General features: G+C 44.8%; 12 protein-coding genes and 1 non-coding gene across 31 annotated transcripts; 9 read left to right on the top strand and 4 right to left on the bottom strand.

Annotated features, from left to right (window-relative positions):
* The first annotated feature begins 9,598 nt into the window (after positions 1 to 9,598).
* Positions 9,599 to 11,857, top strand: LOC126046875 (cbp/p300-interacting transactivator 3). Its single transcript, XM_049819809.1, has 2 exons — positions 9,599 to 9,703; positions 9,974 to 11,857. The coding sequence occupies exon 2, from the start codon at positions 9,986 to 9,988 to the stop codon at positions 10,598 to 10,600; it is 615 nt and encodes a 204-aa protein (XP_049675766.1). The 5' UTR covers positions 9,599 to 9,703; positions 9,974 to 9,985; the 3' UTR covers positions 10,601 to 11,857.
* A 19,783-nt stretch (positions 11,858 to 31,640) lies between these two features.
* On the top strand, positions 31,641 to 46,532 carry STX12 (syntaxin 12). The gene is made up of 9 exons (XM_049819806.1): positions 31,641 to 31,878; positions 35,259 to 35,328; positions 37,292 to 37,391; positions 39,245 to 39,382; positions 40,279 to 40,322; positions 42,217 to 42,322; positions 42,797 to 42,869; positions 43,035 to 43,117; positions 44,609 to 46,532. Exons 1-9 carry the CDS (start codon positions 31,647 to 31,649, stop codon positions 44,699 to 44,701), a joined length of 939 nt encoding a protein of 312 aa, XP_049675763.1. The 5' UTR covers positions 31,641 to 31,646; the 3' UTR covers positions 44,702 to 46,532.
* Positions 46,533 to 47,384: 852 nt separating this feature from the next.
* Positions 47,385 to 81,165, top strand: PPP1R8 (protein phosphatase 1 regulatory subunit 8). The gene is made up of 7 exons (XM_049819804.1): positions 47,385 to 47,530; positions 62,523 to 62,583; positions 76,580 to 76,733; positions 77,385 to 77,605; positions 78,295 to 78,439; positions 79,626 to 79,690; positions 80,693 to 81,165. The coding sequence occupies exons 1-7, from the start codon at positions 47,469 to 47,471 to the stop codon at positions 81,044 to 81,046; spliced, it is 1,062 nt and encodes a 353-aa protein (XP_049675761.1). The 5' UTR covers positions 47,385 to 47,468; the 3' UTR covers positions 81,047 to 81,165.
* Positions 73,034 to 73,199, top strand: LOC126047588 (small Cajal body-specific RNA 1). The gene has a single exon (XR_007508613.1). It is a non-coding gene; the product is annotated as a small Cajal body-specific RNA 1 (non-coding RNA).
* Positions 81,166 to 91,018: 9,853 nt separating the features above from the next.
* Positions 91,019 to 100,425, top strand: THEMIS2 (thymocyte selection associated family member 2). Of its 2 annotated transcripts, XM_049819786.1 has the most exons (5): positions 91,019 to 91,255; positions 96,749 to 96,889; positions 96,989 to 97,189; positions 97,437 to 98,549; positions 99,264 to 100,425. In XM_049819786.1, exons 1-5 carry the CDS (start codon positions 91,021 to 91,023, stop codon positions 99,356 to 99,358), a joined length of 1,785 nt encoding a protein of 594 aa, XP_049675743.1. In that variant the 5' UTR covers positions 91,019 to 91,020; the 3' UTR covers positions 99,359 to 100,425. The 2 variants fall into 2 exon arrangements, with proteins under 2 accessions (XP_049675743.1, XP_049675744.1); XM_049819787.1 differs by lacking the exon at positions 96,989 to 97,189.
* Positions 100,426 to 102,925: 2,500 nt separating this feature from the next.
* RPA2 (replication protein A2) lies at positions 102,926 to 107,709 on the bottom strand. Its single transcript, XM_049819805.1, has 9 exons — positions 107,508 to 107,709; positions 107,184 to 107,296; positions 106,965 to 107,066; positions 106,753 to 106,866; positions 105,695 to 105,769; positions 104,918 to 105,031; positions 104,476 to 104,586; positions 104,206 to 104,300; positions 102,926 to 103,546 (listed from the first exon to the last, which is right to left on the bottom strand). The coding sequence occupies exons 1-9, from the start codon at positions 107,692 to 107,694 to the stop codon at positions 103,462 to 103,464; spliced, it is 996 nt and encodes a 331-aa protein (XP_049675762.1). The 5' UTR covers positions 107,695 to 107,709; the 3' UTR covers positions 102,926 to 103,461.
* Positions 107,710 to 107,760: 51 nt separating this feature from the next.
* Positions 107,761 to 115,696, top strand: SMPDL3B (sphingomyelin phosphodiesterase acid like 3B). Of its 4 annotated transcripts, XM_049819800.1 has the most exons (8): positions 107,761 to 107,841; positions 107,956 to 108,169; positions 110,894 to 110,991; positions 111,563 to 111,706; positions 112,299 to 112,471; positions 112,617 to 112,797; positions 113,409 to 113,542; positions 114,659 to 115,695. In XM_049819800.1, exons 1-8 carry the CDS (start codon positions 107,790 to 107,792, stop codon positions 115,049 to 115,051), a joined length of 1,389 nt encoding a protein of 462 aa, XP_049675757.1. In that variant the 5' UTR covers positions 107,761 to 107,789; the 3' UTR covers positions 115,052 to 115,695. The 4 variants fall into 4 exon arrangements, with proteins under 4 accessions (XP_049675757.1, XP_049675754.1, XP_049675753.1 ...); XM_049819797.1 differs by having other exon boundaries at positions 107,761 to 108,169; positions 113,409 to 113,506; positions 114,659 to 115,696; XM_049819796.1 differs by having other exon boundaries at positions 107,761 to 108,169.
* A 1,194-nt stretch (positions 115,697 to 116,890) lies between these two features.
* XKR8 (XK related 8) lies at positions 116,891 to 119,863 on the top strand. The gene is made up of 3 exons (XM_049819801.1): positions 116,891 to 117,186; positions 117,888 to 118,084; positions 118,862 to 119,863. Exons 1-3 carry the CDS (start codon positions 116,891 to 116,893, stop codon positions 119,599 to 119,601), a joined length of 1,233 nt encoding a protein of 410 aa, XP_049675758.1. The 3' UTR covers positions 119,602 to 119,863.
* A 1,927-nt stretch (positions 119,864 to 121,790) lies between these two features.
* EYA3 (EYA transcriptional coactivator and phosphatase 3) lies at positions 121,791 to 182,005 on the bottom strand. Of its 8 annotated transcripts, XM_049819790.1 has the most exons (19): positions 181,905 to 181,953; positions 162,759 to 162,876; positions 161,845 to 161,939; positions 155,590 to 155,633; positions 152,485 to 152,564; positions 149,761 to 149,827; positions 148,819 to 148,961; positions 143,243 to 143,380; positions 138,560 to 138,642; positions 136,918 to 137,101; positions 133,873 to 134,012; positions 132,009 to 132,092; positions 131,308 to 131,397; positions 129,437 to 129,495; positions 128,372 to 128,532; positions 126,688 to 126,802; positions 126,132 to 126,253; positions 125,744 to 125,844; positions 121,791 to 124,911 (listed from the first exon to the last, which is right to left on the bottom strand). In XM_049819790.1, exons 3-19 carry the CDS (start codon positions 161,875 to 161,877, stop codon positions 124,831 to 124,833), a joined length of 1,725 nt encoding a protein of 574 aa, XP_049675747.1. In that variant the 5' UTR covers positions 161,878 to 161,939; positions 162,759 to 162,876; positions 181,905 to 181,953; the 3' UTR covers positions 121,791 to 124,830. The 8 variants fall into 8 exon arrangements, with proteins under 8 accessions (XP_049675747.1, XP_049675745.1, XP_049675746.1 ...); XM_049819788.1 differs by lacking the exon at positions 162,759 to 162,876 and having other exon boundaries at positions 181,905 to 182,005; XM_049819789.1 differs by lacking the exons at positions 162,759 to 162,876; positions 181,905 to 181,953 and adding an exon at positions 181,448 to 181,698.
* On the bottom strand, positions 177,997 to 190,678 carry PTAFR (platelet activating factor receptor). Of its 2 annotated transcripts, none has more exons than XM_049819802.1 (3): positions 190,594 to 190,678; positions 181,905 to 186,777; positions 177,997 to 179,350 (listed from the first exon to the last, which is right to left on the bottom strand). In XM_049819802.1, exon 2 carries the CDS (start codon positions 186,720 to 186,722, stop codon positions 185,658 to 185,660), a length of 1,065 nt encoding a protein of 354 aa, XP_049675759.1. In that variant the 5' UTR covers positions 186,723 to 186,777; positions 190,594 to 190,678; the 3' UTR covers positions 177,997 to 179,350; positions 181,905 to 185,657. The 2 variants fall into 2 exon arrangements, with proteins under 2 accessions (XP_049675759.1, XP_049675760.1); XM_049819803.1 differs by lacking the exon at positions 190,594 to 190,678 and adding an exon at positions 188,283 to 188,627.
* An 11,444-nt stretch (positions 190,679 to 202,122) lies between these two features.
* Positions 202,123 to 215,205, bottom strand: DNAJC8 (DnaJ heat shock protein family (Hsp40) member C8). 3 transcript variants are annotated; one of them, XR_007508459.1, is made up of 10 exons: positions 215,088 to 215,205; positions 213,804 to 213,905; positions 212,342 to 212,398; positions 210,491 to 210,557; positions 209,756 to 209,850; positions 208,799 to 208,870; positions 207,548 to 207,639; positions 206,517 to 206,592; positions 202,717 to 202,909; positions 202,123 to 202,360 (listed from the first exon to the last, which is right to left on the bottom strand). XR_007508459.1 is itself a non-coding variant. In XM_049819808.1 (9 exons), the coding sequence occupies exons 1-9, from the start codon at positions 215,154 to 215,156 to the stop codon at positions 202,787 to 202,789; spliced, it is 753 nt and encodes a 250-aa protein (XP_049675765.1). In that variant the 5' UTR covers positions 215,157 to 215,205; the 3' UTR covers positions 202,123 to 202,786. The 3 variants fall into 3 exon arrangements, 1 of the variants encoding a protein (XP_049675765.1); XR_007508458.1 differs by having other exon boundaries at positions 202,123 to 202,472; XM_049819808.1 differs by having other exon boundaries at positions 202,123 to 202,909.
* Positions 215,206 to 215,529: 324 nt separating this feature from the next.
* ATP5IF1 (ATP synthase inhibitory factor subunit 1) lies at positions 215,530 to 216,383 on the top strand. The gene is made up of 3 exons (XM_049819810.1): positions 215,530 to 215,711; positions 215,783 to 215,895; positions 216,095 to 216,383. The coding sequence occupies exons 1-3, from the start codon at positions 215,616 to 215,618 to the stop codon at positions 216,234 to 216,236; spliced, it is 351 nt and encodes a 116-aa protein (XP_049675767.1). The 5' UTR covers positions 215,530 to 215,615; the 3' UTR covers positions 216,237 to 216,383.
* Positions 216,384 to 225,366: 8,983 nt separating this feature from the next.
* On the top strand, positions 225,367 to 259,169 carry HNRNPR (heterogeneous nuclear ribonucleoprotein R). Of its 5 annotated transcripts, none has more exons than XM_049821325.1 (11): positions 225,367 to 225,521; positions 231,857 to 232,025; positions 234,317 to 234,435; positions 234,863 to 234,970; positions 235,663 to 235,776; positions 242,990 to 243,166; positions 245,813 to 245,948; positions 247,029 to 247,234; positions 248,019 to 248,168; positions 257,538 to 257,659; positions 257,845 to 259,169. In XM_049821325.1, the coding sequence occupies exons 1-11, from the start codon at positions 225,447 to 225,449 to the stop codon at positions 258,455 to 258,457; spliced, it is 1,989 nt and encodes a 662-aa protein (XP_049677282.1). In that variant the 5' UTR covers positions 225,367 to 225,446; the 3' UTR covers positions 258,458 to 259,169. The 5 variants fall into 5 exon arrangements, with proteins under 5 accessions (XP_049677282.1, XP_049677283.1, XP_049677285.1 ...); XM_049821326.1 differs by having other exon boundaries at positions 231,860 to 232,025; XM_049821329.1 differs by lacking the exon at positions 231,857 to 232,025 and having other exon boundaries at positions 225,390 to 225,521.
* The last annotated feature ends 23,575 nt before the right edge of the window (positions 259,170 to 282,744 follow it).

Raw genomic sequence — 282,744 nt, forward strand, 5'->3', positions numbered from 1 at the left:
TTACAGAGCCTGAAAGTCTCCTCTGACAGCCAAGGCTGTGATGCTCTGCCCTGGTTTTGGAGGAGGCTGGTGGGAGGGCAGGTTCCCAGGTGGTACCGGGGGCTGTTCCCAGTGGCACAGCCCAAGAGGAGCAGCTCCTGCTGACAGCAGCCACAGGACCAGCACAACTGCCCATGGTCACAGCAGAGCCAATATATGGTCACAGCACAGCCAACATCCAGCCACACACACAAGCACTCTGCACAGGACACCCTCCATGCTCTGACACCATGTGATGCCAATCAGGTGACGACAATGCGATTTGTTTTCAGGAATACTGAGCTGATGAATAACAAAAATAGGAACCCGACAAACAGGTCCCTGTGACCTGGATCCCAGGCAGCTCTCCCAGGACAAAACTTTCAGTTGCCCTGAGTCACCCACCCCATTCCTCCCCTGGCCACACGAACTGGAGCTGCTGGGCACCCAGCCCACCCGCAAGCTTACATCTTCCCACGGCTTCACTGTATTCCCTGCTCAACACTTGGACTGGTTAGAAAGTGGAAAAGCACTTGGGCATCCTAATGCATTCAGGGGAATGAGAGGGGCAGGAGTGAAGTTGCAGAAGAACCGTCATAGCTATGAGGGTCTGGAAATACCAGGAAGAGCATCATTGCTACATCCACTCAGGGAAAACAACCACTGCCATTTGAAAAGGAGGTTGCATAACATGAAGGAAAGAGAAGGCAGATAAACAGCAACAGCTATTTCTGATGATAATGCAAGAAACACCACACTACAGCCCCCCCCCCCCCAAGACTCACCACCACAGCCCTGACTACCCCACACCTCCAAACACGAGACAGTTGCATGAGGCAACTTCAGCAGACCAGAGAAACCGCCACCAGCTAATCTGCCTCAAGACAGCAGCAACACAGGCACCAAGAGATAAGAAGAAATAACCTAAAACCTCTCTGACTCCATGCCTCAGAGGACACTGTGCCTTGCAGAAGCAGTCATTCAGGTGGGAAAGTCCCACTGCTGTCCATCTCTACTGGTCCCACCACCATGTGCCAGATCCTGGGAGGAAGAGGGACAGGGCGTCACACGGGGACCCAAGCCTTGACCCACGATGCCTGACTCAATAGGCTCCTTGCCAGAGAAACCACAGCACTGCTCTGTCCATCTGTGCTTCAAATCCACACTGAGAGAAATTATAGTGACCAAGACATCCAGAGAGGCCACACGAGGAGAAACATATGCCCAGGCAGAAATGCGAGCCAGGCCTTGGGCAAAGCAGCTTCTTAACCTAAAGTATACCTACGGGCTGCTCACATGAGAGGCGATTACGCCTTGGCTTGTCTTTAGCAGGGAAAAGGATGTGCTGGGGTACCTGGACAGGACAGTCATGGGACTGAAGGGACCGTGCAAGAACAGACCCCTGTGATATTGCACGTGGACTGTCCCTTTGACACTAGAGCTGGCCCGGGGTCCTGTCTCACAGCCCATGGACCACAGACACCATGTGGAAACCTGGAAAACTCCAAGGTGGAAAGGAAGGATAGAAATGGGAAACACCAATGGAGCACTAGAGAGGCCCATGCAGGCTGGTGGCCCAGCCTGTGGCCAACAGAAGAACAGAATCAGTGCCTCAGCTGTGGCGAGCCATGGGGGTCTGCTGAGGAGGGGTGATGGCATGGGTAGGAGGTGAGTGGCAACACGTGCAGCTGAGGCAGGAGCTGGTGACGTGCATGGCCCTGAACCATGTCAGAGGCTGTGCCGGCAAACCGGTCTGGCAGCCTGCCTGCTCCTGCCATGCTTGGAGCAGCACCCTGAGCCATTTGGGCCACATTCAGGCTGCATGTCCATGGCTGTGTAGTGCTCAGGCTGCCAGCTCTCTCCAAAGTAGGACTGATTTTCTGTTGCCACACCCCACACAGGAGGTCCCTGTGGGCTCGAGAGGTGATAAGTGGGATCTCTGGGCAGAGTGAGGACAGGCAGCTGGGTGGGCTGGGGGTCAGGTACCATGCCAGCTGTATTGGGGTTGGCTCTGCCTCAGGACTAGAAGCCTTTTGGCCCTTGGAGGCTAAAGTGCAGCCAACGCCTGCCATAGTAAACCCAAAACGGCTGCATTGGCCCAAGTGCAGTAGAGCCAGGCAAAGTTGCAGGGCAAAGAGCCAGGATGCTGAACACGACCTTGCCAAGTCCCACACTGGTTCTGCAGGCATCGGCAAGAAGAGGCCAGACCCCACTGCCCCCTCCTGCTCCCTGCCAGCAGCCTGGCCTCAACCCTGCAAGGACATCCAGGGAGGCATGTGACTGTGCTGGCCTCGCCTCCTGGCCACCTTCCCTGAGACTAAGAACAAGGCGCTGGCGTGGAGTAAGGGAGTGGAGCAGGAAACAGCCAGCACAAGGGGTGCGTGGCAGGCCCAAAGGAAACCAAACAAGAGAAAGCAATTGAGGAAGCTCGTGTCTCATTCGTGTGTGTCTCAGCCAAAGTCCAAAGCAGGAGGCGCTTGCAAAGGACACTGGAAAAATTCCAGTGATGTTATCTGCCCCCACAGAGCAAGATTAGCCCAAAGGAAAAAAAAAAAAAAGTTGTTTACAAGCTGGGCAAGCCAGCTCAGTGGTTGGAGCATGCCAGCGCTGGGGTCAGCTGCTGGCCTGTCTCCGTCTGCCACTTTGGAAGAAACACCAAACCCCTCCATGCCCTGCTTTGGTCTCAATCACCTTTGCACCGTTTAGTGGCCCTGGGAGGTGAGACACTACTGAAGGACACATGGTCCCACTTCGCTCAGTGCATGCAGGAAACCACGAGTCCCAGAGTACATGTGCAGGGAGCTTGCACGCAAGCCACCTGCATGCTTAGCAGGCTCCCGCAGAGCTGAGCAGAGGCACAGCCTTCCTTTCTTTGGCATCTTTGCTCCCGAATCCCAGCAGGGTTAATGGAGAACCCAGTTTCCGTGGAGCTGGCCACCAGCTGCAAACCAGTCATGCTTACTCTCAGTATTAACAGTCCCTGCATCTAGCGGGGCTATCAGGGAGCAACCTGCCCTTCGCCCTCCTCCCCCTTGGCTATTTGCACTGCTAGTTTCTGCCTAACACCTGCCTTTTATGAAGTGTTTTCATCTAAATGCAGATGAGGAATCACAGGATAATGTAGCATCTGGATTCAGCTCTCCTGGAGGACCCTTTTACCATGCAGAAATCAGGGAGAGGGAATTATGAGTTGCTCTTTGGTGCATCCTTATGTTGCTGCTGTGTGGCTGCCCAGCCACCAGACAGGGAGCCGCCATTAGTGCCCCATGCCTTGGAGAGCCGTGCTGTGCCCCTCTTGGGTTTGTTGCTCTTCCTCCATGTACTTTGTCTGAGTATTTTTTTAATCTTAATGAAAAATCTTTTCTGATGGACACCCATGGTTGCTCACAGTGAAACCCACGATCACCTCATCTCTTTCCTGTGCATCATCTAGGAGGCATTTGCTCAAGGGAGCTCCACACTGACACAAGCTTATTCCTGCCCCACACGTACTAATGCATCTACACTACAGAGAGAAGGCACAACGTCATGACTGAGCCAGGCAAAGTCCTCTCCTGTAGACCACATGTGAGGTGACAACTCCACAGACCCGTCAGTGAGCAGGTAGTGCCTGGGGCACCTTCCCAGGAGAAGCTGATGTGTCCTGCTGCAAAGCCCAGGGGAACTCAGATCCACCATGCTTCCTTGCTGGGCTATGCTGGGACCCATGGCCCTGATGGCACCACAGATTCTCCATGTTCTGCATAGGGAATGGTGTTTGTTCCCTTACTTGTCCACATCAAACCCATCTGGAGACAAGAAATAGGTTTGGTAAGAGGTGCCTGAATTAGTTTGCTGTTGACCAGTATCCTTCTAGTCCTCTTTGTCAGAGACTCCTGTAAGACACAGAGTTACACTCTGTGTCAAGAAGCTTAATATTTAATTTAACTTCTAAATCTTGCCTTGTTGACATACTTATTTAAAGTCAAACTGGAGAAACACCATCAGAATTTGCTCCTGGTTCAGTGTTTATAGCACCATGGTCCCTGCTGGACTTCTCAGCTTCAGAGAAGAGGTTTGCAAATCACTGTGATCATCCTTAAACAAACAAAAAATGACGGTGCATTGCATGCCTTTCTCATCTCCTGATTGCCAATAAACGAATCTAATAGGAAAGTACTACATGTGCAGCAGAGTTTCACTAGGATCCTTTTAAAATATGGTAAGGAGAACTCCAGCAGCTGATAGTGAATATTTGATTAAATTGGATGTCCCAACATAGTCAAACATTAGGTAGAAAAACTTTCAGCTCCTTGGTGGCGCAGGGAGAGGCAGCTGTGTTAGGCAGTTATGGAGGTTATGTCCATGCACCCGCAGACAGGCCTCGAAGGAGTCAGACCGTGGTAACCCTTCCACCAGAAAGGGAAAAGTGGTTGGCAAAGCCTGGCACTGCAGGGTGGGCTCTGGGCCACTTTGAGTCCAGCAGATTTGTTTAGCCACCCTGTGTGTGGTTCATGGCTGCTGTTTCTCTCCAGGACCCTGTACCACCAGTGAGGAGCTGGCTATGGGCTGGTGAGCTGCTGTAGCAGCTGCAACCCACCCCCAGTGCCATCTTCCTCAGGGACCCCTCCTTTTTCAAGTGCCCAAAACGTAGGAGCCATCTTTGCATGATGAGGGGTGGATTAATTGAGGACAAAAGGTTTGTGGAGAAAAAGGCAGGTGGGAGCTAGTTACTGCCACATGTTATGACTGCCTTGATATTTAATAGCTGATCCTCCTGTACACTGTGCATCCTTGTAATTTTCCACCCTTTATGGAACAAAATGCATGCTTTAGTGATTCAGATCTGGACTCGTCCAACCCAAGATCTTCCCAAATGCCACAGTCAACCAGCTGCTGTGCCCAAGGGAGCTACTGCAAGCCAACAGCATGCAAGAGGAGCAGCTCGCCTGATGCCTGGCATCTTCTGGAAAAACAATACTTCAGGAATCTCTGTGATACAGCTGAGACATTCAAGGAGTTTAAGCTGATGTGAAGGTGATTTGTGCATACTGCTGCCCTGCATCTGCCCACGGACAGACCCAGGTATAGCAGGCAGTCATACCTGATGGAACACAGTTTAGATCACACCTCTGCAGATTTCCAGCCTCCCACTGGGCATTTCTACTCAGTGAGTGGGGGACTGCAATAGGGCTTCTTCTGGACATCTATCCCTCAAAGACAAGCTTCTCCCTTAACAGATAATGTTTCAAATTGCTTTAGCTTCTATCTGCACACCCCAATTGCTTTGCAACTTGCAGGAGCTCTGAAGGGCCAAGCATTGACTTAGCTGGGTATCCAGGAGTCTTTGAATCATGGGGTTCCTCAGATCCTTCCACCTTCACCTAAATACATAGCTCATATTGCTACTCACATTGTTCTGCAATCTCCATGCAAATGTTAAGTCACACCCCACAGCAGTGGGTGGGTTGTAAATTAACATGCATAGTGAGAATCACTTGGTCAGAGGAAATTCCTCCAAAAATCCTCTATCCGCCCTCCATTCATCAGTACATCTTACATCCTACAAAGCTCTTTATAAAAATGTTCTTCCCCCCCTCCCCCCCCAAACAGAGGCTCTCAGACTCTTGCAAAAGGGAGATCTTGGACCATAGATCAGCAATTGGAATTAGCAAGAAACAGTTCTGACACATGCAAAACATTGTGAGATGGAAGCATTCACATTTCTGCTTACAAAAAGTGCTTGCCCATGCCACCTCTCATCCCTGGAGGGCTTTGGGGACATAATTTTACCACAGTAATACCATTGGAGCTGTGCAGTGGATGCATGATGACCAGGGATCAAATATGAGGAGGGAACATCTTATATAAACAAAATCATAGGTAACACAGACTAGCTGTACATCAGGCTGCAAGCACCCTTCTAATAGGGAAAACAAAAGGTCTGCAATGTGCTGGTGATCAGATCCCTAAACTGATGCCCAGCCACATGAATGCCTTGACATGGGACACAGGCATACAAGTGGTTCTTGCAGATGCCCAGTTATGCAGAACCAAACTGGTACAACTGGAGCAACAATTTGATTAAATTCCCAGCCTGGGCAATCCACCCTTGATAACACAGGGCTGATGACACCAGTACAGCCAGACTGGGGAAGTCCCATGTCAGGAAGCTGTGAATGACACAGTCCTGGAGGTGGCTTATGTGGTGACTTAGGTCAGGGCTGACCAACTGACAGCCCCAGGGCTGGATCTGATACACTGGCAGTTTATCTGCTTTCCCAGAAAGGCCAGTCTGTCCATGGGCTGATGACAGATGGCAGTGCATGGGGAGATGGAGGAGAAACTGCAAACCTGGGGTTAGATTGAGTCATACGCAGTGCCTTGTAAATACAGCTGCAGTGGTTTGGGGCCTTGAGACCTCAGCACGACAAGGAACCACTGCTTGTTCTGGGCCAAAAAGACCAGTGAGAGAGATAACACCAGGACTAGTCAGCCCTTTCCCAGCAATGCTCCCCAGCCATTGGCTGGGCAGTGTGAAATGCAGCAAACAAGTCTACACTGGTCCCTGTAAAATAAAATATTACTCGTTCAAGAACAGGAAGTCCTCGCGAGACAAAGCATGGGAAGATGGCACAGAACATGGCAAACATGGCTGTGGATCTGTGGACACCTCTCGCCACCACAATGCCTCTCATCCCCACATTTCCTTCCTTTTCTGCAGGCACTGGTTCCTCCCAAAACACCCCAGGTTATGCTGGAGAAACCTCTAGGGGACAACGTAACAAGCTAGATCAGAGAGCTGATCCCAGCCAGCATAGCTCCATTTCTGGTCAAATTATTTTCAAACTGGATAAGCTGCTGATCTGTCTTACCCTTTCCAAAGGAGAAGGGACATAAGTCAGTTTAGAGATGGAGAAGACTTTCACACTTGTGTTCAGCAAGTGTGCTTTCTCATCTGCCAATTTGTTTCCAAAATGATGGGCCATTTACCACCCTTGGGGTCTTCTGTAATGCAAATGGCTGTGGAGATCCCCTTCCCACCTGTCCAAGAATTCCTGCCCCTGACCAGGACTTGTGCTACACGCCACACCTCTCCTCCCAGTGAGAGAGATTTTTATGGCTGGATGCATCTGCAAAGAGGAGGGCAGACACTCCCCTTGTATTTGTTCCTCACCTGGGTGTGCATCTGCATGTGAACTCTCAGGCAGGCAGGTATATGTATGTGAGCATGTGTTTATTAGCACTGAAAAATGCATTTGTCAAAATCTCTAGAGTTAAAAAACAATCATTACATAATTACATGAAACAATTAACCAACTGATTCATCAGTTAGAGGCTCGCCAACAACACCTGAAACCCATCCCAGCCACTTAACAAGGCAGAAGGTGGCACAAATACGAGCAACTCCCAGAATGTCCTGGAGGTTAATGGCCCTGTGCTCTGTCCAGGTAAGAGAAGACACTTTCCATTCCTGGTTGCTCGTATCTGGAAGCTGATGGCTTCTAGTATTATCAGCTCTGAGCTGCTGGTTTAAGGTGTTTTGATATAGAGATATTCCATATAAGTAACCCTACAGGTCAGTACTGTGTGGTTAGGTACTCACCCAAGATGCCTGTGCTGCCTAACTTCAGTCCCTTGCTGATAGTATATACTTAGACCTCATTTCTTAAGTAATACAGTTTGCAACAAGTAACTTCTTCAGCAACATTTGAAACACTTTGTTAGCACTTCCTTCTGCTCAACAGGGTCAGTGAGCAAAATGAATAAGCAGAACACATAAAATTTCATGAAAAAAACCTGCTCCAAGTCTCCAGAAAAGATTTGTCTGTTATTACCAGAGCCATTATTTGTAATGCTGTAGTTAAAAGTTGCACAGGAGAGCACACAAAGATAGAATGAAGTTGGGGAAGCAAGTTTAACTTTACCATCACTTGCCTTACAAGTAGGTAGCCATGCAACACTAGTATCTTTAGAAAAGAAGTCTCTGGGTTCCTTCAAAACAAAAAATAAAGGGGAAAAATCACCACTGTGCTTTCATATGCTACTGGAAAGCACCACATAGCTCTCCTATAGAGACCACCAGTGCTTCTGTAGTCTAGGCCTATGGTAAAATAATTTGGCTAGCATGGTTCAGTGAGTGAGCATGAGGGTTGCACTGGGATCCTGTGAGCCAAAACTCAACTCAGAGGTGAAACACACTGCTGCAGACAGAGTTGTGGCAGCAAATCTCTGCTTGTAACATTCACCTTGCTACCAGCTCTGTTGAGAATGTCAGCGCATCTTTGCTGGGAGGGTGCTGCTGGCAGAGTAACCAACCAGCTAGCTGATTCCACTAACTAACCTCAGTCACCTTGGCTGGTAAGGTCTCGCTATGTGGTAGCATCCCATTGCTGACCCTGCAACCAGAACTGCCATCAAGCAAGGACCCTTCTCGTAACAGTCAGCACCCTGCTGTGCCAGGGCACATGCTGGCAGGGGCCAGTGTGCAGTAGCCCTGGAAGCACTTGACAAAGGTCTGCATGCACATCCTTCAGTATGAAGTTTAGCACAACCGCCACAGCGGGTACCTGCACCCCAGCCAGCCGTGTGATCAGGTAGAAAGGCTTGGTCAGAGTGACAGTGGGGGAGAGGAAAGCACTGGAGGGGTGACCCTCTCCAGAGAGCTGATCTTATGCCGTTTGCACTATCAGAGGCAGACAGGGTCCCTGCTCAGGAAGCAGAGTGAATACAATGCAAGCAAATACAGTTCAAAATTAGTGCTTCACATGAACACATCACCATTCCCAGCATGCATGGGCTGGGAGCAGAAATGATCTGCCTGAGCTTCCCCAGTTGCCCCAGGTCCAATCCTTACCCCAAGGCACCTAAGCGGGGTATTGAACAGGGATGACCCAAGTTTTCTGCAGCTGAGTATCCCTGGAGGAATCATGGTGCCCATACCACACTGAGGGATCCCCAGCCCAGCACACTGGGGACACTATCCCTTGTTCCCAACGCCCTCCATGCCCCTTGCTGTTGTTGATGCTGACATGGAAAAACAGGATGGTGCATGCACCATCTGCGGAAATGGTAACACCAGACAGCATGGGTGGACTTTGGCATCCTGTTCAGGAACACAGTGTGCATTGGGGGGCTCCTCACTCCCAGTGTGGGTATCGGCAGGAAAAAGCGGGCGCTGGGCTGGGGGCCCTGGATGCCATCCCTTCCTTTCCTCCCCAGCCTGCCCAAGGTGTCTTGCACCTCGGATCCAAGAGGAGAGCGCTCAATCCCAAAGCCCTGACAGTGGGGATTTGCCAAAATCGGTGCCCTACGTGCTGGAGGCAGCCAGTCCCCCTCAAGGTGGGCTGTGTCGTGACAACGAGGCGTGTCGCGACCAGGGGGCGTGTTGCGGGCAGGGCTCGGAGAGGCCCACCAGCAGCCGTTCCGTTCCGTTCCGTTCCGTGCCGGGAGCGAGCCGACCGGCCGGGGAAGCAGCCGAGCCATTGTGCCTCCCGCCCGCCCCGTCGGGGGCCGGGCAGCACCGGCAAGGCCGGGCAGCGGCGGGCCGCGCTCCAATGGGCGGCGGGGGGCCGGGCCGGGCGGCCCGCCCCTGCCCGCGTCCCTATAACTGCCGGGAGCGCGGCGTCCCGTATACGGCAAGCCGAGCCGAGCCAGGGCGGCGCTGCTGGTGCGCGGACCTGCTGCCCGCCGGAGCCCCGGATCGGTGCGTACCCGCGCGGGCAGAGCCCGGCTCCCCGGGGCGGCCGCGGGGCGGTGTGCAGGGGCGCCGCGGTGCGCGGCGCGCTGAGCTTTGTCCGCCAGCGGTGGGCGGACGGACAGCAGCTCGACTCCCACGGAGGGTGCAGCGCGGTGTCTTCCTCGCGGGGCGAAGGTGGGGGGTTCTCCGGGATCCTCGGTCGGAGCTGGCTCGGACGGGAGTGGGAAGCGGTGCTGTTCCCGGAAGCCTTGCCCTGAGCCGTGTGTCGCCTTGCAGGGGCCTGGAGCCATGGCTGAGCACATGATGATGTCCATGAGCCACGGTGGCACCGGGCTGCAGAGCTACCGCATGGGGGTGAGTGGGCTGCAGGGACCCCCGCAGCACGGGCAGCATGTGCTGAGGACACTGCCTGCCGCCAGTCAAATGATGCCCTACGGAGGGGCTGGCATGGATGGTGCAATGAGGCCAAGACCCAACCTCAGCGGACAGATGGGCCACCACCAGATGCAGAATGCGATGATGTTCAATGGCCCAAGTCAGCAGCAGCAGTACATGGGGCCGGTGGGCACCCAGCAGCTAATGGCTAGCATGCACCTACAAAAACTCAACACCCAGTACCAGGGTCACCCACTGGGTATGAGCAACGGGCCCATGGGAGCTGGTGCCCAGCAGTACAGAGTGGGGCCAAGCCAGCACCCAGGCATGCAGCACATGCCCTCACCAGCGCTGACCTTGAACGTTATGGACACTGATCTCATAGATGAGGAGGTCTTGACATCCCTTGTCCTGGAACTGGGGTTGGACCGGATTCAGGAGCTGCCAGAGCTATTCTTGGGACAGAACGAGTTCGACTTCATTTCAGACTTTGTTAGCAAACAGCAACCCAGTGCCATCAGCTGTTGAGGGGCTTTGAGCTCCTCCTTGTGTCTTGGTGTTTTGAGTTTGTTTCTAAATTCCTTCTCCACCTGCCATCCTCCTCCCTTCCCCTGCTTTGCCCTGTCCTGGATTCCTAACCTCCCCAAAGAGACAATCATCGGACACTGGCTTGCAATGGATTGCTTTTCTCTTCTGTGTGGTTTTCCTGTGTGGGAGTTCCTGGGGAGGGGGTGTGTACCCCAAACAGAGAGCAGATCAAGAGCTCTTGCTGTAGAGCTGCCTCTAAATGGCATTAACAGGATTTCTGGCTTAAGTAGAAATAATGGACTTAGGACTTTCCACAACTAGGCTTTGAGTGCAGGAAGCAATGGGCAGCTGGCAGCACTGCCAGTAGCTGGATTGCTCAAGGATTCCGTGGTGGCAGCGAAGTTAAAGGATCCCCTGAGAGAGGATTGTCTCCCTGGTGCATGGTTTGAACCAGTTTCCCCTTGCAAACATGGGTGGGGTTAGATATTTGTTGGGACTTTTTACTGTGACGGTAAATAGGTCTTCAGTCTTGTCTGTTCAGCTCGGAAAGGGGGCACTTCCCCTCCAGCAGGCTTTTTTCTAACTGGCTGAGCAAAATAAAGTATGCCTTGGGGAAGGGTGTGCATATGTGCCTAAATGTTCATCTCTGTGAAACTTTGGATCTCTGACCTGTACAGCTAATCAACTGTAAAATCTACAAAGCATTTGAGGTTGATTCAGGTATAAGGCTTAAAGCTGCAGTCTAGCTCCACTTTTTTCCACCTCTGAAACCAAATAAAGACCATGTAACTGTATATTCCAGATCTAATCTTATTTATTTTCCTATGATTATTTATTTGCAAGGAGTTCTTTTGTTATTTGGCTTTGGGACTGCTGGGAAGGATGCATGGAGAGTACTGCAGCTTTAAGATGCTGGCTTCAAAAAAAGAAAGCCTGGGATAGTTTTCAAGCTGCTCTGGAGATAGTTACTTCAACCTGAGATCTTTGTGCTGAACGCATAGAACTGTAAATCCAACACCTTTCTGAATGTGATAAAGATGACTCGATTTCTAATTCCCTTACTCGGAAAAGGTTAAATGTAAAAGCTAGTGGGGTTTTGTTTCCTCTGCTGTCTCTTGTTTCCAGGCACTGTGCAAAGCTCCTGTTAACTCCTAGTTGCTGCTGCCCCCTGCTGCTGACAGCTCCTGGCAGCTGTCACTCGACAACCAAGTGAGAATGTACAGATGAATTTGCAAATAAAAGCTGAAATATCTCCAGTGTGCATTTGTTCAGTGCTTGTCTCTGGCCCAGGTGCAGTGTGGTGTCGAGCACTGGGGAGAAGTGTTTTCTTCGCTCCCGTTGGTGGGCTGTGGATCCAGTCACTAGTGTCCCCCACCTGACACCGAAGTTGTAAGGAGTGTATTTCTAGTTTAATCATTGGACTAAGTCAATCCAGTGGCTGGGAGGATGAGATGCTCCTTTTCTGTACTGAGGGCAAATTCCTAACGTGGATGGTGCTGCCTTGTTGCAGCGTGGCTGCTGTTGCTTGCAGCCCTGCTGCTGGCTGACCCGAGGCACTCAGACAAGTGGGTGGTGACTCCTTACACTTCTTTCATATCAAGTGCAGCTCCAACAGCTGGGTTGCAGCTCTGCTAGGAGCTCTCTGATACAGTTTTCTACACCACAAAGGCTCTAAAAATCAAGACAGCCTATGATCTCCTACTCTTCCAGAGCTTAGTTGTTTTTCTTAAAGGGTTTCCTAGCCAGTCCTTTTGCAGAGTTCAGGAATATTCCCATGTGTCCCTTTCCTGCCCTACCCTGTAGCAATGGGGCTGTGGATGCTGGTATTGGAGTGGCTGGATCGCTTTGACCGCACTTTGGATTGTCTGACAGTGACCCCTGGCCTTGTTCCTTGCACAAATCAAGAGCAATTGTTAAATTTCTGTCCTGTCCTGTTCTGTTCTTTTGGTAGTCATGCCTGTGCAATCTCGAGAGCTGGTCAAAAAGTAGATGGCAGGGTTGTGTTGCAGGTGGGAGAGCCCTGCTTGGGCTGCCAGTTCTATGGTGATGGGCTGTCTGAGACCCGGAAGAGCTTTGCCTTCTCTGTGCATTTGTGGAATAGTAGATGGCTTGTTCAGCAGGTTGTAGGTAAGCAACAAAGAGTTAGCAACTGGATTTATTCCTCAAAGTAGCTGAACCCCAGAATAAACAGGCATGTTCTAGGCTGTGAGTTGTGGTTGTGGGGGATGCAGACTGTGTGACACACCATTGTGGCCTACAGTGTCCCAGCTACAAATGGGGAGCTATGTCCAGCCCACAGATGCAGTACTGTCAACTTCAGCAATTTCTACAGAGGTTTCCCAGGAACAGGAGCACATTTCCCTGTAAGAAGCACTTGGTGTTTGATGCAAACTGGACAGAGGAACATGTCTGTACATCCTCTTTGAGGGCTGTTCAGTACACCAGGAAAGGGGCTGTTGATTTAACTCTGAGCAGGAGAGCTGATATTACCAGAGATGTGGAGTGACTGGGGGGTTCCCAGTCAGGATTTTCTTGGGAGTCTGTCCTAACAGGCTCAGTTGAGATTATTTCAATGTCAGCTTTCATACAAATGCAAACTTCAGAGCAGGAATTAACTCCTTGGGTGTGTTACCTCTATTTCCCCAAAAGATACTGCTAATTGTGGTCAACCTTATGATTTCCTAGATAAGTCAGGTCAAAAACACTTATGATTTCTGCTACAGGCCTATTGTTTCTGGCTGGGTTAGACTGGATGAGTCCAGTGATCACCTCCTTTAGAATGCCTTCTTGGTTTAGGTGCAGTTTGGACCACCATTCTTCGTGCTGCCTGCTTAGTATGCCTTGCATCAGGCACACAGGACCTGCTACAGCAGTAGTATGAGCTGCAGCTTGGATGGTTCTAGTTCTCCCTCTCCACTCAGCTTTACAGTGCAGCCTGCCTGTCCAGGTCCCCTGGCAGGGTGGCTGGCACCACGCAGTGAGCAGAGGTGCCAGGTGGCACAATGGGGCGACCCACCTACCTGAGTCTGCAGACAAGTTTCTCAAAGTCATCAAGACCACCAAGAACATAACATGGTTGACCTCTGCTTTTCCCATCTAGCTGACACTGACCTTTTAATCCAGCAACAGGCAGGAGGCCAGCAGGGTGATGCTCCAAAGCACTGGTATCTGTAGGGGCTGACAGGCACTGCAGAGCACTGCAGATGGTTGCTGAATGACAGTGACAATCAGTGTGGGAGCTTTGCAGACATAGGTGAACTGCTCACATGGAGAGTTTCTGTTTACAGACAACTGCTGGGAAGCACTTCTCCTCTGAGATACCAGGAGTCTGTTTTGTGTGTTGGGGAAGACGAAGGGTTCTCCAACCCCACTGCCTAGTCCAGATGGGATAACTAGGACACAACCACTCTGTACCTGCACCTAGGCTAGATCCTCAGTTATACTCCAAATAGATTTTGTAGCTATTCTTGTGAAGACCAGGTCTTGAGGCAGCCTCTGGGAGCATGTGAGTGTGAAAGTACAGAAAGACAAGGCATTTCTCCACATCCCTGTGCTCAGTGATGCAGAGTAGCAAAGATGAAAGTCCAGTGCAGAGAGCTGGTGAAGGATCTGGCAATAGTGAGTGACTAGGCAATAAGATGAGCAATGACTGTTAAATATGAAATTATATATGTAGGGTTGATCTTTCTTGACTTAACACACAGTGCTGGGCTCTAAACTAGCTACAGCCACTCAGAAAATATCTTAGCATTACAGTGAATGTTCCTCTTGCTGTTCAGGAGGAGCCAGACAAGCAAAGAGAAGGTTAGAAATCATTAGGAGAGGAATAGAAAGTGGAATCAAACAGTGAATGCCCTACAGTATCAATACAAAATTCAGCTGCATCCTGTGCACTGCCCACACCAACGAACTGTCCAAAATTCTGGTCTGTTCATCAGAAAAATGATAACAGAAAACTAGAGAAACTGTAGAGAAAGAGGAAACAACTGAGGCAGAGTAATGTTTCTCAAAAGAAGCCACAAAATAGACTGGGACTTCTCAGTCAACAAGAAGGCTGGGTAACAGAGGTTTATAAAATGAAGTGAAAGGGGAAGGTGACTAGGGAATTTTTTTCCCCAGGTGTAATGGGAGATATCTGCTGATCTCTGCAAATTTAGGTGGCAGGGGCCAGGTTCAAATGCAAGTGAACAGAGGTATCTCTGCATGAAACATGTAGCTTAAAGTGAAGCTCTTTCTGACAGCATGGGAGGTGGGGGTACATGAACTCTTCTGTATGACCAAAAAGCCAGTTGACTGTTAGGAACTGCTAAGAGCAGACCAGAGAACACAGCAGAGGCCATTGCTGTAGGCCACTGTATGTCTGCATGGTTCACTTCCACCTTGCACACTGAGTACTGTCCTTGTCCTACCATCTTCCTGGCTCAAGAGAGGATGGGGTGGAAATTGAAAAGGTTCAGAGAAGGGCAATCTCTGTCTGAGGCCCCACTAACCACAACTCTGCAGAAAGTATTTGAGAAAGGATGCAGTTGTTCAGTCTCCTTCCCATGCAAGCAATAAGGCATCAAAGGAGACTGGCAAGTTGCAGGTTCAAAGCAAATTAAGGAGGTGGGGTTTTCTACAATGAATGGTTGAGCTGTGGGACTCTCCTCCACAAGATGTTGTGGATATGTGAGGTTGCTGAGGGTTTGAGGGATGTCCAGACAAGTTCCTGGAAGAGAAATCCATCAAGGGTCTGTAAGCATATAAAAATTATGTCTGGCTTAGGAGGCTGCAAGAGGAACAGAGAGTTAAGGGCTGGAAAACTGGCCAAGCATGCAGTATCATGCTTGCTTGCCTTGTGCTTATGTTCTGCTGAAGGCATCTACTGAGGACAATGTTTGGAGGCAGGATATGAAACTGTCAGGTCTTTTGGCCTGACCCCAGACACCTCTTATGCCACAGGATGTGATAGGTGCTGAGGTACATGGCTTTGAAGAGCAGATAGGTAAAAGACCCAGGGAAAAAAATCCACTCTAATAAAAAGATCCTGTTTCTGAGTCAGAAAGTCTTTGATTCAGGAAGTCTTTGAGCCACAGATCAGTGCTGGAGAGTGAACCTGGGAAGGACCACAGCAAGTGGGCCAGCATCCCCTCTGCCCTAGGCACTGCTGTCAGCCACAGGCTGTGGCAGTGCTGTGCACCCCAGGAACCTGTGGTCTGACCAAGCCTGGGGGTTACCCATCTGCATGTGTACCTGCTCTCACTGACCATAACTGGAATCTGGGCATGAGCCAGAATAACACTGCCAAAAAGAGACAAAGTCCCATTTGCAGCCAAAGGGATTGAGAACATCAAGTGAGAACTGCCAGGGAAAGTCAAGCCAAAAGCCTATCTAGCCCTACCTGCTCTTTGGGATTGGGTAGTCTGGGAGGAAATTTGAGAAAGCAAGTGATTGTACATGGTCCTTCTCACGATGCTCCTTCACAACTTTCAGAAAGTAGTAGTCTAAGGAGTTCTGGTCATGTTTTTACAAGGTTAAATACCCTGCTATGGACCTACCCAGCCTATACCTGCAATCACTTTTTAATTCATAGGTACATTTTACTTCAGCAAAATCTTGTGCCAGTGAAATCCAGAAGGGAGTTATGAAGATGTAATCAAGCTCTTCATAAGAAGCTTAAGCTCTGTAAGCTCCTCTTCATTTTAAGCCTGCCACCTACTCACTTTGTTGAGTGTCCCCTAATTCCCAATCATTTCTTGGCCACCTTCTCCACACCAATAATGATTTTATAACTCCTGTGATGTTCCCTCCTGAGTCTCTCCCCATTCAAGAATCACTTTGTGTTGTAGATCGTTGTGATCACCTTCTTCTGTCCTGTCTCTAGCTTTATGGGATGGGGAAGGGAACAGCACTGGTTTAAGCCATAGATGTGTCATGAAGTTCTCCAATGCTATAATTAAGTCTGGTTATTCTATATTTCAAACATTCATCACAGAACCACAGAAAGATTTAGACTGGAAGGGACCTGTGGAGGCCACTCAGTCCAATCTCCTGCTCCAAGCAGAACTGCATTCAAAGGTGGGACAGGCTGCTCAGGGCCTCATCCAGTCAAATTTTGAAAACTTCAGAGGATGGGATTTCTCTGGACCCTTGTTTCAGTGCTGCACTTCTCTCATTTCTTTCCTAATTTCTCCCTTTCCAGTTGTTGGCTGGCTAGCTGGCTCTCTATTTTTCAGAGATCTGCAGGGACTCCAGATACCTCTCCCAAGGAATAATACTGTACTTGTAGCCACCTTTTCATGTACTGGCAGGGTCCTCTCTCCTATGAGCACTCTTGGCCTAGAAGATGGTGGATGGCCACCTCCACATCTCAAATACAAGTGCAACTGTTGCCCAAATACCCATGTTCCTAAAAACTGCACCACAGCACCATCCCTTGGTTCTCCCACCACCTCAGACACCTCCCAGGGGCATCCTTGATAGAGTCATTCTCCCATCCACACTATAGCTGCCAACTTGCACAGACTGACGCCATCCTGCCATGAGACATTGCTCCCTCTTCGCTGCTCATGAGGTGGTTACAATACTGTTTCCTCCCTGAGCCTCCCATCAGTGAACCTTCCGTCCTGCCCTCCTCCACCCTGGCCACATTGGCTTTGGGAGACAGTGCTCTCCCTGTAAGATCTGGGATGGCTTCCATCGTATGACCTGTATTCAAGGGACAAGCAATCATACCTGTGACATTCAGGGTGACACTCTCTTGAGCTCAAGGCTGGATTTCATTTTAGTTTTAGGGCTCTGTTTCTTCATCATTCTTTTAAACCCTGTATCTCTGGGTTTGCATTTGCCTCAGAAGTTTGGAGTGAAGAGTCCCATCTGTTCCTCTTCTCCATGCTGTCAGGCCTCTTCATCTTGGGAGCTCACAGTTTCTGCATCCCTCTCCCTCAACCCTTTAGAAAAACCTGTTTGAGTTTTCTTGATCATAAAATAGCAGGAGTAAGCTTTGTTCTGCTTCTCCTCAGCACACTTCTGGGTGCAGTTTGTTCCTACTGAAGACAGCCAGGATGAGAACACAATTTGCTCTTCAGACATCTTGACTTTGCTTGTGAGTCCTTTGGACTACCAGAGGGGTGAGGAAGAAAGAGGATTTTACAATTTACCTCATCCTCAAACTCCAAAGCATTATTACTAAGAAATATTCGGTCAAATAGCTTGCTTATTCTTGGCTACAAGAAAACTGTCTCGGATGTGGTTCTCTCCTCTAGCCACACTGTAAATGCTCCTAGTTAAATACTGATGTCTTGTAAAAATAAAACTATGGCTGTGCCTGATGTCATCCTGCGCAGTTCCCAAACCAAATCACAGCACTTGCCTCAAAAGACAAGCTGGCTGCTAAGGACACCCCTCACACAGACAATGGCACTGCATCTGCAGTAGAGTTTAATGGAATGCTCTGCACATTAGCTCCAGTCCTGTCTTACAGTTAGGTCCCTCCTCATGTCCCAGCTCTCTTCCTAGGGTATATGGCAACAGAGGCAGAGGCAGGTATCAGCTGTGGGGCTGGTGCCTCCCAAGGAAAGCATTACCTCACCACCTCCAACTCCATCACACCCTGTGTTTGGACAGTACTGAGACCCTTGATTATAGGCTGTTAGCACGAGCTCCCTGACAGTAGCATTGCCTCACTGCACTGTCAAGGAAAAAGACCAGTTTGGATAAAAGAAGCCAACAGCAAACAGATGGCAAAGAGCCTCACATCTGCCACAATGGGACAGAATCACTTTGGCATGGTGTGGGATTGCAGCCTCTCCCCGAGGGCACCAAGCAGGGCACCCCATGTACCAGGTGCTTTTATTGCTCACAGCAGAAACCAGAGTTAAGCCTAGTTACGTGAATGCCAGAAACATGTGTGTTGTTCCCTCTTCTGAATCCTCAGGTCACAAGCACCTGCTGATGAGGATATGTCTGAGATGCATGGTGTTACCTGCCTGAGAGAAGAAGAGTCAATGACCTTTTCCAAGGCATAGATCAAAACCAGTTCCTGAGACCCTTAGCAGCTCCGGAAGTCCTCTTTTGCCATGTCCTACTTTAGCCATGTAGTCCATGCACCACTGAATATCGGCTACCTCCTGCTTGGTGCTGAGGTTAGAATGGAGGATTGGAAGTTCCTGGTCCCACATCCCCACATGCTCCATCCCTGATTCAGAAGCTCCCAGTGAGGAGCCAAGAGGTGCTCTCTGTCCTACTCCTGATGCTGCTAAGTCAGTATGAGAAGTGAAGCCACACAAACTTTGGGTCACTTGTCAGAGAGCCATGGCAGTTGAAACACATCAAATCCAGCCTGACTTTCCCTTTGCAAATTATTCAGGATCAGCTCACAAGTCCCATATCTTTATCTGTAACCAAACTTGCTGAGCAGCAGTATTGTGTCACAGTGAGGTTCCAGCCCAGTTCACAGCGAGCTTTGCAAACCAGCAAGAGGCACCAAGGGAGCTAAATCTGGCCCAATACAATGGCCTGCAGCACATTCCCATCTCCAGCCATAGACATTGCTACTAAGAAGTTATTTGCTGCAGTAACTCCTTCTCCATCTTACTTTGTAATGTCACTCTCATCCCAGAACACACTGGACCAGGTAAGATATTTCCCCTCTGTGGCAGAGCTTGCTTTCTGACCCATCATGCATATTCTCCAATGTGTGCTTAAAACTGGGTTTTACCATGGCAGCGCCCTGCAAGTGAGGAGAGGGAGCAGGGTTAGAGTCTAGGGAATGGGTAGCATTGTTGCTGGGGTGTTCCCAGTCCCACTGCTGGTGCTCACCACCTCCTCTGCTTCCACAGCCCCAGAGTGTGTGCCTAGGGTTCAGACCAACAGTCAAAAATCAGTCTTATAGGGAAAAAGTCTGTTAGTTTGAAGATAAATTCTACTGAAATTCAAAACAAGGCATGAGATAATAACTGCAATGCATACAGCTCCTCTCCACAAAGCTAATGCCGCATGATTGCAAATTCATCCATATGTAGATGACAACAGGTAGCCTTTAAGATATAACAGCATTCCCAGAGCTACAGGATGCAGCTGTTCTGCATCTCAGGGGACAAGCCAAGACCTTCTGTGGACTTCAGCAAAATGATATAACAAATGATCCAACCTTGAAAGAAAGTCTGATCCCAGGTCTGAGTCTGAAACTGCTGGCAGGCAACTTCAGAAGATGCCTAAAGAAGCAGGAGTCCTTCACTCGGGTACAGGCTGCTATGATGCTGGGAGAAAATGCAGCTTTGTGAACAGGCATCAGCACAAATGTGCATGAAAAACATATACCTGCTGGCTCTGGAATGACATCTTGGGTGAAATGACTCTTCTTTTCCAACTTACGGAGATTTCTGAAAGAACTGCTTTCATGTCTTTTGTTGACAGCTGCAGGAAGAAGAGCTGCAGTTCCAGCCTTATCCTACATGTGCTAAGCACTGGTAGACCAGTGGAATAAGAGATCTGTGGCTGTAGCAAAGGATGCTAGAGGCTTTCTTGGCTTCCTCCATAAGAGTCCAATCTTTAGAAGGGAGGGCTTGGGGCTTTCCAGGAAATGACGGAATCAGGCCAGGGTGTTTCTGGACCCCCTTCTTTCTTATTTAGAACAAAAACCCATAGCTGCCTGGTGCACTGGACTGTGAAGGCTGCTGTGACCTACACAGCACTGCCATGGCACTGGGTAGAGGCAAGAAAGCTAGAAGTGGACAAAGGTCTCTGATCTTAGATCAGGCACACCGAGGAGCATCCTTCTTCAGCCACAGTTACATACACCCAGTGGCAGCCTGACAATGTCCTTTTCTCCTCCTTTTCCTGACCTCTGCCATCAATGGAGGTGCCATGTGTGAGAAATTCCCTGTACTCAGACACACCTCAGTGCTTAGATACACCACATTCAAAAAACAACCTGCTCCTTTCCTTTCCTCCTCCTGGCTGCCTCTGCAAGCCACTATGGCTGGGTTTAACCTGCAACACCAGCAGCAGGGCAAAGAACCAGGCAACAGGTCTGTCCTAGGAAAACAGTGTGAGAAATAGGAATAGGTAACAATTCACCTCCTTGTTATTAATGATGCGCCAGATGAAATCTGGAGTCACAAAAGGGCAGATTTGGCCCTTTGCAAAACATGGGCTCCCCAGGTAGGAACCAATACTCAGTAAACAGCTGTGTCCATGCGTGGCATGGGGAAGAGCTGACACACATCTCTGATGCATCACAGAAAGTAGCCCCATGCCACCCAGGACTGGGGGCAAAGTGGAGTGCCCTTCTCCTGCACCATCTCCACCAGTCTTTGCACAGAGCAGCAATGCCATGGGGACAGGGGGAAGCTCAGCTATAGCCTGCCGCAGCTCATCTGCATGTCCCTGTGGATCCAGAGGAGCCAGCCCAGGGCTCAACATACAGATACATGGATGAGGTTCTGAAAGCACCAGCTGCTGGCTTGCTGACTCAATGTTTCATCTTTCTTTTGGGTCAGCAGCTCTGTATTCTCAGGTCTCTGGATCATGGGGAAGGACACCACAGTCAAAAGAGCAATGCAGAGGGGCTGTGCATCACTCCTCAGAGCCAAGCAGGCAGGCTGGGTTCTCTGGAGGATGCCACTGTGGAGTACTCATGGTGAGTAGTCCCACTTTGCTGAACCGGAGCCCCTAGTGCAGCAGGGATTCCCGGGAGCTTCCACATGTGCCTGCATGAATGGGGATTAGGGAAAGCAGCTCTTTGCCAAATCCAAGTGATATTCCAGAGACAAAGGACTAAGCCCATAGTAAAAGCTTTGCAAGTGACTGCTTTTGCAAGCATCTGATCCCAGCCTGATTCCCTCCCAGGCCTTTGCCCTGAAGGAGGGTGAGAGGGGGGGGATCTGCATCTCAAGTCTTTGATAAAATGCTGTTGAGAAAGCACAGTAGGTTACTCTATGGCCCATCTCTTAGCAGTAATCAAATGCTGAGGGTCTCCTCTGGGGAATGTCGTTGTTTATGGCAACACTCATGATTTTCAGATGCTGGTTACAGTTTGCCGTTAGGTTGCTTCATAATTGCTACACCAAGGTATGGACCAAGTCCTGCTTTTCCTGTTTCAACTGTAAATACAAAAGACAGTTGATTGCAGGGCATTGTAGTGAGTTGAGAAAAGTTTTGACAAGTCAGCCAAGTCCTGTTGTCAGTTGTATGTGCAGCTCTGAAGCATTAGGACCTTTCAGTGTGCAGGGGGCTGTGTTGCATCCTGCAGCCTCCGGATAGAAGATTATTTCCTTTCCAGATTTGCCAGAAATATCCCTGAGTTCACATTTCCAGGGAATTCTGCAAGTTCAGCCTGCTACAAAAGTCCATGACCTGCTCATGACCACTGAAATATCAAGGGGGTGAAGAGACCTCGATTCAACAGTTTTCTGATCTTCTCCCACTCTGTTGGCTCTGAGCCACACTCAGTCCATCCTCACTACTTCAGCTGTGTTTGGTGTGCAGAGCCACACTGAAATCTGGCTCTCCCTGCATGGCTGGAGAGCTACTTAATCTGCCCCAGCCTCTCCCGATCCCTCTGCACACCTCTTCCTTTCTCCAAGAGCACCAAGACAAACATCAGAAAGGGACAGAGGGGTTTCTTTCTTTCTTTCATTCTCAGCTGAACCCCTGCATATTGTTTTGCTAGGCACACTGGTCTTCCATCCCAGGCTACTAAGAGCCACAACTAAAAGCCACCACATCACTACAGGTAGGAAAAGCTGGCTAATACTGGGGTGCTGTACTGTGAGCAGTGCCAAGAGCAAACCTTGTTTGCAAAAGGGGCACAGCTAGGTCAGGGAAGAAGCAGTAGTTTTTGTAATTAAAACTAGCTTACTCGGAGTTTCTGGTGGGGTTCAAAATTGGATCTTAGTGTCCCTGGAGGAAGAGGAGCTCAGCACTGCCCACAGAGCTGGTGGCCTGCTGGAGCAAGACAGGGGGAGGTAGGCAGAGTGTTGTCCAGCACCCCTACACAATTAAACTAGGTAAAATCCAAGGAAAGGCATTTCATTGAGATGGAATTCGAAGATGCTCATTTCTCTCCTTTGACAGGGAAAGAAAGCTAGTTAAGGCTTGGAGGCTATGTTTTAGACATCTCAGAGCAGACAAATCCCACCTCATATGTGTGCATGCAGTGAACACTGCACTGTTCAGCAGCTTGGAAAGATACAGCTAAAACTGCTGCCAGTTTCTGCCCATACCACAAGGATCATCCCCTTTGGACAAGCACAGCTGTTTCATGCGTTAAAGGCATGACTGCCACAAATGACTAATTTCTCCTTCAAAGCCTTTGCAAGAATCCAGGGCTGTGAACAGCACCAACTGCACGGCCAAAGTGTTTAGGGCTGAATTAGATACTCACTGGAGTTTGGCAACTCCAAAGAGTTATTAAAAGCTGTTGGTCCTGTGGTGTGCCCCCAGCAGATGGGCAGCAAGATCTGCTCTATTTGTTCCTTTCTGAATGATCTCTGGGTGAAATCAAGGCAGTGAAAGAAAAGTTGCAAGAGTCCCTGCCCCCCTGCAAGAGAAGGCTAGGCACAGCAGGCTGTTTATAAATAGCTAGTTTCAGGAAAAGGCACTTTCCGTTCTGGTGTCAGTACGCTGTAAAGAATAAACAGCCTTCAGAGCTGAAAAAAGCCCTCCTTATCTTCTCAGTATGCAAACTCTGCATCTGCCTCCGTGTGCTCAGCAAGCTCAGGCATTCAGGACCGCAGCTGGCAGGAGTCCCCTTGGCCTGGCAGGGAGGCAGGCAGGGGACCCTGCTTCATGTCCTGCACAGAAATGTTTGCTGCAGTTTTTCACTGCCACAAGGCAGAAGGCACACTTGTTAATGCAGGGTGTTCAATCACTTCCCTTATTTCTGCACTGCTGACTTGGGTACATGGGATCTCAGAAGAGCGACGAGGGGCTACAGCATGCTAGAATAGTGCCCGCAGTGTGAGGGCACGGCCTCTCATTAAAGGACTTCACCACACTTTTACAAATCACCCGAGCTGGACCACAGGCTAAAATACATAGTATACTAGGTGAAAAAACAGATAAGTGAATTTTCTGTCAGTGTGGGACTGGCAACAACAGAGCTAGGAGCAAAGGGAGAGAGCCTGCAGCTTCTGCTCTGAGCACAGGGCAGCTCAGCCCAGCAGCACCGCATAGGAACCACTTTAAGGACTCAGTTTAAGTCAAAGTAGCTTTCAGACCTGTCTAGTAAAGACAGTTTCTGGAATCCTGGCACTTTCTGAAAAGCACACCCTGACTGTCCCTTCTTCATCCTTGGGAACCCAGGACTATTTTGATGCCCAATGGAAAAGGGTTTGAAGTGGGACAGGAAGGTATTTCCATCTGTGGGATGGAGGTGGGACAAAGCCCTACAGATAGCTGGGTCCACTTCCACACCAGGGCCTTGAACTCAGCTCTTCATAGTAGCCAGTGTAAAGCGGAGGAGAGTAGGGATGTGGTGCAAGAAGCCTTTCCTCCCCGTCCCAGCATGGCTGTCCCCAAATGAGGATGGACACTCAGGTGCTGGGGGCTGATTGCTCAGGGGCCACCAATGGTGACCGCATCGCCCTGGCACGGGCACCGCGAAGCAGCCGTGGTACCCTGGCAGAGCCAGCGAAGGCAAGAAGGGTCCCCAGCCCCCTGGCACCCAGGGCCACCAGGAACTCCCGCGGGGCGCTGCTGCCCCCCGGTGGCACTGGGCGAGAACCACAGCCCAGTCCCACCACAGCGCTGCGGGAACTGGGTGCTGGGGGGGTCCTGGGTTTCACGCCACTGGGGTCATTTTTCAGAAGCTGGTGCTGGCCTTTTCCTTCCCACAGCCACGCTGTTTCTTCCGAAGACAGAGGGATGCCTGGGCTGTGTGTAACGACGCAACATCTTCACATTTTGCACCCTCAAAAATCAGAGCAAGGAGCCAGGACCCTGGAAATCCTCCTTGCTGAAGCAGAACATACTGTAAGTACATCAGCGTTATGGGCATCTCCCCCAAAGCTATTTCTGTTGCTTTAACTTCTTCTGCAAAATTCCTTTTCTGCCCCATGAGATCCCCACATCCTATCTCTCCGCCCTCATTGGAGCAGAGCTGATCCTGGTCTGCCCATTGACTCTGTTCCTGCACCAGCACTTCATGCATTGGGGACACCCCCCCATTAAACTGCTTAGCAGGCCAGGAAGTTGCAAGTGCCTTCAGATACTTTCCATGCCCTGGATCCAGGGACACTGGACATGCCAGGGAGTGGCAGCATGGCCCAGCCACTACAGCAGCACAGGAGTGGATTCATGCACCTATCGTCAAAGAATGACGGTCTCCTAGTAAGTTTAAATCAGAACTTAGGTGGCACAGTTCTGTCTAGCTCTGCCACAGAATTCCCGTGCAGTCTTAGACAAATCATTTAATCTCCCCTCCATTACAGTTTCCTGTCTGCTTAACGATGCTGAGTCCTTATTTCATAAAAGCCTTGTGATTATTGTCCCTGTGCTCACATAACACAGGTATGAAGTGCATGATAGCCAATGCTGCTGTACTCAGGAGCATCCTTCTCCAAAAATTTCTTCTGTGGCCATGCGCTAGAAGTGGGCTATAGCACTGAGCTCCACAGACTCCCAAAATCCTGCATCACCTGGCAATACTGATACCTACTGACCTTGTCCTCAGGGCAGATACACAGAAACTGTCCGACTGCACCTAGGCTGAGGTCTGCCAAATCCACTGTGCTGCCTGCATGAGCAGCCACCCCCAGCTGCTCCAGCCAGAAGCAGAAGCCATTTGCCATGAGACACATCTTTAAAGAGCCTGCGCTTTGATTTCTGCAGCACAGTGGCCCTTTGAAAATTGCTGAAAGCCTCTCTGGATTATCTTTTACTCTCATTGTCATCCCATCCTTTTGCTAAGCATCCTTCAGTGACTTCCCACAGCAGTGAGTTCCATAGGCCAATTACATGAATTGTTTTGACTTTCTATCAATTATCACCTTGTTCTTGGTAAGAAACTTGTGGCTGACCAAATTTTTCCAGGCCACTGGCTTCCCAGCCCCAGGACTGGTGGTATGCAGATGCAGCTGTTCTGCTCCAGGACCACATGTTCCCCTGGGCCTTCAAGTATCCCACATCTCCCTGTCTGAAGTGAGTGCTGTTGTCCAGTTTCCGCAAGGTTTTCCTGTATAAGGAACTTTACTAACTTTAACAGTGAGTTGTGATTTGTAAGAAAAGGTTTTGCCTTGTGCTGGCTCAGCTGTATCACATCATTGTCATACAGATGTTCTTGGTTTGCCGGCTATGGAAATCCACATCTTGTCCCTGGTTTACCACTGCCAGATGCCATCTATAGCCTTATTTTAAAACAATTTAGGACATGTAGCAGCCTCCAGTCCACCAGCATACAGGCTGTCTCTGATTATATTGCCTGGCCACTGGAAAATAAAATCGCAAATAAATGCCCAGTGAGCAAGCAGTTTCTCCGGAGAAGTGGGGGCATGCCAAAAGGTTCTCACCCTCTTGGATGCTCAGATTCTCAGGGCCTTTGCTTTCCTGATGAACACTGCCATAGCCTCTCCTGAAATAAATCAGAGCCAACAATCTTCATTTCTGCCTGGTGTGAAGACTGGTTATTGCTGTAAGCACAGCAGGAACATGGAGGTCTCGCCAAGCCACACAGTGAGTTTGGTGGAGGGGAAGCAAGGCCTGGCTGAGCGCATGGGATGCTGTCTGCTACACAGGCAGCAAGATAGCTCTACTGACGAACCCGATCCCGTTTTGTTCACAGAGCCTATAGGTCAGTTCCTCCCCAGGCTCTACTAGAGACTTTCCAAGGATTTTGAGGCACTATAGAAAATTAAGGTAGTCTGGCAGGTCTCTGCCATGGCTTGACGTAGAAACTCCTCTATGCCAACATGGACCAGATGGTCAGACATGTTATCACCACTGTCCTGTGCTCTGCATCTCAGTCATCAAAGTGTGGGATCCTGGAGAGGAACTCTCCTGCAGAGCTCCAGCTCTGCTCTTCTCCTCCAGCATGGTCAGGAAGATCCTCCAACTTAGAGCAGTACAGATGTGGCATGTCATTTGAAAACATAGCAGAAACACAGGTCATGCTTAGGTAACATACCCAAGCAGGAATGAGTGCATGATGCCTAAAGAGGTTTCCAGGGCTTCCCAACGACACTTTTCCTTACTGCTCAGATTCCAGGCTCTCCAAACATCAGGCCTCCATGATCTATCTGCTCATTGCCAGCCAGAGAGCACTTCCACCTGGCAATGAGCTGCTTCCCACTGCTGACCAGAAGCAGGAAGTAGCAATTATGTGAAAAGTACCTCCAGAGCAGAACTGATCCTGACAGGCAACTCTGTCATCACCTCCTTGCCTGCCAAACATTGCTGTGTTCACTAGGAATGCCACTTTGCACCTATGCATATCTGTGGTCTCAAAACCAAAAACAGCAGACAGAATTGCAGCTTGCTTGGCTTCCAGGCATCACCTTGATTGTGATGACCCATGGTGCTGCTGTCATTGTAGTTTTCCTTCTCTGTATCATCTCTGTGCTTCCAAATCTTCCTTTCGACTGACAGGCCTGTAGTGCATCCAACCAAGCAGACAAAATGTTTTCCACATCCTGTTTCCCTCTCCAGGGATTACTCCAAATCAGATTTACCTTTGTGAAGTTCTTTGAAAGATCTTTGAAGACTGTCATGAACAGGCTTTATAGGCACTCTGGACGTGCTAGTTCTTTTCTCCCATGATTGGATTTAGCCCATGAAGAAGAAAGATCCTAAATTCAGGCTAGCAGCATGCAAGCTCATGACTTTTGTTATGGTAATGAATGCAGTGTAGATAGCTGTGTGTGAATCCAGCCTATACTTCCTTGCATGTGTATGCTCCCTCTGCCACACACTATTGTTCCCCACAGCAGTTTCTTGGGGAAGGATTGTTCCTTCAGTCCAGGAGAAATGTACCACTGAGAAAGGATTAATCTTCCTTGGAGGGCTGGAGATTTTTTAGATAAATCTAGAAGATGAACTCACACTGCTGAGTCTGTAGGCAGATATGCAGTGCAGGTGCAATCCCCAAAGGGCAGCAGTGAGCACTGGTGGAGGACACATGTATCACCCTGCATTGTGTATGCCACAGGCTTCCTTAGACCTGAGAGATTACCTCAGTGGTCTGTGAGTCATTCCTCTTCTTTCTACTGCTCATTTGGTCCACAGGCTTCATTTCTCAATAGATGGTCCTATTTCACTGAAGAAGTATGCAGAAGAAGATACTGGTAATTCTGCGTTTGAAGAATTGGTTCTTCAAACACTGAATAAATTCCCCAACTTAAAACCACTGTAAACTTTTTTCTTATAACCAAGGTTTACTTTATCCACAGGGATGGACAGAATTAGAGCTGGGAGTTCCAGGTACACAGCATGGATTGATTTTGCAGTGAAACAGTTATGCCTGATGATGATGAATGTATACAGAGTGGGAAACAGCTGGCATCATGAAGCTTGAGCTGCACTCCCTTCCTCCCCCAAGGGTCAGTCAATGTGTGCAATGAAATCTCATGACCCAGAGATTCCCTTCTTTTTGAATTAACATTTTTATTGGTTTTCAAAAAAACCCCGCAACTCCCAGGGCACAAAAGCACCTAGGGAAGATCCTGGCGCTTTTCAGCCAGACAATATCATGTGTAAATTATCAGGCCAGAAATTTACACAATAAAGCTTGTCCATCTGCAAGAGACTGGCTGTTTGTCTGTCACCTCTTCAGAGCTGACACTGACAAAACAGAACAAAAGAGAAAGATTTCTTATTCTCTCAGAAGAGAGTGTCATTATTCTTCAAAGGAAGGGAAGGAGTATGGGATTTTATCACAGCAAATGCACCACACTAAAATGGACACCCTTTCAGAAGAACAGTTCATCCAGGAGAACATACTGTACATCTCAGCTGCACCAAAAGTGCAGCATCATTACAGATCATCAGGAACCATGAATCCAATGCAGCCAAGACAGCGATCTGGATTTTCACAGTAACCTTCTGTCAAGAGACAAACAAAACCCTTTTAAAGTGCTCCTTCTTTTCTTTAAAGTGTATTTTCATCTTCTGACAATGGTTTGCTTATTTAGCGTATGTAAAAGAGACTATTTGCAGTACAAATTACTTTCTACCACAGGCCAACACAACCATATGTTGGCTTTACTCCCATTTATTTTACGAAGACTTTCTTAAAATATAATTTCAGAGGGCTGAGGGTTATTTCTCCTACAATACTTTTGAAGCTGAAAAGCAAGTTCCAGTTTGTTAATACTCTTAAACAGAGTAAAAAGTGGTGCGTCACTAAAATTTGTAGTACTGTTTATTGGAATTTACTACATTCTATTTCAAATTAGTTTCTGTCACAAATGGGGTCAATCTGGGAATTGTCTATGCTACCTTTGTTGCCCTCTCCAACGCCTGCCGCCTTTGTCATAAGCAAGGCCTATTTGTGCTCACCACAGATTTGTTGAACGTGAACAAGTATTTTAACAGTTCAGAACCCGCAAGTATTTGCCTACCTGCTGTTTCAAACAAATCATTGGTCAAACCGACTTCAACAAACTGCTCATGTGCTTAAAGCTGAAAAAATATCTATTGCACATACAGGTTGCATCCATAGCCCTGCATTATATTTACCATAACTTTGACGTATTGTGGACACTTCTGCAATTAGAAATTTGTTACTGTATCAGGCATTTCTCAAAGAAGTATTTACACTCTTACTTTTAATCATACATACACTGACTTCTTTACTTCTTACGGGGCATGACCTCAGATTCTTTATGTCAAGATTGGATGTACTTTCTTTAAAATACTATAGCTTCTTCAGTAGGTAACAGAAATGGATGTTAACTTATATTTCTTTACTCTTGATTTGAAAGCTAGCATTGCATTACTAGCTGAACAAAAAGAGGTAAGTGGAGAAACTGTAAAAATATTACAAATTTTTTAATCATTTCAAAATGTAAATTGTTTTCAACATTTAAAAAGGTTCTATAGTTTTTATATTTCTAATTATTTTCCTCCTAGTTTATATTCTGATATTGCTAAAGAGATTATTTTGTAATCTCTGTGAATCCACATTGAAATATTTGTACTTTTTATATCAAAATACCTTATTTTTATTGTGCTTATCAGACAGAAATGGACACACCAACAGCTTCACTAACAAATAAACACTGAAATGCTAAATCAAATACCGAACTGGACCAAAACAAAACTGAATTGCTTCAGCAAGCTGACATGTCCACCTCCCCCAGTCAGTACCTGCTACCTGAAACCAGTGAGAACACCTACTCTTTGGTCACCAACTAGATTTTGCCTTTGACTAAAGCCTTAAAAATGGACTTGCCTATGTAATAAATTTCACAATAACTTTGTTAATTTATTGGAAGGCATCGCTAGCAGTGAAACAATTTTCTTCTTCAAAGGCTGTATTTTCAGGCAATGGGGCTATTTATACCAGCAGGGTGAATATCACTTCAGTATCTTCAGGACCGGTGCAAATGTTTTTGTTTGTTGATGTCGCAGTTTAACCCTAGCCAGCAACTACACACCACACAGCTGCTCACTCACTTCCCCCCACCCCGCAGTGGGATGGAGGAGAGAACTGGGAAAAAAAGTAAAACTCGTGAGTTAAGAACATTTTAATAGAACAGAAAAGAAGAAACTAATAATGATAACACTAATAAAGCGACAATAGTAATAATACAGGGATTGGAATATGCAAGTGATGCACAGCACAATTGCTCACCACCTGCCGATTGACGCCCAGTTAGTCCCTGAGCAGTGATCCCCCCACCCCCACTCCCCCCAGTTTATACACTAGATGTGACATCACCTGGTCTGGAATACCCCTTTGGCCAGTTTGGGTCAGGTGCCCTGGCTGTGTCCCCTCCCAACTTCTTGTGCCCCTCCAGCTTTCTTGCTGGCTGGGCATCAGAAGCTTAAAAATCCTTGACTTCAGACTAAACATTTCTTAGCAACAACTGAAAACATCAGTGTGTTATCAACATTCTTCTCATACTGAAGTCAGAAACGTAGCACTGTACCAGCTACTAGGAAGACAATTAACTCTATCCCAGCTGAAACCACAACAGCTGACTGCAATCATTTTTTAAATCAGTTATTATTCCCTCCAGTGGTGCCATTACAAAAAGCACCTAGAATTTAGTTCATTATATATTTTAAGCTGAGATTAAATCAGGAAAAAAGAAACTAATTTTACAGCGTTGGTTTGATTAAAATTAGTTATCTGACCAAACAAATTATGCAACCGATTATTTAAATTAAATTGCTCTGCTGTCTTGAAAATGGCATTTCCCCAGGAGCCAGTATATGCGTGTCATGTTTTGCGATGCAATTTAAAGTAGTATTACGTGGAAAAAAATCCCGTAATTCTCTTTGACAGCTCTATGATAATGGAAAGATAAGGGATAGTGTTTAACCGCAAATTGTTACACATGCTTTACTTCTAAACACTTATCCATTATTCTCCCACTGCTTTATTGGCTAATTATTCATTCTAGGCCTTTTAGAAAGCCGAGAGCATTCACTGCCTTTCAGAGTCGCTAGAGCAGATTTGTCGAAGGAGGCCTGAAACGTCGGCTACCATGTTTTGCGTTGCACTCACGCAGGCACAGGTTACGACCCAAACAGCCTCGCCTTTCCCCGGGCCTGCGGTGACACCTTCCGCCGCTTCCCCGGGGTGGCTCCTGGCATTCATTCGGCCGCAGGATGAGACGGATCAGGACGCGGCCTGTTCTAACAAAAACGATCAGCTCCTCGACTCGGCTCCCCCGAAGCGGTACTGCGGGCCCTGGCAGGGACAGGGGCGGGCACGACCCTCCCTCACAGCGAGCAGACGGTGCCGGAGCTCGGCCCCAAGCCCTGCACCCGCAGCCGCGGCTCCCCCTCAGCGGCCGGCCGGTCCTCGCGCCGGGCGCGGGGCGGGGGCCCCGTTACCATGGCACCGGGCGGGCTCACCGGCCCTCGAGCGCGCAGGCGCCGGCGGCCGCGCCTCGCGCATATGCGGGCGCTCCGTCAGCAGCACCGGGCGACGGCGCATGCGCGGAGGCCGGTGGGGTTCTGTCAGCTGGGCCCGGCGGAGCCGCGCTCCTTCCTTCCTTCGTTCCTTCCCGCCCCGGCCATGTCGTACGGTCCGCTGGACCCCTACCGTCCCGGGGCGACGCCCCCGCCGCGGGACTTCGGCGGCATCATCCAGACATGCAGCACCAACGTGCAGCGCATCGCGCAGTACAGTGAGTGCGCCCGGGCCCGGGGGGGAAGGGGCGGCCCGGCCCGGGTGGGCGGGCAGCGCCCCGTGGGGAGCGCGGACCGCGGCGGCCGCCTCGCCGGCGGTGCGGGGGGTCCCTCCTCGGGGTCCCTCCACCAGGGCGGTGCCGGGCGGACCGAGGGCCTCCCGAGGGCCTCCCGGGGGTGGGGGCCTCGCCTCCCCGTGGCTGCGGACGCAGGCCGGCCGGGAGCCGAGCTGCCTCCTCCGTACGCTGTAATTAACAGCTTACCTGCCGCCGCTGGCCTGGGCGAAATTCGTGCTCCTGTGGCTCTTGGTGCGGTGTTTATGTCGCTTTTGCCAGGCTGCGCTCTTCCCCAGCAGAACCGAAACCCTCTGTCGCCCCTGGCAAGAGCCAGGCTTCTGGTTCGCTTTTAGGTGCCTTCAGTGAGGTGCTGAAGTGGAAGCAGGGAGCCAAAGGTTGTCACCCTGCCTTGCGCAGGGTGTCTGGGAGGAAGAAGCTGCTGTTGCAGAGATTTCTGAAGGCTGACGTTAACTTGCCCGTTTCCTCTTAACTGTGCTGGCAGAGTTCTGCAGGGAAGTGTTCTGCTGCTGAGCAGATTGCCATTAAGTAAATGGTGTTGCAGTTTCTTGGTCATATGGTTGTTGTTAGAGAAAGTTATTGGTATTGTAAGCTGGTCATTTAAATCCTAGTATTGATTGCCGAAATACTGCTTACTAAATGAGTTGCTTCCAAGAGTCTTTGATGTAACCCCTTCCTAAGGATACAGCCTTTGCTAAAAAAGGTATTAATTGTCCAAGTAAGTACCCATGCAATTTTTTAAGGGGCAAGGTCAGTTGAACATGTTTGTTCCTTTGAAAGTTGGTGACTTCTCCAATTCAATTATGCAAAGCTATTAATATTGCTGAAACTGCTTTGCTTTTGCTCAGTCATGTTCATTTCCTCTTGGTATAGGCATGGCTGCTAGTTGAATTGCTTCTAAGTTCACCACATAACACAGGTTGTGTGGGTTTGTGGTTGTCTTGTCTTTTTTTTCCCCCTTTATACCTCCCCCCCCCCCCCCCCCCCCCGCCCCTTCCATGGGACTTCTGTGAGCCTCCCCTTCTAAGTAGTTCAGCTTCTCTTTCTCACAGGACAAGCTTCCACTGTCTCATGACCAGCAGCCATCCTATCTCAGTGCAGTGCCTATTTCAAATGAAACAAATAGCCTTACAGTTTTTATCAAGGTGGGTGGGAACACACAGAACATCTGACTTAACGTTATGGTAATTAACTTTATAACAAGTTTTATAAAAGCTTTCTGTTCAAGCCTAGGAGAAGAAGAGATATTGAAGCCTTAAGCCTGTCCTCTTTTCTCCTTTCATTCCCTATAGGGAAAACAGCAGGCAAACAGTGAACACAGCTGATTATTATTCAGCCCTTTTGAGAAACTCTGTAGAGTTAGCATTTCACACAAAATGTACAGAATACTGGTGAGCTGAGTTGGCAAAACTGTTGCTTGCAAGACTGTTACATTACCTAAGCATCTAGAGCAGTGATTGAAATGTTTTAAGTAATCTTAAGTGTAAAATAGTCAGTATGTGGAAGGCTTTATGGCCTAAAATTGAAAGGGTTTGAAGACTGAAAGCTGTTGACTGAGGGGGCTCTCTGTGTTGATATGTGTACCCACTATCCAAAGAATAAAGAGCTCCAGCCCCTTCCTTTAGCCTCCCAGACACTTTGCTCTCATTTTGTGTAGACTCTCTGTGTTGCTGTTGGCTGAGGTAAACTAAGCACAGCGAATTGCTGAACCTGGCTTAGACCAGGGCAAAAAGCACATTGCCTGGCGTGGAAATGGGACTCACACGAGAATTTCCCCCAATGAAGAAGGAAAAATACATCACAGAGTATCTAGATGTTATAGCATAAATGCCATATGCAAAATCCTTGATATCTGCACACAGAGTATAGTCCGTGTGCCATTTGTCAGTTTAACTTGACTATGAACTTTTCTGACCTTCCTGTGGCTGACAGAGCTGTGAAATATGTGCAGTCTTGCTTGCTAGAAGCCATGTTCAGCTCAGTGTACAAGGAGTCGCTAAACAACTCCTCATTCTATGAGCTAATAGAAGTCTAGAATTCTCGGCGAGAACTTTTGCTGGATGCCAAAGCTAGAATACTTGCCTAATTACCAATTAAATTGTGTTGCAGTCTTAGCTGAGCTGCCATTGTTATAAGCCATTGGACATCACTTTAAAAGAAGTGGCCCTTGTAGGAATCTGCTGTTTCTTCAGCAACACATCTAATCAACTGAAGTGGCTTCCTCCAGGCTGAAAGCAGAAGTTAGACCAGTAGGATGTCACTGAATTGGAAGTAGTTCTTGTTAAACTTATGGGGTATTTCAACTCAATTCAGCTGCCTATAGAACTGTACTAAGTTGATCCTGCTTGGTCTTGCCTCTCTCAATGTTTGAGGGATAGCATATGATTTCATGATCAATTTGAGCCAATCAAACTTTGTACTGCTGTTATAAGTGGTGTGCCCGGCATCTTTAGTAGTGCTAAAAATTGTGCAGCTGCGGAATAAAGTGGATCAGCTTGTCGATCTGTCAAAAAAATAATCTTCTAAGGTAAAGGGAGTAGGGAGAGAAGATGGTGCTTGCTTTCCAGGTAGGTTAATGGTTTGATATGATTCATTGTATGGTTGCATGATCATCACTGCCCACACAAGGAAAATAGTGGAAGAACAAGGGAGATGAGGGGAGAAGGAGGACTAGAATATTTCTTCTTGCTACATCATGATTTCACATTGATGCAAGCTACCCATGAAGTGCACCATTGCTATCTGCTGTTCTTGAAAGATTGCTTGTGCCAGTATTGCAAAAGGTTTGGGCTATCATGAGTAGAAAAATTCAGATTTTTTTTTTTAAATTCACAGCAACCCTTGGCTTTTTCTTATTTTCTTTTTTTAAAAGAGTACTAATAATTTAAGTAACTTTAGAATATATAAAAGTGGCAACACAGCGTAGTAAAGTTGTTCTGCAGCAGTGATAGCCTGAAATACAGAACTAGCAAGGCTGGTAGGCAAACAGCTATGTTGGTTGGTCTAAAAAGGCTGAGGAAGAAGAGTGCATGAGCTTTTAGCTCCACAGACTTGTCTTCAGAGTATGTATGCCTCACTATTGCTTTCTTGCCTGAAAGTTAGTCTGTTAGGCTAGATCATGTCTAAATGGGAATGTTTAAAATACACTTTGCATTTAAAGCAAAGAATGTAAGTCTTGTCTTACCAGCTTAAGTCAAACATTGAGAGAAATCTTTTTGGGGAAAGCTAGAAGAATATATTCAAGAAGGAATAAAATACCCTGGAACTTGTCTTATTAATGCATCTTGTGATCTCTTTATCTTCAGCTGCTCAAATAAAGAATTTGATGAGCCAGCTGGGAACCAAGCAGGATTCCAGCAAGCTTCAGGAGAACTTGTAAGTATTAAATGAGCTAATATTTGTATAGGTTCTCTTTCATTTCTGTCTGTACTCTTAGAGGAACTGGGTTATGTGTTACTTGCTCTGGGGAGATGCTTTATTAGATAAATTTAATACAGTCCTACAAACCAAAAATGACTAGCTGCCTTAAGTAGTTTACTGCGTGAATTAAGGTATTTCTGCAGGACTCCAGAGAAGCCATTCAAAACTGCTGGATAGGAAAGGTTAGAAATGGTATAGTTTATTTTAAGAGTAATAATACATCAGCCAGGCATTAGCTGTACTCTGAGGACTAGCCATAGTAGCCTCACTTGTGGTTTAGAAGAAATGAATGCTGTACCAGGTACTTGGTCCTCATATAAGAGCAATAATGAAAAACAGCAAGGAAGACCCATAATGGATGAAGAAGTAGCTTGTAGTACAGGTGGATTTAGGCACTAGAAAGATTAGCAATCTTATATGGCAGCCAAAATGACACATGTCATTTCAGAAGAATAATATGCCAGTGGGGAACAATATAGAAGACATTTAAACAGGTATAGTCCAAACCAACTCCTAGAGAGACTGAACAGGGAGTCTGTATGTCTGTGCGTCTTCTACAACCTTGTAAAGAATAAATTGCAAGTTATGAGAAGAATAATTTCTGGAGTCATGAAAGAAAACTTGAAAGTAAGTTCTTCCATTGTCTCTTCATGTGACTGTATCTTGAATCTCTGAATATGCAACTTCCCCATTTTTTATAATAGTTGATTTTTGGCTAAGTTCATAACTTGTGGTGATAGCTACATTTGAAGGATGAAATCAGAGCCCAGTTGGGAGAGAAAGGAATTTGTTTGCTTGAGCTGCTCAGTTGACTTGACCTGTATTTAATTGGTAGATTAAAGAACTAATCACTGGTGACCAAACAAATGTGTTTCCATTTAATTTCATTGTAGAAATGGCCCTCCTGTTCAAGGTGAGAGTGGTTGCACTCCGCAAATTGTCAGCTGCCATTCAAATTTAATAGAAAAATGCATGGGTGGTTTATTCAGCTCACATATTGCAGTTCAACTTATACAATAATGCAGGCTGAATAGTTTGATTTGTGTATCTATTGGGCAGAATGGATGACTTTCATTTAAGCATCTTGTATCCATTGAATGCCAAAAAAGTAATGGTTTAGTATTTTGTGTCTTCCTGGTTTACCGTATCGGTTTTTGTGCAAATGGTTGCAAAATAAAACTTGCAGTTCTGTTCTCTGTGAAGCATTAACATTCTTTCTAATAAAATGCATCTTTGACGTACAAGGTGATGTCTTTACATTAAGCTCAGTGTAACTAATGTCTTTCTGTACTGTACTGTGGTACTAATGAAGGTGCTGCTGCACTTGATCCTTTGCAACAATAGCTTTGATTTGTTGGAAAATATAATGTTGGAAAACATAAAGGCTCAAGGGAAAGCTGTGCATTTCGCAAAGTAGAAGCTCGATCATTTTCTCTCTGACCACAAATTTTCACAAAAATATAAGAATTTCGTCTCTCTGAGGCGCTGTACTTTTATCAAATGTACATTTAACCAATGGAGTTGGCAGTTGTCAAGTGAACAGTTAGTTACCGATCAGTACCCCAAGGAATTTGCCCTAAAAGAGTGATTATGTTCACTGAGTAAAGCTGTCTCTCCCTTGAATTTCTCTCTCTTATGCCACTGGAAAAAAAATATACTTTTAAAACTACTGAATTATACTAGTTAGCAGGGAGTACAGAACTTCTTTGAATCTTTTTTTTTTAAACATAGTCCTGAGTCAAGTTGATGGTAAAAGCTAAAAGTACATCTCTGTTGCATTAGGGTAGGAAAAAAAAAAGCCACCATACAGATGTGTGATCTCAGAACCCCTACTTGGTCATTATTTTGGAAACTGAAATGCTCAGAGACTGCTTTTGATGTAGAAGCTTGTGTAACTGCTTTTGAACTTTTATTTCAGACAACAGCTACAGCATTCTGCAAACTGCCTTGCCAAAGAGACCAATGAATATCTCAAGGAGTTGGGGTCTTTACCACTTCCTCTGTCTGCTTCTGAACAGGTAGGCACACAGAATTTTTCTGGTTGTATTTTTAAATCACTCATTTCATGAAACTAGCTTAGACCACAACCTCACAAAGCTTGAATTGGCACAGCAGAAGAGACAGCAGCCTTTTGCAATGAAGGATGTTGCTGAAGTAGGGAACACATTAAACTGGCTACATCCCGGCTGCTTATGTAACACTGGGAAAACAATGTTTCCCATGGCAAAAGGTATAAAACTTACTTGTGTGAGATAAGCCCTAAAGGTTTGGGGATAGCTGAGGCTGCAATTCTGTTTTTCCGAGTAAATTTCTGAAAAATAATATTGTTTACAAAGTGCCTGGTGATGCGAGGCAGTGTTTTAGGATAAGAACTCATAGCAACCTGCATGTCAGTATGAAATGTGATCATGCCAAAAAGCTTTCCCTTACATGTGATTTATTAGCCGGGGGGGAAGCTGACTCACCTTGCTCATATTTGAATAAAGCAAAACATAGTGAGGCAATGACTTTGTCTTGCCAAATAGTCCCTCGAGTTCGCCGTCCCTATGGGAAAGGGAAGTGATAGTCTTCTGCTGTTTCTTGCTCTACTTTGAATCACTACCACAATATTGATACAACTGCTTTTGTAGTACTGTTGTGGGATGATTGTGGATATGGGTCAGCAGATGTTGTCTTAGTCTAATTCTGTATTTAAAGGTTTATGTGCCGGTTGTAAGCATGGCCACATTTTGCCTGTTTGTTCAGCAAATATTTTTCAGTTAATCTCCCTCTGGTGAACAAAATCCTGTCATGTGCATCTCACTGAATGCAGCAGCAACTTTTGAAGCCTAGTGAAGTCTATTGGAGCAGTCCAATCAAAATCTGCAGGAGCTGGCATCAACATACTGAGAATCTCCTCTGACAGAAGGGTTGTTGCTTCCAGATGGCTCAAATGGAAGCTGTAGTGTATTATAAGGCTGCTGTAGTGGCTTATTATAGAAAAAATGAATTGAAAATATTTATTTCCTTGAAATGGCTGTTGAATTGATAGAAACTTGTTGAAGGATTGCAATACTGGAAAGCCTGCAATTTGAGACAGCTGTTGGGAATCTCTCTAATGGAAAACATAAGAACTGACCAGAGTATTGAGTGTCCTTGGGACAAGCTTTTTCACAACTTCATTTCCCATAGCTGGGATGTCGCAACACCCAGAGGAGATGGTCTGTGGAGGCTAAATAAGTTGAGACTGTAAAATGAGGATGAAAAGGAACATTACAACTAATGTATTTGGAGAAAAGAAAAAATGAAATGTTTTTCGGGACTCAGGATATTCTCTGATCAAATAACAGCAAGCTTGTAGTGTGGCACAGCTGGGAGAGACAGCCTGTGAAACTGGGGTAATGGGTGTTGTCATTAGTTCTGGAAGTGTGTGTATTCCTGTATTTGTAAGAGAGTTAAGGGGGTTGTCTTATCAGGACAAGAGAAAGTTAAGTACTATCAGGTTGGCTAAGTAGAGGAATGGAGGGTAAAGGCATTGTAGGTATCCAAAAGGCACATCATTAAATATGGTAGATTACTGGAATGTGATTTGAATAAAAGTAATGGTGTAGAAGTCCTCTCTACTTCAGACTTAAAACTAGATTGAAATTAGAGAACCTTATTGCACAAAACTGTTCTGCAATAGGCAAGGTGTACAGCATTTTTTATACAACAAATTAAAATATGGTGGGTTTTTTGTTCTCTCTGGTGTCCCAGAATGCTGGAATCAAAAGGTTACTTGAATGCCAGCATTCATTGTTGTTGTTATGATGATGATGGGTTTTTTTAAGATTCTGACAGTTACATTATGAATGGGAATATCTGAACGCTTGTTTTTGTTTCAATTCTTTAGCGCCAACAGAGGCTTCAGAAAGAACGTTTAATGAATGACTTCTCCATGGCCTTAAATAACTTCCAGGCAATACAGAGGCGAGTGTCAGAGAAGGAAAAAGAGACTGTAGCAAGGGCGAGAGCTGGCTCCCGTATCTCTGTAAGTATATGTAGGAATTTTGTATTGATATAGTGAACTACAAGTCTTTTGAGAGTTCTTGTACTTACCTGCCAACTTCATAGCTGTCGACTGACATGTTACTGAGTGCAGATGAGGCCTCGGTGCATTAGTTTTGTTGTTCCAGATGTTGTAAGTAGGCACTCATTTCAGTGTGTTCCTTGTTCATTGTTAGTAGAGGAGGGGAGGAATCCTGGTAGTTGCAAATGTTGTGGAGGAGGAGATGGGGAGTCCAAGTATAGTTAATAGCAAAGTATTGCAGGCTACTTGTTGCTTGACGTCAGCCCTAGACTAGAAAATGTAAAGAGGTCAGTTGGAAGCTTATCACACCTTAAATTACATCTTAAATCTCACACTATGTTTCTTTATTTTCTTATAGCTTCTGTCCTGCTAATATCTCCAATGTATGTTCAAACTTTCTTGCTATTATGTTTTGACAAACCACTGTGGCTACTAAGAATTCATAATAAAAAAGCTAGTGAAAGCATTTTTCTCCCGTTGCCTTGGGGTTTTGTGTTAAGTATGCATTATTAATTTCCATAAGGGAACGCATTTATCCATTGGATTATGATCTAAATTTTTTGCTACATGTTGAGAAAGGAAGTGACAAATGACAGCTGATCTGAGTAAACAGCCTAGCTGCTTTTGATTGCTCAGTTGCCTCTGATTTGCAGAGACAATCTGAATCTGAAAATTAATCTAAAGATTAATCTAAATCTGATCTTAATTAACCTAAGTAAGATCTGAATGTTGAAATGACAGTGGCATTCTCAAAGAACTCTTTGGACAGTATATGCCTTTGTCTTCAAGATACTCCTATTGATTTTGAGAGTGGTCCTGGTAGTCTGCAAGACTAATAACTCATTTATCTCTTCCAGGCTGATGAGCGGTTCAGAGAGGAACAGCTTGTTTCATTTGATAGGTAACAGCTTCTGGTACTCTTGTTGGTTTGCTTTTAACTACATATAACTGAAGTTTTTGTGGTGAGATATGTTATTGTAACTTGGGCAAGGCTCTACTAGCTGAATGCAAAACAGAAAGATCTGAAATGCAATTATTACAGTACTTGTAATATACAATGTAAAAAATTAACTGCATATGACAGTATTTTATCCTTCTTAAACATAGATTATGTGATTGCTGCACTGAGGGGAACAGTAGAGACCCTAGTATGTGGCAGTTGGAAGCTCCTGGTTTTCTGGACTGTGAGCATAAGATTATCAGACAGGATTTCTGTCACTGTGACTCGTTCCACAAAGAGCTGTATATTTATTTCATGGGTTTGAGTGTTCTCTAGCCACCTAGTTGGAGCTATTACAGAGTAGTGGATGAGGCTGCCTTAAATTCAGAAGTCCTGGATATTGTGCATGTTCTAGGATTGATTTGCCAGTGCATAAGAAGACAGCATTACTGTCACCTGTCAGATAGTTGCATAGTCGATGGGTTTGTAAAATGTAATATCAACTCTACAATGTGGTAAAGAGAACTCAAGACACTCCAAATCTGTGACTACTGTGTCAGTTTCTGCTATATGTATGTTTGGGAAAACTGGGATGAAATATGTTGGCCCTATCTGTACAAATCCTTTAACTTTCTAAATCAACAGACCTAGCTTACATGTCTTGTCTGTACATCCTCCCTCTACAAGCAGTATTTCATCTGATCAGCTGCTTGGTGTGCATCCCCTTCATTAGACCTGTGCTTTCACATCCTGAGTCAGGAGTGAAAACCCCAGGTTGTTCAGTTATACATATGCTGTGATGAGTTTGAAGGCCTTGCACGCTAAAGCAGGGGGAACCAGACAGGTACCTGTTCATGCACAAGCTCTTACCTCCATGAGAGATAGTGGCATACAGCAGCTACTCCACATTCAAAGTTATTCTTGTGTGCTACATGTCAGAAACTTCTGCATTAAATATCTGAAGACCCTGCTGTCATCTCAGAGCTGAATTGCTGGAATGGTCAGCTGTCTCTGACCTAATCATGTAGTTTGTCTTCATTTCTTTTGGCATTTTGAGACTTTAAAACTTAGTGTTTAGTGTTGTATACCTAACACTGGAATGTTACTGTGCTTTCCAGCACAGTTCTCTGTGTTGAGAAGAGGGAGATGTTGCCCTTGAAGAGCTTTCTATGCTGAACATATCGATGGCCTTTATTATAGGTGCAGCCTTCACTATAATTTGTGTAACTTGTGCAGCAGTTACAAAGTACCAGCTCTTCAGGAGAGAGGTAGACTGGGATGCAGAGTTATTTGGTTTTAACACCTCTTTTTGTGTGTGATTTAATTTGAAGTTCTTACTAGACTAATAAAATACTAGAACAATTATCTCCAAATGCCAGATAGCAAGTGAGAATCTTTGAATAGAGATGCTTGTCAGATGTTCTTTTGTTCTGATAATGTTGTGCTTGCAGGCTACTCTCTACCAAAACTTTCACCCTGATTTCTCCCTTTTGGGGATAATGAGAGGGAAGGAAGGTACAGGTATTAAAAAAGGCAGAACTGACGAAAGATTTCTTCTATAATGCTATAGATAACTGTCACATCCTAGAAGAGAGTATTCTATGCATGTAACTCCTTTCCAGTTTCTTCACTTTTCCTGATCTGTCCCCCTTTTTTTTTTTTTTTCCAATTGTTCCAATTTGTAACTGTTGTCACAAATCAGTCCTGTCTCTGTATACAGTTGCAGGGCCAGGAACCTAGGGGTTGTTATGTAGGAAACTCTTCAACTTTAACTCACTGGTGCTTTGCTATAAATGGAGTGTGGAGGTACCTATACTGAGAGAAGGAGTCATACTTTCTTTCCATCTCTTTCCAGTGGTGAAGATTGGAATCAAATGCAGTCTCAGGAAGATGATGTGGCAATAACTGAACAGGACCTTGAACTCATTAAAGAAAGAGAAACAGCAATCAGGCAATTAGAGGTGACCAGTAGATCCTGCACAGTTAACAGTATTGGGAGATAAACCAAAGAAGTCGTGCAATGCTAACTAATGGGATGGGCTGAGGAGATCTGAAGGTGGAGGAACAGAGTTCCTTGTAGAGAGGATTGATGCCAAGATAATCTCCCTGCTCCTGTTGAAGGAGACTAGGTATTATTTTCCTTTGGTATTGACTGGTGGTCCTTCAGAGATGGTAGGAACAACTCATGATACGATGTTCATCTCAATTCCATACTGTGATAGTTGCTAGTGTGATGAAACAAATATTCAGTAACAGGAATATTATAGGCTCTTGTGTTAATCCCAAGTTTCATAGACAGTAGCGTCAAGTCACCAGACAGTGAATGACTGTATGTATTCTGACACTTTGAGCAATAGTCAGAAGAGGTACTAAGAATGAGGATTAGAAAAATTGTAACCAATGTTTGTTATAACTTGTTAAACTGTTGTCTTCAGGCAGACATTTTGGATGTCAATCAGATATTTAAGGATTTAGCCATGATGATTCATGACCAGGGAGATATGATTGGTAAGTGTGTTTGTATAACAGGAAGTTTCTTCTTAGTTCAATTACATGTTTTGCCCGCATAGATTAAATTTTCCAGTATTTTGTATAAAAAGTATTGTATTTCTGATTTTTTTAACCACTGAAGCTCTGAAATATTTTACAATGAGTTCTCTTATTTTTCCATAGATAGCATAGAGGCAAATGTGGAAAGTGCAGAAGTCCATGTGGAAAGAGCCAGTGAGCAGTTACAGAGAGCTGCCTATTATCAGGTAAATTCTGTATGCTTGCATTATTGTCAACATACAGTTGAGCAATAATGGAACAGGCATAACAAGACATATACAGAGGATTGTAGCACACCAGAAAAGTTAATAAAAACAGCTTGTGCAAGCTGACACTCACTCAGAATTGTGCTGCAAAGAGTAGATAAAGCACTTGAGTCAAAAACGCAGTATTGAAATTAGCCTTCTACTTCAGAGGATATAGAGTCAGTCTGTTTTTTCACATAGGTGTGCTCAGCAAGTTTAAGTGTTAAGCTGTTTTTGCTTTTCTCACGAGTTAGAACAGTTAAACAAGAACATTCTCATGTTTTATCCGTCTTGCAAACATATTAGTCAAGACACTGAAGTGTGAAAATCCTTGCCCAGACTTGCTGCAAATCCCGTCACCAGAACCCTTCTAACTGCTGAGTTTCTATCCTGTAGTCTGTCCTCCTTCTCCCATCAAATCTCTTGCAGTGGTTCTCACCACTGCTTAAATCTCCTTTGTGTATCATATTAAATGTTTTCTGTAGGTTCCTTTCATCATTATTGTCCCTGTAGGTCCAGGTTCTGTGAAGGAATAAGGGTTCTACTTCAGTCAGTCCTATACAGAGTTTTGCTGCTGGGACTTCAGGCTTTCAAAGAAGATAACAGCTTGAAAGAGTCCAATTTTTTAAGTTGGGAGGTACTAGAAAGCAATAAAACTCCAGTGCTATTTAGCACAAGGGAGGGAAAGTAGCTTTTACCATCTGGCAGTATTTAGTAGTATTCTCTCTCTCCATGGTTTCCTTTATAAAGTTTTGACATCTAAGTTTGGGAGCTATTGGACATGTATTGGATGTGTTTTTCTAGATGGAGAAGGAAGTGGTTATATATAACTGTCCTCAAATCTTTAGATACCAAGTTAAAAATATTTGGTGTATATGGACAGACTTTAGTTTCCTATGATGAATAAAGTGATCAAAGCTGTAAAATCCAAGTACAGTCAATATGTATTAGATCATTTAAACTGTAGAAATGCAGTGCTATTTCCAAACCAAACCCAAGTGGCCAAGGGGAGATGGTATCAGAGAACTGCTTAGCAGTTTTATTAGTCTTACCTGGAAAATCTAAATAGCTAGAGATGTTTGGCTTTCCTTTGAAGGCATGGTGGTGTCAGTTAGGATGAAAAGCATGTGGTAGGTGTTGTCAAGTTCTCCTTTTGCAGCCAGCTTGAAGTAAAGCTTGCATTTTCCTTAAGAGAAGCAAAACATGTCATATTTTGACTGAACTGCAGCTCTTAGACCACTGTGCTCCTAAAACTAAAAACATTTATCTGTAGGATCATGCAGTTTAAGGAACGTGTAAAAGTGTTCCAACTACACTGGCTACTTCTCTTGAATAAGTATGAGTATCAAGTGCTCTAGTTTGCCAAAGTTAATGTTGCTAACTGGTAGACTTGCTTTTTCTTCTTGTCATCTGTTCCTGGTGTCAGTGGCTTTTTTTTTCTTCTTTTATTAGAAGAAATCCCGTAAGAAGATCTGTATCCTGACTGTTGGTCTTGCTGTGGCTTCTATAATCATAGGATTCATTATCTGGCAGACAGCAAAATGAAATCTTCACATGGAACCTAGTCTCATTCCTGAGATTTTTTTCCCTCGGAGCGAACAGGCTGACTAGTCTTGGAAATGAATTGACCATCCTGAGAGAGCACAAGCTGGAACTCCTTCTAGTAATAGATATATTAGCAACTAATGTGCAGATAACTAGTATTTGGAATTAGTGAAACATGGAGACGGTATTTATCAGTTTATATTTTTATGTAACTAAAATCTTGTGATTTTGCTTTCTGTAATGTATTTATTCCCTGTCCCAACTGTATGCTGAAGTGTGATCAATAATTGGAGGTGTCTTGTTTTTGACAAGTGGCACAACTTTAACATTTTATATGTATAAGTAACTTTGTTGGAGTGGAATAAGAATGACATTCAAAGAGGGCACAACACCAATTCACATTACCTTAATGCAGCAGTTTCTAAAGTCTCCAGTATCTGCCCCATGGTTTTATTAGTCTCCAAGTGGCTGTGGTTCTAGATTCTCTTGAAGAGAAAGATGATGTTACAGATTTGAAAGGCAAGGAGAAGTATGTACGGATGATAGTTGGAACCACCGCGTGCTGGTCAGTTTAGCCTGGAGACTCGTGACTGTGTAGTTTAATTTTCTGAGAGTGGTTGGGGTGGTTCTTTTCCAAAATGCATCATCTGAGGACAGGATGTTCTTTGACTTACACTCTAACAATGCAACTTCCTTAGAGAAACTAGCTGGTGGTTTATTATTGGACAAATAAATATCTTCCAATGCTGACTCTCAAGCACTGGAAATACAATGTTTAGCTGCTCACTCCTAATTGTTTTTAGGGAGAAAATCACACAAAGATGAGGAAATGGGCACCTAAGTTTACAAGCTAGTAAGCTAGATGAGTATTAGCAGAAATCTTGCTTCTGAAGTAGTACTCTTAAAGCTCACTTGTAGTGTACCAGTAAATATTATGTGTGGCTTGTGAACATCTGGTATTTTCTATACTTTATGATACAAAGTGTGGAAATGGAGTGAGTCAAGTGCTAGGTTTTTCAGACTGAGGATGTGCGTACAAATTAAAAAGATTGCTGGTTCCAACTGTCTTGCTAGTAGAGCTGGACAGAATGTAGCAGCCACTCCCTGCTTTGATGTAGCTCTGAACTGAAATGCACTGAGGGAACAGTGATCTGTCCAAAGCCCAACGGAGTGTGGTAAACGCAGCATACTGACCCATTTTGTATTTAATCCTTATTCCATGTCTCCTGTATAATAAAGTAAATGTGAAAGCTGGGAAGGGAGGGTGTTCTCCCAGCTGCACAGTGGTTTGCACTATTGCGCCATCATTCCATCTAATAACCATCAATAAACACTTTTAAAAGCCTATGTCAGAGCTTCTTTCTCGTGCAGTTTAGACATGGGCATAGGTATGTTTGCAGTTCCCTCTGTAAGCAGGGTAGAAGACTTTGTATCAGCAACAGCAGTGTTTCTTCCAGCTTTAGTTCTATGGTCTGTGATTTAAGAATGAAACTAACTGGAAACACTGAATTACTTTCACGTGGCTATACACAACTCCTCTGCAGAGCCCTGTATAATAGCTAATCACAGAAAAATTAATCTGGATGCCTCGGAACAGTGTTGGGTCGGCTTTGACTATATGCCCGTTTCTGGAACTTGAAGCCTTTGCTGAGCCTGTAAAATCTGACTTGAAAGCAAGGGGAATTGTGTGTTGTTCTGCTCCTTATTTAAAATATTCCTCCTGAATGGTAAAGCCTGCTGCTTTGTGCACTGCCTGCTGCAGGGGGAGCGTCCTTTGGATGTCGTGCCTCCATCTGAAAATGAAAGCACTTGCCTCCTTGCCATGCTTAAAAGGGAGCCTTGGGTGCATTATTTGTAGGATAATAGCCTGTTTTAGTGCTCTGGAAACTGGAATTGAGGACACCAGTCCAGCTAGCTGACCTCAGGACTGCTGTAATTTCTTGACTCCTTTCTCTTCTTTCTTTACATTATTGATTGAACTTAGCAGTGGAACTGCTGCAGCAACTATTTTTAACAGCAGTCTTGACTAATGTTCCTTAGTATGAAAAATCACCATCAGAAACTCTAATTGTTGTTGCTGCAGGAGTCTGGCACTAAGCGTTCCTAGCTCTCAGATGTGTTTTCTACTGCTCTAAGAGTTGCTGGAAACTTATTCTGGGAAGTCTGGCGCTTGCCATGAGAGCCAGCGAAGGGATAAGCTTGTCGTGGTAGCTATCCCTGCCCTCCTCAGGGGTGCAAGGACCTCTGAGCAGCAGCTCTTAGGGGAGCTGTGGCTCACTGGGATGATTCCAGCAAAATGTGGTTTTTCCCTCACAGGAGCTCAGGTACCTGTACGTTTAACAAAGCGCAGGACCCCTGTTACCCGCCATCTAACTGCTTTTCTGTCTGCTGTTCAGTGGAAAGTCGAGGCGCTGAAACCTGCTACAGGAGGGCTCGATCCGGGCTATTCCCCTGGTGTTCGACTTCTCCCCCGCCCCCGTCACCCCCTTCCTCCTCCCGCCGCAGCGAGGGGGGCGGCCGCCAGCTGCGACGGAGAAGGCGCGTCGGTGGACGGGGCCGACGGGCACAGAGAGGCAGCGACGGGAGCCGGCGCGGCTCCCCGAGGGCCGGGACCGGCCTCCGAGCCGCCGCCGGGCCGCTGTGACCAGCCCCGGGCGGCGGAGCCCCGCCCCGCCAGCGCCGCGCGGGGCACGCTGGGATCGCCTCCTGCGCCGGTCCTCCAGCTTCCCATCCTGCCCTCGGCCCGCCTGAATGGGGCAGATGCAAGATGGCGGCGAACGCGAATGCCGCCGGTGGCGGCGGCCTCTCGCTCTTCGAGTGCCCTAGCTGGTGAGCGGACGGGCGGGCCGCGGACGGGGCCGCCGTCGTTCCGCCGGGCCGCTCGCTTCTGGGGGTGCCGCGGGTCTGCGGCGGAGCGCGGGTGCCTGCCGGGCTGGGCCGGGGGAGTGGCGCCGGGCCGCGGGGCCGGGCTGGGGGAGCGTGGGGCGGGAAGGGCCGTGGGGCTGAGGGCCGCCTGGCCGGGCCTGCGCTCCCTGACCCCGCGGAGGGGGTGGCTGGCTGCTGCGGCGGCGCTGGGCCCGCCGGGGGTCCAGGCTCGGGCGTGCAGCGCTGCGGGCGCATCCATCGGCAGCGACGGCCTGCGGGCTCCTCAGCTTCGCGGCGAAGTGCGGCGCTGGCTGGAGCTTAGAATGCTTCCCGGAGATGCTGTGTCTCTTCCCAACAGCTTAAACAGAATACGTGGTGCAGTACAGAATAAATCTTCTGCTCAAGTTTCTTATTCGTTACGAGAAATCTATCAGCTTGAAACTAGCCTGCATTTTTTTCTTATCTTGAGTTAAGAAGTCAGGGCAAAGTGATGTGTTGGGGAAGCAGTATCAGGACCATGAATATGGTTGGGTTTAGAATCGTAGGAAAATCTGCGTTGGAAGGAGTCTCTGGAAATCATCTGGTCCGACCTTCTGTTGAAAGCAGGGCCTTAGATTAGGTTACATGGGGCCCTGTTTCATTTGCTGTGATTTTTTTTTTTTTATATACATTGCTACATAGATCTTTACTGTACCCTCCTCTCTGGGTGCCAGAACACTGATTATTGAGGGGATGTGTGCAGTTATATTTTAAATCACTTAGAAAATGACACAGTGTTACAGCTGAAGAGTGAAGCACTTGTATATTGGTATGAGCTAGCAACGTATGTGCATGCATGATTGCAGTCTTTAATTGCATAGTCATCTGGTTTTTACTACAGGTCCCCTACCTTTCAGTGCTTTGATGATAGTGCTCAGTGAATGGATACTTAGTGAATATGCTTTTTAATTTTGACCTGTTTTATAAGTGCCTGCTTTAGTTAGTAAAAACATTTAACCCTCTCATAGAAAAGAATTGCTCATGTATTTTAGTATTTTATTTCTGCTGAACCTATGCAATAACAAACTTCTGTATGAGGCAAGGTGGTGCTCCATAAGATGATGATGTGATAGAGTAGATAAAGCAAAAAATTATTCAGTGTTAGTACTTTCTGGATGTTCAACGTAAAATTTGAAATACAATATCTTCAATTTTTTTTAGTGCTTTTATTCAACAGTGTTCACAACTAGTGTTATATTCAGTGGTAAATTTGAATGACTTCTACTTTTGAAAGCTATAGATTGAACAGCTGGAGAAGTATAACTTGTGAAATACTTAGTTCCAGTAACTTGCATGCTATTGCAGAAGAATTCCTAAATAAATACCATCTGGAGGGGAGGACTGTAACAACTATAACTGTGACGGCCTCTTCAGCTACATACTTTCTGGCTTCTGCTACAAACAGGTCAGGGTCTTACAGATGGAGAGCTTTCTTCTCTGTGCTGACCTGATTTGGTTTTGAAGCACAATCTGTTGTGCTGAATGATAGAGAAATGAGGTGGAAGGGGCATCAGGGAGATGATCCAAGCCAGGGTTTCACACCCACGAGGAAGGGGGTCATGTTCAGGTGCCAGGGCCTGTTTCATTCTGACATTTCTAAAGAGTTTTGATAATTTTCTTTTTGCAACCTGAATGTCCTTTTACTATAATGTTCTAAAATCCTTCTCGGGTAAAACAAAGCTTGTATATGGACTCTATCCTTATGCATTTTAAGGAAGCTCTTTATTTTCCTTTGTACCTCTATTGTACATATGCACATTGTAATATTTTAGAGACTGAATTTGGGCAAGCCGTTTGTTTATACTGATATAGTGAAAGGCGTGCCTGATACAGTTTGATCTTAGTCAAATTGTCATGTGGCAACTAATATTACTGAAAGATTTGTTTTAGTGTGGAAAAACTTAACATTTTTCTTTAACACTCCTTTTGAAACAGGTAAGTTGTTGTTTCATAAGTGTAAAAAAAAAAAAAACAAAACCAACAAACAAAAAAAAACCAAAACAACAACAAAAAAAAAACCAACAACCAAAAAACTGTAGCAGGAAGCCAATACAGATAGCCTATTCTGCTGAATAAGCAATTGAAAATAGGAAGTATTAGGTAGTTATGGCTGGTGGCATTCCACTACCTCATCCAGTAGGAGGGAGGAGCTCTTTTACCAGGTGGATTTATTTACTTCTGGTTTATTTTTTCTAGTCTGCAAAAAAAGTAGAATATATTTCATGGTAAAACTTTACATGACTTCCACTGGCATCTACTGAATTACAGATTCTAGCTCACAGTGTTAAAAGTATTTATTTCTTTCAGAGCAAACCAAAGAGCACACAGTTATGATATTGAATAAGTGATGGGTCTTTCACAGGTAGGATTCTCCAGAGTGAAAATGGTTTGCAGTAGCAGGCTTGGACCAATAGTATTGTTATCTGAAGCTCTGACTACCAGAAAGTCTCAGTGTAAACGTATCCTGCAGGATCCTTGATGTCTTACACAAGCACTGAAAAGTCTTCTGTATAGGTAGCAATGTAGATCTTTGTAGGGAGAGTTTTGGGTGGCCAAAAAACATGGAGTTGCAGAGAGTCTACATGGTCAGCAGCAGCTTCTTCTGTAGTGATTTATCTTCTATCTCATCAACCTATATTAAAATCAAAATCACAGTCTTTACTTACCTGTTTATTTTTCTGTCTCTAAGTCTACCTGGACTTCAGAAGGGCCTTTGACACTGTCTCTCATGGCATACTCCTTGAGAAGCTGGCGGCTCATGGCTTAGACAAGTGTACTCTTTGCTGGGTAAAAAACTGGCTGGACGGACAAGCCCAGAGGGTTGTGGTGAATGGAGTTAAATCCGGTTGGTGGCCAGTCACAAGTGGTGTTCCCCAGGGCTCAGTATTGGGGCTGGTTCTGTTTAATATCTTTATCAATGATCTGGATGAGGGGATCGAGTGCACCCTCAGTCAGTTTGCAGATGACACCAAGTTGGGAGGGAGGGTTGATCTGCTGGAGGGTAGGAAGGCTCTACAAGAGGGATCTAGACAGCCTGGATCGTTGGGCCGAGGCCAATTGTGTGAGGTTCAACAAGGCTCAGTGCCAGGTCCTGCACTTGGGTTGCAACAACCCCATGCAGCGCTACAGGCTTGGGGAGAGTGGCTGGAAAGCTGCCCGGCGGAAAAGGACCTGGGGTGTTGGTCAACAGCTGGCTGAATATGAGCCAGCAGTGTGCCCAGGTGGCCAAGAAGGCCAATGGCATCCTGGCCTGTATCAGAAATAGTGTGGCCAGCAGGAGCAGGGAGGTGATTGTTCCCCTGTATTTGGCACTGGTGAGGCCGCACCTCGAGTACTGTGTTCAGTTTTGGGCCCTTCACTACAGGAAAGACATTGAGGTGCTGGAGCCTGTCCAAAGATGGGCAACGAAGCTGGTGAAGGGTCTAGAGCACAAGTCTTACGAGGAGTGTCTGAGGGAGCTGGGGTTGTTTAGCCTGGGCAAGAGGAGGCTGAGGGGAGACCTTATTGCTCTCTCTAACTCCCTGAAAGGAGTTTGTAGTGAGGTGGGTCTGGTCTCTTCTGTCAGGTGGCTAGAGATGGGATGAGAGGAAATGGCCTCAAGTTGCAGCAGGGGAGGTTTAGACTGGATATTAGGAAAATTTTCTTTACTGAAAGGATTGTCAGGTATTGGAGCAGGCTGCCCAGGGAAGTGGTTGAGCCACCATCCCCGGAGGTATGCAAAAAGCACATAGACAAGGCACTTCAGGACATGGTTTAGTGGACATGGTTGATGGTTGGACTCAATGATCTTAAAGGTCTTTTCCAACCTAAATGATTTCTATGATTCTAAGTAGAACAGCCTTAGGGACTGCAAACAGATCATGTGAGAAATAGATCTTAAATATAATCAACAGAAATAGTTTTTTTTCCCTTGTCTTTAAATTATTGCCCATGCTTTTGAGGTTTGCCTCCATCATTTTATCTGTTCTTTCCTGACATGGATAGTGTTTCAGTATCCAGTTTCCAGAAAAGACCTCTCTACTGAATTTCAAAGTTTTAATCAGTTTTAAGTTCTGGCCTCGATTTAGTTCTTATGCTCTTATAAGTTATTTCTTTATAGTTCATAAAATATTTATTCTTTCTTTTCTTTAAGACAGATGAAAAATACTGAATGCTGTCTTAGTAGTACTTGCTTATGCTGGTACTTGTTTATGCATGTACTGTAATTCCTCCATATGTGTTAGCAAAGACATGGGCTGTGCATTTAAAGTTGGAATAAAGATGTTACCACTACTTTGTATGGATTAAAATTTAGCCATACCATGAGATTAGAAAATGTCTTTAGGTAACAATTACATATCCTAGCTTTATTAAGACTTTCCATACCTTCTGAGGTGGTTTTAGTGAGTAAAAGTAATTTACGTGAGGTGCAAATGATCTGGGGTGTAGTTTCAAGGTGACCATCAGATGTTTAATGGATACTGCCTGTCACTCCTTTCGTCCTGGTTTAACCTGCATTTTGGATTGTGAATCTTTCTTTACTCTCTGTCTTGACATGTCATTAGTTGGGATGTCAAGCTTGTTCTGGAATGTACATAAATTTGAAGTAGTATGTTTTAAAGGCAACAATTGTTTCTCTTCAGTTTCTTTGAGCCACGAACAAGCTGTTCGTGGCAATGACTGCACACAAATTTCTGGAGAAGATGAGCTCTTGATTTCTGGAAGTTCCACCTTGTCCTTGAAGTTGGGCATGAAGGTGTGTACAGTAGTTACATAGGCCAAGATTTGTAGGAAGTGGCTAAATTTAGGCTTCTGAGTCCACATTTAGAAACCTAAATAATTGGCCTGATTTTAAACTAACACAGTAGAATTAGTTGTCCTGTCTATGTCCTTAATAGCTACAACTCAAAATGTCTCTTTAGACTGGGTAGGACATACTTCAGTTAGGCTGCTGAGTTTCAACTGGATATAGCTGTTGTCCCAGTTGGCATGTCAACATTGAATCCTAGCCTTGTCGAGGAGATAATATCAGCTAATTGGTAAAACTTCAGCTCTGTTATTAAGTACTAATGGCTAGCATCACATCCCAAAGCATTAATGGCTTTGTCCTCTTTTTCTGAAATGATTTACTTTTGTTATTCAATATGTTCCTTCCAGGAGCTTGGGGTTTTCTTTCTCTTCTTGGCTGTCTGTCCCTGATTTTTCCCATTACTCTATACTTCTGCAGTAGAGGGTTTACCATCAGTGGCAGAAATAATATATATAAATTCCTCACAGAATCATCCTGGTATAATGCACAGAGCATTGGAGTGGCCTGTAGAACACAAGGTGAAGAAACGGAAGAAATGCATTTTTCTAATACAGAAGAAAGAATTTTTGCTTGTAGGTGGTTTAATATTTTAAAAATTTACACTGGAACTTCTTTTTGTTCAGTGACATCCTTCTTAAATATTTCATTGTTCATTTTAAGCAGTTGGTGTCTTCTATAAGGCCAACAAATCCATACATGTGGCTACTGTGGGAAAACCTGAACTTTACTGTGTCCGCCTGCTAGACTGTATTTTGAAGGAGCTAATTATTCAAGGCCAAGAAGCAGATGTATTATGTTTGCCAAAGACTGACTTTGTCAGATGAACCAGCTTTCTTCAAGACTTTCTTTCAGAACACACAGGAAGCATCAGAGAGGTTTATACAAGAACTGTGAGTGTATAAGGAATTGATTTTGAGGAGGCAATAGCAGTTGGATAGAGTCTGTGGGCTAACCCTTTTAGTGTAGCTTTGTTGTTTTGGCTTTTTTGGTTTTTTTATTAATTACTTTGACAAAAGTGACCACAATACTTATTAGTGACACAAGCATGGTCGACATAGAGGCCAGAGTATTATCCAGTCTCTTTGCTATAATTTGAAGACCAGAACAGATACAAGATAAAATGCAGAAGTGTAAGATGGAAAATAGGGACCAAGAACAAGAACTACTTCTTAAAGCCAGAAACTTACTATTCAGAAGTAAAAGGACACAAGTTCATATTCAGAAACAAAAGGACATATATACAAGTACATAGGCTAATCACGGAATTACCATCAATCAGTAGTAACATATAACTCTTCAAAAATAAATAAAAATACTAATACTGATGTGTAGTAATACATGTCTCTTTGTAAGGTAGGGAAATGTCATTGCTGTTGTAGAAGGCACTGACACAAATGCATAGTCTGTTACCTGTACTTAATAAAGCTCTAATTAAACTGAAATAGATGCAGTGGGAAAATCCATTGATGGGGAAGCAGCGATCTTACTTTGAGACAGAATAGAGCTTTAGTTGTCTATTAAAATAAAAACAACACTGGTTTTCACTGGCTAAAGTATTTTTAAAGAGGGATAGTATTGGGGATTATTTTTTTTAATAGCTGAAGGGAAAGAACAAAAAATTTAGGATGGAAATGAAAGGATCTGATCAAAAATTTAGTATGGAAATCAAACTGTCAGAATAACAAGGCTGTGGAACAGCTTCCTGGTAGGCATAAAGGTTATGGTCCTATCTTTTCTTCCTCTGATTTCTACAGGTAAATTACACTTCCAACATACCTGTTCTCACTCTGAAAATGTAGGAATAATCTTATCAAATAATCATTGCATTGTTGCTCACTACTTGATATTCATTTTTCTATTTAATTCAGTGGCATTTGAATTCAATTTTTTGATGCCATAAAACCTGTAGCTCTTTCTAATAGAATATTTATGGCCCAGCTCCCAGGAATTACATTTCATATTCAATTTCCAAATTTCACTGTATTCCATGGAGACTTTGTTCCTAAGTAACCAAGGGAACCAGAGTGAACCAGTAAAATCTAGTGCTGCGAGGAACTGCATTGTAACAAGAAAATGTACGTAGTGCCAAGGTGAAGTTGGGCAAATGCTTTAATACCAATGGAATGCTTTGTTCAGTTGAAGCAGCCACATTTCTCATCAGAAATCTTCCATAAAATACTCCTAAAACACAGTACAATCTTTTTGTGTTCAGGAAAGGTCTGTAATCATCAAGTTTGAACCACAAGCTTTTTTAACCATTTCTTACAACTAGAAGCTTGGCGAGAATTATTTTAATGCTTCTAAGAGTAGAGGAAATCATAAATGCTTCCCATCAACCTGCTTTTTTTTTTTTTTTTTTTTTAAAGTTCAAATGCCCTAACCATCATATTTCCTCCAGACATAACAAGATTGGATCAGAGTTTTTGGTCAGCTCTTTATCCAGTCCTCTTCTGAATGGGAAGAAACCATTCTGCATGAGCTAAAATATTTACCCAAAAGATTTTGGCCTTAACTCTGTCGTAATACCTTCTTGTATTATCGAAATAAGTCACCTAAACAAATCCCAGTGCTAGCTTGGTCTCAATTTCTGTGGTGTGTATGCTGTGCTTTGAGAAAGGCATATGACTCATTTCCATCACTGATGCACAAAATCAGTAACAACTTTGCATTCAACCAACATCTTGGTAACAGGAGGATTTTTCTTTATTCTGATTTCCTTCTACAAAAAAGAGCAAAAAAATAGCCATACTAATTGAAAACAACAGCCCAGATGGTTTGCTATCATATTGTGGTAGTGACCAATAACTTACACGTAAGCCTTAAGTATTCTGTCTTCTTGTATGCACTCTGGACTTTTGGCTGTCAGAAGCCAAGGGGTTTTGTGAGCTGAAGACTCTGTCTGGGTGGTCATATTTAACAACTAACACCAGACCTAATCTCCACAAATTTTTTCATTTTTCTTTGTTAACTTACAGTTCAATTCCACAACACAGAGTGACAGTTCTTTCCACAGATTATGTAAGTGTTGGAAAAGGTACTCTCCTTGTTTTCAGATCCAGTGCACCTTGCTGCTTGTGTTTCAGGAAATAATGAATACACTAGTTTTGTACCATTCATTAAGAGGACGAAGGAAATGGATACTTGCCTGTTTTTTTTTTCCAAGCTTCTGAAGTGATGTACTCCCCCTTTTCCCCCCTTTTCCCCCCTTTTCCCCCCTTTTCCCCCCTTTTCCCCCCTTTTCCCCCCTTTTCCCCCCTTTTCCCCCCTTTTCCCCCCTTTTCCCCCCTTTTCCCCCCTTTTCCCCCCTTTTCCCCCCTTTTCCCCCCTTTTCCCCCCTTTTCCCCCCTTTTCCCCCCTTTTCCCCCCTTTTCCCCCCTTTTCCCCCCTTTTCCCCCCTTTTCCTCCCTTTTCCTCCCCCCTTTTCCCCCCTTTTTTTCCCCCCTTTTCCCCCCTTTTCCCCCCTTTTCCCCCCTTTTCCTCCCTTTTCCTCCCCCCTTTTCCCCCCTTTTTTTCCCCCCTTTTCCCCCCTTTTTTTCCCCCCTTTTTTTCCCCCCTTTTCCCCCCCTTTTCCCCCCCTTTTCCCCCCCTTTTCCCCCCCTTTTCCCCCCCTTTTCCCCCCCTTTTCCCCCCCTTTTCCCCCCCTTTCCCCCCCCTTTCCTTTCCCCCCCCTTTCCTTTCCCCCCCCTTTCCTTTCCCCCCCCTTTCCTTTCCCCCCCCTTCCCTTTCCCCCCCCCTTTCCTTTCCCCCCCCTTTCCTTTCCCCCCCCTTTCCTTTCCCCCCCCTTTCCTTTCCCCCCCCTTTCCTTTCCCCCCCCTTTCCTTTCCCCCCCCTTTCCTTTCCCCCCCCTTTCCTTTCCCCCCCCTTTCCTTTCCCCCCCCTTTCCTTTCCCCCCCCTTTCCTTTCCCCCCCCTTTCCTTTCCCCCCCCTTCCCTTTCCCCCCCCTTCCCTTTCCCCCCCCTTCCCTTTCCCCCCCCCTTCCCTTTCCCCCCCCCCTTCCCTTTCCCCCCCCTTCCCTTTCCCCCCCCCTTCCCTTTCCCCCCCCCTTCCCTTTCCCCCCCCCTTCCCTTTCCCCCCCCCTTCCCTTTCCCCCCCCCTTCCCTTTCCCCCCCCCTTCCCTTTCCCCCCCCCTTCCCTTTCCCCCCCCCTTCCCTTTCCCCCCCCCTTCCCTTTCCCCCCCCCTTCCCTTTCCCCCCCCCTTCCCTTTCCCCCCCCCTTCCCTTTCCCCCCCCTTCCCTTTCCCCCCCCCTTCCCTTTCCCCCCCCCTTCCCTTTCCCCCCCCCTTCCCTTTCCCCCCCCCTTCCCTTTCCCCCCCCCTTCCCTTTCCCCCCCCCTTCCCTTTCCCCCCCCCTTCCCTTTCCCCCCCCCTTCCCTTTCCCCCCCCCTTCCCTTTCCCCCCCCTCTCCCCCCCCCTCTCCCCCCCCCCCCCTTTCCCCCCCCCCCTTTCCCCCCCCCCCTTTCCCCCCCCCCCCTTTCCCCCCCCCCCTTTCCCCCCCCCCCCTTTCCCCCCCCCCCCTTTCTCCCCCCCCCCTTTCTCCCCCCCCCCTTCTCCCCCCTTGCATGGATCCATCCATACTGGTTATCTTGTTTACATTTTCTTGGTTGTCTCCAGTAATTCTGGTAGCTTGTGTGATACTACTTGCCTCCACAAAACTCATGTGAATTCTTTCTCTCAAATATTAATTTTAAGTATTATCTCAATCAAAGGTATAGGAAGCTGTACTACAGATAGTTATCCTAGACTCCTCTTCAGTCTGGAAAAGGAATAACTGAGAGATATGTTGGCTCTCTTGAATAGTGAACAGAAAGTCTGTAGGAGGCAAGTGTTTGCTGTCCTTTTGAGGAGAAGACCTAGAGTTTGCAAAATGAAATTAATAGCAAGAAGATTTGTGGCCAGACAGTGGAGAGGGTGCTTCAGCTACATGTAGGTGATTATGAAATTGTTTGTGTAAGATTCTGTTGAATGCATTAAGTTTGCATGGGTTCTTGGAGCAATTTAGAGAGAGCTGTTTAAACAGATAGCAACTATGGCTCAGGAAGTCCTTGAGTTGGTAACTTGGAAACTGGGAGAGTATTCCTGTGTGAGGCACCTGATACTGGTTACTGGAGGTAGTTTTTATTTTGCAAAAGGTTCCTTACTCTGGGTTTGTCAGTTTGATCTGCCTGGTACAATTTCACAGGAATGTGAAAGATAAGTAGAGTTCTTGAAGTCATACAGAAGCAGCACTGCTCTCTTGGTTAAATAGTGCTCTCATCTTACAAGAGAAATGGTCTAAGGGAACATAAATACAGTATTTTTTTGACCACTGTGTAAGTAGTATGCATCTTGTATGCGAGTTTTGAAGAGTATTGTTTTAAGGAAAGTTCACCTTGCAGTGAAAAAACACCAAAACCAAAACACACAAAAAAACCGCAGAACTCAAAAACCCAACATCCCATTAGAAAAATTTTGAGTATGAAAACAGCCCATTTTGTAACTCCCCCATCCATTGTACAGGTAGCGAACAACAGTTCTGGGGTAGAGTGCCAGTCTCAATTCCCTACTCATTTCTCATCATCTGTGAATATGCCCACTTTCTCTTGCAAGAAGTCAGCTGATTTGGCTAATAAACATCAGTTTTATCTAGATACTGCATTCACTCCTTCCCAGGACATTCACTCATCTTAAGTAGAATAGAAACTATTTCAGTGCTTGATTGTATTTTGTCAAACAAGATGTTCTTTCAGCGTGATCATTGTTGTCTTTGGAACCTTACAAAGGCTGAAAGGAGCAGATTATGTGTAATTCAAAGTAAGGTTTATCGTTTAACCCAAGAAAAATGTTTCCCTGGCACTGGAAGAACTGTCATCCCTACATATCGTCACATTTCCAAAGGATAAATACTGTTGAGTATTGAAGTGCGGATTAGATGACTATTCTAGTCTGGCTGTTACTCAATTCCGATCTGTCTGCTAGTTCTGCTCAGTAATAGGGTTTCTACAGCTCTGCTCTCTACAGCTTCCTGAGGAGGTGATGTGGAGAGGGCAGTGCTGATCTCTTCTCCCTGGGATCCAGTGACAGGATGCTTGGGAATGGTTCAAAGCTGCACCAGGGCATGTTTAGAGAGGACGTTAGGAAACATTTCTTTACCAAGAGGGTGGTCAAACACTTGAACAGGCTTCCTAGAGAGGTGGTCAATGCCCCAAGCGTGTCAGTGTTTGAACTGGTCAGGCAGTTAGACTAGATGATTGTTGTAGATCCCTTCCAACTGAAATATTCTATTCTACCAGTTTTCCAGTCAGAACTTGCCTTTACTCTATGTAATTTCCACATCATTCCTGAAATATGCTTTAAAATTAGTGTCATCAGTTGATACCTTTGTTTCTCTGACAGTGAGGGTAGTTTAAGCAACAGATTGATAAAGGGTTAAGCATAGAAAACTGGTATTTGATATCTCTTAGAATGCTTGGCTAAATACCATCTGGGTTTTGCAGTTTGTTACTTCTTTTTATCCATTCTCATAAACTTTCATTTTCTGACACTTTGACTTCCTTGGACTCATTTTTAGTGAAGAAAAACTCTAGTGTGGGATGTCCTCTCACCTCTTCTCTGATCCAGAGAATTCATTTAATGATACTGTCATGGTCACATTCTCCTTGCTGATCAGCCTTGTTAATTCTCTGGAAGGCTTCTTTTGTCACATGTAAGCTTTTAACGGTTCATTGGGCAGTCTAAGCATACCTTTTCTCCGTTAAACTTAGTGAACTAGTGATCATTAACAACTAGTCTACTTCCAGGTCTTATTTTAAGGTCACTTGCAGAATGCTGACCTGTAGAGAGCAGAAGACGTTCAGGCACTGGGGACTGTGATACACAATCTGGAAGGTACAGAACAGCTTCTTGTTTCTCTTTTTCAAACGCAAGCACTTGTGCTGGAGCCAAGTTCTGATGTGAGCTCATTTGTCTTGGAGCAGTGCTAAGCCTGGCCTGTCTGTCTGTATGTGCTCTATGGAGAAGAGACTCTGTTGACCTCAAGTAATTCTCCATCCTTCAGAACTGTGTAGGGAAATTAGTTTAGTGGATATTTTAGCACATTAGTTAGTGGGAGAGGATTTTTTTTCTTTTTTTTTAATCTTGGAAATAAGAGGGGGGGAAAACTGCTCTCCTCTAATAGCGCTGTACCAGCTTTCTAACAAACTTTCTTCTAGTAGATTTTTGCAAGAGATTTCCTTTTAATGTTTTACTTCTTTGATGCATGATGTGAGGGGTCTGATGGGCAGAGCATGTGAGGGGTTGTTGATACTTCCAAATACAGCCATTACTTCAGATCTTTGGTGACTCTGGAACTACTTAGTTTTGGATTTAAAACTGGAAAATCTTTCTACTTTTTTCATTAAAAGGCTTTTCAAGAATCTAACTTCAGCAGCATAAGCTGTGATGTTGATTTAATCTATTCCAAAGAGTTTTTCTACCAGAAATTATTTCTGAGAGTTTGTTTTGATGGTATCAAAATCAGTATTTACAGTCTTAGCTGTGTTCAGTGTTTTGCAGGCATAGGTGGAGAGGGGACATACTGTCCACAAAGGATTCTCAGTCCAAAAGAAGCCAAAGAATAGATAATTTTTCCAAACACCTTAATTTATAGCTGAAGGCAGTATCTTGCGCTGCTGCTGGGCTTTTTTTCTGTGTTAAAAATAAAGTTGAAGGTAAAAGCAGAGTAAAAATAACAGCAAGGGTGAAACTAAAAGTAGAGGGGTTAATGAAAAATCAGAGATTGTATATGTCAAAAGATGACCATCAGACAGTCAGGATTCAGTTTACAGAAGAGTGGTTGTTCTAGAGCACTTGGGAGCTTTCCCATGACCTAACAGGTACATTGAGGATGTTGCTAAAATTATTTTAGGACAGGCTGACCATTGAGTATGCAGGAAGAGATCACTGAAAAGAAAAGCAGAGGCCAGACTGAGTAAGTGAGTAGACTTGCTTGTAGAGTTAATTTGTTGAAAGGTTTGTCTATTTAGAAGAAAAAAAAAAAAAGAGGTGAGGGAAGCAGCTTTTGTTTGATCAAAGCGTAGCAGGCTTTGTGAAAATTATCAAAACTTGTGTTGCAGAGTAACTAGAACTTGGCAATTTCAGTGCAATGGAGAAAAACCAGTTTGTCAGTGCTCAGGGGCAGAAAGCGGCAACACCAAGAAGTGGACGTGAATCCATGAATGAAACCTGGTTTTTTAATGAAAAATGAGCACTGAGATCTGAGGGGAGCATGTGAAGAGACAGCAATACTTAGGTGTAGCCTGGCTGTATGATCCTGGAGCAATACTTAAGAGGAGGCGGTCCCCTAGCTGTACTGGAGTGACTGGAAGAGACGGTCCTTGTGTAACTCACCAGATGGATTGTGTATCTTCATTGGAAGCATTTTTACTTGCTGGTCTTTCCCTCACACCAGTGTAATCCCATTTCTAGGAAGCAGTCACCATTTTAGCAGATTGCCCTAGAGCTTTGTATCCTCTGCTTTTGCTGCTGCTGTTTGTTCATCCAAAAGAATAAGAATCAATATCAGCCATATCCATCTTATCCACAGTCTTAGAGAAGGGCTTGGTAAGAAAACTTGTGAAGGTCCCTACTGGTATATTCAAGAAGGGCCAGAGAGATCTGAGCAGGCTAGTATAATGGATTTGGAGCATGAATGGAAAATACTTGCGCAATACTTGAGAAAGAAATGAAGTGGAAATATTAGAGGACTGTGCTCTTGAATGAAGTTATCTAGGAGAGCACATGTATAGTAACCAGCTGACCTGAGGACACAGAAGAAACCTTCAAGTTGTAGGGCACATCCCAGAAACCTGAACATCTCTAAACCCCTCAAATAACTTCAGTTACAAGTGACCTTTCTTTCTTTTCCAGCCATGCTGAGAATGTCACTACCCATTGTCACTGTTCCTTTGGCTTGCTCTGTGCAGTGAGCAAAGCAGTAAATAGGAATGTGATCTCCTCTGTGGTTGCTCTTCAGAAGGGCAGCAGCGTAGCTGAGAACTGGGTCACTGTTATTGCCTAGAAAGTTGGTCCAGCCATAGAGAAAAGCAGCAGTGCTATTATCAATGAAGAAGTACTAGAGATGCAAATTTTTAGATATCTGAGCAGAAAAGATCATTTGCTGTCAACAGCCAAAGATCCTATGTAGTAAAGGGCACCGTATTGATACCACAGTGGTGTCCTGATTGTGAGCACTGTAAATACCAAATACGTTTTTGATGCTGCTAATCCTTATGGGTTCTCCCACATATTAGGATTGTTTTGCTGCGCATTGCTGAGTCCCACATGCCTCTGTGCTCCCTTTACCCAAGTGGGAATAACGTTGTCTGTGTGGTGAATCTGCTTCACAGGAGGTGAGCGGGGATGGAGCTATAGGGCTGGGGGAGCTGAGCTGCTGTTTGTTTGAGAATTTGGTGAAGAAGGATTGTCCTGGAGTAGGGTAGGGATCCCTCTGCCATCTAATACTGTAGTGTCTTCCATGTTACCTGTGTTGATAGGAAAGTTTGATTATAGGGTGAGTGTGGAGGAACACTGGCTATTGGTCAATTTTTTTATAATACTACAGGTGTGTGTGGAGCCCCTTTCAGGTTTTTTGCAATTACCAGTCCTAGAGGGGAAGGGTGGTAGAAGTTTCCATTCCTCTCAGCAGCTAAAGGTAGAAAACTACTGTTTTGAAGGTAACGTGAGAAAACAGAGCAGAAAACTACTGTTTTGAAGGTAACGTGAGAAAACAGAGCCTTTCAGCAGGCCCTTAAGCAAACAGTCCCAGCATATCCCCTTCTCCAGTTGTTAGCCTCTTTCTGGCATTGTATCATGTTCTCTTAGGAGCGGCTCTGTTCATTTTGTAAATTAGCTATTTTTCACCTGGAGAAGTAAAGCTTGAAATGCTTCATGTGCTGTTAGCTTAACTCTTATTGTAAAAAGTCCTGTTTTATCTGTTGTCAGAAGGAATCTGCAGGGAGGAAAAGAAAATTATGGTATTTTCATATTTTTCCCAAAATAATTCTGCTTACGCTTGTGTAGGTTTGGTCTGTAGCTCTAATAGAGCATTATCTCTAACACTAATAAACTTTTTATTGAATGTTTTGATACTATATTTTCCTTTTGTTATTTTCCAGGGCAGGGAAACCACCACCTGGCTTACATCTGGATGTAGTCAAAGGAGACAAACTCATTGAGGTATGAAAATAGGTTTTCTCTGTATTTGGTGTATCGTATACATAGGCACCAGCATTAGAATATTTCCCAGCATTTGCCACACTTGCTCATAAGTATTTCCTTTCTCTCTCATATTTATTATTTTCAAACCAGTTTGGTTTACTCTGAAACTTTAGAATGAAGTGAATTTTCCCTTGCTTGTATTCTAAGGCTGTCTTGTGCTATGCAGTGCTTTCATCAGTTATCTTCTGATTAGATGCACTATTTGAAGGGATACAAAACTGCAGTGCTCAGCTAGCAAACAATGGCACTTTGATTCCTGAATGTTAAACCTGTCCTAGTAAAAGGGAGAAGAAATAAAATGTTTTTAAGGGAAGCTCAGTATTTTGCAGAGCCTTATTTCTTCCAAACTTAATTTTGGATCAAAGTTGACGTTTTGTTTCCTACAAGGTACTTACATATGAGGTATCAGACTGCAGCCAGAAGGCACCTTGTCTTAGGAACTTCAGGAGCAGAAACTCTAGTAACATGGGGAAAGAAATCTCAAATACAAAGAGCAAGAGTAAAAAAAACTCTTCACTTTGTACTGCTTGTTTGAGATACTTGTCTAGTCAGTTTATTTTTTATTTTGTGTTAGAGTAAGGTTAACTAAGCATCCTGTTTTTTATAGGATTGTTGCCCTGTCCTACAGTATGATTTTTCATCCCATGTTCTAAATCTGTGAACAGTGTTGTGATTAGCACAGATACAATGAGTTATTTTTATTACAACAAAGGAATTTGTCTGATACACATCTCTTCATTTGCGATTTCATTTTTTGTCTTATATTGCACTAAAAGTAGTAAATAAAGGCTCTCTAACATGTTTGACAGAGGGGACCCAAGCCAGTGAATGTATTTTAGCTGTGGGGAAACTCCTAAATTGCAATCGACTGAAACAGAGAAACGTTTGTGGGCAGCAAAAGTTTGCAAAGTTGAGCCAACTTTTCTAAACAGAAACTTGGAAAATTAAGAACTCTGTGTTAGATCAAGAAAGATTTAGGTAGCTTAAAATCTTGGCTAGTTTTTGATGTATGTGTTTTGGATTTGTGTGGTGGGGTTTTGGTAGCAGGGGAGGGGCTGCAAGGGTGACTCCTGTGAGAAGATGCTAGAAGCTTCCCTGGCTCCAAGTCAGACCCACCGCTGGCCAAGGGTGAGCCCGTCAGCAGCAGCAGTAGTGCCTCTGGGATAACATATTTAAGAAGGGAAACATGCAGCAGAGGGGGGAAGATGGGAATGTGAGAGAAACCCCTGTGCAGATCCTGAGGTCAGTGAGTGTCGTGGTTTCAGCCCGGCCGGTAACAAAGGACCACGCAGCCGCTCGCTCACTCCTCCGCCCCCCTCCGGTGGGATGGGGAGGAGACGGAGGAGAGAAAAGGAAAAGAAACTGGAACCTCGAGGGTTGAGATAAGGGCAGTTTACTGGGACAAACACAAAAGAGATTACAACAACAACAACGGCACTAATGAAAAAAGGTATACAAAAAAAGAGTGATGCACAGTGCAACTGCTCACCACCCGGGACCCGACGCTCCGCCACTTCCCCCACCGAAAAAAAAAACAGAGAGCACCCCCCGGCCCGCTCCCCATTTATATACTGGGCAGGATGTCACATGGTATGGAATAGCTCCTTGGCTAGTTCAGGTCAGCTGCCCCGGCTATGCCCCCACCTCCCAGGTTCCTGTAAAAATTAACTCTATCCCAGCTGAACCCAGGACATTATCCACCCCTTATTCTATACCATCTACATCATGCCCAGATCTTACTTTTTTTATTTTTTTTTTTTTTTTCCAATCAACCACTACAACTTTCCTTGTCTTATATATAAGTATATGGACTCCACCCCCTGACCTCACACACACACACACGGTGTTCCTTTAGCCTATGGGCTATCCCTCTAATGTGTCCATCAATTTTGGGGCTCTATCTGTTGTAACAGTTCTTCAGGATAAGAGAGAGATGGTGTGAGATGTTGGGTTGTCGTACGCTGCCTCTGGAACTTGTGGCTAGTACATTTGGTGCAACTCATGCCCCTGGTCTGCAGGTCGAAGATGTTGATCTTGAGGAAATTGGTGGGTGCCAGTTCAAGTTCTATCGCTGTTGTACTTGGCTCAGTTTCAAAAGTCCATCCTGTAGTCATTTGGATAATTCTCACAATAATACCCTTGATATGGCATATAGACACTATAGATACAATGACATGCATTGGCAGGTTATTTAGCAGTTAAATATCATACAGCCCAATTCACTGGCTATTCTCTCCCAAAATCAAATCTCCCTGAGGTACACATCGAACCTCCCCATCCTTCTGCATCACCCACCAGGTGTACCCAGGTCCTTGAGCAAAAACAACCCCTTGAATGGGTTTGCTTCTGCTTGAGGGAGGACTAACCCAGACTGTTTTTCCTAACATACTCCTCATGCGCACTACAGGGACTTTATCCCCTTCTACAGTATGTGGATCTCTTGGTTGGGCGGGGCCAGCCCGATTGGCGGATCCTCTAGTATTAACTAACCAGGTGGCTTTTGTTAAATGTGTATCCCAATGCTTGAAAGTTCCACCCCCCATCGCTCTCAATGTAGTTTTCAGCAGTCCATTGTACCGTTCAATTTTTCCGGAGGCTGGTGCGTGATAAGGGATGTGATACACCCACTCAATGCCATGTTCTTTGGCCCAGGTGTCTACGAGGTTGTTTCGGAAGTGAGTCCCGTTGTCCGACTCGATTCTTTCTGGGGTGCCGTGTTGCCATAAAATTTTCTCTTCAAGGCCCAGGATAGTGTTCTGGGCAGTGGCATGGGACACAGGGTATGTTTCCAGCCACCCAGTGGTTGCTTCCACCATTGTAAGCACATGGCACTTGCCTTGGCGTGTTCGTGGGAGTGTGATATAGTCAATCTGCCAGGCCTCCCACTGTTTATATTTCAGCCATCGTCCTCCATGCGACAGGGGTTTTTGCCGCTTGGCTTGCTTAATTGCGGCACACGTTTCACATTCATGGATGACCTGTGAGATAGTGTCCATGGTCAAGTCCACCCCTCGATCTCGAGCCCATCTATATGTTGCATCTCTTCCCTGATGGCCTGAGGTATCGTGGGCCCACTGAGCCATAAATAGCTCACCTCTACGTTGCCAGTCCAGGTCCACCTGAGACACTTCAATCTTGGCGGCCTGATCTGCCTGGTGGTTGTTTTGATGTTCTTCAGTGGCTCGACTCTTGGGTACATGAGCATCTACGTGACGTACTTTTACCACTAGCTTCTCTATCCGAACAACGATATCTTGCCACAGTGCGGCAGCCCAGATGGGTTTACCTCTGCGCTGCCAATTGCCCTTCTTCCATTGCTGTAGCCACCCCCATAGGGCATTTGCCACCATCCACGAGTCAGTATAGAGATAGAGCACTGGCCACTTTTCTCTTTCAGCAATGTCTAACGCTAGCTGGATGGCTTTCACCTCTGCAAACTGACTCGATTCACCTTCTCCTTCAGCAGTTTCTGTGACTAGTCGTGTAGGACTCCATACAGCAGCCTTCCACCTTCGATGTTTTCCCACAATGCGACAGGACCCATCAGTGAACAGGGCATATTGCCTCTCATTTTCTGGCAGTTTATTATACAGCGGGGCTTCTTCGGCCCGTGTCACCTCTTTCTCTGGCGACATTCCAAAATCTTTGCCTTCTGGCCAGTCCGTAATCACTTCTAACATTCCTGGGCGACCGGGGTTTCCTATGCGAGCTCGCTGTGTGATCAGTGCGATCCACTTACTCCACGTGGCGTCAGTCGCGTGATGCGTAGAGGAAACTTTCCCTTTGAACATCCAGCCCAGCACTGGCAGTCGAGGTGCTAAGAAGAGCTGTGTTTCAGTACCAACCACTTCTGAGGCGGCTCGAACTCCTTCATATGCTGCCAAGATCTCTTTTTCAGTTGGAGTATAGCGAGCCTCGGATCCTCGATATCCCCGACTCCAAAACCCCAGAGGTCGGCCACGGGTCTCCCCAGGTGCTTTCTGCCAAAGGCTCCAGGTAGGGCCATTCTCCCCAGCTGCAGTGTAGAGCATATTTTTAATATCTTGTCCTGTCCGGACTGGCCCAAGAGCTACTGCGTGAACAATCTCCTGCTTAATCTGTTCAAAGGCTTGTCGTTGCTCAGGCCCCCATTTAAAATCGTTCTTCTTCCGAGTAACTTGGTAGAGAGGGCTTACAATTTGACTGTAATTTGGAATATGCATTCTCCAAAAACCCACAACACCTAAGAAAGCCTGTGTTTCCTTTTTATTAGTCGGTGAGGACATAGCTGCTATTTTGTTGATGACGTCCACAGGGATCTGACGACGCCCATCTTGCCATTTTACTCCTAAGAACTGGATCTCCTGCGCAGGTCCCTTGACCTTACTTTCTTTTATGGCAAAACCAGCCTTCAAAAGGATTTGGATTATTTTCTTCCCTTTCTCAAAAACTTCTTCTGCCGTGTTGCCCCATACGATGATGTCATCAATATATTGCAGGTGCTCTGGAGCTTCACCTTTTTCTAGTGCAGCCTGGATCAGTCCATGACAAATGGTGGGGCTGTGTTTCCACCCCTGGGGCAGTCGATTCCAGGTGTACTGGACGCCCCTCCAAGTGAAAGCAAACTGAGGCCTGCACTCCGCTGCCAAGGGAATGGAGAAAAATGCATTAGCAATGTCAATTGTGGCATACCACTTAGCTGCCTTTGATTCCAGTTCATATTGAAGCTCTAACATATCTGGCACAGCAGCGCTTAGCGGTGGCGTGACTTCATTCAGCCCACGATAATCTACTGTTAGTCGCCATTCCCCATTGGATTTCTGCACGGGCCATATGGGACTATTAAAGGGTGAGTGAGTCTTGCTGATCACTCCTTGGCTCTCCAGTTGGCAAATCAGCTTATGGATTGGGATCAGGGAGTCTCGGTTGGTGCGATATTGTCGCCGGTGCACCGTCGTGGTAGCAATTGGCACCTGTTGTTCTTCAACCTTCAGCAACCCCACAACCGAAGGGTCTTGGGAGAGACCCGGCAGGGTAGACAGCTGTTCAATCTCCTCCGTCTCCAATGCAGCTATACCAAAGGCCCAACGGTACCCTTTTGGGTCCTTGAAATACCCCCTCCTGAGATAATCTATACCAAGGATGCACGGGGCCTCTGGGCCAGTCGCAATGGGGTGTTTATGCCACTCATTCCCGGTTAGACTCATTTCAGCTTCCAATACGGTTAGCTCTTGGGATCCCCCTGTCACACCAGAGATACAGATGGGTTCTGCCCCTTTATAACTAGATGGCATTAGGGTACATTGTGCACCAGTGTCCACTAGAGCCTTATATTCCTGTGGGTCTGATGTGCCAGGCCATCGAATCCACACTGTCCAGTAGACTCGGTTGTCCCTCTCCTCCACCTGGCTGGAGGCAGGGCCCCTCTAATCCTGGTTAGAACATCCGTTACTCACTTTCTGCACACGTAAATCGGAAGTCCCTTCAAGGGGATCGGAAATGAGATCAGCCCATCTACTGCGTCTGGGGGACTGCTCACGGGAAACTGGAGCAGCAGTTTTCCAAGAATTCTCTTTTCTGGTTGCTTTTTCTTGCAACTCCTGTACCCGTGCATCCAAGACTGAAGTGGGTTTTCCATCCCACTTCCTCATGTCCTCTCCATGGTCACGCAGGTAAAACCACAGGTTAGCCCGTCGAGTGTACTTTCTCTCTCCTCTCTCTTGGGCAGAGGAACGCTTACTCCCAATAACTGCGATGCGGGCCTGTACAGGTGAGGAGGAGGACAGATCCACTTTGAATTGCTGGAACTCTCGGGACAACTCCTCCACAGCTGAGACACAGGCCCGTAGGGAGGAAGAGAGACTCCCTTCGTATTGCCGGAGTTGGACAGCCAATTCATCCACCGTTTGTCCATAGCCTTCTCTCCAGGACATTACTGCCAATGAGTTGGCATAGGTTGGTGGTGCACTTCGTAGAAACTTCCGCCACATGGGTTGTGTGCATTGGACTTCATCTGGATCTGTGGGTGACTGCGCATTTTCTGGATCATTGTAAATCACCTCCAGCACGGCTAATTCTCTCAGGTACTGAATACCTCTCTCCATGGTGGTCCACTTGCCTTGGTGACATGTAACTTCATCCCTGAAGGGGTATCTTTCCTTTACACCTAACAAAAGTCGCCTCCAGAGGCTGAGGACTTGTGTTTTTCTCCCAATCGCCTTGTCGATGCCCCCTTCCCTAGACAGAGATCCCAGCTGCTTGGCTTCCTTACCCTCTAATTCCACACTACTAGCCCCGCTATCCCAGCATCGGAGCAGCCAGGTAACAATGTGCTCACCTGGGTGGCGGCTAAAATCTTTTCGCATGTCACGCAACTCACTCATGGATAGAGATCGGGTAATTATTTCAGGTTCTGCCTCTACCTCCTGTTCTCGCGATGACCCTGGTTCATCTTCATCTCTCGCTAAGCGAACTGATTTCTTTGTGTGTTTCTTTTTCTGTACAGGGGCGACTGATACTGGCACAGGCTGGTTCTCTGGTTCAGCTGCAGTGTCTGTCACCGGGGTAGGGGTAGTCATGGTACCTGTTGTCGTGGTAGGGGCAGCCACGGTGCTTGTTGTCGGGGTAGGGGCAGCCACGGTGTCTGTTGTCAGGGTTTGGGTAGCCACGGTACATGTTGTCCTGTTTTCCATCTTTTCCCCCTTTTCCCCCCGAGGGTGCTGCATAATATCAAGCAGTGTTTGGTAGATATTGGCCAGAGCCCAGCACAGTGCAGCGAGTTGTATGTCTTTGGAATAGCCACAGCATTTTTCTTTCAAATATTCTGTCACTTCATAAGGGTTCTGTAGTTGTTCGGGAGTGAACTTCCAAGTCACTGGCGGTGAGAAGTTCTCTAGATACTTGCCCATATGCTCCCACATGCCGTGCCACCCATGAGTCTCCAGCTTTGGGGGAGATCTCTGAGTGGTACTCTTAAAGAGCGTTTTTGTAGCCCTAAACAAGACCTGAAACATATTCAGGAGGCATAGCACTAACAGCACACTGGCTTGCGCATCCCAAGGATATTCAAAATTCTCAAAAGCTGTTGTAATTAGTCGGAAGGAGAAGAGGGAGGTGAACGGACGGGGGGAGGTATCCCCCCCTAATTTCCCCATGGATTGGGTGTAATTACCAATAAAATCCGACAGAAGGCGCCCAAAGTATGGAAATGATATCACTGCCTCATACAGATACCAGCTTAACCTCATGACCAGTGATGTAATCATTTCATAAGTCGACATTGCCCAGTACAGCAAAATGATAATCCCAATCACTCTCCCAGAGATGAGATACGCAACTACAGGCAATACATAGAGCATATAAGAGCTTACAAAACGCCACCATGTAAACAAATGAAACAACATTGTGACTAACATCTATATATCTAAGAAATGCGTTTGGCAAATTTGTTTCAACACGCTCTGGCCAGATCTGTCGTTATCTCAACCCTTCTGCCCCACGTTGGGCGCCAAAAAGGACTGTCGTGGTTTCAGCCCGGCCGGTAACAAAGGACCACGCAGCCGCTCGCTCACTCCTCCGCCCCCCTCCGGTGGGATGGGGAGGAGACGGAGGAGAGAAAAGGAAAAGAAACTGGAACCTCGAGGGTTGAGATAAGGGCAGTTTACTGGGACAAACACAAAAGAGATTACAACAACAACAACGGCACTAATGAAAAAAGGTATACAAAAAAAGAGTGATGCACAGTGCAACTGCTCACCACCCGGGACCCGACGCTCCACCACTTCCCCCACCGAAAAAAAAAACAGAGAGCACCCCCCGGCCCGCTCCCCATTTATATACTGGGCAGGATGTCACATGGTATGGAATAGCTCCTTGGCTAGTTCAGGTCAGCTGCCCCGGCTATGCCCCCACCTCCCAGGTTCCTGTAAAAATTAACTCTATCCCAGCTGAACCCAGGACAGTGAGGAAGGAGGGGATGCCCCTGCAGCCCCTGGGGAGATGGCAGGCTGTCCCCCCCCCCAGCCCATGGAGGGGAGTGGGAGAGCAGATGCACACCTGCAGCCTGTGGAGGAGCCCATGCCAGAGCAGGGGGATGCCCCCCAAGATGGCCAGGACTCCATGGGAAAGCCCACGCTGGAGCAGTCTGTGACTGAAGATCGGCCTGTGGAAAGGACCCATGCCGGCTAAGTTCATGGAGAACTGTCTCTTGTGGGGGGGACCCCACACTGGGGCAGGGGATGAGTGAGGAGTCCTCCCCCTGAGAAGGAAGGAGTGGCAGAGACAAGGTGTGATGAACAACCACAACCCCCATTCCTTGTCCCCCTGTGCTGCTGAGGAGGAGGAGGTGGAGAAAATTGGGAGTGTAGTTGAGCCTGGAAAGGAGGGACACATGGGGGACGGTGTTCTAAGATTTGGGTTTACTTCTCATTATCCTTGTTTTGATTTGATTGGTAGTAAATTAAATTTATTGTGTTTTTTCCCCAAGTTGAGTGTGGGTTTTGCCTGTAACTGTAAGTGGTGAGTGATCCCTCCCTGTCCTTGTCTCAACACACAAGCATTTCTTTGTATTTTCTCCTCCTCATCCCACCAGGACCAGGGGGCAAGGAGTGAGCGAGCAGCTTCATGGTGCTTTGTTGCCAGCTGAGCTTAAACCATGACCGTATGCTATCACAGGAGCATCAGACAGTATTAAGTGTTCTTTCTGGTGTCTAGCAGGAGAGTTTTACTGTTTAGAATTTGGTTAAGCTACCAGAATATGCTTTGCATAGGAAAGCAGATAGAGATGTTACAAACAGATATCTCGCAAATCAACTTGTATTTTCCCAGGCCAGAAACCAGTAAAATGAGGCTTTTCTTTATAGTCCATTAGTGCTGGGTTTACAGACTGTTTTGAGAGTGCGCTCTTATCCTGGATTTAAAGGCACAGAAAATTGGCAAAGCCAGTCTTGACTTAAGAGATACTAACACAAATTTACTGCATCTTCAAAGTGGCTCATTAGTTCATACAAGACATGACTGAGTTGGTTCATACCTGGTACTTGGACTATGTTGGAGCTATCCTTCACTGGCTCTTTCTAGGCACTAGAGCTTTAAGATCCTTTGCGTTGTGTTTGTCTTCAAACCATGGACCATGTATTCTGCTTCTTTTGGTACTATTACATGTTCAGAATCATTTTCAGAGGTCAGAGAGCTGTAGTAAGACTATTTCTTAGCTCAGCCTTCTCATTGCCACTCTAGCAGTAGCATCTGGGGTAAGGATTGTACTTGGCAGTGGGTGTTCCAGTATTTCTTTCAGGCCACATAATGAGGTTCAGTGAGCAAAGCCAAATGGCAGTGACTGGATTTTTGTTATGTGGCAAGCGGCCAAGCATAATGCAGTCTTCCCACCTGGGAGGCTTATTCTCCAAGATGAGTTTTTTCATGTCATGGTTCTTTTGGATTTTTGAGTCTGGAGAGAGAGCTTTAGGGTGAAAGAGTTTATATGGAGCTCTCTGCTCAGTTAATCCTTGGGTGCTAGGCAAATGACTGTCATGGGAGTCCTGGTCAGGACTGAAAAAAAAGCAGCAAAATGCCATATGGAAGCTGAGGATGCACCACTGTTTTTTGCAGTGGATGAGCAAATTTGGTGTCGATAAATTGACAGTCAGGAAAATCATCCTGGTGGTGTTAGACTCTGAGGCTGTGCTGCCCAAAGCTTTTGGGCCTACAGGAGGTCCCAAGTTGTCTTTGTAAGTCTGGGGTCTCTGTCTGTATTAGGAAAGTGGGTGGTATAAACATCCTGATTCCCTCTTCCTACAATCATCTCTCTTGACAACCTAAAAGAGGTTCTTTTTGCTGCCGTGGAAAGCACTGTTAACAGGCATTGCTAGTCTGCTATTCAAGTACTCCGAGGTTCAGTAGAGGATGTGGTCATACAAAGGTTACAGAATGACTGCAGAGTTTGTGTTTTACCTCCTGAATATCTGATGTTGTCTATCAATGTTACTGAGATCAGTGAGGTACAGCTTGCCTGCCATTCAGTGTGTAATATGTGTGTTGAAGCTGTGGCAAGCAGTGACCAGGCACAGGCACCTATGTGTGTAGCACAGAGGGTCTGCCTTGCTGTTGTACTTCGGTCTGCTGAAGTAAGAATTGGAAGAGCTGGCTTGGTGGGCAAGTTTTAGCAGACTGTTCCATGTAGCGTGTGTGCCTGCTTGTGGCCTTGCACTCTGTATAATACATAGGTGATGATTTAAGTCCTCTAGACTGTGGTGGTTATGTGAAACAATTTACTGTGTGTATGTATGGGAACTGTGCAACAAATTAACAGCATTTGAATGTGATCCATCTGTTTCACTGTTAGGTACATGTGGCAAATAGTTCTTCAGTTTTGTCTTTATGGTAGACAGCAGTAACCAAGAAAGAACATTCTTAAAACTTACGGATTACTGAGCACTTGATACTAACCGAGCCATCTGTATCCCAGGTCTTGTACAGGGGTCTGAGGTACACCTTGTGATTGCTGGGTCTGAAAAGTGCAACATTAAAACAAGCCCTGAAGTGTTTAAGCTCAGTGTATAAAGGATGACGCTGGGTTATAACTCAGAGGCACAGAAAATTTTGGAAACATTATCTTGAAGTAAAGGCAATAAATATTTTCTCTGATGATTTGTTGCAATATTTCCAGTTTATGAATTTGTGTCTTTGCAAAATCTCTTGAAATGCTATCAAGTGAGAATGGTATTGTTTTGTGTGTAACAGGTGCAAATGAAAACTTAGAGGATACTTTTGGTTTCAGCTGTGGACAAGAATGAGAAATTGTTTCACCAATTTTTATGGTACTTGAAATTGTGAGATAACTTCTTGCAGAGCTGAGCACTAAAATGTGGAGTAATGAATCAGCTTCAGATCCACTTGTTTGTATCAGAGTTGTGTTTACACAGGATTATTTTTTCAAATACATAAGAATAAAAGGAGAAGTTAGTGCTTATCTTACAAAGTGGAATCATAGAATTCATTAGTACAAAGGTATTGAATTTGGGAAGACTCAGAGTGCCGAACTGAATGAGTAAAGTATTGCTAACATTGGACATAAATCCATTGCTATGAAGTTGAACCCCAGAAAACCTAACCAGCGTTTCTCAAAAGATGTAACAAATACTGTGGTATTCACAGATCAATAGCTGGATGAAACAACGGTAATCTTAAGGGAAAAACATCAGTGAGACTAATGGAATGATAGCTGTTGATTAAGGCTTGCAGAGAAAAGCATAACAAAAGTACACTAGCATGAAGGATGTACAGGGAGGAGGTTCACTCATTTATATACAGGTGGAATGAAAAAAAAAAGCGAAATAATATTCAACCAGAAAGGACTGAGGAAACCATGTACTAGTTTAAGCTCTTTATGAGTGGTTTATACTTTCTGGTAATTCTAAGAGGAGGGTCTTGTGTAAACCAGCATTTGTAAAGAGACAGAAAGGGATAATAAAGGAGCCAGGTGAAAGCAGAATCCAGTAGACTGTTTCAGTATATTGATTTCTTGGGGTTTTTTATCTGAATTATACTGAGGCTTTGAGGTATGCTGTTCCCTGCCAGACACAAATAGATTCAGAGGAGACGCCCACATGTTTTAAATGTCCCAACTGTAGGAAAATCACTTGCATTTTTGCATTTGTACTTCACTTGTCACCAGATAATGTACTTGAAGGTGAATTGCTAATTAAGCTGTGATTCCTGTCTTATCAAATGAGACATGGACTCACAAAGAAGATTTGGGTTTTTTTTTGTAGTTTGAGTATTTGCACTCTTGTGGATTTTTCTGCCAGTCTATGTATCACTGAGGGTACTGATGAAGTTGTCATTCTATCTAGCTGTTTGTTTTCACAGAACTTCTTGAAATTTAATATCTTGTAGGGCTGGTTGAAATTGGCCAATTGGTTGAGAAGTTACTTGGTTTCACAGTGGATGTCAGGAGCTGATAGATCACCTAAATCTTGTTATTTTAAGAGAGCAGGCCAAAATACATAAGTCAGTAGATTTGACAAAGCATTTACGCTCATGAAATCGTGCTTAAAATGTATGCTTTGAGTTAGCTGGGAATAAGACATTAGCAGAGTATTATCTAAGAGACCAATTAATTGTAAAGTTGTCATGATGTATACTAGTATGGAGTTGTTCAATTAATTCTTCTAGTGACCTAAAAGAGAGAATAAACATATAGAAATAAATCAAATACTTATTACTGAATACCAGATTATGAGAACTTGCGGCATGGGGCTGACAGATGTTCAGCAGAACAATGAGAAATTCAACCTGGAAAATTTAGAACACATCTAGGGGGGAAATGAAAAAAAAAAAAAATCAGTGGGGAAGTGACATCTGAATGCAGCAGTGCTAAAAGTCCTGAAGTTCATAATTGGTGGGCAGGTAAATAGATGTAACTTTGCAAGGTGACATGTAGTAGAAAATGAGGTCCATGTCATTTTCATGCTTGCAGGTAAGGCAGAGGAATATAAATACTATGTCTTATCCAAGCTGCCTTATTTTTGTATGACTTGGTAGTGCCACAGAATAAGTAACTGTGTAGGTGCTCATTGTGTCAGTCTTTCTGACAGCTCAAAAAAACACCCCAAACCAACTACCTGTAACTGATACATTGGCTCTTTCTAGCTGAGCATGTAGTTTATATAGGTGGCGAAACTGAGGAGCAAACAGCTGATTGACATGTATGCTGCTGCCAGAAAGGGAGGTCCTTCCTCATCACACAGTCCTAGTGCATATAATCCACTGCTTCGCTAGAGCCAGCTGGGATACGCATCTGACTGAAGGCAAACTGATTCAGTCCACTAAAACAGTAGAAGACTAATGCAGCAATAAAGTGCTTTGCAAGCTGAAAACTTTGCTGAGATGTGTGGCAGTGCAATTGAGGAGAGGATTGTATAGCTGGGAATGGAAGGAGGGAGAGGGGAGAAATCCTCATGCTCTAGCAGGTAAAATGTTAATTGACCTCCCACCATCTCATGAAAGCAATGCTTTCCTGAACTAAAGTCTTTTTTTCTGATGGAAAATGTATCATCAGCATTCCCTTTATCATGCTGCTGAAACATTGTGTGGGCTTTGGTAAACATTTCAAAAAGCAAGAGAAGCCATCTGTTAATGAATCTGTAATGCATTGCTTGCCTTTGACTTGTGCAGCTGAAAGCAAGAAAACACAGGTTGGATTAAGATCCTGGAATACAGTAAGAAAGAAGGCTTGCACTGCTTCGGTACTTCAGCATTTAGGCACAAGGAGTTCCTTTCAACATTGTCTGCTAATAGAATAGGCTGTGTACACTGTAGGATTGTGTCAACATGTTCCTTTGCTTTTCAGAGATAGTTTATGTAACTGATATTACAATATGTAAGATCTTTTTTTGAAGAAGAGATTAGAACTAGAATGAATTAAGAAGAAATGCCTAAAATTAATGGCTTACTTGAATAGACTAATATAGATTCATATCACAGGACGTATTCAGCATAGTTTTACATCTTTGTTATAAAGGTCTGAAATCTCCTGTATGTCCATTTCTATACAGAAATATAATTTTGATGTTCTGTATCAGACTGGAGATCATTTAGCATAGATTCCTGGTTTAGACACAGCCGAAGGTCATCTGCATCGAGGAATGTGTAAAAATCATTGGGAGCAGATGTGAGAGAGAATCTCTTGTATGAGACAGTCTCAAGCTTTGAAGAGTTATTAGCCATCCCAGGCTGTCTTATGTTGGCTGTTAAAGAAGGGAATAACTGGGACTTTTCCATATTCAGCTGTTCTGATTTTACAAAGAGAATATTTGAGCTTCTGTATTTAACAGTGTCAGACAAACTGAAATACTGATTAGCTGTTGATGCATCGTTTTGAATTTGCTGTTTATTCATGTTCTTGAATTTTTTCAGGAAGATCCAAGAGATTATAGGAGTCTAATGTGCTTCTCTGTTTGATATTCTACCTCAGAAACTCATCATTGATGAGAAGAAATACTATCTCTTTGGGAGAAATCCTGATCTGTGCGATTTTACCATTGACCACCAGTCTTGCTCTCGGGTCCATGCTGCCTTGGTCTATCACAAACACCTCAAGAGGGTTTTCCTCATAGATCTAAACAGCAGTAAGTACTGTGACATTTAACCAGATAGAAGTATGATATTTCAATGCTTAAACATTTCTGAATCTGAGACACTCCTTTTTTTTTTTCATTGTTGGTGGTGCTGGTGTTGTTTGCACTGTGTGGATAGTTTACTATAATCTGAATTAGCATCCTAGTGAAAGATTGGCAAGGGTTAGCAGCAAAGGACAATTTGCTCCAGTCAGCTTACATCTGCTTCACTTGGTGTTTAAAACAACATTTCTAGACTCTTTAAGAGGCTAAGGGAGAGGAGGAAAGTGACTTGGCCTTCGCTTCACAATTTTAATGAAGCTTTCTCTTCTGAGGGTGGTTTCCCAAGATATAAAACCTGACGTACTGTTTTTTTCCACTGAGGAAATGATTCCAGAGATGCTACATTGGGACCTATGAGAATCCAGACAGTAAATGGTGTTTGTCATTTATTTCCATGACTTTTTGAGGACTTCTGATGTGTGTTATCGTAGTTTGTGAGATGGTAGGTAAAATGTACATAGCTAATGTTTTCAGCAGTGCCTCAGTGACTTGTGTCTCGGAGCAACCATGTACAGTTTCTGAACTTCTCAAGAGTTGAACTCAAATACTGTGAGCCCAAGCTGATGATTAACAGACTATTTTGCATTTTGATGTTCTCAGCACATGGCACATTCTTGGGTCATATCCGTTTGGAACCTCACAAACCCCAACAGATACCCATTGACTCCACAGTTTCATTTGGCGCTTCTACACGGGCATATACTCTGCGAGAGAAGCCTCAGACACTGCCATCAGCAGTTAAAGGAGATGAGAAAATGGGCGGTGAAGATGAAGAGCTCAAGGGCTTGCTAGGCCTGCCAGAGGAGGAGACAGAACTTGATGTGAGTACGATGACACATTGTACTTAGATGGCATTTCCAGCTAAACGGATAGCATTCCCCACTCATTTGCTTAGGTTCAGGTTCTTAATTTCTTGGCCTTGAAGATAGCCCGAGGTGTCTTCTGCTGGCAGATATGCACAAACCATCTTGTTCTGCCATGAGAAGCCTGTGATCATGCTGCTTCCCAGAATCAGTGACCTAATAATCCTGCTATTCCAATGGTCTTCTCACAAAGGCTTGCCAGGGAATATGTGTTCTCCAGCTAACATTACCCCAGGTCAGGGGTGATTTCCTACATTGTTCCCCATTGCCAGATAACAGTGACTGCTGCCCTGTTTCGTACAGTTAGCTAGTGAAGAAGGAGAAAGCAGTGTATGTGGCGTTCACAGGACTGTTGAGGTTGGAAGGGACCTCTTGGGATCACCTAGTCCAGCCCCCCTGCTCAAGCAGGGTCAGCTAGAGCAGATTGCCCAGAATTGTGCTCAGTCAAGGTCTGAATATATCTGCAGACAGAGACTCCACAACCTCTCTGGGCAACCTGTTGCAGCACTGGAGCACTCTTTCTTCCTAGTGGTCTAAAGTTGAAGCTAAACAGTGTGTTGTGGTCTTTTGATACGCACAATCACATGATTAAATCAGACTTCATACACTAGTTGCTTAAACTATTTCATCTCCAAATATGTCCTTAGAACCTGACAGAGTTTAATACAGCCCACAATAAAAGAATTTCCACACTAACCATTGAGGAAGGGAACTTGGATATTCAGAGACCAAAGAGAAAACGGAAGAACTCCAGAGTGACATTCAGTGATGATGATGAAATCATCAATCCAGGTAAGCAGTTTGCTTTAATCTTTAGTTGACGCCCTTAAGACCCTCTTTCCAGTATTCTCATAGGGATTCCTCATGGCTGCATATAGATAAGGAGAACAGAAGTTTGGCAGTCAGTATTTGGGATCTGCTATTTCAGAGAAGCTGCCATGTGTCTCACTTAAGTCTTTGACCTCTCTGTTCCATCTCTTCTACCTGTAAAATAACTGCATGATTTGTGCAGGACAGGGATATCGCACTCAGCCTCATTGTTGAAAATTCTATCAGATGTTAAAAAAATCTCATGGGTCAAAAGGAGGAAAGTGTTTTAAATTTTTTTGTCAATTTGAGATTCTGAATGGGGAACTGAACTGTTTGTTTTTCATCTGTCCCTTAATGCTTTCCTTACCTCTTGCCTAAAGGATATCTGTCTCGAGCTCAGAGGTTTTCTGCTACTTGTCTACATATCTGAAACAAGTCATCCTCATTAAAAATGATGCCTCTGAAGGTGTATCCAATTCCTAATTAGTCATTTTTCTCCCTTAGCTGTTTTATATTAATGGCATTCCTATTGATGATATTTTATATGGCTAATACTCTTATTAATAAAAGAGTAGCTTATTAATGAGCATGCATTTTAAATGCAGTCTGGAGCTAGTTTCATTTGGCAGTGTGTACCACCTAGAATAACCATTTTGGTTTATAAGGTTATGCAATTTAGTGCTCAGAACATCCTAATGTAAAAAGCAATCATTCACATTACAAAAAAGACAGGTTTTTCAGACTTTCAGAGACTCTGCTTGAATTCTTCTGACTCCTCTTTCAAGGTCGCTCAAGGACTTCTGGGGCTAACTGTTGTGCCTTTGAGCACATGCAGTGCCTTGTCAGCAGTAGCTCTTGGCCCAGAACTCCAGTCTGTCTAATCAGTGCAAACTGCCCATCCATCTGTTCTCCTTCCCTGCTCTCCATTTGAGTGGAAGCCTTTCTTACCAGAATATCTGATGAGCCCATCTTGAGACAGAGCCACTAGGTGTCCTCTCAGCTCCTCGCTTTGTTTGGGCATGCTTGTGTTTACTGAGAGGTACTAGAGTGCTGGCTTTGAGAAGTCAAGGTCCATGTACCAATTCTTCATATAGGTTCCTTTACCTGACAGATGTTATATTTTTTTCCTGTATTCTTACTGAAGGCTTCACTGTTCTTACCTTTACAGAGGATGTGGACCCTTCTGTTGGGCGTTTCAGGAACATGGTACAGACGGCAGTAGTCCCTGTTAAGGTACAGAGTAACTCCCAACTTTCTAATGAATACATCACATTGATGAACTCACTGTATGAATTACACCTTAGAAACATAATGTTCTATGGTGGAAAGTGTTTTATTGTTAAGCAAAAGTCACGTTCATGTTTCACAATTGTCTTTTTAGCAGCTTAGACCATTTCCCTTCAAATTCAGCTTTAGCTCTTTTCTTTAATACCACGTGGGATCAATGGCAACTTTTTTCCTCCCAAAAAGAAACAGTCCAGAAATTCAGTATGGTAGTTCTAGGCATCAATTAAAATTGTGGGAAGTGTGGAAAATAGAAAGTAAAAATGAGAAGTTGCATGTTTAAATACTGTAAGTGCTAAAGATTTCATAAGGTTATCTGCTAGAACTAGCAGGGTTTAGACTTTGCTCCAAGATCAGTGTGTTGCTGGTGCTGTATTTAATTTGAATATGCTAGGAGTAGGGAAGATTTGCAAAACTTCAGGGTAGCTAAGCAACAGTGTAATAGCAATTTCACTTGTTGCTGGTATACACTAAATAATGTATGTGGAAAACAATAATTCTACATAAACCCCAGACTGCAAGAGAAGATTCAAATGATCAGAAGCAAGACAAAATCACCCAAGTGATCTAGAAGTTGCTGTTTCTTACAGTGAGGGGAAGGAAGGGTCTGCATTACTGACTAAAGACCTACTCGGTCTTGCGTTCAGGACAAGCTCAAAACTGGCAAGCATGTTCAGGAAGTAAGATGTGCTCAGGCTGATATAAATTAATCCTGAGCTTCAACTTCTGTCACCCTTTCCTGCACTGTGCACCTTTAAGAGTTTATTATTAAGTGGTTTTCAAGTAAACCCAGAAGAAATCTTCTGGGACAAAGACTGAGACATGGTCTGTAACCACTTTATATGTGGCTGCTCTAGGTGCCTTTTTGGGGAAGATGGCATTGGCATCCAGTTTAAATAGCTTGCTTGTTTCATGTATTTTGAATAATTCTTGAAATACTTCTGCCTACAGAAAAAACGGTTGGAGAATCAAGGCTCGTTGACCACAGATGATTCTGCATCACGACGTATGCAAAACTTTCCCTACAGTGGAGGATTATATGGTGGTTTACCTCCAACTCACAATGAGGCAGGTTCCCAATCGCATGGTGTCCATGGGACAGCACTCATTGGTGGTCTGCCAATGCCCTACCCCAATCTTGCCCCAGATGTGGACTTGACTCCTGTTGTGCCCTCAACAGTTAACATGAACCCAGCTCCAAACCCCGCTGTCTTTAATCCTGAAGCTGTGAATGAACCCAAGAAGAAGAAATATGCAAAGGAGGCATGGCCGGGCAAGAAGCCAACCCCTTCCCTACTGATCTGAGTTGGGTTTTGTTGAGGGAGGGTGGGAGTTACGAACTCCAGAAACTGTTTATGTGCAGTATCGTCTTTTTAAAATTTCAATGTCCTAACCAGATGTTATACCAAGATTGGAGAAGTGAAATATCCTTTAAAGATCTGTCTTCAAATGTTTTTATATGTCTGTTAAAAAAAAAAAAATACAGCTCCCATCTCCTTTTGAACCAAAATATCTGGCAGCCTTTTCTTAGCCATTACTGTCCCCAGAGGTCTTTACTCTGAATTTTGATCCGTAAGTTGAAGGGGCAGAGTCATACAATTTAATTATCATTTATGGCATGACCCTGCAAATTCATGTATTTAGGTGTCATGCTTACTATGAGTAATGTTGTCCCTGCTCGACTTGCTAATAGCAGGTCAGCTGTATCAGAAGTAAATGTTTGTGGGGCCAAGTCTTCCAGAAATCCCATTGGTATGAGTTCTAAAACTTGCAAAATACAGGTCAGCTTTTATTTTTTACATTTTCAAAACCTCGCCAATGTGGGGTTTTTTGTTTTGGTTTGGTTTTGTTTAGTTTGGCTACAGCTTGTTTTAATTTCCACCTAAAACACTACAGCATCCCATTAGTTCATGAGAATGTGGAGTTGAGATGGGCAAGAAATAGGTGGGCTTCCTTAGGTGTGGTCCAGTATTGTAGGATGGATTGTTGTGTGGACAGATAAAGGGGTGCACACTTGGATGGAACTGAGCTTGAGTTGGTGCTAATGGCAGCATACAAGCATGGCAAGCCTAGGAGCGTTTGGTAGATAGGCACTATCTACACTGTACAAACAATAAACAACAAAGTAGTGTTGACTTTTTTTCCCCTGTGATAAGTTAAGGTGGAGTTAACAGAGAGGAGAACAGTTTCCTTTAAACTTGGTGGCCCTTTTAACTTAGTTTCATTTTTATTTGCAAATGGAACTTGTGAGCTTAGAGTATGTGTGAGATGCAGCAAGACACATAAAAATGAGCAGCTATCAGCAGTGTCAGAGGACTTGCATGTTTAACAGCTGAAACCACAATCTGCACACTATTTTGGCTGCTAGTAACAGTGGGTGAGAACTGAGTGCTACTTCAAGCTAGAATATGAATTCTCAGTTGAGAATCTGCCTCGCCTTGAATAAAGCAGTGCACAAGTTGGTTTCGTAATACTACATTTTTTTACTACTTTGTCACTTTTTCCCATTGAATAAAATGAGAAGATTGATTTGGATTGTTGCTCTAGCCCTTCAAATCTTCAATTTTAGATTTCAAAATCTAATTCACATATATTCAGGCACTATGTCTTTGTACAAGGTAAGGCCAGAGCTCTGTTTTTCTTAGGTTTACTCTGGATTTTTTTACGTTCTATAATGCAGTTCAGCTATGTAGTCGCATTCCTTTGTTGTTTGGGGGATTTCTCCAGAAAATATGCACTAAAATGATGGTATACCCAGCTGTTCATTGTGTACAGTACTGTAGCTACCTGGCTATTAGTGATGTGAAAATCTCATGATTGCTGGAGCAGTGCTGTGTTATAGTGCATCTGGTGCGCTGTATGCACTAGACCTGTTTTGGACAGATGTTCCAAAATCAGTGTGAGTTCTGCATCTGCAGAGTGATTGCTTCTATCATGTTATTGAGGTAAAAATGAGCTAGTAGCTACCCCATTCACAAGAGCAATGGCTTTAGAGACTGGTTTGTTCCCCTCACTGCACCATCATATCTAGCTCAAACTATTATATGGATGAATGCAGTACCTTCTCCATTATATAGTTGTGCCACTCTGTTTAGTTGCTATTGAATATGATTCAGTCCTCAGATGTTCTGCTTCCAAACACTCCATGCTGACTCTTAAAATCTTTCTCCCTTTATTTTTAGTTTTGCTTCTTTCTGGTACATGGAATTTTCTTTTTTCCAGCCAGTCTGCTTTATGAAGGCAACTCTTTAGGGTAAGACTAGTTAGGGCAAGTAAAAGTTGAACAGGTTTTCTTCTTCCTTTTTTTCTGTTTTTGGTTGTTTTTGGGGGGGGGAGGGTTGTTGTTTTGGTTTTATGCAAGTGGCTCTTTGCAAGATTTTTCTTGAAAAGGGAAGCTTTACTGCTCATTATTTTTAAAGCTCTTCTCCTCCCTGAGTTTGAACAAGCTCTCATTATTTTAGAGCTTAGGGGCCATAGCTGGCCAGTACAGGAGGAGACAGTATAACATCTAGGGGCTTTGTACAGAAGTTTGTACACTTGTGTAATATGTAATAGGCCTTTTCACACTTTCTGTTGAGCTTTTTACCTGTAACCTTTACTATGTTGTAAATTAAATGCAGATTTTGCCAGTTTGGAGAGTGTAGTGTGTTCGTTCCCAGTCTACACTTCTGCAGTTGAGACTGTACATTGTTTGTGGTTTATTGAAGGATTTCTGCCATGGCAAAGTGCAGCTATCCACTGCAGGTCTTGTTAGTGGCTGGCTCAGGCTGCAGCTCTTAAAGCTGCTCCTGTGTCTTTGCTTGTGACCTGCTTTGTTGCCTTGTGCTGCAGTGTGTTGCACTTTTGCATGCAAGAGTGACACTTAACAGTGGATTTTAAACAGCAGTTGCTTTATTTTTTCTGAGTGAAGTTTTATCTGGTTCTGGCATAATCCTCTCTCTGCAAAAGTTATACTTTAGAGCCCAACTTTGCTCTTCTCATTGCCCAGCTTGCTGCCTCTCACATACAGAGTGGCCTTGGGCAGTCTAAATGCACCATCCTTTGTCACACCGTGTCTCTGCAGCTTGTCCTAGGCTCACTGGGGAGAGCTGTAGTGAAAAACAGTAAACTGGGACCTGGTTAAAGATAACCATGGTGCCTGCAGTGTAGGGTTGAGAGGTATTCCCAAGCTTTGCTGAATTTAGTAATACTTAGGCTATAGATTAGTATTTCTTTTCAATCCAGCAATATCGTTTCAGCAGCTGGGGCAGTTACATTTTCATTACTGTGTGTCAGCAGAAGGCTGAATCTTCACAATTCTTGTGCAAGCTGCTGATCTGCCATAGGTAGAAATAGTTGGTACAGATTAACTACTTAACTTTGTGATCTGACATCTTAAGTGTTGGTGTGGTTAGCAGTTAATTTCCTGTATTAAAGAAAGTATCAAAAAGGAGTCAACTTGCATGATAATCTAAAGCACTCTCTGCAATGTGAAATGCGGAGATGGGAACAAAGAAGTGGAGAAGAGTTTGCATCTGAATAAATGCTTGAGCTAAAGAATAATGGCAGTGTTTTCCAGGAACATCTGTCCTTGCAGCATTCACTGGATTGTCATTGTAACCCCTCTTCTCTCTTCTGGTTTTGAAATACAAGAGTGCAGCACCCAGCAGGCATCCCAAGAGCTAGTAATGAGCTGACAGAAGTTGTTCTATTCCCAGTGTGCTGTGCAATAAGAACTTCTTGGAGAGGAGGTGACTTCTCCCTGGGGCTTTTTAGGAGAGCAGGAGTAGCTTCCAGTGCAGAACAGGTAAGCATGCCAGCTGAAGTGTGCCCTCATGCAATTATACCAGGTGCTTTGAAACACTCAGTGGCATGGGGAAAGACCGCAGTAGAGGGTTGGACTGGAAGACATGGGTTAGGACAAGCAAAAGAACTGGGGCTGTGTAATGGCTATTACTGGGCTCAGAGGTCAGATGCTGTTTAAGAGGGGGTTTTTTCAAAAGCAGTCTGATACAGTCAGGTAATTTGTAGGTTCTTTGATCTCAGAACTCTGTCTTAATCTAGCAGTGATAGGTAAAGGGGAAAAAAAGTTTCTGCTTTCACTTCTCCTCAACACCAGGAACAGCTCGTCATTCGTATGAACTACGTGGCATCACTGGGACCTACCTGCCTGGTGTAGCAGACAGGAATGCTAGTGCAAGACAGAGAGTGTGAACCAAGATTGTAGTGAGTTCAGGATAGACAGCCATGTGTTTTGGGTCACAGTCTTCTAAATTAGGCTTTCCTGAAGGTCCCATAACCAGTATAGCAGTAAGAGATACCTCACATACTGGCATCCTGTTAAGGCCTGAGACTAACCATGATGCTTCCCCTGCCTCTCTCAGGGGTCCTGCCTCCTCCACAAAAGCAATAGCTTTCCAGCAGCATTGATGGTTGCTTTGGTGTTGTCTTTTGTTTCTTATGCATTTCCCAGAACTAACGTCATCTTCAGAGAAGCTTTAAGGGAGAAGCAGCTAAAGAGCCTGAATCTTTGTTGTTCACCCTCTTGTGAACATAGCTGTCTGTCTTGTCATATATTCTGGCATACATATGTGAAAGGTTTCAATCACATTTGCAGAATGGTAGAGGAGGAGGAAGTCTTAAATAGTAGAGCTAGGACTAGAGCTTAAATACTGCTCTGGTCATTCTGATACATCTTACCATGTCCCAGGTTGTTTACTGTCATCCTGCAAAGACACCCAGATGGGCAGCTGCCTGTGTGTTTGCTGGCCTTTGAAGAACTGGCCAGTAATGCTGGACAAACCTAGTAACTGGTCATGGCTGGCCACGGAGGCTTTTCTGACTTGTATCTTGGCTGGGATGGGTCATTTTCTGCCTGAGGTTCCCCAGCTACTAGATATGTCAGAGGCTTTCCCTTGCTTGAGCCTGGAGGAAATGGAAGCAGCATTTCTCTGGGTGGGTGAGCAATGGTGTGTTTATGCCTGTATCACCCCAGGGCAAGTCCTTTCTGAAAGGACGCACAACCAATTTTCTCCAGTGTCTTTGTAAAAATACTGGTTTTATAACTCGAATTGCTACCAGGAGCTCGTTGTCTATTAGCCTCTCCCATACAGACTTACCAGAGTGCTCAGTTACTTTGATAACCATTTCAGGGTTTGGTGAGGATGAGGAAAAGCCTGGAAATGGGCTGTTTAAGCAATAGTTCCACTGCCTGCTTCAACTCGGATACCTCAAGTACCTCTGATAATTCTTGCTTCTTGATGGGTCAGTCTTGTGCTCCACTGCAGGGAGTGCTACAAACCTTCAAGGTGAGGATGCTTCATACTGAGGACCAGTTTTCCTTGGATCATAGCAGCTGATGTGATCCCCTGTCTTCACATATCTTCTCTTCTCATCTGTCTGGGGCCCTGCTTGTGGGATCACAGTTCCTGCTTCTGTTTGAGGAGCTCTTACATACATGTTGTAACTGCAGGCCCCCATCTGCTGCCAAACAGCAGCAAAGTTTAGGACTTTGACAAGCAGTGCAGAATGACTTGGGGACTGCCTAAAATATGTGGAAACTTCACTTGTTCTTTAGGCAATTTTTATGTTCCCCCAGTTGAGTTGGGACACCAGAAGAGCAGGTATACAACTTTGCTCCCTGTAGCTGCTCATGATTGGTGTGATTTTCATCCCTGTGACCTGAAGTTGGCTGGTTCAAGGCTCATTCCTGACTTCTCCATGGGAGCTTTTCTCTGTTGTACAGCACAGAGATCATCTGCCTGTCCCTGAGCACATCTGCTTCTGTGTCTCTGCTTCACTTCCCCTTTCTTCCAGCCAGGCTACATGAAGGAAACAGAGATTAAACCCTATGGGTAGGAGAACTGGTACAATGGAGGGTGCTGAAAGCTAAACGTCTTGCCTCTCTGAGCCTGGGAATGCTGTCTAGTGGCCAAGGTTGTGGCTAAAATGGGCAGAGTAAGAAAATGAGTGTCACAAGCCCAGGTGAGAAGTTTGAAGTCTAGAAGTAAATGGTAATAAAAATCTCTGATGTCGTGTGGGATGGAATGGTACCCTGTGGGTGAGAATAGGAAACCAGTGGTGTGTTTTCCCAGTAGCTCTATCCACCAGTTGTCACCTGAGCAGTAGGGACATGACAGAACATCACTGAGCATCTATGGCAGGGACTCGGGGAGCAGCAAGGCAGCTAACAGCCCTACACACAGGGGTGGAGGGTGTCCCGTGCTCACAGGGACTGCTAAGAAGGTAGAGAGCCTGGCTGTTGGCTTTTTCAGTGCAGATCCTGAAGCGTTGTTTAGGGCACAGCACAGCAGTGAGATTTGCCCAGGGCTTGGTCAGGGTTTCAGTAGCACCAAGAACTGTCATCTCCATGTGATACTGAGTACAACCTATGGCAGGCAGCAGGGAGGTAGCTTATAGTGTGCTTTGAATCTTTTTGAGAGAAATGCAAGACTCATGATACGATCAACCGGATCAACCAGTCCTAACCAAAGAAGATAGAACTACTCGTTCAGTGACCATTATTGTGCTGTAAAGCTTATCTGTCTCCTGCCAGCACCAGCTGCCAAAAAGCTCTTTGCACTGCAGACTGGCTGTAAATGCTCCTATGAGATGCTGCACACAAGATCTGCCAGTGAGCACAGTGAAAGCTAAAACAATGCACAGGAACATCTCTTCAGCTGCCTCCTCTCAGCCAGGAGACAGCACTTTGTGAATGTTTCAGATGAGCTGTTAACACTACAGAAAGAGTTCTGCTTTACATGCAGCGCTTGTTTGCTCTTCCCTTGTTAATATGTGGTTATTAGCCTAGGAGCACAGAAACTTCATGTGACTTACGTGAACTGTTTGCTGTGTGCTCATTGCTTCTTCCTCTTGGGTTATGTGGGCGTTATGGGGGGGGTGGGGAGGGGAGGTGGAATAACCAATCTCTAGTAAAAGGGATACTTCTGCCCAGCCTGTCTTTCGCAAAAGGCAACTGTGTGGAACTGATAATAGCCCTCTGACTAGTGACAGTTGCTGGCTAGCAGTTTTCCCCTCATTTGATATCACAGGCCCCATCTGTTAGAGAGGTTTTATGGTTTTCTTGCTATCTCTTAACAACTTCATCTCGGTTACTCAACTAGAACACAACTAGCTGTACTAAGATGTAGGCTTTACAGTTGCTTGCTGCTGAACAGAATCCTGGTCAAGACCATCGCTCCTACCGAGTTCAGCATTTGAATTTCTGCAAACCATTTCCAGGAGAATTTTCACCTATAATTGTCCATGATGTTAGCAGAGCAGAACACACCCATTGTTCAGGCAAATGCACAACTGGAGGGGGGGAAAAAGCAATTGCATTGTTTCCTGGCTCACTGCATGAGGCAGAAGGTGACAACTTCCTCTGATGCAAGTCTCCTGCTCCTACTACTGTCTATCCTCACCCTTGTTAGAGCCTCAGCAGGGTGAGAAAGAAAACTGCTTGTGGGTCCTGGCTCACCCACCACCCCGTGCTGTGCTCTATGGTGGTACGTGATTGCCTGAAGTAGGAGGAGGGGATACCTTTGCAGGGAGATACTGTCTCAGTTGGGTCCAGTCACTGACCTTGGAGAACATAAGGGCATGTCCTGTATAGTAAGAGATGATGCTGGGTCAGCCTTAGCACAGGTCTGGGTAGCAAATGGTAGGGAAGCGCCTGTGAGCTTCGACAGGTGAGCATGGACAGTATCATCAAGGTGCTGTACATGACCCTGCAGTGCCATCAGAGCCCTCCGCTATTGACGTTCCCTCTTTTCTTGGCCTCTGTGCTGCACAGCTCCTCTGGCCTTAGCCATGAGCTGGGTCTTGCTTCCTGGGGTGAGGCAGTTTTATCCCTTGGTGCTCTGATTTCTTTTGCTGCACATGCTGCTGAGTTGGAGCATCTCTATATACTGCCCTGCTGTCACAGGGGACCCCTCTGAAGGGGCAACTGCTGGGCAGGATCACCTCTGAAATTGAACTTGGAGAGGTGGAGACAGTGGTCACAAAGGACCTTCAGTCCAGGGACCATGTGTCTAGCCTAAGCCATCCTGGCGTCAGGCCCTGGGTGGCGGATGTGGAAATGTCTGCTATGGGGAAAGAATGGTGTTTCCTCAGCCCCTGCAGAGCTCTTGCTTGCTGTGGGGAAGTGAGGGCTGTTTGTGGAAGGGAGTGGGCTTGTTTCAATTAGCATGTAGAATATAGGAGCAGTTCTCAGGGCCCCACTGTGTCTGGCCTGTCCCTCTGCTCACAGGCAGAGCAGGCAGGCACACACCAGCCCAGTGCCAAGCAGGAGGAAGTGAAAATGCTCCACCCATTTATTCAGCTCAGTGCTTTGGCCGTTGTTTGGGATGATGGAGCCCTGACAGGTTTGCTGCCTTTTCCTCCTACAACTGCTCTGTTTTTCCCAGACACATGCCAAACCTTAGGAGCCTGCTACACTTGCTTCTGGGTAGCTGCAAAGCAACAGTCTGCTTTACCCGTTCCCTGATGAAATCAGGCTTAAGGCTGAACTACCAGGAGAGGACAGCAGGCTTTGTTGACCCCAAAGCAGAGCTGCTCAGCCCCTTGACCCTTAGTGTGCTGTCTTGAACATGTCTTTGCTTCTCCTCATTCCCCTTTCCTTGCAGCTCTTCCCCATTCCTGAAGAAGTGCTGCTTCCTCCTTTGCTCTGACTCACTGTGGCCAAGCCCTGGGTCTTTGCTGCTGGAGCTCAGCAGCCTGGAGACCTGCTCCTAGAAGCCTCTTTCAGGCAAGAGCGAGTGAGCTTTTGAGCTGATGATGATTGCTCTCCATGGCCATGCTCATTGTATCTGTGTCCAGGGCTTGGACAGCACCATGACTCCTTTTATTTTCCAGACTTCCCATGGGAGATTTTCACACTGGGTCCTCAGCTGCCCTTTCATGGTCACATTCTGAAGCTGGGGTATTTGGCATCCCCCTTGAGCATGTTTCCCTATATTGCTTACCTGCCCCGGCCATCAGGGGCTGCTGGACCAGTGGTGTCCCAGAAACACTCCACGGAACTGCACTAGTGCTGGGTCTTTTCTCTGTGCCACTCTGCTCAGTGTTAGGTTATCACATGTCCCTGGGAGGAAACCTCAGCAAAGAGCAGTCTTTGGTATCTTCTCCAACCACAACCAGCTTGTTACATGCTGAACCATGGGCTGCTGAGCTGTCCAGTTTAGGCCACTGTAGGTTTCTGGTTCCTGAAGTGACATTTTGGTTTTAGACATATTTTTCTATGACTGATTTTCAAACACATTCCTTCTGTTCCCTGTCCTTCTCCCATTTTCCCCAGACTGGCAGCAGAGCACAAGTATGCAGGGATGGCTGTGGTCAGGCTTTTCTGTTTTAACTAGACCAACACGTCGGAAGGGGACACCCTCATTCTCTTCCTGCAGCTGCAAATATACGTCTCAGTTGTACAAAAATCCACGCTTTGGTTTGCCAGGGATACCCACGACAACCACAGTCACCTGTTCCCTGTAGAGAGGCCCTGGAGTCAGCCTTGCCACTGGGGTTTTGGACTGTCTAGGCATATGGCTGGTTCTTTAGAGCCTATTTGGGAATGGAAGAAGAGATATTTGGTGTGCGGAGACCTTTGCTGTTGGTTCTTGCACTTGCCCTGTGATGTCCAGAGCAATGGATCTGTTCAGCTTCTCCCTGGATTCTGCCTTAAAGCAGCAAAACACCCCTGGAGGGACAAGTTCTGCAGGTTGGGGGGCTTCTCTATACTGTAGAGAGTTTCCTGACCTCCCATGGTTTTTCTGGTCCTGCCCTTCAGGGATTCTTGACATTGATACAATAAAATACACTTTCTTCCCAGCTATTGGTACAAAGGATATTCCTCCCAGGCGCCGTGTCCCATTCCCATGGGATGTTTGTGCCAGGGCAAGTGGGGTCTGAAAGCCCAGAGGTGAGCAGGATGGAGGTGCCTTTGTGTTTGTAAGGGGTGAGGGCTGTCTGGACACAGCCCTCTGCTTTCTCTGGCGTGGTCTGCCTGGACCTGCCCTCTGCTCCACGGCACTATCGCTCTCTCTGGCCCCAGCCACAGAGGGCAGGGCAGGCTGGTGCACAGGGGATGTGCACAGCCTGGGTAGGACAGGCTGGAGCATCGGTCCAGCCAGGACAGCATTATGGCAGAGCAGGGAGGTCCATGCCTTCACCCACCCTTGGCACCAATGGCACCACCAGGGCCACATCTGGGGGACACCAAGCCATGACGGGCGGTGGGGCCCAGGAAGAGGGTTGTCCCAGCAGCACGGCATTCAATCTGTGCAGGCTGGAGGGCTGCCAGCAGTATGGGTCTATGGCCAGAGAGAGAACTTGATGCTGCTAGAAGCAGAAGTGAAAGGCAGGCAGAAGTGAAAGCAGAGGCTAGAGCTGCTTCCCATGCAGTTCCCCTCTCTGCAGAGTGCCCCGGAGCACCCAGAAGCACAGCCATGGAGCCTCTCTCCTTCCAGGAATACATCTGCTCCCTGGACCCAGCCACCTTGCCCCGCATCCTCAGGATTTGCTCTGGTGTCTACTTCCAAGGTGAGTGCTGGGTGCCCACTGCCTCCAAAGGGTGCCCCAAGGCTGTGCCACCTCCCCCCACCATGCCACTGCAGGCTAGGCTCCCTTCTCCTGCCCTGAAGATGGCTGGTCCCCTGCCCCCAGGGTGCCAATGCCCAGGGAGAGGCACAGGTCCTCGTGCCACCACCAGACACTGGTGCCTAGGGCACAGCTTCTTGCAAAAAACTTTCTCTTCTACACCCAGCTGAGTGCCCCAGTGCATTCAGTCATGCTGCTAGGCAAGCGGTGGAGAACCAAAACCCATCCAAGCTCGTCATCTGCTTCATGTACAGCTCTCGTCCCAGGGAGTGAATTACCTGCTGGCGGTGGATCTGGCAGGAATGGAGCCACATTCTCGGTCACTGGAGGAAAGTGGGACAGCATTGCCCCTGGCCCTCGTGTGAGGAGTCCAGCAAGGGCACAGGGAAGCTGCCTGGTCTGAGCCCTCTGCTTTCTCCCAGGTCATGTCTCTGGAGACATCTTAGGTGGAGGAGAAGCTTTGACCAACATGTCTTCCTCAGCTGGTGGCAGCATTGGTGGTGAAAGAGAACCAGAAATTAGCAAATGCTGTTGCTAGATTTGGGGGCTCCCAAAAATGCTGGGAATGCACAGTGGGATCCTGGCAACACCAATGTGGCCATTACCATCAAGACTTGTAGGATTTGTGGCATTTGTTTAGGTTACACTGGCTTCTGAAGAGCAGAAGTGGTTGGGGTGGTCTCACTCTGCTTTTCTGTAGCTCAGTTGGGGTGGATGTTTAGCTTTCCCAAAGACTTCTGGTGGCTTTGATAACATCTTAATGTTGCTAAATGAGTAAAAATGCTGCTGTTTTAACATCAGCAGTCAATTTGTTTCGCAGTTGCGGGTAGTCACGGTGAGGTAGCTGGTGCTTTCTCCCTCACGCAGCAGAGCGTTTGTCATGAGTTCATCCCAGGGAGGGGAGAATTGTGGGGCTGCACAGAAGGTTTGGTAGCAGCTCAATGAATGCAGAGATTTAAGGGCAGAAGGCGGTATTGATTGGGCTGGAGGGTATTGTGATGTGGGAGCATAGCCTGAGGAGCTCCTGCTCCAGGAAAGGCTCTGGCTCCAGGTAAGGCACATCTACCCCTGTCCCTTGCAGCGTGATCAAGCACTGAATCTTTCCTGCTGCATTTCTCATCTAAGTTACATTGGTTCAGCCTCCATCCATTCACATTGTGCTCTTCTGCACTGCTTTTCTCCCCTGTTATGACCCCTGCACTCTTACCAGCAATGGAAGCTTTCCAGGACATGGGCTGTACAAGCTTCCAGGTATTCTGATTCCTTAGAAATACGCATTAGCCCAACAAAGACCCCTCAGCCAACCTCCTGGTTGCATGTTCCCTTGGCTGGTGCTGGACCTTGCAGACAGATCAGAGTGCATTGGGAATCAGTCAGTGTTGCACCTTGCAGATGTGCCATCCTGCACTGATGCTATTTCTTGAACACTTCTGGATTTCCTGCCATTACTGAAGATCTTACTATTTCTAGCTCTTTTTCTAGCAAAAATTTGGGTGGGTCCCCAAGATGTTAAACAAAACTGCTGCTGGTCTCGGCCCCTTCACGGGCTCCTCTCCCAGCCACTCACTCCTCACATCCTCTGTGTTCTTGATCCTGCTTTATGTTGCAAAACCCATCTGGCTTGGTACTGCGGTGGAGCTTTGGGGTCCTGTGCAGGGCATCCATAGCCACGTGTGTCTGTGTGTCTTGCTGTCAGCCAAGGGGGCCAGCCATGGCACGTGTGCATGGAGTTAACCAGGTCTCTGCACCCAGGATGTGAGGCATCTCCGTGCTCTGGGCAGTGCAGCCTGGCTGTGTGTTTCCTCCATTTTCACACCATGCCCTTGACGTTGTCACAGCGTGATGGGGCACAGGAGGGCTGGAGGAGGGGGACTGGGGCTTACACAACACGCAGTACTTTATGAAACTTCCTAGCTTTCATCCACCTTTTCCTGTGGTGTATTTTTTCACATTTCCACTTTGAGGTTCCCCTTACTCATGGGAGACAGACACTCTTCTTGCCAGTCTCACCCCGCTGCTCCCACCTGCACGCCACAGGTGAGTGGTGGTCAGTGGTGCAGCAGCGCCTGCAGCAGCGTCCGTCTCTCTCTGGCTCACGTGGCAATATCCAGCCCATCTCAGATGGCATGTCCAACCTTGGCTCCATCTGTCCTGTCCTGACCAACTGGGGCGGCTGCGTGTGCCAGGGCCTTAAACCAACATGCTCCCACCGTGGCCAAAGGCACCAGCTCACCCTGCCTACTGGGTGAATCTGTGCCAGTCCCACCTCTGCCCACTGCTAAGACTGTGAGCCAGCTCTGCCCTTCCCTGAACAGCTGCCCTCCTTCCCCTGCACCCTCCACCCCCATTCCATGGCTCCCTTCTGCTGTCCCAGGGTCAGGGGTCCCCTTGGCCCCACCACAGCCACAGGGACTGGGGCTCCCTCAGGGACATCCATGCACCCATGAGTGCCAGGGTGCCCAGGCTTGGCTTACATCCCAGAAAGGACAAAGCCTGTGGCCAGGGCCAGATGACATCTCAACCCCCTCCCCACTGCCCTGGGGGACCTCATCACAGCTGGCCAAGCAGAGGGGCCCCCACTGTGTAACTGGTATTTGTTAATGGCACATACCACGACTACCTGTGATGGGAATCACTAAATCACCACGGTGGCAGGGACCTAGAGAGATCATCCAGGCCAACACCCAGCTCAAGCAGGAGGATCAGCAGGAGCTGGTGGCTCAGCACTTTGTCCAGCTGGGTTTTGAATACCTCCGGTGTTGGAAACTCCACAACCTCTCTGGGCAACCTGCTTCAGTGCTTGACCACCACCACAGTAAAAAAAATGTTTTCTTATTGTTGTGGTTTAACCCTAGCCAGCAACTAAGCACCACGCAGCTCACTCACTCTCCCCCACCCAGTGGGATGGGGGAGAGAATTGGGAAAAAAAGTAAAACTTGTGGGTTGAGATAAGAACAGTTTAATAGAACAGAAAGGAAGAAAATAATAATGATAATAATAATAACGATAATAATAATAATAATAAAAGGATTGGAATATACAAAACAAGTGATGCACAATACAATTGCTCACCACTCACCAACTGATGCCCAGTTAGTTCCAGAGCAGCGATCTGCCCCCAGGCCAACTCCCCCCAGTTTATATACTAGACGTGACATCACATGGTATGGAATACCCCGTTGGCCACTTTGGGTCAGGTGCCCTGGCTGTGTGCCCTCCCAACTTCTTGTGCCTCTCCAGCTTTCTTGCTGGCTGGGCACGACAAGCTGAAAAATCCTTGACTTGGTATAAACACTACTTAGCAACAACTGAAAACATCAGTGTGTTATCAACATTCTTCTCATGCTAAATCCAAAATGTAACACTATACCAGCTACCAGAAAGAAAACTAACTCTATCCCAGCCGAAATCAAGACACTTAAGTTCAGAGGAAGTTTCAAGTGTTTCCTTCTGTGCACATGGCCTCTTGTCTTGTCACTGGGCACCACTGAGAAAAGCCTGGCTCTGTCCTCTTTGCACCCTCAGGTATTTATAGACATTAATAAGGTCCCCCTGAACCTTCTTTTCTCCAGGCTGAACAGTCCCAGCTCTTTCAGCCTTTTCTGCTTTAACCATCCTTGTGGCCCTTTGTTGGACTCTCTCCAGTATGTCCATGTCTCTCTTGTACTGGGGAGCCCAGCACTGGACACAGCATTCCAATTGTGGCCTCACCAGTGCTGAGCAGAGGGGGAGGATCACCTCTCTCAACCTGCTGGCAATGCTTTGCCTAATGCAGCCCAGGACACTATTCGCCATCTTTGCAGCAAGACAAGGGCATTTTGCTGCCTCATGTTCAACCTGGTGTCCACAAGAACCCCCAGGTTCTTTTCTACCAAGCTCCTTTCCAGCTGGGTGGCTCCCAACATGTGCAGGTGCTGGGGGCTGTTCCTTCCCAGGGGCAGGACTTTGCACTTCTCCATGTTGAACTGCGTGAGGTTCCTGTCAGCCCATTTCTCCACCCTGCCAAGGTCCCTCTGGATGGCAACACAACCTTCTGGTGTATCAGACTCTCCTCCCAGTTTTGTGTCATCTGCAAAGTTGCTGAGGGTGCATTCTGCCCCATTGTCCAGATCATTAACGAAGAAGTTAAACAGGATTGGACCCAGTATCGATCCCTGGGGCACACCACTAGTGACTGGCTTCCAACTAGTCTTCATGCTGTTGATCACCACCCTCTGGGCCCAGCTGTTCAGCCAGGTTTCAGTCCACTTCAGTGTCTGCTCATCCCACCCATTCTTCATTATCTTCTCTATGAGGATGTGGTGGGAGATGATAGTGCCAAGGATCTGAAGTCAAGGTAAATACCCACTGCTCTTCCCTCATCCACCAAGCCAGTCAGCTCATTGTAGAAGGTGATCAGGTTGGATAAGCATGGTTTCCCCTTTGTAAATCCATACTGAATAATCCCAATCACCTTTTCGTCCTTCATGTGTCTGGTAATGGTTTCCAGAATTAGGTGCTCCATCATCTTCCCAGGTTTGAGGGCAGCGTGACTGGCTTGTATGTCCCTCTCTTGCCTGTCTTGAAGAAAGAAGTGACATTTGCTTTTTTTCCCCAGGCATCAGGAACCCCTCTTGATTGCCCATAACCTCTCAAAGATAATAGAGAGTGGCCTCACAAAGTCAGCACACATGGGTGCATCCCAACAGGCCCCACAGAATTAAAAGTATGTCCACTCTGTTTAGAGCTCCCTTACCTGGTCCTCCTCCACCAAGGGCAGGTCTGCCTTACTCCAGACTTTTCCCCTGGTCTCGGGGGAGTCCTGAAGGCTGGTCATACCTGTAAAGACTGAGGCCAAGAAGGCATTGAACACATCAGTCTTTGATGCGTCCTTTGTCACCAGGTCCCCTGCCCCATTCAGCAGCAGACCTACATTGTCCCCAGTCCTTTTGCTGTTTGATGTACTTGTAGAAGCCTTTCTTGTTGCCCATCACATCCCTTGACAGATTCAGCTTCAGGCTGGCTTTGGCTTTTCTAACTCCATCCCTGCATGCTAGACCATGTCTCTCTGCTACTTCTGGGCCACCTGCCCTTGCTGTCACTGCTGCTGCACCTCCTTCTTATGTCTGAGTCCATTCAGGAGCTCCCGAGTGTGGGACAGGAGTGCCAATCACCTGCAGGTATTCTGAGGAAGCAGTAAAGGACAGCTTACAGAGGGTGGTGAGGCACTGGAACAGGTTGCCGAGGGAAGTTGTGGATGCCTGATCACTGGAAGTGTTAAAGGCCAGGTTCGACAGGACTTGGAGCAACCTGATCTAGTGAAAGACATCCCTGCCCACAGTGGAAGGGTTGGACCAGATGATCTTTAAAGGTCCTTTCCAACCCAAAGCATTCTGTGATTCTATGAAATGCTGGTAGAGATATTGTCTTTGAGGAAATTCCCTCCTCACCGTGCAGGGTCCGTGTATGAGATCTCGGGTAACGAATGCTGCTTGTCGACGGGTGACCTGCTGAAAGTCATGGCTGTGGTGCTGCAGAAGGTTGTTTGTGAGGACACAGAGACAGGGCAGACAACGGAGCTGCCACCGACGTTTAAGGGTGAGTGGGGCTGCCCTGCCCCAGCCTGCAGCCCACGGGTGCCCTCCTCCCCAGGATGACCTTCACAGCCCCTGTGGGCTCAGCCTCATTGTCCCTCAGGTCTTTTCCAGCCTGCCGCAGCCCGGGGGCCATACCAGACACTGCGGGGACACTTCCCGGAGGGTGGCAGGCAGCAGGGCCTGACGTTGCACCAGGCACTGGGGCAGTGGGACGGGCGGCTACAGCCCCTGCTGTGTCCCGCCGTCGGCCCGCACGCCCTGCTCCTGCACCCTGTCTACGAGGTGCACGCCGCCATGCACCGTGAGTGAGGACAGGGCAGGCGGGGTGCCGCAGGGTCAGGGCAGGGATGCTGTGGGGTCGGGCTTGGTGCGCTGGGGGGTTGGGGCTGTGGGGTCGGGATGAGGGTGTAGGGTTGGGGGCCTATACACTTTGGTGTTGGGACCCCGATGCACATGGTGTGGGTGGCTGCAGGTGCAGGGAGCAGCGGGAGGGGGAAGGGGGGCAGTGAGGGGCTGAGCATGGGGTCAGGGCAGCTCTGCCCCCGCAGTGCGCCGGGACGTGGTGAAGATCCCCTCCACGCTAGAGGTGGACGTGGAGGACGTCACGGAGGAGGCACAGCACATCCACTTCGCCCGGCCACTGCTGCTGAGCGATGTGCTGGGGATGGAGGACGTGCTGCCAGCCCAGGCCGAGATCCTGGAGGGTCCAGCTGGCCCTGCTGTCTTCAAGAGCGCCTGGGTGCTGCGGCTGCAGCGTGGGCAGCAGCTGCAGCTCCACAGCTGCTCCTGCGCATGGCGAGTCCTGGCCTCGGCCCCCAGCAGTGGCCGCCATTTTCTCCTGTCCGGCACCTACCAGGGCCGGTTCCGGCTGCGGCCGCGGCAGTTCACGGGGGTGCAAGAGCTGGCGGCCGGCCTGCAGCCCGGCCAGCGGCTGCGTGTGGTGGTGACAAGGGACTGCGAGGGCCGGGGGGACGATGTGCCCCCGCTCGGCGTGGGCGACCGGCTGGAGCCCCGGGAGCTGCAGGGGAACGGCCCCAGCACCCGGCTGCTCTGCCACCGCCACGGCGAGGAGGAAGAGGAAGGCAGGGAGCTGCTGCTGCCACTGGACCTGGGGGGTGGCTTCGTGGAGGAGATGTGTGACAGCAAGAAGTATGGGCTGGCAGAGCTGCTGGAGCGGCAGGCGCTGCCCTGCGAGGTCCGGGTGGTGGCCCCCGACCCGGGGCTGGAGCGGGACGCCCTGGGTGCCCTGCCCGCCCTGCGGCTGGAGGCCCGCCTGAACCAGCCCTTCCTGGTGGGCAGCTTCTGCCAGGAGCCGGAGGAGGGCTTTGAGATCCCACCGCGCTGGCTGGACTTCTCCCTCTTGCTGAGCGAGGGGCCCGTCTGCCCCCCAGCCCCCTGCACCCGCTGGTCCCACGTGGAGGAGCTGACTGAGGCCTTCTACTACCAGCTGCTGGCCCAGCTGCCTGGCAGTGCGGCCCCGCCACCCCCGCGGCCCCCCAAGCCGGCGCAGGCAGGGACGGGCCCTGGGGGAAGGCGCCCCTCGGCCCCCAGCCCCCGTCCAGTGAGTGCCCGCCCAGCCCCTCCACTGCCGCCATTCCCTGCGTCGTCCCGACTGAGCACACCGCACCAGCATGGCCAGCGGGGACCTCCCAGGGATGCAGGTGAGGCCCCCGGCGCCTCCCGGGCCCCGACCCCTCCACGGGTCTCAGCCCAGAGACATGCTGCCCAGGCGGGAGGATGGGGCCCCCCAGCAGTGTCAGCGGGTCGAGCGTAACTGGGGGTGCTGCTGGGCACCCCCTCCCCGGGGCTGTCCTCACAGGGATGCGGGGCAGGATTGCTCAGCTGGGGAAGTCCACACCCCAGCCAGCTGGGCCCCCATGGGGGCTGCACCTCCCCATCCCCTTGTCACAGATGCAGGGGGGGACCCACAGGCAATTGCCACATGCCTGCATCCCACAGGTTGGGGTCCGGTCTGCCCCATCTCTTTGTCCCACACACGGGCAGGGGGGAGGGAATCCATGGGGAAGCCGCCCCAACCCCTTGTCCCACACATGAGGAGAAGCAAGGCTTGACCTTGAGGGCGATGGCGCAGTGAGCGCCACTGACAAGGCCTTGGCCTCCATCTGCCATGGAATACCTTCCCACCCACCACCCCCCCCCAGATCGCAGGGGACCCGTGGCCCCAGGGGCTGGTGTCTGTGGGGGCAAAGCAGCTGCCACCACACCACAGGGGGCCCTTCTCCTCTCCACCCTGGGTCCCCACCACATCCAGGCGCAGCTCAGAGCAGGGAGGTGAGGGAGCAGGTCAGGGCATGGGGTTTCTGCCATGGTCTGTGGTGGTGTGTGTCTGCAGGCTGTGCTCTCTTCCCTTCCAGGCACGGAGAGCAACAGCACGGAACATGATTACGAAACTGTTGATGACAACATTCAAAAGACAATTTGCAAAATGAAGGCAATTTTTCCTTTCTAGTCCTTTAGTTCCTGGAAGACACCCAGCCTCCAAATACCCTGAGACCTTACATGACATTGGTTGCTTGCAGAGGCTAAATAGAGCCCTAGGGATCCACAGTGCAACCTCCAACTAACTGCCTTGATCCTGCAGAAAGGTGCCCGCTTTCCTTAAAGGCAAGCAGCATGTATGCCATCAGGGCAGCCCCGGGCACAGAATAAACCCCCAAGTTGTATTGTGGGCTGCATCCTCAGCTGTCACCTATGAGACTCTCTGACAGCACCAGATCAGCATACAGCTGGGCGGCCACCAAGATGCCACCGAGATGCCAGCCCAGGCCCTGGGACACAGAGCTCACTGAGCTCCACTGTGTTGCCATGGTGTCTGGGCTGGGATTACGGATGCTTCCAGATGGAGATGCTTTGAGGCCAGCATGTCCAGACACTGTTGGCACATGGTGTGGGATGGGGTTAGGAGGAGACATGACAACATACTTCACAGAGTGCAAGCTATGCCCCAGCTGGGGCTCAAACCATGGAGTGACATGTTGTTACAATTGCATGTCAGAAATGCACTTTCATAAGGCAGAAGCTGCATTTTTCTCAAGTACGGCCAAACATGCATCTCACTCTAGCCTAATTTCTTACCAAGGTTGTAGAAACATTGTAAAAACGTTGTGGCTTTAGGTTTTGCTGGTTTGCTCATCCATTTTTGCTCATCCACTTGCATCTGGAAGCAATGTCTGTCCTAGACCTCCACTGTCCCCTCCTGCTTGTGAGCATGCTCATTGCAGTCTTGCAGATTCTTGACACCTACAAAGGCCCCTGCTGCACTCATGGCATTGGGTGCAAAAAATGACCTGAAAACCAAATAAGGACCAAAGTTCATCTCTTCTTCTCCTGGAAGTTTGGCAAAGCCCCAGGAAAGCAGCAGAGGCAAAGACTTCATAGTCCTGATGTGCATTAAGGGAAGAGAGCTGACAAGGCGAGAGCTTTACACCGAAAGCGAGCAGCCATTTCAATCCTGCATCACACACTGCGCTCCTCCTTCAAATCAGAGCTGGAAAATAAATTTTAAATTTAATTTAAGATCAAACCCGTTCCCCCCACCCCCCCCCCCCCCACCCCCTTCTCCCAGTGAAGAGTAGCTTTGGGTTCAGTTTTTCAGTTCATGTTATTCCTCACTCAGTGCCTAGGGCAGAGTCCCAAAGCTGAAGAGAGGGTCTCATTCACTTCGAACTTGGCTCGAGTCCTTCCTTGGGTTTGGGCTGCTTTCCTTCTCTGGCTTTGGTTCTGCCCTGGGATTTACACTCCATATCAGCATGCTCTCCTCAAATCAACACTGTGGGAGAAACAGTGACTATTGCTGTTGAGGTCCTTTCAATGAATACTTACCCAAGGAGGGAGAACCCAGATCTCATCTGCAAACAGGCACTAGCCACTCATTAATGGCACCCAAAGCATAGGATCAGAGAATCACAGGATGGTTTGGGTTGGAAGGGACCTTTAAAGATCATCTGGTCCAACTCTTGCCACTAGACCAGGTTCCTCAAAGCCCCATCCAACCTGACCATGAACACTTGGAGGGATGGGGCATCTACAACCCCTCTGGACAACCTGTTCCAGTGCCTCACCACCCTCATCGTAAAAAACATACTCCTTATGTCTAATCTAAACCTACCCTCTTTCAGTTTAAAACCGTTGTCCCTTGTGCTGTCATTAAAGGCCGTGGTAAAACATCTCTCCATCTTTCATATAGGCCCCCTTTATGTATTTAAAGGCCGCAATGGTGTCTCCCTGGAACCTTCTCTTCTCCAGGCTGAACAACCCCAACTCTCTCCACCTGTCTTCATGGCTTCAGCCGAGAGACCCACCCCAGTGGCAGGGGCCAACAGGTGTTTAAGTGACACCGGAGTCCAGTTTTTCCTTCTCCCAGGGACAAAACTAACTGCTGGACTATGGCTGGGGAGAAGATGGGCTCCAGGGAGGAGGAGGGGAGCAGCACATAGAAGAAACCAGAACAACTGAAAATGCCCAAGTGTTTTTGTCTCCTTTATTTGAGCCAAAAGCATTCTGAGTTTGGATTTCACCGTTAGTTCCCAGACAGTTTTAACTGCAGACTTTCTGTGAAGCAGCCGATGCTTCTGTCCCCTAAGAACTATTCCAAATTGTCCCTCTACCTGGACAACAGCAGAAGCTCCTGGATGCTTTGAATATCAAACAGCAAACGGAGACCAGGCAAAGACTTCAACTCCCTCCCCAGCTGACGATGTTTTCCTCTCCAGTTGGATCACAAGTGTTTTGCCCAGTCACACAACTACTCTCTTTACTGCAAGTAATTCCGTCCACCTTGACTTCCAAAAATCAGGGATTTTCTTCCTAACCTGCATAATTCCTGCAAAAGGGAAATGACAGTGGTTTTGGCTTCTAGATCTGCTGGATTCCACAGCCTGGAAGCTGACCTGTTATACATCTATCTATAGCACATTTTAGCCCCAGAAGTGCACCGTGGGCTACAGCTGTGCCACTCTCTGAACCCGAGCAGGACAGTGGGGTTTGCCCAAGCATGAATGCCAGAAGCAGACACCCTGTGTCCAGCAGCCAGCCCCATAGATGTGCATACAACTGCTTTTTCAAAGCCAGGTCACTTCACCAGTCCCAGGTAACAAAACCCCCACAACCTGCAGCTCCCGTGGCAGCTGGAGTTGATCAGCCCATGAACCCACCGGCATCAGCCCTGGCTGCATGCGCTGTTTTTCCAGCAAGCCCCGTGCCCCTGGGAACTCGGCAGGTAGCAATCAAAGGACAGGTCAGTGCAGCGCAGCAAACCAGGCTCCCATCTGGCAGGCAGCAAGCACCTTTCAGTCTCTCAGTGTTCAGCTTGAAAGATCCCGGCGTCCTGCTTTTCAGCAATGCATTCACCACAAAAGTTCCTCCTGTGAGAACAGCTACACGCCCTCACGGTGAAAAATGCTCCTGAATATTTATGAACTCCTGAAGTGCTCCCATTAACAAATGCAAAACAATTCGCAGAAGGTAGTTTTCAGCTTTGCATTTTATACAACAGGAAGCATATCATGACTAAGAGGACAGAAATATGCTGAAGCAGCTGCCCTCAGCACACTGCCTTCCTAAACAAGGCAGGATTGTGCAGAGAAACAGGAAATGAAAACCTGTTATCTCCACCCCGATACATCACCAATATCAGCCCTGCTGTTTCATAACTTAGTTTTTTTCTCTGTTATGCTTTAAAAATAGTTTAAAGAAGAAAAACTTGTTCTATATGACGTAATTAATTTGAGCTTCAGCTAAAGTACTTCTGGTGGTAGAAATGATCCTGGCTATATTTGGAACACTGACACAATGTGTAGCTTTCTTCAGTAGTACCATTATTTAATTTCTTAGTTTCCAGACATCTGCTTCAGTTTGATCTTTTAAAGCAATTTACTTCAAAAGCTAAGGAAAAAATAAGTATGGTTAAAGAAACTCTGAAAGCATGAGCTGTGTTTTTACCCACATGGCTAAGTTTTGTCAACACAGATGCTTTTCTTTTTTAGGGAAGAAAAGCCTCTAGAGCCACACACGCATGCAAGACTACCCAAGTGAAAATTTTATTGGAAACATTCAAAAGTTGTAGTAACAAGATCACCTCATACTATAAACTAAGCCAATTAAAAAACTATTCATGATTACTGTACATTAGTGGAATATTACTCTTGGCTACCCACTTAGTGAATGAAATGGAATGAAAGCTGAGTTAGGAGATACAGCTCTAGAAACAAAAGACAACCTGCCCAGGACAAGATTAGAAAGAAGAACCTCTTTCTAACACAGGCATCCTCTAAGGAGACAAAAACAAACTGAAGGCTCTGAAGCTTTGAGGAGTTCAGTTTTCCCATGTCTCTTTATCCTTTCAGTCACATGGTCACAGCATATAATCGAGTCCAGTTAACAGAATTGTATACGTTCTGCTTGTCCTTGAATTACAAGGAGGCACTCACACAGTAACTGGGACTTTGAGAGGCTAGAAAAAGTAAAGATCATCTTCCATGCCACAAAGCTCCGCAGGATAACTTGATACATGGACAAGCATTTGCTTAGAACTAAATCCAGCTGGAAGTAACTTCACTCAGCATCTGTCGACTTATAGTGATCATCATCCACAGTGGAATAGATGTGTCCCTCACTGCTAAGGAATTCAACGGCTTGTCTTTGAAGAAAAAAAAAAAAGCAATTGTTAACTAGTTCATATCAACACCTTTCAGGGATTTCCCACCTACAGACCCCATCCCTACTGTTCCCTTATGGCATCTGCCAAGGGAAGCTCTCGGTGGCTCTATACTATGAACAGTTTAAATGCCGCTGCACCAGTCAGTAGGTTCAGAAAGCTTCTCCAAAGCTAGGGCAATATGCTCCCCCAGCATCTCTTAGACTTTGCCTGCCACAGAGGGAAAGGCCACCACTCTCAGTACTTCCCAGGTAAAAGCAGTACTTACAACTCTGCTTCAAAGGGGACAGAACACAGAAATATAATGGACGTTCATTACTGTCTTTAGGTTTCACTATTTTTCTAAGTCTTAGGGAGGAGAAGTTCTAAGAGACAGCAAAGAAGAGAACAGAAACGGTCTATTCCCAAGTTTTGATTGTTGTGCAGAGAGCAAGGTAGTCCCTGAACAGCAGAAAATACTGCTGAGGCACTGCAGGACTCCCAGGTAGCTATTAGTTTGCTACTGAACATCTGAAATTACTAGTGTTCTTTCACAAGTAAGGATCTGGATTTGCCCACTATTTTCCTCTCTGCCTCCTTTTATCAGACTCCAGGAAGGACTGCCTGGATTTCCGGAACATCCTTTGTTTCTACACACTTACTTGATTGTTGACATGCTCATATTGTGGAGCTGAAGTTTCAACTCCTGAAGACTCATACCTTCTGGGACAGGGCAGTTTTTAATCAAGTTCAGCACCTGGAAAAGCAAGAACCACCATTAGCACACAGCTGAGCTTCTCTATCAGTGACAAGGCTGAGGAAGAACTATTCAACTTCAAAGAGTAACTGAGCTTGCATTTCTTTGTCCTACATCATGCCACAGCAGCCCCTCTTGCGACTGCTGTGTTCCTGGAGAAGCTGCTTGCACATACCTGACTCTGATGCGCTGTGAGTCCGTTCACTGGTAGGCTGCCACCTCCTCCATAGCCGCCCACATCACCTATCCCAGCGGAGGAGAATGACTGAGGCACTCTTGATGCTGACTGAAATTATGAGAGTAAAACTGCTGTGGTTATACAGGCTGCCACAAACCCACAACATTAAAGACTTGGTATTATTTCAGAGAGACAGTAATTAAAAATAGATTTCCAAAAGAAGCTGCTGGAAATGGACTGCAACACAAATCTGTCTCCAAGGAAGCCAGGACTCCTGTTAGACCTTCACTGTAGCGCTGCAACAGCTTCAAGCTTTCCAGCCCCACAACTGGTATACAATTTCCCCAGTGAACCAAGAGTTATCTTATCTCCCTCTCTTTGGGAGATAACCAGTAACCCAGTAAGGGCCAAGATGGAATCAGGATCTTCAAGTACATACCATAAGATTTTTTCTGAGGATCATATGTGCATTGACAATCTCTAGTATGTGTGTGGTGAACTCATTCATATTTTCCAGAGGCATTATCTTAAACGCCACCAAGCTTTTCTTATTCTTTTGGAGAAGAAAAAAAAAAAGCAAAGAAAAAATAATTAACATCACAGCAACCAGGACATGTTTAACAGCCCATGCAACTATTCTCTCCAGGAACAGGGACAGTGGCAGTTAGGGAGCTTGTCTGCATGTAACTAGTCCAAAATTTTCTGACTTACATTTTCATATGTGATTTTGCAAGACAATGCAGATAAGGTAACTTCTCTTTCTAACCAGCTGGTAATTAATTGCACTTTGCTTTAACGCATGCACTATTGTTTGAATACTTACTCATATATTTAGTTACAATATTTAGTTATGAGGCAACCACATCACATAATGTGTTACAAGAAGCGTCCCCATTAACCAGAACCTAGTCTACGCTCTACAGTGCAAACACCCAAGAACCTGGTGGCCAGTACTCTGTTCCGCTGAAAACAAACTGATGAAGAGTGGCATTTTAAATGGGTCCTCTGTCCTTTGCATTTAGAAACAATTAAAGTGTTATTAAATACAGCCCTGACAAAAACATTCACGGATTTGTCCACAGGAAAGGATGAGCAAAGACCATGATTAAGTGGATATTCTAAAAGGAGCCCCCTAACACTGTGCCAGATTACCAATCCTTCATGCCACTGCTCCAGCCTCGTGACTTGGAGTCAGATATGGGTAACATGATCTTACCTGGAAAGACCGAAGATGACCAGCTACTTTTACGTAAGTTCCTGGAGGTACCACAACATTCTCGCCACCTGCCTCCTAACAGAGAGGAAAAGGAGAAAGGAAGGTTTTGCTGATTCATGTTTCCATTTCTCAATTATCACAATAAATGACTTAGGAAAGGAGGCTTATCTCAAGCAAACACAAACCACATGCATTCCTATGTCCAGTAAGAGCAGTTAGGTAAACATAACCATAAATGAAGAATAGAGAAAAAAATATTTGCTTGTTTGAACACACTGTAGACTTGACAGTAGTCAAAGCCAGTTGTCTGCTCTGCTGTGTCTGTCCACTTCCCAGATTTTCACAAGAGGAAAGAACCCTCAAATAGTAAAAAAGGAGGTGTTCAACTACACAGCTTGGCATAGTTACGATAAACCTGCAGTTAAGCCAACTGAATGTCTGCCTAATTACTCTCCCAAAGTTGTTCAGCTGAACTCAGCTGTTAGCCTTCAAATATATGTCACAATAACATGGGCTAGCTTTAAACGCCTGTTATACCAGCAAGAGTTTAGTGAAAGTTATCAGCACTTCAGGAGTCATGCATCAGAAAACCAGACAACATTCACTGGTACGTGTCTTCATCTCAATCACAGAGCCACATAAAATATCTCTGTTCACTTTCTCTCCTTGACTTTCTACACAGAAGTAGAGCATGCATGTCCCAGTTCAGCTATGAAGTAACGGTTGAGCTTCAGCAACTAAACTCTAAAAAATTATAAAAAGTGATTCAACGTAAATTGTACATGAATTACAAAACAGGAGATGAGTCACATACAGCACCAGTGATCTCTGCTACAGCAGCATCTCCCTTGGATTTCTGAGAGTTGTTATCCCTAAAACGCTTTTCAGAAAAGCCACATCTTTTTGATAAAAAAGTCCCACGAGAAGCAGGGAATTGGATTTGATGATCCTTATGGGTCCCTTGCAACTTGAGATATTCTACTATTCTGTAACTTTTCTCTCTTCACTGCTCTGAAAAGCTTTTAAAGAAGCGTGTCCATAACAAATCTGATGCTTACATCAGTATCAACCCACTGCCTGACGTCCATCGGGGCTGCTGTCATGTCATCCACTTTGTAGAGAATGTTCGTCGGTGCTTTCTCAGCGTGCCGTATGATCCCCATAATGGTGACCTGCGTTGGAAGAGGGAAGAGTTTATCCGGGAAGGCCCCGGGAAACGAGTCCGTTTGACCCGCAGCCCCCCCGCTCGCCGCTTTCCCCCGCCGCCCACCTGCGAGATCTCCACGTCGCGGATCCGGAAGGTCTCGTCGACCTGCTCGGCGGCCAGCAACTGCGACACGGTGCAGGGCACGATGTTCTGGGAGCGGATTCTCTGCAAGGAACGGCGGGGCCGTCAGTGGCTGCCGGGCAGCGGCCGCCCACCTCCCCGCTCCTCCGGCCTCTGCGGCCCAGCGCCCCGGGGCCGCCCGAGGCCCCGCTCCCGCCCTACCTGCTTCCTCTCCGCCTGAGTGCCGGCGGGAGAGCCGAAGCCGCCCGGGGACTGCGTGTAGCTGCCTACAGGCCCCGAGCTGCCCACCGTGCCGTACCCGGTGTCGAAGGTCCCTGAGGGGGGAGAGGGAGAGCCCGTGAGGCAGCGGCGGGGAAGCGCGCGCTCCCCCCCACCCCCCATCCCTGCCGCCATCACGGGTCGCGGCGGCGGCCTGGGGCAGCGCCCCGCCCCCCGCCGTCTCCGTCTCCGGCGGCTCCGGCCGCCCCACGCCGACCCCAGGCGCCGTCCCCGGCCCGGCCCGGCCCGGCCGCCCCCGGCCCGCACCGTGCCCGCTCCACATGGCGGCGACCGAACGTCGGGCGCCTGCCGGCCCGCGCGCAGGGCCCCTCCTCCCGCCTCCGGCTCCTGCCCAACCCGCGAGCGCCGCTCCGCCGGCTGGCAGCCAATCGCGGCCCTCCGTCTTCGGGCTCCTTCCAATAGGGGGAGGCCGGGAGGAAGCGGCCGGCGCCATTTTGAGTGCGGGCGCTGCCCGGCCGCCCTCAGGTGAGGGGAGGGGCACGGCACGGCACGGCACGGCACGGCACGGCACGGCAGCCGCTGGCCGACATGCAGCCCGTCGCGCTCCTCCTGCTCTGCCCGCTGGCCGCGGCCCTGTTAGGTAAGGGGAGGCAGAGTGCCCCACTCCCCGGCTGGCCGGGCTGGGGGCCCCGAGCGGTGCCCGGCGGCAGCCCCGCGCCCCCCGGTGAGCGTCGGCGTCTCCCGGCGGCGGCAGGGCGCTTCTGGCACGTCACCGACCTCCACTGGGACCCCGACTACGAGGCGGCGGCGGGTGCCGGCCAGGTGTGCCCCTCGGCCGGCTCCCGCGCCGTGCCCGCTGCCGGGCCCTGGGGCAGCTACCTCTGCGACGCGCCCTGGCGCCTGCTCGCCTCCGCAGTCCGCGCCATGAGGAACCGCCTGCAGCGGCCGGACTTCGTCCTCTGGACTGGGTGAGGACGGGCCGGCGTCCCGCTGGGAGGGGGGAATCCGCTGCCCGGCCGCCCCCCTAGCAGCGGTGGTTGGAGGGGCTCTGAACCCGCCACTGGTGGGGCTCTCCTCAGCTCGCCTTCTCCGTCCTCCTGCTGCAGTCCTGGGGGCTGAGGGATGGCGTCTGCCTCGTTAGAGAGATGCTTCTCGGAGAGGAGAAACACCAAATATTCCAGGCGTTGACAGTGGGGGTTCTGGGGTCACGCATTGCCCTCGGGCTGTGGCACGGTCCTGCCTGCTCAGAGGGTTGCCAGGCTTTGGATGAGAGAAGGGGCAGCTGGAGGGCTGGGGCTTGTGGGGGATCCAGGCCTCTACGTGGCAACCGTTTTGAAAAGGTAAGGTAAGGATGTGCCTTACAATGCAAAGTGGAGGCTTGGGGGAGAGCATAACTACAACGCAGCCTCTCGGTGCCAGCAAGAGGCTCCCAACAAGGCCCAGCAGTAAGGAACAGTAAGGTAAGGAAAGGATTGTCCTTCCCTTTCTTTTTAATTGTTGCCAGCCCTGTCTGACTTCACACAAGCTCTGAGTACCTGGAACACTTGAGGGAATGGGACGTGCTCTTTCTGTTGGTGCACCTAATCTTGCCTGCTAGAGGCAGTGGGAGGAGAGCTTTGCAAAACAGACGTGCAGCATTTCTTCAAACTGTGAAGAGGCATCTGGGAGACTTGTCTCAAAAAGAGTCTGTTTTGCTTTATAAGTATGAAGAGCCTCCCCATGTTTTCTCCTAGTATGGTCTCCAGAAGTGGGCACCCTATTCCACAGGAGGCCTCAATAGCACTTGCAGACAGTAAAAGTTTATTTTGGGTGATTATTTTAAGTATAAATGTCCCCTTGTAACGTTTGCTTTTCTTCTAACAGTGCAACATCAGCCTGTAACCTGCTGTAAGCTCTAGTCCTAGTTTGTAGTGCTGTTCCCTGACCCTACGTTTTCATTTTCTGTCTGTGCAGATGATTGTTCCTACTTAGAAGTAGTTATCGGTCCTTACGACTTTATGTTGACTTTTCTTTTTCCTTCAAATTATTTCCCCCAGTTCTTTGACATCATGTTGAATTTTGATCTTCCTCTTCAATGGGCTTGCTGACAGCCCAGCATCATCTACAAATGCCATAAGTATATTAGTGAAAACATAGAAGTGTGTGTCTGCTGCACTTTTGGAGGCATTCCTTTGTTTCATTTTAATGAGGGTTGTTATCCTGCTGTTCGAACAGCTGTGCAAACAGCTTTGCTTCACTTGCTGATCAGATGTTGACCTGAGATTGCAAAATACTGTTCCTTGCAATCTTTCTAGTCAGCTTTAGTGCCTATTAAATGCACTGAGGCAGAGTGAGCCTCCATTTCCTATGCTTGTGTACAGATTTTTCAAGGTAGGATAAAGTGGAGCCTGTTTTCACTTTGAGCAATTCCTTGAAACTCCTTCAGTGCCTTGGCCAGTTAACATAGTGCTGGTTCCTGCCCCCAAAAGCTTTAACTTTATTTTCTAGAAGGCTCAAAGAAAGAGCAGTAAGCAAGTTTCTCTGCCTTGCTTATGTGGTAGGTTGACCCTGGCTGGAGGCTAGGTGTCCACCAAAGCTGCTCTATCACTCCCACCCCCTCAGCTGAACAGGGGAGAGAAAATATAACAAAGGGCTCATGGATCTAGATAAGGACAGGGAGAAACCACTCAACCAATTAGTCACAGGCAAAACAGACTCGACTTTGGGAAAATAAACTTAATTTATTGCCAATCAACCAGAGTTGGGTAATGAGAAATAAAACCAAATCTTAAAACACCTTCCCCCACCCCTCCCTTCTTCTGGGGCGCAGCTTTACTCCTGGATTCTCCACCTACCCTCCCCCCAGCGGTGCAGGGGGATGGGGAGTGGGCGTTACCATCAGTTCATCACTTCTTGTCTCTGCTGCTCTTTCCTCTTCAGGGGCAGGACTCCTCACACTCTTCTCCTGCTCCACCATGGGGTCCCTCCCATGGGAGACAGTCCTCCATGAACTGCTCCAGGGTGGGTCCCTCCCATCGGCTGCAGTCCTTCAGAGCACACTGCTCCAGCGTGGGTCCCCTGCAGGGTCGCAAGTCCTGTCAAAAAACCTGCTTCATGGGCTCCTCTCTGCACGGATCCGGAGGTCCTGTCGGGAGCCTGCTCCAACACAGGCTTCCCACAGGGTCACAGCCTCCTTCAAGCATCCCCCTGCTCTGGCGTGGGGTCTTCCATGGGCTGCAGGTGGATGTCTGCTCCACTGTGGACCTCCATGGGCTGCAGGGGGACAGCCTGCCTCACCATGGTCTTCGCCAGGGGCTGCAGGGGAATCTCTACTCCAGTGCCTGGAGCACCTCCTCCCCCTCCTTCACTGACCTGGGTGTCTGCAGGGTTGTTTCTCTCACATGTTCTCACTCCTCTCTCTGGCTGCAGTTGCTGTGCCCCGTGCAATTTTTTTTCCCTTCTTAAATATGTTATCACACAGGTGCTACCACTGTCACTGATGGGCTCAGCCTTGGCCAGCAGTGGGTATGTCTTGGAGCCGGCTGGCATTGGCTGTATCGGACATAGGGGAAGCTTCTAGCAGCTTCTCACAGAAGCCACCCCTGTAACCCCCTGCTACCAAAACCTTGCCACACAAACCCAATAGAGCTTATCACTTCAAGCATTTGACCTGTTAGTCACAGACAGTGACTGTGCTGCTTTTATTTTTCTAGAGATGATACTCCTCACGTCCCCAATGAGAAGCTTGGAGAAGAAAAGGTTCTGCACATAATAGAAAATCTGACTTCTCTGATAAAAGAGACATTTCCAGGTAGGATTTGAGGGGATGAGAAGGGGAGGAAGGGCACAGAGTCTCATAGGAAGAGCTTACCAGGGTGGAAAAATGACAGAATTGGAAAGGGGAAAGGCATGGAAGGCCTGTGGTCATTGGGAGTTGTTTGTCCTCTTCCTAGTTGCTGTATGGCATGAGGTGTGTCTGAATTGAGGTGTCTGATGTGCACTCATTGTTTCAGGTTAACTCACTCAGAAGAGGGGAAAATAAACATTTCTGTAATTAGTCATTAAGACAGAAAAGGCTGCAAGTTTTCCTCACGCTTAATCCATGTCAGCAGTGGGGGAAGGAGCGTTATTGGTGGTGAAAGCTCACTGATTCATCTGTAAAGCCATGGCTCTGGGGTGGCTTGTCCCGAGGAGGGATGGTCTTTGCAGTGTTGTAGCCCCAGTCAATGCAACCATATGGCCGTGGCGTGGATGATTTGCTTTTGCAAAGCTCTCAATTCATGCTGTTCTTTCCAAGTCTGTGAGTGTCTCGGGGAGCTTTGGTGCTGAGAAACTCTGAAGCAAGCATGGATTCCTCTGTGCCTCCTTTTCTCTGTCTCTAGATACTAAAGTCTATGCGGCGATGGGCAATCATGACTTCCACCCCAAGAATCAGTTTCCAGGGAAGGAGCACAGGATCTACAACCGAACAGCTGAACTGTGGCGTTCCTGGCTGAATGATGCTTCCACTCCTCTTTTCAGAGCAGGTATGCACCACTGGCTCATGTTGGCAGCTCTCTGGGAGATGGGGGTGATTAGGAGAATAGCATGAATGGTTTTCCCTGCTTCTGTGCTCAGAGCAACAGTATTTATAGAGTTTTGCAGAGGAAGGGTCCAATTTAATGCTGATTTCTGGCACTGAGTTCTCCTGCTTGTGAGAAAATATATTTCTTTATGCTTTACTCTCTCCTGCTTTCCTCGAGTTACTGGAAAGTGTCCCTTCGGAGAATGCAGAGTGGTCAGCTTCAGTGGAATTAAAAAGATCTTTTAAGAAAGCTGCAGGTACAGGCAGCACTTTGGCTCTCTAGAGCTGACCAGCTCCTGGTGCTGCATGCTGTCCCCATGCAGGGCCTCCCTTCACCTTGAGAGGCATAAGCATGACAAGAGGCACACGGGGAAGAGTCACTCCAAATCCCCATCCTGGGGTGGTCAGAGCGCTGCTGGCCCCTTGTCCAGACAGTGACTCTGCTGTGGCTGTTGCCAAGGAATGCTGAGAGGGATGGAAACAAAGGAATCTGGGGTCACAGCAATCAGCGTGACCAGACCTCCAGCTCTTTCCCTGTTGGTTGCATTTTTCAGGAGCTTTCTACAGTGAGAAGCTGCCCAGCCCAAGGACAAGGGGGCGAATGGTTGTGCTCAATACTAATCTGTACTATGACAAGAATAATGAGACCGCTGGTGAGGAAGATCCTGGAGGGCAGTTCCAGTGGCTGGAAGAAACACTGACCAATGCCTCTAGAGCAGATGAAATGGTATTAAAATAAATTAATAAGCAAACTTTGTAGAGGGCTTCTCCCAGCCTGGAAGCTCTTCTTGCTCCTACTCTCCCCTCTGTGCCGTCACAGCACAGTTAGGGAAGTGTCGGCTTTGCATTCAGTGCAACTCCTGCTTTTGTAGGTCTACATTGTGGGGCACGTCCCTCCTGGCTTCTTCGAGAAGAAACGAGGCATGCCCTGGTTCCGGAGTGGCTTTAATGAACGATACTTGAAAATCGTGCAGAAGCACCACAAGGTGATTGCTGCCCAGTTTTTTGGGCACCATCACACAGACAGCTTTCGGATGTTTTACAGTGATACAGGTACCGACCAGTTCTGCCCACGTGAGCATTTGTGTGATAGCTCTGCCAATGCCCAGAAAACCACTGTTGATTAGAGTTTTCGGTGGCTGTTAGCTGAATGTAGCTGAGAAGCCAGAAGAGGCTTGTGAAGTGCTTTGATCAACGAGAGACAGCAGTGGTTCTGATCTCCACCCCCAGCCTGTAGGTCCAGCCCTCCTTCCTGTTTACCTTCCATTTTGTTGTTTCCCCTCAATGCCTTGCAACTTCTTCCCTGCTCCCTATTGATGGGTTTTGGACATCAGCTGAGACATAAGGGAGCAGTTGCTAAATCTTTGCATTGGGGTTACAGGTGGTGCTCTGGGTCTCCTTTGCTGAGCGTGTTCTCTTTGCGCACCCTCACTGCAAGAGTCTTCGACAGCAGTGGAAAGCCTTTTCTCAGCTGCAGCAGTCCCATGTTCAACCCCTGATGCTGTTCAATGTGCTGAACTTTATGCGTGTGCTGTTGTAACTAGGGTTGGTGACAAAGCTGCTGTTTGCAGTGTGATCGGTTCCCGGGGTGCTCACTGCAGCATGGACAGGGTGTGATACAAGCCAAGGTCCCTATTCGTGGGTTGTTTTGCCTTTCTGTTAAGGTTCTCCAATCAATGTCATGTTCCTGGCCCCTGGAGTGACTCCGTGGAAAACAACATTACCTGGAGTGAACAATGGAGCCAACAACCCTGGGATTCGGGTGATCGACTATGATCCAGACACCCTTCAAGTGTTGGTAGGGGACCCCCATGTGCTGCATGCTGCAGTTCTAGAAGAGTACTTTAATTCCTCCATGTGGTTTTAACAGGCAGGACTACAGGACCCAAGCAGCTATGAAGGAGAGGACCCAAACCAAGTTATTTCAGCTTAATGTCTAGCACAAAAATTTAGTGATAACATCAGTGAGTGAAGGCAAGGTGACTGCAGTCAGCTGGTCCAGGCCTTTTGCTGGGATGAGTTCCCCAGGGCAGTGCAGGACCGGTTTTGTCATGTTCTTCCTGTCTGTAGCCAGTTTCCTTTGATGCTTGTTACTACCCAGGTAACGTGGATTGCACAACTCCTCTTTGAGGACTAACAGACTTGTCAAACTGCCTCCAAAAACTTTTAACCATCTAGAACATTATTTGGGTCCCCCCGCTTGCTAAATTTATTAATTTGTAATGGATCTGAATTTAGGTGAATTGTAGGGGCAGCTTCTGTTTTCTCTGTCTCTTACTTGCAAAGAGGTGGAGGATGGGGTCTTTGTGCCTGCCTTTGCCATGGATAAAGCAGCTCTGTAGATGCTCCATTTGGATGTTTATAGCATGAGAAATGAGTGTGGAAATACACTGTGGAAGGCTAGGGAGCTAGTGAAGCAGAGGGAAAGAGGGAAAGACTGAGAACAGAAGTTGTGAAAAATTTTATTTTTTTTAGTTTGTTCACGGTTGAGAAAATAACTTCACTCAGTAAGTAATGCTACTTAACCTTTGCTTCTGCCAGTGGATAGTGTTGGTAGTAAATAACAGTGATTTTGAAGCAGGCCGTGCTCCAACTTCCTGATGTTTGGAGACAAAAGTCAAGCAGAGAAAAGCCATCCCTTCATACCTTATGAAACAGGATGCTTTTGTGATGAGTTCTGGAGGCTTTCATCTGAGGTGTCTGTCCCAGGTTCACACCTCTGTAGAAAGCACCTGTCAGGAGGCAGCTCACCTGTTGTTGGGCAGGGAGATGCGCTGCCTGCAGTGAATACATGTGTCTGTGGTGCTGCACACCAGCATCTGGGAGAAGTGGATGATTGCATCCGAGCCAAACACTTCACTCAAGGGCCAATCCTTTCCTGACTTGTCCTCGTTTTGTTTTTCTCTCCCTGTAGGATATGGTGACTTACTACTTGAACCTAACTCGTGCCAACATGATGGCCTCAACGTGGGAGGAAGAGTTCCCAACGTGGGAGGAAGAGTATAGGCTGACAGAAGCATTCCAAGTCCCTGATGGCTCTCTGCGCTCCATGCAAACAGTGCTGGAGAGGATATCAAAGGATCCGCACTATCTGCAGCAGTACTATGAGTTTAACTCTGTCAGATATGACCTCACTCCGTGCGAGGAGGCCTGCCGTGTTGATCATGTTTGTGCCATCAGGGAAGTTGATTTTACAAAATACAATGAGTGTGTTAAAACCAGCAGCTCTGCCTCTGCCGTCATCAGTGTTCGGCTTTTATTTTTCTGCTTGCTCTTAAGACTTCTTAGTCCCCAGCAAGCGCTGTAATGACTGAGAGCAAGAGAAAAACGAAGAGAGCATGAGTTCACGATGCACATGAATTGGCAATTGTGAATGCTTTTGGCATTGAGAACTTACTCTGAAACCAAGACAAAATCAGTGGTTTTACTAAAAGCTCTGTGATGTTGATCTGAAATCTAGAAAAGCTTGATGTATCAGGAAAGGGGAGTGATTGTTACAAAGTCTTTTTGTGCCAGACTGACTTGCATCAGGGAGTCCGTCCCCCTTTGGCTGTGACTTCCGAGGTAGTCTCACAAATCAGGTGGAGACCAGGCTTCCTGGTGGACTTTAACTTACTGTGCATGAGAGCTGTGAGCTGCTACTTGTTCCCGAGGAGTCTGCTCCCAGGTGGGTTCCTCATGTTGGCACACGCTTTGCTTCTGGAAAGACCACACAACTGGTGACCTGGAAGGTCTTGTTTGGTGGCCTTGTACAGCAGCAGCCCTGCCTTCGGCTTATGAGCAGAGCCAGGTGGGATTAGTTCTTCCTTTGACGGTGTATGAACTTCAGCAAGTTTGGACCATGACTTTCATGTGTCAGTGCCCAAGACAAGGCACCAGGGCAAGAAGCTTGATTATTTAAGTTTTTATTTATTTTTTCCCCCAATTGCTGAACATAAACAGCTCTTCCCTTTGTGCTCTCTTAACTTGCATCCACTTAGTTTCTTCCTTCAGCTGGGCAGTGCAAGCTGACCTTGAACGCTTTGGTGATTTACCAACCTTGGGCTTTGCTAGCTTGTCTGAGAACCTCGAGGGAACCAATACAAAGTGATCGGCTTGGGTGAAGGAGATGCAGAAGGAATATTGGCAGTCTGTGAAAGGTGGCTCTGGGCTCTGCTGGAGTCTGACATGGCAGACTCGGAGCTCGCAAGGCAGCAGGGTGTTGTGCTCAGAACACGTGGCCTGAGCACAGGAGGGGCCCAGAAAGGCGCGGGCAGGGGCTGAGAGCGGAGAGGGCTGCGGGGGTGAGGACCCAAGCCCGCCAGTGGAGCAGCATAGGCTGGGCACACAAATGTGGTGGCGTGCCCACTGGGGCGGCTGCGGTGGAGCAGATGCGTTGCATCAGAAGAGGAGCGAGGGTGCAGGAGGAACGGCCGCCTGCGGTGCTGGGGCTTAGTGGCCGCGGTTGGCATTTGCCCCGGTACCCCTTCAGAGCGTGTGCTGGAGCGGTGTGGCGGGTCGTGCTGGGGTGCTCCTGGCCGGCCCTAGGGCAGCCGGTTCGGTATGGGAGTGTGAAACCGGCAGGGGCCCCCTCTGCCAGCGCCTCGGGGCTGGCTGCCCCCGGCTGGGCCCTGGGCCCCCCAGCTCGGCTGCACCGGAGCTCCCTGGGGTGAGCGCCGCCCTGAAAGGGAAGCGCGGGAGACGCTCGGTAGCGCTGGCCTCGGCCCTGTCCTGAAATCCTCCCGCTTGCAACGGGACTACAAGGCGGAGGCTTCCCAGCCCGGCTTCCTGGGGTGGCGTCGGTCCCCTGGTCTCTTTTGAAGCAGCCTCCTGGGGAGGGGCGCGGGTGGACGCTCCCGTCGAGGGCTGCAGGCCTTCCCGCGGCGGGGGCGGGGGGTTAGCTGCCGTGAAGGACCGGAAAGGTCGCGGAGAAAGCAGTGCCGGCGAGCGCCGGTACGCGGTTCGAGGCCGTGATCTGTCTGGCGGGGGGGGGGTGGCAGAGCCGCCGAGCGCGGGGAGCCCCGCGGGGCTGCGGGCGGGGGGCGGGCAGCGGGCGCCGCTTCCCGGGAGGGGGCGAGAGCGCGTCCTCCCACCGCGGCGGCGGCGGCGGCGGCGGCTCCGGGAGGGGGCGGGGCCTGCGCGGGGCGGGGCCGCGCCGGTCCCGCCGATGGCGCCGCAGGCCGCCCCGCCGCGGTTCGGGCCGCGGCAGCTGCTGCTGGCGGCGGCGGGGGCGGCGGCGGCGGCGCTGGACGTGTGCGCCGACGGGTGGGTGGCGGCGGAGTACGCGCGGGGCGGGCGGCCCGGTTGGGCCGCGCTGGCGCTGGCGCTGCTGGCCGTCGCCTCGGTCGCCACCCAGGCCTGCAGCTGGCTCTGGCTCCGCTCCGACCCGCCCGCCCTGCGCCCCGACGTGCCCCGGTGGCTGCTCGCCGGCCTCCACCTCCTCCAGCTCGGCTTCCTCTTCAGGTACGGTACCACAGCCCCACCGCTGCGTTCTTCCGGTACCCCCCGAGGCATCATCCCACCCGGCACCCCTCCGGCGGCCCTCTGGTGCCTGCCCCCCCCCCGCCCCGGCCCCTCCGCTCCGCCCCAGCCTCCCCCCTGCCCTCCCACGCTGCCCCCTCACCCTGCTCCTGCGGGGAGGGGGGGGTGGGGTGGGGACAGGGGCCCGGCCCCCTGCATTTACCGCCCTGCCCGGGGAGCCCCTTGGACGTCCCGACACCCGTGCCCCCATTCCCGGCTGTCGGGACGTCCAAGGGACTCCCCGGACAGAGCGGTTTGGCCCAGCCCCGGGTTGGAGCCCGGTAGAAACGTGTCGGTGGGAGCCACCCCCCTCCCTCTAGCTGAAGTTTCCCGCCCATGTCCCAAAGGATCAGGTTTGCTCCGTCTCCCCGTGCTGTCACTGCTGCCAGAGGCCTCCTGCCAAATGGAGCCGGGCTGGGTGTTGGATCCTGTGGGAGCAGCGAACACCTCAAAACCTTGTCTCAGCCTCGGCTTTCCCGGCTGTTTGGGGAAGCAGCGTGGCTGCACCGTGCCTCCCCTCCGGGGGGAAGAAAACAGCATAAACCGGAGCATTTCGAGTTGTCTTGCCAGGGGAGTGTGAGGACCGAGGGGCGTGCTGCGTTGCCACCCAGCAGCCCCTCACCACTGGCTGGGTCCCCACACAGGTGCCTCCACGCTCTGAAGGTGGGCTGGAAGGTGTGCTGGGCAAAGGCAGAGGAGGAGGAGGAGCAGAGACGCATGGCCTTCCTCTCCCACGACATCAGCATGCTGCGCCTCTTCGAGACCTTCCTGGAGAACACCCCACAGCTCACCCTGCTCCTCTACGTTATCCTGCAGACAAACAAGGCAGAACCCTCCCAGGGTGAGGGGTCTGGGGCTAGGGCAGGGGGCTGTGGGGGTCCAGGCTTGGGGTCAGAGCGGGCTTGGAAGGGACAGACCAGATGGGCTGTCTGGGGGCTGCAGGACCCAGGAGGACACTGTTCATCTGTCCTTGCTTGAGGTGTCCTTCTTCCATGTCGCCCCTTCCCTTGATGTGATACAACAAGAGGGTTGATGCCTGTCGTGCACTTGCATGCCCCAGTGACTATGCTGGGCTTGGGGTGGGAGGTTGAAGCTGGGTACCTGTGTGGTTATTCCCCTGTGTGCCCCAGGAGAGGCTGAGGGTCAGGTAGAGAAATCAGGAGCCCGCTGGGGAGCAGGGAGATGCTGTTGTGGATGTGGACAGAGGGTGGAGCGCAGGCTGCTGAGGAGGCGCTTTGGTGCCCGTCCTGGGGTGGAGAGCAAGTGTCACTGCAGTGAAATGGGGAGCCCAGCCATGTGCTGGTTGGGTGGAGCCAGCACTCATCTCCTCCTGCCTGTGTGGGCTGAGGGCTTCTCTGGCTGGGAGACAGGCTCTGCAGAGCCACTGGGTCTCATTGCTTTTTCCCCGTCTCCTGGGCAAGGGCGGGCACCAGCCTCCTCCTCGGGGAGGGTAGAAGGTGAGGGGAGAGATGCAGGTGCTGAGGCTTTGGCCCTCTGCAGCAGCTGCTTTGTGAGCTGGTGGGATGCTCAATTTAGCAGTGCTGGGCAGGGGGAGGTTTGAGCTGGCTTGGGCCCCCCCCTCAATCTGCCCTCAGCATCTCTACCACTGTGTTTGCAGGACTGGGGATCTGCACTGCCTTCCTGTGTGTGACCTGGTCTCTACTGGACTACCACCAGGCCCTGCGCTCCTTCTTGCAGGACAAGTATGAGCTGAGCCTGGGCTCCTCCATCATCTACTTCCTGTGGAACCTCTTCCTCATCTGCCCCCGCATCCTCGCAGTTGCCCTCTTTGCCTTGCTCTGGCCCTATGGCGTGGCTATCCACTTCCCACTTGTGTGGTTGGCGATGTTCCTCTGGGTCAGCCTGCAGGGCACGGACTTCATGGAGTCACCTGGCCCTGAGCAGCTCTACCGGGCCATGGTGGCCGTGATCCTCTACTTCAGCTGGTTCAATGTGGCACAGGGGAGGACACTGTACCGCAGCATCATCTATCACAGCTTCATCCTGGTGGACAGCACGCTGCTGGCCCTGTCCTGGCTCTGGTGCCGGTCCCCCTCTGATGAGCACTCGTACCTCATCCCGGTGGTTTCCACTGCCCTGCCCTGCTACCTGCTGGGGCTGGTGCTGAGAGTCACCTACTACAAGTGGCTGCACCCCAACGTGCAGGTGCAGCAAGAGGGCAGCTTTGATGAGGTGGATGCCAATGGGAGGACCAACGGGCTGGAGTTCTGCTCACTGTCGGTGACAGACCTCGTGAACAAGCGAATGCAGTGGCTGGCCCAGGCCCAGTTCCCGGTCTCCTGGCCGCTGGGGCAGCGCTTCCTGAATGGGGCTGCTGCTCTTGAGTCTGCTGTCTGAGGCTGGCTTCTCCAAAGTGACTTGCCAGCATGATACATTTGTTAGTCCTGCACCCAGTTCTGCCCCCCCCCCCGCCCCCGAGGCTGTTTTGGGCAGCTGGAGGGACCTGGCAGAAACTAGGGGTGATGTGCAAGCACCTAGCGAGTCCCATGGCACACAGCACAGCTCCCATGGCTGTGCCCTTGGGGAGAGCCATGGTGTTTGTGGGGGGGTCCAGCATGTTGTGACTGCACCGCAGTGTCAGCTTCTCTGGTTATTTATTATTAGCATTTTCAAAAAAAAAAAAAAAAAAAAGCAATGGTTTGTTTGTTTTCCCTGTGCCTCTCCTGTGCCTACTGCTGCCCTTGCTCCTTGGGGAGGTGGGTGGGGGTGGGGGAGAACTTGTTCCCTCCTTGGCAGTGGCTATCTGATCTTTCTGTTTCCAGCCAGGGTTTTCCTCCTCCTGTTTTGCTGTTACAGTTAAAGATCGCCTGTTATCACCATGTTCAGAGAGGGACAGGGAAGGAGGCAGGGACTCCCCTGTGCTAGGAGAGCAGCTGCCACAGGTGAGCAGGGGCAGGGGGGTGCCTGCACCTTGGGGAGGGTGTTGCAGGATGGTGCAGGGTCAGGGCATGTTCCAAGGTGGATTCTCCATGCACAGAAACGTTGGTTCTGCCATTTGCCAGGTCCCTTGTGCCCTCTCCCTTCCTGCTGCAGGCTGAGGGAGGGGCAGAGCTGAAGCTTGATGCTTGAAGCTGGGCTTGGGCCTGGGCTGGGCAGATCACCCCTTCACTGCTGCCCCAGATCGTTGGTTTTCTCCTTCAAGCAGCAAATGCTGATTGTGGGGTGGAGGCTGGCAGGGTGCAGCAATGCCACAGGAACCCATCCTGGAGGGGGGGGCCAGCAGCTGTGTCCTGGTGTATGGCTGCAGCATGGCTCAGTGCTTCTGGCTTATTACGGACACATCATAGTCCCTTTGCTGGCATTCCCACCACCACCACACTCTGGGCAGTGCTCCTGACGTGGTGACCAGGCTGGCACTGGCTGTGACTGGTTTCTCAGCTGTAGGTGGCCATTGATGTGGTCAGTGTGGGGCTGTGCTGGCTCCTGGGCACGGACACCCACTGCTTCCCAGCCAGGGCTGCCCTTTTTGCTTGGTGCAAAAACACAAGCAGGCCCCAAAACAGCCCCTGGCTTTTTTTGCTGTTGCCCAGCCAGCAGCCGTGGCACATACTCGCTGCCCAGTGTTGGCCCTTCGCCCCTTCCCCTTGCCTCCGTTGCCCATGCTCCCAACAGGACCCTGTCCCAGGAGGGGACCCCCCCCCCTGCCCTGTACCAGGATGCAGCTGGAGGAGTATCTGAAATGCTTGTTTTACAGCTGTTCCTATAACACTGTAAGCCTGTGGCCAAGGACAGTGGCACCACAGCAGAGTTGGGAGGAGGGCTGGCTGTTGACCTTGTGGCAAAAGAAAAAGGGAAGGGAAAGTTTGTGCAGGACTAGCCAAGCACCATGTGCCTCACCTGGGCACCACAGCAGAGCGAAGGAGTCGGTACCTCCACTGCTGGTTCCCACGGGACACCCCAGAGGATCAGGGTCTCCAGTGGCTGCTTGTGCCAGTGGCTGCACTGCAACCTGTGGCACCATCACCCTGAACGCTGTTGGTGCCAGTGATCCCAGCCCAGGCCATGGCAGGGGACAGGGACTGACGGCAGGGGCGGCAGAGAACAGGCTGAAGCAGTGACTATAGAAAATAAAGACTTTATTTTTTTTTTCCAGTTCATAGGACAGTTCCCATTACACAGACCAAAGGCTCCGCAGCCAGCAGTGCCCAGGGCTCACCCCTCTCCTGCTGCCAAGGGGTCCCTGCAAGGGCTGCTGCAACTGCGGGAATCCTGCTGCTTTCCATGAGCTCCAGCATGGACATCTCCCCCCCAGGCTCTTGGAGGCAGCAAATATTAGTAGATTAGGGGGTTTTTAAAGCCTCCGCAGCTGTGGTGAAGCTGGAGAGGAGGCCAGCAGCACCCGGGGGGCTTGGTGTCAGCGCCCCAGGCCAGCAGGCTGGCTGTCATTCAGGCATTTGGGTTTGTCACCAGTTCAGCTACAGCCAGGTCAGGGGTAATGGGAAAGCATAGAGAAGAAAATCAATGCTTGGATAGAGATGCTGTTCCTGCCATACAAGAGACAGCAAAAGTCTTAAATTCAGCCAGCAGAGGTAAAAATAAAATAGCCAGGTCAACCTTTATTAAACATAAACACAGAAATGTACCATCAACCTCCTATTATAAAAGTACTTTACATACATTCAAGGAAACATCGTATAAATATCGGTATGAAATGTCACTGGCTGCAAGAGTTCCACACTCAGCTAAAATTTTGCCAACATCTTAAAATTTCCTTAAAACATCTTAAAGTAAACAAACACAAAGCAAAGCCAGCCAGCTGCCAGGCTGCTTGGTACCTTGGGTCCAGCACTCGCTACGAGTGCCTGGGCAAAACACATCCCACCTCCCAGCGCAGGCCAGCACGGCTTTCCTGCAAGATGCTTTGGACGTTAGTGAAGCAAAGGGGCCGCTCAGCCATGCCAGATGGTGCGAGGTTAAGGCACAGGGTTTAATCCCAAAGTTCAACCAGCCAGAGTGGGTTCAGCCAGTCTGAACAGGCTGTTTCACAGGCTGGGACATCTCCCATGCCCGCTTACAGGAGACCTTTGGATGGGCTGGGGACCCGCAGAGAGATGTTCAGGATCCAGCACAGACTCTCCTGTGACTGCAAATACATCCTGATCTTCTGGTAACATTTCAGACCCTTGGAGCAATGGGGCTGCTTCTCAGCATAGCTCACTTCCTACCAGCTCCGCTCCGGCTGACACAGTAACGACACCTTACAGGGACCCCAGCTGAACTGGACTCTATGGACCCAGCAGTAATGGACCTGTAGCCCTGTGGCATCTCTCCCTGCTCTGCACAGGCCCCAAGCTGCTGTGAAACACCAGCACACACCTACATGGGCTGCCCCAGCTGTGTGGGAACATCCGGTAACACACCTGAGCTCTCCATCTCGTGTACACAGCAGATGGGCGAACACAGCCCATGGGCTCCTGCTCCTCTTCAAACCCTGCTGCTGGGCACTAAACAGCATGTCCCCAGCTTGTTTCAGGGGCTCCGCTGGGCTAGCAGCTGCGAGCAGAGCGGCAGCTCTTGGTGCAGGCAAAAGACATCCCCTCCACTGAGCTGTTCAGTAACACCCACAGCAGAAATTGGCTCCTCAGATTTTTCTAATGGGATGAGAGGTCATGTTGCTTGCAGGCAGCAGGTTCTACACAGACAGCATGCTCTTGAAGCAGAGAGTTACTGGGGAAATATGCAGACCCAGAGCATCCGCCTGAGATCATAGCACAAAGCCAACACCTAGCAAGGAGCTAAATGGAAAGCAGACTACTCCCAACTCCTCTGACCATCTTGGAGAAAGAGAATATCCTCTCTTTTTTTTTTTTTTTAAAAAAAAAGCGAAACTGGAGCTAGGAACATGTGGAACAGAGACCTCTGTGTCCAGTCCCTTAGCTCTGGGGATCCAAACTCCTTGCTCTAGCCACCTTCTCCACAGTGGTGACCAAAGCTGGCCCAGGAACAGACACCCCTGGGGCACAGCAGAGCATGTGCTGTGCTGGCCCAGCAACTCCCCCAGTACTGACAGAAATTATTCCTCAGTAATTAATGCCATGAAAGGAATGCAGTAAACACATCACCTGCTTCTGTGGGCACACCCTGAGTGGGTCAGTGTCCTCCCTGAAGTGACATGCTTTCAGACCAGTCCCCCACAGGTCCCAGACGGGTCACACTGGGCTGGAGACCAGAGATCTGGAGGGGTCTGGGTGCAGCTGTGGTGTTGGCTCAGCAGGAGCAGCAGAGGCGTGCAGTGGGGCGCAGCAGACATCTGTCCTCTGCGCAGAAACTCAAGGCACCTGCTGATTTGGTGCCACTGGGGTACAGGGAGGAGGCAGATATCACTGAACACAGCCCAACCTGGCACAAACCCAGTACTCCGTGCCAGCCGTCTCCACCTGGCTATTTCTGGCCAGTGGTACTGCAGGTCACTGACTTCAGCCTTTTTTTTCCAAGATAGTAGCAGAAAAATCAGCGTAACCATCACTCCTAAGGTCAGCGTCCTCCAGGCTGCCAAGTCACAGTGTCTTAGAAAATTAAGTCCCTCTTAACATGAGTGTTGTTTCTACCTATGTAGTTAGGGTAATGCAAAGAAGAATACAAGAAAATTGAATCTGATTCTACTAAAAGGAACTTACTCTCACAAATGGAGTCAGGAAAGCAGAGGTGAAGACTAATAACCATACTCTTCTTTGTAACATTCAAGAGGATTTAGTTCTCTCAAATTATTCCTAGTCCAGACAAGGACTCATATTCACAGCTGAGCAGTCTGCAATAGTGTTGTGCTGTATCTAATGTTCATAGGCAGTTTTGTTTTCTTTTACAGGGAAAATCTGTGGGATGTATGGTCTGGGTCATGGATAGCTGGAATCCAATGATCTCCTGCTTGTTAGCAGGGCTTGTGCACACATTGACTAGAAGCCACCGGGATCAACTAAGAACACCAACAATTTCCTCTATAAGGAACCACGTATCCCAGAAACATTCCCATATCTTTCTATTTTCCAGTAATCCCATGTTGAGAAAATAACATAAGGACATTGTAATAAATTAACTGCTTTGAACACCCAGGGAAGGAGAGAGGACACATTTCACAGCAATAGAGGTATTTTTGACATTTTCATTAATATTTCCTACGAAAAAAACCCATCGCTCTTTTCAGCTTTGCAAAACAAGGGAGGTTCAGCTCTGCCATCAGTATTTTTCTATAAAAATAAGTTTTTGTGTTTACTTGGGTTCTACAATTAAGCTGAATAGAAAGAAGGTTCTTACAAATACTTTTGCTGTTGTATCACCCCTTCCCTCTGGAGACTACCTGCTAGAGGAATTCAGCTGGCTTCTGTAAGTCTCTTCTTCAGACAAGCTCTAGCTCTGCTGAGTCTAGTGCTTCTTTATAGGACACCTTTGTACTTGGCAGGGCCTGTGCTCCTGAGGAAACAAACTGGTATCATGTTCTACTGTACAGTTTGCATTAGGTATGTTTTCTTCATCAAGCTGAAAAGTGAGTCCCCAAATGTAATAGATTTCTGCCTCCCCAGCAATGGAGAGGGCTTGCAGGAGCTGCAGTCACGCCTTTGCTCCAACTTCTTACAGAAAGTCTAACTCGAGGGCTTGGTGAAGGGACACAAGGTCTGCATGATTTGTGATCCTCCAGAAAGGCATGTTGTGCTATAACAGAGAGATGACAAAGTCAGGTTTATCGAAGTGATTTTACAGCTCAGTGGAAGCAGTAAAGGTACAACTGTAGTGTTGTGCAATATGGTGTTTTTGACAGCACCATCTGAGCATACCATGTTTGGGCAGGACCTCAGCCGTATGCATATCAGTATGTGAAGCCTATCTTATCTGCACATCTGTTTATGATGGGCACCGACACTGACTATCAGCTGCTTTGCCCACTCATGATGGAAATCTCAGTGCTTGGCTGTGAGCTGCTGCTTCACCCAGGAAAGCCTTTCTAGGGCTCCCAGGGAACCTGCACAGACAACTCTGGCATGTGGCAGACAGTGCAGAGACGATGTCTTGACAGTAATCTGTGCATTTTACTGCCTTTAATTAGCATGACTGAACAACCTACTCAGGCCTGTCCAAATCAGTCAAACTGTTTGTTCCTTGTTTGTAATTCAGACTAATGGTAGATGCTGTGTATTGATCTGACTGCTGGCAAGCGAGTCCTGACTCCCTCCATGCTCCCGAGAAATTGCCTTATCCTAACTGCATGCTATGATCAAGACATGCTACATCAAGATACTGTTTTACAGGGACAACGTTATACGCAATTCTAAACAACAGTAAAACAGAAACTTTAAAGCCCCAAGAGCCAGAAAACTCCCCATTTTAATGTAGTGAAAGATCTCTTGCATCGAAGGCAAAGTTTCCCCCTAGCTGTCCTGGCCTGAAGAGTTCAGCCCTGGAAAAAGAGTCCCTGCAGAAAAAGACTGCTGCAGTAACTTCCCTTTGCATCAACCCACATCCCACCTCTGTGGAGTCAGAAACCTACCTGCTTAGCTGCAACCTCTTCATCACGCCCATCTCCAATTACCACATAGGTGACTTTCTTTCCAAATCGTGACACGATCCTCTCAAAACAGCTCTCTTTACCTGCCAAAAGACAATCCCACTATCGTGAGCCTTAGGCAGAGAGTTCTGAACAGAACAGAAGCCTGAACCGGTCCCTTCTTCCCAGTAGAGAAACACATTCTTGTCTTACTGGGAAAAGGATACCACCAGTTCAGCCTGTGAGGCCAGAAGCCACCACTATTACATGGCCAGTTGTACCACAGCAGCCATGGGGGCTGCTCAGCTGCAGAAATTGTATTTCCTGTGTAAAAATCCCAGCTAATCCACAGCAGATGCCTCAGTGCCAGGTACTTAGCACAACTCCTTACCTATTTTTGTAGCACTATAAATATTTTCGATGGGAAACACCTCGCCCAATCCATACAGGAGAACTTTGGCAAGAGCTGGCACCAGCTGGGTGGTTGTGATCAGGATGTTCACACAGTTTTTTCTAAAAGAAGAAAAAACACTTGTAAAAGCACATCTATGGCCAGTGGTGCTGACAGCTACTCTGGGCAGCTTGCTCAGCTTTCCAAAGAGCCATGTGCTTTGTTGTCCTGCTTTCAAGAGGCTCTTTAGGCCAAGATTTTGATTTGTGGTTTTTGTCTGGTTTTGTTTTTTGTTTTACACAGACATTCTCTGGCAGAAATGCAATTTTGCGAGCACAGTCCTATTATGGGGACCTTACTAACAACAGATGTTGCAGCAGAAAAATCCCAAAGGGTGCTCAGGAGTGGAGTTCCTGCTCACTCACTTTGATTCCCAGTTACCTGTGACGAACAGCAGTAGTATTACATACGGACACTGCTGCAACACAGCACTGCATGCAAATCTAAGTGAGAGAAAGGGTTGAGAAAGCAATATACACATTTCCAGTTCCCGTACCTGGACTGTATAAGTAGCAGGGACTTTAATGCTGTTTCCAGCCAGGAATCTGTTAGCACTTCTATATCAGTCCTTAGTCGCTGCAGAGCTTCCCTCTTCTGCGGGCTAAGAAGGCCTGGAAGGCAAGCAACACAAGTTTTCCCAGCTGAGTTGGTAAGTCTAACCCAGAGAGAGCCATCACTCAATTTAACAGCTGCCTGTTCTGCAGTAAATAGCACAGTACTGAAGGCAACTGAAAGCTGAGACTGTCTCAAGGCAACGGGAGAAATCAGCTTCCAGTGACACAGATCAGCCCAGACACCCATCTGTTACTCTGACTGTGGGGAATTGGCTAGATACTTTTCTCCAATTATTTAAAACCATTTCTCAGGATACATGCAACAAAATGCATTTCTCTTGTACAAAGCACTTGCAGCAGTAGGCGTTTCTGAGCCACAGACAGCAGGGGAAGGAACTCCTGCAGTCACCCTCTCTGACTTCCTACTTCCCAAGGACCCTTTCCACTTTAATCCATTTTAGATATCTTTTTAACCCCCCCCCCCTTTTTTTATTCCCATAGTTTTTTATCCCTTTTAGATAAAATTTTCTCAAAGCATCCAGTTTTGAATTAAAAGCAGCCAGAAATGGAACCCATACACTCAAACCTCCTCCTGCCAGTAAATACAAGGAGCACCTTGAGTTGGAACCTCTCTCCACCCAATTTCCAGCCATGACATACGAACCAGCCCTGAAGTACACCAGTCCTCTGACAATGAGGCCATGGAGGGACCCACTGTGGGCTGCACTGACCACTGCTTTACCATGTGGCTTTAGACAGGTCCTGAAAAACTCTGCATCCAGGCTTCCCATGTGCAAAATATGGAATAATGGTCTGATCCCTACCAGAAATAAGGTAATTGCAGCATGCTGAAATGCAGACTTGTATCGATAGATTTTTAAGGCTGAAAGTTACAGTTTTGACCACCTGTTTTTTAGACAATATGTCCAATAAAACATTTTATCAAGGTTTTTATGTGTAGGCAAAGGGAATCCAAACCCACAACCCACCAGGCCAAGTCACCCTGCCAGGTGAGCTGCTCCAGCAGCACCCCTTTCCCAGGGATGTCAATGCCAAGATTGAGACTGAACAGAAAATTCATCTACATTCGGTATCTGTGGTTTGCATCAGTATTACTACTTTGGCATTGGAAGGGAAGCAAAACTAGAAAATTTTAAGTGACTTTGTAAACAGATGGTAGAGATGTTATGTCAGACTATAAGCAAAACAGCCAAAAGGGTGAACACTGTATTTCTTGACAATGGCATGATAAAAGACAGATTTTGTGAAGACACGAGAGAAAAGACCTCCTAAGCAGCATGATATGTAAGTCATTTAGGCCAGTCCTAAGCAGAGTGACAGGCAGCCTTTCATAGCAAAGGGACACTGCACCAAAATTTTCTCTTAGATACAAAATTGACTGACCATCGCTATCTACATGATAACTCACAGACTGCACTGGCACACCGTTCAGTTTTGGAAGATGTACCCTCTTAGATTCCATGGAGATTTGATCCCATTTAGCACTAGGAGAATGGTTACTTTTCATGTTCAAACATTGAGGAAAGTAAAAGCTCTGAGGAAGGACAGTGTCTGGCACCACAAACTCTGTTTAGTGCTCAGATATTGGCACAGGTGAACACTCACCTCCAACATTAGTTTTGTATTTGTTGTAGATCTCTCGTACCCTGCGGTAGCGGAAGGCCAGTTTTCTCATCCAGTCCACTCCACCCTGGACGCCAACTGATGAGCTGTGATTTGCGTTACTTCCTGAGCCACTGAAGCCATCCGTGGAGAAATTGTAGTTGCTATTTCAGAAAAGCAGATCTGTTATGTGTGCCACAGCAGCAGAATCAGTGCAGCTTTTCTGGCAGGGTTGCAGACTTCAGCTCTGACAGCAGCTGAAAAAGCACCTCAGAGAACAACTCTGCACAACCACCACTGCACCCCAATAGCAGAAACCAACTTGTATGGGCAACGTTCTCTGATATCCAACTACATTTGCTGCTGGTTCTGAACTGCTGTACTGAAATGTACTAATTCAACTCTTCTTTCACACTCTCCACTACAAAACCTTTCTTTGGTCTTTGACTGCTCACTCCTCTGTGATACAGAGCATCCTTCCCACTAACCCCTTTCTCATCCTGCAGTGATAAACCCCAGCATAGTATCTTCCAAACATAATATCTCCGCCTTACACCACAGCTGCAGTTCCACAAGCAGATGAGCTGCTTTACCAGCTCATGACTGCAGGAAGCAGGTCCTGCTTCACCACCCTCCCTGTATTTCTTTCTTCCTGACAGACAGGCACTTCTGACCTTTCCATGAGCCACTTCAGCTCATTAATGCAGCAGAAAACTTGCCCTCACCCTGCCTGATAGTGTGCATAATCAGCTCACAGAGGGATGCAAACCACAGGGAGACTTTCAAAGGTCAAGATCATGAAGTCTGGAGTGTTCATCCTCCATTCATCACAAGTCATTGAGCACACAGGCAACAATCAACAATGGAAAATATAATTCATACTATAATTCCGAGTCTTAATGTTTTGTAGGTCTTCAGAGAAATACCACCTAGCAAACAAACACCGTTTGCCAAGTTTCATCCCCTGCACAATACTGACCTCCATTCTTTAACCCCATTTGGATCTGAAGTCCCCACAGAAAACAGATTACATCAGCTATACATTTCATGCATTCATCAGTACATCACCTTAAATCTTGGCCATTGTCATCAGATGCCACATCTTCAATGTGTACCTGGTCACACTCCTGTTTAAGAAAAAAATAAAGTCACACTGTTGTAATCCAGAAACATACTGAAATTTAGATTAAAGAAAGTACGATATAAAACAATCCCCTCACACTTCCCAACAGCAACTGCCTCCATAAACTTATACATAGCTACCATTAGCTTTGACTTCCACTACTAGGTTTTACTTTTCAGCACCTAGAGGCCTTGCCAAGGCTGCAATTTGAAGTACCGGAAAAGTCTGAAAAAAGCATGTTTCTATGACATTTTGAGTTGTCTGCAAAAAAGGAACTTCGACACTCACTAAACAGGTTGGACTCAAAGCTCACTTGTCATTTGAAACCCTTTTGCCATTTCACAAAACCAAACCAAACAAAACCAAACATATCCCAAAACCACATTATGTGGTCAAGTACTGATACTGCGTTTCATCAACATAACAGTCAATTCTGTTACCAGAGAGCCATAGCATGAACCCTGGAGTGAAACATCAGTGTGGTGGCACTGCCAAGGCTCTGGTGCTTAGCACAGTTGATTTAACCCAGAGATAAACTGCAAATACCTTAGGACAAGAAGTGAATTTTCCCCATTTCAAGAATTTCCCACTGCTGCTACTGTCCAATACCTACAGCAATAAGTGTTGTTGTGGATCACATAGTTAACATATCAATGGCTACCTTTCCAGCACAAGAGACTGTATTTGGTGTTTTGTTCTGGTTTTGGGTTTCTGGGGTTTTTTTCTGGGGCAGGGAGGTAACTGTCATTACTGCCTTTGCAAAGTTCACAGCTGCAAGCAGTCACAGCCACAAATGGAAATTTCATTTAAGTTTCTATTTGTATCAACAAAAACATCTTGTTTTCCCACGATGTACATCAGTGAGGTACCTGCAATTAATTGTTCACTGTTCATATTCAGCTTTCCTAAGCTTTAAATTAATCCTGTAAAATCTGCAAATTAGGTTCATGAGTCCATATTTGTGGGCTCATATCAAAGAACACACGAGTCGGGAAATTTGCTATTTCCAACCACTTAATTCCAGATTCTGGCATAACTTCCCACCTTCTTGTATAGGGCACATTACTGTGATAGGGCACATTACTATCTGATAATATATCACAGGACAGCATAGGGCGTTGCCATGATTAAAGCAAAGAATTACATTCAACTTCTGTGGAAATGGTGCAGAACAGTGAGATGTATTTAATTTGGCAAAGAATACCGCACATGAAAGAGGATGGAAGCTCATCAGGAGTCCTTGAGGCAGGATGGGAATGGGAAAGCAGCAGAGACAGCTTGCAAGAAAGAAATATGGAGGGTTCTGTGAGATTTCCATGTGTACAGCATGCTTGTCTATGGAAGCGTGTCCTTCACAGTTGTTACATAGCCAATGAAATCCACTGAGACCCTGAGACCCAAGTTGTATGCTGTCCTTGGCTTAGTCAAAGCCCGAGAACTGATACTCTCAAGGTTACCTTTTAACCCACATCTCTGGTCTCCATTTCAAAACAGCATCAGTGAAAGCAAGGTGCTTACCAGTCCAGAATGCAAATACAAGACAAAGACAACATCACTCTTTTTATTTATACAGGTTCAAGTAGAAACCCATCAGAGAACTAAGAGAGCTCATAACACTAGAAGTTTGCAGAATGCCTGTCTCAGATAAAAAAGCACACCTCTTTGATTTGGTTCTGCTTAGAACTACTTCAGTTTTGGCAAACTGTTATGTTTCAGCATTAAGTGGCTCTGAAACACAACAGTCCTCACAAACGGTGCAGTGTAATTCTAACTAGGTAAAGCTGAGTTTTGCTTTTCAAAAACATTTGCCACACACCTCCAAGTCATTGAAAAACAAGTGAGTATCAGCTACTTCAAAAATCATCTCCTCCATTGACAGACCTGAGCCAATCACTAGAGTTGGATCCTGGCAAAACAGAAAGAGAAAATGTAAATTCACTGTGGTTACAGGCAGAAGTAAATGGTCATAAACCTTTCATCAGTTACATTGCACAGAGTTTTCACTGTATATCAAGCCTGATGGAATTCCATCTGCATTCAGTGGTATGAACTACCATTTTCCTAATATTTTAAACAACTTGATTTAAAAAAAATAAAGCCACCTTCTGGCAATACATTGACCCAAAATGTAACAAAACACTTCAGTACTGCATTGCAGGGACTGATGCATTTTCAGAGGCAACACAAACAAAACATTCAAAAATCTTCAATATATTTTGAAGGAGAAAAAATACTTCCTTTCACTGTGTGCTATGACCTCAATAATTCCCAATGATGATAAAAACAGTTTGACATTTTAAGACCTGTATTGTTTGAAGGTAAGTGTTTGTGATGTCCATATCCTAGCTCTGTGTAAAGCCAAATTTAGTGTTCTTTCCCTGTCCCAAACCACCACCAAGTTAAAAGTATCACATTACACATTTAAAACAAAATATAATTTTCTATTTCTTTTCCAAAGATTAACACTTAATTCTGCATGACAGATATGGTTTTCTTCCACAGAAAAGACAATATTACCTTGCCATATTTTTGAGCATAAGACCCTGTAAGAAGTGAATGGAAGATTATGATGGTCTCATCCAGGTCCCAGAGAAACACTCGCTGAGTAGAGAATAAAAGCAGGTTAGAACTGAGATATTCCAAGCACTGAGATACAATAAAGGAGCAAGTTTTAGGTTAATTTTGCAGTTAGTTGCAGTGTGCTTTTAACAGATATGAACAACAGTATTCATCTTGCAGGCTGAACACATTACTGAACTCTTTCATGCAGTGGAGTTTATATACTGCTACAGTGCAACTACACACTTAGAGTAAGGCTCTCTTGGTCAAACTATTCTGAAAACTTTTCTTGCTTTTACAGTTATAAAAGCAAAAACTTAGAGTGCTAATGAACTTTAGAGCCCTGCTAGGGTAGAAGTTTACTGTCTGTGATCTGGAGAGTACCAGGTAAATGACCTTGGTGTTTATCAAACACCTTTGTTATGATAAATAAGGCAGATTGGCTGCCATGAGGAATAGCAGAGTTTCAGTACAGAAGGACTTTGATACACCTGAGAACTGGGCCAGCAGGAACTAGAAGTTCAGTTACTGCAGATTCTGCATGTGGGGTAGAATAATGCCTCATATTGGTCCAGGCTGGAAGGAACTGGTACAGTGGACACCAGGCACAGTATGAGCCAGCAGCACTCTCTCCCTGTGGATAGATGAACTGCATGCCGGAGAATACTAAGTGTGCCTAGCTGACAGAAGGAAGGTGTTGTCTCACCCTGCTTGGCACTAGGAAGGTCACCCCAGATTGCATTTCCAGTTGCAGAAGTATGTGAGGAAACTAGAGTGGCCAGCAAAAGGCTGTTGAGATGGTCAGCAACCTAGAGAAGAGCCTGAGGGAACTGTGATGGTTTATCTCAGTAAAGGGGAGACTAAGGGTAATCTAATAGCAGGCCACAAGTAACTGAAAGGAAACTGCAAAGATGATGGAGACAAATTCTTCTCAGCAGTGGCAGGCAGAAAATTGCTATGGAAAAAGAAGAGTAAATTTTCAGCTTGGGAGATTCCAGTTGGAGACAGGTACAGGATCTCCAACCTGGAGGTTCTCAAGACTCAGCTAGACGAAGCCATGGTTCTAGTGCTGGGGACAGCCCTGCTCTGAGCAGGAGGTTGTACTTGAGACAGATGTCTCCTCCATTGATGCCACTATGATTCCAAGATGTGTTTAAGTGAGGCATGTCAAGGACCACTGAAGAACTCATTTGGGCCAGTTCTCAGATAACATGGGTCATAGGAATTTTCCAAATTCTCTCTCATTACAGGAAAGACATGGACCTGTCGGAGGGCCCAGAGGAGGGCCACAAACATGATCAGAAAGATGGAACACCTCTCCTGTGAGCAAATGCTGAGAGAGTTGGGGTTGTTCAGCCTGGAGAAGAGAAGGCTCTGGGGAGACCTTATTGCGGCCTTTCAATAGTTTAAGGGGGCTTATAAGAAAGACAGAGACAGACTTTTTAGTAGGGCCTGTTGCAATAGGACAAGGGGTAATGGTTTTAAACTAAAAGAGGGTAGATTCAGACTACATGTAAGGAAGAAATTTTTTATGATGAGGGTGGTGCAACACTGGCACAGGTTGCCCAGAGAGGTGGTAGATGCTGCATCCCTGGAAACTTTCAAGGTCAGGTTGGACGGGGCTCTGAGCAACCTGATCTAGTTGAAGATGTCCCTGCTCATTGCAGGGGCGTTGGACTAGATGACCTTTAAAGGCCCCTTCCAACCCAAACTATTCTATGATACCCTTCCATTTCCACGGAGACAGGATGAAAGAAAGAGAGAACTTTTACCACCACACTATTCTGCAATGCTACTTGTAGATAACAAGATTACTACTTACCTCCAGTTCACTGTCCTGTGAGGAGGAGGTGTCTGCTTTCCTCTTCCCCCTGTTCTTCCCAGGGATGTTTTTCCTTGCCTGCTCATCTAACTCTTTACTTGCTGTTGCTCTTGACAATGAAGGACTTGTGGATGCATCTCCTAGAAGAAAGAAATCACATGGCTCTTACTCCCTCGTGTCTCAAAACAAACACCAACATAAAGCTTATAGCATTTGGCCACAAAGCGCCCTTGCAAAAGGTAAGATGTTATCTTGCTTAATTGATGCAGTAGCAGTAGAACATAAAACATTATTTCTTTGTCCCATCATTCCAAAACAGCTCTGCCTCCTCAATTCAATCCACCAGGACTGAGCTACTTACTGCATCCTGCCTGCAGTATAATGCCAAAGACAGAGCACCCTCCATTCTAAGGCCTGTAACCCCTCAGATGTCTCACTACCCTGGAACCACTTTATTATTCAATTGTTTCTCTTACTACTTCTTGAGAGAGCACCAGAAACCCTCAGTTTGGAAGGAGTGTACAGAAGAAAGTATTTAACAATGTTTCTCCCTCCCAGATTTCCTGGACTACTCAAAATGCCTGCCTCAAATGTCAAGCAACACTATACAACACATGCTGTTTCCACCTCTGCATACACTACTCACTCCTGTGCCACTGTAAGCCTTTGGCTAACAGTTAAACAGTAGCCAGTGCACAGAGCTATTTGGAGTGTGTTAATCACACACAAATCCACAGTGTGCTAACTGTGAAACAGACAGACTTAGACTACAGCTCCACTGGCCTACCCAAGAATCAGTAAAGAATAACAGGGATGATCTCAGCACTGGAGACACAGAGTTGGACAAACACCATGGCCATGACTGACCAGGATACATTATGGAGCTTATTCTGCTACTGGTAAGAACACCCTTCCCAGGGAAAAGAGTAAAGCACCGCCATAAAAAAAAAAAAATTAAAAAAATAGATCAGTGCTTTGATGTGCAGAATATTACAACCATGACAGGAGATATTCTCTGAATCCTTTATTAACAGTTCAGGCAAAAGAATTAACATCCCAGACGTCTGCCTAAGTAGTTCAGAAACATGACCAGAACTGTAGCAGGAAGGCAGAGGGGACAGGGGACCTGAAAGAGCTTGAATTCAGTCTGGGTCTTGAAGATGAGACATTGCAATTCCCATTAAATTCACGCAAAATGGTGAACTTGGAGAATTCCTGAGCTAGGAAAATGGCACTGAAAACATTAACAACTGGGCCATTCCCTGACCAATGCCTTGAAATAACAGGTCGATTCCTTAGGTTTTCAACATCAAATAAGAACAAATTCTCATGGGTAAATATGTTGTTGCTCAGCCCAACTAGAGAGCAACTGCTTCCCTGCAGTGCTAGAAGCACCATGCTTCTTGATTTACATCACAGCATGGTGTTTGCCATCCACCATCTGTAGCATCCCATAAGGTAAAGCTGAGAGAGGTCTGGAAGTTCCAGACTGACTAGACTGAGCTCAAGACTATTGATCTGTATGTTTTGCTCACTGGCAGCCACCCATCCCTGCTTTCAGGTTGCTTGAGTGAATTTGAGGACTTGGCAGAGTTCAGGTATTACTGGACTTGGGGAAGATGGAGTAAGCAAAGTGCTGCAAAGGCAATCACTCACCACCTCCCACAAGCAGGCTGATGCCCAGCCTATCTCCAAGCAAAAGCCACCTTGGAAGTTGAACCCCACCCTGCCCTTCTTCCTCTACTTCAGTTTTTATTGCTGAACATGACATTATATAGTATGGGAAATGCCTTTAGTCAGCTCAGGTCAGCTGTGCCAGCTGCATCACCTTCCAGGTTCTTGTCCACCCTAAGCCTGCTTGCTGGGTGGGGGGGTGGGGGGAAGTTGTGGAGGGGAGAGAGCCTTGACACTGTACAAGCATTGTTCAGCCAAAACACTGGTGTGTTACCAGCACTGCTTTAGTGAGGAATCCAAAGCACAGCATCAGCAGAGCTGCTATGAAGAAAGTTAACTCCATCCCGGCCAGACCCAGGGCAGCAACAAAAATGAACAGAATCTGTTTTGGTTTTTTTCCCCAGCCTACCAATCTGCAACAGGCAGCAGATTTAAATTTAAAACTGTTCAACAACACCAGAAGAATCTCGTAACTCCTTGCATAAGACACCGGGAGAAGCATCAAGTCTTTGCTCTTGTCCTTGTTAAGTTTAGAAAACTGTATTTTTGGTGATGAAATTTTAGTCAACACCACTGTGGTTGGTACCTGACATGGCATTAGTGGAAAAAGCCAAAGATGTGACTTCTCTAGAATAGTCAATTAAACCATTTCAATCCACTTTCTACATCTCTTCTCTTACCAGCTAAAATCTTCTCTACCTGCCAGGTAACTTAATGATATGCAGATGCAGATCTGCTCACATGCAAAGCACAGCAGAACAGCTGTCATTTCAAAAACAGTTTACATGATGAAGCAGAAGAAAGGAAAGGATGTACTCCTGGGCACATCAGAGACCAACTCATCAAGAGGTGATGGCTGAACTACAGCTCTTGAAAATGCATGAGCAGTCCCGGAGGACTCCCATAACTGGGATTGGCAGCTATGTCATGGCTGTCAGGTAATCTGAATATCTGGCTGCTGGAGGGAAAGACCTAGCAGGAACTATTGAGACTGGATATCAACAACTGCCCTATAGCCCAAGTGAACACCCAGCCCCAACACATAACAGAACCAACAGTCCCCAGGGAGCTGCTGTTGGCAACTCTTCAAGTCACCCCTGGAACTCACTCTCCCTTGGACATTCAGAGCATGTGGTAGGTGCTTCCTAAATTGCAGCAGTAGAAGACTTCCAATATGTAAGTTTGGCTGGCCCACCATAATACTCTGCACACCAGTAAGACCAGTCTGACAATGGAAGGCGAATGTCCTGTCCCAGCCAGCACACAAAGGTGCTGCAATTACCTTTTGGAAAAAAGTTTTCCCCATGTCTGCACACTGTACTGTTTATCACAGGTATTTTGCAGCCACCCTGCTAAAGATCCAACCATTACCAGAGGAATGTCTCTGCACTGTCCGCGTAGGCACCATGGCGTTTGGTTTTTCGGTTGGATACGTAGTTGTTGCTAATGCAGTACTCTCTGTGTTGCTGTCTGCTGGTGTTACAACTCCAAAGCCAGAAGTCGGGTAACACGTCTGGTACTGACTTTGGCCAAGGATCGTGTACGTAGGATATTCCTGTTAGAGGAAAGGATTAGTTATGATAGGACACTTCTTTCAGAAAACACTCTATATTAAGATGACTTTTATGCTAGAATATGCCTGTCAAAGAGAAATCCCAGCAAGAGCAGTCTGACTTTATGCTGTTTCTTTCTGCATATGCAAGACATCCCCCAAAGGGTTGAGAGATCTGACTTCCCAATGGGCACCTGCACAGGCAGGTTCTGCAGACAGGAGGCCAGCAACCACAGGGCCACTCCTCTGCCTCCAGTTTCTTAAAAAACGAAATTCATTATTAATGTTGTGACAGTAACAGGGGAGTATTGAGTGGATGCCAGGGCATCAGTCCACTCTGTCTGTGCTCTGGAATTTGTGGGTTTGTCTTGCATTTTACTTTCTGATACGAGATGTACTGACAGTGACAGAAAGTGGTCAATCCAGCCACAAGCGCTACAAGATAAACTTCCTTTACTCATGTCCTGACTTCAGCAAGCAATTATTTTGCATGCTGTGATGAAAGGCATCCATTTATGAAGACTGTTTAGGAGGAGATCACTGAGCGTCTGAAGCTGTGCTTGAGGATTTTAATTTCTGCTGACAGTAAAGAAAGCAGCCACCCCAAATGTCATGTCACACTCTTCTGGCACACTGTGCACTCCCAATTCCCTCAAAGAGCAACGTGGATTTGTGAACCAGGCGCATTGGTCTGCACTACTGAAAGAAAACCTTTTTTCCCCTTACAGCTCCAAGCAAGCTTATGTTAATGAAAGAACCTTAAAAAGCAACAGCATAAGCATACAAGGATTTTTGTGCATCCATTGCATTTTCCACAGTTCCTGTATTCTTCTTCTGCAACGTTGTGACATTGAAGGGTTCCTTTGTATATCTAAATATTCAGAATGGCAGTTAACCGCTGACAGTGCTATGTATTACCCACAGCAGGTCAGTCAGGAGGAAGGGCTCTGTGCTAGCTGCAGGGCTTCTTGACTTTGTTTTATTCTAGCACCATCAGACTGCACCTCCTACTTTACTGGGGTTTTTTTGTTGGTTTTGTTTGTGTACAATCTATTTTCCTTTTCTTGCTGAGGGAGAACAAAGGCATTCAAAAAACATCTACCTATAATCCTCCCTGTAGGTCTGGTTCTCAAAATAGTTCTATTGTTTCTTCTCCACTGTCTCTCTTGCAGAGATCTCAGTACCCTGTTTAAGATTCACCACACAATCTGCAGACAAGGAAACAGCTTTGAACAGATGAAGTGAGTTTGTTGTGAAGGCCAAAGGGAAAAGTGTCATGGTCAAAGAGACAGCAAGAGTAATTTTGCTGACTTCGAGTAACATACTGAGCCTTATAGCTCTAGTACCCATTGTGCTCCATTTGAAGTGATGCAAATATTTGGCCTTCCTTTGTTAGTTTCGAGTAATGTGTTAAACAAAGGTGAAGGAGATGCTGCACATAAATATAACAAGAAGTTTTACCTGTGAGATGCTGGCTACTGCTGATGTGGAAATATTGACAACAGTTGAGGATGTAGAGACTGGACTGGCATTGGTAGTTGATGCTGTAAAATTAAGAATTACTGCATTAAATGCTTCTAGAAAAGCACAAGAGATGAGACTAATCCAAGTTGTGAAGTAAGTACTTACTAGGCTTATGTGCAAGCATTTGTGCTTCCAGCAGCACTCTGCTTGTAAGAGCCAAAAAAGAGTTGGGGTGTATTTTGGAACCAGTTACATTTCAGCTGGGCTTACAGGGAAGGAGAGCTAGCATATCTTTAAAAACAGTATTTTCAAATGTTTCAGAAACCTTTTCCCTCCATGCCTGCTAAACAACTAGAGTACAATTAAAATGGTTTCACATCTTTACTAAAGGTTTTGAGAAGACAACAATCACATTGCGATGTTCTATTAGTAGCAACTGAAAATTAATCAGAATAAATCAGTAAAATGGATACGAATGTGTTTAAATCAGCTCTGATAAAAAAAAAATCTTTATGCATTGGACTTAGCATATTTACTCTAATTAGATCAAAAAATTTAAGGAAACAGTAAAAATATTTCAAATAGTATAAAAAGGGTGCTTCCTACTGGAGAAGGCAAACGTATCTTCCCGTATCTCTGTGAGACTACAACTGGTTTTTGGATGAGAATTTCTGAAATAATTTGTCAACAGCTTGTAGGACAAATTATTAGAGACATATAGTAGTTAGTATGAATTTTAAGATGTTTAATAGCCTTCATGTCACTGCATTTGCTTCTTCCAAAACACAGAAGAGGCTGCTAGAGCACCATCTGGGAACACCAGTCATTTAGCAGATTTTGTGGTTTTACAGCCACAGAGCCACTCCATTAAACGTTACTCCACATGGGGTTTTGGGACCCTCAAGGATTAATGAAAACAAATAATGAAATCAGTATGAAAAAAATCAGGATGTACTAAATCAGGTGCCACCAAGAAATACTTTCTTTTGCTAAACCTTCTTTCCTTGCACACATACAAAACTAAAAATCACTTTTAGATGCTTGTGAAAAGACTTGCAGAAATCCACAGTATCGCCTACTTTACCATCACTCTGAGAAAAGCCCTCACTTTCTGCAGATAACACCCATGTGGAATTCACCCCAAGACTGAAGAACTCAAGCTTCTGAAGACTTCAGTCTTTCTACCCCAGGGAAACAGACTCCACCACGAACTCTTAATCAATGTACGTTGTGTTACAGCAAGCACAGATACTACCTGGTGAACAGCTCCTGGAAAGAGGAATGGATCCAAAATATGCCTCAAAAAAGATGAAAAACAAAAGAAATATATCTTAAAAGAGGTGCAGAAATACACAGTATTTACAAGAGGTGAGAAACGTGAAGGGTGGCATCTCTGCGGAAGCAGAAACAAAGGTAAGTAATTAGCACCTGGGAATCCCCTCAGATAGGAGCAGCAGCGTTCAAAAACAGATGGGAGAGAATTCTAGGGGGAGAACATTTAGGAAAAGGAAAAAAGGCTGCACTGAACAGCAATAATGGTAATGAAGATAAAGTACCTAGAGTAGCTATGCAGCTCCTAGAAGCAGAGCTGTGAGAGTAAGGTACCCGTCACAGATACTCCTCATAATTAACTGCTAGAGAACAGGGGTTAGTTTCCAAATAAGACTCCTTCTAACTATACATGTTACGGAAATGATCAAGGCTATTATTACCTTAAGAAAATGTCACCTCCTAGGGCACTGCAAAGAGCAGGTCTCCAGAAAAGATCCTCACTAACGCAGAACAAACCTGCCGCAAAGCCAGAGGAGATGAACTATCTAGAAGACAGATTATTCTACCACCTCTCTCAAGATTATCATGGAGAGCAAACAGAAAGCAACTCTCATCTGTAGTGCTCTGAAGAGGCTGCTTCTCAACTGAGGTAGATAACAGAAGTTAAGAAATCATAGAAAAAAAGATTCCAAATGCTGCGATTCTGGCAAAAACAAAGATTCCCTCATATGAACTTCATTGTTTATCTTAACTCTGGTCTTCTTCCAACATTTCTTTTCTAATTACCCTTTATCTACACAGTGTTACACATCAGATCTTTACAAGCAGTGCCCACTACACAGATTAACCAATTCTTTCTGCACTGTGGGTCAGTTGCTTTTACTTGTGAATACGCCAAAACCATGCAAAAATGTTGTCACAGATGTGACAAAAGGGACCACTTCATGGTCTCAGGTTTAAAAGATCAGCAAACACAAGTATTGCCTTGAAACCGCTGTGACTTTTTCTTCTCTCCTCTCTTTCCTCCCTACTTCCAGACCTCATCTTCAGACCTTATATCCCTACCTCCCCTGCCTTATTCATCCCATTCGGTTTTGCTTCATTCATTTTCAGTGATGTTTCAACCTGCTTCATGTGCTGGGAAGGGAAATTGCAATTAACGCATTTTATGTGTCACTTGGCTGCTTTGCTCTCACAGGGAAGGAAGAGGCGAGGCAAGAAGCAGCCATTCCTCTCACATCGCTCCCAGTGCTTCCAAGTGCCTCTGTGATGTACCACTGCGGCCACAGCTCAGGTGAGTACAAAAAACAAAATTCTCAGTCACTAAGTGTATCTGACCATTTACCAGGGTTCAAATATCCCATTACTTCAGTCCACCATCTGCAGACTAAACCATACCCATGGACTGGGACAGCAGCATCGTACAACTGTGTATCACCCTACTATTTTGACTGGAGAGAAAAAGATAGATTTGCAAGAGATTACTAACAAAGCAACTTTGCCCATCCTTCCAGCTCCTGCTCTCCACTACCTCCCTTGCACAGGCCCAAGTACTGACCTGACCCCTCGGTGGGCTGCTTGCTAATTTGACAAAAAGGAAATGTAGCAAATCTGAAAAAGGAAGAGTTTCCTGCCAGTTTGCAAAAGGTTTTTCAAAAAAGCGGTAACATTTACACAATTCAGGTGACTTTTTCACACTTTCAAAGAGCAGCCTGCAGGGAAACTCTCCTCAAATCACACATTCTCACAGAAGCGTGGATCAAATGGTTTGAAATCTTTCTGCAGAGCGAGGCCTGATGGTGGCTCTGTTACCTCACCAGTCCCCAGGGATTCAGATGCTTGCCATGGTACCTCACTGGCAAACCTGCCAGAGGTCACATTCTGCAGAACCATTTCTGACCCTTGGTAATTAAAGCTGGTGCTATAATTCTGGTGGTGGGAGTACCTCAAGGAAAGTTATAGTTGAAGGAAAGTAGTATTTCCACTGTTGCATTGCTCATATTATAAATGTGAAAAGTAAATTAAGGATAAATATTACACTAGGCCATTACTGTCACAATGATGCAAGCTGAGCAAGTACCATGACATACCGCCTGGCCTTCCTATCAGTGAAAGATATGTTAAAATCCACTTATTGCTAATTTTAAGAGTTATTCCCCTTTACTTGACACTCATTAGACCACATCTGGATATGGCATTCAGTTTGGGGCCTCAAGCACAATAAAGATGTTGATAAAATTCAGTGGGTGTGGCAAAGAGCCACCAAAATGGTCTGGGAGCTGGAGCATGTGGCTTGCGAGGGGCAGCTGGGGGGAACGGGACTGTCCAGCCTGGAGAAGAGATGGCTTTGGGGAATCTGACTGCAGCCTGCTGGTAAGTGTACGGAGGTTATCAAGAAGACAGAGCCAGGCTCTTTTTGCAGGTGCACAGCAGGAGAAGGAGAGAAAACAGTCACAACGTGAAAGAGGGGATGCTCTGAGTTGACAAAAGAAAAAAAGTTTCACCATGATGACAGTCAGGCACTGGAATTGGTGAAATCTCCACCCTTGGAGGTTTTTGAGACCCAACTGGATAAAGCCCTGAGCCACCTGGTTCTGAATTCAGTGTCAACTCTTCTTTGAGCAGCAGGTTGAACTAAAGAACTCCTGAAGTCCCTGACTTATTCTATGAAAGTATGACACAAGAAATAGATTAAGAATTCCTGAAATTCTTTTTAAAAACTACAGAGAAAGAGACAAATTTTCACAATTCAGCACCCAAACATAAATGGCAAAAATCCTACCTAAAAAAAAATATCAATTTGCACATATTTGCCATAAGCAACAATATTCCATTATTCAGCTAACTGGCATATTTATTCCTAAAAATTGCTTTGGAAGCTAGCAAAATTCAGCACCTGGCTTAGATGTGGCACTTCCAGCAGCTGGAATATTTGTAGGCTAGTTCTATACTGAGAAATTCACTTTCTAGCAGACCTACCAACTGGGGTCGGGGAGGGATGTTTGTAATCTATGAAAGCCATCTACCTCCAGAATTAATTAAAAAAAAAAAAAAATCCAATGGCAGTCAGTGTATTTCCTCACATCAAGCTAAAGACCACCAACAAAGAGCTTGAGCTGCAAGAGCATTCCCAGTAAAGGCATGCAAGAGTACAACATTTAGTTTCCTCTCCCCTTCCCATTTGCTCTTCACCCTGTTAAGTCCATCAGCATGGCACCAACAAGCCAGCCTGGTGCATACAGAGGTATGTAGCAAACACAAAACCACACATACACACGCACAAAGAGAAAAGAGGCAAAGCGTAAAGAAGCATGCACAAACCAAGAACAAACGTGCAAGCCTCTCTGTTTGTGGTATCTGGACTCAATTAGGTGGAGAGAGATGCAGATAAAAACCATGCCAAGTTACCTTCAATGGAATAAGAATAATGTGCTGGGCTGGGCTGGCTTGTGGTTAACCCTGTAGTGCAGGTAAGAACACTGTGCTGACTTGTAGATGGAGTCTGAATTAAACCACTTTCAGGTTTCATACCTGGCCACAGTGCACCTGAATCAGATAAATTGGACCAGTTACAAACAAATATGCTGGGACCAAACAGCATGCTGCTACCTCAGATTAGGATTTTTGCTTGTCACAAAAGCAAGTAACAAATCACACATGGAAAATGTTTAACTTCTGCAATAGTAAGTGCTGACTGTCAGGCTGTGCATGGATTAGAGCTGCTGACAAAACTGGCTGAAAAAGAGAAAATTAAAAGCACCAACAAGACCAATTTCCAAAGCTTTCCACTAAAAATCTATTAGTGTCACAGTAAGATTCACTGCCACATCGGTATAAAGGAACTGCTAATCCCTCTGATGTTTGGACTGAGTTGCACAGCACTGCAAACAACCTCAGCTATCACATAGCAAGGCTGAAGTTGGTACCTGTTAAGGTCAAGGTCAATGTTTCCACTACTTCACTGGGCTTTGGGTTGAATATTTGAAAAGAAGCCACAAGTCAGTAATTTTCATAGACTGACAACAGTGAATATAGAGCTCAAAAAAAAAACGAGGAAAAAAAAAAATCTAAATTTTTCTTCTAGATTTCCTGCCATTCTGGAAAGCATTTGTAATAACGCTGGGCAAAGCACAGAGAGAGCAAAGTGACTGTAATTCATCCGTACAAGGCATACAGTTCGTAAGCAGTGTGGTTTCAGCTCAGGTGCTGTGTTAAGGCCTAGTCTACTGCACTGACAGGGTGAAAACAGTATCTGACTGAAGTAACTCAGCTCAGGCCTGGTTCTTCAGGACCCTTCAGGCTTTTGTTTAAGTGTTTCCAGACCTACAGCCAAAGTCAAAGGCATTTCTCCCTGGCCCTGGTTAGAAAGCAGGACTATCACTTCAGAGGATCTACTTAAAAACAAGCAGAAGTGTGCAAAGCAGAGGGACAAAGGTTGTTTGGAGCTAGACACAAAGTTCAGGGCCAGCAGAAAGACCACCCTCCTTCTTAACCCCCCCAAAAAACAGTACCAAGGCTGCAAAAGCCAGATGCAGCCTTTCACCCACTCTAGCAGGACAAGCCACAGGCTGTGAGCTCTAAGTCTCTGACCCAGAAGACATGAGAGACTCTCTAGAGCTGGACAAGAGCAGCAACTTCAAGAGCTTGCTCCATGCTGCAGCTTTGTCAGAATTAAATTCTGCAACGGCTCTTTGATTTACTTACATACCTGATCTCAAACTGTCACCTATGAGTCAAATTAAGTCATTCACCTATCTGTACAGCCGCACCAGGGTTTTGATTCTTTGACTCTGAAGTTGCATCTTCGTTACTGTTTCAAACCTCTAGAACCATGATACTCAGCAAACAAAACGGAAGACTGATTTAGGAAAGACTGTAGATATATTGCAGAAACTCCAAAATAAAACGTATGGGGAACAGATCCTCTAAGGAGAGTGGGAGTAGCTGTATTTGTTTAGTCTGGAAAGGGAGTGCCACAATCTTCAAATAGGTGAGTAGTTTTTAGAGGGGACAGTAACCAACTTACAGTGCAAGATAGATGGACAAGGAGCAGACAGCAACATAATGAGGCAGTCACAGAACACACAGAAGTACCTAATAACTGTGACAATGAAACATAAACCAACTCTGAAAGCTGCAGGATAATTATCACAAGAAGGGTAACACCAGGTCAGACACAGACATCAGAGGTGTTTGCAGGGTTGGCTGGATGCAAGTGCAGGAGCTGATTCAGGTCGTGTGTTAAGGCATCTTTCAGCCCCGCTTTCTATGACTGCCTCTTTGTCATCTCAGTATAGACACATTCTACTTTCCATACAGCAAGGCACACGCTTGGCCTGGTGGCACATATCCTTCCCTCTTGCTCTGCAAGACAGCATTTATAAGCTAGCACAGCCTCAAGGATGACACAGAGGAAGCCAGCCGAGGGAGAATGAGACCCCTCCATGACCAAGAGCAGCACTGCAGCTGGAGCAGAAGAATGTCACGGGACACATGTACGTATGTGGAAAGGCCGCATACAAGACAGCCCATCACCTGTAGTTTTTTCTTGAGTTAATGTAAACCATCAGAACCACAGTGTTTCTAACACCAACTTACAGCCACACATATGCAGGTTGTATGTCACCACTCTTATTTTAATGCTCCTTTAATAAAATCTCTCCAGACCACAAGTATGTCCCATGCAGAACAATGCACTAAACAGCATCAAAGTATTACAACACAAGGAGAGGTGACAAATTGGCAAGAGCATAGGTCATCTCTTCTCTGAGAGCAGCATCCTGACCTGAGGCATCTCAAGACTATCCTTGTGTTTGTCAGCTTGCTTGAATTTCATATTTAAAATACATTTGCTTTGTTCTAGTTAGATAATCCACGATGCCTTCTTTTTGGCATAGAAACAAATACACAGTAGAAAGTCATGCAAACCTCTGGAACAGGCCCTTTGATGCTGGTAAAACATCTGACCAAGCTGGCCAAGCCCTCACCTGCTCAATAGAGATTTTGTGAGCAGAAACAATTTGTAGAATTCCCTCTGCACTGCATGTTCAGTCCTCTACCCTCTACCTGTCCATCACACCATACAAGGTCCATGTTCTCAGTATCACTGAGCACGTACCACTCCAGTATGATTTCCATTACTGGAAATACGACTTTTAACATCTTCCTAACACTAAAATTCAGACTAAAAATTCATGTATTTAATAATAGATCTCAAAATCCATACTAAGACATTTCAGTAACTGATGACATTTCAGAAGATGTTTAACAGACAAAAGTTCCTATGAAGTCAACAGAAAATGCTCATCTCTTGCCTACATCTTCAGAAGAATTTCTGCTGTTACATTCAGAGTATAACACTGAAGCAGCTAAGTACACCCAAATTCCAGAACCTCTGGATTAAAAAAACCCAACACCCCGCCGCCCCCAACACAGTCACCACCACTATCACCAACAAAACATCACACACATGCACAAAACACTAACAAAACCCCCTACATCCTTCCCCCAAAAATTTTATAAGTAAGTAAGTCTAAACCACCTTTTTAGACATTTTGACCTAACACTTCAAGGGAGCATTCCACCTATTTACACATATTTGCCTTTAAATTAAAAAAAAACAAAACATGACACAGTAAAATACCTAAGAACATACAAAGCAGCCTCATTGCACTATCCACAACAAACACCAAATAAATGAAGTAAAGAAAACCACCAGCCGCTGTTCAGACGTAGAAAAAAACAGTACAACAAGGCACTGAAACCAAAGTGCAGGCACCCAGGGAAGAGAAGTGTGTTCCACCAACCATAACATGGGGTTGGGCACAGTTTGTTGGTAACAGACCGTTGTGACAACACCCAACACTACAAACAGGCGAAAGGAAAGGGAACAGAGCGTTTAGAAAGAAAGCACACAAACTGCACTGGCAACTGAAGACCTGGATATGGACACAGCATCAGACTTCTGCGCACAGGTTCAGCTTTCCAGCGGAAAGCTCTCCTGGGGGAATGAAGGGAGCTCAGAAAACACAACAGGCAGAGGCCTTCACCTCCCCAGGACACGTAACACAGGGTAAACTAGGTCCTCGTCCACTAAAAATCCTGAGATCACCATCATGGCAGGTGGTGGTTGGTTGTTTTTAAAAATCTCTGAAACTGCCGTTTCAGAGATTTTTCATGAGTTTGAACCTTACTGGCAGGGGCTGAGCTAGAAACGCAGAAGCAGCAAATACCAACAGCCACGCAAATGACCCTATTCTTCTGAAGGGCCTTGAGTTGCTAATAAAACAGCCCAATACTTATACCCTGCAATGCTCCCACTTCATGGCAATCAAGTGATCAGTCAGAACAACGTATCTCAGCATTAATAGTGGGCAAATGAGATTTGGCAGATACTGTTTGATCAAACCCTTGCATCCCAGTTACTACAAAACCATCGTTTTCTCCTAAGGATCCCTCAACCACAAGAAAACTCCTTTTCATGAATCCCAGGCGCAGATATAATGAAGAAAAAAAAAAGGTATGTAGATTCATTTTACATATTGACCTTTCTCATAAAGATAACAGTTTGTGCCTTATTAAACAGAATTAGTAATGTAACTTATGTCTAATAAAACTAAGCCTAGTTGTATCATCTTTTGTACACCATCTTTCAAAAACACTACGACAAATCAATTGCTTTGTAATTTATATAAAAGTCCTTGTCCTTGTTAGTCCCAGCTAACAAAAGCCATAAATGTTGCTGGTTTTATTCAAAGGCATCTAGTTCTTCAGCTAAAGAAAAATTCATCCTTTTACACTTCAAGATACTCAGATTTTAGCACTACAGATAACTCTTTAAGAGGCTCTGTTTATGTAGTTATGCAGCATGACCACAAGCTCCTGAGATGGACACTTCATGGCTATCTCACAGCTGCACAGCTCGCTGACAGCACACGTGGTGCTCCTCCAGGTCACCTGCATGGAAGGTCGATGCTCTCCCCTCTCATTAGAGCTAGGTGCTAAGGGGCAAAACAGCCTCTACCACCATGCACTTTTGAGAGCTGGCAACAATATACAATATTTACATAGGAAACCAAGCAGGGCAACATAAAAAATGAAACAAGTTAAAATGTTACTTTTTAATAATCAGTCATAAAATTTCATACCTGCAGGGGATAGTCAATCCTGATTTTTTCCCCAGTGCCTGATGCTTTAATATACAGAGTACAAGGAAAGACCAGGCAGCTCCTTTCACTAGCTAATCCACCCAGAAGTTAGATGTCTCTGTCTGCACTACTCATCCTCAACTCCCTTTATACATCATGGAGAAAGATGGCCATTATCTTCTAAAACAGACCAACACCCCAGAGGTGTGTCTCTCCCTCCACACACTATAAAGGAAGCACAGGGTGCATAGCTCAAACCCTGTCATCATGCTTTAGCTGCTCAGTTATGACAGGACTCTTATCCTTCAATCATTTGCAAAAACTGGAATGGCTAATAGAGGGCTCAAGTATTAGAGCAACTTAAGCAAATTTATTTGCCTAGTAAACTTGGAGACATTTTAGCATGAAATCTACATTTGGTGAAAGATGAAATAACAAAAAATTCTCAATCCTGGCCAGCAAAAAGGAAAGGAAAAATACCTTCAGCAGAGATGCTGTAGTATGGGGTCTTGTGTGACTTCACTGACAAGGAAACTGCACAAACACAGCTATACCACAACTAGACAAAATTATGATCCCAAACTAAGAACCATCTGGCAAGTTTCATGGGCAGACATCCGAATTAATGGCCAGGAAAACAGCTTTGTAAGAAATAATATTTTATACTATGAAGTCCCATCAGTACTGTAGATACCGACCTACAATTTTAAGTTAGGCATGTGCTCTCGTACAAACTCCTCTCTCCAACATACCTGTTTAAGCTTAACATTGGCTTTTTAATGAGACATAAGACAGTAACTGCAGGCACTGAGAAGTCTTTGAAAGGTTACTTCTTACCAAAAGGAGGTAGTCCGTAGGTTTGGGTGGTCTGGGGGTAGATGGTGTAGGGCTGAGACTGCTGTAGTGCTTGGTACTGAGTCTGACCAGGGTAAGGGCTCATTGTTTCCGATACAGGTACAGAAAGGATATGTGCATATGGCCTTATTAAAAAGAAAGAACAAAAGTAAAAAAGAACTATTTACATTATGCATCTTTCAGCCTCCAAACCAGAAGACACATAAAAAAATTGCTTCAGGAAGAAGAATCAATACATAGTGACATGTGCTCTTAGTGTAATACCTGCTTGTATTTCCCAATACGACAGGCTCTTGGTTTTATGTATGCCGCCTGTTTCTTGCCGTGACACCAGGGGAAACGCTCTCCTCCATGATGCCAGAGCACTAGTGCTTATTCCTGGACTGGGATGGCAGGGCAGGAGGGGAAGAGCAAACTCCCCATTCCAACAGGCATGAGCTATTAGTTTCCCTTATCATGCCTCACACCACCAAATCCTAAAGCTAATACAATATAGTAGTGCGTGTTAAAACCAGTGGAACACACAAAGAGACTACACAAAAGCAAACACAGGGGATTAAGGCCTACTATGCTACAATGGGAAGAATTATTAAGATCCCCAAATGTGGTAAATGACCAGAAAATCCTATATTCCCCTTATATATGTCCAGTTTGTTTGTTCCTCAAATATTATGGGCATTATTCAACAGGACTATTGTGTTGTTAATTACTTGAAGTGGCTCATTTATCCTTGTGATCATAAGACAACTGCCACTGAAGCCAAAGGGTGACTTCTGTCAGCTTCAGTGTCCACAGCAATGAGTATCTGTTGCCAGAAGACATGAAAGTATGATTTACAGCATTACAGAAACGCATGAAGATGCAAAAAGATAACTTCAGAAAGAAGTAAGAGTTACAGCATTTAGTAACAATTGTTCGACTTACTTTGCAGAATACATTTGTGAGGTATAATCATTTGATGACCTTGGGATATATTCAGTGCATGTCATAACTGGAAAAAAATAGTTAGTATAGTTACACAGGCAATTTCAAAACCCAACAAATAATGACAATTAAATATCAGTATGCACAGTACATTTTAACCAAGACATAGGATTTACAAAGGTTTTTTAGTGCCTTGAATATCTGTTTCAAAGCAAATTCTCATACCATGCACTGTTAAAACAGCACAAAAATATTTTTCTTGCCAGTTCACAGCACGTAGATGATTCAGTCAATACTAGTTCTCCCTTTGTAACAGTGCTCTTTACCAGCTGGTACCGTCATATTTTGCAATTCTCATGAAAAAACTGATTTCAGCCCTGCCCAAAACCTTACATATACCAAAGGGTCTTCATCTGTGCTAAGCTTAACATTTCTTTTCTGTGTCCCAGAGCAGAGACCAAAGCAGATGCTTGTTTTGCCAAGCTTTCCTCTTCCCTTCCCTTTTCTACATACTCTACCCAGAGCATAACTCCAGCAATCTGTTTTTCCTTTAAAAATGAGCGGCTCCCAGCTCAACAAATTTAATCCCACACATCAAGTGACAACAGGTGGAGCTGCAGTGCATAAGGCTCAGAGTTCAAATTCAGATGACCTCTAAAGAAATCTGGCAGTTACATTTAACGGGATGTTTCCATTTTTCTGCTTGAATAAATCCACAGCAATTGCACTCTAAAACTGGTAAGAAAGAGTCACTCAGGCTGCAAATCCAAGGAGTAAATGTTCAAAATCTTCTCACTTAGCACTGCCTATGGCTCTAGTATACCCCATCCATGACAGTTCTTAATTACAGCATTCTGGGTTGGGGTGAAGGGGGCTTGAGCTGGTATGTCTTAACCCAAGAGCCATTAAAAAAAAACCCTGGATTCAGAGCTGACCTGATAAATACTCAGCTGCCCATCAAACTAGTAAAGCAAGAACATGCAGGACCCCTGGCACAGAATTTGGCACTGTACAGCCCCTCTGGCACATGCCACCCCCATACTGCAGTGATCTCCAAGCTAGATTACTTTTGTGACTTTAAATCTGAACAGTACATGGGTTTATCAGTTTGGATCTACAAGCACCATACCCAAAATCTTAACAAACAGCTGTGCTGCTGTGGATCCAGCTTATTCATCTGACACCAGTTTGGAAGGAGGCAAAGCACCCAGGTTCCAACCCTGCCTAAGAGGGATCCTGGATAAAAGTGTATCTCTCGTATAGGTCCAGGGGCCTGGATCTTCCATCACTAACATGACAAAAGACTGTTCTTTCCCTCTCCCTTCTGGAGTGAGACTCATCTAACAGCCTTCAAAAAAAGATACGGTCACAGATGGCAGCATACTTTGCCTTGGGATTTGCTCCAGGTGCCAGTGATGTGCTCCAAGTTGGGCTTTCCCTATCTGGAACAGTCCTACATCATTGCTCTTGTATCATCATGTAGTTAGCTCTCTTATCAGTTACATCCACTAAGGGGAGCAATTTAGTTTGCACAGGCAACCCTAACTGTACCATTTGCATTCTGCTACCTAAATAACTTTCTCTTAATGTAATCTGAGCATAAGCAGCTGAGAAATACGAACCATCAGCCATACGCTCTGCACCTTCTGAATGCTCTATGAATCACCTCCCTCTAGTCCTGAGTGTTTGCCTTTACTCATGGTGTGAAGCCCATGTAGTACAAGGATACAACAGGAAACACAAACTGGGAACTTTGGAACCTAAGGGTTTTCATTCAACACTTGTCAGATATCACATCCCTCATGCAAAAAAATGTATTTCTTTTTTTTTTTAAAGAATGTCAATATTCATCTGAATAGTAATGTAGTAATGGTATTTCTAGAATTCTTATTTTTAAAATAGCATATAAAGAATCAGGTAATGGTGTAAAAAAGAAAAAGCCCACAATATTACTGAATGCAACTTCTGGAATTTGTAAATGACTTATCCAGTTAGGCAGCAGATTTTGCAGGCTAAAACTTGTGGTAACTCCTGCAACTGCGACATCACAGCACATTGGTTAAAATAGTAAAGATGAGTTAGCAATGGAAAGTTACACATTACATATTTTCAGTCAAGTTGAGATGATTTTCACTCATAAATAAGTATGGGTAGTCAAAGGTATTCTACACAGGAATCCTACTTTTGTAATAACCTCCAGCCCTCATTTTTCAGAAGAAAGGATACATTCCACATCTCACTTACTATGTAATCTTTTTATTTTCTGCCTCAGTTTCTCCTCCATTAATTTCATAAGGAATTTCTGCAGACATTCAATACAGTTCAGAATATAAGATTAACTGTATGGCACAGTATTACAAAAGACCCAACCAGCTGTGTAGAGATAATGATTTATAAAAATAACATCTTTTAGAACAGACATTATTATTGATCAACTGAAGCCCTTCCCTCAAGAAAAATCATGTATAAGGCAGATAAGACATAGCAGTACCCAGCAGCAAGCTGGGGGGAAGTGACACAAAAAAATCTCCTAGAGGTATTTGCTTACTATCAGGCACTAACGCTTTGTAAGCACCACAGCAAACTTTCACTTTACAATTGATAGTGAGAACAGGCTAAAGATTACAAGGAGGAGACAAAGCTTGTGCTTGATGAAGCAAAGTAATGAGACCAGTGGGAGAAAAGAGGAAAGACAGTGGTAGCAGAACTCCAGAAGATACTTACTCTCACTGGACATGGGAAGGTTTGAACCAAGGCTTGAAGATTCAGGTTTCTGATCGCTGACTTCTGCGTTGCTCACATGACTGCCAGGACAGACTAACTGTTAGCATTATGAACTCTTACATTAACATCCTTGGGCATAATAACCGCTAGGTGCAACCTCCCTAACCAAGGCAAACTGACTCTTAGCAGAAACTACCTCTGCACTCTTTGATATTTCACACAGAGATCCCAAGAGAGAGATTTGCAGCTCTATTTAGACATTAAACTGTTACCATCTCCAGCACATTTACTCACCAACTGGTCTTCCAAGATAAGGCAGTAGATTCACTGACAGCTCAGCAGACCTAGCAGCTTGGGAGCCGCTGCCTGCAATGGCAAGTATGAACTTCTCTTCTGCTGCCTGGGCACAGACTTCTGCTCCCCTGTGTCAGCTCAGACACCCTTCAGGCTCTCCATGAGAGTTTAATTTGCTCATCCAGCACAAAAACTCTGCAGTTATTTTTGCTGGGATACTGAATAGACTCAGCTTTTGGAGGAATCCAGCAAACACCATGCTTGGTGCACACCTGAGCTACAAGTAGAACTCCCCTTCTCAGCATCAATAAGCAGCTGTATTGGCTCCTTCACCTTGTACAACTGCAGCCTGAGAATATCTGAATAACACACAGATGCCCCAAAACTTCATGAAAAGCTGTGTGGCAGAACTAGCAATAATAAAACTAAAGCCAACAAGGCAATTATAAAAGGAAAAAGCAGTTTCATTAAGAAATTATCTGTACTTCCTGCTCTACATATAAAGCAAACATTGACAAGTAACTGAAATGGTGCATGAAAAATCCAAAATAATCTAGTAACCCACATATATTTCTTAAGTACAGAAGTGACAGCCAGTTCAAGGATGCTTCAGCACTGGTCTTCAGGGACAAACCCAGCAGTGACGCAACCTCCCATGGATACAGGAGTCTGTGACAGCAGGGCCACGATATACCACTCACAGTAGCATTTACTTGGCTCCTGCAGGCTGCAGGGAAGGAGAAGCTGAGGAGTGTATGATATCCACCAGCAGTGCCCTGATAGCTCCATCCTCCCCTGGACTGCTCCTTCAGGCAATGACAGGCCCCTTTTGTCCAGCTCCTAGCTCCACGATGGGTTGGAGATAATCCCCTAGGGCAGGAGGTACAGCTTACCTGGGACAGCGTAAGGGGGGAGTTGGCCAGTGAAATGCGATGGGTTTGGTTATAAGACAAGTGAGTTTTCTTCCTTTGGCTGGTGAGAGGAACTGAAGCTTAACCAAAATGTTTTTTCTCCCTGAAAACCTTTATAATCAAAATCCTTGAAAATCTTTCTCAATACTAGTGGATGAACAGACTTCCATAATATAGCATGAGTTTTGCAAGAAAAGAACATATTTCTATGGAGACTCAGGCTATTTGTGTACTATTATTCTTGGTGGAAAAAACATGCTGTGATTCTGTGGCACAGATAGTCAACCTACGGCTGTTAAATGGCATGAAGTTTGCAAGCAGGTTGAGAGCTGCTCATTATTATCACTTCCCATGGAAAATGTAATAGATAAAATAATGTTTCTGACCATGCTATACCAGCCCATGTTTCTGCTCTCTTTATCACTTCTGCTCCTCAACACATGCACCTGCAGCTCTTGGGACACATCCATCCTAAGTGCTCTTACTCTCCATCATCTACAACTTTTCAACTGTCACAGACTCAGATAAAAATTCTCACTTGCACTGTGGCTGCCTTGCACCACTGAGAGCATCCCACAGATCAGCTGAGCATGCTGTATTCACAAAAGCATTAAGACTCTTACAGATGCTTAATGCTCCCAAGACAGGACCCTCACTGGATACAGCTCTTCCCTTCCCCACTTCCACAATTCAGCTAAAACAAATACAGCCAGAGTATTGACATAGGCTGAAAATCATGTTGCTGAGGAGAAACAGGTCTAAGAAATTATTTAAAATTATTCCACAGGTCAAAGTTAAAATCATATATAGTTTTATCAAAATAGAGCCAGAATATTTAAATAGAATATTTAAGCAGGTGAGAAATGCAATTTTATCCCCCCCCCCTTCTATTTTTAAATACTATACAAGGATGTTTACACTCAAATCTTGCAGCTACTGGCGCCTGTAGGAAAGCTGTGATTGCACTGAAGCAGAGTAACGCGCTGAAGGAGAATCAACACCATTCACCCCAGCATGTTGAGACCTGCCCATGCTGCCCCCAGCTCCTTTGTAGCCAACAGAGAGGAAAAAATCCTCTTAGGATATGGTTAATCTCTCCTCATACTGGCTAGAAAGGGAGCTTGTAGTGATTAGCGCAAATTTCTAACTTTTAGACATACAATGAATTTTACTGCTTGCTCACTGTTTCCTGCTAAAGTATTCGCTTCGATTTTTTTAAATAATACATACTAATGTCCCCATTCAGGGCTTCGATATATCACATCCACTCCTTCATGAATGGCACACACAGTGTTCCCTCCTCACTCACACTGGGATGTCAGAGGCTCCAAAAAGAAATCTTTCTTCACAGTATTTGCTACTACTCACAGGAACAAAATAAACCCTAATATAGCTATTCTCACTATATGTAATAATAGCGATTAATTCCTAAATACGATATACATCAGAAAGCATCTACTGAGGCTAAAAATAGTACAACACAACAGCTTTAAACAGAAGAGGCTATCAATTTGAGAGGGTTTAATTTCTCAAAACAGTTATACACATAGTTTTGCTAAGAATCATAGCACAGATATTATTAAAATATTCTGAATCTCACCAGAATAAATGCATATTATGTGCAGTACATGACAGTCTCATCAGACTGTGAAAAACAGGATGCTTGATGATGCAATTAAGACTCTTTGTAGCCACTTTTATAAAAGCTTAATACCAAAGGGCCAGTTAATTTTTTTTTAGTTGGGAACTTAATCTCAAAATTGTATCAAATACAAAAGTGACTTATATGTGCCCTGTCTCTGTGAAAAATAAAATTATATGCAAGCTTCTAAAATGGAAGCTTATGATAAAAGAACATTAATAACTGTTCCACACTAAAATCAAACTCAAAATTACGTACCTCAAGCTTTGTTCTCTGGATTCCTGCATCTTGGCTTTTTTCACCTGCAAAGACAAAAAAATTCATCGACACAACTAAGAGCTGTCCTTGACAGAATCTATGCACACACAGCTCCATTAGCACATCACCACTGGTTACTATAGAGTTCACATTAGTGTTTAAATACAGAAAGCCTTGCATTGAACTTCAGAGCTAACCAGTGTAACCATGGGTTCTTCATCTCAAAACAAGCTTTTTCCTAATTAGAAAACAAGTGCTAAAGCTGAACATGTTAGCAAAATTGCTATGTTATTTAAGTAAGTAACAGATGATGGGATATACAGCTACAAATGTCTGATAAGGACAATTTTATGAATTGTCCTTATGAATTGTCCTTTTATGAATTGAATAAAACAGCCATAAATTTTAAGAAAATCTTACTCTGCACAACTGCCATAAACATGGGTCCTTTGCTTTTTCCCCTCCTCTATTTAAATATTACATAAAGATAGAAACATGAATATTTTTTCTGTAATAAGTTAGGAGTTCCAATTTTCATTGCTGAGTAAAGAACAATACAGCATTTATTCTGTTTTTGTAGGTGGCCAGCTGGATCTAGTTCCTATATAGGGTATTACACAACAGAAAGCACTGCCTTGAACACAAATTTGGTTTTCTGCATGCAGGCAGAACTTTGAAATCGGTGGCAGGATGACAGGGTTAGTTTCTGTAGCCTGTAGTCTTTTGAGCAAGATGTTCCTGTGATATACTGGCTTTTCTTTCCCCCACCTTCTCCCTCTAGCAGAAAGTTTTACAGCCTTCCATGTTTCTGGAGCATGTTTAGATGCCAAACTTGCTGCTTCAGTAGCCAGCTGCACTCACTGTTCATCCTGGTCCCCGCAGGGCACTTAGTAGACAGCACTGTTTAGCACATCTTCTGTGAACAGGGTCTGGGAAGGTATGTGCTGGGTACCAGGCTGTAAAGCCCTCCGAGTCGGATACAGTAGTCAAAGACTGTTGTCACATATGAAACCCACTAGCATAAAAACTTCACCATGTTATTCAAGTTTGTCTCTCTCAGGTGAGTATAAATAAAAAGCCAGGAAAATGCAATTTAAGCATGAGAGGTCAAAATGTGTTCAAAACCTTTTTTAAAAAATAAATTAATAAAATACTGGTGAATTCCTGTTGGGTAGGGGGAGCTGGGAGGCAGAGGTACAAAAAAGGATAAAGACTCAAGGCAGCAGCAAGGGGAACGGAGTAAGCAAACAGTAAGGATGGAAAGGGGAAAGCTGAAAGGACAATCTTCTCTCCCTGATGAAGCTACCAGTATTTTAGAGCTCAGTCTGCTTTCATCTCTGTACCAGTCTTGCTAGCAGCTATTCCCTCTGGCATTTCACAGCAGAACACTACAAACTTCATTAGCACTCATCACACACACAAAAAAGGCAAAGGCAATGACAAAACACTATGGCAGTACAATGGCTTAGATAGCCTCCAATCTTCTGGCATTCATCACTTCAACCTGAGCAAAGAGCTGTAACACTGGCATTGAAGTTAACTCCTGTTGTGGTTCCTTAGCCCCACAGCTTCACAGACTTCTCCAGAACACCTCTCCTGCCTGGCTGGGAATACACGCTACTTCTGGTCCCCATTGCCATGAGGTCCAGGGCCTAAAGGAGCAGTATGAGCCTTCCCCACCTAAAGATGAAGTTAACTACAGCACTAAGGGAAAGCAGACTAGTGTTCCCCCAGTTCCCCTGGGGAACCGAGTTATCAGAGCATGGCTGCTGCCCATCCATGGTGCCCCTTAACTCCTTTCGGTGTCCTTCTGTCCTGCAGCAGGTGCTCCAGCTCCTCCCTGAGACCCTGCCACCCACTCCTGAGCAGGGATCTCAGCCACCAACACTGCACCAGAGAGCTCAGGGTACCAGACTGCCCACAGGGTTCTTAAGGAAGGCAGATAGAAAAAAATTAATCACATCAGAAAAAGAAATATCAAACTGCTTCAGACCAAAAGTACATTGAGGATAAAAATAAAAATTAACTTAAGAGTTGGCAGCTTGAATTTTGGATTTCATAGGCGGAATGCTGCTGTTTCCAGTCAGGTGCTCGATAAAATCTGGCTTCGTCAATTCAGTAGGTTTTTTTGATATGGGAGGTAGACAGAGAAATCAGCTCACTTACAAAAAAAAAACCAACTACAAAACCAACCAACCAACCAAAAAAAACCCCAAAACAAACAAACAAACAAAAAACCAACAAACAAAAAAGAAGCAAGGTTTTGCAAGAACACATCAGTTTTATTGACATTTTCATCACAAGCAGAATGGAACAGCTGTTCTTAGAACACCTCTCAATAGTCAGGATTTGAGCTCAAACCACTGTTCTGCTGACTTCGGTTCCTGGACTGGAACTTCTGCCTTGATGAGTATCTACACTGAAAGGCCATCGAGCCTTGTCCTCCTCTGATGGGAGATCTTCCCCCTCTGCCAGAAACATGCCCATAGTGTTGTACAGAGAACAATATTTTAAATGAGTTTTCCTTTAAGTCAGTAGTTAATTTCTTTTTAAAATATGAATAAATATCTGGAGAGGGTTTCATACTCTCTTTAAATGGCTCTGGAACATGGGATAGCCAGTGCGAGCATGCAGCATAAGTGAAGAAAACCAGCAAATTTTAATTTCAGTCTATCAGGTTCCTGCCTTAACTGGCTAGCCTTGGCTAGTCCCCATCTCTGTAGATTTTTAAAAGAAATTCTCCCTAACGTCTTAATGCTAAGCAATAACATTTACAAAATCTTGAAACTTTAGTGGGATGCAAACCCTATTTTCTATCCATCACTAATCACTGCAACTTATGCTACAAATTTAAGTGGGAGGGAACAGTTTTAAACAGTCTTTCATGAGCTTGGAAAGCATTTTCTCTCTCTCCTGCCACATGTCATAAAACACACAATGCAGAAAAGGCACCTAGTGACAATAACTTAAGGATGATGTTCAGGGCACAATAAGAGTGCTGCCATGATGCGCTATACTCCCAGCTGAGCCCTGTACGATCACATGCCAACCCCAAACCCTGCATGGGCCACCTATTCATCCCCTCCTGCATGAGCTTTAGAAAAGGCTGCTGAAACCTCTTCAAACTCCTCTTTTCAAACACACTTCCCTCTGAAAACCTCTGCAGAGATGCTGAGGGGTTTTTTGTCCCCTCTCAAGTGACAGGATCACAGTTTGAAGACTTTTCACACAGGAGAAATGAATTTACTCTTTTTAAAAATACGAAAAAAAAGAAAAAAGAAATGAAAACAAGGAAAAAGATGTGGTCTACCTCAATGATTCAGGTTTCAGCTTTAGCAACTTCAGACATTATCTCACTAAGCTCTCCTGCTGCACTACAATGAATGATGTGTCTCATAAGGTACGTCTTTGCTCCTACCTCCATCTTTTTACTTCACTATCAGTTTTGGGCTTATGTTGATTTGAAAAAAAAAAAAAAGTAAAAAAATTAGGTCAGGTGACACATACTAGCTGATCCGTACTCCCAAATCACAAATTTCTATAACTGAAAATCCAAATTATTCTTTGTGCTGGAAAACTCTGTTCCTGCCCCAGATCTACCAGCACTGCAGTTCAGTTCTATTTACAGTCAGAATCAAAACAGAAACAAAGTATCCTAACATCAAGGTAACAGTTGTTTTATGACTGAATCCAACTCTCCAACTGATATTCACAGGCTAATTTCCAAGCCCAAGCAGAACCAGGGAAACCCCCACACTCAGAGCTAGCCAACAAGCGAGGCAATGACTTGTTGGAGCAAATGCTGCCAAAGCCATTTAAGACCCCAGCAATGTCATGAACAGAGGACTGCACACAAGTCAGGAACACAGAATTTTATTGCAAACCCTTTGCCAATTTCAATTAAGAAAAATCTGCAGCCCAAACACATGAACATTGTTTTTTTTCTACAGTTTTGGCAGTGTTGGGTCTTTCTGGAGCCCTTCCCAACATCATGCTCTCCCTATCACTGACTCCAGCTTGCCACTGCTGTCCAATACAATAAGTTGTTCCAAACCAAAAGCAACCCAGTGGATGTCTGCAGTGAGTGTAACAGAAGTTCACCATCCCTTATAAAAAGATAGCTGTCATTTTCTAGCATTAAGGATTAAATACAGTATTATAAAAAATCAACTACATGCATTCACAATGCATTCAACAAATAAGAGGTTACTATACAGGACTACTTCTAAAAACTAAGCCAGAATAATAACATATTATAAATTAGTAATTCTCATTAGAAGGTCAAGAGGTCACTTTCGATCATTTTCCCCCAAACTTCCCTTTGCTGTTTTATTTCCCATGTCTGTTTCTGTTTACTAGCACTGCAGCGTACACAGAAACTTTTCCATTCTGGTTCAAGTCTGAAAAGGGAAGAAACATTAAAAAAACAGGACAAAAGACACGCTTGTTTAACATGCCAGGCAGCAGTACGTGAGGTAAGTGAGAAGTCTAACATTCATTTAGAAAAGACACACTATACATTTGGACCAATTATTAGCATCGGTCCACACCAACACAAGAAAATGACCTGGTTTCTTTTTTTATTTTTTTTTTTTAAAGTAAAATACATTGAACTGAAAGCCTGATGACTTTTCTATAGGCTCCTTTCTGGATTCAGTTATCAATAGTTTGCCATAAACATTATTTTTTGAAGTAACATACTAATCTTGTTCCCATGAGTAAGAAAAGCAAAATGATTTGGGAAAGAAAACAAGTTTATACAATATCAATGTGGGGCTACTGGGCAGGCAGGATTTTGCAAAGCTGACTTCAGTTTTCTTTTTATTAGGAAAATTAACTTGTTTCAGAAATGGTTTCACTACAAAAAAACCAAAAAGATTGTTCTTTTCATTTCCTCCTGCAAGAATGTGCCACTATACTCAAAATAATACCATGTCACTTATTAGTTGCGATCAATATAGTCTTCTATTCTGTCTCAGAATGACTGACTGGCATAAAATAATTGAAAGAAATTACCAAGAAAATCTTCAGCTGAAAATTACAGCAGAATCTGCTTACAGAGGATGTGTTCATCTACTAAAAATTAGCTCTACCCTGTCTCTCATGCCCTGAAGAATAAAATTTTGTAAAGACAGTTTTCATTGTATAAGGATGTAATTACAAATATTTCCCTTTTTAACACACACATTTAACTCATTTTTACATCCTACAAATATTTGGAGTTCATAGTACATGTTTTTGCTGATAAGTTTCACTTTTTGTGCCTATTATGTACATATAATTTGAAGGTTTTGTCAAGCAATATTTTGAACAACTGTAAATTTACATTTCCATTTCATTCAACTTTGTTCCTAAGTCATAAAATTGCATAAATGTCATTACAATGTATTTTCTAACTAGTTAAATGAAGAACATAAAATTCTTCCATTAAAAAAGCACCAAAATCTTTTCAATAGGAACATTACCAAATTGCCCTCAGCATATTACTCTATTTTTGTATGCATTTGAAAAGGTCTCCAAAATTAAAATAAGCCTCACTCTCAAGGTAACTTGACAATTTCTTGTTGAGTTTGCATCAGGTTTAATTTGGGAATTTAATATAATCTTTTTTGCTTAATTCCTATGCTATTATGTTTCAGACATACAAATTTAACTTTATATCATACTGTATTAATAATCGCTCTACCCAAAACTTCTGTGATGTGATATTATCAGTTACTGATGATACAGACAGTATTGCAAATATCTAAGATTTCTGGACAGCAATTTTTAACTTAAGTCACATTTCCCTACTTGAACACACTGTTAAATAAGAATTTTAAAAAATGCTTTCCACCTGTGGAGATGATGAATCACGGGACCTTTTCAAGATCTTAAGCACAAGAAGAATTAAAGACTATATACACTGTAATAACCAGCATGCCGATTCTGTTATTAAAACAGTCGATTTTAATTTCTCCAGAACAGGCTTGAAATGGTCTGGTTTTCCGAGTAATTATTAGGCACAATTTTGCTTAGAAACATTATAGAGTTTAAGCATACATAACTCTTTATTTTATTACTGTTGCCTGTATGACTATAGTAAATGAAATGTACAACACATTTTACTAACAGCAAAATGATTTTTCATCTCTAGATAAATATACTAAGTACAAGCCTTATTTTCCATTATTAATTAAAATAACTTTCTACTGAATTTGTGAGATCACCAATTTGTGTTATATGTTCATTTTTAGCCTTTTTAAATGTACTTACTGGTTGTTCGGGTAAGTCTTGTGGCTCTTCCATGGGTATTACTATTCTAATGCTTAAATGATTCAAATCGTGTGTTCCTCAGCAGTCTTCAAAGCCTGTCAAAAAAAGGTGTTCATAGCTTTATGTACTTTTGGGGGGGCTTATCATTTAGGCTATCAGAGGACATTAATTGTTATATGTTCCACCCACAAGCTTTCTAAACTCGTGTTGCCATCTCCCAAGTAAAAGACAAAATTCATATATGGGAAGATTTCATAAACAAGGGATTTAGCTTTAAGCTTCAAGATACAAACAGACTTTTTAAATGCACGTGGCACATTTCTACATCTTTTACTTGTACCATACTGAATACAGAAGCTAATGTATCAATCAGACATGTGCACCATGATTTTAAAGACACTTTAAATGATCAAGTCTGGTCTACTAGGTCAGTAAACAGCGTGATTCAATCTAACCTGTTTTAATTTAGAACATTTATATAACAAACAAAAAAAAAATCAGGACAAGACTGTACACCTAAATGTATTTACATGCAGTACTGTTTATTGCCAAATTCACAAAGCAAGTTTATTACTTCAATTGCATTTTTCAGAAAGAGAATTTTGATGAAAATTTATAAAATAATTTTTATTTTGGAAGCTAAGTAACCCAGTAGCATTTAGCATAGAGATCTTACATACTATACCAAAGAGCTGCTATCCCCCAGGGTTTTAAAACCATGAAAAGTAAATTTTGCATGTTACTTTCACAACCTGATTAATTTTTGCAATTTGCTGGGCAAAAGATAATGCACGTGTCCTCCACGGCTTCCTCCTTTGCCTGACCAATGTTCACTAACAGTCTGACCTATACATTCAATTGCTCTTCTTTCACCCTCTCATTTCAGAGCCAGTTTATTAAAAACAAGCCCTAACCTCTTTAGACAAGCTCCATCTCAACTGCACCAAAAGCAAGTAGGTGCCTCCTCTCCCATTCCAGCAGAGCTGTCTCTTCCATATGCACATGTGTGCATTATTGCACACAGAGCAGAACCTAAGTGGATTACAGAAATTAGAAAAAAGGCTGAAAAACACATAGTGGTTTGGAAGAAATCAAATACAGCGACTTTCTGTACTGAGGTACAACCTACTCCTGTCTCCACAGCCATGAAAGTTTTGCTGTAAATCTCAGTGGAAATGCAAAAGGCCATTTACCCGGCTCTCCCTTCTCTATGTCTTTCTGGTTTCCCCTCCTGTCTGGAGCATTCAGGCACCTTCACATCATGGAATTGTCCCCATGCAAAGTGACTAAACAAGTTAACAGAAAGAACTTTCCAGTGTCCTGAAAACAATTGCTATTTCCCCCTCCTGGCCCCTACCAGACCTACTTAAACTCTGAGCACGTGCAGCCAGCCTGTGGTGGAGCACCACGTGCTGAGCACGGAGATGCTTTGCAGCCTGGAATAATTTTGTGTTAGCCATGAAAACACAAAGGATTTCTTCTCCCTTATTTGAGGGCAGGTAAAGGTTTTACATGCCAGGGTGTATCATATATGCCAGGGTAAAATTTCATTGAGGGTTTGAGTATTTTCCAAGGCTGGCTCCCCTAATCAAAGCTACTTACCTTTATTGCCTTAACTGTAAATCAACTGAATTTACAATAAGTCTCTTCAATAACTCAGGTTCTTTTGAAATTACCCTATTCACACCACACACAGGAAAGTATACAATATAAAGTACTACTGTCACCATTCCAGTTTTTCCTCCATCAGTTTTAATCAGTTTTACTTTAAATATAAAAGCTTATTTCCTTTTTACTTTTTGTAGGAATAACAGAGAAAAATCAAGACTTAAGAGAAACTGTGGCATTCTAAGATTATGAATAGGAGCGTAGGATACAATGGCCAACAGCAAGAATATTTTAATTGATACCAACGGGTGCTGTCCTGTCCCTTGTCTTTCAGTTTTGTTATTTGACACCGTTTCATTGTGTAATTTCTTAGAAAAATCCCAAACTAAACTCTTCAGTATGGAAAAAGATTTTACATCACACTTTGATTCATACAGCAGTAACTTCCCATTCCATGATTTGTTTAAAAGCTGTGAGCAGTTCTTTGTTTTTGAGGAGGATCTAAATAATTAGAAAGACAAAAATATTCCCAGAGTCATGTCAGAGTATGTTAGTTACTCTTGTGAAGAAGACGCTCTTCCCAAATGAGTAGGGCATCTTGTGGCACCTGGAAGCAAATGAATGAACCAAAGCAGATGAGCAGTAACCGCTTGCCTAGATGGCTAGTGAAAACTTGACGTCTGGTGGTTTCACGCTTTCTTCTAGAGAATACTTTGTACCTCCAGAACCTCCAGAAAAAGCAGCTTGAGCAGAAGACATCTGGCAAAGACCTGGTGCTCGTTGCTGTTGTTACACAGAAGTGGGCAGAACAAGAAGCAGCATGCATTTCTGGGTGAAAGGGATGTCCCTAATCAGCACACCTGACTAGCTAGGAGCGATGGGGTCTTTCTCCAGCAAAGGCCTCCTGCACCACAAACAGTTTAAACTACTGCTGAAGGAAGAGCTCCTGCCCCTCCTTACCTCCAGCAACCCACTCCTGCTCACCTAACACCCCTTCTTTTGTGGCCACCAAAGTGCTTGTGTGGCTGAACAGCAGTCCAGATCTGGGATCTGACCTTCTAAGGAAAAAGAAAGAAAGAAAAAAGAAAAAAAAAAGAGGCACCCAAGGACAATTTTTCTTCTAAGCTGCTTTAAGTGGCAACAGCACTGGTCTCACACAGCCCTGTGCTGGGGGGGGCCAGCAGGATGGGGAACACACCGAGCACGCAAGCGGGGCAGCAGGATGCCCCTTTTCAGCGACAGCCATAGTAAATTAAACTATATTTTTACCATCTTATTTATGTTTCACTTTGGCAAAACAGAGTACCTAAGTCACAGTGATGTAAATACAGCTCCGCAGCCTTTCAACCTGTATCACCTACCCCATCACCAAGTTCTCCGGCAGAGCCGCCACACGACTTCTCGTGGCCGGGCATGGAAAAGCACTTGGACCACGAGCAAGGTCAGAGCCTCTCCCTGCCATTACCGCTGCGAGCGCGGAGCCTGGGAGGGGAGCCACCTGCCTCTCTCCTCCCGCAGAAGAGGCTGAGCGAAGCTGCTGACAGCTTCAGTGCCGAAGCCCAGGGAGGAGGATCTGGGGAGCAGCTGCTCCGGCCGCCTTTGTTTCCCTAACAGCGCCCTCCAAAATGGCTAATCCCCCCGGCCGCCCACAGCCAGCTCCAGCCCTCCGGCCGGCACGTGCCCCAGGGCAGTGCACCTGCCCTCCAGCCAGCCTCGAGCACCCGGGGTGCTGCAAGCCGCCTCCTCGCCCAGGAGGAGAGGTGCGCACAGATGCACTGCCCAGGGCTTGGGTTTCCAAAAAACAAAACCAGTGCTTTGCACCTGCTCAGCTTGAGCCACCTCGGTGTATTATCTCACTTAGCAAGCACTCACCATGAACAAAATTGATTTCTAAAAAGTGAAGATAAACAACACTGAATTTTTTTTTTTGTGGTCCCTCAAACCTCAAAATTAGGTTTTTAACTTGCATAAAACTCAAGGCGACTGTGCTTCAGATAAGCTTATCACACAGTTTCCATTATAGAACATTTTAAAACCATAAGGGCCTGCAACAAAAGAGGTATCAAAGCAGATCTTCATATATTCAGTTCCATAGCGAGCCCAAATTGCTGCAGTTGCACCCATGACAGAGGGTGCCAACGCAATTGCAAGGCAGAACAGCGACTACCATCAGTCCTGCTCCCCGTCCCATGCAAAGCCACAGCTTCCCAAAGGGGACTGATGTTTGCTAATCCCAGAAGAGCAGAAATCAGTGTTTAACAGCTTTGGGGGCAGCTGGGGTTTGGTCATTTTTTCCATCTATATCTATTTCTATTTTTGTGTGTGTGTGAGGGAGGTCGGAAAAGTAGATTCTGGCAGTGAGAATACTGCGGGCCACTGGGCTTGTGAATGAGAAAACCAGCACAAAATGTAACCAGCTGTGGAACAAGCCATCAAATGAGTTGCAGCAATGAAAAAAACGTTGAGAAAAATGAGTCAAGTGTTATGCTTCTGAAAACCAGCAAAATACCATACTTTTTTCCCTTTATGGGGTGATTTTCATTATTTACCTGATGAAAATAATTTTGTAATATGTGAATTAAACAATATTTTTTATTTAATCTAGACTTGGTTTGAATAGCCATCCTGGTTTAATTCCAACTTGCACAGAACACCAACAATGTAAAATACCAAGGAGAGGTGTTTTGCCTGTCATTTTACTTTGCTTGCTCAATTTATGGAGACACATTATCTAAACTTCAAAACAGAAGGCATCAAAGCAGAGGAATGGACTGCAGAATTGCACCGATCAGTAGCCTGACTTCTGTTCTGCACAAGATTGCTATGCCAGTAATTCCCTATTAAAAGCCCTGGCAAGCTATGTACAGTTTCTTGCACTAAATCCTGTTTCAAAAATCCTAAAACACAAAGTCTAGCTTGGTCAGACTCGCTCAAACTAAATACTATGGATATAATTTCTGAAAGCTACCTGCTATTAGCATCAGGCTAGACTGCTATTCACTTTCATTCTGTTCTTTTCAAGCCCATCTGCCTTGGCTTTGAATATAAAATTTTGGCTGAGGAACAGTTCTTCTCTCAAGTTGCAAATAATTAAAGTCAAGGACACTGTGATAAAACCAACAAGCAGTAATTATACTGATTAGAAAAAAAGCTGTTTGAATATGGTTTTATATTACTTTAAAATAGCCACTAATTCCCTAAGAACAAAGCTTTAGTTAGGGTAATAAAATTATATCTATTAAACAGAAAGTTAAAATAAAATCATAGAATCATATAGGTTGGAAAAGATCTTTAAGATCATCGAGTCCAACCACAAACCTAGCACTGCCAAGCCCACCACTAAACCATGTCCCTGAGCACCACATCTATACATCTTTGAAATATCTCCAGGGATGGTGACTCAATCACTTCCCTGGGCAGCCTGCTCCAATACCTGACAACCCTTTCAGTAAAGAAAATTTTCCTAATATCCAGTCTAAACCTCCCCTGGTGCAACTTGAGTCCATTTCCTCTAATCCTATCACTTGTTACTTGGGAAAAGAGACTGACACCCACCTCGCTACAGCCTCCTTTCAGGTAGTTGTAGAGTGATAAAATCTCCCCTCAGCCTCCTTTTCTCCAGGCTAAACAACCCCAGTTCCCTCAGCTGCTCCTCATAAGACTTGTGCTCTAGACCCTTCACCAGCTTCGTTTCCCTTCTCTGGACACACTCCAACACCTCAATGTCTTTCCTGCAGTGAGTGGCCCAAAACTGTACACAGTACTCAAGGTGTGGCCTCACCAGTGCCGAGTACAGGAGGAAAATCACCTCCCTGTTCCTGGTGGCCACACTAGTTCTGATAGAGGCCAGGATGCCATTGGCCGCCTTGGCCACCCGGGGCACTCTGCTGGCTCGTATTCAGACAGCTGTCAACCAGCACCCCCAGGTCTTTTTCCACCAGGCAGCTTTCCAGCCACTCTTCCCCAAGCCTGTAGTGTTGCATGGGGTTGTTGTGACACAAGTGCAGGACCTGGCACTGAGCCTTGTTGAACCTCATATAATTGGCCTCGGCCCATCAATCCAGCCTGTCCAGATCCCTCTGTAGAGCCTGCCTACCCTCAAGCAGATCAACCCTGCCTCCCAACTTGGTGTCATCTGCAAACTTACTGAGGGTGCACTCGATCCCCTCATCCAGATCATTGATAAAGATATTAAACAGAACTGGTCCCAATACTGAGCCCTGGGGAACACCACTTGTGACCCACCGCCAACTGGATTTAACTCCATTCACCACCACTCTCTGGGCTCATCTGTCCAGCCAGTTTTTTACCCAGTGAAGAGTACGCCCGTCCAAGCCATGAGCAGCCACTTTCTCCAGGAGAACGTGGTGGGAAACGGTGTCAAAGGCTTTACTAAAGCTGTTGTCTAGGTAGACAACATCCACAGCCTTCCCCTCATCCACTAAGCAGATCGCCTTGTCATAGAAGGACATCAGGTTGGTCAAGCAGGACCTGCCTTTCACAAACCCATGCTGACTGGGTCTGATCACCGGGTTGTCCTGTACGTGCCATGCGATGGCACTCAGGATGATCTGCTCCATAACCTTCCCCGGCACCGAGGTCAGACTGACAGGCCTGCAGCTCCCCAGATCCTCCTTCCAGCCCTTCTTGCAGATGGGTGTCACATTTGCTAACCTCCAGTCAACCGGAACCTCCCTGGTTAGTCAGGACTGCTGATAAAATGATGGAGAGTGCATTGGTGAGCTCTTCTTCCAGCTCCCTCAGTACCCTTGGGTGGATCCCATCCGGCTCCAGAGACCTCTGTGTGTGCCTAAGTGGTGTAGCAGGTCATTAACCAATTCCCCTTGGATTATGGGGGCTTCATTCTGCTTCTCATCCCTGTTTTCCAGCTCAGGGGGCTGGGTACCCTGAGAACAACTGGTCTTACTATTAAAGACTGAGGCAAAGAAGGTATTAAGTACCTCAGCCTTTTCCTCATCCTTTGTCACTACGTTTCCCCCTGCATCCAACAAAGGTTGAAGATTCTCCTTAGCCCTGCTTTTGTTGCTAATGTATTTATAGAAACATTTTTTATTGTCTTTCATGGCAGTATCCGTAATGTTTTGCATGCATAATAATGTAATCCATACAGTTATTTCCACTCCTTATTTACTCAAGGGCCAGCATCTTACCAGGAATAGCAATGTATATATGAATTAAGCAGCAGAAGAGTCTAAGCTTCCCATATTTTCCAGTGGCGCATTTCACGGTAATCTGTGTCATGCTGCTACACTACATGCACATGGGATCAGAGAGCGCAGCCAAAGCAATCTAAGCCATCACCCAACCACAGCAGAGTTTTTCCTCGCAATATGCTTTTACTCCATGCCACTTACCACGTGACAAACCACTTCTTTTGGAGAAGAGCAGAACTTGGCACAGCGGGATGTGGTGGGTTGTGTCCCCCCCTTTTTTTAAAAATTTAATTAAAAACATCCAAAGACATAAATACAAAAAGTGAAGAGAGAAGAAACACATACTGACATTACTATGCACTGCACAGCTACCAAGTGCTTTTTATTCTGAAGGTTTAGGACTGCAGTTTTAATCTTCAGGCAAAATAAGCTATCAGCCATCTCCCATGCTGGCAGCGACCTGTGCTCCTCCACATCAGGGTATAAGCAGGTGTATGGATATAACTTCCTTGTTCCACAGGAAATTTCTTTACAATTTTATCCTTCCCCATATCTCAGCATTCCATATCAGCCGAGCTGCTGAAATATTTCCAATTTGGTATTCAACATAGCCAAACTAGTGTTCTGACTACACCGAGCAAGCAAACCCAGCCCACTGCCCACTCCTACAGGATCTCTCATGAGGATTTGGCAAAAACAGGCATTCTCTAAAGTTTTGAAGCACCTCCCATTTTGTTTTTAAACAGCTTGATTAAAGATCACAGGAAATGACAGCATCAGCCTGGTTCCTAGTTTAGTCTGTGTATTAAACAGCCCCTTAAGGAGCTGTCAGGAATTGAACAATTTTGTGTGCTAAGCTTCATTTTTCCTTCCTTCAGGCAAAAACAAGCTAATGGAAATTCTTCATGAAGTTGAACCATCACAATGATGCAAACAAAATGAGTGAGTAAATAGATGCTTGGGTGTGTAAAATGTTCTATCTGGTGAGTTTGACTACAAACTCAAAAAAATTTAAAGAAAAGGGAATCACAGTATTTAATACGCTAATGCAACTCCAGTGACATGCAAAGAAAGGCAGGGGCAAGCAGAAGAGGAGTGGCCCATCTTCTAGCTTTCGTCCTCCACTAATGAATGAAATACTTAATACAAATCATTTGCTTTCACAAGTAGACCTGCAAGTAACATAATGCATGACCTTCCCATGGTGTTCACAAGTTAATTTATAAATATCATATTAAGGCTGCATATTCAGTATCTGACAGTCATCCCATGACTGCCAAGCAGATGAGAATAGGTGCATTACTCCAGTGTTTGAAAATACAGATAAGGTAAGAGGGAAAAGGAACTTGGGTTTCTAACTTCAAATTGTGGTACCCCCAAATCCTACCCTCTAACACTATCAACATCAACTCCTCACACAGCATTCTTGCTCTCCAAAACAATTCTTAAAAATTCCCTCTAACATCCATCTTCAATGCACCATATCTCAAGGTTTGTTTTGTTAAATCCACCCCCTTTGCAAGTACAGCTCTCTACTAGTTTCCTTTTTCAGCAGCAGAGAGCAGCCGTTTAAAAAAAAAGAAAACAGAATAGAGTTAATGAATGAAAGCTGTGCTATACAGCAGCCTGCTGATTTAGTATCTTTAACAAATCCAGCTGATCTCACGGCAAAGATTTATACTCTATTCTTCGCTTCTTCTCACTCTCCATGCACACACCCAGATACGCACACACCACACACACAGATATTTGCAAAATACTGTGAAGAACAGGAAAGAATAAACCTTTGCCGCGAGATCTGCTGGATTGTTTACTGCTCTCTCTCTGTGCTCTCTCCTCCCTTCTTTATTAACCAGGGAAGACTCAGAATAAAACACTGTAAAAGGTACGGGGAAGGCAGGCTGTATGCCCTATTTTTGAAGGTACGAGTGGCCATGACAAGCCTGTAAACACAGTCCTGTAGGATTGAAAAATCATGGTTTGACTAAAAGTTCATACTCTTAAATGGAAAAAAAAAATTGTGCAGCATTTATAAAGTGAAAAATTTACTGAAATTACATGTGGCAATACAAATCGAGTTTTACCCTAAACAATGCCTATTTCATTAATAGGAATTTTCACGGTATTTTTAAATCCTTGAAGGGCTACCGACGTTAAAGTTGTCTGCAGTTCACTTCCCTTGAACAATGACACACACATAGCTTGCTTTCCCAGCTCTTACGCAATTTTGTTAAATTTGATTTTGAAACACAGCAGGGAAATTTTTAATGGGGAAAAGAACTGTTTTCACAAAAGGAAAATTTGGAAATAACAACTTCATCCTTGAGAAATCCACTGAGCCCAGAAACAAGTCGGCAATTTCTTCTAACATGCATAGCTCACAGGGCACAAGAAAATGAAACTGCAATTAACCTTTTACTTACAAAACAAAGCACAGTAATTCTTGTAAACATAAGAAAAGTTGAAAAGTCAATTACCTCCTCTGTTCATTAAGATTCAACTTGCACTGAGACTCAACAGATTTTTTGCAAAGACCACAAATGATAAGATACCTGGTATCTTGTGGCTTGCATACATTTTTGTGTTTTAGATAACTGACAAATAGGTGGCAAATCTCTAGAGCTGCAGCTCTGGAGGAAAAAAAATGCTGTTTGTCTTAAAAGCTTTTTAAAACAAACTTTCAAACAGCAGAGCACACTGACTTTAATTTCTAGAAGGCACTTCAGACACATTCAAATAGCTTACAAAATTTCTGGAAAAAAAAATAAATTTTTAATCCCTTATCAGTCAGACAGCAAATCTGCATCATCATAACCACAAAAAAAGGAATTATTTACATCATGCAGCTCTAAACTTTATTTTCAATAAAATATTTCACTAATACATATTAAAAATTCATATAGCTACCACCAGAGGCTACCAGAAAATTAATCTATAGTTCTATTAGAGAAACTGTTTCAGTACTCAACTTTTACCATGATTTTATTAAAAAGGTTGTGACCATGGTAAATTTACTTATTTCTTTTGTTATTTTGCATTAGAGGCAGCCATGGTATTTATCACCCTGCAATCAGTTCTGAGAACATCTGTAGCTATTTGTGTCTTAGCAACAACAGTTGCTAGAGTAACCTACTAAAAAAAATTAAAGAAAGAATAAAGTACTGGATATTTGAGATTTTTTACCGGGGAGAAAAACAGTTTAAATGATGGTGTTCAACGCTCAGCTGCTCAGTAAAAGCCACTGCTTTTAATGAAGCAGATTTATTACACCATTTGCTTTCCACAGCATCAGTCCTGCTGGCAGAGGCAGGTGGGAGCACAGAAACACCCTACTGGGTCAGACAAATGGTCCGTCTAGCCCAGCCCAGCGCACCAACAGCAGCGACAGCAGATGCCACTAGCAGGGATAGTGTAAGCCTGGCCACTCACTCTCCACCACCCCCTCCACGCCCCTCCAGCAGTCACAAGCGTGGGACCACAGGGGACATCTCTGCCTCATCCTCCAGCATCCACCAACAGGCCTATTTCCCACAAATTTGTCTGGTTCCTCTCTGAACCGGCTGCTGTCAGCAGCTCCCACGGCCACCCAGCACAGCTCACAACCTGCCGCATGAAGAACTTCTCAGCTGTCTTACAGCAACTAGCTTCCAAGTGCCTTCAGTCCTAGTACAGCAGGATTGGGCGAGCAGCTCCACTTTCAGCATGTCTCCTGCCTTCAGGATTTTGTACACCTTGCTTACATTCTCTCTCCAAATCAGAGTCCCAGCCTTCAGCTACTCTTTGTAAGCCATCTGCTTCATCCCCTATGATCACTGTTCTGCCCCCTCTCTGCTCCCTCTTGAGATGCAGCAACCAGAGCTGCATGTAGTATACGAGATGTGGCTGCAATCGCAGCTTTACTACAAAGTGGTAAAATGATGTCTCTGTTGTTTTTGATGCCTTTCCTAATGACAGCCAACATCGTTGGCTTTTTGTTTGGCTGCCGTTTACACTGAGTAATCATTTCAATGAACCATCACTGTCCTCAGGTTCTCCTCCTGGAGTCCTCACTGCCTGTTCCGAGTTCAGCCTCATCTAATATGGTTTAGATTGCTTTTCCCTAGATGAATTACCCTTAATTTAGGGAAAGCAATCTAAACCATGTTTATGGTAATTACCTTAAGTTTCTGTAAATTCATCTACACTGAAGCTCCTCTGCCACCTTTTTGACTGCTCAGTTTGGTGATATCCTCCTGCCTTTGGTGTGGCTTTTTATAACTCAAAAGTTCAGTAACATCAGTAAACTTGGAGATTTCACTGGCCATTGATTTCTCTGGATCACTGGTGAAAATGCTGGACAAAACCAGTCTAAGCACCACCATTAAGGGTACCTCAGTGCTCTCTTCTCCAGCCTTTAAAGTGACCACTAAGCCCTGTCCTCTGCTACCTGGGCTTGCTAGCAGAGTTAGAGGGCTTTGAACGAGGTTTGTCAGGGAAGACCCACCAGGTAGAGAACAGCACACATAAGACAGGGTGACAAAAATGCTCAGACAAACCAGCTCTGCTACAGGATGATGGACAGACCTCTTGTACAGTCAGGATAAGAAGGATAGCCAAAAACATAGAATAGTGTGGTGGATGTCCACTACAGATCCTCTGTCAAGAAGTGAATGAAGTCATCTTTAAACAGCTGAAGAAACCTAGTAATCACAGACCACCATTTGCAAGAGGGACTTCAACCACCCCAATATCTGCTGTGAGAGCAACACAGTGGGGCAAACAAAAGTCAGGTTTCTCAATGCATCAAAGAATTTTTTTATGTGGTAATGTAACATCGTAAGAGTTCAAGATCCCAGGAGAAGTGAAGATGACAAGTAACAAAATAAACAGCCAGATTACATTTGTTCAGGTGACTAATCTGACAGGTACGGTACTACGGGAGGGCCTGAAGGAGCAATGCAGCCCTGGAGAGATGGCTGATCCTCAAGGACAGCTTCCCCCAAGCGCAAGAGACAAGCACAAGAAGTCCATCCCAGCATGCAGGAAAATGCGCAGATGCAGAAGGAGGACAGTTTGGCTGGACAGTGAACTTCTGACTAAATTCAAAAAGGAAGCACATGTGAAGTAAAGCAAAGACCAGATACATGTGAGGACTTCACCAGAATTGATGAAGCATGCAGAGATCAGAAGCTTTGATGGCTCAAATCTAGCAGGGGATGCAAAGGGCAACAAGAAGGGCTTCTTGGGCTCCTATGAGCACACTGGCAGCAAAAGACCAAGAAAACCATGGGCTGGATGCTGAGCAGGGCAGGCAATCAACTGATGAAGGACACAGGAAAGGCTGAGGTATTCAATGTCTTCCTTGCTTCAGGCTTTACCATCAAGGTCTGCTCTCAGGCCTCTCAAGTACTTGTGCCTCATGGCAGAGCTTGGAGGAAGAAAGTGCCACCTGTCAGGGCCCCCAGCAAATATTCCCTCTCCTAGGGTTTTGGTTACCTGGGCTTAGGGCCAAGACAGTACAGCTGGTGACCTTGGTGACAGCTTTTGCAGAAAGCTCTACTGAGGCTTCAGCGAAGGTCTCCAATCCCTGCCTTGGGAGCTGCTTTTACGCTACGGCTCTCGCCTTTGGCACCCACCTGAGCTACAGACTTGACTTCCCAGCGTGACTGCTCTCACCTGTTCTCACCCACCATGCTTTCCATTTTTTAAATGCTTGCCTTTTCCCCATGATGGCTTTTTAGCTTTCCCATTGAGTCACGGAGGGATTTTTAGGGGGAGACCAACTTGTTCACTTTCAAATGGTATATCTTGGCTTCTGACACAGTTTTTTAAACAGATTCCAAGGTCCCTGTAGGCTGCTCACTTTTTGGGCAGACCTTTTTATGGTTTGGGGGATTTTAAAACTACTTGATTCATTTTTAGGTATTTCCATTTCTTGAAATTGAATATCCATGTGCTGGATTTTTTTTTTTGTCTGCTGTCCCCTTCTACTCAGTTATATCTAATTGTACTGTGGTTGCTGTAAGGCATCCCACTTCTAGCTTAAGGTAGGTCCTATGCACCACGACACTCCAAAAAGCAGCAGCTTTTGTCAGTTTAAACTTGGTTGCTGCAGGAAGCAGTCATTTATGGACAATGTTCTCTCTACCTTGCCTTCTGAGGAGGCACAGAACTGGTCTCTGTCCAGGTAGCTGAAATCTCCCATTATAACTCCCCCAAATCTGCAGCTTCTCTGATCTCACTTAATAGCTCCTGATCACTATCACTGCCCTGATCCAGGGGTTGCCAGTACAATCCTAGTAGCACATTGTAGGTCTGGGATTTCTACCCATACAGACCCAATAGTGCTTCTCTTTTCCTGTATTTGTAATGCTGCTACCCTTTATAAAACCCCTTCATGCACAGTGCCCATCTCCCACTATATACCCTACCCCACCATTTCTGTACAGCTGGTACCCTGGCATTACTGCATCCCAGTGAAAGCCTCCTTCCACCATATTTCAGAGATGCTTGTTACAGCACAGATAGCATAACTGTGGGGTTAGCTCTCTATAAACACCATCAAAAGAACATCCCTAATCACACAAAATAATTGATATGATCACAATATCTACAACTAGTTAATACTATTGTATCACAAGTCACCCAAAACAAGAACGAACACATTCCATTTGGAATTCAACAATCCCAAAACTTACAATTGGCATTACAGTACTATCAGCACGTATCAAACAAATGCAGATTTAGATGGTAAAAGATTCGCTTCTTGCTACAGCTCACTGGCAAAATCCTTTTCCCTCTCTGCTCTTGGCAGGCCAGTCAAGTTTCAAATAAGAATTAATATCTCGCAAATGGAAGCACCATCACCTCTGCTAGGTACAATTTTGGCAAAGAAATGCCTGATGACTTTTTTTTCCAAATCTACCCTTAAGGTCCCATTTCTCCCAATTATCTTTTTCTTTCATGTTAGTTCAGGTCCTCTTCCATATTAATCATAATTAATACATGCTACCAGTGACCAACTCGCATGCACCCTAAGAATCTCTGAGCTGATCCTGAGTATGTCATGCATTATTTTTTATAAAAGAGAAGGGGCTGTTATTTTATTTACTACGAGTGCTTCCAGCTTACCTATATTGCAGACTAGGACAATCAGTAAAAAAGCTACATTCAAATGCACAAAAATAGTACAAAGTTTCCACACAATCCTCACAAGATACTGCAGCCAGGACAACAAAACTTCCACAGTAAAAAACAGATTCATATTTCCTTTCTCTTCCTTGTTGTCCTTCCATCTATTCCCATTTCCTTTTTTCTCTTTCATGCCATTATTTATTTGAATTATCTAACTGCCAATTTAGTCATTACATAACTTTTTATATTTAGCCCATACAAAATATTTTCAGTTCAAGAGTACTCAAGTATATTAACTTCTAAAAGCAATGACTCATTTCAATCAACAACTCTTCTCCAGAAAACAAAAATATATTTTCAGAGAAAAAAATTGTGGTGACATAAGCTTTTAGTCTTTGGACCTGCCCCACTTGAAACTTTTTCTTCGCTATAGAAAAAGATAGCTTTTGCTCGCTGCATTCTTCCAAGTCTTCTACATGTAGAAAAGCAGAGTATTCAGTAACCCAACATGGATTACTACTTGCTATTGCAATTAGCGAGCCTCTGGGTTCATTAACAAGCAGCAACACCACAGGGTCGCTAAATGCATGTTCAACTTCTGCTACATACACAGAAAAATCATTTGAAGGCCCTGAAGGAGTAGGAGGACACATACCAAAGATATGGACAAAGGAAACACAGCAGGAAAAGTCTGACATTTCAGTAAGATAAGAAGCCTTGTTTGAGATTGTTCTTGATCCACAGGGGTCTCAGTCAAACTATTTTACCAGATTCAGCCAAATGGCAACGACACAAAGAGCAAAAAAACAGTCAACAGGAGTTGATGGAGGGCCATCAAGGGCTTAGGTTTTTGTTTGTTTGTTTGTTTAAACTTACTGTGTTTCCTGAGTTACAGCTTTTAAGGAGGAAAAAAAAAAAAAAAGAGGAGGTGAGAAAGAAAAGCATGGGACTTCAGGGTTCACACAACTGTGGTCACAAGAACTGACTCAAACTTTGTGTCTGCACCTTTCCAGAGCACGTGTCTGTTTTTCTCTGTCAATACCTAAAAACCAAACAAAACAAACTGCCTCACCTCCCCCCAGGAGAGAATTAATTACACAGTTTCAGGCATCATATAAACCAGGTCCTCTAACCTGGTAGGTGCAAGTGTTGCTTGTTTCCAGGAGGAAATAAACAAGATCATGAAGATATCTTCATTGCTATAAGTACATTTTCTTCAGACCTTGTCACTGAGAATTAATCCCTAACCAGACAACAAATAAATCCTAGCAAAAACAGTGCTCTCTGTTCTGAAGTTTCTGATGATTGCAGAAAATCTAGAACGCAAAATGAATGCAGGGATGACCAGGTCATTGTTTTACTAAGATATTTGTAATTAGCTGAGTTGTGGCAAGTCATAATATTGTGCATTTTAATTTTAGCTGACACCAGTTGCAAAGTGAATCACATTATGCAAACTACTGCAGTTGCAATCAAAGACTGTTTAACCCTACACTTCATTAAGTTGCAATCAGTTTTATTTGATAACTGGGATGGTCGAGAAACGCAGGCACAACTCATTTTCGCAACTTTCGGAGTCCTGCTAGCTCTGTCACCTGTGACCACGTGCCCATCCCCAACGAAGCCAGGGGCCTTGGGCGAGTGGCTGACAGGACTGAACTTTCGGCTGAATCAACAGGATGACACATGCCTTCAGGCTACATGAGAGCCCAAGGAATTAGTATCTTCTTCCTTGGCATATGTAACAGGTAACCTTTGAGAAAGAACAGTCCACAGTATTTTCTGCTGACTTTTAGCTCCAAAACCTGTCAACATCAAGAAATTCCCCAAAGGGCTGTCCTCTTTGACTTAGGCCTATTCCAGTTAATGAAGACTGCCAAAAACTCTCTTAACTAGCCCACTTTTTACTTCCCTCATTGGAAGAAGCAGCTGCATGACAGATACTGGATTCTGGTAGCTCAGCAAGAACTAACACTTTCAGTAAAGACCAATTATGTATGTTTTTTATAACAGCATCCACAAAAAAGGTCATTTTATTCTGAGATTAGAGAAACTTACTCAACAACTTGATGCTGTTTTTTCTTCAGCATAAAGTTAAATTCTTTAGGTCCTGGAAAGCTAGTCACAGATTACTAATTCAGAGAATTGTCAAACTACTTTTGCTATCTTATTTTAAAATGCTGACAGCAGTGGTATCATTGACTCACAGGGACTTTTTGGCTTTCTTCGGGTCAGGCAAGAGTGAGTATTTTGTAACTTTTTTTTTTTTTTTTTAAGCCAGAAGAATTTATTTTTTCCTCATATCCAGAAAGGTCAACATAGCAGCAGGCTTGGCATGAGAGCTCACTACTGGATAGAGAATAAAAATGAAAAAGAATTAAACCTCGTGTTTCTTTATAGTTCTCCAGAATACCAGCCAAGTTAATGAAGAAAAATAAAGTAGTCCCTGTTATCTTTGAGTCCCTTCATCTTCTAAAAAGGCCGGCTCACCTCCCTATACCTCAAAAGCTCTGGATGGACAGGAAATGGGGATTTAAAGTACACACAATAATCAAGGCAATGGCTTCTGAGATTTCAAGAGCTATTAAAAAGGTATTGAACAAAACATCAGATGTATTGCAAATGGGACCAGACTTCTATGTTAAACTTCAAAGCCTTGAGCCAATGGGGTTGTTTTCTGTGACAGTATTTTCCCCAATAGGTATATGAGAACAACTATGCCTTTACCAAAGAAAGCAGCATGGGGAGATTTTGATAGGAAACCAGTGATCAGGCCTACTTCAGAATACCTCCATGTGGTTTTGAAAACAGCTGCCACTTTTTTTTCTGCTCTGAAGAATAATTAATCACCTACTTTTTCAAATGATCCTGGTCCCAAATATGCATTTTTCTACCCTGATCATCTTAAATCAATCATACTTAAGGAAGAATTTCTTAAGCTCTCTCAAATAGAATAGGGGAAAAAAATTGTCAAAGAAAAGACATTAGTATGAGACTGGTTTGTAAAACGTTCAAAATGGAATTACATATGATAGTACGATATTTATAGAATTATGAACCATCACCCAAGGTTTAAAGCTGCCATACACTTTGTTATGTGCCAGTTGGTGACTCTCAGAGAAACAGCACTGCCAGTGTTCAAACACAAACAATCCAAATTCCAAGACTCAGAAGGAAGCTCTTGGGATGTGAGAATAGCTCTGCAGACTGGTTTCAACTCAGGAGAGACCCATATTCTGCAGAACTGAAGAACTGTCCAATCACCTCTGAAATTAGACTAGCCATTCCTTTAACCCCCAAAGTTTATTTAAGAGATGGAAAAAGTTCCAAATCAGCTTCATCACAATACTAAACTATTTTTCTAAATACAAAGCTTGTGTTCTAGTTATATTGCCCAGTTACGGGACTGATTGGTGACAACCTGCAAAAGACAAGACAGCAGTGACTGGTGTGGTGTGGATCAAAATGACACTATACACTGAAGAGTCTGCTATGACATGCTGGCTGTGTCTTCTGCCCACAGCGCTCTCCTAAAACATCAGGTTTGGGTAATGCATTAGGAGGAGATCTGAACCCTTGCAGCACCACCTTCACTGAAGCTCTGGAAGTGGCTGCAAGAAGGAAGAAAGGATTTGAAGTTACTCCCTCAGGTACTGGAGAGCCTCCAGTCATAGCATTTGCATGAACTATCCTTGAATCACTGCTAGAGAGGGGCCACCAGAGAGAACACTGCTGAAGAGATGCCTGTTTTGCTGCCCTTTAACCAATTAAAGGAATAACTTCCAGACAAATTAGGATGAAAGAAAGATAATAAATTAAGGATAAGACAAAGCAAGAAAAAGCTGAAGACAACCTTTCTCAACTTATGACTAACCACTGTGTGCCACTGGTCACCGTTTAGGTGATAAAAACATTCAGGAGTTGCTGCAAAAGACCATGTCTGGAGGTGGGCTGTCTGTAGACACTGCTTGGTGCGAGACCATCAGTTGTTAAATCCTGACAGGATTCCATTTAAGGCCTCAAAAGTTTCCTGTACATCTCTGACATCTCTGTCCTGACAGCCCCTTTTTCAATCACAGGGTTTTGCAGACCCAGTACAAGTTTTAACAAACATCCATTGTCTAGGAGCACCTTTCGGGGGGGGGGGGGCGGGGGGAGAAGCACCGATTTGCAGGGAGGGAAAAAAATAATCCTACTTCTGATAACTAAGAATACAGGCACTGAGTTACTCATGTCCACAATGACCTATTATCTGCTTTAAGCCTTGAATCTTTATGCATAACATGACTTGCACACGGCAACACAGTACTTGCTAGGGCTTTTCGTTCAATTAAAATATTTCAGTATATTTTATCCAGTTTCATGTTTAGTCATATATAACTACCCTTTGGCACACAAAATTTAGGAAATCATACATTAATCTGCTGTAGAGGTACTCCAACCCATCAACACAAACCACGGAAATCCATTTAATAAAGTATACTCTGACATATTCAATTCAAAACTCATTCAACATCTGGATATTTACAGGGCACAGTTTTGAGAAGCTATAAACCCTTCCGGAGTCACCAATTACTCAGGAATTACTACAGCTATTGCATACATCTGTGATGGGCAAGTGACAGTTTTCCAATCAAATTTGTCACACAACCCAACAATACACAGTTACCAAGGTGCCATAACTGCTGCTGAGGTTGCATGGAAGAGCTGAGAAGGCGGCGAAAGCTGCAAAAAGACACTGTGCAGTAATTCTAATGGCTTGTAAGCTCCGAGACCTTAACCTCAACTACCTTTCAGACACAGAGCAGTGAAAGCGTACCTGTGTATCACTGTTTGCGTGGCGAAAACTGGACTGCAGAACTGCACAAGTAAGAAGTATTGCACCATGAGGTGGTAAGAAAAAACCCAAAACATGATAGGTACAGTCTGATAGGTCAGTAGTTTTGCAGGCTGAGGAAGCCACTATCTTTGTGCATTTTTAAAAGTAGTTTATTTTGAAAACAGTGACCTGAGGCATGTGAATTGCCATGATTCTCAACAAAACCTATCTTCTCCAGTATCATGAATTTAAGTTAATCCGCAACAGACCAAATTAAAGGAAACCAAGCAATAGAGGCAGAAAATTATAACTGTAAAAATCTTAATTAGCATGGCTCACTTTTAATTACCAGTTGGAAGTTACTACGCTACAGATTAAGTGGATCACAGAAGCAGAAGTAAAGCCAGCTCCATACTGAAAGCAAAGTCCACCAAGACTTTTTTGTACGATGCTCCATCTGAATTACTACAGCTATGTTGCATCGAGGATTAGCTCTAGTCTGGAAACAATTTAGCCACACCATGCAGTGCAGAAAGCAAACTAATAAGGCATGCTGTGCTGGAGCTGGCTCCACATAAAGCTTCAGCAACTCTGCGCAGCATTCCCAGAACCAGGAATGTCCAGCAGAGCTGATCTGGATCCAGCACAGCTTGTGAAGCCCAACTGACCACGGCCCTGCCAAGCCCCAACACATCCTCTTGGCCCTGTCTGCACAAGCTCCGGTGTGAGCGACTAAACCCATCCAACAACCAAGTGCAGATACGTTTAACTGTCTCACTGCAAAGCCAGCACAGTTTGAGCACGGCTGCCCTGAGCTGAGGCTGCCTGCTGCTGCTGGCCCCGTGACCAACCCACCAACGGCCCAGGGCGAGCTCTTTCTCCCGGTTACCTCGCACAGGCCACTCAGGACCTGAGCTGAGCTGAGCTAAGGGAGTCAGTCAGTGTCTTGCTGCACCTTTCGGCCGCTTCCCAGCTCTTCCAAGCACCACCTGCAGCGGCTGAGGCACCAGGACTACGAGGAACACCCCGCCGCGCTCCCGGGGGGGGACAGCGGGCTCCGGGGGCGGCGAGCCCCGGGCTCTAACCCGGCACCACCGCTCCCGCCCCGGCGCCCCTCGCCGCCTTCCTCGGGCCCGCGCTCGCCGGCGGAGGAAGCACACGCTTCACCCGCGCGTCGTCCCCGCCGCCTCCGCCCCCGCGGCCGACGAGCTCGGGCCCGCCGGGCCCCGGCCCGGCCCGAGGCGGGGGAGCGGCGCGGGGGCTCGGCGGGGGAAGCCGCGCGCCGCCCTCCCCGCGGCGGCGCCGGGCGCGCGGCGCTGGCCGGGTCTCCCTCAGCGGGCTCTTACCGAGAGGCGGCTCCGGAGCCGGGCCCGGGAGCGCGTCCCGCAGCGGACATGGCAGCGGCGGCCCCGCGCCTCCTCGCCCCCGCCCGCCGCCCGGAAGCAGAGCGCGCCGCGACGGAAGTGACGCCGCCGGCCCTAAGGGGGCCGAGGGCCGGGCCGGGCCGGGGCGGCAGTGCCGGCCGCCTTGTAAACGGGTAACCGGTCCCGCCAGTGCCGGGCGCCGCGAGTAGTGCGGGCGAAGGGGGCTTCGGCGGCTCGGCCGGGAGTCACGGCGGCTGCCTCGCTTTGGGGTTTGGCTTTTGTTAGGCTGGCAGGGCCGTCCCTCCGGTTGGCTGTCTGATGGCTGTGGGTGTTGCGGTGCGGGTTACTGCAAACGGTGGGCCAGGTCTCAGCCGGAGGGGCAGAGCCGCGGGAGTCTGCAGAAAACCTGCCGCGTGTGCTGGGCAGAGGCTCCGGGGCTTTTAGTCTGGCCGGACGTTGGAGGGCTCTGGCAGGTTCTCCAGAAGTTGTTTCTTCTCTGAAATTATTTCCCCTTCCCTTTTAGCAGGTCAAATCTTGCTGAGGCCATAATGTCACCCTTCCCCAGAGTTCACGTGGCAGCGTTGAGCACGGTCGCGCACCCCCAGGCTCAGGCCGTGTCGTGGCACCGAGGTGCCGTGGTTCAACCCGGCAGGCAGCTGAGGCCACGCAGCCCCCCCGGTGGGAAGGGGTGGAGGATCGGGGAAAAAAAGTGAAATTTCGTGCGTTGAGATAAGGGCAGTTTAATAGGAGAGAAAAGGAAGGGGGAAATAGATCAAAGAATTGCAATATACAAAACAAGTGATGCGCAATACAATTGCTCACCACCCGCCAACCAATGCCCAGTTAGTTCCCGAACGGCAGCTCCCCCCAGCCCCGCTCCCCCTGCCAGTTTATATACTGGGCATGACATCACATGGTATGGAATATCCTTTGGCCATTTTGGGTCAGCTGTCCTGGCTGTGTCCCCTCCCAACTTCTTGTGCCCCTCCAGCCTTCTTGCTGGTTGGGCATCAGAAGCTGAAAAATCCTTGACTTCAGACTAAACATTTCTTACCAACAACTGAAAACATCTGTGTGTTATCAACATTTTTCTCATCCTAAATCCAAAACACAGCACTGTACCAGCTACTAGGAAGAAAATTAACTCTATCCCAGCCAACCTAGGACACTAGGTTTTTCCCTTCAGCATAAATACAGGAAGATGAGAAGGTGGGAGAAGTTAAAGGGCAAAACACTTGGGGAACACGCTTTACTTAAAAGAACTTTTGAGGGTCCATTTTATTGCAAAGTAAAGCAGGGTAATGCAACATTGCGGTAAAACTGAGAAAGTAATTCCAGGAACAGAAGTAAAAGCTCAGACTGGTTTTTAGAAACGCATTGTTACTGACAATTACTGCAACATATCCTCCTGAAGCGTACTTTGGGCTTTTTCCTCTACTTGCCCTTTTCCTTAGATGCACGTTTACATTTGTTCGATGAGTCCACACTGGCCTTACAGCTGTTTTCTGTAGAGTAAAGCATGTTATTTACCCACAGTAGGTAGCCTAAACTGTAAATTCTGTTGCAAGCTTTCCAGGAATCAGTAGAAGAAGATCACACATTTACCAGATCTCCACGTAAAATCTCTTTTCATTTCCTCTAAGAGTTGCCAGACTTCATATGTTCAGTGCTTTAGGGGCTGTGAAGCAAGGGAGCTCTGCTAACCCATCGGGTGGCAAGGGGAAAAGAGGAAAGCTCCACTCCATCTGCCAGCTGCAGGAGCTCCTTGGCCAGAACGTGCCATCTGGGGAGGGCAGCAGTACAAAGGCAGATTCCTCCAGCAAGTGGGATTTAGGCTTTTAAATTACAGAAATCGCGCCTCCCCCCCCCCCCCCTCCCCCCTTGTGCTATGGCTTGGATGACTGCAGATTCAGGGCAAAGCTTTGAACATGGCCGAGGGACATAGGGAATTATCTCTCTGCTAAGAGGTGCCAGCAGCTGTTCTTTATGGGTGGCCATTACTAGAGCAGAATCCAGGACCAGTAGGGAAATGCATTCACATTGTGATCAGATTATTTCCTTTGTCTGGCACTGGGCCTGGAGTGCATGGCTGGCCCTGGCAGATGGCATCAGAAAAAGAAATGTCTTAGTTCTTTTGCTCATTCACACAAGTAAGTATAAAAGCTGAAGGACCCATATCTCTACTGAATGTAGGCAAGGTCTGATACAGACATTGGTCCTATCTTTGGAAAGACTTCAGCTTATCTTTCACATTCTCTGGTGGGTGTAGGAAGGCTGCTGTCCTTGCACATGAAGAATTGGTGTCACAGGTCAGATGATACACTTATTCTGTCATTAACCAGACACTCCTATGTAGTTTAGGGAACCAAAAACTGTTGTGAAAACAAGTAAGTTCCCTGCCCTGCCCAATTTCCTGTGCTGGATTAAGCAATTTGGGTCACAAAAGGAACCTTGAGTGTCTTGTGACTTGGTACCCCTGGAAAAGCACTTTGCCCTGGCCCCAGCTGACTGCAGCCAGCCCTGAGTGAGGAGTCTCCAGGCTCGTGGGAGTACATGAATTACATGTCTGTCAAGTGTACTGTATCACTGTGCAGCCCTGCTTTGCTCAGAAAGCAGCCATGACCTGACCTAATACTTGTGGTAGGATATCAAGAAATAGTCAGATTAATTTCTTTGTAGCAGAAATAGAAAGGCTGGGGGAAGGAATAATGTATAGTTCCTTGCTACAACCCTAACTTAAATAAATAAGAACAAAGATACTGAAGCATTTCAAGCTTTTTTTCTTCTTATCATAATGTCCATGCTGACAATAATCTTCTGTTATCTGGAGCCTCCAAAGTGAGATTGGATTTCCACAGACACATGCAGTCAGCCAAAAAGTACTAAACTGAGTGCAAGAGGCTGCTGGTTTGCTAGTTCTGCTATTGTAAAATAAGTCAGGGCAGACAATACTCCCTTTTGGACATAATGCTGATCTGGGGACAGGGACTGAGGCACTGCCAATTTGTCTTCATTTTCTTGCCTACTAGTCCAGTTACTTGACTGATTCAAGAGCTGGGAGCAAAGGCAAAAGTTTATAATAGCTACACCCAGACATCTGTTGAGTATGGACCCTGGCAGACCATGCGAGTAGGTAAGAAGGGATCAGAGGTGCAGATGTCTTCTTGGATGGCATTTGAGGAACTCCTTGGACTACGTCCCTTCTAGCCACTCAGGAGCTTCTTCAGCTCAGACTCTCTTCACAGAACCATGCAAACTGCTTAGAAAAGTCACTTGATTATACTAGCAGCTCAGTCTGTTCTTCCAGATCTTTTAGAAGTTTCTTACAGCTCTGATACTGGATTCTTCGTGGGAGCTTGGCAGGCAAAGGACCAGGGGTGGTGCTGTCTGGGCTGACACAATGGATAATTTCAGTGCACTTTGCTTCTAGCTGCACACTGCAGAGACTCAGTGACACATTTCTTTCACGTAAAAGCAGATCGTCTGAGCTGTTCTTAGTGCCCATGAGAACATCAGCCCAGACAGAAAGTGCTTTTCTGCCAGATTACTGCAGGTTCCTGTTCTGCCAGTTGCATGTGATAGAAAAAATGAGTGTCCATTCTTCTGTCTAATAGAAAAAAGGAACTGTAGTATCTTGGTGCTCTGCTCTGTCCCTTCTTGTGAAAAGTGCCTCTTCTTGAGAAAAGATGGGTGACTAATTCATGCATCTCAATCTGCAATCAGAACAGGGCTGAACTAGATCCTAATGGCATCCTCTTGGTGAATGGTGCCCTCAATCACTGTGTCGGTGGTTTGCCTGGAGCACTTGCGACTTCCTTTCATGCTTTTCAGGTTTTCTGAAAGATGTTTTTGGAACTTCTTGGTGAGGAAGCAGTAGATGATAGGGTCCAACACACAGTTCATACTCAAGAGGCACAAAGTCACCTGGTGAGCATCATTGAGTTGTTGGCGCAACTGACAGTTTTCCTTCTTCCACTGCTCCAGAACAGTCAGGGTCCAGGGCAGGTGCACTATGTGATGAGGTACAAAGCTTATGATGAACACAGCCAGCACTGTGCAAACCATCCAGAGTGCCCTTTGCTTGACATGAGCACTCTTCCGTGGCTGCACTGATTTGGAGAACAGTGTCCTGATAATGATGATGTTCCAGCCTAGTATAAAAAGGAAAATTATATAGAAGAGGATGCAGATGATGACATGAATGGCAAGAACAGCTGAAACGCTGCTAGAAGACTTATAGCGCTCAAAGCACCGTGTGAAATTCTTCGAATCAATCTCCTCCTGATTAGTATTATTGTCAAAAAGGTAATACAAAGAGCTGCCCACTATTATGATCCAGATAGCTGCTGATAAGTAGATACCCCTTCTCTGGGTGGTAAACTGAGCAGCTTTAATGGGATTAGTCACAGCTTGGTAACGGTTGTATGTGATGACCGTCAGAAAGGCAACAGAAGAGTAGGTGTTAACAAAAAATAAACAGCCAGCCACATTACAGAGGAACTCAGGCATGATCCAGTCTCCATGGTGGTGATAGTAAACAATCCACATTGGCATCGTAACCAAGAAGAGCAGGTCAGCTACTGTCAGGTTCACCATGAATATTTTGATTTCATTGAGTTTTTTGGTTGGGTAAATACGGCTGAAAATCCAGAGCACATAGCAGTTGGCAACAAAGCCCAGAATGAAAATGATACTGTAGAAAACAGTGAAGAGGTTGTAGCGAAACTCAGAGTCTATGTGGCATGAAATGTAGGAATCGGCACTACCTTCAGCAGCACCTTTACCCTTTCCAGACATCATGGTGCTGAGTGGGCAAGTCTGAAGCAGAATTTCCTGATGTAGCTTTTCTTCTTACCTAAAAATACAAAGCATAAAACGAGCTGATTGGTATGGTGCCATTGCTAAGCCAAAACCCACCTTTTAATTTCAGCTGTCTGTGACCACAGGAGTTCTGCTCCATGCCTTGGCTCCAGCCACAGACACCTGCCCTGTCCCCTTGGTCCTCTCTTTGATCCTATTTCCACACCATACTAGCCTTTTTGTCTTCATCCAATGTTGTTTGTTACAGTGTGGATATCAGATCACTAATCTCTAATCTCAAAAGACTTTTATGCATCGGGGTTCTTAGATAAAATAATCTGTTACTCTGGTCTGTCTCACATTTCTTAATCTTTTACTATAAGCAAACAGGTTTTCTGGGTCTCTTTTTCCCCTCTGTGGTTGCTAATGCTTTCTAACTTGCCTACATTTATTTTAACCTAGAAATTCCAGAAGTGAAACAGTATCTGGTAAAAATGTCTCACTATTGCCATTTCCAGAGTCACCCTCTACTTGTTGTTTTCTGACATTTTTCTTCTTACACTTGTAAAGATTGTATTTGTTTTCTTAATTGCAGGCACTATAGGATCTCACGTTCACTTAATAGGTTACCAGACCTCTCAATTTTTTTTTATTCAGTGAACAATGTAAAAGATGAGTCACTAATCCTAAAAGGCGATGTTTTGTGGTTCATTGTTGACTTTAACTACAGTTTCTTTCTCTTAAAATCCTGGCTGTTGTCTGTTGTGCCATCATTTTGTATTCAAGTTGTCATCAAACCAATCTGGCTCCGCCCTTCCTCCCCCCCCCATTTCTGCATCAAATGCAAATGTCAGCAGCAGCAATTCTGTACTTTCCTGTGTTGCTGGTGAGGCTGCTGGCAAATATTGTACCTAAAGAGACACTTTCAGGTTTTTAATATTACCAGTCCCTACTTCAGTTAGTATTTCTTCAAATCTTGCTTACAGTTTGGACATACCGAATTCCTGCATCATCAATACTGTATGTGTTCTTGTCTCAGATTTACATGGATTCAGTCTAATACCTTGTATACTTTAACCTGCTGCTTTTACCATCCAGAGGACGTACATGCCTGTTCTTGGCTTTAGTGCCAACTCCCTGTCTGATGTTGGGCAGGCACTAGCCTCTTCCTGACACAGTCCTGCAGATCTGCTTTTTTTCTCCCTCTTCCTTCATGGGAAGTTAAATGACTAATGCAGATAAAGCAGTTTGAGAGCCACCAGCAAGGACACTAAGTTGCTCACTAATGGTAAACTTGCTGGGTTTTTAACCTAATTTGCAGAACATGGTGGTTTTCCTTGAGAGTAAACTGTACCACCAGTCACGAAGCCTAAACTTCTTGTGCGAGTTATGATGGGAATGCCAGGCACTGCACATTGTGATGTGCTTGCCTCAGCTCTGCCAGCCCTGCAGACAAGCGTTTTCCCTCAAAGACTGCTGCCTCCTGAGAAGGCACCCTCCTGCCTCGAAACTTTCTCGATCTTCCCCAGCAGCAGCAAATGACATAAACCCCCATCTCACCCTCTCTGCGTTGAGTCTCTCTTCGTGACCATGTGCCGTTGGTTCCTCATCCACACTTTGCACATCTGCAGTTTTCCTCTACAAATGCAAAGTCAGCTCTAGCTCAAGAAAGCTCTTCCTTTCTTCAGAAAACTCTGCAAACCACTCAGTACTTCTTTCCAGTTGTTAGGAGAGGAAGGCAATAGTCATCTTCCCAAGCCTGTCCCTCCTCACTCCTCACAGGTCCCCTAAGGACATGACAACTACAGATATCCACAACTTGTCCTTGGACCTTCACCGGGGTGCTGCATGCTGGGCAGCATTGAGGTTTGAGTGTCTTTAAACTCAATCTTTCAGCCATGTTCCCTGTGAATTAACAAGTAGCTGTGGCAGTACTAGTAGCTGGCCAGGTGACACATGTATCTGTCCTCTTTCACCTTGATCTCTGCTACCCTGCTGAGAACCCACTGATCTCTAAAGGGTAGTAGCTGATTCAGGTGATGGTTGCCAGGCGGTGAGGATGGTCTGGGCCATGACACTTCAGGGTCTAGCCACAGAGGTCTGGCACATCTCTGAAGAGTAATGTGTCACTCACTGCTGCCCTGCAGAGAGGTCCCAGAGCAGGCAGGGGCCCATGATCTGTTCCCTGCTGTAACTTTGATTCATGCAGGACCCAAGGCAAGTCCTACTGGTCTTCTCATGGATCTGCTTCCACACCCTCATCTATGTATGAAAATTAGTAATTGTCACAACATGGCCTTAAATAAATGTCTGTGTCTAAGCCCAGCTCTCCCACCCACTGAGGGACCATCTCTGGTAAGGACATATACCAGTTGGAAAGGTTTGCATCTCTCAGCCTGGGAGGGCACCTAGCAGATGCAGACATTCAGGGAAGAGGTGAGGCTGTGCAGGGGCAGGAGAAACTAGTGGGGAGCTGTGTGTTTGATAACACTATTCTGACACTAGAATAAGAAAAAAAAAGTCCTAATTACCTAAGATCATTAGAGAACTTATTTTTTTTCAAATCCGCATTGTAAACCCACTGTTCTGACTATCTCCCAATTGCAGCAAATGGTTCTGGTGCTTGGGGCTGGAACCTTCGCAATGAAAGGTGCTCTATCACTGTAGCATCAGACATGAACATACCAAGAGTAGGGGAAAAAAAAGGTGATGCATCCCACTAGCAGAATTCACGAGGAGGAGAGAAGTGCCCACATCCAATACATAGGCATAACTGTTATTCACAAAGTCCCTTTAGACTGTGCCATGGGACACTGCCCATCTACCCCTCCATTTCTGGTGCTCTACATGGGCTTGGGCAGCCTCCAAACTTTGCCCAGGAGCTCTGGTGGACTTTACTGGTGGGGTCTCCAGGCCTGTCCACCAGCTGCCAGATTTAGCAGATGGGGTGCAAGGGAGACTGAACCTGCACGTCCCCCTCCACGCCAAAGCCCTGCACAAAAGATGGGTTTGAGCTAAGGGGCTGTGCTCTGACCTGGAGAGATGAGTCCAAGGACCTGCTCTACATTGTTAAATCTACTAGAAATCTCTGGGAAAGGTGAGTTGTAGGAGATGGCAGTGCTGTCTCCTGGTCCCAACAGCACTTGGTAGAGCTCATCTGTCTTTGCCTTAGTAGGCTGTGTGGTGCCAATGCCAAGGTCCTTCAGGGAATCACAAGAGAGTTGTTTTTCCCTTCTCATTTGTCAAGCCACATATTCTACAAAATACAGCTAGAAGAGAGCATGGTACCATTCCCCACTAAATTTACTCAATACCCACTTTTGTCTTCAGCCTGAGGAACTCGAGCTACATCTCCCATATACTTGTGAGATGTCCTAAGCCCTAGATTCTGGAGTACCATGGGGGATCTCACTCAGCCTCTCCTGTTGAAGCAATTCCCCTTTGTATAAAACACATAAATGTTCTCTGTGCCAGCAGAAGGAGAACTGGCACAGTGGTCAGGGTGTGGGCTGGCGAGTGTGGGTCCTGTTCTCTGCTGCAGCAGGCTGCGCTGCATTACCAAAACCCTGGCAACTCTAGCCCAAGCCACTACCTTGTACACTAGTACACCAGCCAATATTCCCAAGTGGTTTATATCGTCAACTCCATTATATGCAGAACTAGAGGTGGAAGTAACCAGCTGCGCAGCAATGGCTGGGGGAACTGCAGACTCTGCTCCCAGTCTGCGCACTTTCCCATGGGCCATGCTCTCTCAATAAGGATTTACTGCCTCATGACTGCAATGTGCAAAGACCATGCTAACATGAACTATGCCATCAGCAAAAGTATATTCTAAGAGGAATAGTACTAATAAAGTATATTTTCTGCTTACCACAGTCAAAAGGATTCAGCATGATATGTCCATCTTCAGCTTTAGTAGAGCAGTGATGGGTGTTTTACTGAGGATGCTCAGTCTTCTGCCAAGCATTATTTTCTCTGACCTGGGGCTGGAAGGTCTCCACACAGGCAGCTCTCAAGAACAGGACACCAGAATGGGAGCAACTGCAGCATGACTGCAGAGTCACTAGAGAAGAGGAAATGTGTGACATCAGCTCAAAGGAAATGAGAAATAAAATAAGCTGTAGAGGAAAGGCAATTAACCACAGCAAAGATCTGGTAAGTCCTTAAAGCTGTTCCCTCAAAGTTATCTCTGCTTCTGATGATCCTGAAAGACAGAAAATTGGGATTTTCCTCTAAAGGCAGAATAGGAATCCACTCCATGTCCCTGGTTAGATCTGGGATTAGACAGTATGTGAGCATCCTTCTTCCAAACAGATGAATAGCAGAAGCCAGAAGAGCTTTCACTTAATAACTTCAAGGAAAGGAAGTGCTAGGAAACTCATATATCCCATGGACAGACTCATTCCCTAGCAGTATCCTTCACACTTGTGTTGGGGCTAAACAGACCCAGGAATCCAGCCATCCCAAGTCTCCTTTTATCTCAGGGACCTTCAGTGGACACTGAGACACCACAGCATGGCAGATCTTCACCTGGCCCATCCACCTTCACATCATGACCACCATTATTTGTGGCAGCCTGAAGAACACTCATCACAGTGATGCAAATTGGTGGAATGCTCAGGGAGACACCAATGACAAGCAAAGCTTGGTCCCAGCTAACCTGTAAATCCCAAGTTGTAGCTCCCTTGCTGACGGTTAACCTGTCCTCCATGCAGACACTGCTCTTAAACCTGCACAAAGTGCAGATGTGAGCTTGAAGCATCTGCACCATGTTCTGCACAAACCTCATACCTGCAGACACCTACAGGAACTGAAGCACTGAGTCTGCTGCCTGGATTCAGTGTGAAACACATAGGAATAGAGCCACAAAGTCCATCACCAGCACAAAGAGGTGCCTGAGCCTGCAACAAAGCTGATGTGGAACAACATGGGCCCAAGCAGAAGCAGAAGAAGCCAGTCTGCATTGGTGCTCCCCTGGGAAGGCTGGCTCTCCTGGCTCTTCTCATGAAATGCCATCTATGACAAACAGCCCATGGTAGGCCTTGGTAACATCCATGCTGTGAGGAACACCAGAGACACCCATGGTGTGGTGTCATGTCTTGGGACAGCCATCAGGGACAGGCTGAGGGTTGTGTCCCCTGGGCCACACCAGCTGAGGGCACCAGCCAAACTTCTCCAAGAGCCAGGAGCTGGCATGGACCCTGGGACACCTTCAAGTCATGCTTTTGCTGTTGGGCTAGTGAGCCCCGGCTCTGAGCGGCGACACAGCAACCTCCTCATCAGTTGGGGAGATGGGGCAATGACGGAGGGGGCAAGCTGGACGGCAGCAACGCTGCTGTGCCAGGACGCTGACTTTTGGCTTGCCTGGCCTTAGGCATCTTGAGGTGATGGGCTGCGCAGCATCAGGGCAGCCAACGCAGTGCCAGAACCCACCCTCCGTCCATGCTCGTGTCTGTATGTCCCCAGGCAGGGGCAGGCAAAGCTTTCAATTCAGCATGGTGCCCGGGGGTGAGCAGAGGCAGGCTGTGCACCTGGGTGCCTGGCCCACACCAGGAGCCCCAGCCGAGCTCCCAGCCTGGCAGGGCATTGTGCAAGTGCTCAGGAAACCGCTCACAAATCAGGATGTCTTGCTGCTCCAGGGCCTGCTCAGGGGAAGCTCCAAACAACCCAGAGGTGCATGGACACCTCAACTGGCACCACAGCTGGATGTGCCCTGAGCTGCTATGGGATCACCCTTGTCCCCCACAGCAACAGCATGGGGTGTCCAAGGGACTCAGAAGCCACCTGAACTGAACAGAACCCAAACTCCCCCAGCGTGAGGGAGCCCCGCAGTGACAGCACTGTGTGGGTGGGAGAGCCTGCTCTACACTGCCCTGCCTCAGCAGGGTGGGCTGCACTGGGGGGCTGGCTGTGTGCAGCTGGGGACCAGGGGGCAGCCAGGCTCTGCCTCTGTCAGGCCATGTCAGGGTGACCTGAAGGGTGAGATGAGGCTCATGCAGTGATGCTACAGATCTGTGCTGGGACGAATGCTGCAGCAGTCTCCTTCCCTCTGCCACCTGCCATCCTCCCTCCTTCCCCCTTCCCCATCCGTCGCTATAAAGATGGACTGAAGAACCTGACCCTTCATGGACCACACAGAGCCCCAGTTATGCCCATAAGACTGCTTCTGGGAGCTTAAATTAAAAACAAAATAAAAGCATGCTAATGAGGTTGGCTGGCAGCCAGTCCATGCCTTTGGGAAGAGCAGCCATTGAGGATGCCTGGTCACGGAGGGAAGGGGAGCGCTTGCAAAGGCTGTAGCAACAGCCAAACAAAGCTTGCTGTCCTGCTGCAGCCAAGTTCTTAGAGGAAACGGAAGCCCAGGAGGTTTTGGCCTGGGGAGGAGTCTCATCAGAAGGCTTCATCCTTCCTCTGTTCAGCCCTGCTTTGGCTCTGCCACTTATGGGGCACATGCACATCACTGAATTTCAGCGAAAAAGATCTTTTGGAAAACCCAGAGAACCAAACAACAAAAACATAAGTTCAGTGGTGAGAGACACAGAGAGACCTGATGGGTAGAAACTCTACCAGTGACACAAGCTTTGCTTTCTGATTTAAGCACTCCCACTGGAGTCAGGACACCTCTAACTGCCCCACGCTGGGACCTGACCATGTCAGTGCTTCCTCACTGCTCTCTGGATTTACTAATTTTTCAGCCTTGCCTCAAATACTCAGGCTAGGCCTCAAGCTATTGAGAGTCACAGAAATGCCCAGAACAACCACTTGGTCATGTAGACTGGCCTCTTGCCGGGCTTGCACTTGTCCACCTCTTATTTAGTTGGGGAGTTCCCTTCCTCATCATCTCCATTTTCAGCTGTTGCATTTAAAGCATGAAAAGTAGAAGGGGACCCAGACTCAGCACTCCCAGTACCAAGGCAACAGAGAAAGGGTGAGAATAATTCCCCCCCTCCCTCCTGAACTGCCTTGTGTCTGTTATGCATTGACAGGTCCCATTACCCCTCATACAGAACCCTCAGCCAGCACTCCTCCCTCTCGCATCCCTTCCAGCCTGGGGACTCTGTTCCCCTGCTCTCCTGGGACTGCTGCCTGTTTCTGAGTGCGTAACTTTGAATCCACTATTAAGATGCATTTTGTTTGCGGTGGCCTGGCTTATTAAGTGGTCCTGGCAGCTTTTGACTGCCCTGTTCTCAGTGTTATTTACCACTCTTCCAGTGTGGGGGATGCATGCAAAGTCTGACAACACTGAATGCTATGCAAGGCCAAGTTAAAAAAAAATAGATCTTGAATATGCCTTTACTTTTATCAAGTAAACTTACAATCTAATAAATAAGCTGCTTATACTATAACTGATTCCCATATGATGCTGTTAAGTAGCACTAATGGTACTTCAGGTTGTTGTATCAGGATGCTAGATCTTGGAGCAGCTCTTCCAAATGATGTTTTCTGGGGATAACTTCATGCAAACTGGTGGGTAGACAGTGGGCTGTTCCCCTTGGTTCTGGCACTGTATCGGCACTCTTGTGGCAAGTGCACACTGCTGTGAAGAATGCACACTGCCTCCTTGTATGCAGTCTGCCTCTAGCATATTTCCTTGGGATCGTTTCCTTCTGAGATGGAGCCTGTTAGCAACATACCCCCTTTTGATGATCACATATAAATTTTGCAGGTATCAGAAAGTGTCTTGGTTTTGAAAATATAGTATTTAAGCAAATATCCAGAGATCTCTTTCCAAGAGCAAAACCACACTGTATTAGTGGAGAAGAGCTCTCTATGGAGTGCAGAGGAGGAGCATTTTAGCTGACAGGCTCTGCGTGCACTGCACTGTTCAGTGACAAGAGCAGTGAACAAGGACAAGATGAAATACCAAGATGGACCTTGTGAAAGCACCAGCAGCTGCCAGCAGTCTTAGAGTTGTGCAGGTGCGGGACCAGCACACAGGTGAGCGTGATCCCTGCTGGCCCTGGTCACCAGGATGCCTTCTTGAGTGCCAGGACAGGTCTTTGAAAGGACACGAAGTTCCTTTCAAGGTGAAGCGGCTGATGATCTGACGCTAAGCATTACTGTCTGTGACTTTGCACTACTCATACTCCCTGCACAATTTCCTTTTGCTTGTTGCAGGAAAGAAATACTAAAACTCTGTAGCTTTCCCCTGCAACCATTTCAGAGCCCAGCACGTCCCCACCTTATTACCAACTCTGCAGGAATATGCCCTGAAGCTGGGGTTGCTCGGCCTGGAAATACATCCACCTTAGCGTCCGAGAGCCCCTCCTGGGGCAGCGAGCAGTGACGCTTCCTGGTAGCCGTTTGACAGCTGCAAAGGCAGGGCACAGGTTCTGCCACTCGCTGTGGTGCTGCTGGGACTACCCAGCCTGGCAGGAAATGTCTCTGTTCAGAGCTGCGCTGCCTCATCGGCAGCAGGCAAAGCAGGGAGCAGAGCAGACTCCGGCTGGTTTTGGCAGATGGAGCCCAAGTCCAGCCCTGCTGCACGGTGCAGAAGGATGAGCTCCACAGGCCACCACATCAGGATTTATGTGCTGCAGCCCCAGGCTGTCATAGCTCTGTCAGAGGGAAAAACCATGCCTTTGCTGGGTTGCCCGCAGTGGGGTCACTCTGCTACTGCTGCTCCAGGCAAAGGCAGGGGCTGGGCTCCTTGAGAGGCTCCGAGCATTGTTTCCCTCTTCCTCACAGGAGGAAAGTCCATGGCAGGGCTCCTCACCTTGCTTTGCAGCATCCAAGCAAAGCTGGGGTTGTTCTTGCCATGCAGGGGTGGGATGGGACCCAGATGAGGGCAGTCCCCTTCCCCACAGCACCAAAGGCAATGGCAGCGCTAGCCTGACTCATGCCATCGCAACGCACCTCATCCCTGCTTGCTGGGCATGGGGAATGAGCACACGTCTTCCCAGCACGCACGCATGGGGAGGACAAGGATGGCTCTGAAGCCCCTGGAGTTGTCCAAGATGCCATGGCTCAGAGATCCAGGGGGGACGCGCAGCCAGCCCATGTTCCAAGACACCCAGAAACAGAAGGAGCCCGTGGCACTCGGGGAGGGAGGCCAGCACCCTGGGAGAGCAAGCAGAAGGGAAAGGAGCCTCTTACCTCAGGGCCACAGAGCACCTGGTCCAGGAGACACCAGCCCGCTAGGTCCCTGCTGCGAGCCAAGCCACCGGCAGGGCCGAGCCGTCAGCATGCTCCTGCCTGGGAAGAGGCTTGGACAGGAAGGAGGGCGCAGCACTTGCTCGCAGGTGAGTGACTCACTTCCCTCTTGGCACTTGTGACACGGCTCAGACGTGCCCCAGCTGCGCCCTGGAGCTTGACACCGACTCCTGTGGCCCTTCCTCAAGCAGGCAGCGGTAGGGAAACAGCGGCGGAGGCTCTGTTCTGGCCAGGGGCTTGTCACGCTCCCATGTCATCCAGTGCCTTGCAGGCCTGAGATGGGGTAGCTCTGCCCTGCAGCAGCTCCAGGGCAGGGACACTCCCCGGCCAGGCCAGGGTCGCAGAGGTGGTCTCAGCTTGGCAAGGGGGGCCAGCGCCCTCGGCAGATCCATCCTCTGTGCTTCTCATTTCCTTCCAGATGTTGGGACCAGGAGCCAACACAGTGGCGAGTGCTGGTTCAAATGCTCCCCTTGGAGGTGGAGACTTGCTGCAGCAGGGCAAAGCATCAGGATGAGACCGCTTTGCTGTGTGAGTCCCCATATGGGGAAACATTAGCCAGAAAAATATTCCAGGCTGTGGCAGCTAGTTTCCTTGCCCTCTGTGCAGCATTATAAACCCATCCTGGTTCTTGTGCTCCTTCAGCTTCGGAAGAAAGGGTGGAAGACACATGGGGGACCCACTCCCTCTTGCTGCCACAGTCCCAGGGCAGCAGCTCTGGCATTGCTCTGCTCAGGTTTCACATGGGATTTCCCCAGATGTGTACTGTGGCACTGGCATCACTTAGGTCATGGGCATAACATCCACCTGAGTCACTTGTGTTATAACAAGTAATCACATGTGTTTCTGTCTGGCCCTTTTATTCACCGTGCGTTGTTTGACAAGGAAATGTTCTTGGGTTTACATTGCTGTTAAGAACGGGCACTGATTTCTGCAAGGAAGGAGGCGTGATGTTTCTGAGACAGCCCTGAAGGGCCAGACAATCACAACTGTTTGGTGCACAAAAGCATGTTGAAAGCACATCAGAGCAGGCACACAACCTGCACTGCTATCAGGAGGAACTGGCTGTTTGCATGTCCTGTAGTCCACCCATCTAAGCCTGCCAGACACCCAACTGCAGTATGCAGAGCTGCAGCAAATACCCCAATTTCCCAAACAAACAGCAAAACTGCACCAGTTTAACTATGGCCTTCCTCAATAGAGAAGGTTGGCAGTGTACTCTTGTGAATAAGGAAAGCTAGGCTATGCTAGGAGCAGCAGGGCCAGCAGAATGACAGTTAATATCCCCTCTGCTTGGTACTGGTGATGCTGCAGAGAACTGCCACCATGGTCTGAGCCCTGGGTCACGTCCTACGGAGGGAGCCAGGCTGGGATAGCCGGGAGGCTGAGGGACGATCTGATCGCTACCTGCCGCTGCTGGAAGGGAAGTTGCAAAGAGGACGGAAGCAAACTCTTCTCAGTAGCGGCATATGGTGTGACAAGGGGCAACAGCCACAAACTGGGGTGTGTGACAGTCAGGATGGACATTAGTGAAATGTTTTCGCTAGAAGGGCTGTGCATTCCTGGGACAGGAACCCAGAGAGGCCAGGGGTCTCATCCTTACCACTTGACTAGATAAAGCCACAGCTGACCTCACCTAGCATTAATGACAGCCCCACTTCAAACACAAGGTTGATCTAAAGACCGACAGAAGTCCTTCCCCAAAACATTTCAGTTCTGTGATTTGAACTGCAACAATTGCACTGGCATGCGTGCCAGTGTTATTTTCCTTTACAGGTGCTCCCCATGTCATCAAAATGCACTCCTGCAAACCCCATTCCACCCAGAAAAACTGTTACAGAAGTGCCCAGACAGGGCCTGCTAGCATTTGAAAAGGAAGCAATTCGACTAGACCCAAGGCCCAGAGAGGGCCTGCCAGCATTTGAAAAGGAAGCAATTCGACCAGACCCAAGAAGATGGATGACACATAAATCCCATCGATCATTTTCAGGTTACATCCTTGTTTGCTTCAATGAGAATCCAGTAGTGGCTGTGAAGCAGGGGACTTTGCACCTTAATGTTAATATTAATGCTACGTCTGGACTTCCCTGCTGCTGCAGGACAACTGAATATCCCAGAAAGGGAATATGCATGAAGCAAGCGGCCAGGGAGGCCAATAATGCAGGAGAGTCCATTTCAATGGCACTGAATAGGCTGAGGCAGAGATCTGCTACAAAGGAAAGACCTAATTGCCCCGAATTACATGTCCATTCTTGCCCTGGGAGTCCAAAGCCCTCTGTCTGGTGTGACGGGGGGCTTCCTAGTAGGAAGACTGCCAAACCTCAATAACGAGTCAGGCAGCTCAACTACGTCCTAGATCTACCTAAAATGTGCATGGTGCTCACTGTGGCACTGAGATCGGAGTGGGAAAGACAGGACCCCAGCCTGAGGAGCAGCGCTCCCAAACATCTGCCCATTTTGTGCACAACACAAAGCCAGGGCTGTGAGAGCTTCACCCTTCAAGGAGGAGTTAGCCCTGGAGCTGAAGGCAGGGGAGCCCCCAGCAGCAGGAGGTGCACTACCAGCAGTAGTTCTGGAAAACAAAAACGAGGAGGTTTTGAACCCAGCTGGTGCAGCCCTGCACACTGTCGGGCCCAGGCACGCTGTGCTGGTGCACAAGACAAGGGACGATGCCCCTATTCTGCTTGTGAATTGTAGGGCTCAGCTGCTCGAGCAGGGGAGGTCTCACACTGCAGCTTGCAAGAGGAAAAGGAAGTCAAGACAGCCCATTTGCTCTAGATAACACACTGCAATCACCCAACTCTTTCTGAGGGAAACTTCTTACATTAAGGCCAAGCTCTCACAGTTTCTCTCCAGTTTCAGTTGTTTTAAGAGGGCAGAGAAAGACTAGGAAAAGAAACTCTCATCTGGAAGAAGTGGAAAGCACAAGCTCTTGATCTCTCCCACTTGGGTCCCTCTATCCAACACTACATTGGCTGTAGTTAATCCCCCACAACTAGTTATACTCCAGAAATACAAATTGCATACAGCAAAAGAGTTTTTACTGCCCAAGGAAAAGGGGTGAACAGCTAATTTAGAGCACATCACTGTGTTTGCCAAACTAAGATAAATGTTAAATAACACACTGGTTATGTCTTATCAAGAATAGATTTAATCTCTGGCTGATCACCCAGGCTTTCTATAGCTGCCATAACTTGGTCCAGCTTTTATTGAATAGTTTTTCTACCTGGTGTAATCTAGCTAATCTGGTGAACATCTGGCAAAATCTAGACCTAGGCCTGTCTACATGCTCAGGGGATTCTCCATTCTCATCTCCAGACTACACAGTAGCACCAGACAGGAATGCCCTGCACCCTGTCCCCTTTAATCCACAAGTGTGTAGGTTTCTGTTGCAGTTTCCCTTTTTTATCTTCACACACAAGAAACCAAGTAACTTGCAAAGGTCCTTCCTCATCCCACTATTGCTGAACAGGAGATACACCCTTGCAAATTCCATATGAAGGGGAAGGCAACCTCCCTGCCTCAGAAAGGAACCAAGAGCTTCAGGAGCAATCTCTGGACTCCCAGAAAGTAGCAAGGAGCTGAGCCAGACTCTGGTAGACCCCTGTGTACATTCTGTGGGAACTGGACACAGAGGACAAGTTATTTCCACAGAAAACCAAGGCCAAGACCCTACTGAAAAGTGCTTCTGTAGCTATTTGGTACCTTTTCTCCTTCCAAAAGAAAAAAATAAATTACTACTTATTCCCACCAATGTATTTTCTTGCCTTGCATAACAAGGTCAAATATTTTAGCCTACGAGGACCACTGAGCCAAAAAGAACTTCAAGGAGGAAGGAGGCCTAGAGATCTCTTCTTCTACAACATCTCTACCTCTTGAAATTAAACGTTTCATTCAGTCCATCCCACTGCCTTGGCATGCATTGCAGAGGCCAGGCAACAGCTCACACTGCACCTGCGGGTGTCCACGTTGTGTATCCACTTATCTCCACCCAGGCAATTCAAAACAGTTTGCTTTTACAAAGCCTCAATACAAGGATAAAAATTAACCTCCCAGGTTCCCTCCAGCAGAGCAGAGAAATATCTAGCAAAGGGCCAGGTATTTCGCTGCTGCTAAAGCCTGCCTGGCAGATGGGAAGCTTCACAGGACTTGGCTGAGTAGATAAGACAGGAGAAATGCTGCATATTCAGGCAGAGAAGCATATCATAGGCAGGATAGGAAAAAAAGGAAACAGGAACAGCTAAATTGAGAATGAATTGAATTGAAAACAGCAGCATTGTTATAAGCTACATGTTTTGCTGCCCCAACCAAGTTATACCCAGTGGAAAAAATTACTCTAACTGCAGAAGCTTGTAGGACTAGTACTTCAGTGGCTTTGGCCACAGGCTGCCCTCCTCAAGATCCAGTGGTAACCATCTCATAAACATACACATTTCTGAGAAGCCTAACACAGGTCTTACAAACATTTCAAGCTCTCACAGGACTCATCCTGAGCTAACTGAAAAAAAATGTAAAGAAAAGATCTGAAAAGTCAGTACCATCAGTCAGCCAAGCCATTACACCATCTGAAAGGAAACAGTACTAGAAAGACCAGTATTTCAATATTGAAAGGAAGGACTCTGGGACATGAGTGACTGGGACTGATCTCTAAGCTAGAAATACTTTGACAGGGGAACAAAAGGCAGACAAGTTAGAGGGACAGCACGTCCTCCGGGCAAGAGACTGCACTTAGAAATACTCTAACCAGCTGAGCTACTGCCCAGCACTGCTCGCTTCTTACACCCAGGAAGCAGAAGAGATTTGCATCTGAGGGAGCACCACAAAAATTAACTGACATTTTACCCAGAACAAATGTGACTAATTGTTGCCTTGACAAGGAAGTTGTGTCCTACCAACGCATTCCCAGTTAATGGAGGATCAGGCTCTGCGAACAAGAAGGAATTTCAGCACCTGAACAGAGAAATGCTGCATAGTATGGCATCTCCCAGACCTGTCAGCCCACCTTAGTCTGCTGCGAGTTATTGTTTGGCTCTTGTATGCCATCCAGACATCACCAAGGTGTTACTTTTTAAGCTATATTTTGCCCCTTGAGGTTCAGGCTCAAGCTACCTATCTAGCAGGTTATACCTAGCAGGACAAATAAGGTAAAGAAACTGTATCCCTGTGTTTACACAGAAAACAGGAACTGTATTCTACTGTTCTAAGAGGTAGTTAATGTATAAAACACCAAAATACCTTAGTTTTATTAGGGAAGGATGTTTCACTTCACATCTGGTCACACAGACCAGTGCATGAGAGGAAAATAAGAAACAAAGGTGAGTGGAGAGCACCAGCCACCTTTCAGCAGATTCATCTAAGTTCTAGGCCATGTCAGAAAGCACTACCTTCCTTGGGAGCTGCTTTTCCTGCAGAAATCTGTTTGGTAACACAACAACTTGATCAAGCTGCTCCTCCCTAGTGGGCAGAAATAGAAAGCAATTAATCAAAACTTAAACAGTTAAGACACCAGAAGATGGAGGCTTCTTTTCAAGGGCAGCAGAACCAATCTTTCTGAAGAGGGACCTTGCCAATGCCTGAGACACAAAGGATTGTGGTCATTTGAAGATGAGGGCACATAAGACAGCAAGTCCAAGTGAAAGGAGCTGGCTAAGGGCAGTGAGGAGGAAGAAAAGCAGTATTTTCATGGAGACAGCTACCCATGGGACCCAAGTATGGGGATGGCCATCAGGACAGATGGGAAGAGTTTGCAGAAAGGTCTCCAGAGGAGTCTGCCAGGCACATGTGAATCCATAGTATATTCCATTTTTAATGCCTTTAAACAGTTGAGAATTTCTTAAAAACTTAAAATATACACACAAAGTAGGATTTAAAAATCGAAACTCATGAGTCTGAGCTCATCCCATAGCTCTAAGGAGTTACACTCTTAACAGGTGCCCAAGTCCTGCCAAACCCATCCATGCTCCCCAAAGGCGCAGCAATAAGCTCAGTTTTCAGCACGGACTCTGGCACACCTGCATACAGCCAGGCAGCATCCAGGGAAGAGATACGCCCTCCCTGTCCTCCTGGGTGCCATGCTGCAGGACTGTCACTTCAAAATTCAAGCCAGAACAGACTTTGGGCTGATAGCACACCCTTACCAGGGAAAGTGTTCATGCTGAAGAGCAGCACCATTTCAGTGGCCAGCACTCAACTCAATTGCAACTCAACCCTTGCAATTGTATCTTTGAATAATTCCAAGAAAAAAAACCGGTAACTTGGGTAAAAATTTATTTTACATACAGACCATTGCAACTTGAACTATTAATCAAGAGAAGTTATTTTTCCTTTACAGGAAGTGACCAGCTGGTCTGAGATTAACAGAAGTCGAAGCCTGAGAGCTGGGATTTTAGGTTGGAAATCAGATCTTGGGGGAAGGGTCCTTCCAAGCACCACTCAGTTCAGGGAGGAGCTGCAGGACTTTAGCTGCAAGTCAGCTGCACTGCACAGTGCTGGAAGCAGATTCCCAGAGTCAGTTCGGACCTTTCCGAAGCTGAACTTTCTGAGAAAGATGATGCCTGGAAAGGTATGGATGCATTTCCAATATTTTGTTCAGCTCTCAAACTAGAAATGGAAGTGGTGAAATAACACAATCTCTGTGAAGTACAAAACATCGAGGTAACAGGGGAGCAGACAAACAGGACAGCAATAATGGTGGGGACCCTCCTAAGCCAAGTGTTCTACATGTAGCGGGTTCCTGGCCGAGTTCATACTATGGCCCTAGTTCAAATGGACAGAGTACAAAAAATACTTTGACCAATAATTAATTGTACTGGAAACAAACAGTCTACTAAAAAGCAATTCTTACTCTAGGTGCCAATGAGTCCTTAAAAGCAGGGAGGGGACTGAGGAGCTGCACTTGGGCAGTGCTGCCAGGATCATTCACGCTGCTCCATTTTTACTTTGGGAGGTCTCAGGAAGGTCCTGTTTTTCTTTTCTTTCTTCCCCTTTGTATTTGCCTGGAAATTTCTCCAGCTGTCCACACGACCATCCCGACTTTCCTGGAAAGAACAGAGAGGAAATGGAGAGTTAAGATGTGCAAGAGCCAGAGAACAGGCAGTACATACCAGTTTCAAGAGATCCAATAGCAATTTCCCCCTTATCCAGCACATAGCACCCTGGCAGCCAAGACATACAGACACTGTGAAGAGCCAGAGCAACAGACACAGCACAGCGGAACTACAAGTGAGTTTACAAACACCAGCATAAGCACATCCAGCTTGGGATGTGCAGCCCTGGCTAGAGTCTAACTGAATCCTCTGATGTGCAAAGAAAACAAGAAACCTCATCCCCAATGGATGTTCGTAATCTGTCAGCCCAGAACATGCCATTTCCTTACTCTGTCTCACATCCTTGAGACAGCTCTCCTTGTGCTGCAGATAAGAGAAGGGAAATGTACTGCTGTCTTCTCTCACGCTCCTTGCCCCAAGCTTCATCACAAAGACACAATGAGAAAAGACCTCTGGTGCACTCTTTTCTCCCCTCCCTGGCTTATCTGCAGAGCAGCAGAATCCCCTGCTGAAAAAGAAAAAAAAAAAAAAAGACTCCCCACAAAGCCAGCCTATGATCACTACAGGCTGAAGGTTTCACACAGTATGACAGAACAAGTCCAGGGATGATCCACTTCACAGCATGGGATCCATACCCTCAAGGCCCATGTGACTATAGCTCTGCCTGCAACAGTGGTGCTGCACACAGGCTCTGGCTACAACAGCTGTCTGCTTCACTCCCCTCCTTCCCCATGGCAGGATGGGGGAAAGCCAAGCACTAGCAGTGATCTGGATGATGGGGCAGAATGCACCCTCAGCAACTTTGCAGATGACACAAAACTGGGAGGAGAGGCTGATACACCAGAGGGTTGTGTTGCCATCCAGAGGGACCTTGGCAGGGTGGAGAAATGAGCTAACAAGGAGACATGCAAAGTACTGCCCCCAAGAAGGAACAACCCCCAGCAGCCAGACATGTTGGGGGCCACCCAGCTGGAAAGTATCTTGGTAGAAAAGAACCTGAGGGTTCTGGTGGACACCAGGTTGAACATGAGGCAGCAACATGCCCTTGCCTTGCTGCAAAGACAGCGAATAGAGACCTGGGCTGCATTAGGCAAAGCATTGCCAGCAGGTTGAGAGAGGTGATCCTCCCCCTCTGCTCAGCACTGGTGAGGCCACAATTGGAATGCTGTGTCCAGTGCTGGGCTCCCCAGTACAAGAGAGACATGGACATACTGGAGAGAGTCCAACAAAGGGCCACAAGGATGATTAAAGGACTAGAGCATCTCTCATAGGAGAAAAGGCTGAGAGAGCTGGGACCGTTCAGCCTGGAGAAGACAGAGAGGGTCTCATCAATGTGTACAAGTATCTGAAGGATGGTGGAAAGAAGACTGAGGCAGGCTTTTCTGGGTGATGTCCAGTGCCAGGACTAGAGGCCATGGGCATAAACTCAAACACACAAGGCTCCATCTGAACATCTGGAAACACGTTTTTGAGGGTGACTGAGCACTGGAACAGGTTGCCCAGAGAGCTCGTGGAGCCTCCATCATTGAGGATATTCAAAAGCCACTTAGACATCATGCTGGGCAACTAGCTCTAAGTGGCTCTGCTTGGGCAGAGGTGTTGGACCAGATGGACCCCAGAGGTCCCTTCCAACCTCAACCATTCTGTGGTCACACTTTTGCTAGGGATAATGCTGTATGGCAACTTCTGTTCTAACCTTCTTGTTTCTTACAGCTTGTTCATGGAAGCTACTCTTGAAATTACTAAGAAAGGGAATTTTGAAGGTAGGGTGGGAGAAAGTCGATGTTCCAACCTGCTCCTTCTACATCAAGATGTAATTCATCTCTGAAAGCAGCCTATGAATAGCTCCTAGAAACAGCAGGCAACCACTTCCATGACACAGATACTCCTATAAGGATTCAAAAATACTGCAGAACATACATGAGGGACAAAACCTACAGGTCTTTAGGGTAAAGAGACAGGATCAGAACTAGGATGCAGTATGCAGACAAGGATTGAAATCACCAGGAGCAGGAAAGCCGAGAAGAGCAATGCAGAGGTACAACACAAGCATCTTTAAAGGTTGGGATTTCTATGTTGGCTTTATTTGTTGGGTGGGGTTTTTTGTTGAAACTGAGACATAACCACAACTGCAGAATATCAACTTAAGTTTTTTTTCCCTTATGGTTTAAATATAATTCGAAGCAGCAACACACATACTTCTTTTGGATGTATTTTAAAGGCAGCCACTGAATTAGTACACATACAGGAGCAGCCAAGAATTCATGTCTTATTTTGTCTCCAATCACCCTCTTTCAATGATGGTCACTAGCAGAAGTAAGCTTCTTATTCTTGTGCACTCCAGTGACTCATTTGGACATTAACACCCACCTTTGATACTCTCTTTTCACATGGATTAAATGGTCACCAGCAAGGCTGGAGAAGATACCTGTAAGTGCAGAGGTTCAGCTGTCCAGGAGTGGTTGAGGACATTGCAGGTACTCAGAGCTGCAATACCAATAGTTCTGCAGCTCCCTTGTTTGGTCTATCATTATTTGCTTGTAATGCTTGCTGACATTTCCTCAGCTGCTATGTGTTACTGCATCCCTACAGCAATGACACCCAACTTCTGTGGCCATTCTGGCACAAGAACACAGAACTTCTGCCAACAGCAAGACCAGTGACATACTCATTTATCTCTGGCATTACGTGACAAAATCCATAGCATACTCAACATAACAGCATTACACAAGTTTTCCAGAATATCCAGCTTCCTATATCCATGTTATATAGCACATGAACGCAAACTCTTCCCAGCTGAGTCTCCAGTAACATCCTAGTTGCCCACTTTCCACAGGAAGCCAGTCCAGCTCATACCCTTCTCTCCTAGACACCCTCTTTTTTAAAGTCCTCTTGAACATAGACTGGGATTTCGCTTCGGATTAAATAATAATCTAGCTCATCTTTTTATGAGGTCCTGCACACCGTTACTGACTTCTTTCCTGCTCACCGCCCCTGGCACGTCACAAAACTTCACCTCTGGTGTGTAATGAGGGAAGAGTTACAGGCTTGATCAAGTATTTTTGCAGGCTGTAGGTCTGACCCATAGAATAGCAGCACAACCACCACAAAGCTACTTCGATACGCCTAAACCCTGAATACAGGGTGGAAGGGTCAAAGGGAAGTGACTGTCATTCAGATCTCTGATACTCACAGGAGATACAGATTCCGTAAGTGTTAGCAACCAGACTGAAAAGTACCAACAACAGTCCACACTAGTGGTTGAACAGCTGCCAATTAAGTTTTACTGGTCACCAAGTGACCTGGGCTAAGCAGCAATTCAAATTTCTGACTAAGGACAGGAATGAACTGCTGACAGAGCTGAAAAATACTACACCTTAATTTACCAGACCTGTTTCTGGAAAGAGACACCAAAGCCCCATTAGTGGGCTTTTCTCCCCACACAAGGGCAAAACCCAGGCTTGTGCAGGATCTTTACTAAGCGTCTACTTAAATTATCTTATAGTACCTGCAAACAAAAAGTCCCTCTTTAGGGGCATTCCCTGCAGCATGGCCAAGAATTGCCAAGGCCCACCCTGCAAGTTAAGTTGCTGATTACCTCAAAGTTCTTCTGCCATTCTCGCTCTCGTTTAGCTTTCTCTTGTGCCTCAATTTCCTCTTCCCTCTGCCGCTTCCTGGAAGGGAAGCCAGAAAGAAGTTATGAACCCAAAAGTGTCTACTTCAAAGAAACACAGTAATACTTTCAAAACATCTTGGAAAGCTCTTCTGGTTTCTTGACAGATTGAAGTGCTTATCAGAAGAGATAAATACACGCACCTAAGAGAGCACAACAAATAGAATTTTATTTCAAATCTGGAAGAGCAGTGAGCAGAGAAGATGGGTTTGGCACCACTGACAGTGAGTCAGCTTCTCTTGCTCAGCAAAACAAGTTGGACTCCTTCATAACTCTAGTGATAAGTCTCTACAACTATTGAGAGTACACATTTTGAGAAGTTAATTTAACACTTCAGCGTTCAAAGTAAGAATGAAATTCCTCCCCCCCCAACCTAATCTTCATCTGTAATTAAAAGTAGTGCCCTGCAACCACCTCCCAGACTGCCTTCACTGACCAGTACTGAAACACCACTCTGAAGTGCCCCCACAGTGAGCGCTCAGGCAACATGTGATCAAAACACCTAAGAGTTCAGGATCACACACACCATAGGGTATTTCTGGCAATTAAAATTAAAAATCAATTCTTTGTGTGCTAACAACATGCAGAAACAAGTCACTATTTCACTGTTTTGGCTGGCCTCCATGTATACACATAAAAGTATATAAGCACACAAAATATATCAATGCCTTAAATACAGGAGGGCAAGTTTCCTGTTTGCATTTCTCAAGCGCAGAGCTCTACAACCCACAGGTTGCCCAGAGAAGTGGTGGAATCTACACCACTGGAAATCAGCTTGGCAGGACCCCTGTTAATCTAATCCAAGGCCCTGCTTTCAGCAGGAGGTTGGACCAGATGATCTCCAGAGGTCCGTTCCAACTTAGACTTTTCTAAGAGTCTATGATTCCTTATCTTCTCCGAGGAAGCATGAGGGGGGAAGAAGAGCCTGAACTGCACAAGCAGAATGCTGCTCATACCTTTCATGCATTTCTTTCGCTTCTCTCTCTTTCCTCTTAATTTCCAGTTCAGCAAAGAGCTTCATCGTCTGTTTGTACACAGCTTGTTTGAACTGTGAAACACAAATCCAGTTTTAAAATAATGCCCATTAACACAGTTAGTCTGTTTTATGTAAAAATGTAAGAAGCATAAAAAGAATGCAAAGCATATGTATGTCCATATAACTCTGTATCCTGCCTTGACAGTAGTCAGTAGCAGCAGCATACAAAAAGGTATAAAACACTGCTGATTAAATTCTGGCCCTGACACCCAGGAAACAACTACTTATTAGCCTCATATTAGTCTAATTTTCATTTGTATTCAGGAAGCAGTGCCTAAACAGAATTGTTCATTTCAAGCTCTCTTATTCTTCTGTAAAGTCTTGCAATGTTACATTTGACAAAAAAAAGCAAAATGGGCACTGTTTAGATAGTAATTTCCCACCAGATCTTCTTGATGTCTTTTAAAAGTCTAGCGATTGCTTTCCAGGAAATATCAGTATACTTAAAACAACCTCATTATTAAAGAACAGCAAAGATTTCTGAAAATCAATGGAAAATAAGATGGTTATGGGGTTACTGTGGTGATATCGAGGAAAAAATGACTTTGTAAGGAAAAAAAAAAAAGGTGATGACTAATGATGTCAGTGTTTGATAATCATCTACCATCCTGTTAAACCTCTAATATCACTTGACTTTTTCAGACTAGAAACCAGGCAAGAAGAACTAAGTTATGTCATACCTTTTTTAATAAAATTGATTTGTTGCAGAACAGCACATCTACCCGCAAGTGCTATATGGAAGAAACACCTGAAACAGCTCTTACTACAAAACATCACTAACACATTTTAGACATGCTGCAGTGGGTTCTATATGTTCCTCTGCTGGCAGCAAGAACACCACAGTTCCAGCATTCAGAAACAACAATAAATTAAATTCAGAAAAGACTGCATGATGTGCAGGCAATGAAGACTTGCTCCAAGAAAAGAACTGGGTATTTTGACCTATATAACCTCATGATATATTTACTCTTTACACTACAGTTAAACTATTTTCTAAAATATATGGGTATTACCCAGTACTCTACAGTGGCTTGTCAGAATTTGTTCTTCTGTAAGTGCAAGGATTTACAACACTAACAAGTCTAATAAATACTTCTGTACTCGTTTTGACTCTTAATTCTTCAAAACATGTTTTGTACTCCCCAGTTTCTCTGAACAGTATATGACTTACAACTTCAGGATCATCCTCTTCTACAGTGGGAGGTTTTCCATCCTTCTTCAACTGCTTCTTTTTTTCTTTCACCTAAAGATTAAGAACAAAAATGAGAGCCTAAAAAGTTTTATAGGGCTTACATAATTGTATCCAAGTAGTTCTGCATTCCTACTCCACTGTTTGGGAAGAACTCTGGATGAAGGCAAGTTCTTGATTTGGATTGATGTTTTATTTTAGACCAAAACCTCCTCGTCCTAGGTCCAGATAAACACATACAAGATCATTGTCACATGAACTGTAGTAATTACAAATACTATGTTAGATACTACTCACTCAACACAATCCCTTTGTTGGTTTTTTGTTTGTTTGTTTTTGAGATAAATTCATATGCAATACACACCATCCAAACCAGCAGGAAGTTTATTTTGTTTTGTAACATTCAAAAGACTAACAACAACAAGCAGAACATGAAGTGTTCCTTGGTTCAGAGTATCTGAGCTCTCCCATATCATCTGCTTTCTCAAGCTTGTTGTGTTTTAGTCCATCCACATCACTCAACTAACTTCTTGGCCAATGCAATCCAAGCTCCTTTTCTTATCTTATAGGTCATTTTCCCCCAAACTTCCCAGTCTCCTGCTGTCATCACCTATTTTCTTCCACCTACATACATTTGAACTGCATCATTCATTCACAGACTTGAAAAAAAAATATTTAGGTCAGATCGTGTGGTCTGACCTAATTATTTCAAGTACTGAATTTCACTGAATTATCTTGCACTGAGCTCAACAGCAGTCTTGGACAAAGCACATTTGTTCATGCTGTGAAGAGCTCAGAGTCCACTTGCACAGCTTCATTATGAGGTTTGCTCAGCTCACCTTTTAATGACCTGAACATGCAGTGGGTGTACCAAAAAGCAAATTATGAATGACTGATTACCACTCACCTCCACCCCGGACATTCCTACAGAATACTTACAGTGTGTTCCACATATTCTTTTCCTGCCTGTATCACATCCAAGGCCCTCTTCTTTTGCTCCTGATCTAGCAGCAACTTGTACGCTTTATCTACAGCTAACAAAAAGCATCAACATTAATAGCAACAACAGTCACATTCACAAGGGATCACAAGATTGCTACTCGTTGACCATACAAATTTCACTTCCTTGAATTGAAGGGGCTTTGTTTGGTTGGGTTTTGTTTGTTTGTTTGTTTTTAAATACATCTAGGTAAGTGATATCACGATTAGTCAAATGAGATTTGGGGTACAATAATGGCAGAAACTGTCAGACACCTTTTGGAGTTAGCAGGGTGAAAGTACCTCTCCTAACAAGTGATTTAGTTATAGGCGATGACATAAGTTTAAGGTGCATAATGCCTCACCATAATGCAAAGCATACACCTAAAACCATCACATTACTTCTGTCGTGTCATCTTTGAATAAAATCTAATGCACAGATTAAACAGTTTTTCTTGAACAATCTCAAAGCCCAACGGACACATTTGTCCCTGTTGTGAACTGACAATGCAGTTACTGCCACCTAGTGAAATTTTCTGCTGACATGCCACCCCACACACCTCCCTCATCTAAAGCGTCTCTACAGCAATTCCTTCTGTCATCACTGGGGCCTCCACCCCTAATAAACATTTAAACCAGCTACAGAAAAATGGCAGTCCAACTACTATCAGCTCAGAAAAAGGGTGAGAGCATTACCTTCAAACGCCTTCTGGGCTCTATCTGCATCATCTTGATTTTTGTCTGGGTGCACCAATATTGACAACTGCAAGAGAAAGGATCTTGCTATCAAGATCATTGCCAAATATGAAGAATATTTCAGAGATTTTTGTGACAGGAGGGAAATAGTCTCAGAGAGAAGGAATCACAGGGGATCACATTGCTTTGTATATAGACAAATCAGCTGACAACACGTAGAAGTATGCATCAGTAAAACTTATAAATCAAATACAATCCCTGTAATAAACAGGCTGTCTGAGAAAAGCTGAGCTTAGGATGTGCAGAACAATATAAACACCCTTCAGCTGCAGTGCCTGGAGCTGCTATGAACCCGTTGGTCACCCAAGTTTTGTATCCTTGGTCTTAAGAAGAAACAAACCTACAAAGATCATCCTTAACGGAAGTTTACCTTTTACTCAACAACGTCTCCCAAGAAGTTCTCCAGTAGCCCTAAGGCTGTTCAAGTATCAAACTATTTAAAAGAGTGGGTAAGTTTTTCCTTAGGCTCTGTTACTGAGAGTTAAGAAAACACCTTCCTGTACTCTCTACCCAGGAGAAACAGGACATTGATCACTACCATCCTTAGGGCAACCTTAAGTGGGCTGGAAAGCATATGTCCTCCACCCTCCTCTTTTAAAGAAAGAGAAAGTTCTTTCAAACTTTCCCCATATCAGATTTTTTTTTCAGACCTCTTATTTTTGGTGTTGCTGTATGGACTTTCTAGTTTATCTGCATCTTTCCTAGTATAACGTTCAGAACCAGTCACAGCGCAGCAACTGAAATTGCATCAGTGCCAAAGAACGCAAAATAATTACTTCCTGAACTCTACAGATGGCACTTTCTAGTTCATAGGAAAAAGGTTTGCCTCCAGTCCTGAACAGCAGCATGCTCCTGATTTACCCTGCGATTTGATACAGCCAATGTCTTTTTCCTTCTGTTGGCTGTTCCACATTCTGTATTTAGGTGTTTGATTTTAGGTGATTGATACACAATTCCATGCACTTTTTTCATTTCATCCCATTGATTTCAAACCACTTCCCTGTAGTATTCTACCAGCCTAAAGCTAAGACAGCCCCAGTTTATTGATTTGCAGAACTGAGAAGGCAGCAACAGACTAAAAGGTTATCCTCCCACTTCCCACATATAGAAGCAGCCCATATCCCATCACCAACTTGGCAGGCATGTTCCTCTGATAGCCAGCACAGCTTCCTGTCTAAAGACAGTTCTTGATGTTTACACCACTAATTCAAGGTACAAGGCTACAGCTCTCCAATTATTGTGTTTCTTTGCTGCATGCACTGATTAAACTCAAATTTCTCCTGCAGATCTGTCAGCAGAGTAAGTCTGGGGTAATGTTTTCTGTGTTGCATGGGGCAACGCAGATAGGTCTGTGAGCAGACTTGCTGCTGTTCCACGTAACCCAGCCATCAAAAAATGACCACTGAAATTCTTAAAGAAACCTCACAGAAAATACTTTTCTGGATCCAAGTCCATACATTTGAGGAAAACACCTTTTCTCAGTTCTTAATTTCTGATGAATTTTGACCTTCTCTTTGAACTAATAAGCTGATTATACAAGGACGTATCAGTTTGCAATAGCCCCATCACACACTTTACAGGCAAAGAAGCATACCATGCATCGACCAGGGACATTCTGCAGCTCTCCTCTTGTTAACACAAAGATTGTTCTAGGCATTTCTTCCCAAAATGGCTACTCCTCTACCCAGATACAGCTTTACCACCATTTTTCTTGTTCCCAAGCTCAGCTGCACAATCTCTACAGAGGTTCTAGTTTCCTTCCAGAGGCTTCAAGTCCAAAAAGCCAAATACCTGCCGGAATCTTTTCTTTATCTCTTCATCTGTGGCTTCAGGATCCATCTGCAGTACCTAAAAGAGACCATGAGAGCAGAGCAAATTCAATGATACTCCCCATATTTCAGGTTCCTAGCAGCAAGCTCTAAACACTTGGTTCACTGGCATACAGACACAATGCCAGAAAGCTCTCCCCATCAGGGAGCTGCTTCAGGACATGAATTTTCACCTAGTAAAACAGAAACATTTTAAGAGACACCATGTTTAGGACATTCTACTTTTAGCAATGCTAGATTCCTCCAACTATGCCAGTGTCCTTTCCACACTCAAGTCTCATGTAGACAGCTGCCATCCCTAAATAGCCACAATAGGTCTAAATCTTCAACCAGTCCTGTAGCAATGCTTAGTCTGGCAGAAGAGGAATCATATGGTGGCTTTGGGACACTGTCAGATCATTCATAACTGAGAACTCTGGGCAGGAAACACACTACTTCATAAGAATTTATTCATTTTATCATTTTAAAAGAAGACAGGGGAGTTTTAATCTTTGGTTTCCATGATCGAGCCCACTTGTCTAGTGATCTGTAGGGATGTGGCAGCATTTAGAAGCTCTTTTGTGAATTAATTTACTGAACAGAAGCCCTAAGCAACAAGTGAGCCTAGGCAATGCAGATGCACATGGTCTGACACTAAGAATCGGTAAATAAAAACCACTCTCTCAGCAGGAAAGCTAAATGGCTTTCGCAATGTACTCTCCAAGTCAAGTACTAAGACTACACAGAACTGAACATTGTCAAGGTGAATCTGCCGACTGATCTGGCTGACCAGCCCTGAATTGGGACTACAAAAAGGACCTGAGGCTTTAAAAAGACAAATAAAGATGATATCAGGAAGGAATACACACGGGGAAAGCCAGCTCCAGATGAACACCAGATTGTTTTATTTACTGTCTTCCTCAGGCTTTCATACTCGTTGAGACTTTACAACTGACAGCAACTGGAATCAAATTATGTAATGTGCAAGGGAATTACCTGTCTTCCAGCGACTCCTCAGAAGATTGCTCGCTACTGTGAGCAGTGAGAGTCCTTCTCTCATTCTATGCACTATGCAATTTCAGTGGGATGAACATCCAAAATAGAAGACACAACTAGAAACACCAAGTCAAGAGCGCTCAGAACAGAAACTGACAAGCATGGTACCAGTAGCTGTTACATTCTCATTAATCTGCCAAATCTTCCAGTGCTGTTGCACAGGGGAAATGTGACAAAAGCATGTAGTTTGCGCCTGCCATAAAACAGTGAAAAAGAGAGCGAGCACATATACACCATCCTTCTGTCTTCTGTAAGCCTTCTGCACAGTAATCTACATCTAGAGAATTTTTTTCTTTCTTTATGTTCAGTCCTTTTACTGAAATAAATACCCTGTAAATCTGGAAATTGGTATACCAAGTACGAAGGGAGGATAAAATGTTGAAACTAACCTCAAAAGGGTTCAAGTTGAAATATGAAGATCCAGGTCGGGTCAGCCTGTCAATTTGGTTTTTTGATGTTAAAACAGAGTCTCGTTTTTCAATTTGCTTTACCTGAAGAACAAGAGAGACCTATATTAACCGACAATCAAAATGTGCTTACCTGTTTTCCCATGTGATTACTACACCAGCCATCATCATCCTGTATTACAATTCACAATACCTCTTGCTCATCCTAAGCCTGTAGTTACTTTACTGAAGCACTAGCAGAGAACATTTTTTAGCCTTTTCTACAGCACGACAGTATTTTTAGCATTACATTTTAACTATAAAAAACTCTATAAAGCACTTCTGCCTGTCTCTCCTATGTCTGGCCCAAGTCACAGCTTTTCCACTACCTTTGCTCCTACACCAGCACCATCATCGTGATTCCTTGGAAACCTACTGCAACATTTCTTTTAACCCACTGTTGGTAGGATAGCCCATTAAACACATTAAGTGATACTGGTGCAAGTATATAAGTCCATTTCATTCTGGCCACACAGTACTTAGTTCAGTTCAGTTTACTTTCTGCTCTTTACAATATTAAGCCAAACCAAACCACGCATTTACATTTAACATTCACCTTTATTTAAAGAAATAAGCGTCCACCAGACTGGCACTACCTTTCTGCGGGCAGGCTCAGGTAAACACGTCCAAGCTGTGCACAAAGTAACGGAAACTAGCACAGGCTGAAAGAAAGGGGCCCCACGCACCTTCCCAAATGACAGCTTGTCCACAAAAAGACCAAGCAGGGGAGCACAGTGGAGGGTTACACTCAGAAGGTGCGGAGCACACAACTCTCACTGCCTTTACCCGAAGGAGCGAGATAGGGCTTAACGCTTGGCTCCTTTCCACAGCCACAACAGGGGCTTTTCCGAGGACAGGAGACGCCGCAGTGCCGGCGGCAGCGAGCCAGGGGAACGCCCGGCCCTCCCCAGGCCGAGCACGAACCCGACGGCACCCGCCGCTCGCCCACCCCGGCCATTGGCTCGCCCCCTGCCCAGCACCGCCAGCGGCTTCGCCCGCCCCGCCCTCCCTCCCGCCAGCGGCCCGGGGCAGCCCCAGGGCCCGCCAGGGCCAGCCTCGGGGCCCGGCGGGCTCCCCTCAGGGCGGCCGGGCTGGGCCAGGCGCCGCGCGGCCCGCCAGGCCTCGACGCCGGGAGGGGAGGCCGCCGGCCGCCGGCCGCGGGCGGGCAGGGCCCAGGGGAGCGAGGCGGGGCCGCCCACCGCCTCGGCGGCGCTGAGGCGCCGGTACCTCGTTGTAGAAGGTGAGGAACGCCTCCTCGGCGGCGCCCCCCGCCCCGGGCTCCCCCGCCGCCGCCATCACCAGCACCACGTGACGCCGCGCGCGCGCACGTGAGCACGGCGCTGAGGCCGGCGGGGCGGGCGGCGCCCTCGGCACGTGACCGCCGCGCGCGCCATAGCAACAGGCTCCGCCCCCCCCCTCCCGTAACTCCCCTCCTCTCTCGCCACCGGTCGTCTACCCCTTCCCCGCTGCCTGGCGCCCCGCGGCTGGACCCCGGGGGCACGTCCTAAGGGGAGGGACCGGCCCGACCCTCCGCCCCGCCCGGGGGAGCTCCCGCCGGGCCGCGGGGCAGGGAAGCTGGAGCCCGGCCGTAGGGAGCGGAGGGGGCGCGGGGCCGCGGGCCCGAGCCTGTAGGGGCCCCCAGCTTCCCGCGCCGCCGGGGGAAAGGCGTGTGTGGGGGAGCGAAGGCCGCGCATGCGCGGGCCGTGACGTGAGGGGTGGGTCTCGTCCGCCCTGCGCTCCAAGGGCAGGCGGGCGATGGCGGCCGTGGCGGTGGCGGCGGCACGGGGCGGCCTGCGCGGGGCTCTGGTGGCGCAGCAGCAGCGCTGGAGCTCGGGCTCGGGCGCCGACCAGGTGGGCGCGGGCGGCGGGGGTCTCCCTCCCTGCCTCTCTCTTTCCCTGCTCACCGCCGTCTCTCCCCGCAGCTAGGCGAGCTGGGCAAAGGCGCCGGGAAGGGCGGCGGCGGCGGCGGCGCCATCCGCGAGGCGGGGGGCGCCTTCGGGAAGAAGCAGGCGGCCGAGGAGGAGCGGTACTTCAGGTGAGTGGGGTGCGGCGGGGTCTGCATAAGCAGCTTTTCCCCCCATCCGGGCCCGGCCTGTCGGGCCAGCGCTGGGCCTCCGCCAGCTTCACCTGCAGCCAAGGCCCGGCCTCTGCGCCGGCTCCCGAGCCCCACGCTGAGGGGTTGTGGCGACCCTCGGGTGTACGGGTGCTGCACCTTGTGCCGTGCTTTCTTGCAGGGAGAAGGAGAGGGAGCAGCTCGCTGCCCTAAGGAAACACCACGAGGAAGAGATTCAGCACCACCAGAAAGAGATAGAGCGGCTGCAGAAAGAAATTGAGCGCCATAAGTATAAGATCAAGAAGCTTAAAGATGATGACTAAGCAGATGCTGTTCTTGAATGTGCATGGCCGATATGATTGTGGTGTAAAACAGCATTGAAGACTGTATGCTTTGGCCAACATAATCCAAATTCATCCAATTATACTGTGGTCTGCAACAACATCAAATAAACTACTCGGTCTCTCTTCTTCTGTTCAGTAACTGTTTAATGAAAAAAAAATAATGCACTGTCTGGTTTTAAACTTCATTGCGCTTCCAAAATAAGGATATACCCTTGAGGAGGCAGTCCTCTACAGAACTTCACTATTTTCTTTACATTTATTTCAAAGAAATGACCATTTGTACTTAGGGTGGTAACTTTTACAGTTAAAGCTGCAAGAAAGTTGGGGAAAAATGGTACCTGTGTAGAGACCTGTTCACACAGAAATAGCTTTGTCTCGACTGTCACTGTGGTGTAGGGGCAAGATGGCAATTCACTGGACTAGCAGAGTATAAAAAATAAGGCTCTTTTGTTGCACTTAGTGTGTAGTGCCATAAACAGTGAAAAATACTGTTCTAAGTCACGGTGATTTCACTTGTGGTGGTGCGAGTTCCTGGAGCATGACAGCTGAGATCCTGACTGCTACATGAAGTAGTATTTTGTGCAAAGCCTTTAATTGCCCAATGGTGTTTTTTTGTCTCTAATTCTTGATATGCCTTATTTAAGTCCCTTTCCAAAGAAGGAACAATTAAGATTAATTTTATGCAGGTTCAGTCACTTTTGTGATTTTAATGTAAGAAATCCATCATAAAACATATGGCAAGTGACCTACTGAAATAGTGTGGCCTTACTGCACTAAGTCCTGACAAGAAGGGGATTTTGTGTAATAAGAATGGACAGGTACGAAAACAGCCTTTCCTTCTACACATGCACTGCCATGCCTGTAAATCTGCCTGAACAGACTTAGTTTCTACCGCTGGTAAAAGGCACCCTACCTTAGGTATGTTACACTGTGAAGTGTTGCAGTGAAGCTGGATGTGGGGCCCGGGGGCCGGGGGGGAGGAATAAATGGCTGGAACTGCCCTGTCTGAAACAGCAGGAGGCAAATCAGAGCCTCTGATCTAGAAAGCGCTTTGACAAGGGTGTGACTGGCTGTGTGAAGGTGTGTCCTAGTTTCTCCTGTGTTAACTGGTACATCCCCAACTAGCTGCTCCCCTTGGGCCATTCTCTTTCACCTGAGGGACATTGCAGCTGGTGGTATGTCTTGTCTGCATTATAAATGACAGCACTTTCACTCTAATGAGGAGTCCATGCCCTTAAAACCTCTTGTTCTTTTTTAATGAAAATGTCATCCATGTGATCAGCTGTGGAAGAGAGAGGCTGCACTGTGAAGTATGTTATTGCCTGGCTTTGCTCAGTCTATGAGAGATGGTGTTGCAGTCAGTTGTGCAGAGGTTGTTTGTAGAGCTGTCTGTGGGGTTTGTTGGTTTTAGTTGGGGCTGATTAACATGAGCCAAAAATACTAATATCTCCCCTTCCACACCTCCATGGGAATATGAAACCTGGTGGGAAGAACTGCATCATGAAAAGCAATATACTATTGACCTGTTTAGTTTATACCCATTTAAAAATCTGAATTTTTACCCGTTTCAGAATCTTTTCCCTATTATATCTGTCAGCTAGTTGGCTTCCCCCGAAAGGTGTGGAGTCACTCGTGAGATGTCCCCATTGAAGACCAATTTCTTGGCATCGCAACTACTGTGGACTATGGAATGACTGAAATAAATATTAGGACAACTTTATGTTCTGAAGGGAACAGATGAGAGCTTAAATTCACAGCTTTGTAATTTACTCTGCATTTTTGTGCACCACTGAAATCTTAACTATGCCATGTAAGCTCAGCTGCAGAGCCTCTGCCCAGGTCCCTGTAAGGGAGAGGGGATTTGCTGTTAGAGTATGAGAGTGTTGTGATTTGGACTGCTATCATCTACCGTGCTGCAGGGAGAGGTGTTACAAACTCTCTGAAGTTCCCCAGAGCTCAGGTATGCGGTACAGTATCCTGCTACACAGCAGAGAGCTTTTTTTGCCGACCAGCACTCTGAAACATGTCTCTTTCCTCATGTTTCAACTTTGCACAGGTTTCAGCAGGGATTCCTACACTGGTAGATGTGCTGGGTCCCTTCCCACGTTTTCATAAACCCATCCCATTTTCTGGAGAGGAACGTCTAGTTAATTCACGACTTTGCAGTCACCCTGAACTTCTCTCAGCTTATGGCAATGGAAGTAAACACAAAGAGTACAGGCAGCTGTAGATTTTGACTGAGCAAGCGGGCTGGAGAGAGAAGTCCCTTTCAGCAGTGGCTTGACTGGCAGATGATCATTACAGATCCATGCCCACAGACTATGGCTGCTGAAGAAGCTGAACAGATTAACGATACTGATGTGTAAAGCAGACAGTCTCCCTCCTGCTTCTACCTCTTCTCCTCCCTTTCACTGTCTCGGGTGTGTTGAACTCTTGGGGGAGTCATTCAGCCTGTTATCTCAATAGCCTGTATTTTTTGTTCTAAGCCCAATCAATCTTTTGCTAGGTTAGCAAGTTCTATAGCTTGTGGAGCCCCAAAGTGCCAAAATCACCACCAAGCAAATGTGAGAAGTACTGAGGAGGGAGATGTGTGTGTGTGGTGGGAGCAGTCTTCTCCCATCTCATGAAATTACCTTTGCTAAACTAGAAACGTCTCTCTTTATCCAGCTGGCATGTTAATTGATTTTCCAGCGATCCTCCTACCAGGGATTCCACTTGGCTGTGAACCTTAATGCCTTGGGTAGCGTCTGTTCAATTTGTCCTCATGATGAGGTTTCTCCACTCTGTTCTACTCACTGACTTCCTCTTCCAGGGAGTTCCAATAACCTAAATATCCCTGAAACCAATTTGCTTTAGTTTAATGCTGGTGACACTCTAGACATTCCTAGTTAATGGCCACTGTTTCATTTCCTTGAAATGCAAATATCTCTGCCTAGCAAAAGACCCCTTTCCTGGACTTGTCTCTAGAAATCACAAGCACCTCACCCACCCCTCCTCTTACATCAACTGTTTACCGGGGGCAATTCTGTGAACAACAGAGCTCCTACAAGAGCTCCCAGCACCCAGCGCTGGCCACAGCACCCTGACCCTTTTCTTGTGCTGTTTCTGGTGCTCATTAAAACCTTTTATATGCAGATTCAATTGCAGAAATGTCTTTCCCTCTTCCCTGGGGTTAGTAAGAAGAATGTGTTTGTGTAGTGTCTGATCACTAGCAAAGGTGGCTGAAGGTAAATGATTGAGAGAGACCTCTCCCTTTTAGCAAGGGAGATGATAAATAATCCTGTTTTGTGTAGTTTCATCATCAGTGCATCTCTTCAGAAGTGTTTTTTTCTCCTATTGAACTTTGAACTGTCAGTCTCTGCAATAAGTTACCAAATGACACAGATGTGAGACCCCACCTGCAGCACTGTGTTCAGCTCTGGGGCCCCCAACACAAGAAGGACATGGACCTGTTGGACTGAGTCCAGAGGAGGGCCACGAAGATGATTAGAGGGCTGGAGCACCTCTCCTATGAAGACAGGCTGAGAGTTGGGGTTGTTCAGCCTGGAGAAAGAGAATGCTCCAGGGAGACCTTAGAGCAACCTGCCAGTACCTAAAAGGGGCCCGACAAGAAAGCCAGAGAGGGACTTTTTACAAGGATGTGTAGTGATAGGACAAGGGGTAATGGCTTTAAACTGAAAGAGAGTAGATTTAGATTAGCTGTTAGGAAGAAATTCTTCACTGTGAGGGTGGTGAGGCACTGGAACAGGTTGCCCAGAGAGGTTGTGGATGCCCCATCCCTGGAAGTGTTCAAGGCCAGGTTGGATGGGGCTTTGAGCAACCTGGTCTAGTGGAAGGTGTCCCTGCCCATGGCAGGGGCACTGAAACTAAATGATCCTTAAGGTCCCTTCCAACCCAACCCATTCCATGATTCTATGTATGTCTCTTGTTACTGACTCTTACAATATAGTGGCAACCCATCACAGGCAAGTGTACTGGATCTGGGGTGCTTTACTAAGGTTTTTCTTCTAAGTGGAGTGCAATATGGCAATAGCACCAGCTTGGAGGCTTGTAATGTTTTTTCTGCAGCTCTTTTGACAGTGCTTGTGATGAAAAACCTGACACAAGTAAATGTGAAAGATGCCTGAGTTTGAGTTACAGGCAGACATCTTAACAGAAACATTTCAGCTACAAGAAGGCAGAGATGATTTAAGATGATTGCATTTGATCTGATGGACATTTTACCAACAGGGTTTGGTATCCTGGAGTGCACTGCAATATCGTAGGGCTTCTGACAGATTATGTGAGCATTTGTGTGACTAGGAACAAGCAATTTATCTGGGGTTCAGTCATCTGTTTCCAGGCCCAGTAGATGGAGAGATGCCAGCTATGGACTGCCGCCACTTCAGTGCCTGCGGTTTACTGTAGATCTCCAGTTCAGAGCAGGAGTGCTGAGGAGTAAAACAGGATTACACCTCAGACCTGATGTGATCACTGGGGGTTTATGAAGATACGAGCTGTCTAGAGACCTTTCCAGAACTGCCCCCCAGTCCAGTGTGACCTGGAGGACAGGGAAATCAGTTGTCTTTCGGAAATCAGTAGCTACAAACTGCCAGCTGTTTTCAGGCAATTCTGGTGCACAGCAAGCAAAACCCAAAGCTGATGTTTGAGGCTGGTAAGGCTGCAAGGATGGTGCTTAACTCGGGTAACAGGCCATAGAGGGGCTTATTGTTCTGGGTTTCCTCAGTTGCTCTGGAATGGCTGATGGCATGAATAGCCCCCCCTCTGTCCCACAGGCACAGAAGTACACAAATGAAGGGATTCTTCTCTCTCCCCTGCCAGCACTAGTGCACCCTCATCATTCAATTGTTCCTCAGGGTTGGACTGAACCCGTTCATAACACCCTAACACTCAACAGCCACCTACAGATTCATGAAGAAAAAGCTTCACTTCTTGGAGTGGCCTTTACGTTTCAATGAGATGTATATCCTTCCTTACCCCCAGATCCTCTGTATCTTGCTCTTATAGATCATGGCCCCCACCTCTTGGCCACTGCAGAAGCAGGAAAAGTGCACTTTTTTCAGCTAAAACAGAGCTGTTGATTATTGCTGCAGCAAACAAGCTTCTTCCCAAGGTGCGTAGTTTGTGCTGCGTCCTACACAAATATGACAGAAATTTCCAAGAATCCTTGGCTGAGGGGTAGGCACAGAAGTGACAAGAGAGAAAAGTGATACATCCAAGATCTTTAGCAAGCTGGTTTTAGTGCAAGATACCCAGGCTGCCCAGTCTGGTCTCTTTGGGCCTTTTTATCACACTAGTCGTCCCCACTCCAGAGCAGATAAGGGGAACAAGGTAGAACAAAGACAAAGCATATACTTATGTTTTCCCAAAATAATCTACACTGGCTCTGTGCAAGGCAAAATAAACATATGTGCAAAAAATAACATGCTAATAACAGCAGGATGGCCTCTGTAGGTAGAAATTTTCCCGAGCATTTCCCTGCTTTAGAGAGGGGTGGAACACACTGGCGGCTTTCAGAAAGTTCCTCACTGATAAATAAAGCCTGTAGATTTGTTTTAAGACAAACCTCCTCTCAAAGCCTGGGCTTCAGCAAACACGTGAGAAGAGCTGCATGAAAAGCACCAGAGAATAGTATGTTTGCTGGAAGCAGGCACATCCATGACGCATTATCCGTAATAGCTGCGCTGATAATTGGCCAGAATAAAAAGTCTAAAGCACTGGAAAATATCATATTCCATATACATGTTAACAGCTCACACGCAAGCTACAGCAGAATCAACTCATCTTGCCACTGATGTGGAAACAAAAGAATTTCAGTGCAAGCTTGGAAGAGGAGTGACAGACTGACAGGAACAGGCTGAGCCTCAGCAAAACTCAACCTCTGGCCATTAAGACAATAGGAATATGTCAACAGGTCACAGGCTAAATACACACAGCTGCTAAAAAGCCTGATCCCTTCACCTCCTTCACTCTGTTGGCTAATGGATATGCTCACCTTTCTCCCTTGTATCACCCTGGGACTCCTGGGTGCTGAAGGAATCGGGAAAACAAAGGCAGGGTCACTGCCAGGCACCATGGTCTCACCTCTCCTTTATCAGCTGATGACTGCAGGGACACCACAACCTTCTGCATGTTCACGAGGCAGCGAGACTTCTTGCCTGCCCTCCCAGACTGAGGCAAACCAGCTCTCTGCAGCAGAGATCAACCTTGTCCTTGGTTCCAAGATGGTTTTTGTTCTGCCTCAACTCAGCCCAGGACTAAGTCAGGTCCTGTGTGCATCTGTTTAGTTCCAGGTAGAGAGAGCTGTAACTCTTATCATTCCCAGATTTTCTAGCAAAAATTAAAATTGAAAAATCTAGCAAAAAATTAAAATTACTCTTCATCCCAGAGCATCTAGGACCTCCTTTCAGGCTCGGCTTGCTGTCTGGCACTGGACTAATCCTACTACCTGCAGGCCATAGCTTGTTCCTGGCTAGAGGTGTTCAATATTCAGATCATTTTGGACTGAAGCTATTGTATGGAGCGTGAGACCAAAGAGCAAAATGGCTGCCAAAACACACACACAAGCTAGAGTGGTAGTAGCTGCAGATAGTCTGGAGTGATATAACAGAACCTGGTCCATAAGCCAAAGGGCTGAGGTCTACAGCCAGTCTGGAGCTCTAGCACCTTTATACTAAATGGCAGTACATATAGAAGATATCTTCTTCTGATGTCCTGCTGCCTTTAACAGTCAAGCACCCAGAGGATAAAAGCAGGGCAGAGCTTGCTTCTAAAGAAAGGATGGTGAACCCCTGAAACATGGAGGGCAAGAACAGCCAAAAGTAAAAATGGAAGGAAAGGACTGGGACAAAGAGCAGCATGATTCACTCAGAACTAACAACCTGTTCCCAGGTGGCATAGGCAGACAACCCTAAATGTACTGAAGGATGCAGATGTGCCTTCATGTCAGAATTCAGTTGAGCCTGTTACAGACAATGTATGTGCAGTCTGTAGCATGCAGCAGACAATTTTTCAAACTATTTTTCTCAATGTAACAAGGATTCTATTGTGTAGAAATCTCATCAGAGTGGCAGCTTAGAGTTAATCCATGTTTAATTACAAATTCTCTTATGAACACCAATTTATTAATTGCTTAAATTATTAATCTCTTAGCAGAAAAATAGCATGCTAAATTCCTGTACTGGCAAAACCATGCCAGGTTTAACACAAAATCAATATTGATTTGGGGTAGGAAATGAGAACTACCAAAAAAAAGCCCTACTCCCAAAACCCGTAGCCTGCTAATGCTCACAACTATCTGCATATAATTAATTACCTACAAGGGGCTTGGGAAATACCAGTGCAGAACAAGAAACTGTCAGCAATGCCATCAAGGCTTTTATTTTGGCAATTAGTACATTAGGAATCTTCCTGCTGTAAGATCTGGTAGTGCTCAACAACTGAAATTATTATACTGCCAGAAGCGTACATACCTCAATATACATTTTGCTATGTCTCATAATGTTCAGTTGTCAGCTGACAGGAGATATGTCAGTATACTCCACATTTCAGTCCTGAGTACTATATTAGAAATATTTTAAGAGCTTTGCAGGACGTTTATTAAGCACCACTACAGCGACAGAGGCTCAGGTCCCTCAATTCTCAATTTTTGTGCTGCGAGAACTCCTTAAACCTACCATTCTTAACTCCTAGTAAAATAAACTGCTGCAGTGAACTTGAATGGATAAGGCAATGAACAATTTTATCTCCTTCCATCTTCATGCTACAGTAGACCCTACATTCAGCAAGGAAGAGCTGTCCCTACTGCCTAGTCTGGAGAGGGAAGTCACAGAGGCCGTACAACTTCCACAAGAAAAGCAACGTGTCTGCCACCAGACAAGTTCAGCAAGATAGACTGAATGCCTCCAGTATCTGTACGAGTTTGCCTCAACTTCTGGATCAGAAAGCTGCTTCTTCTATTTACATCAGGCAACACATATGATTTTTACCCATGCTCCACATTAACAGTGATGGAAATATACACACTTAATACACTGTGCAGACGCATGCAGTCTTCAGGAGAGTCATTTTGTGGTTAAACTCCTGGAATGACCTTCTCTGAGAGTATGAGAGCTACTGGTTTATTTCTTTACCAGACTCAAGAGGGACCATTCACATGACCGTATACATACATATAGACACATGGATTCACTTTGGTGCAGTACTCTGGGACGCGACTTGACCCAACCAAGCGCACATTTACTTTCATGTTGTGCAACAGCAGGACAAGGAGATGAAGCAGCGCAACCCCATGGGTGCCAGCAAGCTGATTTTCTCCAGACTTACGTATTCGTTGCATCAAGCCCGTGCTCATCAAGAGCCTGATCGAGCAAATCGGGTAAGCAGGCAAGTGACATTTAGTCACGGATTAATTACAGACTAGCAGGCCCAGGCACCAGCATCCCACAGGCCGACATCCCTAGAAGGACCTGAACCGCCGCTCCTGCTGCTCGCCCTCCCCTCTCCCCTCCCGGCCTGCAGGCCGGCCGCCGCACCGGCTGGCTCACAGCAGGACGGCACCGGCAGAGCCCGCCCGGCCCCGGACGGCTTCGCCCGGCAGCAGGAGGCACGTAGGGCGCAGAGCACCCGTGCCCACAGCCGGCCCTTCGGCCGGCCCGGCGCCGCCACCTGGGGGACGGGAACCTTAGCGCAGGAGGCTGTGCCGGGCCCGGTCCGCACGGCGGCTGCTCCACCCGCCGCCCGCCCCCGGGGCCGGGGTTAACCCTGCCAGGCAGCGCCCCCGCACCGACGGCCCCCGGCCGCAGGCAGCCGACGCCGGGCCCGCTCCTCTCAGGCGGAGGCTCCACCGCGGGCTCGGCCCGGCCCGCCGCAAGGGGCGGAGCGGGGGCGGCCCCGCGCACACCCTGCGCGCTCCCCGCACTCCCTTTGTTCGGGAGGCCACGGGCGGCGCTGCCCCTTTAAATCCCCCCAGCTCCGGCCCTACCGGCGCGCCGGGGTGAAGGCGCTGCGCGATTGGTTACGGCGTCTCCTTCTCATTGGTCTCCGGGAAGAACGGCGCGTCCCGCCTCCCAAGTCTCATAGGAGCCGCCGGCCGCTCGTCCAGAGCGTGAGTTCCTGAGTGGGTGAAGCAGTGGTCCCTGGAAACAGTTCCGGGAAACCCCGCGTGTTGCCGGGGTCGCGCCGCCGTCCATGAGGAGAAGGAGGAGCGCGCGCCATTTGCCGTCGCTGCTTGGGCCCGAGCTGCGCCGCGCAGGCCCCGCTCCGGTGAGTCCCCGGGGGGCGCCGGGGGGCCGCCTCGCGCGGAGGTGGGGGGAGCGGGGTGCGGCGCGGGCTCGGGGGCCTGGGGGGGGGGGGGGCGCGAGGGCGCCCGTGTAGGCCCCGCGGCGGGGCGGGCGGCCGCGGGGCTCCGGGTAGGCCCGGCGCTGGCGGAGGCGGACCCGGGGCGCTCGCGCCGCGCAGGAGAGCGAGGGGGGGGGGCGTCGCCGGGCGCTGGCCGCCGCCCGGCCGCTCCGCTAGGCCGCGGCGGGGCGGGCGGGCCGGCCGCGCGCGGGAGCTGGCGGCGGGGAGCGGCCCGGGGGCGGGCCCTGCGGCCTGGCGGCGGAGAGGGCGGTGTGGCCGCGGGCTGGGGCTGCCCCCCGCTTCGCCCGGCCCTGCGGGTGAGGCTTGTAGGCGGTGGGGGGCCGGGACGCGCACTTCTCGCGGTGCTGCCGTGAGGGGTAGCGGCGGAGCGTCCGGTGCGCGGGGGTCGGCTCCCTCCTTGGTCCCCCTCCCGGCGCTGCGGAGCCGCGATGCCGTCGCCGCTCAGGCGCCCTGGGAGGCAGCGGCCGCTGCTCGGCCCGCGCTGCGGTACAGCTGCGGGGGCTGAGGAAAGCTTCACGCAGAAAACGTGTCGCTGTCGTAGCGCGCTCTGAAATTCTGCGTGGCGCGTATCACGATAGAGCCGGCTGTGGGGAGGGAAAGCTGCACTGCACTGCACCGGTTCGCGCTTCACGTTCCGGTTGACAGAGTGGCGCTTGTCAGATGCTCCAAAGCAGTTCTCCAGAATTCTGTTGCTAAGACGTTGTTTTTCTTAAATGGCCTTTTACCAAGTTGTCAGAAGTTCTGCTTAAATACATCATTATTACTATTATTTTTAAAATAAGGCTGTAGTTACTGGGTCTTAGCGGCCTTGTTATGTGTCAGGTTTTGAATGTGGCTAACTATGTACTTAAGCTATGCTGGACTGCTCTTTTTGAAAAAGTTGCTTGGATTCCCTTTCCCCCATATACTACACTAAAGTATCCCACCAGCACTTTGTGCTGCAAAGGATGTTAATAATGGTCATGAAGCTGTTTTTTTGTTTGTTTTTTTTTCCCTCTTCTTTACACTTTGTCTAACACTGCATTTTTTACGTCTCCTAAAAGTAAAGGTAATCCAACCAGAATTCTGCATCTTGCGGTGTAATTTTCTTTTTTTACTTATCCAAACCGTGGTGTTTGCAAACTAGCAGAGTCTGCTTGATAATTTTGTATCCCAGAAACTGTTATTTCCCATGAGTACTTAATATCCTTAACCTCTCAGTATTTCTGTCTAGATGTGAACACTGTTGGAATAATATTCGAGCCTCCTGCTAACACTCAACTTACTAGTTTTGTCTAAAAAAGCAGTACTCCCTGCTTTCTTAGGCAAAGATCTGAAAAATTCTTTGAGAATAAATTTGTCAGAACAAAGCTAATTTTTGTTGAAGTGTTGCTTTGGACTGGAGTGCCACAAATGTTGGTCTGTAAACCCAAAGAACCAGAGGAGCAATGAATGGCTAGCTCCAGTTAGAAATGAGCATGTGTAGAGACTTTGTAGTTCAGGTTAGCAAAATGTGGTAGCTGCTGATGCAGTCAATGTTGTATTTTGGTGGCACTGATGTGCACCACCTGTTGTGGTAAAGTCATCTCCTGATGACGCTTGTGTAGATGCTGAAGCATAGTTTCTGTATGGGCAGTGCTAGTCTCTTGCTTAGCATCATGATGGAGGTTCTCAGATTTTTTCATTCCATGGGGTTATGGAGTGGGAAAGGCTGAGAACTCTGTGCTGGAGGGGTGAGGGTGCTAACTATATTTTGTTGTAGATAGTCTGCCACTGAAATGCTGGTATGGAAACCTGGCTAATGTGTAAAGGTCTTCAGGGTGTGATAACTTTGAAACAAGTCTTCTTGAAATTCATGTTAATAAACATGTAGTATATAATAATTAAGCTATTAAAATGTACCTTCTGTGATTGAATAAGCCATGGTACAAAAGAAATTGCTATAATGCCTTCATGTAAAAGGGGTGTGCCAGTAATGTTTGTGAACAAGTGAGGCTTTAATAAAGCCCCAGTTCAGTCTTTTAATGTAAGTTCTTATCTTCCCCTCGCTCATGTGTTTCTTATCTTCCTGTTTTGACAAGAACCTTCTTGAAGTGTAAGGCATAACTATAGGGATTACACTTGTTTTCTTGTGGTTCATTAAAAAAACAACAACCACAAACCAAAGAAATAAAACCCTCAAAAACTTCCCCTCAATGCTGTTTTTAATATGGTATAACTTATATGCTTGACACAGGTAATATATTGGATACAAGGAATAGTAACATAAGTAAGTTGAATGACTTTGGTGTGGAGTTTTTATGTATGAATTAGTTATACTTGCTGTGCACCTGAGCTAAACAAGCTTAGTTTCTATGTGAAATCAAAAGTTACATAGCAGAGGGCTGAAAACAGTATTGATGTATAATCACTGTGAAGTTGGTCATGGTAGTTTGAGATATTGTCCCTTTACCAGAAATTGCCATTCCTTCTCATTTAAGCTGTTATTAAGCATGTTTTGAGTTAACTAGACTGTGAATTTATAATTAATTGGATAGAGTTATACTTGGATAGTCTGTGGGTGGCAACCTCTGTTAGAGGCATGGTATAAAATACAGGGAATAGTAACATCATGGCTGTTTAACCAGTGACTGTCGGATTGAGGCTGAGATCAAGTTTCTGTTTGCAACATGCCATATGCTATCAGGCTCAGTTGTCTGTTAATTTTTTTTCTAGGAAAACTACTATTTGAGCCATTTGAGTTACTGAACATGAAAAAGAAGGTTGTTTCTGGGTAATTTAGAAGCACCTGTAGCTTTAACCGCCTACTAGTCATATGATTAGAGCTTAAAAAAGGGACTAGTCACTTTGCAAATTACTCTTTTGAGATGAAGGAGTTCTAGGTGAAAGATAGTGGATGACTAAAAACATGTTTTATTTCACGAAGTATTCATGGTCTTCAGAAAAACGTTGCTGGCAACAACAGTGTGAGGTTTGAAATAAGACAATCCTTCCCTTCCCGTACACACAGTTCTGAGGTGGTAAAGCTAGGTAACCTCTTGGGTACTGTTTTAAATTCATCCATTTCTGCATGTTTTAAAAACAAATACATATCCCACACATACTAATATACATAATCCTTTACTTACAATCCACACTTAAAATATTTTTGATTCAACCAGTCTCCCTCTTTTCTAGATATTTGAGTTACTTAATGCAGATGAAAAACTCTTGAGTGCGTGTGGGTGCTCTTCTCTGTGGCCCAGCCTGTCATAGGCTGAGTCACGTGGACACACTGTGCATGCAAATGTAGAGATTGCTCCTCTTTAGTATGCTTTTAATAGTTTTAATATTTTCTTAGAGGAGAACAAAAGTGCTAATAAAATCATTGTGTGTTTTCCTTACTGATAAACTTCAGTTAAAAAGTATTTTTCTTGATTTCTACATCCAGTTGATGTTACCTAGAGGGAGAGCTAAATGATCTTTTTCAGCTATGGCTTTCACCCACATATTCTGCTGAACTCAAAGTGCAGATTCAGTATTGTAAGAGATGTAGTTTTGCTTGTTGGTGATCACTCAGGAAGAAAAGTCAGTCTAATCTTAGATTTCAGGCCAAGCCTGCAAAGCCAGCAGGGAATCTCTATTATAACTGTGTAAAGAAATGTATTTCTTCTGGATGCTGTCAGGACCTGAATATTTCGACAGCTGTGTCACTTCAAAATTTTCCAGAGTAAATTTCTTTAAGAAAGTCTTAAATTAAGTTTGTGTGACAGGAAATAGCTAAGATTTGAACACCCAAACTGAACTTTTTTGGCTGGTGAATGTGCACTGCATTTGACTTAAGTTCTTTATGAGGATACTAATTATTAAGTAAAAATAAACCATACAGCTAGTGAGTTAAAATGCTGAGACTTAATTTATGTTGTCTAAAAGTCTACTTAAAAAAGCATTTGATCAACTGTGATGCTGTGTAGTAATCTGATACTTAGGGGTTAGATATTGCTCCACACACTGGTGTGTGTTTGTGATAAAGGTAGATACCTTTTCATGCCGTTAGGCTGCAAATCTTGCCTGTCAGGAGTTAGTGAACTGCAGATGAGTTTCTGCCTCAGCGTGGAATAGCTGTCAACCTTTTGTTCAGCTAGGCAATACTGAGAACAGTGCTAAACTTCTTCGTACATGACATTTGAAAGCTGATCTGGGTTCACGAAAAAAATGTCCAGGAGCATCACCATAAGCCATTAAAGTTTAGGTACTTGTAATTGTTTTAAATAACTTTTCCACATTTATGTATTGGCTTAGCCTCACAGTTCTTGGTGGTAGCGTTTTTTTTGCTGTGTGCAGAGAAGACAATATATGTGTAACTTTTTGAGATGCAGGAGTTCTAGGTGAAAGATATGAGGCAGTAAAAAGGCGAACACAAAAATAACTCCCTCCATGTATCTCGTGTGTACATCATCCTCTGCATTTTTGAGAAGAGGGATTGAGAATGATACGGTACCTAAAGCACTTTAACTAAGCACCCTCTGCCCTGCCCTGCAGTGTTTCAAATTTGAGATTTTGCAGAGGCTATCTAGCAAGCAGACATCTAGCTGATATGTTTTCCGTGATTTTTGTAACCTGTAGAAACTTCACGTTCAGTTAGTATTTTGAGAGTTCAGTTAATAATAGGTAAGCAGTATTGTAGTCTTCAGGTAGCATTTTTTTTTTCTTCTGTAATTAGCCTATAGTCACGGTTGCTTTTAAGTAAACTGAATGGGTTAGAAAGCAGTTCCTCTTCATCAAGTGACAGAATGTCTGTGTGTACATTTATATGTGCTGTGTAGCTACAGAAAACTTCCTTTCTTTTCCTCACTAATTGCATAAAGAAGTGGCATCTGACAGAGAAACAATGTGAGGCTGCATTACGTCTCTCTAAAATTGCCCTTCAAGTCAAGACAGCTTTAGTAAAGTCGTTACTTTTCTGTCTGAAGAAAAATGATTATTTTTTTTCGTTGCTCAAGCTTGCAAATCTTCTTAGGATATCTTCCAAAAAGTTCATGAGCTGTAGTCTAGAAGGGATGGGTATACAAGTTACTGTTAGAGGTGTGGTTATGTGTGGAGACTTGTTTTGCAGCATAGTAAATAGCTTGAGGCTTCAGCGTTTTTTTTTTTAAAAAAACAACTGTTCTTGAATCATCTTCATACCTGTATTCCAGTACTTAATTGCATTGCTCTGACCATGCTGCATATGTCTATCTGGTTATCATTTCACTGCTGATCATCGACTTCTTCCCTATCTTTTAAAGCCCAAGGCTCATTTCATTTTTGAACTTAACAGCTGATCATCCTAATGTTCTCTGCTGGGTAGTTGAATTGTCTCTTGTCAGCCTTTTTATTTGAGACTAAATATCAGCTGGCTGGCTAATTGAGAAATTGAAACTGTTTTTAATGAATTTGGCAAAGCCCACTGGAATTGTCTGAGGCTGTGGTTGTGCATTTTTCAGTGCGCATATTTGGAATCCGTTTGTTAATTCTGAAAGCAAGTCTTTTTATTAATATAAGAACTGAAGATGCTGCAGTCATGGCTTCCTTTTAAACCAATAAATTATATATTATTAAAAAAGTAGCTGTGATTTGTAGAGCTCCTATTTGAGTAAAACCGAAAGTGTGGAAACAGTTCAGTTGCAGCTTCAAATCATAATGTGCGTTAGAGTGCATTTTTTCTCTTTCTATCCTTACTGAGTTCTGACAGTGTTGTGAGAAAGTATTTGGCTAGTCTTATGCAGCATGTTGGGTTTGAAGGAAGACATGGCAACAAGCCAAGAAAGTGAAAATTAGCAAACAAGTATTGACATTTTTATACATTACGCTACCCTGCAGGGTTATGTGTTCACTACATTTTAAACAATTGTTTTAAAAGTAGAGGAATGGGAATTGAAAATAGCACTAGCTCTTCTGATTCTTCGTTGAAGGATGTTGTTATTGTATCCCCGTACATTTTAGCTGCTATGGTAACCAGTTAACTTACTGACAATCAGCAGATAAAGTTTAGACATCGTTATGTACATGAAGTACATTTAAAAAAAAATTATGTAAATTCTTCCATGTACATTTTCCACAGTATTAAGGGTTGTACTTTCTTTTGAAACTTAGATCAGCTGCATCCAAAAAATATTAAATAAAACTTTTGATACAGGTCATTTGCAGCATGTATACAAATTAGTTTAGATAAATCATGCATTGTCCTACAAACTAGTTATTTCTGGCTTATTGTAATATAGCTCCTGAATTTTTTCCAGCAGCATAATAAAATGGCTAATCAGGTGAATGGTAATGCGGTACAGTTAAAAGAAGAGGAAGAACCAATGGATACTTCCAGTGTAACTCACACAGAACACTACAAGACACTGATAGAGGCAGGCCTCCCACAGAAGGTGGCAGAGAGACTTGATGAAATATTTCAGACAGGTATAATATGCATTTCTTGTTTCTGATTGGTTATGAAAGTGAGGGCATACCATTTTCAAATTTTTATAGATTAAGGTTTAAAAATTCATTGTTTTTGATCTGTGTAGCTCTGAATGTTTTGCTACTTTGACTTCCCTAAAGGCAAATTGGGTTTGACATTGACTAATTACTTGACACATCCTTAGTGTTGTATGTGATATCTTAGTTGCTTCAGGGCACAGAGCACTAGTTTCTTAGATGTTGCCAAATAAAGATGTATGTTTGAGCATACTAAACTGTACATATTTTTTTTTCTTCAATCCGAGTCATCATTTTGCTTTTACTTTTCTACTGTCAACTCCTCACAGTGGTTCTTAAACACTCAGAAGCTGGATAGGTGACTTAGCAAGGGAAGCAACTAGCTTGTCTTGCCTGGGACTACATTTGAATTGAGTCTGCCTGTGGATTTTTTTGTTCTCTCTAGTTCTGAGTGGACAGTTTAATCCATGTTGGTTATTACACTGAAATGTTCAGTTTTACATTAACCGCTTTTCAACAAAGTTGAGGACTAAGCTATCTAGCAAATCGAGTAATAACTTGCTGGTAGCAAGTGCTCTCTGCAACTTCTAGAGAGGTTTCTTTATATACAAAGGTTTTTCTATTTTGTTTTTGTAACCCCCTTATTTTGTCCTATAGACAGAGGCTTCCTTTTCCTCTTTAGAGTGTGTTCTGTGAACAGATTTACAAGAAGCAGTAGAACTGCTCTGTGTGCTGATCTTGAATGCCTTGGTGGCAAGATGACAGCTTTTGTTGAAAAGAGTCAAAATTCCACTGATCAAGTGAAGACAGTTCAAAAACAATACCTGACCAATCTTCAGTATGATACTCTGGCTCACGCGGGTGATCTCTTTTGGAAGTCATTCACAGTGAGCTTTCATCAAGCCTTTACCAGCTTTTATTGGCTTTAGACATGCACTTTCTAACTGTGGGTCACGATGATGTGCACTTGATGGTTTGAGAGAAGGTGTAAATGCCTGGGCAGAGGAACTTGTGGGGCTCTAACGTGGTGCAGTTAGGCTGCGTTGTGAGGAGTTCTCAAGGGATTTAAAAGCTTTTCAGCCCAGAACCTGACTATCTAGTATAATTCCACTGCATGAGTAACCTGAAAACATTTAATCACACTTCCTTAATGCCACTGAAGATGTTTGCATTGTGCAGGGGTTTGTCAGTGAAGCAAACTACTTTTGACACCCGAGCTAAATTTGGGGTTGAATTTAGGGATTTTTAATATGCTGAGGTCTTATATGAAAGATACAGGTGCCTTCCAATATGCAGGATCACTTCTGAAATGTAGTCCTTGGGCTTGGCACTACTGTGCATTTTTCAAATTAAGTAGCAGTTAAATAATCCGTGTATTTTGGAGATCAAGCTGTTGCAAAGTGTGTGGAGTTCTTGGTATCTGTCCTAAAGTTTGCTGTGTCATTTAAAAAGTGCAGATCTTAAAATCTATACTTCTCATGCTCCACAGCTTATGCAAATGCATTACAAAAGTAAAGAAATAACCTGTAAAGATCCTTAAAAAGAAAAAGTGCTTCAGAACTGGTCCAATGTTTCTTGGGGGAGTCTGTACCTGTGAAATTAACATTAGCCTTTTTGGGTACATAGCAGGGCTCGAAATAATACCTTTTTGAATTCTGGCTCTTGGAACTTCATAGAGCAACAAAATGAGTTTAAAAAGAATAATTTAGACGTATAGGTAGTCCACTGATTTTTGAAGTTGGAGGAAAGAGTGAACAAACCATTCTACTTCCCAAAATTTTGTGGGGTAGAGCTTCATACGTATTTGTTCATCAGTTAAGTAGCTCCTTTTCCAGGTACAATAGGATACCTGTAATGTTCAAGTCGGCTTACTCTAGAACAGCTCCATTCAAGAGAAGTGTGAAGCTTAAAATGAAAGACAAACAAACAAAATCCGAATTATTAGAAGTGAGCCAGAGTTCATTGTTTCAAACCCTGGTGTGTAATACTGCTTTTATGCAGCAGATTGGCTTCCTGAATGTTAGAAAACTGTTTACACATGGGGTATAATCTTGCACATCAGTTAGTGCTTAGGTATATACATTTTAATTTAACTTTTTTCATTGTTGTACTCATGTTCTTTCATATACTTGTGTAGGAATATGTAATTATATTAAATGTATAATTCTGTTGCTATGGAACGTAACTTTTTGACTTTAAAAGCAAACTGCATAGTTCTTAGTTTGTATGAAATTCAATAGAAAACCTGTAACTTCTTTATCTTTAACTTTTAGGGTTGGTAGCTTATGTCGATCTTGATGAAAGAGCAATTGATGCTCTTAGGGAATTTAATGAAGAAGGAGCCCTCTCTGTATTACAGCAGTTTAAAGAAAGTGACCTGTCGCATGTACAGGTAAGGTGAGAGCTCCAGGAGTCTGAGCACATAAGTATAAATAGTGTTCTGGCACTATTGGCAGGAGAGTTGTAACTTGGAAATTCTTTGATGTTGCTGTGTTCTTATATTTCAAATCCAAATCACAAGCCTGTTAAAAATTGCCTTATATGTGTAGGTATTTGAGTGCAAAGCAAAAGCTCCTAGATAATAAAAATGAACGTGCAATTGAGAAACTAAGGTAAAAATACTATCTGGAATCTGATGATTTTTTCAGTCTGACAAGTTTGTTCAATTACTTGTTATATTTTTGTAAAGGATTCTTTTGACATTTTTGTTTATTGCATTGGCTTGGTATAGTGACCTCACGGTGTGGAGTGTAAGATTCAGTGGATTCCCAGGGCTTGTCATACACACAATTGAATTATTTTGTAAATTGTATCTACAGAACAAAAGTGCATTTTTATGTGGAGTTATGAAGACCTACAGGCAAAGAGAGAAACAAGGCAGCAAAGTACAGGAATCAACGAAGGGACCAGATGAAGCAAAGATTAAGGTAACATTTGGAAAATACTGATTACTCTGTAGTATCTGGTATATTACCTGTACACAGACTGAAGTAATTTTGGATGTTCTTAAAAAGTATCAATACTACCTGGATAAGTATATTTACACTTGGCTTTAAAGAAATGTACATGATAGAGATTCAAAAGAGGGAGTGCTTGTTTGAAATGCAGATATTCCTGATGACACAATTGCCAAAAATGCATGAACTTAGTGTTATGTAAGGTCTATGAAAACATTGATATCTATTTAAGAATTGTCTTAGTTGTCCTTTTATCTTAAGCTTTTACGCACTTACCCAATCAGTCTCAAAGTAATTTTATATTTCAGCAAGGTATTAGTATATTAAGTAACTCTTCTGTTATGCAAACACCCAAGTACAGAGTGGGTGGGTGTTCTGGAGTTCTTGGGGTACTACATACAAAATGTAAAATAAGGGAAAAGAAAAATTTGTTCTTTCCAGTGACCTTGTAGTGTAAAACAAATGTTGCTGTTTGAGGTGGTGTCTTTTTTAAACCTCCAGAATAACGGGATTTTTTTGTAGGTTCTGTCTGTCTATATATACCTTGTTAGCAAATGTGGCAAGGAGCAGATAAGCCAATGCTTGTCTTGGGACGCTTTTTTATTCTTTATATTTTAACCCACTATCCTCCCCCATGTAGCTAATGTGACGGGTTTTTACAGGCTTTGCTAGAGAGGACTGGCTACACTTTGGATGTAACTACCGGACAGAGGAAGTATGGGGGCCCTCCTCCAGATACTGTATATTCTGGTGTTCAGCCTGGTATTGGAACAGAGGTTAGTATATACAGATGACTCTGTTATTTTGTGTGTTTGTGCAAACTGATAAGAAATCCTTGAAAATAAACTATATTACAAGTGAAAGTTTCAAGTATTGTAGAGGAAAGCATTCTTCTATGTGTGTCTTAGAATACTGAGAGATAAGAAAGACTGAAAAAGACAGGATAATAGGTTGTGGGGGAAAAAGCAGTTGTAATACACTAGGAAAGACTACGTAAATTTTCTTAAAATGTAAAATAGATCATTAAATTGTCAGACTTCATGGTCCACCTTAGAGCTTGTGGTCCATCACTTAAAAAGTGACCAATGTAGGTATTAGCTCTATAGATAGGTAAAAGTGTGACTCAAAGGTACTTGATTCTGTTTACAACATAAATGGTATTTAAGCAACAGTAGCAAAGTTTATTTAATGCAAAGCGCTGAAAGTGAAAAAGGCTTGTGTATTGTATAAAGATACTCACAGAGTTTTGAAGAGGACAGCTGAGGTTAGTAATTATTAAGGAATTGTTTGTTTGCTTTTGTTTCAATCTACCTGAAAACCTCCTTGATGTTTGCATGGACTGACAGTGAAAGTACTGCACTGAAAGAATCCATGTAGCTTGTTTTCTTTTGTAAATTTTTGCATTTCTGCATTCAGAAAGGTAGCTTAAAAGTTGTTTACCAACTTGGTAGTGTTGCCAGGGTGATTATATGGTGGTATATAGTTTTATTTCATTGCACCATGCTTCACTGACATTAAGAAACATTTCTTTACTGAGAGGGTGGTCAAACACTGGAACAGGCTTCTTGGAGCAGTGGTTGATGTCCCAAGCCTGTTGGTGTTTGAGGCATTTGGACGATGCCCTTAATAACATCCTTTAGCTTCTGGTCAGCCCTGAAGTGGTCAGGCAGTTGGACTAGATGATTGTTGTAGTTCCCTTTGAACTGAACTGTTCTATTCATGACTGAAAATACTTGACTCATCTTAAGTATTTTGTCCTATCAATGATGGTTAGCCTCTTCAGGCAGTCATAGGAAACCCGTGAAGTTGGCTCTGCTTTAATACTATTAAGAGTATGTTTTTATACTTTTAAGTTTCCTGAAGCTTGCTAGAATGGGTAACTTGTGGAAACTCCCTTAAGATAAGAACATAAATGCTTCTGCCACGAATCCAGCATTAGAGGCTGTAACAATACCTACCCAACTACTTATAGAAACCGTACCTCTACCAAATTAATTTATTGCTGGCATTTTCTGGGATTTAAAGACTGATTATTGCTTTAGACATGCTGCTTGGTTTGACTGGCTGAGATGCTGAACACCTTGTTGAAACTGGTATATGCTCTATTAAATTTAGTCTTTAGCTCTTGCTGTTGAGGTTTGAGGCATAGTAATCAACTTAAACATGATCTTATGATCTGGTAGACTAGGCAGAGTATGTTTGAACACAAATGACTGGAGATTGTCGCATTTTTTTTTCCCAAAATGAGGTGTGTGTGTTGGGAGTTTTTTTGTTTGTTTGTTTTTCTTTAAGCTTTTGAGAACCATTTCTTTTGTCCACAACAGTTCTGGTTATATAGGAATGTAAATGCCTCTTTTTCTAATACTGCGGGTAAAAATATGAAAAAAACACAAGATGTATCCCTTTGGATTGCAGCAGTGAATCTTTTGTGTTTGAAACTTACTTAAATACTGAAGCTCTCAGCTTGTGCCAGCTCAGGTATGTTGATGCCAGAGCTGTCATTGATGTCAGTAATGGCAAACTTATGTTTTTTAAGGATACCCAAGTACTGTTACTGATTTCAAGAAGATATGTACTATGTGGAGTTTTTTCCCTGAAGATGTATCAGATTTTTCTGCTGTAAATATTTGTACAGCAACTAATGTGTCTTTTTAAAACATAAAGTGGAATTCATTACATGTTAACTGCAGCTTTAACTCTCTTTCAATATGTACTTGAACATTGTGCAGTAAAACTACAGTATTGATATGTAATCTTATGGATGTTCAGCATGTTGAACATTTACAAATTGTCACAGTGAACACTTTGCTGAAAGGACTATGTGGGTGAAACTGTCCAATGTATTTTTTTTCAAGTGGGTGGGCTTTAATTGCAGCTGGACCTTTTTGGAATGTGATTCTGTAATAAAGACAAAGTAGTTACAACTGTGCAGAAGCTTGGAGGAGAATATAATTGCAATAGGTTTTGATATTAAACTTGAGTATTCATTTTATTTAAGGAGTTGCTTCTCCCATGTAAAGCATTTTGCTTATAGTGAGGTCACATGATGTTGATGCTTGGAGGTGTTTATGGGAGTGTTTATTGAGTAAGAATGGAAACAATTATTTGGGTGTTTCCTCCTCTCCTTACACTGGCTTTGTCCTTTGCATCTGCAGACATTGATAACTGCTTATCCTCAGGGGGCTTGTACAGTGCTCCTTTGTTTTGATTAAAATTTCTAAGGTCTTTTTCTCTGTGTTTTCTTACTCCCTGTTACACCAGCTGTTCTTTTTAAAGTTAAAAGATGGTTGGAAGAGTTTTAAAGAATTTTATATATATATATAATATAAATGTATATACACACACTTTTTTTTTTTCCTCCCCTGAAGGACAAAGTCTAGTCAGTAAGGATATGTGGAAATTCGAGGTCATGTTTGAACTTGTGCATCTTGGTAGCAAGCTATGAGCAAACTTTAGTTTGGTTATGAAAATGCTTGAGCTGTTTATTTCCTCACTTACCTATTCTGCAAGGTTTTGGTCCCTAGCAGGTTGTTTTGTAGTTTATTCTAAACACTCTGAACGCTCAATCACACTGTTGTGACTAGTCTTTGATACAGGAGTTCTTTTGGAGATTCTTCTATAAACCACCAGATTAGCTTTAAGAAAATGGTCAATTTCTTCAATGTCTTTCAGTTTATAGACTAGTTTTGCACCCTTTGAGATGCTGAACCTTTTCTGTATGCTGTCAAGAAGATGCTTAGAAGGGTCACAGTAAGGATGATTTCTAAAGGGAGTATTCATATTCCATGAAGAAAAATAAATTTCTTGGTAGGGGGAAATTATTAGAATGGGTCTTTGAACTGGAAGACAGTAACTGATGATTTGCATAACTTCTCAAGCTCTGCTTAAGTACGCTTGCTCTATGCTAATTGTAGTTTATCATTTTACTAAAGTGTATATGCAAGCAATGCTGAAAAAGAATTTTTTTTGTATTCTTAAATTCCTTTTTTTATTTTCTACACAAAACTACTTGAAGTTGTCTAATTGTGGTTTAAAATAAACCAGTTGCTCAGCAACATTGGAGGACGCATAGGCAGTAGTAACATCTACATAGCAATTTCAGTAACTTCTGAAATTAAGTGCAGACAAGACAAGGAAGGACAAGGTTATAAATATTTCATTAAATTCAGTCACAACAAGGAGGACTTTAAGTGTATGGGGAGCAAAAGAAATTTAGTCCTAAGTCCACTGCTGGTCAGGCATGATGAAGCTTGCATGCAAACAAGACAAGCATTCAGTGTCTCAGTTGGATAATGCTGGATGGTAAATCCATCATCATATCTGTAGTGTCTGCATTTGTGGGTAATATGTAATGAAGTTGAGCTGTATTTGCGTTAAAATACATATTTTTCACTCCTATCTTCAGTCTGGTGACTGAGGAGCTTTGAGTTGTTAAATTGAAGAAAATTGAAGGATCGTTATTTTTTTATTTTTATTTTTTGTTCTTTTTTTCTTTAGAGGAGGGGAAAAAAAAAAACCTGACATGCCTATGGGCTGTCCAGACTGTTACACCAAAAATTGAGGCGGTGACTGGTGTGGTACTCGATTTCTATCTTTCACCTCTTGGTGTAAATTAATATAGTACCGTTTAAGGCATGATTTGAAGAACAGGAGGCTTCATTGGTAACTGTAAAATACCAGTCCTTTACCCCACTATAATAGGGATGGGGGAAAGCACTTTTCAAAATTAGCACAGTGCAGCTAGCATGAAGAAAATTATTGACTTAAGTCTGTACTGATTGCTGGATTGGTTTCAGTTTTATAGAGGGGTCTCCAGGTAAAGTAAGGTCTACTCCTAAAGTTTTGAGAGACTTCTATTTCAGTGTTTTTTCAGTGATGTGAAATAAAAACTTGAAAATTCCGTAAATAGATCATTTGCCCGTGATGTGCTCAGATGATGTGCAAGCTTAGATATCTATGTAACAGTTTAGACTATAAAATGGAGGAATTGCTACATGTCCTTTTCAGAGCTGAGATTTATTGGATAAGTATATGATAAACATCATCTCTGAATGTTGTTATCAAGAATGCAAAATTACTTTTAGCTCTGTGAATGGTAAGTTGGTATTGCATCTGCTCCTCTGTGGGTGCATGGTCAGAATTTGTAATAAAAAGTCAGAGAAGGTTTGTGAGGCTAAGTTGCAATCTGGAAAACATTATGTTACTGAAGATGTTGGGGCAATTTAAACTGCTTTTGTCCATAGTAAATTGAATGGGAAGAATCAGATGCTGTAATAACTCTAACTTAAGAAGCAATGATATAATAAACTTAGCAGGAGTTGAACTAGACAAAGCTTGTGTTGGATTTAACACACAAATGGAATGTTGCTTTTGTACTGGAAGAACCGTGGGGGTTCAAAGGTTTTTGCATTGTGTCAGAATTTTTTTTTCCACTTCCATATTTTTTTTTAAAATGAAGATTGTAGATTTGGATGAGATGACACAGTCATGCAGCCTATGTTAATTAACACTTTAAATCTGGCATTTAGGACAGATTGACTGCAAAGCATGTGAAAAACACTATTGGAAGGAGAGAGATTTTGAAGAAGCTCTTGCAATGCTGCAGTACACTTCTATTAGCTTGTGATGACAACAGAAGAGGCTCAGTTGTTGAAATAACTGAAGGATGTATCATCTAGAGTGCAGAAGTGGATTGTACCCCCAATAATGCTCTCTAAAGTTGTTCATGAAACTGAAATCGAATTTTTCCTAGTTAAGGCTTTTCATAATTCATCTTCTAAAACAGTAATAAGGAAGAAATAAAATGGAGTACTTTGTACAGGTTCTTTAGGAAGCAAAACTGGAAAAAGTAAGTCTAATGGTCAGCAATTCCAACAAAGGCCCAGAAGTGATGTGGTTGCATCCTACCTACTCAAGATCTCTTATATTGTTTCACTGATTGTGCCAGTTTCCAAAGTTTTTCCACAGTACTCTTGTTGTGGAACTAAAAAATGAAATAAGACATCTGATATTTACATTATTTTTATTTCAGCAACTTTATTCACGCTTATTAACATATCTTAAAAAAGTTATTGCAGATGTTTTTTCTGTCCCTTGCAAGATGTTCACCTGGTGTTTGTCATGTCTAGTATTGATCTTGTAGTTCATTATCATATTAAGGTTACAGGCTCAAAGCAAATTCACTTAGATGTGAATTACTCCCACGGAGTTATCTAGTCCTGGATGGAAGTTACTCTAGAATATAGGTCAGATGTGAATGTATTTGAATTAAATCCTTAATTCTGTTTCTCATACTAGCTCCTAGAGTGTATTACCTGAACTGAACTGTAGTAGCAGTCTTGTGGAATTGTCGGTGGTCTAAAGTTTGTAGAGAGTGAGCCGAAGAGACTGGAAAGAAAGAAGGAAACAGAAGCTTTCAGGATGGTAAATCTTTGGTAAATAGCTGGAAAAGTAGACTTTGTTTGTATTTGGATTAGGGTTTTTTCTTCTCCTCAAGTATTCTGTTCTGGTGTGTCACCTTCAGTTTCAGCTGGAAATGGTGGCATATGAAATGGAATTTAATGCAGACTTTTTACATTTGATTGACTTAAAACCAGTTACAGTTTGTGGAGAGTTCAGCTGACAGTTTCACTGTCTTAGTAGCAAGTTGTCTTGTGCATTTCCATGATGGTATCAGTTTTTTGTCTTTAAAACTGCACATGGATTTTAGAATGAAATGTTCTGGGTAGTGACAATGATAATACCTATCTGTAGGAGTTTCTAAGCTTTTTGGGGAGGCAGGGGCAGGGAAGGCCTGTTGGCTCTGCCATTAAAGTTTCACTCAATATGATAAATCAGTTCCTTTTTTTCCCCAGTAGCAAATTAATCATAGTTGGCATTCACACTGAACTGAGAGAGGCTAAGCTAAGTAAAAGAAATGTTCTGGAAACAGAATTTCAGGAATATCTGTATAACATACAGAAACATCTAAAGGTTCTAGTTTTCCTTTGGAGGAAAATAATTTGTGTTCTACATTTTCAAAATCAGAGTCATCATTCTGTCCTCATGGGTTTGTTCATATCAATGCTTACATGAACATTCTGAGTGTCTTCAGTGTTGGAATTACCAGCTAAGCCTTCAGTGCCAGATATGACTATGGCAAGGCCTTGCCTTGATGGAAAAGGTTGATGAATCCTAGCTTTTTTTTGCTACAAAAAATATTTGAAACTAAAATAGAATTTTATCTTAATGGGAGTTTGGAATATTTTGCTTGTATTAGCAATTCAGAGATTTTGAGAATTCAGAGGAGAGCTGCAGTGATTAAAAAATTGGGGAGGGAAGCTTTCTAGGGAGACCTCAGCTGAAGAGATTGAACTCCTTAACAAAACTTTACAAAGTTTATTGTCATTATTCTGTGTAAGGAACAAAAATGAGGACTGCAGATTTTCTCAGACAAATATTAAAACCTTCAGTTGGTGGAAGCTGAAACAAGCACAGACAAGAAATAAGATTACGGTATATATTGAAAGTGGAAAATGTGTATTGGGCGATTTAAGGATTTTTGTAGATTTTTTTTTTCTGTCTCTGTAGCTTTCTAATGAAGATTGGGTTACAGAATGATTTGAAAATACTGCAAGAGCAAGGAAGTGCTTGGCCTGCATTAATATAGGATACCCGACTAGATAGTCTGTAAGGTCTTTGTTTTTAATTGCCAAAATTACAACCAGGTAAGAAACGTTTACCTCTTCAGTGGTGGAAATTTACAGCCTCTTCAATATAAATAACAAAACCAGGTTTTCCATATATAAAACCTGGTACTACCAGTGGGACATTTAGAAGACTTAGTAGGACATACAATAACATTGGCTTCAGTGAATGCTGCGGTGATGGCTACAGTGTTTCTGCTGTGATGGTTTATGCTTCAATGTACTCCTTTCTCAGGAATTTTCAAGTATTCAGTGAGTTTGGATTTCTGAAAAACCTTTGTTTAAGTGTCTTCTTCATTTTTAGGTTTTTGTTGGTAAGATTCCCCGAGATTTGTATGAAGATGAATTGGTACCACTCTTTGAGAAAGCTGGTCCAATTTGGGATCTGCGCCTCATGATGGATCCTCTTTCTGGTCAAAACAGAGGTTACGCTTTCATTACCTTTTGTAGTAAAGATGCAGCACAGGAAGCAGTCAAACTGGTGAGTAACTTATTTTCAGACTGGATGAGATAATGTAAACAGCAAGTAAGTTGGTAATCTTTTAGATAATGAAGTCTTTGAAGTGTTTCATTAAAGCATGCATTGACAGACTTAAAATTTTAGTTTCTTAAAAATTGCCTTCTGATTTGATTTAGTATATACAAATAATGTTCTACTTTATAGAACTGTAGTCTGCTATAGCCTACTGCAGTCTGCTAGCGTACTTGGGTGATTATAGTAAGAGCTTACTTGATTATGACTGGGAAATATATTCCTTAAGCTTCACTGTGTTTAAGTTTTATCACCCTTCCTACTATAAAGAGCTAATTAGAGATGTTTTGTTTTGCTGCTGCTGGTGTGGATGAGGTTTCTGACTTGGTGCTCTTTTTGGTTCACGATGGCCTTTAGTTCTTTCCAATGGCAGTCATGCAGTCTGCTCACTATATGGAAACCTGACTTGGCCTGCATCTAGACAGTTTGCAAAGGACACAGAGCAATCCATAGAGAATTAAAATGAGAGACAGCAGTCTGATTGGGGCCCTGGTTCATTTGGCCTTGCCTCTGCCTGAGAAGAGGAAATAGAATTAGAAAGATCAATGTGTATCTCAGAAGATTTTGGACATGGCTCTGAAATACTGCTTGTGCTTTGAACCAAAACAGGTGAAATGCTTTATCTCATTTGCCTTAGCAGAATTCAGCTGATCCTGTATGAAGAAGGTGGTGGTGGTAGGGAACTTAAAACATCTAGTTAAGCTGGGGAAAGGGAAAAAAAAATCCAAACAACAATGAAACCTAGAGAAACTTGTAAAGGCTTCAGAAGGAGTTGTTGCTTCCAAATGTTCCAGTTTTTGGTCCCTCAAATTTTTTAATGTATTTAGAAATAGTCACAGTTGTTATGTTAGGCCCTTCCAGGGCTGGGAATTGCATGTCCCTGCTTAGGCTTTTTCCTTTCTAGAACGTACTTGGATGTTTACTGAAGGAGATGCACAAAATATGTTTTTTGCAATTGATTGCTTCTGGGTTTCAGTGTTTGAAGATGGTGGATATGAGTTACTGTCACTTACGAAGGAAAAATTGTTTTGAAACTTCTTTTTTTGACAGAGTTGAAGGTGCTCAGAGTTGTTACTTTAAATTTTTACTGATTGAGGGAGATGAAAGGGAAAATGCTGAAGTGACAGTAGATGTAGCAAATGATGTGCCGCTGGTGGAAGACTGGCCTCCATACCCTGGATATTGCACCAAATAAGTGAATTTGTGTGAATATATTCCTTAAGTCCTATATCTGGATTCCCTTCCCTTCCCTCTTCCACCCTACTATTATCTGGTAATGTGGCCAGGCTTATATTTAGGTGAAATATTTTCCACAGACTACTGGGGGAAAAGAAAATGGGACAGACACATGCTAGATTTTGGAGCTAATTAAACCTTGATAGCAAAGTGAGGTTCTTTCAGAAAACAAACTTGAAATTTTGAAGTCTTGGTTTCTGTACACCAGGTGGGCCTTCTGCTTGTGTTTGCAGGTACCAGGGATTAGGAATGGGATTGACTGTATGTAAAATGGCTTTGTAAGATAAGATGTAATGTGAAAAGCGGATTCAGATTAAGTTCATGACACTGGAATACAAATTTTTATTGTGTGGTGAATCACTGTTGTACGTGAAGCAAAATTCTGAAATGTTTTTGTCTTACTTAAAGTGATCTTGTTTGATAGCTTGTGGTACCTTAACATTATTCTAGTTCTTGAATATGAAGGTTACTGAAGGTCTTGCTCTGTTATCTGTATGGCTACATCTCAGCTAGTGTAAAAATGGCTGAAAACTTGCTTTTTTAAAGAGTTGGACGAGGTTTTCAGAAGCTGGCTGATGATCAAACATCCATCCTCTTAGGTTGTGTTTGAAAATCATACCTAAAACAAAGATGATGTCTATCTTGAATTCTTACTTTTTTTTTTTAAAGGTTGAACTCTTGTACCTTTAAAGACCTGTCAGGAGTGTTGGTGTTCAGAGTAATCCAACTGTGGGGACGAGCATGAAACAGCAAGCTAACTTTTTTTAATGGGAAGTTTTAAAACTTAACAGTAAAATTTATAGAGTCCTAGCAATTACAAGGTCCAAGAAATCCCTGTTGTGGGAGGTGGCGGTGGTAGGAACAAGGTCACACGCTGATTCACACTTCTGAGTATCTCACAGCAAATATGGTCAGTGTTTAAAAGCTATCAAAGTGAAGTGGAAGAACTCATAGTATCTATAATGCCATGTATTTGCTTATTAATAACAGCCCCAATGACTGACATTGAGTCCCAGCACAGGAAGCAGTCTTTCAAGTTTGAGATAAACAGTAGGTGAATGAATTTACCCCGTGCAGTTTGTGTCTGTTACACATTGTTCCTTGTGCATCAGTTTCTTTGTAGCTTTCTGTTCAGCAGAACTTCAGAAGTTTCTGTGGAAAACCTAAGCTCGGTAGTGTTTTTCCAAGTGAATGCTGACTCAAATTCTGCAGTTCTAGTAATTCTCTTGCAATGCGGATTAAATATGCTACGTGTAAAAGTAGCAAATCATGAAGAAAATAGATGATTCTATGATTTTGGGGGATCTTTTTATCATATTATTGTGGATAAAGCAAATGAATGGCTTTTTATTTTATCAGTGTGACAACTATGAAATCCGTCCTGGGAAGCACCTTGGAGTATGCATCTCTGTGGCAAACAACAGGTTATTTGTTGGGTCAATTCCAAAGAACAAGACTAAGGAAAACATATTGGAAGAGTTCAGTAAAGTCACAGGTAAGACCTCCTTAATGAGTTTTTCACAGTGATCCCAAAATGCTATTCAGTCTCTCTGTTTTGTAGGTCTAGTTACTTGACAGATGCGTTCAGCTATCATTTAAACTATTTCCAAGTTGGATTCCAAGTTTGTTTCTGGTATAAATTTTATATATCAAATATATTTTATGGTGGAGTGTAAAGGGACTAGTGTCTGTTTTACTGATTGTTAAATGAATGATGTTGTAGGTTTACAATCTGAGATGGATACAGCACAAATGAACTCAGAAAAAAGTGACGGTCCTAATTCTATTACCTGTTCTAGCTTCCTGTTGAAAGCTCTGTATTTGTAACTATTTACAGTAGATTCTGCTTTCACAACTGAGAAATTTTTGGGGAGTCTCAAACATATGTATTGTTGAGGAATGATGGGGAGGAGGGAATACTAAATCAGAGGGAATGGTACTGTAGCAATAGTTAATGACAGATTAATTTCTGTCCCAGTTCTTCAGTGTTGTTCCCAGTATATGCAGCAAGTAGGAAGAAAAGATGCTTCTGCTTTAATAAATAAGAGATTGAGGTCTTGATCGCCTGCTATTGTTCCTGTAGGAGAGTTTTAACCTACTGCTTCTTTTTTAGGATTGCTATTTATAAATACTTCAGGGAAGTGGTGAAAGCAGAAGGTGAATACTCGTTTAGTTGCCTCTTCTCTTTTTGGAGAGATGTGAAAGAAATCCTTTCCAGCTTCCCCTCGAGGCAGGGAAGATGCCACGTATTAATGCTGACTGCTTTAAAATGTAAAAATTGTAACACAAAATATAGAAAACTAACACTGTGTGAACTGTTCAGGTTGATGTTTTGCAGGGCCTAATTGTGAGGTAAGTTTGTTCAGGAGAATTTCACCGGCTAGGTGACCTGTTTCTGGGTAAATTGGATGGATATCTGTTATTTGTTTTGCTTTTCTTGTGCTCCCTTCCCCTTTCAGGTGTTAAATTCAAAGGCTGTGTATTACAAAAAACAAGTGAAGGCGTTCTGGAGTAAACTCTAGATTTTTTTTTTTTCTTTCCTTTTGAAGCTTAATACTAAAGACATGTTTTTCAGAGGGTTTGGTGGATGTCATCTTGTATCATCAACCTGATGATAAGAAGAAGAATCGAGGTTTCTGCTTCTTGGAATATGAGGATCACAAGTCAGCAGCACAAGCTCGCCGCCGCCTGATGAGTGGGAAAGTAAAAGTCTGGGGAAATGTTGTGACAGTGGAATGGGCTGATCCAGTAGAGGAACCTGACCCAGAAGTCATGGCAAAGGTAAATTAAAACTTAACTGGATGTTCTTGTGCTTTGGGAGGAATTTCTTTATGTTATAGTGACCAAGATTTGCTCCAGCTGAGCAGTGCTAGTTTTGAGGCACAAAAAGCAGTTGGAGGGCTTTTTCATAGTAAGCCATGTGAACTGGCATGGTCTGAGCACTGCAGATTAGTTGCCATTTTAAGACATTGGGAACATGCTGTTTTAACCTACCGTTCACATTTAAACTAGTAATGTACAGGGTTATCCTGCTGGATTGGCACATCAGTCTGTTCATTATCTGCTTCGGCTGATAATGAATGCTAGGTGAGTATTTTATAAAACTATTTTCCAGAGTGAGATGAAGGTGAAGTTCAGTGTAGGGAATGACGTGCTCTTTATCCCTGCGTTTTGGGATAACTCTTTGCTGCTCTTGAGGCCTATTATGAAAATTTTACTGGGATTTGTAGCATCCCAAAAGCAGAAAATCAAAGCTGGATATTCTTCTGGTCATGGAAGAGAACTGTGGAAGGAGAGAAGTTGTAGAAACTTCATACAGGTAACTACAAGGCTTTTTTTGTTGGTTGGTTGGTTTGGTTGGTTGGTTTTTTTGGTTGTGTGGGTGTTTGGTGTTTTGTTTTGTTTTTTTGTTTGTTTGTTTTGTTTTTTTTGAAACAGGTACAGAATTTACAAGGTTACCCAAAATTCCTTAAGGCAGAGAAGAAGGGAATAACATCTTACTAGTTTGTTAGTTCCCTTTGAGGTTTGACTTTTAAAGATTACAGCTTTCATTCTTTTTTGCCAGGTGAAAGTTTTATTCGTAAGAAACTTGGCCACTACTGTGACAGAAGAAATCCTTGAGAAATCATTTTCTGAATTTGGAAAGCTGGAAAGAGTAAAGAAGTTGAAGGATTATGCTTTTGTTCATTTTGAGGACAGAGGTGCAGCAGTGAAGGTAGGTTGATTATTCTTTCCTAGCTAAATTGATGTGAGCAGTTTATTTTGTACAAATGGTTTTAAGAAATTTTACAGTAAATATCTAGATAAGAAAATTTGTAGAGCCCATTTAATAAGGTTCCCATTGTGAGAATTTTAATACTAATGATTTTGTTCCTATGATTTCAGTAGATAGGAGGATGTGAAACTTGCAGATGTAGCAAGTTAACAAGTAGACTGGAAAAGAGGTATAGATCAATGCAGGAGAGTCTAGAGAAGAAGGGGGGGGGAATCAACCTAGACAACTTTTCTGAGGAAACACTGTCAGAAGGTATCAGTTGTCTCTCAAAGGCCTCTATTTAAAGGCTCTGTGTAGTTTTGGAGTGACAAAAGTATTGAATAGAAATTGCAAGGTAATTAAAAAAATGCCTTGTGAAAGGGAGGAGAATGGCACTAGCAACTCCCTTAATGCATTAGCTATTTTTAACTCTATGTGCTTCTTAGAAGGTTTCTTTTAAATGACTTCTTAAACATCGGAGGTCTCTATTGTAAGCTTCAAAGGTGTCTTCCTTTGTGTCTGTTGTGGTTTAACACCAGCCAGCAACTAAGCACCATGCAGCCACTCACTCACTCCCCCCTCATCCAGTGGGATGGGGGAGAAAATTGTGGAGAAAAAAAAAAAAAAAAGTAAAACTCGTGGGTTGTGATAAGAATGGTTTAATAGAACAGAAAAGAAGAAACTAATAACGATAATGATAACACTAATAAAATGACAACAGTAGTAATAAAAGGATTGGAATGTACAAATGATGCGCAGGGCAATTGCTCACCACCCGCCGACCGACACCCAGCTAGTCCCCGAGCAGTGATTCCCTGCCCCCACTTCCCAGTTCCTAAACTAGATGGGACGTCACACGGTATGGACTACACCGTTGGCCAGTTTGGGTCAGGTGCCCTGGCTGTGTTCTGTGCCACCTTCTTGTGCCCCTCCAGCTTTCTCGCTGGCTGGGCATGAGAAGCTGAAAAATCCTTGACTATAGTCTAAACACTACTGAGCAACAACTGAAAACATCAGTGTTATCAGCATTCTTCGCATACTGAACTCAAAACATAGCACTGTACCAGCTACTAGGAAGACAATTAACTCTATCCCAGCTGAAACCAGGACAGTATCCACCCCTTATTCTATACCATTGATGTCATGCTCAGTTCCCATATCTTTAGTTACATCCTAATCAATTATCATCACCTTTCCATCCCTTTGAGACATATGAACAATGAGATATATATATATGTATACACACACACAGAGATATAATTCCTTTAGTTCATGGGTTATGTTCATAAAATGTTGAGTTCATTTAGTTTCCAACTCTGGGCTCCATCTGTCATACCAGTCTCTCTGGTCAGGAGGGATGGTGCAAAGTCCTCTCAGTCAGTAGAGCAGAATTGGGCTTCAGTGCGATGTGACGAGCAGGTGACTTTTGACGCAACAGGAGGATGGTGCGCACTGTTGGATTGTTGCATGCTGAAGTCAGTTCTGGTTCCATCACTACTGCGCTTTGCTCAGTTTTATCACAGTTCTTTCTTGCTTGATCTAAGTGATTCTTACTATAGTACTATGGATATAGCATATAACAATTATAGTAATGGTAACATACAGTAGCAGGGTTATATAGCAACTAATATAATACAGTTTAATTCTGGCTATTTTCACCTAAAATTAAATCCCCTTGAGGCACACATCGGACTTCTCCATCTTTTCGCATCACCTACCAAGTGCACCCAGGCCCTTGAGCAAAAGCAATCCCACGAATGGGTTTACCTTTGCCTGAGGCAGGAGTAACCCAGACTGTTTTCCCTAACATATTTTTCATGTGCACTACAGGGACTTTATCCCCTTCTACAGTATGTAAAAATTCTGACTGGGCAGGGCCACTCCAATTGGTAGGTCCTCTGGTATTGACTAACCAGGTGGCTTTTGCTAAATGTGTATCCCAATGTTTGAAAGTTCCGCCCCCCATTGCTTTCAATGTAGCTTTTAACAGTCCATTGTATCGCTCAATTTTCCCAGAGGCTGGTGCATGATAGGGGATATGATACACCCACTCAATGCCATGCTCTTTGGCCCAGTTGTCTATGAGGTTGTTTTGGAAATGAGTCCTGTTTTCTGACTCAATCTTTCTGGGGTGCCATGTTGCCACAAGACCTGCTTCTCAAGGCCCAGGATAGTGTTCCAGGCAGTGGTATGGGGCACGGGATATGTTTCCAGCCATCTGGTGGTTGCTTCCACCATTGTCAGCACATAGCGCTTGCCTTGGCGAGTTTGTGGGAGTGTGATATAGTCAATCTGCCAGGCTTCCCCATATTTATATTTCAGCCATTGCCCTCCATGCCACAGGGGCTTTAATTACTTGGCTTGCTTAATTGCAGCATATGTTTCACATTCATGGATAACCTGCGTGATAGTGTCTATGGTCAGGTCCACCCCTCGATCTCGAGCCCATCTATATGTTGCATCTCTTCCCTGATGGCCTGAAGTATCATGGGCCCACCGAGCCATAAATAGCTCACCGTTATGTTGCCAGTCCAGGTCCACCTGAGCCACTTCAATCTTGGCAGCCTGATCCACCTGTTGGTTGTTTCGATGTTCTTCAGTGGCCTGACCCTTGGGTACGTGAGCATCTACATGACGTACTTTTACAACCAGATTCTTTAGCTGGGACGCAATATCTTGCCACAGTGTGGCAGCCCAAATGGGTTTACCTCTGCACTGCCAGTTGCTCTGCTTCCATTGCTGTAACCACCCCCACAGGGCATTTGCAGCCATCCATGAGTCAGTATAGAGATAGAGCACTGGCCACTTTTCTCTTTCACCAATGTCTAACGCTAGCTGGATGGCTTTCACCTCTGCAAACTGACTCGATTCACCTTCTCCTTCAGCAGTTTCTGCAACTTGTCGTGTAGGACTCCATACAGCAGCCTTCCACCTTCGATGCTTTCCCACAATGCAACAGGACCCATCAGTGAACAGGGCATATTGCCTCTCATTTTCTGGCAGTTTATTATACAGCAGGGCTTCTTCAGCACGTGCCACCACCTCCTCTGGCGACATTCCAAAATCTTTGCCTTCTGGCCAGTCCGTGATCACTTCTAAAATTCCTGGGCGACTGGGGTTTCCTATATGAGCCCATTGTGTGATCAGTGCAATCCACTTACTCCACGTGGCATCAATTGCATGATGAGACCCTCCCTTCGAACATCAAGCCCATCACTGGCAGTTGGGGTGCTAAGAGGAGCTGTGTCTCAGTACCAGCCACTTCTGAGGCAGCTTGAACTCCTTCATATGCTGCCAATATCTCTTTTTCAGTTGGGAGTATAGCAAGCCTCGGATCCTCGATATCCTTAACTCCAGAACCCCAGGGGTCGGCCTCGGGTCTCCCCAGGTGCTTTCTGCCAGAGGCTCCAGGTAGGGCCATTCTCTTCAGCTGCAGTATAGACAGGACATTTTTAACATCTTGTCCTGTCCGGACTGGTCCAAGGGCTACTGCATGAACAATCTCCTGTTTAATTTGTTCACAGGCTTGTTGTTGTTCAGGGCCCCATTTAAAATCATTCTTCTTCTGGGTCACTTGATAGAGAGGGCTTACAATCAAACTGTAATTTGGAATATGCATTCTCCAAAACCCCATGACACCTAAGAAGGCCTGTGTGTCCTTTTTATTAGTCGGGGGAGACATAGCTGCTATTTTGTTAATCACGTCCATTGGGATCTGACGACGTCCATCTTGCCATTTTATTTCTAAAAACTCAATCTCCTGTGCAGGTCCCTTGACCTTACTTTCTTTTATGGCAAAACCGGCTTTCAGAAGGATTTGGATTATTTTCTTCCCTTTCTCAAAGACTTCTTCTGCCATGTTGCCCCATACGATGATGTCATCAGTGTACTGCAGGTGTTCCAGAGCTTCACCTTTTTCCAGTGCAGTCTGGATTAGTCCATGGCAAATGGTGGGGCTGTGAGGCAATTGATTCCAAGTGTACTGCACAAACCTCTAAGTAAAGGCAAATTGTGGACAACACTCTGCTGCCAGACGGATTGAGAAAAACGCATTAGCAATGTCAGTTGTGGCATACCACTTGGCTGCCTTTGACTCTAGTTCTTATTGAAGTTCTGGCATATCTGAAACTGCAGCACTCAGCGGTGGCATGACTTCATTCAGGCCACGGTAGTCAACTGTTAGTCTCCACTCCCCGTTAGACTTCTGCACTGGCCATATGGGACTATTAAAGGGTGAGCGAGTTTTGCTGATCACTCCTTGGCTCTCCAGTTGTTGAATCAACTTGTGGATGGGAATCAGAGAGTCTCGGTTGGTGCGATATTGCCGCCGGTGCACCATTGTGGTAGCAATTGGCACTTGTTGTTCTTCAACCTTCAGCAATCCCACAACTGAAGGGTCTTGAGAGAGACCAGGCAGGGTAGAGAGCTGTTCAGTGCCCTCCGTCTCTAAGGCAGCTATACCAAAAGCCCATCGATATCCCTTTGAGTCCTCAAAATACCCCCTCCTGAGATAGTCTATGCTAAGGATACACAGAGCCTCTGGACCAGTCACAATGGGGTGTTTCTGCCGTTCATTTCCAGTTAGGCTTACTTCAGCTTCCAATACAGTTAACTCTTGGGATCCCCCTGTCACACCAGAAATACAAATGGGTTCTGTCCCTTTATAACTTGATGGCATTAGAGTGCACTGTGCGCCAGTGTCTACTAGAGCCTTATACTCCTGTGGGTCTGATGTGCCAGGCCATCAAATCCACACAGTCCAATAGACCCAGTTATCCCTCTCCTCCACCTGGCTGGAGGCAGGGCCCCTCTAATTCTGGTCAGAGTATTCAGTATTCACTTCTCGTAAAATTGGCTCAGAATTCCCTTCAAGAGGATCGGAAATAAAATCAGCCTTTCTACTCTGTTTGGAAACCGGAGCGGCATTTTTCCTGGTAGAATCCCCTTTTGTGGTGTTTTTTCCTCGCAGCTTACGTACCCGTGCATTTAGGGCCGAGGTAGGTTTTCCATCCCATTTCCTCATGTCTTCTCTATGATCACATAGGTAAAACCACAGGGCACCTCGCGGTGTGCATCTTCTATATTCTCTCTCTTGGGCAGAAGAACGCTCACTCCTGATAGCTCAGACATTGGTCCTTATAAGTGTGGAGTAGGACATATCCTCTTTGAATTGCTGGAAATCCTCAGACAGCTTCTCCACAGCCAAAATGCAGGCATGTAGGGAGGAGGAGAGATTTTCTTTGTATTGACAGAGTTGGCAAGCCACTTCATGCACTGTCGGTGCCTCTTCGTCTTTCCAGGCCATTATTGCCAGTGAGTTGGCATAGGACAATGGTGCGCTCCATACAAACTTCCACCACATGGGTCGTGTGCATTGAACTTCGTCTGGATCTTTGGGTAATTGTGGGTTGTCCGGGTCATGATGAATTGTCTCTAGCGCAGCTAATTCCCTCAGATATTGAATACCTTTTTCCATGGTGGTCCACTTGCTTGATTGACATATAACATCTTCCTTAAAGGGGTACCTCTCCTTCACACTTGACAATAGTCGTCTCCAGAGGCTGATGGCCTGTGTCCCTTTTCCAATTGCCTTGTCAATGCCACCTTCCCTGGCAAGCGATCCCAGCTGCTTGGCTTCCCTACCTTCTAATTCCAAGCTATTAGCCCCATTGTCCCAGCATTGGAGGAGCCAGGTGATAATATGCTCACCTATGTGGCGGCCAAAATCTTTTCGCAAATCCTGCAGCTTACTCAAGGATAGGGACCGGGTTATTACCTCTGGTTCTGCCTCTTCCTTCAGTTCCTGTGATGGCCTTGGTTCATCTTCATCCTTTGCTAAGCGAACTGATTTTTTTGTATATTTCTTTTTCTGTACGGGGGCAACTGATACTGGTGCAGGTTGGTCCACTGGTTCAGTTGCAGTATCGCTCGCCGGGTTTTGGATAGCCACAGTGTCTGTTGCCGAGGTTTGGGTAGCAACAGTGCTTGTCGCTGGGGCTGGAGGGACCGCAGTGCCCACTGCCGAAGTTTGGGTAGCTTCTGTGCTCATTACCGGGGCTGGAGGGGCTGCAGTGCCTCTTGCTGAGGTTTGGGTAGCCCGAGTTCTCATCGCTGTGCCTGGAGGGGTCACGGTGCCTGTCGCCAAGGTCTGGGTGCCTGCAATGCTCGTTGCTGGGGCTGCAGAGGCCGCAGCGCCTGTTGCCAAGGTTTGGGTGGCTGCGGTGCTCATCGTTTTGTTGTTAGGTCCAGAGACTTTCTCTTCCCCTTGAGGGTACTGAGTGGTGTTGAACAGGGCTTGATAGGCATGGGCCAGGCCCCAGCACGTTGCAGTGATTTGTATCTCTCTGGAGCTGCCGGGGTGACAGCATACCTTTTCCAAATATCTTACTAGTTCTTCTGGATTCTGCACTTGTTCAGGGGTGAATTTCCAAAACATTGGAGGTGCCTGCTTTTCTAGGTACTTGCCCATACTACCCCACACACCCTTCCACTCATAATTATCCAGCCTTGGGGCAGACCTCTGGGTGATTTTCTTAAATAGTTGTTTAACATTAAATGAGAGCTGAACCACGTTCAGAAGCATGCTAATTCCTAGCAGTAGGGCTAGGACCGTGCTAGTCCCAAGATCCCAGGAGTATTCAAATTTTTCAAAATTCTCAAACACCATTGTAACTGGACTGAAGGAGAAAGGAGAGGGGAAGAAAGGTACCCCACCCATAGACTGTTTTTCCATGGAGGAAAGATAAATGGTATAATTATTAATAGTTTCCCACAGATGGCTCCTGCCGTATAAAGGTGACAATGCTAAGTGCAAATACCGGATTAATCCCACAGCCGATGACTTTATCATACCATAAACTAGTGTTATATTATACATCAAAGCAAAAACCTTAATCCACCTTCCATGGATGATAAGCAGCAGAAGAGGAACTGCATACAGTAAGCAAGGTGGTACATAACAGAGCTTTAAAAACCAGAGCAACAACTCTAAGAACACATAAATCAACATAATGAATGCTTAGAACAAATTTGTTTTAACAAGCTCTGGTCAGGTTTGTCGTTATTTCAACCCTTCATGCCCCACGTTGGGCGCCAAAATGGACTGTTGTGGTTTAACACCAGCCAGCAACTAAGCACCGTGCAGCTGCTCACTCCCCCCTCATCCAGTGGGATGAGGGAGAAAATCGTGGAGGAAAAAAAAAAAGTAAAACTCGTGGGTTGAGATAAGAATGGTTTAATAGAACAGAAAAGAAGAAACTAATAATGATAATGATAACACTAATAAAATGACAACAGCAGTAATGAAAGGATTGGAATGTACAAATGATGCGCAGGGCAATTGCTCACCACCCGCCGACCGACACCCAGCTAGTCCCCGAGCAGTGATTCCCTGCCCCCACTTCCCAGTTCCTAAACTAGATGGGACGTCACACGGTATGGACTACACCGTTGGCCAGTTTGGGTCAGGTGCCCTGGCTGTGTTCTGTGCCACCTTCTTGTGCCCCTCCAGCTTTCTCGCTGGCTGGGCATGAGAAGCTGAAAAATCCTTGACTATAGTCTAAACACTACTGAGCAACAACTGAAAACATCAGTGTTATCAGCATTCTTCGCATACTGAACTCAAAACATAGCACTGTACCAGCTACTAGGAAGACAGTTAACTCTATCCCAGCTGAAACCAGGACAGTATCTAAGAGCAGTTGAGAAGGTCATTAATATCTGCTGTTTGTACTTCGGTGGGTTGAATTCTATAGAAATTAATCCATCTGTGTTTTAAATCCAGTTTATGGGAGGAAATGCTTTGTACCTGGGAGTCTTGAGCAAATATACTGTATGTGGTATATGTGGCTACATAGACAGTTCAAAGGCTCTTTACTCATCCTTCATTAATAATTTTATAACCATTTAATGGCTTACAATTTTCCTACCCACCAAAATAGGGTTTAGAATACTCATGAGTTTGGCTTTAGGATGACTGTCACTCATATTTAATGAAATTGAAGTAAATTCGGATAGGTTTAGACCATGTCGAAGAGAAGGTAGGAGATTGTTGACAGAAAGGGTAAGTCTGCAACACCTCCTGACGTGTTTTACTATAGTATGTCTTTAAACACTCTCCAGTCCCTTCCTAGTAGACCGTACTTCTAAATGCTGTTAGATTTGAGCAACTGAAAACTTGTAGCAGATGAGAAAAGATAAATCAGATGCAGTACAGCAGAGCATATGTAATGCTCATCCTCATCTCTAAAACAAGTTGGGATACTACCACATCTGCCCCATGTGACTGATTTGTGGCCATTAAATTGGTTTATGAATTTTGTGAGATATTTTTGTGTATGGGTGTGTTTTTTTAATGAAAGCATTATGGTATTAATGTGCAGAATGCATGGAATTGGCTCATTGATTTCAGTGTCTGTTTAGTTGCATATCTCCTTTAAAATAAATTTTCATGATCTCTAATGTTTTTGAGGCATGTAGCTGTACAGACATGTAAAGCCTTTGCTAATGCAAATACTAATACCCAGAAATGTTAAATGCAAAGCACATAATGCCAGGTAAAGAATTGTGGGGTTTAGTTCTAATCATACTTTGTGTATGTATATTAAGTTATTTTTGTGCATGCATTTGATAATTAATGCATTACTTTTCTGGAGGAAAAAATTCTTGGAAAAAATTTGGGAAAATTTTCTTGGAAAAATTCTGCAGGAAAAACTTTCTTGCCTCACTTGGTGAGATCACCGAGTTTCAGTGGTCTGTTTTGTTGGGGTTTTTTTTTGTTTTTTTTTTTCTTCCCCTTAAGTATGCATCCTTGGAAATACTTTATTTCCTCAGAGGCACTCATGTAGCACATTCAACTAGCTAAACTAGCTAGGAAGCACACAAAAAAATACTGGTTTGTTTTTTTTTTTCTTGTGTGCATGTGCTCTACGTGGCTTACAAGTACAGTGAGTGTTCATGTCAGTATGAATAGTGAGGACTTCTGTCAGTGTATTTCTGAAACATTTCTAGGGGATGTAGCAACATAAAAAGGGATGGTGTTATGTCTGATTTTTTTTAAAAAATAATGCTCAATATGTTTTAATCCCATTCTTTTACCTTAAGATACAAAGAGAATTTTTTTATTTTTTTCAAATGCTGCTTCACTGTAACTGGGAATAAAGTGGGACTTGAAAGAATGATACGTAACTTTCTGTTTAAGTAGCACAGAAATGAAGCACATGGCATAGTTCTGCCTGAAGCAGTCTAACCACCTGGTTTCTTTCAGTAAGTTTTAGTTTCCTTTTGAATGGAAACAAATTTTCAGATGTTTCTCTTCTAATTTTTGTACAGGCTATGAATGAAATGAATGGGAAAGAGATAGAAGGGGAAGAAATTGAAATAGTGTTAGCAAAGCCACCGGATAAGAAAAGGAAAGAACGTCAGGCTGCCAGACAGGCTTCCAGAAGTACTGCGTGAGTGTTCATTCTTCACTACTGTAATACTGCAGAATGAAGTTCTGCTGTAAAATATGAGCTAGTTTGGAGAAAAGTCATTCAGGTTCTTCTATGTTATGTATTGTTAATCAATAAGGGGAAATTTATACTTTATTTTGGGAGACTTTTGAAGATAAATAATTGCATTTTCTTTTTCTTAATAGGTATGAAGACTATTATTACTACCCTCCACCTCGCATGCCACCTCCTATTAGAGGCAGAGGCCGTGGAGGGAGAGGTGGATATGGCTATCCCCCAGATTACTATGGCTATGAAGATTATTATGATGATTATTATGGTTATGACTATCATGACTACCGTGGTGGCTATGAAGATCCCTATTATGGCTATGACGATGGCTATGCTATAAGAGGAAGAGGAGGAGGAGGAAGGGGTGGGAGAGGTGCCCCTCCACCACCTAGGGGGCGGGGAGCACCACCACCAAGAGGTAGAGCTGGATATTCACAGAGGGGGGCACCCATGGGACCGCCAAGAGGAGCCAGGGGTGGGAGAGGGGGTCCTGCACAGCAGCAGAGAGGACGCGGTGCTCGTGGAGCCAGGGGCAACCGTGGGGGCAACGTAGGAGGCAAGAGAAAGGCAGATGGGTACAACCAGCCTGATTCCAAGCGCCGTCAGACCAACAACCAGCAGAACTGGGGCTCCCAACCCATCGCTCAACAGCCGCTCCAGCAAGGTGGTGACTATGCCGGTAACTATGGTTACAATAATGACAACCAGGAATTTTATCAGGATACTTATGGGCAACAGTGGAAGTAGACAAGTGAGGAGGGATTGAGAATATTGGAAACATAGAATTGGCTATAGCTCTACATCCTTCAAAACAAAATTGGCTTAATGTTTCATCCTTCAGTAGCGATTGGCTGCCATTTGTATTGGGCTGAAGAATCACTCTATTGTGTATATACTCGAGTCTCTTAGTTTTCTTTTTTCATAAACGCACTTGGACATTACTGGGCTTGCAGAATTCCTGAACTCCATATGGGGTTTCAATGCTTTTATCATTTTAGGCTTCATTTTAGCAGTTTAAAAGCAGGAATGGCACACTGTTCAATCATGATTTTGCAGAACCTCTGGTTTTGGACAGTTTCTTTTTTTTTTTTTTTTTTTTTTTTTTGGATTTGGGATAGACTACATAGGAGTATGCTGTACATAAAAGTAAAAGCTAGTGCTTTGTCTTAGTAGTTTTAAGAAATTACAACAAATTAAGTTTTCTTGTATTGAAAATAACATGATTGTATGTTTTGCATTCCTAGAAGTAGGTTAACTGTGTTTTTAAATTGTTATAACTTCACACCTTTTTGAAAATCTGCCCTACAAAATTTGTTTGGCTTAAAACGTCAAAGCCGTGGCAATTTGTTCCTTGATGTGATTGTATTTCCAATTTCTTGTTCATGTAAGATTTCAATAAAACTCAAAAATCTATTCAAAACATTACCTATTTCAAATTCAATTGTGTCCTAAAACATTATTTCATTGGTAATTCTTGCGAAAAACACTGTTTTCAAAGTATAACTGCCTATGTGAGTGATCAAATTCATGCAAAATTTCTTGTGCTTTCCAACATGTAGCACTGTGGACATCAGAATGAAAACTAGGAGAAATTACAGATAGCCCAAAGGGCACTCTTTGTTTAATTGCTGTTCAATAACTTACCAGCATCTAATTTTGAAACTTTTTTCTTTTAAAAAGTGTTGAAATGTATCCAAACATTCAGAGATCTAATTTAAATATAATATTCTAATGTAATGTGGAGAAGGAAGCAGAGCCTACAATGGTGTTAATTTTGTTCCTTTTTATTATGTACTGTGGAGTCCTTCTAGAGGCTATTCTGTTAGGAACCAGCCATTGTGTATTATTCAGCGTACAAACACATAGGGAAATGGTTTTGATCTCAAGTATCTTAGTCTAATTTAAGATCATATTTGACTAGGAATGAGAATTATAAATTAAGTGCTGTGGCACAGTAAACTAACTTCTTGCTACAGATAACACAAACATACTCTCCATATTCTGCTTATTTCTGTCTTAACATTTAATTTGATGTTCTGCCATGATGAACAATTTGCCTTAGAATTCTCATGCCTTGTAATAAAGGCTGTTTAAAAAAATAAGTAATATATTCTGGGGGCATTACTAGCTACATTATTGGGGTATTATGTGTTGCTTTGACCCTTGTCTTGGACATTCCCAGATGTCAATTTTAACTGGCAAGTCATGACATTACTCTTCTGTTGCATCTGAGCCATTTTGTACCCCAATGAAGAACATTTGCTTCTCAAGAAAAGAGAGAAACAAACGGATTTAAACTTTGCCTAAAGAAAACTATTGCCGGACTTCTAAATATCCAAATCAAATACATTGCTCATACTTGATTTACAGCATTCTAAACACAGACTATTGAGGAAGTTAAACTTCAGTGGTCATACTCCTCCCTTTGTCTTCTATTCCTGTCTGGTGTCTCTCAAGTGTATTATGTCAGAATGTAAACAGATGAGCCTTCCCACGCTTTACTGTTGTGGGTCTGGTATACAATTGCATGGTTTGAGTTTTGACCTGAATTGAAGTGAGAGTGTTTATCTGGTTCTCAAAAATGGGTTTGCCCCTGTGTCAGGCTCTTCCTTTCAAATTAATAGAATTACACATAAATAATTTAAAGTGCTTTTTAAAATTAGTACTTAGTATGTTAAAGCCCTTTTTGGTTTGGTTTTGTGGTTTGGTGGGGTTTTTTTCTTACTTCATAAAGTTAATGGGACCAAATCCTGTCCTCTCTGTTCCTTACTTGAGCAGTGAAGTCAGAGGGGTATTGCCTGGGTATATGTTTCAGGCTTTTACTTGCGGTAAGGATCTGGCTTGTAATTTTGTTTTAATACAAGGATTTGCTGTCCTATCAGTATGACTTTCTAGTAATTACATAGCTTGTGTGGTGTTGAGCAGAACCCTGTAGTCCCAATAAGTATTTGCTTTTCAGTAATCATTGTAAAGGGGATCTGTTACAAGGGAGCTTAATTGGAATCAAATTTAAAGTACTCTCCATTGTGCAAGAAAGATAGTGTTCACATACTGCACGTTTAAAGTGTCAGCCCAGGAGAGGTGAAGTGTCAGTGCATGCTTATGGGGGGTGCGGGGAGGAAGTGAAATGCTTCAATTATGATGTTTACAAAACAACTAAGGAACAAAAATGTTAAAATTGTCTTCCTCAAGAACTGTAAAGCTGCATCATGTATTTATTTCTGCCCAAATCACCATTTATCCTAATATTTTTATTGAATATGGGAAGTGAGCTATACATTCTTACAATTTAAAATTAAAATCACTAAAAGTTTATATTTACAAGATATATCAAGTTCTTCGATTTACGTGACTTATGGATACGCAAATTCATCATTTAAATTTGCAGCAATGCTTTACTGAATCCTTAAAGATAACGCGTACTACAACTTACTTGAGTAGTGGTGTATACTGAACTTGAACTTAACAAAGTTATTGAAAAAAATTATTGAACAAGATATTGTAGCACAGTGGAAAAATCTACCATGCCTGATGACAGATACTCAAGGGAAGAATTTTTCATTATTTTCTCAGCACAATTCTGATACTACATAGTCAAAACAAAAAATAAATTTAAATTTACTCTCGTGCACTGTTTTGATCGTTTCTTCAGTATAACTTAGCAAAAATCCTCTTCTAGAACATGTTGAAAATGGATTTCAACTTGCAAACCAATATTAAACTTTTATGAGTGTCCTGCTGGCGTTGGAGGAGGAGCCATGAAATGGGATTTTAATAATCATTTGATCACTCATTTATAGCAGTTGCTTAAATGTCTGTTATTGATAAGGTGTTTGACTTAAAAATAAGTAGGTTGCCAGATTCCTAGCAATTCCAAAACTTGAGCAAAAGATTTTTACAGCTATTGTGTTATTATAGACTTACTTTCACATTATTAACAAAATCAGTTTACTAAACTTAGCTCTTAATTTTACTAATATATTAAACATGGTCTGCGTTTTTTCAGAGCATTAAAGGTTTAATTTTTTGTAGCAATTGTTTATTTTCAGGACTCAGCTTCTGTAGTCTATTTATTAAAGAATGACATCTGCATTGCTTAAACCTTTTCAAAATAAACTCTAAGTAGAAGATCACCACATGATTTTGGTGACTCTGTATGAAAACGTGACTGCTTTTTGTCCCTTCTGCATTAGGACATGAAGCCCATTTCTGTGTTTTGAACTACACAGAAAAAAATACAGAAGGCACTCTTATTATAAGGCTAGCAGAAAAATAAATGTGAAGTATTGAGCAAAAAGTCTTAAACCTCTTAGTAAAACATGTTTGAACATCTAGACCTGTAGACCCTAATGCAGATGTATGTATTTTTGGTAAGACTTAATTGTTATCCAAAAATGATGGTGGCCTATACGTAGAACAGCAAGGACCCTATCCTACAAATCTGTCATGAATAATCTTTGATCGTGCATGACTCGAGTTGGAGTACGTGTGTGATTAAGGATTGCTTGTGCAGTGAAGGTTTGCCAGATTGAATTCTGTCATTCACATGAACTACTTAAGTAGATCAGAGCCTTATAGAAAGAGTGTACCAAGTTGTGTTTCCTTTTTTTTCTAAATAAAAAAAAAGAAAAAAAAAAAGTTAGAGCTTCTGTTAACTTAGAATTTGAATGACACTGTTGCAGTCTATTGGCTTAAAATGTCTTTTGAAACCCAGAGTGGCTAAGTTGAACATATATTAGTTGATAAAATGTGTAGAGTGGTGGTGGAAATCATCTGTGTTAAGGGGAAATCTTAAGCTTTTTTTCTCACTCAAACAAAATAGTCAAGGTGGATCTGCAATATTTGGTTATTGATCAGGAACATTTGAAATTTTAGAACCGGAGAATCCCTCTGAAGAAGTGTTTTAACAACTTGGAGGTTACCAGAAGCTCTGAAAGACAGTTCAGAATATATTGCATCACATTTTCTGATGTCCAGAAATCTGCAAGTGTCAATTTTGTATTTTAACTCCTTCCTTTTACCTGACTATCAGGGAAGCGTGGTTGAGGCTGACCTGACATGTCATGATGTCGACTTGCTAGGTGGGGTTCGCAAGGGACATTAACCTTGGAGTTATCGGTAAGACAACTTTCTTTCTAATTTCATTCAGTAAGATTAAAGGGCTGGGGTGGGAGGAGGGAGGAGATGAGTTCCACAGACCTGATCACTGGAATATTGTTGAAAATCTGCCATTACCATGGAGAGATTCCAAGTGCTGAAGGTAAAGGTTAAATTTAAATTTGTCCATGTCCAAGAGGAGCATGGCATAGGTTCTTACAGCTGAAATCAATTTGAAAATAAAGATGACTTGGGCTTCAAAAGAAAACTGGATGCTATTTTAGGGATGCTGGAAGCAGAAAAGATTTTGAACGCTTAAGTTTTTCCTCTTTAATTAAATCCAGGTATGTTTGTTCTCCCTGCCCCCGTGAAAAAGCAAAGGACTTGCAGCACACTTCTTCAAAGTCTAAGAATGCTCTTAAGAAATCTGTCCAAGTAGATCTCTAAAATAATTTTATCTTGAAAATAACAACAGAACTGGCATATCATGAGTTTGGATCATGTCTCTATTGAACATGATAATGCTTAGAATGCATTAATTGAGAGAGAATTGCTGTTAAACCAAGGGGCAGTTGTAGTTGATCCCATTATAAAACCGCTGGATTTTAGTAATCTTTTTTTGTGGAGAGCATGATACATTGATTCTAGACAAAGAAATAGCAAAAGCTGAAGAACAGATTTGCAAATCAAGCTTGAAATACTTGGACATGTTGAATCCTTCATGGCACCTGCTCATCTTGCACTTTTTCTCAGCCAGAAGTGTCAAGACCTTTCTTTTCCTGATTGTACATTTATGCAGTACTTTGAAAGGAGCAGAGAAGTCGGAAAGAGCTTACTAGGCTATAGGAGCATTCCAGGTTCAGCCATTGTTTATTGTGGAACTGAATAGTATGCCAGTTCTGATGCCAGCTACAGAAGAAATGTAACTGGTGAGTAGAGGTATTTTGTAAGGATTTTTCAGATGTAAAATACTTGTTTAATTTGAGATAAACTTTGCTTGGCATACCTCAATTTGAGAACAGTTTTGATCACACAAACTCATCAATACTGTTTCACTTGAAAGATCTTAAATAGAAATAAGAGGATCTCTTTTAACTCTGGATTGTCCAATCTGCATGGTCACATGGAATTACTGATAATACGAAGTGTAGTAGGACTTGTTGAATATGCTCAGGTGGCCTGTCTCTTGGAAATGAAGCAGACAGCAAGGTTGTTATGGGGTGGGGGGAACCCCTAAGTGGATTGGCTTTTGCACATGTGGAATTTGGAGATACCTGTAGGAATACACAATGGGTCATACTTTTTTCATAAACATCAGTCTCCCATCAGTGAGATTTATGAATTTAAAACACAACTTCAAAATGTATTTCTGTGATTATAATCTACCAAATTGCATTAAATGCAAAAAAAAAAGGAAGAAAGAATGAAGAGTGGACCAAACTTTAGTTCTGCCTCCTTGCTTTAAGTACAGTTTCATTTTTTTTCCTTCCTTAGCACCAGTGAGCATGCAGTCTTGCTCATTAATTTTCCTGTTGAGCTTCCTGCAGAGCTTGTGTAAGTGTAAGATACACGATTACTTCTTTCTCTGTTTCTCTGTTTTTTTAAATCTTCACAGCAGCCTCTGAGAGGTGGTTGTGTAAGGAATGAGTATCCGTTGCATCAGTACCTGTTTCCATGGCGTTATTCTGATGTACCTTCAGACATTTCAAATTCGGTATGCAGAAAATACATACCCAACTTGAATTTAAGAGGGGATGTGGTATAAGCGTTAATTTTGTGACAGGAAAGGAAATCTAATTCTGGAGAACTTTCAGCTGTCTTAGCAGTGGATGGTCTTTTCTCTTTTTAAATTCCCTACTGTGCAGCTTTAACTTCTACAGAAAAAGGGGAAGTGAAATGCTGCATGGGCTAAAAGTCCCATGATTAAAAATAGTTCAAGTGTATAACTGAAGATAGTATCGTAATGCATGTACTCAGGAGAACTGAATACAAGTTGCACGAGCAGTAATTTTTGATGTTTCTTAGTCTCACTTTTTAACCAGTTCCTGGATGCGGACTACTTTCTGAAAGAATTCTTTGACGCACGTTCTAAGGTGCCATGTTGAACCCTACTTTAATCAGGTTTTAAAATTCCATATATTGAACCACTGAGGTAGAGAATTAGTGTAACTTTTTGCTGGTAGTACCTATAGAACAAACACCAAAAAGGATAAGAACACTTTGTTTTAAGTTTCATTCTGTTTTATCAAGACTGGAGATCTTGAACTCATCCTTGTGCATTTTCACTCAAAATCAATTGCAATTACAGATATTTTTCCCCCATTCTTCTGGGTGAGCTCTTTCCTCCTTTTTGTTCTGCTCAGTGCTGGCAGTAGCAACACTGAGATCACAGGAGAGGAGTTCTTCCTAGTCTTAATATTGTGCATCCATGAGGTTGTGGCAGCTTGGAAAAACCATTGCAATGAACTTTATTTTCATGCAAATCTTCACTCAGTGACTTCTGCTCTGTAACATGCAAATACTGGAGCCAGTATGCAACTTCTCTGCAAGAATTTTTAATATGCAGTTATGTTGAAATGCTGCTGGTATCAACATCCAAACCATCTCAGTTAATACAATTTTCCCAGAGATTCTGGCTGAGGTCAGATATTCAGTGTGGAGCATTCCGCTTTGAACAGCAGGAAGAGGTTGCAAGCTGCTGAAGACAACCTCATAAAATGTTGATGAGCAGCTTACAAAATATATTGGTGTTGTTTATTCAGTTATCAGTCACTGACATCTCCACTCCCCCAGTAAAACTGAGAACTGAGCATAATTGATTCTTCCTGTAAGGCAGCAGGTCCAGCCTGTTAGTTAATATTTTATTTATTGCTTTATTTCCCCCTTGAACAGCCAGCGGTAGTAGGTGTTCTTAGGGTATGAAATATGCATTCCAGTTTTCCCCATGTTTCCTATTTTCTTTGTTTCTGCTGGTTTGCTGGCTGTTACTGTACTCTCAGGTATTTAAGTTGTTTCCAGTTGGAGGAGTAGGAGCAAATATGTTCTGCTTATTTTTTTCCTCTTGAAAGTATTGGAAAGAGGAGAAGTAGAAAAGCTGTATAGCTGAGGAAGTCTAAGCCTGCAGCCCATTATCAGCAGCTGTGACGGGTCCTGCTTTTGGTTAGAAGAAAAATTTCCTCTGCCTCCTCTTCTGATCAAGTTCATATTGAAGAGCTTGTGCTGATCTGGTACTTCTCATCAGGTCTTTGTTGCAGAGCTTTTCTGTGAGCTTGCTCTGAGTGGGAAGTGTATTGGAAACTGCTGCCCTGAAGACTGGGATGCACTTAAGGCAGAGTTTTTGTTTTATTTCAGAGCAAAGAAATAAATTACTGTTAAATTAAATGAATAAAATTACTTTGTTAAATGTAGAACAAACTCTTCCTGTGGATGTCTTCAGGCAGGTTCTAGCTATTGCGCATCAAGTAAGAGCAACCTTGTGCAATGTTTGTGAACCAGCTGCTAAGCCTTCTAGGCAATTACACACACTTCCTTCCAAAGCTCAAATAAATTGTCTGATCTAAGTGCTCCATGTTAGTGGATCAGTTGTACAGGAGAGGCTTTAATATCTTTGTAATGCGCTAATCCACACATAAGCATGTGGATTAACTTTTTGCACATGATGCCTCAACAAGATTAGTTTTTCCTTTGGAAATGTAAGGAGTCTCATGTGTGGTTTTTCTTGACAAAACAGAAAGCTTTTGGCCACAGTCAGTGCATAGACACTTCAGTTCTGATTTCTTTAAAGGAGTGTACGTGTTCTGACTAATACCATGTCTGTGGTGACTTGCATTGAACTAAAGTAGTCCTAATTTATTGAAACTAGTTTTTATCCTGCTATACTTGCTTGCAATTTATCTTTCCACTTTGTTTGGAATGCTGTGTTGAGGAGATCAAAGCTATGTACTGAGCATCTTGCATACAGACAAGTTAGCCTGTTTTTTGGCTGCTAGTTATGCTCTACCTGCATGATAGAGAACATAGGATTAGTTCTTGTCTATCAATTTCTGAAAAGCTTCTGAGCTTCCATCAGGAGAACTTCTGAAAGTGTTGGAGCAAAAGAGAGCAGTGGCTTGGTATGCTGGGGTGTGTAGACGTTTTTGATAGCAAGGAGCTACCTAGAAAAGTTAGGTTAACCTAACTAGGGGAATCTCCAGATAGGCAAGAGGCAAATTATTTAGCTGTGGTTTTAGAACCACTTAAATAACTTCTATTCTTGCTTGTAGCAATGATTTCCTTAAAGCACCGGGTAACCAGTTGCTTGAGTTTGTTGGCAGAGCTGTAACAATAGTGTCTTTAAAAATATTTATATGGGTGGGGCAAAAGGCCCCAGTGGATTATTTCTCCTCCAAATAAGCTTTATTTTAAGTACTTGCATTAAAAACTGAGGGAATATAATCCAGTTTAGTTAATCTGTACAGTTTCTATGCACAAATCTATTTTTCCAGTCATATGATCAGTACCCAAAACTAGTTACTGGGCATTTTAGTGCCTTCAGAAAGGGCACTGGGTGAACTGAAGTCCTTTCAACTTATAAAAAGGGGTCTTGGAAGACTTGAGAGAGAAAAGAGTACACTGTTGGGAAGAATCAGGCCCTTGGTTTTACTAGTCCTGGATAGTTTGTAAAAGTCTGCTTCTAGTCTAACCCTTTTTCAGGGTTTTTCCAGTTTCAAAACATAGCAGTTTACAAAAAATTAGAAGTACCTTGTCTCCATTGAAACAGCTTGTGAAGTTTGGTCAGATTTCTTAAGTTATACTTGATGGCCTCAGACCTGGAACAGTCAGTGGATTATTTGATCATTGTTTTCCCAGTTAAATTAACATTTAGTGCTTGCAGGTCTTAAACAAACAAACAAACAAAAAACCCAAACACAACACAAAAGAAAACCCAACTAACAAACCCCCACAAAAAATGAAAATGCTAAACAAGGAAAGCCAACATGGCCATGCCCACAGCACACTTCATATTGGGCATCTTTACCTTTCCTGTCTGTGAAGGGCAGAGTGATTTGCAGTAGTGGTCCTTCAAGTAGATATTAGCCTGTCAGATTTATGGAACACTCCACTAATGCAGCAGTTCAAGAAAGTACATACATATGATTGATCATTTTTCAGTACAAGTTAGTTATTGACAAGGATGGCTCTAGTTGGACATCAAGTTTCTGGACTCTTGTGTGCAAAGCTTGCTGTATGCCTCTCCAGGAAGAGTAGAAGAACTATGACTTCTTTTTGCTTTCTATTTTTGCAAGCATGGTTATTTTTCAGGTAGCTGATAAATTGGTTTGTGCTGCAGTGGGGGTTCTGTGACCACATCTGAAGTGTACTTCAGGCTGTTTCAGGAAGATCAAAGTTGGAAGGTCTTTGGTAAGGTGCTCATGGAACTCTAATGCTGGGTATGCAAAGGTCTCATACAGTGCTAAAAATAAAACTAGGAAGGTGATAGCTAACTGGCATACCTTAGGATTGCAAGTAATTTTCAGGAGGGTCAAAAACTGGAGTAGTATACATCATAAGAGTCCTCGGATAATGTAAGCACTGTCATACTTACTCCAGATAGCTGAGCAGTAACCTCATTAAGTAAGCACTATCATGCTTACTCCATCATGCTTACTCCAGTAAGTAAGGCACCTTTATTCGCCTTGTGTTTTCCAACAGTTCTGGATTCAATGTAAAATTTTTGCTGAACGCGACTTTAAAGAAGACTCTTAATATAAGCATTTCTGTCAAATACTTGTTTTTTCTGTCCCACCCATTTTCTTTCAGATAGTATTTAGGGGTTTACTATAAAACCCCTACTAATTAATAGCTAGTCAGTCTTTATGGCATAAGTTTTGTGTCAGATTTCTGTAACTCTGATTTTTTCCTTTTTTTTTTTTTTTTTTAATTGCTGTACCTTCACAGGATGATAATATGTTACATACTTCTAAGAAAGCAGTCTGTAAGCTTTTTGGTAGTGTTGCAGAGCTGAACATATAGGTCAGAGGAAAATAAACTTCAGGTTGAAGAGAGAGTCCTTAGCAGTGTTTCACAGTGAATGTGCTTGCTAGCGAAATTACTCAGCTACTTCTCATTCACATCTAAATCAGTATTCGACCATCAGTGCTGTTATCCCTTGTTAAAATGAAGTATACTTGCTGCTTGCAGTTCTTGCTACTCTGATATGTACAAACCAATTGATGCTAGTAGAGACATCGGATTGAAGGTTCCTGAGAAATGAGGACACTTAAAGCCTTAACGGTAGTATCTGTAGCTTCTCTCTTCTACTTTTTCTTTACTGTCCCTTCTTGAATTGGATGTACACCTCTGCTTGTCTGTCTTTGCAGAGAGAGAGAAGTGTTACCTGCAGTATCTTGGATCTGTATAGCCAGCAAGCTACAGATGCAAAGTCCAGTTGCAAGGTTTGAGGTTTTTTGAATGGACCTTGCTATTTTCAAATGAGTTTTTGATGTGGTATGTAAAGGTCAAAATACTGCAGGATTCTCTTCTTTGAATTTCTTTTGTATTATTATCTTATCTACATGAGGTATGAGATTTTGAGTTACTAATTTTGTCAGCATTTCTAGATGATGCATGGAATGTAGATGTGCTTATTAGCTAATTTTGCACTTAGTTTGCCCATTTTATGCAAGTAAACATTCATTATTCCTCATGTCTGCAAAGCATTAAAATATACATTTTCTTTAATGTTCCTTGTAAACATTAAATATTTCACAACATATTTCCTCCTGTGTAATTTCTCCAGTGGTGGTCCATAGAAAATAAATGTGCTTTTTTTCTCCCCTTTTATTTGTTGCTTGACTGACTCTTGGTTGTACAGTTTTAAGACTTTCTCTCATGTCAAATAGATGTCTTCAACTGCATGCTTATGAGTGTGTTCAAAAACATGTGCAGTGCAGCATGTGAAATCTAAAGGTCATAAATTAAATGTTTCACTGGGCCAAAGTGGGATGCATGCAGTGAAGACTGCATATTCCACATTGCAAGAGGCTGTTCAGATGTGAGAGGCAGTTCCACGAATGTAGGTCGTCTTTTCTCTTTCATTGGAAATAGCTCAAAAATCCTTTTACCAACTGAGCTGAGATTTAAAATAGAAGCAGCTAAAGAACATCAGATGTCTGCCTCTATCAGTAGAAGTTGCTGAAATGAGATATAAGTGTACAAGTACTTGAGTAACTCAAGGTGATTTTTTTTTTCTAGTATAAGATCTGTGTAGTGTGGGAATGGCAGTGTCTTTATACACATGGAAGAAAAACAATGCAGTTGTCCAGCTCTTAATTGCTGTGATTAGCTCCACTACTCCCCCAACCAAGAAATGGTAATAATGGATTTTTAAATTAAATTTGAATGCAAGAAATAAATTAGAAATCAGTGCTCTTCTGTTATAGCACAAAGTTTAGAGGCTAGCGTTGAGGGTTTAGAGTCCAGTCCAGTTCTGTGGTGGGAGTCACCATCCTTCTTCTCAGAGGTAACACTTAGAATGTTTATTCCTTTTAACTTTACTAATTTTCACTTATTTGAACTTTGTACATTAATCCAGTGTTTCTGCCCTCTAATTACATAAAAGCCATGAATTTTGAGTGCTTTGGGATTGAGGTATGATAACCTAGCTTTCCATGAAGACTTTTCCTGCAAGGTAGAGATTTCTGACAGACTGAGGAAAATTGCATATTTTTTTGGTAGGCTTGTCTTGTTTGAGTGGTCAAGTATAACTGAAAGCATGTGTCTGCAAACGTGATCTTTTGAGCATAAAGATTTTTCTACTGAGTTAGGCTTCTTTCAGTGCTATTTGTATGAGAGAGAAGAGTTGAGGTGAATTAGGTAGGAATGTTTTCTACTCAAGACTTCTATAGAAAGACTAACCTTTAGAAAAACAGGGAAAAAAGGAAAGTTGTACCTTAGACCAGTATAACCAGTCATCTCCTTCATTAATGGACCTTATTCTCCCTTCTGAAAGTCTCTTAGCAGGGAAGGATGTAGTTTGCCTCAGAATTATGTAGCTTGTTTGAGCTGGCTGGAACAAATATTTTGTGTTCAAGTGCACACAAGTGCACACAGGTCCTTCTCATGAACAAAACTGAGTTCACTCATTTCTCACTAGCAGTGGGAGAATCTTCCCATTACTTAGGAAGTGGCAGTAATCCTCAAATATACAAAACAATGAGGACAGTGTCCAGACCATCTGGCTCACTGTCCCTAGACTCCAGCTCCATGTTGTGGGGAACTGCAGGGTGCATACAGCATGCTCCAGAGTTAGGGGTGGGGAGCTCCAGAAGACCTCCTGGAGGAGGACAGTGACACTTACCTCAGGCATCCTACTACTCCTGTTGTGACACCATCTTCCTCCTGCTGCACTTCTAGTGGACTTTCAGTAACTCTGAAGAAACTTTCGGTTTGTGAATAAACCCTTCCCTAATAAGCCAAGGTAGGAATATGGTTAATTCAAGTATATGCCCAGAATGTTTGCATTGCATTTTGGTGTTGTCACTGGAAGAGGCCACTAGGAAAGCAGCGTGCATTGAACCATGCAGCCTGTAGAGTCTTTAAGAATCCCTATTAAAATATAGACACAACAGTAGTTTCAAAAGTGAGTAGAACTGTACTTCACATGAATATTTCTGGAACACCACATTGTTCGTCTCTTTAACCACCTATTTCCTTTCAAAGAGATTGCAGTGAGCAGCATTGTTTACTAATCTCTACACCCAGCCGTTATCTTACATGAATAGACTTGTTTTTCCCTGCTTCTATGCCTTTGCGTTTTAGTTTTTAAGGTGCACATTGTAGATGTATATGTTAACCACTGGAATAAAACCTCCTCAGTTGATGTGTGTCCTGCCCTTCCTAACATGATACATATGTGTTGATTAAACACTGTTAAGTGATACAGCCTGGAGAACTGCATGTGTGCTGTACCCAGCGTACCAGGAAAAGAAATTGAAGATAGTGTGCCTATAAAAGGTATAAAGTACAAGAACAGGCTTACTAAAGATAAAAGAACCATGTTCTCCTAACATCCTTTGTTTAGTACAATATATCAATTCTGGATCATTCCATGTAGTTGTACAAGTCCTTCCTTCCTGCTGGTCAGACTGGGGAGGTTCGTCTAGACTTGATGTAGTCAGAGACCTGTTTATCTGAAGAAATTTCAACAGCCAAGTATTGGACTTTTTGCTAAGTTTAGGAAATGGTTTTATTTTTTCACTTTTTCCTCTTATCTTCCCATCCAGAACTCCTTATTTGACCAGCAATCAGAGAGAGAAGGAAGTTCTTGCAAACAGTGATTTGCATCATCTCATATAGATCAGTATCTAATGATACAGTTTTACAGATGTTTGTCAGTGCAAGAAGCTGGCCTTTCTAATGCAGGTATTTCTTCTGCTAGTGCTGTGGTCTGCACTGGGGAACTCATCTAAGATAACACTAACACTTTGATTTTCTTGTTTAGCTTTAGTGCAGTTCTTGTGTAGTGTTGACAATGATAGCTGTGGAAGGGCAGGAATACTGCTTTTGGTGTACATCCCTACAACTGTGGTCCCAAGTAAATGCTGTGGGAGAATGACTTGTACAACCTATTTCTTCTCACTAACTATAAATGGTTAAGTGTGGTGGATCTCGTCAATTACCATGTGACTTTCTGAAGGGGAAATACTTCTGTAAGGCTGTTACAAACTGGGAGCATGTTGTTTGCATCTCCTTGATGTTGCATGTGGCCATGTTTTTGTGTTAGGCAGGTGGACATTCCTTCCCAGAATGAGTAGTTCAGTCAAGGGTGCCATGAAGAAGTTGCCAGGAATTGAGCAGGAAGGCCAAGACAGGGAAATAGGTGAAAGGATTTCGGGTGTCCAGCTGAAAGTGCAGGAGGGTAATGATGGACAGTTCTCCAGCTGAGAACAACAGCTGGCAAGTTCTTTGTAGGTTTTCCTTTGTGTTAAAAATAAAATAATCTGATGATAATGCCCATGCACAAGGCTAGGAAAAATGAGCGATAGTGAGATGCGTATCCGGCAGATAGTGGGTGTTCTTTCTGCCGGCTGAAGATGGGGAGTAAAGCAAGTGATACGAATCTGTGTGAGTGAGGAAATTCCACCCAAAGACTGGAAAGGTGTCAAGATGTGGCATCTGTTGTGCATTACAGGATCTTTTTGAAGGACTGCGTTCTAACTCTGTGCTATGAAATCAGCTGGTAGTCGGCGTGCTGGAGGATCTTGCTGTTTGACTTGAATCTCGCTATAATGTATCTGAAGAACATGTTTGCACCCCCTGCTCCTGGAATGAGTCGTATTGCTTTCCTACAGTGTGCCCATCACAAAAACAGTAGACCGTATTAGAGTGCTTCTGCTTTTGAGATGTGTAAGTCAAGCAAGTCATCTTCGATTTTCTTTTTTTTTTTTGAAGCAAAAATGCATGTGAAGTCTTTGAAAATCCTGAATCTCTGTAGAAGTTTCCAAAAGAATTTTACACGGGCAGTTGAAGGACCACATGCAGTAACATCAAAGTTGCATTAAAAGAAATCTGATATAGTCAGATGATGTAGTGTCGGTCTTCTGTGTTCATAGGTCTTAGATTTTTCTGAATACGCTAACTGGGAACAAAGTAGCAGCAGTATTTGGGTAGGGAGAAGAAAGCCTGACAGAGTTGCTTGTTGTTTTTTAAGTAACATCTGCCTTTTTTTTTTTTCTTTTTAAGGGAATGTTTGTAGTGGACTGTATCTTTCCATTTTTTAGTCTCTTCCTCCGTAGTTCAGTTAGTCTCACTGAGAGGAGAGCACCCTTTCTGAGTAAGGATACAAGGTAAACTACTTGACAAGCATATGGTAAAAATCATGACAGGGATGGAACAGTTTTCTCCTAGTGTGAAATCTGAACTTTCAAAAGTAACAAGTTGCTTGTAGGCTTGGTAACCAGCAGAGGAGTAGCAAGTAATAACACTTTGCTGTCTTCTGTAGCTGTATATGTTTCAGGTAGAGGTCCTAGGGATTGAGAACAGCCTTGCGGAGAAGCACTTGGGGGTACTGGTGGATGAAAAGCTGGATGTGAGCCAGCAATGTGCACTCACAGCCCAGAAAGCCAACTGTATCCTGGGCTGCATCAAAGGCAGCATAACCAGCAGGTCGAGGGAGGGGATTCTGCCCCTCTGCTCCGCTCTGGTGAGACCCCACCTGCAGTACTGTGTCCAGCTCTGGGGCCCCCCAGCACAAGGACATGGACCTGTTGGAGCAAGTCCTGAGGATGGCCACAAAGATGATCAGAGGGCTGGAGCATCTCTGCTATGAAGACAGGCTGAGAGAATTGGGGTTGCTCAGCTTGGAGAAGAGAAGGCTCCAGGGAGACCTTAGAGCAGCCTTTCAATACTTAAAGGGGGCCTGTAAGAAAGATGGGGACAGACATTTTAGTAGGGCCTGTTGTGATAGGACAAGGGGTAATGGTTTTAAAGTGAAAGAGGCTAGATGTAGATTGAACATAAGAAAGAAATTTTTTATGCTGAGGGTGGTGAAACACTGACACAGGTTGCCCAGAGAGGTGGTTGTTGCCCCATCCCTGGAAGTGTTCAAGGTCAGGTTGGATGGGCTCTGAGCAACCTGATCTAGTTGAAGATGTCCCTGTTCATTGCAGGGGGGTTGGACTATATGACCTATAAAGGTCCATTCCAACCCAAACTATTCTATGATTCTGTGAAGCTTGAAATGCAAAGATGTGTGTTTCATATCTCTTTAACCATCATGTAGTTCTTACAGAGCTTCCAGTGATGAGTAAATTAATGCAGAGCAGACCACAAGGATGTCTCATGTGACTTTTTTGCTATATAAAAATGCCTGTCTTTCAGATACTGAGCTGGATCTGGCAGTAGAGACTGTGAGCTTTGCTCTTGGTATAACAGGAATATGGGGGCTACATAACTCACACTGATTCTCTATTGGCAGTTACTGTGTTGGTAGGTAAAAATTAGGTGATGATGCCTGAATTTATGAATCTCCTGTGCACTGAGGGACTGCAGGATATAAATATGTAAGAGGACCTCCAGGAGGAAACGTGGGACTGGCAAAGCCACACTGATCTCAAGCAAAGGCAGACTTCTTTTTGATGCACAGAGCCTTTGCTTGTGTTAGCAGTAGATTCTTTTCTATTCCAAATTGAGACTGCAAAATCTGTGGCAAGAAAAAAAACCCACAATCCAATACCAAAAGACTGGGAATGATTGCAGTTACTTATAGAGATAGGATTGCTTGATGAAAATTGAGATGTAGTGTGTGATTAAACATATATTTGTTTGCTATACTCATGTTTCAGTCCTGTCATTATAACAATTCAGACAGTGCAGGTGTGTTACTACTGTCTGGAAGATGAGGTCTGGTGGCAGAAGGAAAGGAGAATCAAAAGCCTATGGCTGCATAAAATTTTTTTCCTCTTTTTTTTTTTTGTCAATTAGTTGTCTAAATAAAATAAGGTATTTTAGAAATGATAGTTGTTTGAACAGCAATTGGAAATTAGGCTCCAGAAAAGTTAAACCTCCTGTTTGTCTTTGGTATCTGCAGTGTGCAAGTGCCTGGTCCCTTTTATCTACTAATAATGTTTTAGCTTCCATTCTGATCTCGTCTCTCATAATTCCTGAAGAATATTCATGATGCCCTATGAATTGAGCTGGCTGGTAAGTTATCTGTCTTTATACCTCTGGAGAAGTTTGATTGCAAGCTTTTCTGAGAATATTTCATTCCTAGGACTTCATTTATGCCCAGTCTGGTGTTAAAGCCTCTGTGGACATAACAGTGTACTAAAATTGTGTCACAGCATCAAGTGAATTGGATCCTGGATATGCTTTTAAATTTATAAAAAAACTAAAAATTAAATATTTACCAGTGGGTGAATCCCAGCCTGTGGCACTGCTGTGGGTCGTGGCCTGCAGGGAAAAGCTGCTCTTCACCTTCTGACTGATGCATTGGTCAACTGATGTTTTGCAGAATAATAAATGGGGGTGAAAGGAATTACCAGAGCACAAATAGCGATCACGTCATGGTTTCTTGTCCTGGGTACTATGTTCTTAAACTTGTTAGAATAATGCCTGGTATAATCAAGCTATACTTCACTACTTAAGCCAAGCTTAATTTTAGCCCAGTGCTTTTTGAATTGAAATGACTCAAGCAAACCTTTGTTTTGAAATAATTATAATTGCTTCTTACAGTTTTGCACACATATTTCAGTTGTATCCTGATCTAAGAAATTTTAGCATTCCAGTAGATGGCTCTTTAATGTCCCTTTTGCAATCCGCATTCAAAAAAAAACCCAAAGAAAACAAACTGACAGATAGAGAAATAGGACAGAAGATTATAGAACTCTAGTTTCTTTTCAATATTTATTGTATTTTTTCAATATTTTTCCTTTTCTAGGTGTTTTCTAGGTTTTGTGGACTTAGGTTCTGTCCCTCTCAGCCTCTTGTGGTTCCTCGTGCACTCCAGTCAGCACTCTGTCAGAAGGCTTGACTCATATTTACCTTACAATTTAGAACTGATTCTCCTTGCAAAGATTTGAAACAAAAAAAAAAGGGAACTGAATGATATTTCACTTTTTCCTGGGTTTCTATACTTTTAAATTGAAGTGTTTAGGAAGCTGGATCTTAATTAGCTTTTAGTGGAGGTGAGATAAAAAATATTTGTGTAACTGCCCGTTATTTTTGCCTGAAAACACCTTTTTGGGTGTCAACTAACTCACCTCAGTGTCTTCTGAGATACCTGCTGCTTTGCAAAGCTCACATGGAATATTTCTGAGACTTAGTAATACCACACGACAAGAAAGGCAGAGCAGGATGAAAATCAATTGTGTTCTCAGAAATGGAGTTCAGTGCCTGCTTTTCAGCATGTGATTTGGGTTGAGAGAAGGAGGATTGAAAGAATAGTTCTGGTATTTTGTTCGTTGGTCATCTCATGAAGAACTGCACAGCACTGCATCTTCTGGATAGAGAAGGGCAGACCTTTGGGAGCTGAAGACTGGTAAGACACTGGTGCAACTTTTCTTTGCTGGCCTTAATGCCCCTTGCAGTGTTAAAAGTTTTGCTTTTCTAGCTTTGTTCTTCCTCCTGATGTTTTGCCAGCATTACAGATGGGAGATATTAGCATGTTCTTAACAATGATCACACCCCCCACACCCCCCTCCCCCAATACCTAGAAGTTAATGAGAAGATGGAATTTCTTCAGTAAAGCTGTTACTGTGGATGTCATAGGGAGCTGGGGCAGGAATCCCTGTCCCTGCATGGAGCCACTGAGGTGCTGATTGGAGCTGACTGTGCTGGATTATAATTTTTCAGGTCTGATGGAGCAGTGTTACATCAGGATGCTCACAGATGTGTCCAAGCTGTTTGCAGAGTGGATGTAACTTTGAAAGCAGCATAATCATACTAATCTTTTGCTTGATAGCAGAAGCTTGGACCTGAGGTGGCTTGACCTGTGCCTGCAGCTTCTCCTGCTTTGTTCGCAAATGTGTTGGGCCCCATATACCTGCATCCTTTCCAGTTTCTCTCAAGAGCCTGGTGAGATGGAAGTTCCTGATCTTGTCAAAACCCAAACCCAAACAAACAAACAAAAAAACCCCATAGCTTTGCTTGCAGCTTTTCAGTTCTTCATATGTTTTGCCGCAGAGGTCTGTGCTTGTCTCTTTGTGCTTCCTCTTTGTGTGACCCTTTTCCCTTTGGACTAGGACCCTTTCCCCTTTTTATGACGACTTCTCAGAACTTGGTCTTCCAGCCTCCTACCCATCTTACGTTTACAATAAGTAAAATCTTTTCAGTCCCCTCATTACCTGTGGTGGGTTTTTGTCCATGGATAGTAGCAGAACCTCCTGACATCACTTAGAGCCTTGGTTAATGCCTGAGGTGTGGCAGTAGCAGGTAATGTTTGAGGTGATGCTGCTTCATTGACTCTAAATACCTTCCTGTTCTGTTGAGGTCTTCCCACCTCTGCAGTGCTGTTATCCTAGCATTGCTGAGTGCCAACTCAGAAGAATTTCCATCTTCCAGAACAGTACAAGAGGCAGCAGAAAGGGTGAAATGAAGCCTTTATTGGCTCTGGGGTTTTGCTCTATTGTCTGAGTCCTAGGTAAGGTAATCTGCTTTTTGATGCAAATTACACTTCTTGTGACCCAAGAGTTTAGGTAGGTCCAGAGTTCAGCTTGGTTTGAGTGAGCTCTAGAGGTTTATACCTACACACTTATGGCAGAAACCCAGCAACCGTTTTTCTTTCTTGGAACAGTTAATTTGTTGGTCACATCCATTTGAGGCAAGTGTTTTTCTTCTAGATCCCTTGATCTCTGACCTGTGCTGGGTCATCAGCTTAGCTTTATGTATGTCTCTTGATCTCTTTAGGGTTTGAGAAATTAAGATTTCTTTGGCTTCATTCCTTTTTTAGGGAAACAGCATGTTGTGGTCACAGCTGTCAGGTAGCTGTTGAATCTTGAAATTCATAATTTCTCCAAAACCGGTTGTTGTTCTGTTTGCTGCTTTTGGCCATTAGGCTTAGAAGATGCTCTCGGGAGAGCGTGGTAGTGCACTGCTTCCTGTAATAGTGCCTTGTTGATGATATCTTGACAGGTATCATCACTTCAACTCGCATAGGCAATGAGATCTTGCAGCCTGGTGATTTGTCATTCATGTGAGTACATCAAACTCATTTAGGATTTTAAATCCTTGCCTGTTCCTACTGGATTTGTCTTAAAAAAAAAAAAGGGGGGGGGGGGAGAAGCAAGTAATGCCAGTTAATGTCACAGCTGCACAACTTTATGAAATTCCTGTGTAGACATTGGTGAAGTGACTTGCATTTCATTTCACCTGCAGGATATTCAGGTTGATCCATCTTTGACTGAACAGTTTCTCTGTCTTATGGGCAGTTTGGAAAAAAAAATAAAAATGATCTGTTCCAGAGTAGTTGGGATTTATTTATTCTGCATGCTTAAATGAAGCTTCCAACATATTGTAGGAGAAACAGTTAAAAAGAAGAATGCCTTGCCACTAAAGTTGAGGAACATGGATTATTTATCCTCAACCAAGCCTCAGACAAACTGCTGTCAAAGACAAAAGTGTAAAAATCGCTTAAATCAGCTCTGGCAGTATGTCACGTTTCTTTCAGTGAGCTGAAGCAGTAACTCAGGTAGTTGTCACCTGTTTTCTTGTTTCCAGATTCAGTCCTAAGTTTTAGTTTATAGACAATTGTATAAATGCAAAGATTTATAGCTTATTTTGAAAAACTGATCAGGATCTTCCCAAGTATACCTCAGTAATTCAGGATATTTGATGGCATGTAAAAAAGGCAACTTGCTTCATTTCACTTACCTTTTGGCTTTATGCTCCCAGAGAGGCGGGAGAATAATCTTAACAACTTCTTGGTCTAATTGCGGTTTCTTTAAACTGCATGTGTATGTGACAGTTGATTCGCTATTTACATATTAATATTACTAACTAGCAATCTCAATGAAATGCTTCACCACATTAATGAAGAGAGCAGCAGAGCCTTTCTTGAGATTGTGAAGTCTGTTTTATTCACGTTATTTGTAATAAAGAGAGATCTTGTTTGCTACTTTTGTATTTGTTAAATGCCAGCTTTTTCTTTTCCTTGTCATAGGGTTAGAGGACATATGGTCTGTTGTAATGTTTGAAACTTAATTATTTCTACTCTCATCTGGTTTTAGATGAAGAAGGAAAGACACTGTGATGGGCACTAAAGCACGGACTTGCAGTGTGAACTCTGATGGCAGGTACTTGTGTCTAGTCCTGGTGGTCTGACGTATCTGGGGAAGGCTTAGGTGCCGTGTGTCTCTTGGCCATGGTTTTCTCTGTTCACAATTTATTAATTTCGGCATTGATAGAAATGTTTGTTTGTCTTTATAGCTTATCCAAGAGCTGTGCTGCAACAGAGGAGGTAAGTTTAGGGGGTGGGGGGGAGTGGGTTGACAACCAAGCCCTCAATAGTTAATCTGTTCTGTTTTTTTCTTATATAATCCTTAAAGTTTTATGGACAGCTGTTGGATTGATCAGACAGCTGCTGAAACCATAACAAAATGTCAAGAAACAGCATGTTTTTAGCATTGGGGAGGAAAAGAGACCAATTTGAGGATTAGATTTTTAACCCCTCCTGAAGTATTTTTTTGCCCTTTGAGTTAGAGACCCAGATACAAACTCACCAATCTGTTCAGTGAGGGTATTTTTTCTGTTTGTATTCCTGATTGAGAGTTAGTGTTTGTGTAATGCTTGTTGCTAGAAACTATTGAGTTGCTCATGCTCATTTATTTCTGTGCTGTGAGTTCAGCTGAGTATTCCTCTCTGCTCTATGATGGAGGACTGCTGGTTGCTATTAGCTGTGCTTTAAAGACAAGAATTCCTGTTTCCAGTCAAGTTTAGGTCATATTTGTTCTGAAGCCTGATGAAAGCATTAGCTAATACATATATCGTGATTCTATGATTTGGGTTATAGAGGATTTGCCTGTGAATCTTGTTTTAACAGATCATTAAGTGTCTGGATTTATTCCTTGGGTAACCAAGCAAATAGTCTCAGATATGCTTTGTTAGGTAGAACCATGTGTAGACAACAAGGTTTTATTATTCATGGGGAATAAGAACATGAAATCTACATTACCTTGAATTAAAATAAATAAATAAACAAAATTTTAGGACATACAGTATCTTAATGCCACAACTTGGAAGAATGATGTACAAATTCTTGAATGAGTCTTGTTTTAACTGTCATTAAAACTATGCATACAATCTGTACTTTTGCAGTAAATGTAAAACGTACCATGGATAAACTGTCTTCTAGAAGAACCTCGGCATCTGCCTGTCATGGCAAGTGATCTGAGCAGTGACTTAGCCGTGTTAGCAGTTTCAGGTGGGTGTGTTATATGTATTTGCAGTCTTCTCTCTTGTTCTGTGCAGTGTACTAGAAACTGCATGTGCCTTGTATAATTTGTTTCCTACCCGGTCCTCTTGTAATGTCCAGTTTTTCTAATAAACATCTTCTGAAGTCATTGCTTTGTGGTTGTTTTCCAAGGGTCTGAGTATTCCCATGTGTTGCTTGTCCTTGGTGACGTATTCTCTTTGGATCATGCAGGGAAGAGAAGAGAAACTCATAATCACTTCCTTTGGGTGGCAACTTTATTTTAAGCTGCCAGGTTAAAATGCAAGACCTTTTCTCATAGTTTCTCTGTTTTGAGTATTTTCTTGGAGTGTCCTGATTACTTCAGATCAGACAGAAAACCAATTTAAGCAAACTTGAAGAAACTTCTCATGAAGCAAAATTAATTCCGAATGTTTGTTTGGAAAACAATGATGAAACAAATGGGAAGTTGTGATCTTGTGATTTTATTCCTGTGAAGTGCCAAGTCCTGCAGGAAACTTCAGCCATATGAAGTTGAGAGTTACCTTACACTTACATGAATACCAAGGGTTTGGCTTCATCTTGGCTTGTTAGTTTTTGTTTCAGAGGGGGACTGAGAAGAGAGCAGAATGCACCTAGTGGTCTTTAATGTGCAGTACCTCACTGTGTTTGCAATATTCTTCCATTTGATTGTTTCCAGGGAGTAGGGGGAAGATGGCCTGTGTGCAGGCATAGATAAGTTTTCAAGAGCTGAGAATTTGTGTGTGTGCATGTGTGTATTTACTTAAAAATCCCTTTCTTCTATAAAAGCATTCTGACATGTCATGTAGTTCAGTTTGGCTTTGTTTTTCATTTCAGCTGTGCAGACATTACCAGAATCACTCAGAAAGACACTCGTTTTTTCCATGCTTAATCCTTTTTATATGCAACGTTTTACTAGTCTTGCTGAACAGCAGGAATGAATGGTTCCTAAAAACAACTACTACAGAAGTGTAAGTTCAGGAGCTGGCATGAGATTATTTTGGAGACTTGGCCAAGAAAGAAGTATTAGAGTTAGTCCTGTAACAAACATGTTTGGCAAATTGAAAAAAAAAAAATCCAAAAGTTTTGAAGTTTGACTCAGCTCTAACCCTCTTCAAACAAACAAAACCTTCTCGAATACCTTGATTTGGCACAATTGTGGCTTTAGTGCTGTGTGCGCAGTCCTCTGAATGCAGCTCTGGTTTCATAACTGGTGTGGCGTGCTGGCAGGCAGCTTGCTCCCTGGGAAGAGGATGATGTGAAGCTGGATTCAGTCAAAATTCAGTGAATGTCTCCTATTACAGAAAAAGGTTAGATTAAGTCTTGTAGGTTTACCATCCTGTGAATAACCGAGCATGTTGCTTTCATGGGGCGAGAGGGGAGACACTTTTCAACCAGGACTGGTCTGGAGGAATCATTAGCTACTTCCAGATGCGGAGCCATCCACTGCCCTTTGAATCCACCAGAACATGAATAAACATATTTTATGTTTGTGTTTGACTGTATGAATTCTTGCTTTTTTGTAAAGGGACCTGTGAATTGGAAATAAATCTTGTGTGTAAGTTGTATTCTGGGGAAGGGAGAAGACCGAGAGGATGCTTTCGATATGCACATCCTCTGGTTGTTCTCTTGGCTGAAGAACAACAGTGATGTTGCTCTGATGCAGTAAACTATAAACTGTAGCTGGGAATGGTTCTTGTCATTGCAGACCTTGGGCTGATGGCATTACTTCAATTTCTGCTACACTTTGAGGAATGAAATGGTAAAGTGAGTAGTCAAATGAGATGTTACAGTGTAAGAATAAGGATTGCTGAGATACTGCAAGGAGAACAGAGCTGTTGTTCCTCGCACTCTGTAATGTGGGATTTACCAGTTAATACTGCACCATTAAAACTGAAGGTAAGTATTGAAACATGTCAGGCAGTTTTGCCTTGCTTTTTTTCAACTTAGTGTGTGTGTGTGTAGCTGGGTAAATCTAGCTCAGCCTGTGTAAGCGTATCCAGGCTGTGATCCTCCTTACATGCTGTGGGTC

This window comes from Accipiter gentilis, chromosome 17 (genome assembly GCF_929443795.1).
Source record: "Accipiter gentilis chromosome 17, bAccGen1.1, whole genome shotgun sequence".
Classification (NCBI taxonomy): domain Eukaryota; kingdom Metazoa; phylum Chordata; class Aves; order Accipitriformes; family Accipitridae; genus Astur; species Astur gentilis.

What these genes read in the sequence shown, in the direction of transcription:
- XKR8 (XM_049819801.1), top strand. Translation starts at nt 116,891, where the DNA reads ATGGCGCCGCAGGCCGCCCCGCCGCGGTTCGGGCCGCGGCAGCTGCTG. An exon ending in CAGCTCGGCTTCCTCTTCAG is followed by an intron (nt 117,187 to 117,887) that starts GTACGGTACCAC and finishes GTCCCCACACAG; the next exon opens with GTGCCTCCACGCTCTGAAGG. An exon ending in CAAGGCAGAACCCTCCCAGG is followed by an intron (nt 118,085 to 118,861) that starts GTGAGGGGTCTG and finishes CTGTGTTTGCAG; the next exon opens with GACTGGGGATCTGCACTGCC.
- STX12 (XM_049819806.1), top strand. Translation starts at nt 31,647, where the DNA reads ATGCGGGCGCTCCGTCAGCAGCACCGGGCGACGGCGCATGCGCGGAGG. An exon ending in GAGCTGGCTCCCGTATCTCT is followed by an intron (nt 39,383 to 40,278) that starts GTAAGTATATGT and finishes TATCTCTTCCAG; the next exon opens with GCTGATGAGCGGTTCAGAGA. An exon ending in CAGCTTGTTTCATTTGATAG is followed by an intron (nt 40,323 to 42,216) that starts GTAACAGCTTCT and finishes ATCTCTTTCCAG; the next exon opens with TGGTGAAGATTGGAATCAAA.
- ATP5IF1 (XM_049819810.1), top strand. Translation starts at nt 215,616, where the DNA reads ATGGCGGCCGTGGCGGTGGCGGCGGCACGGGGCGGCCTGCGCGGGGCT. An exon ending in CGGGCTCGGGCGCCGACCAG is followed by an intron (nt 215,712 to 215,782) that starts GTGGGCGCGGGC and finishes CTCTCCCCGCAG; the next exon opens with CTAGGCGAGCTGGGCAAAGG. An exon ending in GAGGAGGAGCGGTACTTCAG is followed by an intron (nt 215,896 to 216,094) that starts GTGAGTGGGGTG and finishes GCTTTCTTGCAG; the next exon opens with GGAGAAGGAGAGGGAGCAGC.
- EYA3 (XM_049819788.1), bottom strand. Translation starts at nt 161,877, where the DNA reads ATGGAAGAGCCACAAGACTTACCCGAACAACCA. An exon ending in TTATTCTTATTCCATTGAAG is followed by an intron (nt 138,643 to 143,242) that starts GTAACTTGGCAT and finishes TTAATTTTACAG; the next exon opens with CATCAACTACCAATGCCAGT. An exon ending in CAGTAGCCAGCATCTCACAG is followed by an intron (nt 137,102 to 138,559) that starts GTAAAACTTCTT and finishes TTCCTCTAACAG; the next exon opens with GAATATCCTACGTACACGAT.
- THEMIS2 (XM_049819786.1), top strand. Translation starts at nt 91,021, where the DNA reads ATGGGTCTATGGCCAGAGAGAGAACTTGATGCTGCTAGAAGCAGAAGT. An exon ending in CTCTGGTGTCTACTTCCAAG is followed by an intron (nt 91,256 to 96,748) that starts GTGAGTGCTGGG and finishes CTCACCGTGCAG; the next exon opens with GGTCCGTGTATGAGATCTCG. An exon ending in GGTGCACGCCGCCATGCACC is followed by an intron (nt 97,190 to 97,436) that starts GTGAGTGAGGAC and finishes CTGCCCCCGCAG; the next exon opens with TGCGCCGGGACGTGGTGAAG.
- DNAJC8 (XM_049819808.1), bottom strand. Translation starts at nt 215,156, where the DNA reads ATGGCGGCGGCGGGGGAGCCCGGGGCGGGGGGCGCCGCCGAGGAGGCG. An exon ending in TCCTCACCTTCTACAACGAG is followed by an intron (nt 213,906 to 215,087) that starts GTACCGGCGCCT and finishes CTTGTTCTTCAG; the next exon opens with GTAAAGCAAATTGAAAAACG. An exon ending in AAGAATATGTGGAACACACT is followed by an intron (nt 208,871 to 209,755) that starts GTAAGTATTCTG and finishes CTTAATCTTTAG; the next exon opens with GTGAAAGAAAAAAAGAAGCA.
- PPP1R8 (XM_049819804.1), top strand. Translation starts at nt 47,469, where the DNA reads ATGGCGGCGAACGCGAATGCCGCCGGTGGCGGCGGCCTCTCGCTCTTC. An exon ending in AAGGAGACAAACTCATTGAG is followed by an intron (nt 62,584 to 76,579) that starts GTATGAAAATAG and finishes ATTCTACCTCAG; the next exon opens with AAACTCATCATTGATGAGAA. An exon ending in CGGCAGTAGTCCCTGTTAAG is followed by an intron (nt 79,691 to 80,692) that starts GTACAGAGTAAC and finishes TTCTGCCTACAG; the next exon opens with AAAAAACGGTTGGAGAATCA.
- PTAFR (XM_049819802.1), bottom strand. Translation starts at nt 186,722, where the DNA reads ATGATGTCTGGAAAGGGTAAAGGTGCTGCTGAAGGTAGTGCCGATTCC.
- RPA2 (XM_049819805.1), bottom strand. Translation starts at nt 107,694, where the DNA reads ATGGCGCCGGCCGCTTCCTCCCGGCCTCCCCCTATTGGAAGGAGCCCG. An exon ending in CGCCATGTGGAGCGGGCACG is followed by an intron (nt 107,297 to 107,507) that starts GTGCGGGCCGGG and finishes CTCCCCCCTCAG; the next exon opens with GGACCTTCGACACCGGGTAC. An exon ending in TCCTCAGAAAAAATCTTATG is followed by an intron (nt 104,587 to 104,917) that starts GTATGTACTTGA and finishes TCATAATTTCAG; the next exon opens with TCAGCATCAAGAGTGCCTCA.
- SMPDL3B (XM_049819796.1), top strand. Translation starts at nt 107,790, where the DNA reads ATGCAGCCCGTCGCGCTCCTCCTGCTCTGCCCGCTGGCCGCGGCCCTG. An exon ending in GACTTCGTCCTCTGGACTGG is followed by an intron (nt 108,170 to 110,893) that starts GTGAGGACGGGC and finishes TTATTTTTCTAG; the next exon opens with AGATGATACTCCTCACGTCC. An exon ending in GATGTTTTACAGTGATACAG is followed by an intron (nt 112,798 to 113,408) that starts GTACCGACCAGT and finishes CTTTCTGTTAAG; the next exon opens with GTTCTCCAATCAATGTCATG.
- HNRNPR (XM_049821325.1), top strand. Translation starts at nt 225,447, where the DNA reads ATGAGGAGAAGGAGGAGCGCGCGCCATTTGCCGTCGCTGCTTGGGCCC. An exon ending in CAGATGAAGCAAAGATTAAG is followed by an intron (nt 234,971 to 235,662) that starts GTAACATTTGGA and finishes GGGTTTTTACAG; the next exon opens with GCTTTGCTAGAGAGGACTGG. An exon ending in AGAGTTCAGTAAAGTCACAG is followed by an intron (nt 245,949 to 247,028) that starts GTAAGACCTCCT and finishes CATGTTTTTCAG; the next exon opens with AGGGTTTGGTGGATGTCATC.
- LOC126046875 (XM_049819809.1), top strand. Translation starts at nt 9,986, where the DNA reads ATGGCTGAGCACATGATGATGTCCATGAGCCACGGTGGCACCGGGCTG.